A 275,427-nucleotide genomic window follows, 5' to 3' on the forward strand; every position below is an offset into this window, starting at 1 on the left:
ATTTTAAATGTAACTGAGGATTATGCTAGCAAGCTTTTCTGGGGCCTGGTTGCTCAATCAGTCCTGGATTTAAAAAATAAATAAATAAAAGAATAGTTAGAACAAGTAGGAAGTGGGAGAATGCTAGCACAGTCAATGAGAGAAAGTGACAGTGATGCCTTGCCATACCAGGATTCAAAGATAATAGCTTCAAACCTGTGAAATAGTAAAGGTACAGTAGTCATGATGAAAATAGTCTGAGCCACAATTGAGTTCTAGGTCTGTCTTACTCTAGAGCTTATGCTTTTTAATTACTAGGTTATATACTGCCTCTCTTGTCTCTGTATCATGTCAATTCTCTGATAAAAATCTGAATTTACAGGATGAAGACCAAACTTCTCTGCTGTCTTTCAAGCTCCGCCTTAATTTTTCCTCCACCTACCTAGCCAGTCTTATTCTCTGATAATCCCTAAAGCAATTATGCAATTTAGTCAGATCAGTTTCCATACTGTGCGTCAAATCTGCCGTGTCCATTTCTTTTCTTTTCTTTTCTTTTCTTTTTAGGCAAGGTCTCGCTCTGTTGCCCAGGCTGAAATGAAGTGGCCCAACCTCGGCTCACTGCAACTTCCACCTCCTGGGTTCAAGCAATTCCCCTGCCTCAGCCTTCCTGGTAGCTGGGATTACAGGCACCAGCCACAACGTCCAGCTAATTTTTTCTTTTTTCTTTTGAGACGGAGTCTGACTGTGCCACCCAGGCTGGAGTGCAGTGGTGCAATCTTGACTCACTGCAACTTCCACCTCCCAAGTTCGAGCAATTCTCGTGCCTCAGCCTCCTGAGTAGCTGTGATTACAGGCATGCGCTACCACACCTTGCTAATTTTTGTGTTTTTAGTAGAGATGGGGTTTCACCATGTTGACCAGGCTGGTCTGGAACTCCTGGCCTCAAGTGATCTGCCTGCCTCAGCCTCTCAAAGTGCTGGGATTACAGGCGTGAGCCACCGTTCCTGGTCCAATAAAAAATCAGTTTTGAAAAACAAGATGAAAAAAATTGTGTCTTACAGATGACAAATTCTGTTGGTGTTCAGAGCAATAAGAGATCAAGGAAAGCTTCATATAGCTAGGTCTTGATTTGGCTTTGAAGGATGGCTAAGATTTCAGAATTCCAGGTAAATGAAGGCCCAGAATTAGAAATGAACATGGCAGGCCGGGTACGGTGGTTCCCACCTGTAATCCCAGCATTTTGGGAGGCCGAAGTGGGCAGATTACTTGAGGCCAAGAATTTGAGACCAGCCTGGCCAACATGGCAAAACTCTGTCTCTACATAAAATACCAAAATTAGCAGTGCGTGGTGGTGCATGCCTGTAATCCCAGCTACTAGGGAGGCTGAGGCACGAGAATTGCTTGAACTTGGGAAGCAAGAGGTTGCAGTGAGCCAAGATCCTGCCACTGCACTCCAGCCTGGTCGACAGAGCATGACTGTCTCAAAAAAAAAAAAAAAAGAAAAAGAAAAGAAATATTTTTTATTGAGTTATACACATAACATACAATTCACCTTTTTAGAGTATACAATTTAGTGGTTGTTAGTATATTCACAAAGATGTGCAACCATGTTTTGATTGCCTGCTCTTCACCCACTGGTGAGGGAGAGAGTCCCATCCTAGGGTTATGGGGATGGCCAAACACATGACACCTGTCACGGGCAGATGAGATTGATAGCAGTTGATTAATCACAGATACTCAAAGCCCATAGAACGACACAGTGTGCTATACAGGCCCAAAGAGATGTTATACTCAGGAACAGAGTAAGAGATCAAGTGGGTGAGGTGGAAGGTAGGTTTTGTAGTATCCAGAGGGCAAAGTGACCCTTGATTTCCATGAAAGGATGTGATCGGCTTGTTTGAATAATTTCACATACTGGTAGGGACCTGAAATCTGCTGCAGCAGTTTTGCCTAAAGATGCTTGCAGTTGAACCGTTAGAGCTACACCCTCCCTCCCATTTCAGACGTCAAAGCAGCACAGAATATTGAACCTTAAGTTTAGGTCTTACACCACAGACCATCAACTATTCTTCTTTTCTTTTTTTCTTCTTCTTCTTTTTTTTTTTTTTTTTTTGATGGAGTCTTGCTCTGTGGCCCAGACTGCAGTGCAGTGGCACAATCTTGGCTCACTTTGACCTTTGCTTCCCAGGTTAAAGTGATTCTCCTGCCTCTGCCACCCGAGCCACTGCGCCCTGCCGTGTCACCTTTTCTATGTATAGAACATTTTAATCACCCCAAAAACAACCCCCATGCTCATGAGCAGTCACTCCATGTCTTAGTCAGTTTGAGCTACTATAACAAAGTACCACAGAGTGGTGGCCTATAAAAAACAGAAATTTATTTCTCAGGGTTCTGGAGGCTGGAAGTCTGAGATCAGAGTGCCAGCATGGTCACATTCTGGCAAAGGCCCTCTTCCAGGCTGCAGACTGCTGACTTCCTCACATGTATCCTCACAAGGTGGGAAAGGAAGCTAGCTAGTTCTGTGGCCTCATCTTATAGGAACATTAATCCCATTTGTGAGGGCTCTACCCTCATAATCAAATTACTTCCCAAAGGTCCCACTTCTTAATGTCATCACATTGGAATTAGGGTTTAAACTTCTGAATTTTGTAGGGGACACAAATATTTAGTCTGTAACACTTCACTTCTCTCCTCTTCCTAGACCTAGGCAACCATTAATCCGCTTTCTGTCACTGTGGATTTGCTTATTCTAAGCATTTCATGCAATGAGAATCATACAATATATGGCCTTTGTGTCTGACTTCTTTTTTTCTATTTTCTTGCTTTTTTCTCATTTTTTTCTTTTTTTGTTTATTTATTTTTACTTATTTATTTTTGTGTCTGGCTTCTTTTTAAAATTTTTTGATAATTTTTTTTTCTTTATAGAGATGGGATCTCACTATGTTCCCCAGAATGGTCTTGAACTCCTGGACTCAAGCAATCCTTCCACCTGGCCTCCCAAAGTGCTGGGATTACAAGCATGAGCCACTGAACCCGGCCCTTAAAATTTTTTATTTTTATTTTTACTTTTTTAGAGGCAAAGTCTCAATCTGTCACCCAGGATAGAATGCAGTGGTATGATTGTAACTTGCACTAACCTCAAATTCCTGGGTTCAAGGCATTCTCCTGCCTCAGCCTTCCGAGTAGCTATGACTACAGATGTGTGCCACGACACCCAGGTACTTTTTAATTTTTATTTTTTTTTTGTAGAGATTGAGTCTTGCTATATTGCCCAGGCTGGTCTCAAGTTTCTGGCCTCAAGTAATTTTCCCCCAGTCAGACTCCCAAAGTTTTGGGATTACGGTTGTTAGCCACCACAACTGGCCTCCGGCTTCTTTTACTTAGCATAATGTTTTTGAGATTCATTTATGTTGCAGCATGTGTCAGTACTTCCTTCCTTTGTGTGACTCTGTAATAGTCCACTGTAAGAATCTGCCATGTTTTGTTTGTCCATTCATCAACTGATGGACAATTGTGTTTTTCCCCATGTTGGTTGTTATGAATAATAATTCTATGAATATTCATGTACACTTTTTTGTGTGGACATATGTTTTCAACTCTTTTTTGCACATACCTAAGACTAATTGCTGGATCTATAGAAAATATATGTTTAAACTTTTGAGGAACCTCTAGACTATTTTCTAAAGCACCATTTTACGTTTTACTTTACTGCACTAGCAAAATATGAAGCCTCCAATTTCTCCACATCCCTGCCATCACTGATTATTTTCCATCTTTTTTATTATAGCCAGCCTGTTAGGTGTGAAGTGGTATCTCATTTGGAGAGAGGACAAGAATTCAAGACAAGCCTGGGCATCATAGCAAGAGCCCCATCTCTACAACAAAAAGATTTAAAAAAAAATTAGCTGGACATGGTGACTTACACCTATAGTCCTAGATACTCAGAAGGCTGAGATGGGAGGATCCCTTGAGCCCAGAAGTTCAAGGCTGTAGTGGGCTGTGATCACGCCACTGCACTCCAACCTGGGTGACAGAGTGAGACCCCAACTCAAAAAAACATACTTCAGCTTTTACCTAATGTCTTTGTTCTGTTCCAAGATGCCACTGAGGATAACACATTGCATTTAGCCATCATGTCTCCCTAAGCTCCTTTTGGCATGACAGTTTCTCATATTGTCTTTGACAATTTGGATGAGTACTGGGCATGTGTTTTCCAGGATGTCCCGCTATTGGGATTTATCATATTTCTCATTGTTAGACAGAGGTGAGGGTACTTACTGTGAGCATGACTCATCACTGTCGATGTTGATTTGTATCATCTGGCTGAAGTAGTGTTCGTCAAGCTTCTCCACTGCGAAGTCACTCTTTGTCTCTCCTTTTCTGTAACGTACTCTGAAGGAAGCCTCTATGCACAGCCCATACTTAAGGAGTGAGGAGCTAAGCTCCACCTTTTTGAGAGTAGATTATCTACATAAATTATTTGGAATTCTTCTGCACAGGAGACTTGTCTCTTCTTGTTTATTTATTTAGTTGTTTATTTATATGAGTATGAACACAATTTTATACTTTAATGAGTTATACTCCAATATTTATTTATCCATTTTTACAAGTTCTATTCAAAATTTTACTAGAGGCACTAACCAGAGCAATTAGGCAAGGAAAAGAAATAAAAACCATCTAGATTGGAAAGGAAGACTAACTCTATTTTCACATAATATAATTGTGTGTATAGAAAAACATTAACAAATAAATTAAAAAAAAAAAAGAAAAACACAAAGAGGCCAGGCATGGTGGTTCATGCCTGTAATCCTAGCACTTTGGGAGGCCAAGGCAGGCAGATCACTTGAGGCCAGGAGTTCTAGACTAGCCTGGGCAACATGGAGAAACTCTGTCTCTACTAAAAATATGAAAATTAGCCTGGCATGGTGACCGAGCCTATAATCCCAGCTACTCAGGAAGTTGAGACATGAGAATCGCTTGAACCCAGGAGGTAGATGTTGCAGTGAGCCAAGATTGTGCCACTGCACTCCAGCCTGGGCAACAGAGTGAGACCCTGTCTCAAGAATAAAAGAAAAAGAAAACCACAAAGAATGCTTCAAAAACTCTTAGAGCTAGAGACTGGGCGCAGTGGCTCACACCTGTAATCCCAGCACTTTGAGAGGCTGAGGGGGGCAGATCACTTGAGGTCAGGAGTTCGAGACTAGCCTGGCCAACATGGTGAAACCCCCATCTCTACTAAAAATACAAGATAATAATAATTAGCCAGACATGGTGGTGCACACCTGTAATCCCAGCTACTTGGGAGGCTGAGACAGGAGAATTGCTTGAACCTGGGAGGTAGAGGTTGCAGTGAGCTGAGACCATGCCATTGCACTCCAGCCTGGGCAACAGTGCAAGACTCCATCTCAAAACAAAACAAAACAAAACAAAACAAAAAAAGCTCTTAGAGTCACTAAAAAGTTCAGCAAAATTGTAGTAAACAGGATCAACATACAAAAATAATTTGTATTTCTATACAGTAGCAATGAACAATCTGAAAATGAATTAAGAAAACAATTATACTTATAATAGCATTAAAAAATAAAAAGTTAGAAATAATTTTTTTTAAAGAACAGTATGACTTGTACATGGAAAACCACAAAATACTGTTTAAAGGAATTAAAGAAAACATAACTAAATGAGAAGACATTTCATGGTCATGAATTGGAAGATTTTATATTGGTAAGGTAGAAATACTACAAATTAATCTACAAATTCAACACAAGCTCTATTAAAATCCAAACTGGTTTCACTTTTAAAAATCGGCTGATTCTAAAATTCATATGGAAATGCAAGTGACCTGGAAATGTCCAAACAATCATGAAAAAGATGAACGAAGAGGAACAAAGTTGGAGAAATCACACACCCCAGTTTTAAAACTTTCTACAAAAGTACAGTAATAAAAAAGCATGTGGTATTGGCATAAGGGTAGTAATATAGATTAATGGGGTAGAATTGGTAGTCCAAAAATAAAGCCATACATTTATAGCCAATTGATTTTCAATAAGGGTGCTAAGACTCTTCAATGTCGGGCATCAATCTTTTTTTTAACAAATGGTGCTAGGACAACTGTACATACACATGATCCTGACCTCATATCATATATAAAAATTATTGAAAGATAGATCAAATGCCTAAATGTAAGAGCTAAAACTACAACTCTCAGAAGAAAACATAGGTATAAAACTTTTTGATCTTAGATTAGGCAATGATTTGGTATGAATTTTCACGACCTGGACTAGGCAACTGTTTCTTAGCCATGACACAAAAAGCACAAGCAACCAAATAAAAAGTAGACAAATTGGACTTTGTTAAAATTAAAAATATTTGCACTTTAAAGGACATTATCAAGAAAGTAAAAAGACAACGCATGGAATAGGAGAAAATATTAAGATTTTCAAACTATATATCTAATATGAGACTAATATCCAGAATATATAAAGAAGCATTACAACTGAATAATAAAGTAACAACCTAATTAAAAATGGACAAAGAAAGAAGCCAGTCAGTACCAAGGGGGATCGCGCTAAACCATTCATGAGAAATCCGTGCCCATGATTCAATCACTTCACACCAGGCCCCACCTCCAACACTGGGGATTATATTTCAATATGAGATTTGGGCAGGGACACACTATATTACTCTCATAAGGGCTATATACTGTATAATTTCAATTATATGACATTTGGAAAAAGGCAAAACATAGAGACAATAAAAAGAACAGTGGTAATGAGCAAAGGGTAGGGAGCTGATATAGTGTGGATGTGTATCCCTGCCTAAATCTCATTGAAATATATTCCACGATGTTGCAGGTGGGGCCTGGTGGGGAGTGATTGGCTCATGGTGGCAGATTTCTCATGAATGGCTTAGCACTACTCTCCCTGGTACTGTCCTCATGGTAGAGAGTGAGTTTTCATGAGGTCAGGTCATTTAAAAATGTGTAGTACCTCCCCACTGGCTCTCTTGCTCCTGCCTTCACCATGTAACATGCAAGCTCCCTCTTGGCCTTCCTCCATGATTGTAAGCTTCCAGAGGCCTCCCCAGAAGCAGATGTTGCTATGCTTCCTGTACAGTCTGCAGAACTGTGAGCCAATTAAACTTTTTTCTTTATTAAATTACCCAGTCTCCGTTTTTTCTGTTTGTTGTTTTGTTTTTTGAGACGGAGTCTTGCTCTGTCACCTAGTCTGGAGTGCAGTGGTGCTATCTCAACTCACTACAACCTCCCTCTCCGGGGTTCAAGCGATTGTCCTACCTCAGCCTCCCAAGTAGCTGGGACTACAGGCATGTATCACCACGCCCAGCTAATTTTTGTATTTTTAGTAGAGACGGGGTTTCACCATGTTGGCCAGGCTAGTCTCGAACTCCTGACCTCGGGTGATCCACCCACCTCGGCCTGCCAAAGTGCTGGGATTACAGGCGTGGGCCACTGCGCCCAGCCTCAGTTAATTCTTTATAGCAATGCAAGAATGGCCTAATATAGAGAGTAAGAAAATTCCCTTCTATTTTTAATTTTTTGAGCATATTTGTCACAAAGGATGTTTAATTTTGTCAAATGCTTTTTCTGTATCTATTGAGATGATCATGAAGTAATTATCCTTTATTCTATTAATATAGTATATTATATTGATTGATATTTATATGTTGAACCAACCTTCCATTCCTTGGATAAATCCTACTTGTAATGGTGTATGATCCTTTTTATATGTTGCTGGATTTCATTCACTAGCATTTTGTTGAGGATTTTTGAATCCATATTTGCAAGGGATATTGGTCTATAGTTTTCTTTTCTTGTTGAGTGTTTTTCTTGTTTAGGTAGCAGAGTAATTCTGGGCATGAAACTCTGAAGAAGCTCAAACTGCATTTTGCTCCCTCTACTGTTTCCCCAGCTTCTTGTTTTTACTCTGAGGTCTATTGATTTTCAAAGCTATTGTGGAACTGGGAAGGGGATGAGGATGGGAATAGGGTAGGTTGAAATGCCACACATTTTGTTGTTTTTACTCAGATTCAGTTATTTCTGTCTAATAAATGTATCCTGGATTGTTGTAAGCTTTTGGTTACATTTCCAGGTTCTGGAAAAGTTAATTCTTAGAGTTTTCACTTAATGTTCTTGTTGCTTTATGGAGGAGAGGATTTTTGCAAGTTTTGACCCCCCCATTTTCACTAATGTCCTGAAGTACACAATTATAACTGACTTACATATTGTCACTTACATGTTTTCTTTTGTATTATGTGTGCTACTCTTGTCTTCTAAACTTAATTGTAAAATTTTTTACTGTATAGTTCTGTATACCACCCCCACAGTGTCTAGCAAAGAAGTTGATTAATCAACTTTATTGAAATTGAGATTGAGCTTATTGTTTATGTCTTTATGTTGAACAGGTTGTATTTGGGAAAGAAAACCAGCTGTAATCTACAGATTCCCTGCTTTGTGCAATATATCCAGCAAAATTGGAAGCACACCACAGGTGTGGGCGACAAAAAATAAAGAGAGATCAGAGCTGCAAAGGAAGACAGAGCTGTGGGGCTAGGATCAAAATCCCTGTAGCTGATTTTCCCCTGGACTGACTTAAAAAAAAAATTATTTTAATTTGACAGATAAGAAACAAAGAAAAAAAGAAAAAGAATAAAAGGAATAAAAATAAAAGAAAAAATTGACAGATAACATTTTATGCTTTTATTGTGTACAACATGATGTTTTTAAGTACATATACATCATGGGATGTTTAAATCTAGCTAATTAATAAATGCATTACCTCACTTAGCTATTTTTGTGGTAAGAGTACATAACATTCACTCTCTTTACATTTTTTAAGAATATGTCACCATTAACTACAGTCACCTTGCTGTGTTTCTCTTAAAATTTATTCCTCTTCTAACTATGATTGTGTATCCTTTAATCAACATCTCTCCATCCCCCACCCTCACTGCTAATGACCCCAGCTTATGGTAACCACTATTCTACTCTCTACTGCTATGTGATCAACTTTTTTAGATCCCACATATGAGTGAGATCATGTGGTATTTGTCTTTCTGTGTCTGGCTTATTTCATTTAACATAATGTCCTTCAGGCTCATACATGTTGCCACAAATGGCAGGATTTCATTCTTTTTATGGCTGAGTAACATTCCATTGTGTATATATACCACATTTTCTTTTCTAAATTTAATTTTGCATTAATTTTTTTCTTTAAAAAATTGTTTTATACATAATGGCTGTACATATTTTCAGAGTACATGTGATAATTTAATATATTCATACAATCAAGTTAGGGTAATTGGGATATCTAGTACCTGAAATATTTATCTTTTCTTTGTGCTATGAATATTTGAATTTTTCTCTCCCAGATATTTTGAAATGTACAATCGATTCATGTTAATTATAGTCACCGTACTGATCTATCAAACACTAGGTCTTATTTCTTCTAAGTGTGTATCTGTACCAGTGAATCGACCTCTCTTCATCCTCCCCTCTCCTCTACACTTCACAGCCTCCAGTAACCACCAATCTACTCCAGTAACCACCAATCTACTCTCTACCTTCATGAGTCCCACTTTTTCTGTTTGTTTGTTTGTTTTTTAGCTCCCACATATGAGTGAGAACAAGCAATATCTGTCTTTCTGTGCTTGGCTTGTTTCACTTAATGACCTCCAGGTCACATATCATATGTTGCCACAAATGATAGGAGTCCATTCTGTTTTAAGGCTGAATAATATTCCATTGTATGTATACTATACTTTATCCATTCATCCACTGATGGATACCTAGTCTGATTTCATATCTTGGCTATTGTGAATCGTGCTGCAATAAACATGGAAGTGCAGATATCGCTTTAACACATTTATTTCAATTCTTCTGGATATATGCCCAATAGTGGGATTGCTGGATCATATGGTAGTTCTATTTTTATTTTTTTGAGGAACCTCTATACTGTTTTTCATAATGGTTATACCAATTTACATTCCCATCACAGTGTATAAGTACTCCACATACTTGCCAGTACTTATTATTTTTTCTCTTTTTGATAGTGGCCATTTTAACTGGAGTGAGGTGATATCTCATTGTGGATTTGATTTGCATTTCCCCGATTATTAGCGATATTGAGCATTTTTTCACATGCCTGTTGTCCATTTGTATTTCTTCTTTTGAGAAATGTCTATTCAGGTAATGCACCCATTTTTCAATTGGTTTTTTGTTGTTGTTATCGAGTTGTTTGAGTTTCTAATATATCTTGGATATTAACCCCTTGTCAGATATATAGTTTGCAAATATTTTCTTCCATTCCACAGGCTGTCTTTTCACTCTGTTAATTGTTTCTTTTGCTATGCAGAAACTTATTTGTGAGATGTAATCCCATTTGTCTAGTTTTGCTTTTATTGTATGTGCTTTTGAGGTTTTATCCAAAAAAAAATCCTTGCCTAGACCAACATCATGAAGTGTTTTTCTGTGTTTTCTACCAGTAATTTCATAGTTTGGGGTCTTACATTTAAGTCTTTAATCCATTTTGAGTTTAATTTCATATATGGTGAGAGATAAGGGTCTAGTTTCATTATTCTGCATATGGATACCCAGTTTTTTCCAGCACCATTGATTCAAGAGACTTGAATCTATCCATTTGTGTGTTCTTGGCACCTGTGGACCCCCAAAACCTGAGATAGGTGTCAGTCAATTTAGACAATCAGATATGCATTCATCTCTTTGAGCAGAGGAATGACTTTGAATAGAATGGGAGGCAGGTTTGCCCTAAGCAGTTCCCAGCTTGACTTTTTCCTTTATCTTAGTGATTTTGGGGCCCCAAGATTTATTTTCCTTTCACAAAGGTAAGATAGATATATCTGTTAACCAATACACTGGATCAGGAGTTAGGTCCTGTTTATAATTTGTTATCTTATTGTCACAAAGTCTGTTTTGTTAGTCTTATGATCTCTATTTTAACATTAATGTTGGTCAGTTGTGCATAATCTCCAAAAAGGAGGGAGTATAACAAGGCACGTCTGACCTTCCTTCCCGTCATAAGCAATAATTCAGTTTTTAAGGTTTTTCTGGGATCCCCTTGGCCAATAGTTGGTCTGTTCAGAGAGTGGGGGGGCTTAGGATTTTATTTTTAGTTTATAGGTGTATTTGTCTGTTTTTATGTCAGTAGCATGCTGTTTTGGTTGCTAGAGCTTTGTAACATACTTTGAAATCAGGTATTGTGATGCCTACAGCTTTGTTCTTTTTGCTTAAGATTGTTTTGGCTATTCCAGGTATTTTTTGGTTCCATACATATTTTAGTACAGTTTCTCCTATTTCTGTGGAGACTGTCATTGGTATTTCGATAAGGATTGCATTGAATCTGTAGATTGTTTTCAGTAGTATGGCCACTTTAACAATATTAATCCTTCCAATCTATGAACACAGGATATCTCTCCATTTATTTGTCTCTTTAATTTCTTTCATTGGTGTTTTATATTATTCATTGTATAGCTCTTTCACCTCCCTGGTTAAACTTACTCATAGCCATGCAGCCTGGGGTTGGGGGAGGGGTGAAGTGAGTAATGTAAAATTGCCCTTTCCATCCTCTTCAGTGTGTCTTATTATGCTAAAATTAGGTTGTGATCTTGCACCTTGTTTCCTTAGCTCTTGTAAAGATTTTTTCATGTGTTCAAATTGATGTTTCTGTGGGGGGATGATTAATGGAGAGTCCTACACTGCCATCTCACTCTGCCCTCTCTACTGACTTTTTTAAACAACCTTTTTTAAAAAAATAATTTTTGACCCACGAGAAGTGGCAAAAATCATACAGAGTTTTCGTATTTCTTTCACTCAGCTTCCCTTCATGTTAATGTATTGCATAACTATAGTACAATGATCAGAACTGAGAAGTTAACATTGGTATAATATTATTAATTACAGACTTTATTTGGATTCCTTAACTGACCATTAAGCCTGTAGTACAGCAAGAATTGAAGAGGACAACAAAAAGGAGGATGCAGAGAAGGTACTGCCTAAGGTTGTATAGGCCCAAAGGCATTTGAGAAAGAGGCAGGAAGTTGAAGCCAAAAGTCAACATAGCAATGTTGAGGGCCTTTTCCTAATTTATCTCCCTGGGGTAGTGGTGGAGGTTGTAATTTGTTTACGAAGGATGCCTTTTTTTTTTTTTTACCTTTTCTTCAATAGGGTGGGGCTTTTCTTATTGGCATAAAGATTCCATGTCAACTTTGGCCTTGCCTTTCCCTGTACTGTGCGTTATGCACATGGAAAATGCTTTAAACAGAAATAATTGTCTTTCTACCGGGTGTGGTGGTGCCAATTCCAGCACTTTGGGAAGCCGAGGCAGGTGGATCATCTGAGGCCAGGAATTCGAGACCAGCCTGGCCAACATGGCAAAACCCTATCTCTACTAAAAATACAAACAAAAGCCAGGCATGGTGGTGGGCACCTGTAATCCCAGCTACTCAGGAGGCTGAGGCAGAAGAATTGCTTGAACCCAGGAGGTGGAGGTTGCAGTGAGCCGAGATCATGCCATTGCACTCCAGCCTGGGTGACAAGGGTGAAACTCCATCTCAAAGAAAAAAAAATTACCTTTCACACACTACTCATCCATTCAATTCCCCTTCCTGAGTGTGGGAATATTCAATGTATTTAGGTAAGAGAACTGCTTAGGTTGAAATATGTGTAAACCAAAAATTATCTGAGACCAGTCTCAACCAATTTAGAAAGTTTATTTTGCCAAGGGTAAGGACGTGCCCGTGACACAGCCTCAGGAGGTCCTGACAACATGTGCGCAAGGTGGTCGGGGCACAGCTTGGTTTTATACACTGTAGGGAGACATGAAACATCAATCAATACATGTAAGATGTACATTGGTTTTGTCCGGAAAGGCAGGACAACTCAAAGCAGGAGGGGCCTTCCAGGTCACAGGTAGATAAGAGACAAATGGTGGCATTTTTTTTGAGTTCTGATTAGCTTTTCACTGAATGCACAATTTAAGGAATAGTCGCTTATGCCTTAGTCTGGCTTAATGAAACAATAGGGCAAAGGAAGCAGTCAGGTATGCATTTGTCTCACATGAGCAGAGGGATAACTTTGAGTTCTGTCTATCCTTTGTCCACAAGAAATTTCCTCATGGGCAAATTGTGAAGGAGGTATGTAGCTTTTTTATCTTTGTAGCTATCTTATTTAGGAATAGAATGGGAGGCATATTTGCCTGACACAGTTCCCAGCTTGACTTTTCCCTTTGGCTTAGTGATTTGGGGGTACTGATATTTATTTTCCTTTCACAGGTGATACAGTCGTTTTCTGCATGTAAGTAAGAAACAAAAAGGCATTTAAACAGATTAGTAGGATAAGGAAAACTGGTTGCTTCCCATCACCTCTCAAGTTGGATGTTCATAATGAGGCTTCTGAAATTTGGACTGGTATAAATTTAGTGTAAGACCTATTCATGTATGTGTGAAATGTACATATGTGAAATGTATTTTAAAGTCAAATAGAAACATTTAAAAATTATCTTGTCAGGGGAATTGACTAAAAATGCATTGCACTCAAATTCCATTGCTTTATAATATATTACAAATCATCAACTGCTCTTCTAGCAGCAAAATTTGTGGATGATTTCATAGTAAAATTAAATGGGAGAAAGCAGAGTGTGACAGTGAATGTTTTAAACATATTTTATAATGTTCAGCTCTAGAGTTAAAAAGCCAAAAATTAATTGTTCCAAAATAAATTCCAGCTGGATACAGTTAAAAGTAAAAGATGAAATCTTAATACCACCAGAATAAAAATAAGTGAATAACCTAAGAATATGCTATGAAACATAAAAACTTCCTATTAAAAATACTAAACACAATTGAAAGACAAAAAATCCTGTGAGAAATGTTTGTAAAATATGTTACAGATAGTTAACTTTACTATTCTTAATATATAAGAAGGTTTTACAAATCAGTAAGAAAAAATTAAATACTCTAATAGAAAAATTAACAAAAGACAAGAATAAATAGACCCCAAAACAAGAGCATAAATAGCCAATAAATGTATGATAAATTGTTCAGTCTCACTAAGTATGTCAAGGAATATAATTTGTAAAATGATATAATGTTATTTTTCCTTATTAAACTGTAAATCATTAAAAAGGATGATATTATTCAGGGTTTCTTAGGGTATAGAGAAATGCTTACTAATATGAGCCATTTGACAGGCAATTTGGTTAAATTTATCAAAATATTTAGAAATGTGCATATAGAGCAATTTCACTTCTAGGACTTTAACCTGAGGAATAAAATACAAGATGCGGACAAAGAGAATGTACAATAATGCTCATATCAGTATTATTCATATATTATTCATATAGAAAAAGCAGAAATAATCATTATTGGATATTCAGAGTTCATATATATATATACATATGAGACTTCAAACCATTTAAAATCATTGTTGTGGACACTATTCTGTGCCATCCATATTCTGCTTCAAGACAAAGGGCTTATTCTCCCAGCTACTGAGAGGGCTGCTGGCAGACAGCTCTCTGCTGTCATTCTTCTCTGGCAACCACCTTTGGCTGAAGAGAGTGACCTAACCTAAGGTTATGCCCCTTCCCGGGTGCAGTTTGCATTCAATGGCCAGTCGGTGCAGGAGTATAGTCTCAGCCTCCATGCTCCAAATGGAAACAATTCTGGAAGTTTATTCCAGATTCAGAGCTCCCCATGTGGTCTGCTAAGGCCTTGGTATGACTGCATCATAGCTCAACCTCTTTGTCCAATTTTGCTTCCTTTTCTTCTCCCCACAAGTGTTGATTCCAAGAGTACTCCCCAGTAAACTTTTTGTCTGACTTGAAGTCTGCTCTCTAGGAAATTCAATGTATAACAATCATGTTGAAGAATATCAACATGAGAAGATATTTGAAACGTATTGCTAAGTTAAGAAAGCACACCATCCATGTCCAGCAATATAGTCAACTCATTACTTTTTGATATAAACTTCTATTAGCACAAGGTAAGATATACAAAATTTCTTTTAATTGAATAACTGAGCCCCTAATAATAAGGGAAAACTCCCAAAAGCCAAAAATGAGGAGAAAACTGAAAACCAGAGTGGTAATCTTGTGAAAGTTGTGGTTGCCCTGGTAAGGGATTTCAATTTTTAACATGCACAGAGACAGAAGATGTCTTAGGCCATGGCCTATCATAAAGCTCAGATTCTGTGCATCTCGGCACAGGGAAACAACAAGGATCTTATCTGCCTCTGTCTAAGCTTTAGGTGGAAGAAAAAAATTCCTCTGAGAATTAAAGCACAGGCCTGGAACTCAAATAGGGTTTCGGTTTTAATTTATTCTACCTGAATGGCCTGGGAACATTAACTCTGAGGTTTTTTTTGGCAGAAGCAAAGGTAAAACTGCTCTGGAAGGATGCTCCCATAACAGAGATCACAAGAGATTTTCACAGATTTTTTTTAAGCCCCATGAAAAGGGATATCACAATAAAAAATACAAGAGTAAATTACCTACTATTGATATCAACAGAGGGCCGGGAAATACTGGGTAGAAAAGGGCAGTCCCCAGTGAGGGCCACACCCTCAAGCCTGGACCCATGGCCCAAAGTGAGAACATGCATTCCTGTTTTCTTGTCTGAATGTTGCCTTTTCCAAAACCACCCTGGCTCACTTTGCCCCCCACCATCCTGTACCAGTAAAAACCCTAGGCCCCACTGACAAAGTGGCAGAGTAGCAGAGAAGAAGAGAAGAGAAGTAGCTGGATGTCAGAGAGAAGCAATCTGACTTCAGAGGAATGGCTTGATGGCAGGACCTCAGAGAAGAGTTTGTCCAGGGATGGCTGAGCTCCAGGGGAAGACCACCTTCCCACTCCATCCCCTTTTCAGCTCCCCATTCCACTGAGAGTCACTTCCACTGCTCAATAAAATCTTCCACATTCACCACTCTTCAATTCATTCATGCAACCTGATTCTTCCTGGACACTGGACAAGTACCCAGGTGCAGGTGTAAGAGGCTGGCACACTGACCCTCCACTGAACTGTTTAACACTTAAGCTGTCTATGGATGGCAAAGCTAAAAGAGCACACTGTAATACATTCCTTCTGGGGCTCCAGGGGTCATGGGCAACCCCTAGACGCTGCTGCAGGCCTGCACAGAGTTCTGCTCAGGCCAGTTGCCCAGAAGTGCTCATCCTGGCCTCTGCACTTCCTGACCTGTGTGCTCCCCCGTCCCACAAGGGGTTGAGAGCTGCAGGCTGAGTAAATGAGCCAACACCTTCATGAGTCCTGCGAAAGGGTAAAGGGAACTATCTCATTTCACTCTGAGGGGGAGTCAGTGGACATAATCACTGGCAAGATCAGAATCCTGAGAATTATTAAACTGGGGAATAGATTTGAGAAAATTACCCAGTATTAAGAACAAAGAGAGATGAAAAATATGACAGAGGGTAAAAGACATGGAGGATAGAATGAAAGATTCGACCTTTACCTAAGAGGACTTCCAGAATAAAAATACAGAAAATGGGAGAAAGGCAATATTCAAGGAGATAATGGCTGAGAATTTTCATGGATTGGTGGAAGACTTAAGAAGTACAAGTGCCAAGTAAAAAAAATAAAAATAAATCTATATCCAAACATATTATAGTCAAATTGTAGAACACACACAAAAAAAGAGAAAAATCTTTAAAACTACCAGAGAGAAAAGACAGATTATCCACAAAACAACAACAAGACTGACAAAAGACTTTTACATTACAACAGTATAGGCTAGAATACAGATAAATAATATCTTCAAAGTTCTGAGGAAAATAACTGTCTGAGAGAAATTCCCTGTCTGAGGGAAAATAACTGTCAACCTAGATTTCTAAACCCAGTTAAATTAGTATTCAAGAATGAGGGAAATAAAAATATTTTCAGAAATTAAGTGAGAAAATAAAGAACTCCCTTTGCTAAGGCAAACACTAAAGTGTGTACATTCAGAAAGGAAGCAATGATGTGGAAAAAGGATAGTGAAAAAAGATACTGGTAAACACATGGGTAAATCTAGACAAGCACTGACTGTTAAAAACAATAATGATGATGAATAATTCGGTAACATACAAAGTGACAGAGGCATGATTGGGTTAAAACTAAGTCCTTGAATTATTTTATGGGAGGGTAGAACTACTGAGAAACTTTAGACATTTATGTTAAAAAAAAAACACAGAATATATAATTTTCAAAGCAGTAAGAGGAAAAAATATTTAAAAATTGACCAATGGCAAGAAAGGAGGAAAAAGAAGAATAAAAGATTAATCTCATGATAAAATGATATAAATACATCCACATGTATCATTAATCACAATAAAAGCAACTGGACTAAAACTTGTGAGTTTAGACAGAATCTTGGTTAAATTTTAAAATCCCAGATTTAGCTACATGCTGTTAATAAAGATCTTATCTAAAAACATGGAAAACATGGAAAGTGATAGAAAATAAAGTATGCCTGACAAATACTAACCAAAATGATACAGCCATGTTAATGGTAAACAAAACATACATTAAAACAACAATTATTAGGGTTAAAGAGTTTCACAGCCTATTGATAAAAGGAGTAATCCACTAGGAAGATATAACAATTCTAAATCAGTCTGTACCCAAAAATATAGCCTCAAAATATATAAACAAAAATGGACAGGATTACAAGGAGAACTGACAAATCTGTAATCAGTGGTAAATTTTAATATACCTATTAGTGTTGGCAGATAAAGCAGACCAAAAATGATCAAGAATGTAGAAGATGTGAACAACACAAAAAACTTGAATTGACATATGTAGAATTCAGTACCCAACAATTACACAATATTGTCTTTTAAAACACACAGATTATTTATCACATTCTTTTACCACAATGCGATACAATTAGAATTCAGGAAAAAAATATATGTTTTAAAAAGGAATACACTTGGAAATTAAAGTGGATTATAAAACCACTGTGTGCAATATCATCCCATTTGGGAAAAAATAACATCAATGTTACACATTGAAAATAAAAGGTTGGGAAGAGGCACCAAAATGGTAACAGTGGTTATTTATGGTTTGTTGGCTTACAGGTGATTTTAAATTTTGCTTCATTTTTAAAGAGCTTTTCTATTTTTAAAGTTTCCTGCTTGGAGCATGTCAGTGTCTTATTCTGTTTTCAGTTGCTATGAGAGAATATCTGAGACTGGGTAATTTATAATAAAGAGGTTTAATTGGCTCAAGATTCTGATGGTCAGAAGTCCAAGAAGCATGGGCCCAGCATCTACTTGGATTCTGGAGAGGGCCACGTGCTGTTTCATCTCACAGTGTAAAGGTGGGAGGGCCAGCAGGCATGTGCAAAGAGACAAAACATGAAGAGCAACTTCATTCTATAACAATCCACTCTTGCATTGTAATCCAATCCCATGAGAGTGAGCACTCACTCTTGTGAGACAGCATTGATCTATTCATGAGGGATCTTCCCCCATGACCCAAACACCTCCCACTAGACCCCACCTCCCAACATTGCTGCATTGAAAACCAAGCCTTAGCATGTGTTTTGGTGGGAACATACTATATTCAAACCATAGCAGTCACTGTGTATTTTTTCTAATTAGAATAAAATCAATAACGAATTTTATTTAGGCTAGCATACAGAATAATAACTTGCCTACCCTATTGCAATAGCCTTCTAACTTATCTCTCCTTTTCCATTCTTGCCTCCTAATATATTCTCTTCCCCCAAGCACTTAGAATAAATTCCAAATTCCCAACCTTAGCCTGTGAGATTCTACATGACTTTGCTCCAGCCTACATTTCCAACCTTACCTCTAGTTGACCTCCCCCAGGTTTACCCTAGGCACACTGACTTTCATTTCCTGGAACTCCCCAAGCTGTACTCACCCTGGGTCTTCATATTTGCTACGCCTTGCACCCAGAAACCTTACTGTTCTCCTTCCCCCAACATCCTCTTTACCTAAGTCCAGGTATTCTTTATTTTTCAGCTGAAATCTTACATCCTTAAGAAACCCTTTTCTGTTACCCTTCCCCAGACTAGGTTTGGTTCTCTGATATTCTCTAGGTACATGTTCTGTTTCTTCACAGCAGCAATTGTAATTTGAACATAGATATTTGTGTGTTTGTTTGGTTATTGTTTGTCTCCCTTGCTACACTGTCTGCTTCATGAGAGCAGGGACCACATCTATATGCCCAGCACCTAATACAGTGCTAAGCATGTGGTGAGTGCTCAGTGGATATTTGTTGAAAGAATGCATAAATGAGTGAATGAATGAATAAGTGAATTATTGAATCCCCACAAATGCTACCGGAGATTATGGAACAAAAAATGAGATAAAGGAGTTCATGAAGGAGATGTGTATGTAGCCTACACTATGCCACAATTGTGGCTTAACTTCCAGTTCTCCTGGTAATGGCTAAGATTCAGTAATAAATGCTGGCAAAATAAATTTCCCTTTGTATTCTCTTTTCTCCATTTGCTTTAGTGGACTATTCCTCTCTAAGGGAAGAAAGCACTGTGAATTAGTTTGAAAACAAAACAACAAAATAACTACTATAGTTGTTACTTCTGAAGCCAAGGACAGTGACTCAGGATGATTTCTAGATGGATATAAGTCACTGAATCACATTTCATTGTTCTCAAAGCTGTTTCATTGTATAATTGATACGATACCACATAACCAAAGCCCAATTCAAGTTGGCTTGGATATGTTCTATCTCTTCTTCCGGGAACAATCTGTACACATTTAATCAACTTGGGTATGAATAGTCTTTGTAATTAGGGCCAGGACATAGGAAAAAGATACATTTTCCACCAACTTTCTGTTTCTCTCTAGAGAAGAAAAAGTACTGATTACTGTGATGGATAATTTTAGGTGTCCACTTGACTGGATTAAGAAAGGCCTAGATCCCGGGCACAGTGGCTAATGCCTGTAATCCCAGCAATTTGGGAGGCCGAGGCAGGTGGACCATGAGGTCAAGAGATCGAGACCATCCTGGCCCACACGGTGAAACCCGTCTCTACTAAAAATACAAAAATTAGCTGGGTGTGGTGGCGCATGCCTGTAATCCCAGCTACTTGGGAGGTTGAGGCAGGAGAATCACTTGAACCTGAGAGGAGGAGGTTGCAATGAGCTGAGATCGCACCACTGCACTCCAGCCTGGAGACAGAGTGAAACTCCTTCTCAAAAAAAAAAAAAAAAAAACACTTGGTAAAGTATTATTTTTCAGTGTGTCTGTGAGGATGTTTCCAGAGAAGATTATTAGCGTGTGAGTTTGAGTGGACTAGGTTGGGAAGATCTGCCCTCAATGTAGGTGGGTACCATCCAATTTGCTGGGGGTGCAGAGAGAACAAAAACAGAGAAAAGGCAAATATGTTCATCCACCTTGCTGTACCTGAGATACACTCTTCCTCTCCTGTCCTTGGACAACAACACCAGGCTCCCAGCCTTTGGACACAAGCACCTCCCCTTCTCACCCCCATCCCCTCCAGTTCTCAGGCTTTCGACCTTGGACTGAGAGTTACACCACTGGCTTCCCTGGTTCTGGAACTTGTGAATTTGAATTGAGCCACTACCAGCATCCCAGGGTCTCCAGCTTGCAGACAGCTTGTTGTGGGACTTCTCAGCCTCCATAACTGGGTAAGCCAATCCTCCTAATAAATTCCCTTCCATATATCTCTCTCTATCCTATTGATTCTGTGTTTCTGGAGACCCCTGACTAATACAGTTACTGCTTAGACTTGCCCCATAGCTTAAATTTGGGGCATCAACTTAAATTTTTAAAATATAGCCTTTTAAAAAGATGCTAAAAAAGCAAAGTAGGACGCTCTTTAGGTCCTGCAACATTATGGACCTAAATTCACAGACACTAGCTTATTTCAGTTAATCCCACCCTCAACTTTTGCCCCCACAGAAGAAAGTCGTGTTGGTAGCTTAAATGTCAAATTCTCTGTAAGAGCTTAGTGTTGTAACACAACCATTTTTTTCCCCCAAAATCTCAGTCTTTTCATTCTATTTCGTCATTTCATCTAGTCACAAACTAGATGCTTGGTAGTTGTACATATATAATTAACTCTAGAAAATATCTGCTAGAGTATTTATTCCCTTAATAGTTCATATAGACGTGATGAACATCTTTTCATTGTTCATCTTTTCAAAATTTATTCCTTGATAAGTCCACAGTTCCACAATAATGTATGAAGCAAAGTCACACAAGCTTTATAATTTATTCATAAATAATTCTGAAATAAACAGTACAGTATAGAAGAAGGAGAGGACATTGAGACAATTCCTAAAATAGATAATGTCCATTTAAGAAGAAAGATAGGAAATGGGAGCAAACAGAATTTGTAAGTGTGCCACACTTTTCTTTATATTTATTTTAAAGTCAAGGATTTCAATTGACTACGTATAAACACAGTACCCAAAAAGTCAATGCTAACAATTATTAGTGCATATAAAAAATGTTTTTAACCTAACTATATCCAAGCATTAAAAGCACAACTGAAGAAGCCAAATAATACTGTCTGCTCAAAAGTGTTCCTTACTCAAGTAAATATGTTGATAGTACAGTACATCAAACTATTTATTACCTGCATATTCCAGAACAATAGTGAGAGCCTAAACAGAGAACACTGTAAATCATTTGATCAAATCAATGAAAAAGCAACCAAATAAACTTCTCTGGTAATAATAATGACCAATTGCTATGCAACTGATTGTATCATAGCGTAAGTGTAAATAATTAGTATAAGTTTTTCAGACTACTGAAATAAGTGGACCAACCATTTCATGATCATATTTCAATTATGTAATTGACCATGAAATATTCTAACTTTTTAAACCTGTAAATATTCTACTCAGCTATCACTATAAAAATGGAATAGTTTATTTATATGAGAAAACGTATTTCCTTTTTTTTGCTTGCTTTTTGAGACGGAGTAGCTGGGATTACAGGCATCTGTCACCACGCCCAGCTAATTTTCGTATTTTTATTAGAGAAGGCGTTTCGCCATGTTGACCAGGTTGGTCTCGAACTCCTGACCTCAAGTGATCTGCTTGCCTCGGCCTCCCAAAGTGCTGGGATTACAGGCATGAGCCACTGTACCCGGCCAAGGAAACATATTTCCTAACAGAGTAATATAAATTACTGTAAATGGTCACAATATCACTAGAATTGAATTTTGTCCCTTTCCAAAATATGTCAGAATAATAAAGAGAATATAGAAAACAATCTTTTTTTTCAAAGTTTTTTAATTGTTACCAATGCCATTTTACCACTTTTTATCTTTTTCATGCAGTTTCAGAAGAAATTAGCAATATCTAACTCTCTTTTCATAGTCATGGTGATTTCAAGAGTTTCAGTCTCCGGGATATAGAATGCCTTGGCACTGGCACATTCCACCAGCTCAGGAAGAGTTATCAAAAGCTTCCTAAAAAACCAACAACAAAATAAAACCTTAGCTTCCTAAAATGATGTATCACTTTCAATAAGACAATCGCAAACAACATATGCCACTAGAATGTTAGAAACCAAAACCCCCCCAATATTTAGATAGTGTAAATATTGGATCAAAAATATGACTAAATAATGCAAATAGTATACCAGTTTTTTTGGACTTAAAAATCTGAGCAGTTGTTTTGGCTCCCCTATTTTTCTCTGAATTGACCTCATTTTACATAGTCTCAGGCTATGTTTACAGGCATAGAAATAGAACTATGCAACTTTTAAGTTTGCTGGACAGATCTGTTGCCACTCATACTTATGTATAGTTGGAATATGGCCGACGGATACAAATTTGAAAACTGGAATGGCTCTATAACATTTCTGCTAACATAGATTTAAGCAGTCTCTACCATGGGTGTAGTGTTTGAAACTGAGGCTGGGAATGATTTCAATACCAAGTCAATGAAAGTGCTTCTCTCTCCTTACTTCTGATTCTTTCTACTACACATTGACAAAACTTCCCTGTGATAGATTGCTAGGTTTATTTTGTGGTTTATGGTTCAGTTGCTGGATAGTTTTATGCTTTAGATACATTGCTGGGATGAGACATCCATAATTCTGCTGTATTGGCATGAATCTAAATTATGCATAGGGTCAGCACATGCTGGTTTTGGAAGAAAATTAAATGCATGAAACACTTGCTACCTTGCATTTTCAGTAGAGAAGGTCTGAGTATCTCTATAAAAGGTGGACAGGATGCTCTTTTAGAAGGTATAATATCCAAATAAGTAAAGGAATATGGTATTTTTAGGGGCACTTACTGGGTTCTTGAATTGAGAACTAGTGTGTATTTGAAAACAAAACGCTTGAAAATCAATTCCTTCTTTATTCCTTTGCATAAACCTAAGTTCAGAAGACTGGGTTCATTAAAAGTATTTATTACACATTTATGGAACCTGAAGGATAAATTTTCTGTGACTCTTGTTCCATTCCATGTGGGGTAGGAGAAACCCTTCACCTGAATACATTGCCATTAAGTGGCAATGCATTTTAATGTAGACTGTAATATTTGGCATCTCAGAAAAAAAAAGTGAGTGCAAAAACCGTTTAGAGTCCATCCTTTAAAGCTGTTTACAATATAGGTTGTGCTAGACTTAGATTTCCTTTATACTTTATTCTATAAATGATAATATATTCACTTTTAAAAGAAAGCAAAGCTTAGTATTGTAGCTTCATTGCACTAAAAGACAACTATAAATCAGCTGAAGAAGGAGTTCCAATGATAATGTGCACTTCTCTGTCCAGAGAGAAATAAATTCAAAAGAGACAGTTAGTGGCCATTGGAATGATCCATCTACGCCTGCATTTCTGTCTAGTTCTAAGTAGTATGGCTTCACATAATAAAATGTTGAACAGTAGAACTGTACAACTGATTTAGGCTCTTAGGAGAAGGGAAATATTTTCGTCGCCTGTTTTATTGTCTTATTGTCTGTACTGAGATTTATATTTAAACAAAATAAAAATTCTCCAAATACTTATCCATGTACAATTCACTGAAGGACAGAAATGTATCTTATCTCAGTGCTCCCTTAGTGTCTAGTGGAAGACTTTATAAATGTTGAGTGAATAAATAAATGAATGAGTGAGTAAATAAATGAAGCAAGTATTCAGGTCACCACAAAATAACATTTGAATAATTACCATAGATTAGTACTATAAGATATGAACAAACATTTAAACCCAATACCTCTACTTTTACATTGACAATGTATTTGCATTTTCAGAAGTTATAGTCTAGGCAGTGATCAAAGGTTCATCCAGTGTTAATTTTCATTAGAAATTAAATGCAAACAATAATACATGAATGTAAATACAAAAAAAATCTCTACAGTGAACTCAAGTTTAGAGACTTACATGCTTATATTTATATTAGAGAGTTTAAGTTGATGTTACTCACAAGAGATTTAAGCAAAGGACATCCTGGTTCCCAGCATATTTGCATAATGAAATTTTTATCTTATATAATTAACAAAATTATTTGACTTACATATCTGGGTTAAAAACCTTTTTAAGGTTTACTGAAAGAGACATAACTATTTTCAAAGAAAGTGCAGAAATAGCTACTGAGCTGCAAGTCAATTATTTCATTTAGAAAACTTCTTTTTTAGGTATCAGTCTTTGAAAATCAGTCAACTCCCAATCTGAACTAAAGGAGCACAGCAAATGTGTGAGTAATCTAAAGTAACACTCAACCAAAAATTAGCTTACATTTGTCTTTAGAATGTGTTTTTATTATCACATTCAAGGTATTCATTTATGAAATTCTTAGAATTCACTTAGAAAAATAATGAAATCTCATATGAAGACGTAAGAGATTATGGTAAATTATCCAATTTTCCCCATCTTTCCTCCTCTCCATTTACTCCATGTTGCGAATCTACATGCCAAAACAACCAATTGAAAAAAGTGAAGAATTTGGTAAACTGCTTTATTTATTGTGGTTATATAATGCTAAATACCTGGGTTTTATTGATAATTTGAATGCAATTGACTATTGTTTGACAGAAACCACTGGTCAATTCAGTTAAAATAAATTCGCTTGTTTCTGCCTTATGGATAATAAGAACAGAATGTCCTCTCAAATCTTTCTCAGATTGGATAAACATAGCGTTATATGATGTCAAAGTTAGAAACTAAAGAAAGTAGGTGTGAATATCAATAAACTCGAAAACAAGACACATTCCTGATAATGCAATTTCAGAGAAAAGCATGGCTCTAAAGGATTCTCAAGTATTCAGGAAACATGATTAAAAACCTTAATTCTGTCTTCTGTCTTCTATCTTAATTAAGCAGGTTTTCTTAAGAGATGGTACCTCTCTGCACTGCACATTTAATATATAAGTACATTATGATCCAAAGGACCTAGTGTAGCCCATGTTCTATGTGGAAAAGTACATTTAACCCAAAATGTATCCTCACAGAACAATCATCTCATGTTATAAAAATTGTATTCCCTATTTCTGCTGTCTCCATCAATCTTTAGGTAGCTGCTATGGCATTGCTGTCATTACAGATATCTATCAGAACCCACTAAATGAAAGTCTCACAGACAGTGAGAACTGCTAGGGAAACAGAAATTAACTCCATATTGTGTAGACGTGTGTGCTCTTAACAAGCTTGCAAATATCATGGAAGATTGAATGTTCGTTTAACCAATTTTCCTTGTAAAGGTTATGTGGAAGAGTAAATTCGTGTATAAAATGCAACAAAAAGGGTACAATACTCCTTGCAGTAAACAGCAGAAATAGTGAATATAATTTTTATAACATGAGATGATTGTTCTGTGAGGATACATTTTTGAAATGATATAAATAATGAGAAAATATTTGATATATATTTATATGTAGACCATTTTGGGTTAAATGCATTTACTACAGAAGCCAAGATTAAGCTACATACACATATTGGGTTGTTTACACATAGGAATCTTTTGTAGGAGGGATCTCCTTGTCATTTTCTTGAAGTTCTAAGTTTAGCAAAGGAGAATTATAGGTACTGATAATGGAAGGAAGAAAACATGCCAGCAACCACCTGCCTCCCAAATCCAGTTTGAAATGTTCATGAGTTACAGAGTTAGAACCACTGCAGTGAACCAATATGTGCTCACTGCTCTATATCCAGATAAGATGTGCACAAAGCAGTGAGGTATTTAGATAGTAATTGATGGCAAGATCTTTTTGTTGATTTAAATGAAAATAATCAAATTTAACCTTAGAAACCCCACATTTAACCCCACAAAATGAAAAAAGTTTAAAGGTATTGCTTCCCTTATGTAATCAATGTACAAAAACCACATATAAGACTTACAACTTAATGGCGTTTTCTAGTTATTTTTTTCTGATAGACAAACTGTATCTGAGTGTCAAGAATTGTGTTTTGATAGCATTAACCCACTCCAAATGTATGGATGCAAAGTAGAAAAAAGCCTAAGTATTTCCAAACATATTTATATTAATGTAGATCAAACATCTGAATGATTAACAAAATTTTCCACTTTTCTTCAGACTTTAGGGGTGATACAAAATGTACATTTAAAAAATATTGACTGAAGACTCATTAATATTATAATACACTATTCCAGTTCTAAGTTTTACTCACTTCTGAGGAGTACGAAGGTCAAGGATTGTTCCTGGATATCAATTTGAATATCAGAAGGGTTTGTATTTGGCAGTTTAATTTTAGCCTGAAAGAGAAAATGAGAAGAAAAATACTGTTATCTTGGAGAACAATTAAGTTGAAGAATATAAGAATATATGGGGAAAAGAGACTAATATTTACTGTCAATTATGTGCCAGGCTATGCCCTATCTTTATGTCAATCTTGAGCAGCAGAGATTATTATCTCCATTTTACAGATGGAGAAACTACAACAGAGAAATTTAGTGAGTGGTCCAAGGGCAACCTCCCGTAATCTGACTAATGTTTCTGGCTCCAAAGCTATACAGAAACACTTTGGTTACTTGACTATAACTTTCATTTTCTGAAGGTACATAACAGAACACCTGTTAGAGTTGGGGACCTTCAACTGCCTTTATATCAGTTGGCAATTTGTATAAAAAAATGTTTAGTTCTCATGTTGGGTATGAGTTGGTGATGCCATCTTATAGTCTTCTGTTATAAATTTCCATACCACATTTTCTAGGGAGGTGTGGGAGTTCACGTGTTATCAAAACAAAAGAGAAATAACAATATGACTCCCACCTCCCCAAAAGGACAACTTAATGGTTTAGTAAGATTTCATTTTAAATGTCTCATCTCAATTACCACATGGCCCAGCAATTCCACTTCTGGGTATATACCCAAGAACACTGAAAACAGGTTTTCAAACAAAAACATGTACATAATGGTTTTGCTTATAGGAGCCCTATTCATAATAGTCAAAAGGTGTAAGCAACCCAAATGTGCATCGACTGATGAATAGCAAAACAAAATGTGTTGTATCCATACAATGGAATATTATTCAGCCATAAAAAGGAATAAAGTACTGTTATATGGATGAATCCTGAAAACATTATGCTAAGTGAAAGAAACCAGGGACAAAATGCCACATATTATGGGATTCTATTTATATGAAATGTCCACAATAGGCAAATCTTTGTTTTGTTTTGTTTTGTTTGTGGGAGACACAGTCTCACTATGTTGCCAGGCTGGAGTGCATAGGGCAATCTCGGCTCACTGCAACCTCTGCCTCCCAGGTTCAAGGGATTCTCCTGCCTCAGCCTCCCGAGTAGCTGGGACTACAGATGCGTGCCACCACACCCGGCTAATTTTTGTATTTTTAGTAGAGATGGGGTTTCCCCGTGTTACCCAGGATGGTATCGATCTCCTGACCTTGTGATCTGCCCGCCTCAGCCTCCCAAAGTGCTGGAATTACAGGCGTGAGCCACCGCGCCCGGCCCACAATAGGCAAATCTATACAGGCAGAAAGGAGATTGGTGGTTGCTAGGGGCTGGGGAAATGGAGAAGAGGGGAGTAACTGCTTAATGGGTATGGCGTTTCCTTTAGGGTTGATGAAAATGTTCTGGAATTAGATACTGGTGATGGTTGCACAACATCGTGAATACACCAAATGTCACTAATGGTAAATTTTATACTATGTGTATTTTTACACAACACAAAGTCTATCTCTTACTCTACATGCTTTCTCTTTTTGATGGAAGTTGATGTCTATATATAGGATAGCGTGGCATATGGTTTCCATAAACAAAGAAATGAAAATGCAGCCTAAGGTTCAGGTAAATTATGACGCTTTCTCCAAAATGAGATAGAAGACTTGAAATATTGGACATCTGGTGAATTCATGGCTCTAATGGCCAGAGGGAAAGCAGTAAGTTATGAGGAAAATACATAATAAATAAATAATGTGACAAATCGAGATTTCTTGTAAGAAGCTTAAAGTAGGCAATTGTGTTTTTGCAATATAATGTGTTTGGAGCAATACATGTTTGTGAGTTATATTTTACTTTATTAAATCTGTATATAAACAAAGATTTGTAAATAGAGCTCTACAGGTGCTACTATCTAAATACTATGGTTAACATTTTCACTCAAAAAAAAACTGCCTCCTAATTTATATTTTGAAAATTCGGATCTTCATAATCAGAGATGCTACAAGTGAGAGATGTACGGTTCTCAGGGGGTAGTTATAGATGCTCTGCCTCAAAGTAAATAAGCATTCCATTCGACAAAGAAAGTTCCACCCACTTTTACTGTAATACTCATGTCTGATGGTCAAATTGAGATCTTCTTTAACGTCACATGTTAACTCATGTCACCTCAAAGAAGAGATACAAATATTTGTTTCTTTAGTCTGAAATGTTTAGAATTTTCATGGCAAAATATTATTTTTCCAGGGTTAAAATGCCAATTGAGAAAGGAAAAAATTATGACATGCAAAATTTAAATACAATTTCTGGGTAGAACTTTAAAGTGGTTCTTAAAATCATTTGCTGTTCTAGTGAAGGGCAATTCAGAAACAACTCACTAATTTTTCTTCTTAAGGAAATTAAAATTATATACTACAGTGGTTTCAGAGTAGAGACAAGAGAAGGGACAAATTAGGTGGAATCGCACACATTAATGTCTTGCAAGACAAAAGACTCAATGAGGAATCTTAACAGAAAAACAACTCCTGACACATGCATGAGATTTCTTCAGCAATACTTTAAACAAATACCTGGAATATAGACATGGATATTAATTGACCTCTAACTGATTGCGCTCAAGACCTAACTTGTTAAACATTAGTAAATGTAGGATGATGTCACTGACCAAACAATTTAAAGGGATTGATGTTCCTTTCTTTACACAGGGTGCAAATCGAATTTGTTTTAAAGAATAAGTTATTTTAATAGGTAAACTAAGGAAAACTTTAAAAATTCACTGGGAAACTTTTAACCTTTTGGGAACTTAACCTTTGAAATCAAACTTATGTTTAGATTCTGCTTCTGTTACTTTTAAAAATTATTTATTTATTTTTGAGACAGGCTCTCACTCTGTCACCCAAGCTGGAGTGCAGTGGTGTGATCATGGATCACTGCAGCCTCGACCTCCTGGGCTCAAGCAATTCTTCCGACTCAGTGTCCTGAGTGTCTGGGACCACAGGTGTGCACCACTACACCTGGCTATTTTATTTTATTTTTTTTAGAGATGGGGTCTTGCTATGTTGCTCGGGCTGATCTCAAACTCCTGGGCTCAAGTGATCCTCCCATCTTGGCCTCCCAAAATGTTGGGATTACAAGTGTAAGTCACCATGCCCAGCCACTTATTATTTATTGTTTACTGGTTATCTATTATGCATGACAAATTATACCTCCCCCCCAATTTATAACTCAAAACAACAATAAACATTTATTATCCCACGTTTTCATGGATAAGGAATTTGAGAATGGCTTAGCTAGATGGTTCTGGCTTAGGCTCTATTATGAGACTGTAGTCAAGATGTTGGCTGTGGCTGTAGACATCTGAAGGTTTGACTAGGGCTAGGGGATCTGCATCTGAGATAGTTCACTGATGTGGCTGTTTGTCAGGGGCCTCAGCTTTTCACCACACGGACTTCTCCATAGTGTTGATTGAGTGTCCCTAGGATACAACAGCTGTATTCTCCCCAGAGTAAAGGATCCAAAAGATAAAGGCAGAAGCAATACCTTTTTTAGAATGTAGCCTCATGAATTACACTTTTTCATTAAAAAAAAAAATCTTATTGATTATACAGGTTAGCCCTACTCAATATGGGAGAGAACTACACAAAGAGAAGAATATCTGGAGGTGAGAATTATTGGGTGCCATACTGGAAGCTGGTTACCCCAGTATCCATCACTAACTTTATTTCAAATATCTGCCTTCTGTCCTTATAAATAAAAAGTAACAGGAAAAAAGCCTATATTTAAGGTTTGTGAGATCCCTTCTTCCCACTTTCAGCTTCTCTTCAGGCAAGTAGTAAAAAGTACTCAGTCTCTCTCTGGGAATGTACTTCGAGGTTTCCCTCAAGAGAGGTAAAACTAGGTTAAAGTGCTTGCAAATCATTTTCCTTGGCCTTCATTTATTATCCTCTATGTGTTGTAAGAGGGCTGACTTACTAGGGGAGTCATTATTGAGTGATTATTCTTGTGAGTTTCAAATCTCTTCTTTCTTGTCTTGTTCTTACGAGAGATTTATATGACAAGATGGTTCCTGAAAGGTCATATTCCTATAATTTGTAAGTGATTAACAGGCTTCTCAGCTCCTCAGATAAATGTCTATGATCATATTATAAGATGTTTGAAAACTGACAGGGGAAGTCCAAATGGCAGGTGTTCCATGGAAGTCATCCATTCTAAGTTTCCTCTTGAACTGTCACTTCATCACCACGATGAGAAGAAACAGTAAAAAATATCTTGTATGTAACTTGGCCAGCACTATTTACTGATATTTCAGTGAAGATGCTTCACTGAAGGGTTTGGACTGACACTTTGGAAGACATTCTAAATTAATTTATTTATGGGTTCTAGATATTATAAGAATATTTCCATTTGACAGAAATACAGCAACCACTCCTTGCACATTTGATTCTTAGGAAAGAAGACTATTTGAGTTCCCATTTGAAACTTAACAATATTAGGAAATTTTGATTAACAGAAAAAGTTTGGGTAGATTTCATTCTGAATTGCTTTAATTGTTTAATTTCCCGTTGTTTAACTATACAAACATGTATGAGATTTTTTTTCCACTGCAGCCATACTAAGTATTTTATAAAAACTCTCATGAACAATGGTAATCTATAGTAAAATTAAAAAAATTAAAGGCATTAGCTCTCTGCTTTGAAATTATAAAAATATTTACCTCTTAAGTATAAAAATATAGAGGTATGTATTGTACAAAACTAGGGCAAAGGCCCAGTAGGTCATGTTTTTAAATTGATGGATAAATTTTGATAATGCTACCATTTTGAAACAGTCCAGTACTATATTACCATACCTGTCTTTTTAAAAAATGGTTCATAGATGCATACCTCCTCTCCATCACAGGAGTCAAGAGTAAGCTCAACTCACGAACATTCATCTATAGGCATCCATATCTCCATTGGCACTCACCCTCTCCCCCAAATAATCATAGCCTCACCACCACTACCTGTCTTGAGACCACAATAACTAAATTCATTACACTTTTAACTCTATTTGTCAATAACCATAAGAAGTCTCAGACTCCCAAATCATTCCTTATCACATAACTACCATATGGAACTTCATATCTCCTATTATGTCTCCATTTTCCATCCATTATCAAATCCTGAGCCTTTTCCATTAGGTCCTCTGGAATACATAGTACATCATCCCTTACCTCTTAAGCCTCTTTGAATATTCTCAATTTCTTAATCTAACTGAAATCTGGATCTCCCCGACTACACTGCTTTCCCTATAGTCTTCTCAGTTGGTGCCTGTTTTTATTTTTTCCTCCCATTCCCTTTATAACACTGGGCCTGTCCTTTACTTCCAGTTAAAAAAAAAATCTCATGTCCTCCATTATGCTAAGTGAAAAATGCCAGACACCGAAAGAAAAATACTGCATGATCTCTCTTAAATGTGGAACCTAAAAAATATCTAATACATAGAAATAGAAGAATGGTGGTTACTAGAGGTGAGGTGGGAGATGAAGAGATGCAGGTCAAAGGATGGAAACTTGGGTTATTTAGGATGAATAAATCTAGAGCTCTAAGGTACAGCATGAGGACTATAGTTAATATTATACCAAGTAGTGGAAATCTTCTAAAAGAGTAGATTTTAGGTGCTCTTTCCCCCACATACATAAAAGATGCTACCTGAGATGATAAATACATTAATTAGCTTGACTATAGTAATCACTTTACTGAGAATATGTATATCAAAACATCATGTTTTACACCTAAAATATATACAACGTAAAAACTCATGTTCTTACGCTATACCACCTATTACTTGGAATCGTTTACTAATTCCTGGGACAGTTCCCCTGATTTCTCTAAGAATAGTTACTTGTTCTTTACTGATATTTCTAAGATTACCTCCTGTCTTAAATCTTGGTATTCTAAATATACACTTAGATTAACCTTTCTAGTCTGGGTGTAGTGTGTACACCTATAATCCCAGCACTTTGGGAGGCTGAGATGGGCAGATCACTTGAGCTCAGGAGTTCAAGACCAGCCCGGGCAACATGGCAAAAACCCATCTCTACAAAAAATATAAAAAGTAGCTGGGCATGGTGGTGCATGCCTGTACTTCCAGTTGCTTGGAGGCTGGGGTGGGAGGATCACTTGAGTCCAGGAGGTCAAGGTTGCAGTGAGCCAAGATCATACCACTGCACTCCAGCCTGGGTGACAGAGCAAGACTCTGTCTCAAAGAAAAAAACCTTTCTAACATTGGAACCTCACTTCCTCATCTCTTTCAGGTGTTCACTCAAATATTGCCTTCTTAGTGAAGGCTTTTGTGACCACACTATTAAAAATTTCAGCCACCACCAACTCTAGTATGCCCTGTCACTTCCTCCTCCTTTTCTCTGCAGAGCATTTTCACCTTCTAATATACAATACAATTTATGTGTTCATTTTATTTATCCCTTCCACAATAAGGTAAGCTCTGTGAAGGCAGTGATGTTTATGTTTTGTTTGCTATCCTCTATATTTAGAACATTACCTCTTGACTCCTGTGATGGGAGAGGAGTAATGCATCTATGAACTATTTTTAAAAAGCCAGGTATGGTAATATGTTGAGAAAAAGGCTTATGGGGTGCCTGCATAAACTGGCCATAAAAATATGGGACAACAAGTTGTGGAAAGCCATAAGAGGCCTCTGACGACTCGACTCCTGTGATGGGAGAGGAGTCATGCATCTGTGAACTATTTTTTAAATGACAGATATGGTAATATAGTACTGGACTGTTTCAAAATGGTAGCATTATCAAAATTTATCCATCTGGCCAGACACAGTGGCTTACGTTTGTAATCCTGGCACTTTGGGAGGCCAAGGTGGGTGGATCACTTCACATCAGGAGTTTGAGACCAGTCTGACCAACATGGTGAAACCACATCTCTAGGAAAAATACAAAAATTAGCCAGGTGTGGTGGCATGCACCTGTAATCCCAGCTACTCAGGAAGCTGAGGTGGGAGAATTGCTGGAACCCAGGAGGTGGAAGTTGCAGTGAGCCAAGATTGCACCACTGTACCCTAGCCTGGGCAACAGAGTGAGACCTTGTCTCAAAAAAAAAAAAAAAAAAAAAAAAGAAAAGAAAAGAAAAGAAAAATTTACCCATCAATTAAAAAGATGACCTACTGTTTTTTTGCCCTAGTTTTGGACAATACATGCCTCTACATTTTTATACGTCAGAGGTAAATATTTTTATAATTTCAAAACAGAGACCCATCACCTTTAATTTTTTTCTTCATTTTCCTATAGCTTATCATTGTTCATGAGAGTTTTTATAAAATACTTGGTGGCAAATCACAGGCACTCAATAAATATTTGTTGAGTAAATGAATGGATGAATGCAAGGATGGTTCCATATTAAGAAATGTGCTAATATAATTTACCAATAGATAAAAACTAAAAAATCATATGATCTTCACAAATGGTAAAAAGGCATTTGATTAAATTCATCATCTATTCTTGCTTAGAACTCTTAAAATCAGAATAGATGAACAGATCCTTAACACATAACCCAAAAGTCAGTATCTAACTAAATGAAGAAACACTAGAACCATTCCAATTAAAGTGAGAAATTTATATTTTTGTTCCCATTAACCAACCCCACACTTCCCCTCCCTCAACGACCTCACCCAGCCTCTGGTAACCATCCTTCTACTCTCTATGTCCATGAGTTCAATTGTTTTGATTTTTAGATCCCACAAATAAGTGAGAACATGTGATGTTTGTCTTTCTGTGCCTGGCTTATTTCACGTAACATAATGATCTCCAGTTCCATCCATGTTATTTCAAATGACAGGATCTCTTTTTTTATGGCTGAATAGTGTATCTCTATTACTTACCCATATTTTTTTAATTTTTAAAAATTTAAAATGAGAAATAAGAAATAAAGTTCAGTATTCACTATTATTACATAATATAGTTCTGGAGGTACTAACATGCAATTAAACAAGAAATAGGTTAAAATGGTTGGAAAGGAAGAAGTAAAAGTTCATTATCTGAGGGACTGGGTGGAATACCCAGGTGGAATGAATAACAAGAAATTGGGAAATAACTCGGCATATTGACGGATCAAAAAGAAGGCCAGGATAAGCAAAACATAGCAAACAAGGAAGAAAGTGTCACATTGGATGAAACAGTAAAAGTAGGTAAGGGTCAGATCACACAGGGCCCTTCCCTACTTTTAAGATAAGGAGTTTGGATTTTCTTCTATGAGCGCAACAGGAAACCATTGAGGGCTGTAAGCAAAGAGGTGATGTGGTCTGATTTACTTTTTTTTTTTTTTGAGATGGAGTCTCACTCTGTCACCCAGGGTGGAGTGCAATGGCATGATCTCGGCTCACTGCAACCGTCGGCCTCCCAGTTTCAAACAATTCTCCTGTCTCAGCTTCCCAAGTAGCTGGGACTACAGAAGTGCACCACCACGCTCGGCTAATTTTTGTATTTTCAGTAGAGACAGGGTTTTGCCATGTTGGCCAGGCTGGTGTCGAACTCCTGATCTCAGGTGATCCACCCGCCTTGGCCTCCCAAAGTGCTGGGATTACAGGCGTGAGCCACTGCGCCCGGCCCTTATTTACTTTTAAAAATAATCTCTTACATTCTGTGTGGAAAGGCTATAGGGAATGAAGAGTCAAAGCAGGGAGATAATGTCATTAGAGACTCATAATGGTCCAGATAGAGATGATGATGGTTAGTAACATGATAGCAATTGCAGTGGTAATGAAAATTAGATGGATTTATAATATATTTTGAAGGTACAGCCCAGTAATACTTGCTGATGGATTAGACATGAGGTATAAAGGAAAGAGGAATGATGGATGATTTAGGTTTTTAGCTTGAACAATTGGGTGAATATTATTGCCACAAAGAAGATGAATGAGAAAAAGGTTTACAGAAGACAATTAAGAGTTCTGTTTTAGACATGTTAGGTTTGAGTTGTCTATTAAACAAGTAAGAGATGCCAAGTAAATAGTTTATGAATCCAAAGCTCATGGAAGTGTTCAGGACTATAGAGATAAATGATATTTAAAGCTATGAGACTAGGTGAAAAGAGAATAGGTAGAGAAAAAAAAGACATAGGTCAAATCTCCAGAGAACTTAAGGCAGAATAGGAAGAGCCAGTGATTTGGAAGCGAAAGCGAGGAGGAATGCCTAGTGATTTTAGAAGAAAAGAGTGAAGTCTTTCCTCACTCCTCAGTGAGAATGGGGTCATTAAAGTAAAGAGAAAACTGTTTCAAGGAGAGAGCAGGCCAGGTGCAGTGGCTCACGCCTGTAATCTCAACACTTTGAAAGGTCGAGGCAGGCAGATCACTTGAGACCAGGAGTTTGAGACCAGCCGGGGAACCCTGTCTCTACTAAAAATATGAAAATTAGCCAGGTGTAGTGGCGCGTGCCTGCTGTCCTAGCTACTCAGGTTGAGGAAGGAGAACAGCCTGAACCCAGAAGGCGGAGTTTGCAGTGAGCCAAGATCACATCACTATACTCCAGCCTGAGCGACAGAGCGGAACTCTGTCTCCAAAAACAAAAACAAAAACAAAAACAAAACAAAACAAAAAAACAAAAAGAGAGTAGTCAACAGGGTGGAATGCTGCTGAGTAGCAGCACCCTCATATCTTCAATCTCTCTTTATCTAATCAGTGTTTTTAAACTAGAAGAAAGCAATAGGGGCATTTTGCGTAGGACAATCTTCATTCTTGAGGACTATACCTCTTATTGCAAGATTTAAGGCAACCCTAGCCCTGAATACTAAATGACAATAATATCCTGCAATCATCTGGGCATGGTGGCCCATGCCTGTAATACCAGCACTTTGGGAGGCCGAGGTGAGAGAATTGCTTGAGCCCAGGAGTTTGAGACCAGTTTGGGCAACATAATGAGACCCTATCTCTACAAAAAATAAAAAACAAAAATTGGCAGGGCATTGTGGCACATGCCTGTAGTCCTAGCTACCGGAGAGGCTGAAGTGGGAGGATCACTTGAACCAGGAGGTCGAGGCTGCAGTGAACTGAGATCAAGCCACTACGTTCCAGCCTGGGTGACAGAGCAAGACCTTATCTCAAAAAAACAAAAAATTCTGTAATCATTGTGACAACCAAAAATGCCTCCACCTAGGGGCCCATACCATGACTACTTTTTTTTTTTTTTCACTGTTTGTTCATTAGCTCTAGTGACACACAGTAGGAACTAAATAAATATTACATGGATGAATGCATGGATTCTTGTCATCAGCTGAAATGCATACATAAATCTCTCCTATCTTAAAAAAAACTCCCCTAAATCTTGCCTCCTTCTTAATAATCATTTCCTCGTTCTCTGCTAAACTTCCTCAAAGAACAATCTATATTTGCTGGCTTCTCTTCCTCACTTCCTCGTCTCTTCTCAGCTTTCTTTAATCTGGTGTTGACCATGCCACTGAAGCTGCTCTCTTCCAAAGATCACCAAAGACTTCTTAATTGACAAATCTCAAAGTTCCTTCTACATCCTAATCATGCTTGACAGCAGCCGATACTATTATGGTTTCCCTCCCATCTCTGAATATCCTTCTCAGTTCCTCTAGCTTTGTTCATCCCTCAAGTATCGGTAATTTCCAAGGTCAATCTGTGAATCTGCTTGCATGGAATCAGGAGTTTCTGCCAGGTCCAGCTCAAGGATTCCAGACCATGTGATTCAGATATTTTGATGAAATCTCAAAATGACATAATCAAAATGTAAAATTGCTGATATATATATCAAGTAATATGTATATGACATCCTTTACCTTTATTCCATCCTTGACCATAGCCTATCTCAAATACACACACTCTCTCAATTTTTCTCCATCTCATTATGGGGAACTTTTATCATCAACTCTACTAATTTTGGTATTGCTTAAAATTTTACATATATATTACTTTCATAATCAGAAATATACTGTCTATATGATTAGATTAGCTTTTAAGGAAGTATTTGTTACCATGTCCCACAACCACCATCATTATGAAGGAGTGTTATGACATTAACTATAAATATATATTATGAATATATTACTGAGACAACTATTAGAAATTTAATTGAAGGTTTACTGTGCTGCCTCAAACTGATAATAAGGAATCATATTGTAGATCAAATATCCTTCCCTCTGCCACATGGTCTGGTATACAACCAATCAAACAAGGTTAACACAATCAGGAAGCCTACCAAAAACAAAACAAAACAAAACAAAAAAAAAACAAAAAAAAAAACTAGATCCATCCTCTAGAATGGAATAGAATGGAAAACAAAATCTATTTCATTATCAAGCAGCCAAATCCATTTTTTCATTAAAAGTAAACAAATATAGGCCAGGCACGGTGCCTCACGCCTATAATCCCAGCACTTTGGGAGGCTGAGACAGGCTGATCACCTGAGGTCAGGAGTTTGAGACCAGCCTGGCCAACATGGTGAAACCCCATCTCTACTAAAAAATACAAAAATTAGCCGGGCTTGGTGGTGCATGCCTGGAATCCCAGCTACTCGGGAGGCTGAGGCAGGAGAATGGTTTGAATTTGGGAGGCAGAGGCTACAGTAAGCTAAGGCTGCACTCCAGCCTGGGCAACGGAGTGAGCCTCTGTCCAAAAAAAACCAAACAAGCAAACAAACAAAAAAAAACTAAACAAATGTAACTGTTTTAACCTTAAGAAAGCAATCAGGATTTGAAGAGCAGACCATTCAGGAAGCAAGTGACTTCTTAGAGGATGAGCAAATACTTTGCTCAAAATGATTGATAGCACTTTCTGAGATAAATACATATGATAAACATGTGACTGCTGGTTGTGTCTGTCTGCCAGATGGTGACTGACTTCTATCCCATCCTTGACTCTCATCCTATTCTCAGTGAGATTTAAAGATGGGGGAAGGATCATATCCTAGGGAGGAGGTGATGTTGGGGAAAAAATAGGCTTAGTGGCTTGTTTCTTGGGTCATATCAGAATGTCCCCTTATCAGTATAGATCTATCAAAGTAAAACATCAAAATACGTGTTCATTCTAGGTCAAAGAGCATCAAGCTGTCTGCAAGCTGCCTTTCTCCTCTCCTAGAACAAACAATGGGTAATTTGGCAGAATACCAATAACCTTAGCCCCACTCATTTTTGGATTTTGGCACCATGGGTGAAAATGAGAATCTGCTGACCTATTTTTCCAATACACCCATCCCATTTCCTGCCACAAATAATCCTATGGAGAATTAGGGTATTTTGCTACATATTTTGATATCTATAGTTCCTTTTTCCACACTCTCAACTAGCACCCAAGAGGTCCAGTACTTCAGTCAGTCTAGCAATAACCAGTAGTCAATAATAGCAAAACTGCAATTACTTTTGCACCAACCTAATATCCCACCCATCACAGTGAGAGCTTCAGGGAGAGGGATGGAGAATATAGCGAGGATAAAAAGAAAATTAAAAACCAAAACAAAATGAAACAAGCTAGGGCCTTCCACTCGTGGGGTTTAAATAAAAGCATATATGTCACCTAGGAAAAAGAAGCCCTCTAGATCTCTTATTATTTTTCCATTAATGTATATGAGTGTTTGGAACCTTGTAAGCCTGACCTTAGTTTATTAACTGTAATCAGGATGAGAAATTAGATCAGCATCTTTCAAACTGTGTTCCAGGGAGCCTCAGCCATTCTCCTAAGAGCTGCCTCATGGGTGATAGTACCTTTTTAAACAAGGCAGTGGTACTTTTTATGTTTACTACACTGGGCTTACTCATAAAATTTTATTTGGGGGCCGGGCGCGGTGGCTCAAGCCTGTAATCCCAGCACTTTGGGAGGCCGAGACGGGCGGATCACGAGGTCAGGAGATCGAGACCATCCTGGCGAACACTGTGAAACCCCGTCTCTACTAAAAATACAAAAAAAACTAGCCGGGCGAGGTGGCGGGCGTCTGTAGTCCCAGCTACTCGGGAGGCTGAGGCAGGAGAATGGCGTGAACCCGGGAGGCGGAGCTTGCAGTGAGCTGAGATCCGGCCACTGCACTCCAGCCCCGGCGACAGAGCAAGACTCCGTCTCAAAAAAAAAAAAAAAAAAAAAAAAAAAAAAAAAAATTTTATTTGGGGAAAAAAAAAAAAAAAGCTTGACAGCTAGAAACAAAACAAACCTGTAACCCACTGGCTAGCTCTGGCTCTAAAATACCTAATATAGATTAACTCAAGGGAGTTTGGTGGCTACAAACTCAGGAGTAAAGCAGTTGCAGAGGATAACAATAGGGCAGGGAGTATTTGGATAATGGGGCTCTTTGGGTTTGAGGTTCGAAGGGTTTGCTGAAGACATTCCTAATTCAGAATTTTGCTTAGGACCGTTGCTTTGACTTAGCATTCATAAATGTTGCTTTCTTATTTGGAGTCTGGGGAGGGTAAAGGAAAGGATGGCCCTTGTGAATTTTTAAACCCTAAATCACTTCTTGTACGTAAATAGATTGTACTCCTATTGCCTTACTCGGTTTAAGTAAGGGTTTTCTTCTTAAAGTTTTTGGATTGGATTGTTACATATAGACCAGGTCCAGGACTCAAATAATATATTCAGGCAATTCTCAGGTACAATTTTTCCCACATTTTAATGCTTCTGATATTGAGATGCACTGCACAATCAATGGTGGTGTAATATGGTATTACACCTATTTTCCTCTGAAACATTGTTATTGTTAAATCAATGGCGCATTTACAATTTTATGATGTCTTAGATTCAAGGAAACACAATATTATCAACAAGAATGATAAGCATATACATTTGAGCAAGAAATACTTGAGGTGGGCTCAATGACCTATTTACTCTGAGTCTTGTCAGTGGAGTAAGCAATGATAGTGGATGGTGTCATTAGTATGCCTACAGGATAGCATTCAAGCTACAAATAAAAGCTACAAGCTTTTATCTTTTTTGAGAGTCAGCTTATTAGTCCATTATTACCCACACTTACTCTTTATTCTTGTTATATTCTCTGCTTACTCAAATATGCCATGCTATTTCATGCCTGGATACCTTTCCATGTGCTCTTTCTTACCTCTGCTTGGAATGCCCTTCTTAGAATGTTGTCCATTGTAGAAATACTATCCACTTGAAGTTGATCCCTTCCTGCTTTATGTCACTATGTACCTGATATATGCCTTTATTTTTCTATCTTTAATTTTTATGGGTACATAATAGAAATATATATTTATGGGGTGCATGAGATATTTTGATACATGCATATAGTGTATAATAATTACATCAGGGTAAATGGGATGGTTTCTATCACCTAAACCATTCACCATTTCTTTGTGTTATGAACATTCCAATTGTACTCCCTCGGTTATTCTAAAATGTACAACAAATTATTGCTGACTGTTATCCTTCTGTTGTACTATCAAATACTAGATCTTATTTATTGTATCTAACTATATTTTTGTACCCACTAACCATCCCCACATTTCCAACCCCCCACTGCCCACTACCCTTCCCAGTCTCTGGTAACCATCATTCTATTCATGGTATATGCCTCTAAATATGTACTTACCATACTGAACTACAGTGATTTATTAGGTGTCAATCTTCTTTACTGTAAATTCCTTGAGGACAATTGATTGTTTATCATTTATTTTTGTATCTCTAGTATTTAGGACAGTCTGTGGTGTGTAGTAACTTTCACTAAGTATTTAAAGATTTAATAAATGAAGAAACAAAGAGAAATAAAGGAAAGAAAGAGAAAAGGAACAGTATACACGTGACAAAGTGCCATAGCATCAACAAATGTGTTATTTGCTGCTGCCTTTCAGTGGTGTCCATGACTTATCCCAACCTTCTGAACTTCTAGTAGACTTATAATTGTTTACACTGAGTTTAATTCTTAATAATAAAATTAGTTCATTTTTGTTAGTTTTGTCTCCCCAGTTGATTATAAAATCATTTGAGAGAAATACCAAGTCTTCTGTATATACTTACTGAGTTTTAGATAAACCATATATTTCCATTATAAGGTATGATTTAGTTTCTGAGATTCTTCATTCAGGATACCTTTATTATTAAAACTAGAGGCAATTTTTGCATGAGAGAAACGGTAAGGCTTGCAACAGTTTTATTTATTTAGGGTCTAGAACTCCTCCAGAATTTAGAGCAATCCCCAACACTACACATCAAAAACACAATTTAACAATAATTTAAGAGAGAGGAATTTCAATATTACTAGTAAAACCCTGGGAGCTAATTACTTCAAGATTACTTGAAACCTTAACTCATTAGAGTTTGAAAAATCTCCTGAGGTACTTAAAGCCACTATTCCCATTATGTTACTTGATTCAGTTGAATGTCTTAGATTTTGCTAATAAGAGAAAACCTGAAGTTCATGCAAAAGAGAAATTCCATTTATCATTTGCTTAAGGAAAAAATATTACGCATCTCCCATGGGCACCACAGTATTCTATAATGTATTGTAAGAAAGGAGGAAAAAAAAATAGAAACAAAGTTAGTTCCTGATCTCAAAAAATAAATTTTTAACACAAGAATTACTTGTTAATGTTGCTAAAATGAATCAAATTCCACATTCTAGGTTAGGCCCAGATTTTTCAACAAGGTCATTATGAGGATGAAATAAGCAAAAATAAGGTGGTATCATTGATATTGTTGGTATTGCTACAACTGTTATACAGAAACAGTGACGTGGTAAAGGATGCTCTCAACATTCTGTAGCGTCATTCAGATAAGAAAGCAAAGTAACATTTTAGATGTCTTTCTTAATGTTTTTAATCAGAAGTCAGATCCCAAAATTAGAAAATCCCTTTTTGTGGGATTTAACCACATTGTAAGCTTAGTCATTATAAGAAATACAGAAATAAGAGATAAGACAGATGCGGGGAAGGAGATATTTCATTCTGATTGCCTGTCAATTCATCAGAAGTTAACCAATCCGTTGGCATGCATGGGACGGAACTAGGATGAAAGAAAATCCAGTCCAATCCAATTGGGAAGTTTTAATAGCAATAAAATTAGAAATTGTGCATTGTGTCATATGATTCTATTATGTTTATCTGTAAATCTCATACAAATGTGTAAACTTAGTTTATTTTGTACAAGTTAACAATTTTAAACTGTCTATCCCATTATTCCCCTAGTACCTGAAACATAGCAACCATGATTTTTAAAGAGTTTACAACCTTGCCTACAATATTATGTATACAATAGTCAGTCAATTTAGCTACAACAGTCATATAGAAAATGAAGAAGGGGAGGAAAGGCTTACCACTAGTTCACTGCAACAACCTGTTGAGGAGTCCTTTTTTGACAACCCTAAAAATATATCTTCAGTTCCCACCTGCTGTCTGAATATAATCTCATACCTGAAAAAAAATCAATGATTATAGGGACTCAGATGAAAGAGCAATTTCCTGTCAAAGAACAGAAAACTAGAAACTTATGAGGACATGCTATTAGAAAAAATACAAAGACTAAATAAATAAAGTGGTTGCAGGTCTTCAGGCATATAATAGAGCATAAAGGAAAAGAAGTCTAGAAATGTGGTCAAAAATAAACACTGAAAAGCAGGATTGCTATTATTTTCTAAAATAAACCTTTAACTGTTTTAGAGCTAGACAAAATAGATTGAGGGAACTTCTAATAAGATTCAAAGTAGAAGAAAAAAGGGAAAGTCTGTTCCTGAAAAGCAATGGCTCAGAAAAATACTGAGTCCATAACCTAGGGATTGATAGAAACCTTCCTCTGCTAAGTTTATACCGCAGAGCAGAGGAGAAAATTCAGGTTTAGTACTGTTTCTGTCATTAACTGTGGACCTTGGTCAAGTCACAAACTCATGGGGTCTCAGTTTCTACATTTGTATGATTTATGGGAAGGAGGGGTGAATTTGAACTAAATGATCTCTACGGCTAAAATTCTACAATAGAAACACTGGTAATGTAGTCAGCACAGCTACACTACAGTGCTTAAAATCTAGTCTTACAGAATTCTGAATTTAATGAAAGATTTCCTGATATTTCACCCCTCACATGACAATTCACAAATCATTCCTCCCTCCCAAATTTGGGCCAGGAATAGAATGGTTTATAGAAGCACCCACCACAAGGTACCCCATCTCTTCGGATAGAATGAAACAAATACTTACAAATTATTATTATTATTATTTTGCTTAATGCTACCTTAACGAAGAAATTGTAAATCTCTGGATAGTAAGACTAAAGGACTAGATTGAACTTCTGACCATTTGCCAATAGGAACGCCCAAAAGTAAAAGAGGGATTTCTCTGAGTTTGAACATGGCTAACAATAAGCAACCATTTGCTATGGGACACTTTTCTCTTAATAGGCTATAACATCTACCAAGTATTTATGAAGGTGAAGCCAGGTTAAAACAAACAGAAGGGATTGATCTATATGTTCATTACTCCTAAATGGATTTGCTCAAGCTCCTGCTCTTATCCTGAGCTCCAGACACAATTTTCCAGCTGCCTACTACATAGGTTTGTCTGGATGTCCCAAAGACAACTCAAAGTGTACATATCAAAAACCAGCTAGTCATGGTGGCTCTCAACTGTAATCCAGTGCTTTGGGAGGCTGAGGCAGGAGGATTGCTTGAGTCCAGGAGATTGAGACCAGCCTGGGCTACACAGTTAGACGCAGTCTTCACAAAAATAAAGTGTGCACCTGTAGTCCCAGGTACTTGGGAGAGTGAGGTGGGAGAATTGCTTGAGCCAGGGAGGTTGAGGCTGCAGTGAACAATGGGCGGAGTTGAGGGGTGAGGTGTTGGCGAAGAAAAAAAAACAAATTTAGTTGAGCGCTGTGGTTCACGCCTGTAATCCCAGCACTTTGGGAGGCTGAGGCAGGTGGATTGCTTGAGGCCAGGAGTTCAGGACCAGCCTGGCCAACTTGGTGAAACCTCGTCTCTACAAAAAAATACAAAAAACATTAACCAGGCCTGGTGGCATGCACCTGTAGTCTCAGCTACTTGCGAGGCTGAGGCAGGAGAATCGCTTGAACCCAGAAGTCGGAGGTTGCAGTGAGCCGAGATCACACCACTGCACTCCAGCCTGAGCAACAGAGCAAGGCTCTGTGTCAGGAAAGAAAGAAAGAGAGAAAGAAGGAAAGAAGGAAGGAAGGAAGGAAGGAAGGAAGGAAGGAAGGAAGGAAGGAAGGAAGGAAGGGACAAACTCACAGATTCTTCTTAACCTATAATTCCTATCAAAGTTAATGGCATTATCATTTCCTCAGTCACCCAAGCTAATAACTTCAGCATCATCTTTGATGCACTCCTCTCATCAATTTTATCTAACCAAATACCAACTTTTCATTCAAAACTCACTCAAATAAAGACCCTCATACTTCTCCCCAAGGCCAGTGCCTTAGCTCAGCTCCTTGTTGTTTTTTTACTTGGCAACTTGTGATTCTTCTTTTTTGAAATGTTTGTTCATATTCTTTACTTATTTTCCTCTGTATCCATTGAGAAATTTTAAAATGTATTTTCATAAGGTAAAAGACAAAGATTTAAAAAATCTTATAAAGCAATTTTCCTCATAATAACCTGAAGTTATTATTCATTTAAAGCTTTCATGGATGTTCTATCTACCTAACATCAAACATCAGGATGAAAAGGGAAAAATTACTCAAATTTGAAGTTTGCTGCATATGGATATTTGACATTTGTTAGACAATATGACAAATAAGTGACTTAATTATTACTTTTCATATGGATATGTGGGCACTATATAAACATAACCTCAAATTTGCTCTCTTCATTCTCTAAGAAATGTTTTAAAATCTCCTTTGATTTTTTATGAGGTTTATGGTCTTGACATTGTTTATTTGAAAGCTGGATACTTCTTTCTAGTTAATTATGTGCAGTCTCCCACAGCTTCTATTTTCAGAACTTATGTAGAAGATGGAAGCACGGAGCTTTTTGTTTGTTTGTTTGTTTGTTTGTTTGTTTTATACTGGATAATTTTGGCTGGGCGCAGTGGCTCATGCCTGTAATCTTAGCACTTTGGGAGGCTGAGGCGGGCGGATCGCCTTAGGTCAGGAGTTCCAGACCAGCCTGGCCAACATGGTGAAACCCCATCTCTACTAAAAATACAAAAATTAGCTGGGCGTGGTGGCATGTGCCTGTAGTTCCAGCTACATGGGAGGCTGAGGCAGGCGAATCGTTTGAACCCAGGAGGGGTGCAGGTTGCAGTGAGTAGAGATCGTGCCACTGCACTCCAGCCTGGGTGACAGAGGGAGACTCTGTCTCAAAAAAATATATATATATATAAAATATAAATATATAAATATTTTAAAAATATATAAATATATAATATATAAAATATAATATAAATATATATAAAATAGATATATAAATATATAAATATAAAAATATATAAAAATACATAAATATATAAAAATTACATAAATATATATATAAATATACATATTTACTGGATAGTTTTGTATTCAGTATTAGAAAACTTGTCAGATCACTTCCCATAGAAGTCTTTAAAAATTTATATAGTACATTATAATTTAGTAAGTGTTGGCTTTGTTTTACCCTGCTATTCTAAATAGTCAATCCAAATTTTATTTCAAAATACATATATGTAAAGCTTAGTCTATTTGACCAATAATTTCATCTATGTATATAAATATATTTTAAGGTTCATTAAAAGTATGAGTGCTTTTAAAATCATAATAAAAGGCTTTTTATAGTAATTATAAATTTCATATTATAACTTGATTGTATTGGAAAGGCTACAAAGCAAGTCTTGAACCCTGCTTGCAAAACACACTGAATACTAAACATAATCTTAGAATGTCTAGTAAACAAGTCTGGGTAATAATTGATAATTGTAGAGAGAACATAGCCTTTTACCGAAATTGTGGAACATTGAGTAATTAAAAGCAAGTCCTTGACAATAAACATGGCATTGTAATTTAGTTTGTATGAATGCTTGCAATTTAATGGGCTGGCTTTCTCCAACTGCTAGTTCCACATTATACAGCAAACTGACATTAAATATAAATGTATAATGGAAATGACTATTTTTCATTTTTTGCTAGATAATAACTGAAAGGAAGGTGTTATGCTTTATTACTTGTTTCTGCTCTAGAAGGAAAAAAATCATCAATTACACATGCTTTCTGTGTGTCACTGTAGTTTTATCTTTTATGTGGTATGTTACTTTATGAATCTTGTAAAAATAAAATGCTATCAGATGACACAGCTAACTTAAACTCCTAAAGACATTCCTGGCTTCATTTGACTTACTCTGGGATTTCTCTAACATCCCACATATCATCATGTTCTGCTCCTTCTGGAACCTCTTCTGAATTCCAGATGTCCTCGTTATTTTCCTCACTGGTTTCAGGGTTAACTGTGAAGAAAGGGAAGATAAAGCTGAAGCTCATGCTTTTTCCTTCTCTAAATTGCTCCTGTTCTTCTTCACACTCAGTTTGGGATCATTGAAATAAAACATTATTTGTAATCACTAGCTTGTTTTCTGGTCAAAACAAGCTAAATTAGTAACTACTGACTAAATGTTTCTATCAATACAGAACCAATACATTATAGAATTGTAATAATAACTGTAGAGAATTTGGCAAAAACACATAAACGAAAAGAAGAAAATAATCTACAATCCAACTGCCTGGAGATGATCAATGTTAGTATTCTGGTTATTATTCTGTTGTATATCATTCCAATCTCTCTCTCTCTCTCTCTCTCCATATACATATGAAAAGAAATATTATACCTTTTTCCAGAAACATAAATAGGATTATATTTAAAAATGTTTTTATGTAAAAGAAAAAATCACAACTACAATCAATCAGATGTGGAGAGAAATGTCTTATCTTGCATTGTTTTTACTATACAAAAACCCTTTGATATCTTTTCCATGCAAGCATGACATAATTCTCAAAATAATAATATCAATTGAAGAAACTGAAAGCAGTGGATACAATGATCCTTTTTTAGTCCAGGATTTTCCTCATGTAGACACAAGCTTTAAAGAAAATCTCTATCACTTGTCCTTTATGCAGAGCTGAGCATGAGGTTGGGTTTCTGCATGTCATCTTTAAATGTTTAAAAGTGGATAGGCTCCATAGGCATGCAAAAACCCAGCTTACATTGTTTTAACTATTGTAGCATCCAATGGAGACCTGCATTAGGTGCAGAACACTGCTTTGAGTCATTTTAAGCATTCCCAGAAATGTACCCAATTGTCAGGTTTTCAATTCTGGCAATTCTTTTGAAATTACCAGCTTCTATCTAGCATGGGCTTTGTAAAGCCTAACTACAGATTTATATATAACATTTTACATATGAATCATTGCCTTCAGAATTTAAAGATTATTAGACCTACATTATCAGAAATACAGGCAGCACAGAAATACATGAAATGTGAACTAGTCTGCCATGGAGCGAATATCTCTTGAGTAAGGCAAATAGCCTCTTGAGTATGTATAGCAATAATAACTGAAATTTTAAAACCATCCTTAGACCTCATTTTAGCCATTATTTTAAACATTTGTCCAGACAAATCTTTTGCAATTAACTAAAATGATGAATGAAATTCACTTCCTCTCCCTTCTTATCCTCTGGTTAATGGCGATCATGACCAACAGAATTAAAGCTTTTTATATTTTTAAAGATTTGTAAAATGTTCAACTCTGTAAAACTGTATAGCTCAAAATGCTGGGGAAATGTAAAAATATTATTTAGCCTCATTTATTGGACCTGTTTTTTTTAAATAAGTAAACTCAAAGATGTCAATGTATAAGCATCTTAATGTAAGATAAAATTGTGTAGTTGCTTGTTTTATTGTCTTCTCCAAAAATCTATTAGCTCAATCAGAACAGGGACTTTTTCTGTTTTGATCTGCATTGTAGTCTCAGAGATGGTCATACTGCCTGATACATAATAGGTTCTCAATAAATATTTATTAAATAACTCAACGAATGAATTCCATGAAATTGCTAGAATATAGGAAGGTAGAATGTAAAGAAGCTAAGCATCTTGGTAAATAGACCCTAAAAAATAAAAAATGATCTAACCACACATGACTTTCTTGGTCTTCTATCTCAGAAAATATGCAAGGAATGTGGATAATTCAAGGCAAATATATTTCCATTATTAGAAAAACTATTTACCTGCAGTAGTAGAGTAAAAACAGCATCTTTATATGTAAATGGCTATTCATCATTTCCACGATTATTTTAGTTCACCTTTTCTCTTTTTAAAAATTATTTATTCATTTCTCCATTTTTAATGAACAAATAAAAATTGTATATATTTATGATATACCATATGATGTTCTGAAATATGTATACACAGTGGATGACTAACTCAAGCTAATCAACATATGGATTACCTCACATACTTATCATTTACTTGTGATGAGAATACTTAAAATCTACTATCTTAGCAATGTCCAAGTATACAATACATTGTTATTTAGTTCATCTTAATAAACACTAGTATTAGTATGTCTTACTGTCCCTATAATTTTTCTACCAAGGAAAATATTATATTGATCTATACTGCTTTGTTAAATAACTTACCTTTGAGTTCTTCTATTTGGGGTGGTCCAATATTCCCAGGACCCATGGCTCCAATAGTAGATAAACCATTTGTCTGAGGGAGGAGAAAAGGTTCACTATTCTATAATTAATACTTGTATAACCTATATGACTAGTGATACTACAAATTTGATAGGATTTCCATCAAAAAACTCATGGAGCTTTCCAGTTTAATTACCCATCATTGTTATACAACAGAAAGACAGATGCCAAGTACTATTGTGAATATGCTTTCCTTGTTCTTTCAAAAAGTCTTTGGTTTAATAGACTCTAGGGCAGAATTGATCTTTGGTCAGGCTAAATCCCTAGTTCCAGCTCAGTGACTCATGTATCACTGGGATAGAGGAATGAGCCACATTCATCTCTATGAAGGTTAGAACCAAGTATTAGTATAAAGGCATTGACACTTTTGGGGTTTAGCAGTGTCTGGTTGTAGTCAGATGGAGGACAGAGTATGTGAAAGTTTTATAGAAATAAAAACTAACACTAAGCAGAAGCTAAGTATTCAGACTTCAAATTAATCATTCAAAAGCCCTGATAACTGCTTTTACTTTTTTCCACTATAGGTATGAAACACTTCCCTGTCCCACCGCCTCATGACACTGAACTAGTGGATTTAAACAGCAACCACAAATTAATAGTCTCTAATACATGCTGATGTACTTCAGTCTTCATAAAAGTTTATTTTTCCATCTTCTGCACAAGCATGCACATCCCCAAAGGACTTGCCCTGATTCACCAATACAAGCAATCTTCGTTTTTTCAACTAAGTATAACACATATTACACTATTATTATAGCGACACCACCTCATTGGCCTGTCTCAGGGATTTTTGATATTTCAAGAAAATCCCAATTTCTTACTAATTGTTTTTGCTGATGTCATGCCCTGCAGCACCAACTCACTCCACTGCTGGCAGTCAAAAAATTATTATCTTCTTGCCTACTGGCCAACTAGCACCTCTATCTCTCTTTTTTCAGGCCCCTGTCCTCATCTCCTAAGACTTTAGACATGTACAAAAGTTAGAATGTCTTGTTTGGGCAAGGAGAGTAGTGTCTGTCCTTGAAAGCTGATGGAACAGCTCACGTGGGTCTTTATTATGTGAAACTATTCCAAAAGTTACAAATCAGAAATTAATCTATAATATCTCAAAAGTGTCTGAGACAGTAACTATTCCTTTCCAAAAGGTGTTCCAAAAGTGCTGTGTCTGCAGTTAAGGCATTACAGGCATTTTTATGTGAAAATCCCAAGATAATATTTGGGACTTTTTTTCCCTCTTTTTAATCACTAAAGTCATATAAATGTGTAGTACTTTTCTTAAATTATTAATCATCAGAGCAGTAATAGTCAATCAGAGTAAAGCATTTCTCAGAACATGAGGGCCTCTTGTTGAGTGCTGCCTTCCACATAAAATTAAAAGCAGTAGAAAAAAATCTTGGACTTTCATGACAAAAATTGGTATACTCTCCATGGACAGTGATTGGCTCAGAACACATAGGAATTTCAATTTATTAATTTAATGAAAATAAATGATTAAAAATAAAAATTTCAAGTTAAAAGATGGAATGGGATCATAAAAACATTAAAAACCATCTGGCAATTGTTTTCTGTTAGAACATCATTTGAGCCTTTACCATTAATCTACAGCCAATTATCTGAGCAATTTATCATTGCAATTCATGCCACTTTGTAATATGTAAGACAGAACATCCTCGTTATAATGTCTGTGAAGAGCAGTGAACCTTATTTCCCACAGGCCTTAAGATCCCCTCATGGATTTGAAAAATGACAGACATTCTCTCCCCAATCTCCCAGATTCTTAACAAGTCATATAGAAAAGGGATAGTGTAAATGAAGCAATGTGTATGCAACTGTTCTCTTGCTGTTTTCAGAGAGCATATTTTCAAAAACACATCACTCTTGTAATCATCCCACAGTTCCCAAGATTAATACATGCTAAAAAATGAAAAGCAGTTTCTCTCCTGGAAAATGTAATAGTTCATTAGAAACATTAATTATTCTCCCACTGTTCTGATACTCTAATTTTGTGTCCTCTAATGATATCTGTACTGTAGTGTCTGAATGACCAATTATCTCAAAATTGCTTATAACCCAGATATACAGAATCATACATTATTATAGTAATTTTCCTTTATAAACTGTACAACTCAGTAATATTATGTTAGTCTCTAATCTCATAAGCACTCATCTTTCCTCCTAGAAACACCTCTAGATGCAATAAACACCTCCAACCATTAACACCAATGGAATAGGCTCTGTAACCAGGGTAAATCCTTATGTTTGAATCTGTCCCAGTTACAAGTTCCACTTCACTATATTCAAGGTCACTGTTTCTCAAATACTTGATATACTTTTTCTATATGGCATAACCTTACCTTTCCTAGCATGTAGGCTCCAGAAAATTATTATTCTGCTACTTCAACTAAGGTAGCAAAAATGAGCTTGCCTTCCCAACTTCACTGATACATTGTTCCTAACTTTTTCTCCTGTGTCCTGTTTGTTGTGTATAGCCAATGCTGTCCTTAATATCCTGATGTTCCTTTGTTCAGCCTCTACTAAGACTTTTCCCTGACTAAAACTTCCTGGTTCCTGATCCTGGCTCCAAGCTGATTCAGTTCTTTTACAAATCTTATTTCCATTTCACATCTTATTTATTCTGCCCTATTCCACCTAAGCTCTTCCTTAGGGTGGTACCTCAGTTCAGTGTCAGTCTGAGCCACTGAATTTGCTGCCTGTTCATAGCTTGCTTTTTTCTCCACATTGTGGCAAAAATAAATTTTGGGAGGAGTAAATTGATATATACGTTTGTGAAAGATGATTTATTCATGGTAAATTTGTCATATAACAAAACACTTCATTAAAATAATTTTATGCAAATTGACATATTCTGTTATAGTATGGGATTTTTTGCCCCAAATTTTGTTTGCCCTATCATAGGCAGTCTGATAGCCAAGGCTCACTGATAGTTAAGAAATAGGAGAATGGAGAGAGGGGAGTTATATAAACGTGTTTTAATTGTTCTGGGAATACTGGCAGTAACCTTGGAGTGGTAAAAGGTCAGTTCAAGGAACTCTTCTACCTAAAATGAAGCCCATCTTGCTACTGCAAGCCTTCCTGGCATTACTTATCCTGACCCCAAATGCTACTCAACTAATTAGACTCCATAACTTTATTTGTGCATTACTGGGAAGACAATCTTGGTAGGCTGAAGCTAGTTTGCCCTATTATTTGGCTCAAAAACTTTCTGTTCTGCGTCAATGTGTAGACAAATTAAAAAATTAAGGGACTGGTACTTGGGGGTCCAATTAATACTGTATAACTGAAAATATTTGTTTTATAGAAATATCGTCTAGGCTTAAACAATCCTAGCTACCACTCTGCAATGGTTGTCAGGCATTCTTTAGCCATAAATATAAATGACAACATTTTGAAATGTGGCTATTGCTACCATAGTTACAGAACTATTTTCCTATTCAGTGTTCAGGTGGTTTAGAAAAATATAATTATGTTTGCTAGAAATGTACTAGAGGTTACATTGTCATGCATAATCAGCCTTGTAGCTTCCTATGAATGTATCAAATGACAAAGCTCTGCTCCCACAGCTAGGTGGGAACAGGTTGTTCAAATATGGTTCCACAACTTCCCATAAACAAAACTAATTCAACTGTAAGTATATGACCACCTGTCCATAGTCAGAATCATCCTCTTCTTCAGGATTAAGTAGCTTAGAGAGGCCTTCCAGAGCTGTAACTGAAGAAACACTCTCAAAGTCCATATTTTCTGTCTCCATATTTTCAGAATCCATATTTTCAGATTCCACTATCTGAAGAAAAAGATAATCAGAAAGAGGTATTTTACTTTTCTGTTTTATTTAAGACATGAAGATGTTTTATTGTCATATCTCCCTTCTTCCCTCGGTCACGCCATTGGTTCTTATACTTCCTTGGAAATCCTTTTAAACTCCTTCAAATATATGTATTTTGCTAACTCACAGACCTGGAGCACCAAGTAAACTCAAACATTCAGCCTGCTTTACTAAAATGTCATACTCAAGCTAACAAGCACTTACTGAGCACCTACTATAGTGGTTCTTGGGTTTTAATGTGCTTAAGAATCACTTGGGGGAGTTGGTTTAAAATGCAGATTCTTAAGCCCTACCTCTAGAAAAAGTGTATGATACATTATGTATCATCATTTGGGAACATATTTTTTAGACTGTCTTTTTATTTGTCTCATGTATGCTGTTTAGGCTGTGTATTCTACTAAGTGAACTGAAAAATATGTCGTTTGAGGGACATGCCCTGATGATCTGTATTCATTTCACATTTTTTTGCCTCAGGCAGGCCTGTATCTTCTGCTTTATTTCAATTCTTAATTAACCTTTGATGATGCCTAGCATTATATTGCCATTTGAGAGCTCCAATGGGTTAGTTCATTGACTTTCAATGAAAAATTGTTTTTCTGATTATAACAGTGATACTATAAATGTCTATTGTGGGCTTTTTAGGAAATAATACATTAAATGTATAAATAAGAAAAGTATAACTACCTATAATGCTACCATTCAGACAGCAGTCTTTTTAATAATCTCTGCAGTTGTATTTGGAGTAGGAAGTTCAGGATCTTTAAAAATGTTAGAGGTGTCAGACTTTTATGAATAACCTTAATAAAGACTGTAGAATTAGATCTGTTGGTAGTGATTTGGGCATAAATATAATAGGAATCTTTTTTTACACTTCTGCTGACATTTTGAAAACATGGTAATAAAATTAACTCATGGGAAGTATTTCTTTAGTACTTTTATTAAATGATCTCCAAAATTTTTGCTTTGTGCCTAGAACAGTAATACAAAAGGATTCTCGAATGTGTGCTGCTACTGTCAAAATCAATCTGCATGCAGATAGTGTTTTACAAATCTTCTGGTTTTTTAAATTATGTTTTGCCATTATTTTGACTTTCTTTTTAAAATAGAAAACTGATCCTAGTATCTATCAAAGACATTGAGGGTATGAAGTAAATATTAAATTGCCCTGTACCTGTAGCATAGAGGCAATATATCATAGCGGTTAGAAGTAGGGGCTCTGGAGTCAACTGCTTGGATTTGTATCCATCATTTACTTTCTTAGCTCTGTGACTTTCAGCATATTATTTAAACTCCCATTATCTAATTTTCTTTATTGATAAAATGGAGATAATAACAGTGTCTATCTTTTAGGGTTGTTACAAGAATTAAGTAGCTTAACACAAGTGAAAGAGTTTGGAACAGTGCTGGTCACAAAGTAAGCACTCAACATATGTTGGTTATTATTAGTTATTTAAAAGTTTTATTTTGCTGGGTATGACTATCATGTCTAATAATGATGTGGAATAAGTTAATGATAAAACTCATTACATTGGAAAGTCATTAAACTGGAAAAGTGAAATAAAAGGTAATAAAACAATTTTCTCTCACAGTAGAGTCTGGTAGTCTGCAATGGAAATGAATAATTGACACAAATAAAACAAAGAGGATCCTGTTTATATTTTTAAATTCCTAGCTGATTACGTGTTCATTAAATATTTACCTAATATTAAAAGCAAAAATTTATTGTAACAATTTCAACCTTTGACAATGAAAGGAAAAAATGCATCCAGGTATCTGATGCAATTATATAATTGGTATTTTGAGTTGAGATGGTGCAAATGAGATATTTAAAAAACAAATATAGTAGAAATTGTTTATTATACCAGTATTACATACTTTTACAAAATTGTTGTGATGATCAAATTATGCAATGCAGGTGAGTTTACTAAAATAAGAAATGCTATATAAAAATATCATTATCTGACACATAGTATCAGTACCCACAGATGTTTGATCATGAGGTATGTGAAAGTTCAATGGTGGGCCAATGAAAGAAGAATAAACTGGGACCAGCAAAGCTAACCCATAAGTAGGTATTCTAAAGTTCCAAATATTGTGTCTGAGGTAGTAGTCAGAACTACAATTTATGTGGTCTTATCTGCTTGGCAGAGACATGGCAGCAGGAGTTCCTGGACATGAGCAGTGCTTTGGGGCAGAAACGTTGAAGTAATGGTTACAGGTAGAACTATTTAGGGTGAAGAAGGACGCTGGCCTATAGAAGGTGGGGTACAGTTCTTGAGGACAGTGCACAAGTTGACTGCTAGAGATGAAGGTTCAGAATAGGGCAGAATAGGGCTCAAACTTCCAGCTGGAAAAGAGAAAACACACCAGGCACTGCGTCAGTGGCTTTCTCATGTCACCTAGGTACCCACAGTGGAGGTTATGAAGGAATGTTATGGTTCCTTTGGTACATTGGATACTGGATTTAGAAAAACCAGATTAATTCTAAATCCCTACCAGTTAGTTGGGAAAGAACTCTGGCCTGGTTCTCATTAGGTGGGAAGTAGGCCAGTGTGAGCAGTGGGAAGCTATACCTGTAGATTTAGTGTATTTAATAACTGGAGCCGGCACATAGTCAGCAGTTGATTAATACTGAATGAAGCATGATTAAATTCATCTGAATGTTATATTTCAAAATAGTCATTTGGAAGGTTATACACTGATGTAAATTATGCTATCATGCTCAAAATATTTTGGGATTTTTCTTTTTATTTGGAATTGCCTTCATATGTATCACCAAGAAAATAGGTATCATTATGGTATCATTTGGTTTGATTACACATCAGATCTGTCACCAAGTGATTTCTAGATATATTTAGATATCATGCCTACTTTCAAAATATGAAGATTTTCTTTTTTGAGGATATTCAAAAGAATGTGCTACATGCCTCAAGGTGATTCTAAAACAGAAGTTTCAAAAGCAATTTTAGCAATAACAACCACATTAGAATAAACAGATTAGCCTCCAAAAGTGACTACTTCGAAGGGGCTGGTCCTCCTTGGAATGTGTACATTTGTTTTTGTTAAATTATTCACAATAATTCTTAGTAACACTTTATATATCTGATGCATATTAGGAATTAGACTTCTTGACGTCCAGTTGGACTTCCAAATTATGCTAGAATAAAATGCCATAGATTTGCACTACAGCTCAATTGAAATAGAAATATAAAAATAAAATTACCACTTTAGCCAAAGTATTTTTACCATATCAAATGTAATAATAATCTGTAAACACAAATTAATAAATCATGAAAACAAAAATAAATAAATAAATCATGACAAATTTGTTGATATTGTATTTTGAGAAACAAAAGAATCCCAAATATTTTGTGACTAACTAGTTAAATGGTTCAAAGTATCAAAAGAGAAAAGTAATTTGTGAATTTTTAGAAAAAAGCATTCAAAATTCAATGGAAAGGAAGATTCTACTAGCTTTTTAAGAAGTCTAACATACTAAGAATAACTTACTAAACTTGATTAGAAACATTTATTAAGTTCATTTGACACAAGTAGATCACAGTTGAAAAACTAAAACAGGAGGACTTTTTAGGAACTACAAATGAACTATTTGTAGTGAACTATCTTTACTACAATGAACTATGCAGTGTTAGTTTATAGGTCTATCTTTTATTTCTAAATGTGATATATATTTAAGTTCATCCTGAGTCTGGCAATCAAGGTCCTTCAGGATATAGTCCCAACGTAATTTTTTGTCCTTCACTCCTATTATTCTCCTACATACTGTGTTAAAAACTAACTGCTTATTAAACATACTCTACCATTTCCTGCCTTTGTACCTTGGAGTGTATTCTTCCTTTTGCCCTACTTGGATAGTACAGTGTAGTGATTTTTAAAAAGAAGATTCTGGCCAGGTGTGGCGGCTGATGTCTGTAATACCAACACTTTGAGAGGCCAAGGTGAGTTCATGGATCACATGAGCTCAGGAGTTCGAGATTAGCCTGAGCACCATAGCGAAACCCCGACTCTATAAAAAACACAAAAATTAGACGGGCGCGGTGGCGTGCCCTTGTGGTCCCATCTACTCAGGGGTCCGAGGCAGGATAATAGCTTGAGTCCCAGAGACAGAAGTTGCAGTGAGCCAAGATCGGGCCACTGCACTCCAGCCTGGGAGACAGAGTGAGACCCTGCCTCAAAAATAGATAAATAAATAAAATAATGAAAATAAAAAATAAAAAAGAAGATTCTGGAGCCACACTGCCTAAAATGTTTGAATCTGGCACTGTCACTTACATAGGCCAAGAATAAATTTAAACTAAGGAAAATTTAAGAGTTTCAGTAAAAACAAAATATATTACTGTCTTTGAGAGTTGGTCATTTAGAAAATAAATTTTCTAAGCTCTTTGTTTTTCTTTCTCTCATTTTCTTTTGCTAGGCCAATGCTAATGGCAACATTTTCCAGACAGAGCCTTTGATTTTCCCACATTAACCTGAGTACTTGGGGTCTTCATAAATAGAAGCATGATTGGACCATCTACTAGCCACAATAAGCTAAAGCAACTGACACTCCAGAACCAGCTCATTACCCTAACACTGGAGCCAGTCAGGGGCTGAAAAAGTTCAACCAGGTTGGCTCCAGACCCACAGCACTTAAGCAATATCAGTAACCTTGAGTTAAAGTCAGACTGGTTGTAAGACTGAGATCATGCTTTCTATTTTATTTGCCTCCATCCATAGTATCAATAAAAATGGCTTTTGACATCAGTTAATTGTAGAAAAGTCTAGGTAAATTAGTGAAAACTCTGAATTACAGACTATTCAAATAGATAGTAAATTTTATTAATTAAAGTATATATAGTAAATAAAATCAGGGTGATAAAGAACCACCAAGCAGGGCTGGGTGCCGTGGCTCATCCTGTAATCCCAGCACTTTGGGAGGCTAAGGTGGGCGGATCACTTCAGGTCAGGAGTTCAAGACCAGCCTGGCCAACATGGTGATATTCTGTCTCTACTAAAAAACACAAAAATTAGCCGAGCATAGTGGCAGGCGCCTGTAATGCCAGCTACTTGGGAGGCTGAGGCTGGCGAATCACTGAAACCTTGGAGGTGGCCATTGCAGTGAGCTAAGATCATGCCACTGCACTCCAGCTTGGGTGACAGAGAGAAACTCTATCTAAAAAAAAAAAAAAAAAAAAATTCACCAAGCAATATCCTTTTGGAACTTGTTTAAGTAAATAGATATATCCCTATGTAAAATACTGACTTTAACACAACGATTTGAAAGTACTGAAAATCTATTTGTTCTCTAAATAAATTTGGCATTTCTTCTGCAACTTCATATTTTTTATTTATTTTTTCAATCAGCTTTCCTAGATTGAAGCAACTTTATTTATACAGTGTCTTAATTTAGCAATTCCTCCTTTAAAATTCTTCTGAGAACACAAAAGTGACATCATCTCTGCCTATGTCTGAATAAATTATAATATACTGACTAATTGCTTTCTGCTTTGCATTATTTGATAACTATACTCATCAATGATTTCCCACCTATAAAAATAATTAATTATGAATGTATCTTTACAATACTAAGAATGATTTCTTTTTCCTGTCTCTAACTTTCACTACCATAAAAGTACTAACTCATAAGTAACTATGGGAACTTAACAGTTTTCGTTTCAAATTTAAAATATATTTAAGGAAGATGCTTTTTGAAAGTACCTGGAATCTTTCATAGAAAAAGAGGTCAAGAAATTAAATAGTTATTGATTATTAAATTTTAAAAAAAGTGTCTTTTGGCTAGTCGCGGTGGCTCACGCCTGTAATCCCAGCACTTTGGGAGGCCAAGGCGGGCGGATCACTTGAGGTCAGGAGTTTGAGACCAGCTGGCCAACATGGTGAAACCCCGTCTCTACTAAAAACACAAAAATTAGCCAGGCATAGTGGCGCGCGCCTGTAATCCCAGCTCCTTGGGTGGCTGAGGCCAAAAATCGCTTGAACCCGGGAGGTGGAGGTTGCAGTCCAGCCTGGGCGACAGAGCGACACTCAGTCTCAAAAAAAAAAAAAAAAGAAAAGCACCTTTTGATTTCAGTTTTCCTCTATTTTAGTCATCTATTCATGAGGAGTCTGTACCATCCCAATTCTTTTTGAAAAGTGAGTTTTGTTTTGTTTTTGTTTTGTTTTTCTTTTTTTTTGGAGACAGGATCTTGCTGTAGACCAGGCTGAAGTGCAGTGGCGCGATCTCCGCTCACTGCAGCCTGGACCTCCCTGGCTCATGTAATCTTCCCACCTCAAACCTCCCAAGTAGCTGGGACTACAGGCTGCGCCAGTGCGCCCGGCTAATTTTTGTATTATTTGTGGAGACGGGGTTTCGCCGGCTAATTTTTGTTATTACTTGTAGTGATGGGGCTTCACCGTGTTGCCCAGATGGGTCTCGAACTCCTGAGCTCAAGCGATCCCTCGCTTAGGAGTCTCAAAGTGCTGAGATTACAAAAAAATTAGTTTTTATATGGAGAGGCAAATCCTTGGTTTCTGTAGGACCCATCCTGAATTATCGAATGCTATATAGTACATTTCAGACAAACTTAATACACTTAATATTTTTTCCTCTTTGTTTATCTATCTGAAGTCTCATACTCCATCTCTATCTACATGGAAGTTGGAGGGATTTCTTTTTAGATATAGGTGGAGTATGAGACCTCTTTTGTTTTTGAGACCACGTCTCACTGTCGCCCAGGTTAGAGTGCAGTGCGGCCATCACAGCTCACTGCAGCCTCCACCTCCAGGGCTCAGGTGATTCTCCCACCTCAGCATCCAGGCAGGCAGGCGCCAATACACCCGGTTAATTTTTATATTTTTAGTGGAGACCAGGTTTCGCCATATTGCCCAGGCTGGTCTTGAACTCCTGACCTCAAGTGATCTGCCCACCTCGGCCTCCCAAAGTGCTGGGATTACAGGCAGGAGCCACCGTGCTTGGCCCGGCAAATTTTCTTGCTGTGCTTTAAATTTTCTCCCCGAGTCCTGTTTTTTTAAATTTCTTTCTTTTTTTTTTTTTTTTTTGAGACAGAGTCTCGCTCTGTCGCCCAGGCTGGAGTGCATTGGCCGGATCTCAGCTCACTGCAAGCTCCGCCTCCCGGGTTTACGCCATTCTCCCGCCTCAGCCTCCCGAGTAGCTGAGACTACAGGCGCCCGCCACCTCGCCCGGCTAGTTTTTTGTATTTTTTAGTAGAGACGGGGTTTCACCGGGTTAGCCAGGATGGTCTCGATCTCTTGACCTCGTGATCCGCCAGTCTCGGCCTCCCAAAGTCCTGGGATTACAGGCTTGAGCCACCGCGCCCCGCCTTTTTTTATTTCTTTAGGAAATACAGTCTCTGTTCTGAATCCTTATCACAAGAAGCTCTTAAGGAGTGATGACTCCTCCCTCTCTGGTCAAACTAGGTTCTCTCCCTTCACTCAGATTTAATTTTTTGGTCATACTTCCTCATCTTTTGACAGTTACAGTCAAACGACATGTAATACTTTCCCAATCAGCCCTTGGCGAGTAGTAGGTTTTGTAGGTACAAGTAGTCTCTGCACAGTACACTCGGGCCCACCAAGTGAAGGTCTGACCACGTCTCACTCCTCAGCTTATCTAACCAAGCAACACTGGAACTCTCAGGCCACAGCGTTCAAGTTGTCGCACAAAGGACATTATTCACATAGTGAGTACTGGGGCCTTTTTTTTCCAGTCTGAAGTGTTATATCCCCCCAAACATTTCCTAACCAAGGCATGCTAGGCCAGGATAAATCGTGCCTGCACATATAAAACAGAAGGGTACAGTGGCTGCTCCAGTTTGGAGCACCCAGATCCTCCTATAAGAGAATATGGTTTACATTCCCAAATTAGTCATTATTAACGGGAAGGGAGAATCAATAAGTGCATGTGAGAGTTGAGAGACCAGTTGAGAAACCTTCAGATGTTCATTTTTGCCTTCTGACAGTCGATCAGAACCCGTCTCTCACTCACATCCTATAAAACCGAGTTTTGTTAAAGCAGCGTCCTGCTTCTAGAGTCTAGGATAGCGGGATTTAGGGAACGGGTCTCCTCTACCTTGTCCAACTTGTGGCTTTTTGGGGTATCTCTCAGAGTTATGAATATCTAGAGCTTTCCCTAGTTTTTCTGATAGCCACGGCATCTGAGGACCCTGTCTTTCCCCCTCCTAAGGTTCGAGTTTCCTCACCTTGGTCAGTTTTCCGGTCTCTGGCTAGGCTCCGAAAAGACTGTGGAGAGCGCGGCGTCTCTCTGTTGCTAGGGTAACAACTTTGTTTTGTTCCCGCCCCCCACCTGCCAACCTCCGGGTTCCCGCTTGACTTTTCTGGCCAATCATAGAAGAGTCTCATCTGAGACAACACTGGAATCGACCAATCCGAGCGCGTCCAGGTCAGGGTCACTGGTCGCCCTTTCTAGTTAACCAGGTCGACCCCTTTTAAGCCTCAGTCTGGGTTAGCTTCACTTCAGCGGGAACCTGCCCACAGAGGAGGCCGGTTCTTTCCGGCTTGAGCAGGTCCGGACCCTCCCCTCTGGCGGCTACGCAGTCTCGGAGGCTTGCTCGTATAGTTCAGGGCCGGACAGCGAGCGGCGGCGGCTGCCACTAAGGTAAGTTTGTGGGGTTTTCATTTGTCCCGTTCGTCAGCACGCTTCGCTCTCTTTTACGCTTTTCCCGCGCGTGAATTCCCGATCTGAGGACTCGATCTCCAGCCAATCTGGAGAGGCGGGGGCAGAAGGGTAGGGGCAGTGGGCCGGGGGTTGAGAAGGTTTTGCTACCGTCCTCCACGCCCCCCGCCTCTCACGTCTCCCCCACGCGACAGAAACACGTATTGTGCTTCCGTCCTGGCTTGGCGCGTGCGATCGTGTGTTTGTATGTGTGCAGGTGGGATCGCGTTTTATTCTCCTCTGTGGGCAAGCCTTCCGGGCCCCAAGTTCCCGGGGGAGCACCTGGTCAACTGCCACCTGGTTCCTGTGGGGCGCTGGCTTGAGCTACGCGTTGCACCCACTCTAGGGAAAATCGCGGCTCCGGGAGCTCTGCTTTTCCCGCCTCGGAGTGGAGAAAAGCAGGCGCGCCGCTCGCTTGCCACTGCTAGGGAATCTGGTTGTCTTAAGTTCACTTAGAGATAGAGTTGTTAGTCTAGTTTCCCATAAATTCCGTAGCTTGGTTTTAAACAAAGGGGCGGCGGGGGGATGGCGTTAATAAATATTTAGAGTACTTAGGACTGATTAGCCATGATCAATAGTAGGACCCCACAGATGGTTTTAATGAATGGTTACTTTTGGTTATTCAGGTATTGGAATTTGATTATAAATGAACGAAACTGCTTCCCTTCTTTCTTTATACCATGCATTTCTTAACGACCATCCCATCTGGCATAGGGGATAGTGAAGTTTGATTAATTTGTCCATTCTGCTTGTTATTATCTACGGTAAACAAAAAGTGGGGATAGAATAAGGTTATTGGCTAAAGCAACGTTATTGGCCTTTTAGCCAAATTACCAATACCTTAATTCCCCTTATTACTGTGAATGATCAGAGTTTAGGTGTCTTACATTTTGCTAATTCTTTAGATACTTGTGGAGCTTAAATTATAGATATTATGCCATCTCCTTTTTCTTGCTTTCTTGTTTTTATTCTGCCTCATTGTGCATTATGCTAAGTCTGTAATGCTCAGCCGGTGTTTTTCAGACCTTTTGACTGTGACCAACAGTAAGAAATAAATTTTATATTGTGACCTAGTACACATGTAGACAATATATAACCGACAACCATTTTTACAGAAACAACACTTAACATTTACTACCTGCAATATACTCTGATAATTTCCATTACGTTTTAAAAAATGTACACCACAACCCTCTAATGATTTGTCCCTAGATCTTTAGTTTCCAAACTTGTGTGTGCACTTTATTTAAAATTTATTGAAATAAAGAATTTATTTAAAATGCAGATTGCCCTGGCTCCCTCCAGAAATTGGTTCTGTGGTCTAGTGGGACCCAGGAAGGTATACAATATAGCATATATGAAATACTTGGTACAGTGTCAGGTGCACAGGTGTTCAGTGAATATCAGTTTTCTTCTTGGGGAACAAATGTTATTTATCTTTAGGGATATAATAAACTCTTCAAGGTTTCATCTGTCTCTGGCAAGGTGGCGTCCAATACTAAGAACTGTTTTCCCCAGGTAGAGGAAGTAGCGGGGTGGGGGATGGGTCCAGGATCTGAGATTAATCTTTAAGCAGTTGGCTTCCCTACAATGTCGGAAATACAGAAGCTTAGAGGCTGAGGAACACAAGGATTAGAGAGGTTCTGTGACTTTCCCAGGACCGTGCTGTTAGTAAGCAGAGACAACTGAATTTGACTCCTAGTTCGGTTTTAAAGTAATGAAACTTGAGAGATCTAAAATATTTTTTAGACTACACCCAAGGTTTCTGTGGATTTATAGCTATGACAAAATGGATATAGTTTAGCTAATCATTTTATAATATATAGAGTGTTTTAAAACATTGGTTAACTAATTTATTAATGCAACATTGAAAGAAATTAAAGATGAAAAATCTCACTCAATTCTGCTACCATAATATAACTGATAATTCTGTTCCCCTCCTATCTTTATCCATATGTACCTATGTTTTTACATGATTGTGATCCTTTTTCGTGTACTTTTTTGTTATTTTTATTTAATACTGTTTTGGAAATTTTTTTGCATGTTGTGATAGTCTTTATCTTTTGCATTATTAACAGCAACCTAATATTTCATAGAGTGAGTTGGCTATAATTTACTTAGCCTAACTAACCAACAACAGAAAATAAGACACTATGTGTGCTTTGAAAAGAGAGATGTAGCCAGGTGCGATGGCTCACACCTGTAATCCCAGCACTTTGGGAGGCTGAGGCAGAAGAATCACTTGAACCCAGGAGTTCAAGACCAGCCTGGGTAACATAGGGAGCCCCCATCTCTATAAAAAATATTTAAAAATTAGTCAGGCTTGGTGCCATGTACCTGTGGTCCCAGCTACTCAGGAGGCTGAGGTGGGAGGATTGCTTGAGCATGGGAGGTTGAGGCTGCAGTGAGCTGTGATTACGCCACTGCACTCCAGCCTGGGTGACAGAACAAGACCCTGTCTCAAAAGAAAAAAAAAAAAAAGTAAAGGGAGATGTGCTAATATAGTTATTCCATGATGTCTTGGGTTATTTAAAATCATTTCTATAACTTATGTCTTACGTAACAGTGAGCTCAATAGGAAGCCTAACAGGAAGGCCAGATCTAGATCTGGACCTGAGCTGGGAGTTTTTGCCCCTCTTAGATGTATGAATTTGACAATCAAGGTTTCTATGTGCTAGAGCAGGCAGTGATCAGCCCTGGTGTCCTGTATACATATGAGTTAGGTTGAATATACTTTTTTACTTTTTTGTTTTTGTTTTTTTTGAGACAGGGTCTGCTCTGTCGCCCCAGCTGGAGTGCAGTGGTATGATCACAGCTCACTGAAGCCTCGACTTCTGGGGCTACAAGTAGCTGGGACTATAGGCACATGTTACCATACCTGGCTAATTTTTTTTTTCTTTTTTGGTAGGGACTGGGTTTCACCACATTCCCCATGCTGGTTTCGAACTCCTGGGCTCAAGCAATCCACCTGCCTCAGTCTCCCAAAGTGCTGGGATTGCAGGCGTGAGCCACTGGGCCCTGTCATGAATGTTCTATTTTTTTTTTTAAAGACAGTCAAGTGAAGCCATGGGAGTGGAGAAGGAACAAAGAACTCTGTACCTGGTTGTGATTAATTAGTTGTATTAATAAATACCACTGTACTCAGACCAGCCTGAATTTACTTTTTTTACTAAGTATAAACATTTTTTAAATGACTTACTTTAAAAAATATGTGAATCACAGCAGCTTCACATAGGTTCAAGTGCCATAGTAACACTCACACTGTTACTTTATGAATATCTTTTTCAAAGATTATATGAGTGTATATTAATTTATAATTTAAACAATTTTTATAAAGGAGCCAATTAAGCTGGCTGGGAGAATAAAAGCTACAATTAGTCTATATAAACATATCTCCATTTTCAAAGCACACATATAGTCTTATTTTCTGTCATTCTAAAACATTGCTTCTTTAAAATTAAGAAATATTTCAACAGAAAAATAGTTTTATGCACCATCATCCATGTATCTACCGAAGATTTAACAATTGTTATAATTTTGTCACATTTTCTTTAAGGTGTTGATCTTTTTAAAGAACTAAAACATTACAGCTATCTCTTTATATCCCGTCCCAATCTCATTTCCTTCCCATCCCAGAGATACTTTTCCAAAGTTTGTATATATTTTTCCAATCTATATTTATAAGTGCCCTGACATGCGGCCATAAATAGTTTGTAATGTATTGTTTTGTGTGTCTTTAAGATTTATATAAATGGTATAATTTATTATTCTGCAGTTTTGTTTTTCTTTTTTGAGACAGGGTCTCATTCGGCTGCCCAGGCTGGAGTGCAGCCACGTGATCTTGGCTCATTGCGACCTCCATCTCTTGGGCCCAAGTGATCCTCCCACCTCGGCCTCTGGCATAGGTGGGACCACAGGTCTACAGGTGCGCATCACCGTGCTTGGCTAATTTTTAATTTTTTTTGTAGAGACAAGGTCTCACTGTGTTGCCCAGGCTGTTCTTGAACTCCTGGGCTCAAGTGATCCTCTTGCCTTAGCCTCCCGAAGTGCTGGGATTACAGGTGTAGCCACTGTGCTTGGCCCAGCAGCCTTTTTTTTTTTTTTGGTCAGCAGTGTTTTTGAGATTTTTAAATGCAAATAAAGTTTTTTTTATTGCTATATAGTATTCCAATATATGACTAAATCACTTTTAAAAAATCTCCATTCCCTTATTGCTGTCGGACATTTAGGTTGTTTTAAATATACAGATAAGATTCATATAAATCACGCAAATATTGTTATGATTCCACTTGCATGAGGTACCTAGAATAGAGTAATTCATAGACAGAAAGTAAAATAGAGGTTACCAGGGGCTGAAAGACGGAGGAAAAGGGAGTTAGTGTTTTAGTGTTCAGTAGGTACAGAGTTTCTGTTCAGGATGATGAAAAATTTTTGTCAAGAGATAGTTGTGACAGTTGAATAACATCATGAGTGTACCTCATACTACCAAAATTGTATGCTTTAAAATGGGTAAAATGGCAAGTATTATATGTATTTTACCACAATTAAAAAACTAAAAATTAGAAACATAAGAATTATGCTTATTTTTTCAGAAGCATATGTTTAATTGCTTTATTTTCTGTGGTGTGGAGTGAGGCCATGAAAAAAGCAAACATCCTATTAAAAAATAAACTTTAAGTTATATTAGCCAGATCTGTTTTTCCTTGTAAACAATAGTTTTTGAGGTCTTTATATGACAGCTTTTCTTACTTGTATGTTTGTAAAAGGTTTTTATGATTATCATTCTTCAGAATTCTCCAGTTTTTTGTTTTTTGAGGGTTTTTTGCTCTACTTTTCCAGAGTTTTGGGGAAGATTCTTATAAATATGGGCATACCTTTGAGGCTGTCTTTTGCATTTGACTGCTATTCACCAGTTAGTTTCCTTAGCTAGTTCTTTCAAGTGTTTTACTCTCTCGCCTCCCCTCACCTACCCTCCGCTATTCCCTGCCCTCTCTTGCATTCCTCCACCCCCTTTCCAAGCAGCCATACCTCTTCCTAGGTCTTCATGCCCACACATACACTCTGCCCTCCCTTGGGTCCTTCTCAGCTCCTCCAAGATTCTCTCTCTCTTTTTTTTTTGAGACGGAATCTCGCTCTATTGTCCAGAATGGAGTGCTGTGGCACGATCTCGGCTCACTGCAACCTCTGCCTCCCAGGTTCAAGCCATTCTCCTGCCTCAGCCTCCTGAGTAGCTGGGATTACAGGCACTCACCACCATGCCTGACTAATTTTTGTGTTTTTAGTAGAGACGGAGTTTTACCATGTTGCTCAGGCTGGTCTCGAACTCCTGACCTTATGATCTGTCCACCTCGGCCTCCCAAAATGCTGGGATTATAGCCGTCAGTCACCATGCCCGGTCTGATTCTCCCTCTCTTGATTCTTTCTGGCTTTGGTCCCACTCACCCCTGGTTTTTCCTTTTCCAATTTTGTAACTGCTAAAGTCTCTTACTGAAAATGAGCAATTTACAGTCTTCAGCAATATCACTCTTTTAACATTTGAAGAATTGATCCTCATTTTGGGATTAAAATAAAAACTTTTTCTAGGTCTTAAAATTAGATTCTGACCTTAAGGCTTTGAGAAGCTATAGTATGAAGGGGGAAAAAAGAACTTAATATGAAAGATAATCAGCAAATTATACTGCTTAAGATGTTTGATATGAACTTGAAACCAACTTCACCTCTCCCTATCAATTTCTCTCTGGGAATAGAAACATTTAGAGTAAGACATTAGTAATTCAGTTTTTACTTCCAGAGTTGGCATGCATAACTATTACTGACAAATAGGGTCATTACTGTGCTTTGAGGCTTAGATTTTTCTACTTTCTTCTTGAGTACTTTTTCTGGAAGACTTTATATCTTGGTGGTGCAAGGGGTTTCTTCTGTGAATTTGTACTTCCTTTGCGTCTCTGCCTCTCTAATTAATGATGTGTTAAACAATCATATGTATTGCCAGAGGTTGCTATTTATAGAAGTGGTTTTATAACATGACTAATCATATGTGAATTTTCAGGCCAGATCTCTCAGTCATGATGTTCTTGAGAAGGTTGAGTGCCTTCGTGGAACTTGATGATTTTCAAGTGACTAGGCAGTTTAGGGAAAATGTTGCCTCTAAAGAAGAATAGTCTATTTGCTTCTAAGAAACTAGGAACAATTTTTAATAAATTATGTGGCTAAGCTTCTGTGCCAGTCACCTCTTGACAGTCATTTCTCAAAGTAAATATAGGGGAATTAATCATTACTCTCAAAATCATTTATACTTTTGAGACAGAAATCCTTAAACATTATGCTGAAATGGCTTATAATAGGTACCCAGGCTTGAACTGATTTTGTTTCTGCCTTTTGACACACAGTAGATTTATCTTCCTAATGATGTGTTGCTTAAGCTAGTATTAAAATAGAAGAATTGTGTCCGGTTCCTTCACTTACTAGTTGCTTGACCCCAGGAAAGTTAGTGTCTCAGAGCCTCTGCTTCCTCAGCTATAGAATGGAGATCAAAATACCTTTTTGGTTTGTTGTTAGGTAATGAAGGTAAGGGATTTCAGTTTCAGTAAGTGCTTCCTTTTATCTTTTTCCCTTTATATTACATAAGAGAGTCTAGAACTTGAGTGGTAAAGTGGTGTGTCCTGAAATGACCTACCATCATTTATTGATTCTAGATCAGGTTTCCTACTACCGAGAACACTCCCAGAATCAATAAATAACAGTAGGTAGTACACAGAGAAGATAATTTGCATGCTGATACATGAGCTAGATGAATAGTAATTTTTTTAAATTATAGTTTGAAATCCAGTTTATGTTCACTCTCTGGGCCAGCTGATAGTGTGTCCAGAATTGGTTCCTTCCGGCGGATTCCTGGTCTCCCTGACTTCAAGCGTGAAACTGTGGACCCTCACTGTCAGTGTTATAGTTCTTAAAGATGGTGTGTCCGGAGATTGTTCCTTCAGATGTTCGGATGTGTCCAGAGTTTCCTCCTTATGGTGGGTTCGTGGTCTTGCTGACTTCAGGAGTGAAGTCGCAGACCCTCATAGTGAGTGTTACAGCTCTTAAAGGCGGCGCGTCGGGAGTTACTCATTCCTCCTGGTGGGTTTGTGGTCTCGCTGGCTTCGGGAGTGAAGCTGCAGACCTCTGCGGTGAGTGTTACAGCTCATAAAGGTGGCACGTCCGGAGTTGTTCATTACTCCCGGTGGGTTCGTGGTCTCGCTGGCTTCAGGACTGAAGCCGTGGACCTTCGAGGTGAGTGTTACACCTCATAAAGGTAGTGTGGACCCAAAGAGCGAGCAGCAGCAAGATTTATTGCTAAGAGTGAAACAACAAGGCTTCCACAGCATGGAAGGGGACCCGAGTGGGTTGCTGCTGCTGGCTCTGGTGGCCAGCTTTTAGTCCCTTATTTGGCCCCGCCCACATCCTGCTGATTGTTCCATTTTATAGAGTGCTGATTGGTGCATTTACAAACCTTTAGCTAGACACAGAGCACTGACTGGTGTGTTTTTAGAGTGCTGATTGATGTGTTTACAAACGTTTAGACACGGAGTGCTGATTGGTGCATTTACAATCCTTTAACTAGACAGAAAAGTTCTCCAGGTCCCCACCCAATTAGCTAGACACAGAGCACTGATTGGTGCGTTTTTACAGAGTGCTGATTGGTGCATTTACAAACCTTTAGCTAGACAGAAAAGTTCTCCAAGTCCCCACCCGACCCAGAATCCCAGCTGGCTTCACCTCTCAATAGTGCTCTATAATTATCTTTGATTTGCTGGTTCTTCACCAGCAGTGAGGATAACTCCAGCATTATATTTTGGAAAGCTTTCACATAGCACTTTACATAAAATTAAATTAGACAAGGTAATATATGTGAAGAGTCCTTTGCAAACTTATTTTTATTTTTTATTTTTATTTTTATTTTTTATTATACTTTAAGTTCTAGGGTACATGTGCATAACGTGCAGGTTTGTTACATATGTATACTTGTGCCATGTTGGTGTGCTGCACCCATCAACTCGTCAGCACCCATCAATTCGTCTTTATATCAGGTATAACTACCAATGCAATCCCTCCCCCCTCCCCCCTCCCCCCTCCCCATGACAGGCCCCGATGTGTGATGTTCCCCTTCCCGAGTCCAAGTGATCTCATTGTTCAGTTCCCACCTATGAGTGAGAACATGCGGTGTTTGGTTTTCTGTTCTCGTGATAGTTTGCTAAGAATGATGGTTTCCAGCTGCATCCATGTCCCTACAAAGGATGCAAACTCATCCTTTTTTATGGCTGCATAATATTCCATGGTGTATATGTGCCACATTTTCTTAATCCAGTCTGTCACAGATGGGTTTTGGGTTGATTCCAAGTCTTTGCTATTGTGCATAGTGCCGCAATAACAGACACATGAAAAAATGCTCATCATCACTGGCCATCAGAGACATGCAAATCAAAACCACAATGAGATACCATCTCACACCAGTTAGAATGGCAATCATTAAAAAGTCAGGAAACAACAGGTGCTGGAGAGGATGTGGAGAATTAGGAACACTTTTACACTGTTGGTGGGATTGTAAACTAGTTCAACTAGTTCAACCATTATGGAACACAGTATGGCGATTCCTCAAGGATCTAGAACTAGATGTACCATATGACCCAGCCATCCCACTACTGGTATATACCCAAAGGATTATAAATCATGCTGCTATAAAGACACATGCACACGTATGTTTATTGCAAACTTATTTTTAAAATAATATTTTGGTTATTTACTTAATGGAACTGTGAGAATTTTAGAAGTGAGGAAACCGAGGCTTCAAATGCATTTAAATGACTAGAACAGTCTAGTGGGCATCAACACTCATTCAGTTGTTTTCTTTCTCTCCAGCCATTTAGTTAATGCAGTAAGCCCCAGTTAGATTGGACTGCCAGGTAGGGAACATTCTGCTCATTTCTAGTAGCCCTTCCAGTGAGCTCTGATGATTTTTGGGGGCCTAGTGGGCTTTCTGCTGAGGGCCTTTATCATCTAGTATTTCTTTCTTTGAATATGTGTGCTTGCATTGAGTCACCAAAGAGAGACTAAGCTGGGCTCAACATACAAAGCTGTAGTTTTGTCAGCTTTAAGCTCCTGTAGTTAGGCAGTGTGGATAAGGAGAGGTTACTTAGAAGAGGAAGAGAGGTTGTCTGGAGAAACCCAACAAGGCAGAGATAGAGTATTCCTATTGATTGCCACAGATAGGGAGTACAGAGCTGTTTCCTATTTTTTAATAAAGTAATGATATGCATAGGGAAGCTAAAGTGTGCTAAGTTCCTGTTTGTTAAAAAAGGATAGGGAATACTGATTAATTTCAGACTTTGTTTTAAAAAGTATAAATTTAAGTCTGTGTTAAAAGAAATAATTCATGAGAATGCATACGAATTAATAGAATATGTAACTTCCACACCTGGGAAAAATTAAGAGAATAAAGAAAATCTCATCAATCCAAATATGCAGAAAAAAGATAAAATATATATAATGCCTGGCAAATAAAAAACACAAAGTAAGACGGAAGAAAAATTCAGTAGTGTCAGTAGTTACAATAAATGTAAGTTAAACTCACTAAGAGACTGTCAGATTGAATTTAAAATATTTCGGCTATGCTACTTACAAAAAGCACATTTAAAATGACCCAGAAAGGTTGAAAACAAGGGAACAGAAAAAGATACACTAGGCCAATACCAACCTAAAGAAAATGGTGAGGCAACATCAGTGTCAGACAAAATATGATTTAAGGCAGTTTAGTAATAATTAGTTACTTCACACTGATAAAGGAAAGAAAATTTACCAAGAGTCTGTTGACTGTGAACTTCATATAGGCCCCTAACAATACAGTCTTGAAATATATAAAGGAGGCGGGTGTGGTGGCTCACACCTGAAAAAAAAAAAAAAATTAGCCAAGCGTGGTGGCACTTACCTGTAATCCCAGGTACTTGGGAGGCGGAGGCAGGAGAATCGCTTGAACCTGGGAGGTGGAGGTTGCAGGAGGTTGCAGTGAGCCGAACTTGTGCCGTTGCACTCCAGCCTGGACAACAAGAGTGAAACTCCATCTCAAAAGAAACAAATAAACAAATAAAAGAAATATATAAAGGAAAAAGCAATGGGATTATAGGGAGAAATTTACAATTCGTAATAATTGGAGGCTTTTAAACACCTTTGTCAGAAACTGGTCAAGCAAAATAGATTAAAAAATTAAAAAGCTAAAGATATGAAAGATTTTAAGATCTAAATGAGATGGAAGGGCAAGTATCTTTAATTCCAAATTTTTAGTGACAAAAATGTACTTTTAGTGCAAAAAGTGATTTTTTTGTTTTATTTCTCAAATTTCTAAGGCACAAAAAAATTAAAGTTATGTGCTACATTTAATAGGAAGATTCTTAAATTATTTCCAAAAGAACAGAAATTCCATAAATGCAAGGGCATAGGGAAAAAAATCCACCTTTTGATGGCTACCAGAAAACTTTATTTTTGTCTGCAATATGACATTGATGACAGTACCTAAATCTGGAAGTGTCTGTCAATTTCTTTTACAGGATAAACACCCACTATGGTTTGACAACAATTAATTTTTCTATCAATATTTATATTATCATCATGTATATTGAAACATATAATACATAAATAATTATGTATAAAACCTATAATAATATTATCATAATTTATAACAACATAGCACTTGTAACCTCAGGAAAGTGGTACACTTGGGAATATAAAACTAAACACAGCAAATGCTCTTATTCTAAGTTCATAATGCCTCCCTTTCTGTGCCTTCCAGGATTGAGTTGTTACAGTTGAAATCACCATTTGGAGCTCGCATTTAAAAAGTTTTAAGATGTGTATAAGACTTAAAAATAAGCATATTGTAACTAACACATTCAGATAAATGTTGTCCTTCACAGTTACTCTTGGGAAAGTTTTCCCTTTTACCCATGACACTAACAGTATTTAAGATGCTATATCTCAGCCATTAAAGAGGTACATTTTTTTTCATATCTTAACATCTCTGAAATGGAGGCAAGTCTAACAGTTGAATGGTATCTTTTGGCCAGGTGGCAGTTGTGACATGATAGTTGTTCCTGCATGCACAGATAATATCAAAATCTTTAGGATCAAAACTTTCACAATGGATGACTGAAGTGAAAAATCCCTGAGACAATGAAGGATCACCTTCAACTCTTAGAAAATAGTGGTTGTGGGGAGAGAATGGAGGAGATAGTAAATCAGATTTAGTTATCAATATGCTGAAATGGGAGACAAAAGGAAGCTAGTCTACATATTTGCAAAGCTGACTTAAGAGCATAGCAAAAATGGCTTTTAGTTCTCTTATAAGTTATTTTTTAAAATGCTGCTTTAACAGTGCTCCTGGTGGCATAGATGTTATCAAGAAATTTGTGTTGACAATTGGGAGCTGGCACGGTAGCTCATGCCTATAATCCCAACACTTTGGGAGGCTGAGGTGGGCGGATCATCTGAGGTCAGGAGTTTGAGACCAGCCTGTTCAACATAGTGAAACCCAGTCTCTACTAAAAATACAAAAATTAGCCAGGCATGGTGGCACACGCCTGTAGTCCCAGCCACTCAGGAGACTGAGGCAGGAGAATCGCTTGAACTCGGGACGCAGAGGTTGTAGTGAGCTGAGATTGCACCACTGCACTCCAGCCTGGGTAACTGAGGGAGACTGTTCCCCCACATCAAAAAAAAAAAAAAAAAAAAAAAAAAGAAAAGAAAAAAAAGAAAAAGAAAAGAAGAGAAAATTGGACTCAATGTGAATTTTAGAGATACATTAACCAAGTTACTTTGCTTACACTTGTTTCTAATGTATGCATGTTTGATTAAAATCTATGTCTACAATGAAAAGAGCTCTTTCAAAAAGTGTTTAAAAATTAAATAAGGAATTATGACAGGTTGGTGTTTTTTCTCCCTTCCTTTCTTAGTGATGCATAAAGTAATGCTACTCTTAGCTTTAATGAAATATTTTTGAAACTGATTTGTTAGAATTGCCTTTCAGAGCTACTGTGTTAAAAACTAATTTTTAGTCATCTCATTTTATTAATTTTGACTGGGATAGAATTATAAGTTCACAATGATTTTTCCCTTAACATTTTAAGATATTTTCCCACTGTTTTCTAATGTTTATTATTGCTAATGAGGAGTTTGCTATCAATCTAGTTGTTGCTCCTTATTAGGTAAATTTGATTTTTTTTCTCTCTGATAACTATGAGAATTTTTTCTCTATAAGGTTTCAATATATTGTATATAACGGGTATGTGTGTTTGTATGGTGGTGAGGAGGGATTGCCTGCTTGTACTTGGTGGCTTTTTTAATCTGAGAACTAATTTTTCTTCACTTCTAGGAAATTCACTTATCAACTCTTTGAATACTGCCTCTTCCATTCTATTTTTTCCTTCTCCGTTCCTTCTGGATATATATTGGAGCTTCTTTTTCTCCTTATCTCTTAATTCTCTCCCCCTTTCCATCTTTTTTATTTATTTTTATCTACCCTCTAGTACTGGCAGATTTTTTTCTGTTCTCTCTTCTAATTTGCTATTTTTTTCTCTTCAACTGTGTAGTCTATTATTTAAATCTGTCTTTTGAGCATTTTTATTTCTAATACTGATATGCGTTTCTTGGATTTCCTCTTGGTTCTTTTTCACATTCACTTAGTTTTACAGATGCTATTTCTTTCTTGAACTCTTTGAACATATCAAACATATATTTTGATGTGCTATTCAGATTGTGCTTTTATCTCTAATTTCTTGGATAAGAATTCTCTCATTTTCTTAGGTCTAAAGATGATTTACTTAGATGTTTTGTATTTCTTGTCTGTGAGTTAATCTTCTGAGGGCTTTTTTTGACTATATGTGACCTAGGAAGTGGAGATGTCCCTTTTGAGTAATGTCATGGGCAACCTGCCTGGACCTTGAAGGTTTTATCAACTCCTAACCAGTTTTTATGATAACATCTTATCTCAAAGTTTCTATATCACAAATAAAGATAAATTGAATTTGAGCCATCTATGCATATCTTCTGTAGCAGTTTGGGATTCTCACATGTCTCTATTGTCTTTTCCATCTTCCTGTAGATGTTTCCCAGATTTAAACTTCACTAGGTCTCTGCTGATTCAGGAGCCTGTGGTCTTACCAGGTAGCCTTAAATCATACCCCAAATTCAGCATTGTATTTCCAGCTATAAGGCGTGTATCTCATTGAAGGTATCACCTTGGGCTAAGCAACATTAACTTCTGCTCATGGGTATGAATTCCCTTTCTGTCTGACACTTGGAAAATTGTCCTTCTTTCTGGAAAAACTTTGCTTTGTATTTAAAAAAAGTTTTTATTAAATGACTGTAAACTGGTATTTCTTTTTTTATTTTTTATTATTCTTTAAGTTCTAGGGTACATGTGCACAACATGCAGGTTTGTTACATATGTATACATGTGCCATGTTGATGTGCTGCACCCATTAACTCGTCATTTACATTAGGTATATCTCCTAATGCTATCCCTCCCTCTCCCCTCCACCCCACAACAGGCCCCAGTGTATGTTGTTCCCCTTCCTGTGTCCAAGTGTTCTCATTGTTCAGCTCCCACTGATGAGTGAGAACATGTGGTGTTTGGTTTTCTGTTCTTGTGATAAGTTTGCTGAGAATGATGGTTTCCAGCTGCATCCATGTCCCTACAAAGGACATGAACTCATCCTTTTTTATGACTGCATAGTATTCCATGGTGTATATGTGCCACATTTTCTTAATCCAGTCTGTCATTGGTGGACATTGGGTTGGTTCCAAGTATTTGCTTTTGTGAATAGTGCCACAATAAACATACGTGTGCATGTGTCTTTATAGCAGCATGATTTATAATCTTTTGGGTACATGCCCAATAATGGGATGGCTGGGTCAAATGGTATTTCTAGTTCTAGATCCTTGAGGAATCACCACACTGTCTTCCACAATGGTTGAACTAATTTACACTCCCACCAACAGTGTAAAAGTGTTCCTTTTTCTCCACATCCTCTCCAGCATCTGTTGTTTCCTGACTTTTTAATGATTGCCTTTCTAATTGGTGTGAGATGGTATCTCATTGTGGTTTTGATTTGCATTTCTCTGATGGCTAGTGATGATGAGCATTTTTTCATGTGTCTGTTGGCTGCATAAATGTCTTCTTTTGAGAAGTGTCTGTTCATTTCCTTTGCCTACTTTTTGATGGGGTTGTTTGTTTTTTTCTTGTATATTTGTTTGAGTTCTTTGTAGGTTCTGGATATTAGCTCTTTGTCAGATGAGTAGATTGCAAAAATTTTCTCCCATTCTGTAGGTTGCCTGTTCACTCTGACGGTAGTTTCTTTTGCTGTGCAGAAGCTCTTTAGTTTAATTGGATCCCATTTGTCAATTTTGGCTTTTGTTGCCATTGCTTTTGGTGTTTTAGAAATGAAGTCCCTGCCCATGCCTATGTCCTGAATGGTATTGCCTAAGTTTTCTTCTAGGGTTTTTATGGTTTTAGTTCTAACATTTAAGTCTCTAATCCATCTTGAATTAATTTTTGTTTAAGGTGTAAGGAAGGGATCCAGTTTCAGCTTTCTACTTATGGCTAGCCAGTTTTCCCAGCACCATTTATTAAACAGGGAATCTTTTCCCCATTTGTTGTTTTTGTCAGGTTTGTCAAAGATCAGATGGTTGTAGATGTGTGGTATTATTTCTGAGGGCTCTGTTCTGTTCCATTGGTCTATATCTCTGTTTTGGTACCAGTACCATGCTGTTTTGGTTACTGTAGCCTTGTAGTATAGTTTGAAGTCAGGTAGCATGATGCCTCCAGCTTTGTTCTTTTTACTTAGGACTGTCTTGGCAATGCGGGCTCTTTTTTGGTTGCATATGAAGTTTAAAGTAGTTTTTTCCAATCCTGTGAAGAAAGTCATTGGTAGCTTAATGGGGATGGCATTGAATCTATAAATTACCTTGGGCAGTATGACCATTTTCACCATATTGATTCTTCCTATCCATGAGCATGGTATGTTCTTCCATTTGTTTGTGTCCTCTTTTATTTCATTGAGCAGTGGTTTGTAGTTCTCCTTGAAGAGCTCCTTCACATCCATTGCAAGTTATATTCCTAGGTATTTTATTCTCTTAGTAGCAATTGTGAAGGGGAGTTCACTCATGATTTGGCTCTCTGTTTGTTTGTTATTGGTGTATAAGAATGCTAGTGACTTTTTCACATTGATTTTGTATCCTGAGACTTTGCTGAAGTTGCTTATCAGCTTAAGGAGATCTTGGGCTGAGACGATGGGGTTTTCTAAATATACAATCATGTCATCTGCAAACAGGGACAATTTGACTTCCTTTTTTCCTAATTGAATACCCTTTATTTCTTTCCCTTGCCTGATTGCCCTAGCCCAGAACTTCCAACACTATGTTGAATAGGAGTTGTGAGAGAGGGCATCCCTGTCTTATGCCAGTTTTCAAGGGAAATGCTTCCAGTAAACTGGTATTTCTAGAAGTTTGGAGTACGAGGGAGCAACTCCAGCGTGGCTTCTGTCCACCATCTTTTCTTTGAGGTCTCATTGAGAGCTCTAATTTTTGTTCCCATTCTTCTCTTATCCTCTTTTAGGGTTTGGAGTCATGAGCAGGTTTAATTTTGGAGGAACTTTACAGGTGGTTCATTTTTTGGCTCTGCGAAAACAGCAGCGACTACTTCCACTACAGGGTTTATTTTCTCTACATCTGGTATAGGAGGGTTAAATTTGAGGGTTTTGTCCCAAACAGTTACAAGTACATCTTCATCTTCCACTGGCTTATTCACATCCAGCTCCAGCTACACAGACTACAGGATTCATTTTTGGAACACTGGTTGTGTCAACTCCTGCCCCAGTAGCAACTGGATTTTCCTTAGTGTAAGAGCAATACAGTTTCTGATTTTTTTAGTGGATACAAAGGTAATTGTCTCTGAGAGACAAACTGGGTAAAGAAATGGTATGTTATTTCTAAATCAACTATTTGTGGCCGGCACAGTGGTTCACACTTGTAATCCCAGCACTTTGAGAGGCCGAAGCAGACGGGTTGCTTGAGCACAGGAGTTTGAGACCGGCCTGGGTAACGTGGCAAAACTCCATCTCTACAAAAAATACAAAAAATTAGCCATGTGTGGTAGTATGTGCCTATAGTCCCAGCTACTCAGCAGGTTGAGGTGGGAGGGTTGCCTGAGCCTGGGAAGTCGAGGCTGCAGTGAGCCATGATTGCACCACTGCACTCCAGCCTGGGTGACAGAGTGAGATGCTGTCTCGAAAATAAAAATCTATTTGGAATTATGCTTTTCATTCCCAAGGTAGTCTACCAAATTGAAGGCATCTCAGATTTGAGGCACAAGGCACACTGAATTCTGATCTGTGGTCTCCCTTCATTTTATGTGAACCATAGGAGGAGTACTCACTGAGTTTTGGAAATGTATCATCTTGAAATTAGGCTACTTGCTGAATAAGTGACTCTTTAGAGAGATATTTTTCTATTGGTCATTGTAATGAACTCATTATATAGTTTTCCTTTATGCATTTCAGAATTTTAAAGGAGATACTCGTTTTATGCCTTTTTAGGTAAATCCATTTTGTTTTTCATAGCACTGATAGCTCATGTCTTTTAGTAGCACCTGAGAACCTGGTGAAAGCAAGGGTATTACCTCTGGAATTCTCCTTTATCCTGTTATAGTTATCTAATAACTTGTCATTGAATGCTAAATAATCTTTATTAGGAGGATTAATTTATATATTGAAGTATTTTGTCATGGGTCATGAAATACATTTAAAAATTTCCAAACTTTTCTGAAGTTTGGTTAGTGTGGAAAAAAATATCAAAAATCTCTAAAAATTCTTTTAAAGAGATGAGTGTTGTTTGATTTAATGTCTAAAACAAAAACTTATGTTGTTTAATAAAGTGCTGGACTGGCAGAAAGAGGAAGTATAAGTCCTTTTTTTTTTGAGATGGAGTCTCACTCTGTTGCTAGGCTGGATTGCAGTGGCGCGATCTTGGATCACTGCAACATGCGCCTCCCGAGTTCAAGCGATTCTCCTTCCTCAGCCTCCTGAGTAGCTGGGATTACAGGCGTGTGCTACTGTGCCCGGCTAATTTTTGTATTTTTAGTAGAGATGGGGTTTCACCATCTTGGCCAGGCTGGTCTCAAACTCCTGACCTTGTGGTCCACCTGCCTTGGCCTCCCAAAGTGCTGGGATTACAGGTGTGAGCCACCGTGCCCAGCCATACAAGTCCTTTTGTCTCCACAGAAGACAAAATTTTCTGAACTGCTCTTTCCCCATTAAAACATTTTAACATGTTTTTCCCCTTAAGGTGGATCAAATTAGGTAACCTTTATCTATGAATGAGAAATATGGAGCTCTGTACATGTATTCCTATATTAATATCTGGTTATCTTTCCGTATTGAGATGAAATAACCTATAGAATAAAACCTTCACATTTAAAACTTCATTTGACAGGAGCCGTGTTATCTAGTTGCCTTTTAATATGTCAGATAACGATTATGTTGATTTTTGTGTCCTTTTTTCTGTTTAGAATGTGCCTGTATTAAAATATCTCATATAACCGTAAAGTTATACACCTACTACACCCACAACAATTAAAAAAAAAAAAAAAGTTGGGCAACACTGCTTCCACACAACCTACAGTGATTACAGGGACTTTTGGGGTAGGTGCCAGCACCCTTACTAATGCTGTAACTAGCAATACCCTGTCACATGAGGTGACAGCATCCACTCCTTTTGCTTTTGGCTCTGCTCCCTCCTCTGCTACTCAGGTTTTTCATTCATCGGCGGAGGCACACCTCAGACTGGGAGCACCAGTCTCAATATTGTTTCCATGAGGCATGCAGCTCAGCCAACAGCATTTGTAGGCTTACCCCTTATTCCTGCTACTTAGGTATCTAGTGGCACAACTGCTGTACAACCAATAGCTCCTTTCATCCTTGGCAGACAGTCCACAAGTAAGGTTTGAACTCTGCTCTCTAACGGAGAAGGACAGTATTCAAGATTGGTTTTGAGATTCTTAGTTGATTGATTCAAATCCAAATGTGGTCACCTCTCTTGTTGGAGATTAGTGTTATTGATGAATATAGCAGAAATTAAATACAAAGTGCCCTTTCTGGCTTATAGTTTTAGGTTTAGAACAAATCAATCTTTGTTTTGGAAAAAGCAACAAACTCCTGAGAACCAGTAGTCTAGACAAATTGGCATATAGTAGTCAGAGTTACCCTGAAATGTTTTGTTCAATTGTTTAATGCTTATGTTTTACAAGTATTTCTTGTTCACAATCTGCTGATTGTTTTTCTTCCTCTCGTAAAACTTCTGAAATGAAATTTATCAGGAGGAACAATAGAACAAGAAAGCATATATTTAGGGTAATTTATATGATTTTAGAGAATATTATATGATGCAATAAGTCAGTTATATGGCATGATTGGGAAATGGTATATTCTTGCTAAAATATTTTGGCTAGTGGAGACATCTTATATACTATATATATACTATACATGGGTAACCAGTTTCCAATTAGGTTTCAGTAAAATACATTTAACCTGTATTCACCATTAATAAGAAGACATTCAGGATCTTGCTAAACCAAAATGCAGTTAATAAAATGTTATATACACTGGACCATATACTATATAATCTTTTGGGAATGCCTTTTTTCACTCAGCATAATTTTCTGGAGATTCATCCAGATTGTTGTGTGTATCCTTCTTTCTTTCCTTCCTTCCTTCCTTCCTTCCTTCCTTCCTTCCTTCCTTCCTTCCTTCCTTCCTTCTTTCCTCTCTCTCTCTGTCTCTCTCTCTCTCTGTTCTCTCTCTCTCTCTCTCTCTCTCTCTCTTCTCTCTCTCTCTTTCTTTCTTTCTTATTGAGACAGGGTCTCACTCTCGCTCTGGCTGGAGTGCAGTGGCACCATCATGGCTTACTGCAGCCTCGACCTCCCAGGCTCAAGTGATTCTTCCACCTCAGCCTCCTGAGTAGCTGGGACCATAGACGTGCACCACCACACCTGGCTAATTTTTTTGTATTATTATTATTATTATTTGTAGGGACGGGGTTTCACCATGTTGTCCAGTATGGTCTCGAACTTGAGCTTAAGCAATCCTCCTGCCTTGGCTTTCCAAAGTGCTGGGATTACAGGCATGGGCCACTGTACCTGACCTGCTTGTTTTTTTTTTTTTTTATTGTTGCATACTATTGTATTGTATGGATGTATTACAGTTTTTTAAAAAATATTATCTATGAATAGATACTTGTATTTTTTCTACTTTTTGGCTATTATGAATAAAGCTGCTATGAACATTTGTGTACTGATTTTTTTCATGAATATAAGTCTTCATTACTCTGGGATAAATACCCAGGAGTGGAATGTCTGGGTCATATGGTAGTTGCATATTCAGTTTTATAAGAAACTGCCAAACTTTTCCATGTTAGCGGTACCATTTTAGATACCCACCAGCAATGTATACAAGATCTAGTTTCTCTGTATCTTCACTATCATTTGGTGTTACTACTATTTTTTATTTTAGCCATTTTTGTAGATAGTGATATCATAATTATAGTTTTAATTTACAGTTTCTCTGATAGTTAATGATGTTGAGCATCTTTTCCTGTGCTTATTGTCATCTGTATATCTTATCTGTTCATGTCTTTTTTAGTGAGAAAAAAAGCATCCAGAATAGCAATGTATTATATGGGTCCTTTCTGCATGAGGATTTGAGTAATGTCAGTGGATAATATGATTTTACAAAAGATAGAATGCTGTTTGTGATTTTTTCTATTTTTAAACTTATACCTAGGTATTTCTCTTTTTTAGAGAGATTGTAGATGATATAGGGTTTGCTTTTCATCACTAGTATATAGAAATACAGTCGATTTTGTATGTCTATCTTGTATCCTGAAACATTGGAGAACTCATTTATTCTAGGAGATTTTTGTAAATTTCTTATGATTTTTCTACATAGATAATTATGTCACTTGCAAGTATAGATAGTTCATTTCTCCCTTTCCAATCTGGTTGCCTTTTTTTTTCTTGCCTTAATGCAATAGCTAGAACTTCCAGCACTGTTTTGAATAAGAGTGGTGAGAGCAGGTTGCCTTGTTATTGATCTTAGGGTGAAAACATTCAGTCTTTCACTATTAAGCATAGTCTTAGCTGCAGTTTTTTGTTGGTGTTCTTTATCAAGTTAAGGAAATTCCCCTCTCTGTATTCCAGTTTTTTTAGTGGGGTGGCGGGGAGTTTTTACCATGACTGGGTGTTGAATTTTTTCAAATGCTTTTTCTGTGTCAATTGATATGGTCATGTGATTTGTTTTCATCATCCCGCTAATACAGTGAATTACATCAACTGGCCCTAAATATTGTAACAACCTTGCACCTCTGAAATAAATCCCACTTGTCATGGTATATAGTTCTTTTATATATTGTTGAATTATATTTGCTATTATTTCATTAAGAATTCTTGTATTTATGTTCATGAAGGATATTGGTCTGCAGTTTTCTTTTTTCTATTGTCTGGTTTTGGTCACTGAGTAATACTAGCTTCATAAAATGATTTGGGTCAGTGAGTAATACTAGCTTCATAAAATGAGTTCTCCTGTTTTATTTTCTGAAAGAAATTCTTTAAACATTTGGTAGAATTTTCCAATGAAATCATCCCAACCTGGAGATTGATTTTTGGGAGTTTTCACATTTATGAATTCAAATTCCTTAATTGTCATAGGGCCAGTCAAATGATGTTTGTCATATTGACGAATTGTGGTAATTTATGTTTTTGAGAAGTTGGTCCATTTCTTCTAAATTATTAAATTCATGGGCATAGTATTCTTTTGATGTCTGCTAGGTATGTCATGATATCCCCTGTTTCATTCCTGATATTGGTAATTTGTGTTTTCCCTCTTTTATTGTCAGTCTTACTGGAATTGTTAATTTTATAGATCTTCCCAAAAATCAGCTCTTGGCCGGGTGCAGTGGCTCACGTCTGTAATCCCAGCACTTTGGGAGGCTGAGGTGAGCAGATCACCTGAGGTCAGGCGTTCAAGACCAGCCTGGCCACATAGCGAAACACCGTCTCTACTAAAAATACAAAAGTTAGCTGGGCATGGTGGTGCGCGCCTGTAATCCCAGCTACTCGGGAGACTGAGGCAGGAGAATTGCTTGAACCCGGGAGGCAGAGGTTGCAGTGAGCCGAGATTGTACCATTGCCCTCCAGCCTGGGCGACAAAGCCAGAATTCATCTCAAAAAATAAATAAATAAATAAATAAAATAAATAAATAAATAAAAGAATCAGCTCTTTGTACGATTGATTTTTTTATTGTTTTCGTTTTTAATTTTACTGAGTTTTTGCTCTTTCCTTTCTGTTTGCTTTGCGCTTATTTTGCTATTTTATTTCTTGGTTCTTCCGTTGGGAGCTTAAATTATTGATTAGACTTTTCTTCTTTTCTAATGTGTGCATTTAATGCTATAACTTTCCCTGTCTGTACTGCTTTGTGTCTCACAAATTTTGATAGGATGTATTTTCATTTTCATTCAATTTGGTGTATTTTAAATTTCTCTTGAGACTTCCTCTCTGACCCATGTGTTATTTAGAAGTGTTCAGTTTCCAAATGTTTGAAGATTTTCCTGTTATCTTTCTAGTTTGATTCAACTGTAGTTGGAGAATGCACTCTGTATCATTTTAATTCTTTTAAATTTGTCGATGTTTGTTTTATGGCTAAATATATGATCTATCTTGGTATTTCTTTCATGGGTACTTGAAAAGTATGTGTATTCTTTTTCTTGTTTTGTTTTGTTTTGTTTTGCTTTTTGAGACAGAGTCTAGCTCTGTCACCCAGACTGGAGTTCAGTGGCATGATCTGCAACTTCCACCTCCCACGTTCAAGCGATTCTCCTGCTTCAGCCTCCCAAGTGGCTGAGATTACAGGTATGCACCACCATGCCGGGCTAATTTTTGTATTTTTAGTAGAGACAGGGTTTCACCATATTGGCCAGGCTGGTCTCGAACTCCTGACCTCAAGTGATCTGCCCACGTCGACTCCCAAAGTGCTGGGATTACAGGAGTGAGCCACCATGCCCAGCTCGAAAAGTATGTGTATTTTTTGCTACTATATAATTCATCCATGTAACCAAAACCACTCGTACCCCAAACGCTATTGACATTTTTTTAAAGTAGTAGATATGTAGGATGAACAAGTCTAGAGATCTAATATGTAACATCATGAGGATTATAGTTAACAAAATTGTGCTGTATTAAGAGTATCTGCAAAACTGAGTAGATTTTTGCTGTTACACAAAAAATGGATAATTATGTAAGATAATGGGTATGTTAATTTGCTTAACTATAGTAACTTTTATTATTTATATGTATCCCATAACATTAGGTTGAATATATTAATATACCCAATAAATTGATTTTTAAAAACAAAAGTATGTGTATTCTGCTTTTTTGGGTGAAGTGTTCTATAAATGTCAATTAGATCCTGAAGGTTCATGATGCTTTTGAGTTCTTCTGTATCCTTGCTAATTTTCTGATAAGTTCTATCAGTTGGTAAGAGAGGGGTATTGAAATCTCTAACTGTGTAATAATGAGTTTCTCTGTAAGTTTCATCAGTTTTTGCTTTACATATTTGGAAGCTCTGTTGTTTGGTTCATACACATATGATTACTAAGACTTTTTAGAGGATTGGCCCTCTTATCATTGTGTAAATATCCTCCTCTGTCTATGGTAATTTTCTTTGTTCTGAAGTCTATTTTGTCTGCTAATAATATATCTACTCCCTACTCTCTTTTGTTTAATGTTGCATGGTATTTTTTTTTTCCTATCTTTTTACTCTTAACTTGCCTATATCATTACTTTTGAAGTGACTTTCTTACAGACAACATATAGTTGAGTTGTGTTTTTAATTCCCTGTACCAATTTTTAATTGGTATATATAGGCCATTTACGTGTATGATAATTATTGTATTGCTGTATTAGGGCTTAAGTCTGTCATTTTTTAAATTATGATTTTCATTTCTCTGTTTTCCATTTCTGCCTTCCTATTGGTTATTTGAACATTTTTTAGAATTCCATTTTGATTTGTCTATAGTGTTTTTGAGAGTATCTTTTTGTATAGCTTTTATGGTCACCCTAGATATTATATACAGTATGCATATCTTATCACAGTCTACTGGCATTGCTGTTTTACCAGTTTGAGTGAAGTCTAAAAATTGTTCCTCCCTGTATGTCCCTTAACCTTTCTCCATTTGTAATGTAATTGTCTTAAATATTTCCTCTACATATATTTAGAGCCATATCAGATAGGTTTATAATTTTTGCTTCAGCTTTTAAACATAATTAAGAAAACTGAAGGTAAGAAGGAAAGCCTATTATATTTACCCATATGTTTGCTTTTATTTGTTGTTTTTTACTTCTCGAGGTCCCAAGATTCCTTCTTTTATAACTTCCTTTCTGTTTTAATAACTTCCTTTAGCCATTTTTTTTTTTTTTTTTTTTGAGACGGAGTCTCACTGTGTCACCCAGGCTGGAGTGCAGTGGTGCGATCTCGGCTCACTGCAAGCTCTGCCTCCCAGGTTCACGCCATTCTCCTGCCTCAGCCTCCGAAGTAGCTGGGACTATTTTTACGGTAGTCTATTGGCAACAGATTTTCTGAGCTTTCCTTCATCTCTCAATGCCTTGATTTCCTCTCTTTTTTCCAGAGGATATTTTCGTTTGCTCTGAGTTGACAGTTCTTTCAGCGCTTGAAAAGTATTGGGCTACTTCTTTCTTGCTTTCCTGCTTTCTGATGAGAAATCCTCTGTCATTCAAATAGTCTTTTCTCTCTTGGTTAGATGCCATTTTTCTCTTACTGCTTTCAAGTTTTTTTCTTTGTCTTTAGTTTTCAGAAGTTTAATTGTTATGTGTCTTTGTGTAAATTTCTTTGTGTTTATCCTTTTTGGGTTCGCTCTGTTTCTTGAGTCTGTTCATTTATGCCTCTTTCCAAATTTGGAACATTTTCACCTATTTTTTTTCTCTTCTTGTCTTTGATGACATGAAAGTTAAGTTCTTGATTATAGTCCAACAGGACCTGATGCTCTGTTAATTTTTTTTCAGTCTATTTTTCCCTGTTGTTTGGATTGGATAATTTCTATTATTCTATCATCCTGTTCACTGATTTTTATTTCTATACTCTCCCTCTATTCTACTACTGGTTCCTTCTACCAACCTTTGCATTTCTTCTATTACAAATTTTTCATTCTAAAATTTTTGCTTGGTTCTTTATAACTTCTCTTTCTTTACCAAGAGTTTCTCTCTCTCTCTTTCTTTCTTTCTTTCTTTCTTTCTTTCTTTCTTTCTTTCTTTCTTTCCTTCCTTCCTTCCTTCCTTCCTTCCTTCCTTCTTCCTTCCTTCCTTCCTTCTCTCTCTCTGTCTCTCTCTCTCTCTTTCTTTCTTCTCTTTTTTTGTGCTGAGGCGGTTTTTTTCATTTGTTTGAAGTGTGTTTATAATTGTTTGTTGATGAATTTGTTTTACATGATTTCTTTAAAATCTTTGTGATTTTTAAATTGAAACCTAGATATGTTCATACTATGTTATGAGACTCTGGATCTGATTTAAACCTTTTGCTTTGGCTGACTTTATTTGACATTGTTCTGGCGGTAAAAATGCTGCCTTTTTACTGCAGAATGGGAGTAGGACTTCAGTTTCCATATGTGGTCTCAGTGGACACCAGAAATGAGGGTCTCCAAGTTACTGCTAGGTGGAGTGGGGATTCCTGCCCCCAATATGGTTTCTACTGACAAGGTGAGAATGGAGTTCATTAACTGCTGGCAGGGATGAAAAACTTGGCTTCAAATTTGGCCTTCTTTGACACCACCCTGGTGAGGGTATTGGGATGCCATTTTATAGCCTCACAAGGGTGAGTGTCTAGGCTGTCCACTTGGTGTTTGCTGGCTTGAGTGCAGATAGGACCACAGATTTTTCTCTGGGGGTTGGTTATAGTTAGAGTGATTATTGTCTAAAAGTTTTCTGACTTGCTAGGCTGCCCTTCCTTGCCCTTTGTCTAAAAAAGCAGACCTTTTTGTTAGGACTTTTTGAAAAATTTATACCCATTGTCATTTCTGGGTTGCCAACCTGTTCATCTCCAAGCCTGGGAAATATGAGGCAAAAAGAAAACCTAGCGAACTCACCACCATATTGTTCCTTTGGTCTTGGAATCCCTAGCCAGTTTGCCTTCTTCTCTCTACCTTTCAGGATCTTCTTAGGTTTATTTATTTTTTATCTTATTTTACTTTTCTCTCTCTCTCCTCTCTCTCTCTCTCTCTCTCTCTCTCTCTCTCTCTCTCTCTCTTTTTTTAAGAAATAGAGCCAGAGTCTCATTATGTTGCTCAGGCTGGTTTTGAACTCCTGAGATCAAGTGATTCTCCCACCTCAGCCTCCCAAAGTGCTAGGATTACAGGTGTGAGCCTCCACTCCTGGGTTTCTTATGTCTATTTTATACATAATGTCCTGGGGTTTTAGTTATATTTAGGGGGAGGAAGAGGGAGAAGTACAGCTACTCCATCTGCCCTGAAATGGAAGTCCTTGAGATTTTAATTAATTAGAGACACGGTCTCACTCTGCTGCCCAGGCTGGAGTGCAGTGACACAATCACAGCTTACTGCAGCCTCAAACTCCTGGGCTCAGGTGATTGTCTTGTGTCAGCCTCCCGAGTAGCTAGGACTGCAGCACATGCTGCCATGCCTGGCTAATATTTTTCTTTTTAGAGACAGGGTCTTGCTATGTTGCCCAGCCTGGTCTTGAACTCCTGGCCTCAAATGATCCTCCCTCCTTGGCCTCCCAATGCACTGGGATTACAGGCATGAGACACCACACCTAGCCTAAGATTTTAGTTATTATGTTGTCAAAACTTTCATTTTTTAGGGGTTCTCTCAAAGCATATTCATATAGGCCTTTCCATCTCGATATTCTTATTTTTTTGGTTATTTTGTGTTTTATATTTTTAAGAATCTTAATTTTTTTCCCCGTAAGTGATTAGTGAATTGAACCATTGTATTTTGTTAAATAGACATCCTTTCTCTATTAATTGAAATTGCTACCTTCCTGATACACCAAATTATTGTTTGACTTGGCTTGACTCTGCTTCTAGACTTTCTATTCTGTTCTGTTGATCTCTTTTTCTTATTCGAGTATTGCCATTTTTGTTACTGTAGCATGCCCCCTATCTTGTAGTGTAAGGACACTACCTCTTTAAAAAAATTACTATTTTCTATGTCCTACTATTTATTAAGATAGTTGGCATTTTCTAAGTTCTTAAACATAAAGGAATTAAGGCTGATTTGGGGATCCTTATAGCACTAGATGGAGGAAATTGTGATATTGAACCCTTCTTCTAGTTTAGTAGTTCTCAGCTGGAGACAGTTGGCCCCACCATGGGTGAATTTTGACCAAATCTGGAGACATTTTTGGTTGTCAAGACTAGGGAGATGCTGCCGGCATGAGAGCCCAGGGATGCTGCTGAACATCCTACAGGGCACAGTTCAGTCCCCCACAGCAAAGACTTATTTGGTAATGTCGAACAACTCTGATCTTCTCCTATGATTAGGAAGCTAAGATTTTTGTCCTTTAAATCCTTTTCTAAGATTCATTTAACTTGAAAGCAAATCATATTAAGTGGTATTTGCTCCCCTAGTTACCTTTAGGTATGTGATTTAAGGTCAGGCCCCTGAAATTATGCCAGTATCTGGGACGAATGATCAAGATTTTAAAATATGGGCATAAATCAAGTGTAAATTTAATTAGAGATAGTGATGAGGTTTCAGTAATATGACCAGTTACAAAATAAATAATACAAAAATCAATAGCTTTCCCATGTTTAAGCAATAGCAGTTGGGAAATATAATGGAGAAAGGTCTAATTAACAATTTCAGCCAAAAGAATGAGATGCATAGGAGTAAACTTTTAAAAATGTGCATGACTTAGATGAACAAACCACAAAATTTTACTGATGAATGTAAAAGAGGATGTGAATAAATGAAAAGACCCACTGAATGCTCAGACCCTATAAGATAAGGATGTCATTATCTTTGAATTAATCTATACATTTAATGCAATTCTTGTAAAACCATAATGGGAATCATTGGGGGAAGGAAAGGAAGGAAGGACTTGACAAGATTTCAGAGTTTATATGGGGGAATAAATGCGTGAGACTAGCCACCTCTTTTTTTTTTTTTTTTTTAAGGAAAGTAATGAGAACTTGCAAGAAAACATGTGAAAATTATTATAAATTTATTCTTTTCCTGTAAATTTAAAATATTATGTAACATAAAAATAAAATAATTCTAGTGCTATGGAACAGGGATAGAAAGAAAAATCAGTGAAATATTTTAAAGTACTGTACAGAAACAAACCTGTGCTTGTGAAGGTGACATTTCAAATTTGTGAGATAGAGAATACAGTAGTGAATAAATGAATTGCAGTAGCTGGCTAACCAGTTATTGGGGGTAAAGTAGAAAGTAAAACCATAGCCAGGCGCATGGCTCATGCCTGTAATCCCAGCACTTTGGGAGGGCGTGGTGGGTGGATGACTTGAGGTCAGGATTTCAAGACCAGCCTGGCCAACATGGTGAAACCCCATCACTACAAAAAAAAAAAAAAAGCTGGGCGTTGTGGTGCATGCTTGTAGTCCCAGCTACTAGGGGGGCTGAGGCAGGAGAATCACTTGAACCCAGGAGGCGGAGGTTGCAGTGAGCCGAGATCGTGCCACTGCACCACTCCAGCTGGGTGACAAAGCGAGACTCTGCCTCAAAAAAAAAAAAAAAAATTAAAAGCGAAACCATAAATTTTTTTTAAAGCATAGGTGAATACGAAAATATGTAAATAATATTTCTGGAGTTGAGGAGATAAGCATTTCTATAGGAGTTTAAAATAATATAGTCAAATGATTCAAAAATAAAACTATAAATAGCACAAATAGGTATATTGTTTCCCATCTGCATCTTTATTACCCCTGCCCCTTGCCCATACTCAGTTAACCACTGTAATTGTATATGTCTTTCCAGAGCTTCTTCATGAGTTTGTTGAGAAATAAAAATACGTATTCTTAGTCCTCTGCCTTTTTGATATAAATGGTATACTCTATACACTATTCTGTACCTTGCTTTTTAAACTTAAAAACTTTATATGCTTATTTTATGCATTTGAATGTCTTCACATTAGTCAGTACATAGAGAGCTTCCTCAGTATGTTTTTCCTGAGTACTTTATTATTATTATTATTATTATTATTATTATTATACTTTAAGTTCTAGGGTACATGTGCATAACGTGCAGGTTTGTTATATATGTGTACTTGTGCCATGTTGGTGTGCTGCACCCATCAACTCGTCAGCACCCATCAACTCGTCAATAGGATCATAGTAGCCCATGCTCTGGATGTGCTATAATTTATATATCCAGTCCCTTGCTGATGGCCATTTGGGTTGTTTACATAATCCTTTACTAATACAAACAGTGATGCAATTGGTATCATTTTACGTGTCATTTTACGGGTATGCAAGTATATTTTTGGGGCTAAATTCCAGAAAAAGTATTGCTGGTTCAAAAGATAGATGCATTTGTAATTTTTAAAACATTGACCACTTGTTTCCCATAGTTGTACCAATTTATCCCCCCATTTGGAACCTGTAAGGCTGCCTGCTTCTTTATGGTGTCCTTAACAGAGTGTGTTTAGTTTTTGACTTATTGTCATTTGTTAAATCACATTATTCTCAATGTAGTTATAATTTGCAATTTTCTCTTAAAAATTAGGTTGAGCACCTTTTCATATGTTTAAGAGAAAAGTCTTTTTAAACATGATATGAAGACACAGACTATTGTATGGAGACATAGACCAAAAAAAATGTTGGAAAGATTTGACTACATAAAAATAAATAAAAACTGAATGACAAACTGGGGTAGAGGAATTATTGCAACATATGACAAAATAAATAGCCTTGATATACACTTTTATTAAAAATCAATAATAGCGTGGTAGGAATGTAAATTGTCTCAATTTCTATGGAAAGCAATATGGAGATTTCTCAGATAATTAAAAATAGAACCACCTTTTGATTTAGCAATTCCACTGCTGGATATCTACACAAAGGAAAAGAAACCAGTATATAAAAAAGACATCTGCACTTATATGTTTATTGCAGCACTGTTCACAATGGCAAAGTCATGAAATCAACCTAAATGTCCATAAGTGGTTCATTGGACTATACAGCCATAAAAAGAATGAAATCATATCCTTTATGATATCATGGATGGAGCCAGAGGCCTAACTAAGTGAAGTAACTCAGAAAAAGACAATCAAATATCACATGTTCTCATGTATAAGTGGGAGCTAAACAGTAGGTACACATGGACGTTAAGATGAAAATAATAAACACTAGGGACTCCAAAGGGAGAGAGTTGGGGGTTGGGGTAAAGGTTGAAAAATTACTTATTGGGTACTGTGTTCACTATTTGGCTGATAGGTACACTAGAAGCCCAACCCCCACTATTATGCACTATTATGCAATATATCTATGTAATTTTAAAATAAAATTTGAAAATATCAGTAATAAGACAGTATTCTTTGATGTTAAAATGGGCAGGTGACATGAATAGGCAATTTCAAATGAAAAAAATTGAAGTACCAATGAAACCCATATTAAAAATTCACCTCTCAGATAGGTAATGAATTGTAAATATAAATGCCTTTGCTATACAATTGGTTATTTCTTTCTTCCCTTTTTTTTTTTTTTTTTTTTTTTTAGATGAAGTCTTGCTTTGTCACCAGGCTGGAGTGCAGTGGCGCAATCTCGGCTCAGTGCAACCTCCGCCTCCTGGGTTCAAGCGATTCTCCTGCCTCGGCCTCCTGAGTAACTGGGACTACAGGCGTGCACCACTACACCCCACTAATTTATTTTTTATTTTTAGTAGAGACGGGGTTTCACCATGTTTGCCAGGATGTCTTTATCTCTTGACCTCTATCCTCCCGACTTGGCCTCCCAAAGTACAATTGGTTATTTCTTTAAAAGTATACATACGGTTCTTCTCTTAAATGAAACATAGGGATATTGCGCTGTATAAATTTTAAGTAGTTTTTGTATGTGGTAAAGTTTCCAATTCCTTCCCCATATCTCCTTTCTGTCTCTTTCACCCCCAGAGGACCTAGATGTTTTGGATAGCAGAACCTTACTGAAATGACAAACATATCATTTGTCACCATGACAGTTGAATGCAGGCAATAATAGATACAAGTACAGTTACTTATTAAGCACCTTTTCTTTTTAAAGGTAAAATAGAATATCTGTAATTGTGTGTTAGAGTCTAGAAAAAGTTGGTTCAATTCAGCAGAAACACTTATTGAACAATTACTATTATGTGTCATGTGCATTGATCTGTAGTGGGGATGAAAAGATATGAACTTTGCTTTCAAGTAACTCATTATCTTATTTGTGTCATTATGCATTATTTATTCTTATAGTTTTCTTTTTAAAGAGGCAGGTAATCTGTTTTCTGAAAATTTATTCCAGATCTTCATTTATTCTTTATATACTGTACAGTTCACCCATTTAAAATGTACAGTTCAGTGATTCACAGAGCTATGCAGCCACCATTACAATAGGCCATATTAGAATATTTTCATCATCCCCAAAAGAAACTCTCTACCCATTAGCAGTCATTGCCCATTCCTCCTTTTCCCCAGTCCTTGGCAACCACTAATCTACATTTTGTCTCTGTAATGGAATCATGTATTTTTAATAAATGGAATAATATATTATTTGGTCTTTTGTGACTAGCTTCTTTCACTTCGCATGCTTTCAAAACTCATTCATGTGGTAGCATGTATTACTACTTTTTCTTTTACGGCAAGTACAATTCTATTGCATGGATACACTGTATTTTATTCATCTATTCATCAGTTAATAGGCATTTGGGTTTCTACCTCTTGTCTGTTTTGAATAATACTGCCATGAATATTCACATATATGTTTTTGTGTGAATATATGTTTCATCTCTTTTTGGCATGTATATATATATCCCTAAGAGTAGAATTGCTGGGTCATACGGTAACACTATGTTAGCCCTTTGAGGAAATGTCAGACAGTTTTCCAAAGAGGTACAGCATTTTACATTTCCAACAGCAGTGTTAAAAAATTCCAATTTCTCCATGTCCTCATCAACACTTGATCTATCTTTTTGATTATAGCCATCCTAATGGGTATAATGCAGTATCTCATTGTGGCTTTGATTTGCAATTCCCTAATGACTAAAGATAGTGAGCATGTTTTCATGTGCTTTCTTGGCCATTTGTATCAGCAATTTTGTGTCTTTCTGACCATTCTCTTGTAGTCCCATCTACCTCTGACCACATCCTGGAAAGGTTCTCTACTTTAAAGGACTGGGGTCATTAAATTTTCTCACTTGGATAATTCAGGATATCTCAAGGTATTTAACCTTAATCCCATCTGTAAAGTCCCTTTTATCAAGTAAGGCAATATGTTCACAGGTTCTGGATATTAGGCCATCTTTGGGGACCAGTTTTCTGTCTATCGTACCATATTAGCAATAGTAAGTCTTTTGATCCGTAAACATATCTTTTTATTTATTTAGAACATCTTTAATTTCTTCAAATGATGTTTCATATTTTTGTGTACATTATGTAATTTAAAAATTGTCCTTGAGTATTTCTTTGTGAGCAATCATAAATGGAATTATATTCTTACTTTCTTTCATTTTGTATTGTTCATTGTTATAATATAGAAATGTAATTTATTTTTGTATATTAATCTTGTATCCTGCAACCTTACAGAACTTGTTTATTGTTCTAGTAGATTTTTATTTCTTAGAATTTTCTGTGTTCATGATCATTTCATCTATGAATAGAGATAGTTTTACTTCTTTCTTTTCAATCCACATGCGTTTTATTTCTTTTTCCTGCCTATTGTCCTGGCTAGAATTTTCAATGTATTGTTGAATCGAAGTGGTTAGAGCAGACATCCTTGTTTTGTTTCTGATGGTAGTGGGAAAGTATTTAGTCTTTCTCCATTAAGTGTGATGTTACTATAGCTTATTCATTAGTGCCCTTTATCCTGTTTAGGAAACTCCCTTCTCTTCCTAATGTTGAGTGTTTGTGCCATGAAAGGGTATTGGATTTTATCAAATGCTTTTACTACTTCTATTGAGATGATAATGTGTTTTTTTAAATAATAGCATAATTGAGGTATAATTCACATCTTAAAATTCACCATTTTTAAGTATACAATTCAGTGGTTTTTAATATATTCACATAGTGTACAACTATCACCACTATGTAATTTGAGAACATTTTCATCGCCCCCCCACAAAAAACCGTATACCCATTAGCAGTCACTCCCCATTACCTATTCCTCCCAGCCCCTGGAATCATTAATATACTTTCTGTCAATGAATTTGCCTATTCTGGACATTTCATATAAATAGAATTTCACAATATGAAACTTTTTTTTGTTTGCTTTTTTGGTCTGGCTTCTTACATTTAGCATAATGTTTTCAAGATTCATTCATGTTGTAGCATACATCAGTACTTCATTCTTCTGATTTCAGGACAGCCCTTTTCAGCTTTCTTTTCCCCTGGTTATCTCTGATAAACTAGCCGACTTACACCCTAAATTGTTATTCTCATAAAGTTCCCTGCCTCCTCTTAATTGTTTACCTCCCAAATCTCCATTTTTTAGAGTAAGGTTTTGGACTTGAATGTCCTCATACTCTGTTTCAATAAAGTCAGTTCTTTGGGGATGGCTTGGGAGCCCTCTGTTCTTATGAATGGCCTTTATCCCTGGGCAGAATCGTTCAGCCAGTGCTTTGGGTACTGGGCAGTGACAGTAGCCACTGGTCTTCTTGCTTACCTCTTCAGGTGTGGACCTTAACCCTGCAAGTGAACTGGGCTGGGATAATCAGGGTGAGGGTGATTGGGGCCTCAGTATTCTCAGCCTTCTCTGCTTGGGGTTGAGTCGCCACCCTGTGAGTAAAGGAAGGGAGCCCTTGAACTCTTGGCTATACTCAACAGGAATTTCGCCCCTTCAACTCTGTGTTGGAAGCGATAAGAAATGCTGGCTACTTGTCTCTCCATTGGGATACTCTATTCCTTGATTGGGAGCTGGGGTCAGAGGGAGTCCAGTTTTGGCTACCCCTCCCTGGGGAGTAGCTTCTGTCAAGGTAGACAAGGGGATGGTGAAAGGAAGGAGTGCCTTGTGGCTCATATGCCATAGACTGTCACTGTTAGATTACTGAGTTTTAGCAGATTTTCTTGAATAAATGTTTTTTCATTTGCTATGGGCTCTTAGAACAATTTCTAGCCATTTCCAATTTAAAGAAAAAAAAACAACTTTTTGCTGGAACTTTTTGCTGGTTATAGATTTACTTGGAACAGGTTCATGGGACTTTTTATGCTGCAGTTCTGGAAGTGGATCCCCCCTCTTAGGACTTCTTTTTCAGTAAAGTAGAATTTCTTTGTTATGATGGTGCTAGAAGACTGACTATACTAAAGTAGTACCAATGAACTGTTTTTTTTAAATCGAGCTTTTACTCTGTTTTATTGATTAGGTTTCAGGATACCTGCTTTTCCTTGCTTTGTTTTTATTTCTCCATATGATGAACCTTGTTATAATGGTGTTTTACTTTTAAAAATTATTTTTAGTGACATATTTTTCCTTTTGTTACTTTGATTTTTAGGTTTGGCTCCAGCAGCTGCTGTTGCCACCACCACCAGTTCAAGCACCATGCAGTTTACCTCAATATCAAATGCTTTGACCTCCACTGCTGCTATTGGGCTCCCATGTAAGTTACTAATTCCAAAGAAAATACTGTAATTTCTCATGAGGCCACCTTACTCAATATTAATGAAGTAGGGAGAGTGGGAGTTTTGCCAAGTATTTCTGAAGGAAGAAGTCCTTATCCATGTGACTAAGATAAAATGGGAATAAATGTTGGAGCCTTCCTATAGTGTGTTTTTCGATACCGACCTGGTTTGTGGTCCTTACATTTTACCTATCAGAAGTGGAACATGACAAAGGGCCAGCTGTAGTTTTGGGGTTCTAATTGATATTGTGTGATGTCTTGTGACCTCTCCCCTTGAAGAGGACCATCTCTCTGGATGCTTTGAGCTGAGATGTGAGACATTATCTCGTAACCTCAACTTCTTTGTTACACCTTTTCCATTAGTATAGTAATAGCAAATGTTGGAAATACTGAATTCAGGCCAGGCTCAGTGGCTCATGCCTGTAATCCCAGCATTTTGGGAGGCCATGGCAGGTGGATTGCTTGAGCCCAGGCATTTGAGACCAGCCTGGGCAACATGGCGAACCCCTGTCTCTACAAAAAATACAAAAATTTGCCGGACATAGTGGTGTGTGCCTGTAGTCCCAGCTACTGGGGAGGCTGAGGTGGGAGGACTGCTTGAGCCCAGGAGGTCAAGGCTGCAGTGAGCCAAGATTGCACCACTGTACTTCAGCCTGGGTGGCATAGTAAGACCTTGTCAAACAAAAAAAAGGAAAGAAAGGAAGAAAGAAAGAGAGGGAGGGAGGGAGGAGAGAGAGAGAAGAAAGAGAAAGAAAAAGAAAGAAAGAAAAAAAGAAGAAAGAAAGAAAGAAAGAAGAAAGAAAGAAAGAAAGAAAGAAAGAAAGAAAAAGAAAGTTAGTTGTAGGCCTTAGGCAATTTTTTCTTACAGGTCTCTATAAACTGACTTCTTTCAAAGTTTCTTCTTCACAATATCATAATGTTCATCATTAAATTTTGTTGTAATCCTAGCTGTAATAGCCCCCCTCCCCAGCTCTATGACAGTAAGATTGTCTCCATTCCTGGGAATAAAACTAGCCAGAAAATGTTTGATGCTTAATTGAGCATGAATAATGCTCAATTAACCATCACCATCCTCTTGTGCTATTGGCATAGTTAGGCATTAGTTAAGATTGGCTACCACATGACTTATATTTTCTACCACTTAGACTTCAATTTTGAGACATGACTATGATTCTGGAACCATTTTGATATATGTAAGCAGTATCCTTCTCAACTATGATAGATTTCATGAATATGACCATGTCCAATGTTTGGAGTTAAAATTATTGAATTAATTCCATGTTCAGTCAAAACTTGCTCTCTGACCTTTGACAGGTTCCCCCACTTATCTCCCTCTGATGTCCTTGTCTACAAAATGAAAATATATTGGGACCACAATATCTTTTAATTAACTTTAATGAATTATAAATTATACATCATAAAATTAACTTACTTTAAGTATGCAATCCAGAAATTTTAGTAAGTTTATCGAATTGTGTAGCCATCACTGTATTTAGTTTTAGAGCATTTACATCATTCCAATAAGATCCCTCAGCCACAGACAACCACTAATCTGTTTTCTATCTCCATAGATTTGCCTTTTCTGGACATTTCATATAAATGGATTGACCATGGTATTTTGAAGTTTAACCAAAAGTTTCTAAAGGACTCTTCAGATGAAAAAGACTATATAAATTTCTCACTGTTTTTGATTTAAAGGGTAATAGTTAATATTATGTTGTTCTCTGCTGTTGGTGCTCCAACAGCTTCAGCTAGAACATTTAATATTATAACCTTGGGATTTGCATTAAAATTCCCTGGAGCAGGTGGAGCAGCTCCTACTGTAGTTAATAAAATTTTAGAAGTATCAGGATGTCTTGGGGCTCTCATTGGAAATGTGCTTTATAACAAGCAGTAAGTAAGTTCTATGGCTTTTAGGGCTAAGTGGTTTTGACCATCTCATCAGAGTATCCAAAAGGTATACTAATATGTTTATGTAGATGATTGCCAAAGAGTAGAATGAGACAGTTGATATCAATGATGTTACTTCTTTGAGATGACTACAGTCAAAACAGCTGCCAAATTCTTGCCAACCATCAAACTTAAGAATTTTTGTTATTGATCACAGTATTTAGCTGGTTGAGATTGATAAAGTTTTCTTTTTTTCTCTAAAAGTTAATTTAAGTTTTGACCTCTATTAAGTTGACCCTCTTCTAAAGTTGATTACAGGAGTTTCTCTAGACCTATTCTAAATTTGTTTCTGCCAGTTAGGAGCTAGTTAGGTTGTAGGTGGAAGAAGACTTGGTTATCCATTGCCCCATAGCTATTGTGAGCTGGGTGGTAAGGGGTCATCTACCTAAACCTGTCTTTTAAGTTAGACTCCATTTTGGAGCAGTCTTATTTGTTTTTACTTTAAAAAGTTTACTTAGGGATGAAATGACTCTTTTTTAATCTGGCTTAAACTAAAAGTCAATCCCTTTTAAGCTTAAAATAATTATTCCTAAACAGACACGTATATCATCCCTCTCTTTTTTTTAAGATACAGTCTCACTTTGTCACCCAGGTTAGAGTGCAGTGGTGTGATTATAGCTGACTGCAGCCTAATCTGGATTTATGTGATCCTCCCACCTCAGCCTTCTGAGTACCTGGGACTGCAGGCATGCACCACCATGACCAACTAATTTTTTTTTTTTTTTTTTAGTAGAGATGAGGTCTCACTACATTGTCCAGGCTGATCTCAAACTCGTGGGTTCAAGTGATCCTCCCACCTCAGCCTCCTGAGTATCTGGAACTACAGGTGTGCACCAGCATTCCTGGCTGATTTTGTTTTTTTTTTTTTTGTAGAGATGGGGTCTCACTACATTGTCCAGGCTGGTCTCAAACTTCTGGGCTCAAACTATCCTCCCACCTTGGCCTCCCAAAGTGCTGAACTTGTAGGCATGAGGCACCACACCTGGCCTCATCTCTTTATTTATTCTTTTACATGACCTTATGAGTTTCTACTGTTTAGCGGGCTAACTGGCCAGTGTATGAGACTTGTGAAGAGTGTGTCATAGGAACGTTGCAAGTTACCATATTCGCAAAAAATGTAACACATTATTTCCCCATAAAACAATGACAAAATAAAACCTGGTTCTTTTAGTTATGGGTTGAATCACTGAAATATGAATGGGCAGCCTCTTTGATGATGCTGTTACATCCAGCTCTTATCTATATAAGTCTCAAATTCCTTCCTACAAATACTACTTTTGCCACTAGCCCATCCCTTAGCACCATGATATGATTTGGCTGTGTCCTCACACAAATCTCATCTTGAATTGTAGCTCCCATAATTCCCATGTGTTGTGGGAGGGACCTGGTGAGAGGTAACTGAATCATGGGGACGGGTCTTTCTCATGCTGTTCTTGTGATAGTGAATAAATCTCACAAGATATGATGGTTTTATAAAAGGGAGTTCCCTTACACAAGCTCTCTTGCCTGCCACCATGTAAGATGTGACTTTGCTCCTCATTCACCTTCTGTCATGATTGTGAGGCCTCCTCAGCCATGTGGAACTGTGAGTCAATTAAACCTCTTTCCTTTATAAACTATCCAGTCTTGGGTATGTCTTTATTAGCAGCGTGAGAACAGACTAATACCATCATTTCACCCACCAGGACCTAACGCACTTACCCTTCTCCCCATTAGGTATGTCTCAACCTGACCGCCCCAATTTGGGGTGTTCTTTTTCCCTACTTACCTTTCTTTCTCTTCAAGTGTATTTACTTATTCAGATTCTTCATCTCATTAACCAGTCTTGCAGAGCAGCTTTCAAGTGTTTGTATCTGCAGATTTACAGCCACTTGGGATTACTCTCTGCCCTAGGTATAATCACCAGATTTTAAGAGAAGTTTGCTTTTTATAGTCTGGGAAGGTGATGATGTCCATTTCTGGCATGGAATAAGATGTATAGTTGTTGATCAGGGACAGGATAGGAAAACTCGATAGTAGAATATTTTAAAGACGATTTTCACTATTTTATGCAATGATTTTTAAGACTATCAGAATGAGATTTATTTAAATGTGAGTTCAAATTTGGTATGTAGTTTTTTGTATTATTTTTAGAACCATACTTCTGCTTTACTACACAGATAATGTAGTATTGACTGTATTAACCAGTTAAGACCAAAGTTGTAATTTGCAAAATCAGACTGTGCTACAACTTCCAAACCCATTCCTTTACTAGGTATTAATTGAAATATTATTTGACTATGCCAGAGTTAATTTATGCCTTTAAAAATAGCATGAAATATAACAAAAATAAAACTGTATAAAAAGTTAAAATAGGCCGGGTGTGGTGCCTCACGCCTGTAATCCCAGCACTTTGAGAGGCTGAGGTGGGCGGATCACGAGGTCAGGAGATCAAGACCATGCTGGCTAACACAGTGAAACCCCATCTCTACTAAAAATAAGAAAAAATTAGCCGGGTGTGGTGGCACGTGCCTGCAGTCCCAGCTACTCGGAAGGCTGAGGCAGGAGAATTGCTTGAACCTGGGTGGTGGAGGTTGCAGTGAGCCAAGATCGTGCCACTGCACTCCAGCCTGGGTGACAGAGCGAGACTCCATGTCAAAAACAAACAAAAAAAAGAAGTTAAAATAATCATACCATTTTAAAATGACTCGGGATTCCTTTATGTTTGTGCTGCTTATAGGTAAAAACAATACATATATGCATATATACATATCACTCCCTCTAGAGAGAACAGTTTATCTTTCTAGACTTTTTTCTAAGCATATACAGACATACATTAAATTTGTTTTATAAAAATGGTACCATACTCTGTGTGTGTGTGTGTGTGTATGCACATTCTTAGAATTTGCTGTTTCCTCTTAAGTATACATCTTTTTTTTTCTTTTCTTTTTTTTTTTTTGAGACAGAATCTCACTCTGTCACTCACTTAGCCTCCTGAGTAGCTGGGATTACAGGTGTGCACCACATCTGGCTGATTTTTGTATTTTTAGTAAAGATGGGGTTTCACCATGTTGGCCAGGCTCGTCTCAAACCCCTGACCTCCAGTGATATACCTGCTTCGGCCTCCCAAAGTGCTGGGATTACAGGTATGAGCCACCCTGCCTAGCCAATTATACATCTTTGAATATCTATCCATGTTAGGAAATACAGATTACTTTATTAGAAAACCATCTTTGGGTGAAGATATTCTCCTATTCTCCTTTACAAGAAGGGCTCATTTTTTTAAAAAAAAAAAATTTATTTCTGTCTTGAATGCAGTAGTTACTCAGTGTTTGGGTGAATTAATCAATAAAGGGAGTCTATTGGCATTATCATTAATTTTTAGCATTTCTGAGGAAGGTTTTCCTTTCAGATAAGATTTTTGTTCTCAGATGAATAAATTATGACTTATGGTTGTAAAGAATATCACGCAAGATCCAATCTGTAATCTCTCCACTGTTCTAACCATAGTGACTCCTGGGCTTCTTTGTGATTGGGCATGGTCTTCCTCTGTGGTGCACATTTCACCCTCACAAGGGCTAACATAAAGAATGGGGAATTATCATGAGAACCTTTGTGGCCAAAAAGGAAATGGAGTCTCGTGGAGTTCAAGTAAAGTCATTGCCATGACACTGTTACTTCAAGGAAATTGGAACTTAAGATTATTCTTAAGGCAGCTTTAGGGACCTGCCAAATCAAATATTGCATAGGCATAATTAGGTTATTCTCCCTTTGTCTACTTTTTTCTTTTTTTAAATTTCTCATTGGTTTCCTTACCTCTTTCTCTGCCTTCCTGCTTTACCTTATCCTTAATTGGGACTTGCTCATGGTCCCTTACTTCTACTTCATCTCCTTCTTCTGTCAGTCCTATCAAGTCTCTCTGCCTATAGTTGGATTCCTTCTATACTTTTGGAAATATTTCCCAGTATCTGCCTAGAGTCAGATTTTTTCCATATTGCTAAACTTTTGGAAATGAAATTCTGACTCATATTAATCCTGTTTCGCTAGAGCTTTTTGTGCCAGACCCTCAGGTAGGCTGCTAGTAGTACATTGGATGGCTTCCCATCCTTCAGTTGGCCATCCTGCCCAGTCAACTGTGAATCAGGAACAAAAACGACAGTTATCTGGAACAAAGAATCGGTATTTGAGCTTGTTCCCTCAGCAGGAATGTTCCCTCAGGCCAGCCTCTGTCAGAGTAGTCAGTGCTTGTAGCAGGCACCATGGTTTATGCATTTATCTGGTGTGGCCATCAATCTGAAACTATTGCTAATTTGGAAAGCAAAGCTAACATAAAACAAACAATCATGTACATTATATTTCATGATAGATTCCTTGTTACAGAAGCAACATTTACTAGTTGTAAGAACATTTGAAAATACAGAGACCAAAAAGAAGAAAATAAAACCTTCCCAGTTCCCTAGCAGCCACAATTTTCTATGCATTGTTCATCAAGTGCTCAGTGTGTAATAAGAACCAAAAGTGCTGCAGAAATTTAGAAAACCAAAGGAAACTATGAGTAGGAGAGAAGTAGGTGATAAATATGGGGAACAAAGAATTTGAGTCAAGCCATGAAGGATACTTAGGATTTTATGTATAGAGAGCAGGACATTCTAATAGGGGTGTAACAGAAAAAGACACATAAAAGAGAGTCTGGGCTGTAGATAAAGCTTTGAGAGGCTTTTGACTAGGGTTTGCAAAAATGCATGCCTAGTATTGACTGTGGTATAAAGAAATAGGCACTCTTTCCTATTGATAGGGACATAAATTGGCAAAATCGTTTAGATAGGGCAATTTGGCAAGTTATGTTAAAATTTAGAGCATGCTGACACTTTTATCTAGAAATTTATTTCTAGGAATTAATTACACAGATACAGTCATGTAAGTATGCAAAGATATAGATGTACAGAGATCTTTTCTAAATTGCAATTATTCTTTTCTTGAAAGTTTCGTAAAACTTACCAGCAGTGACATCTGGGACTGGAGTTTTCTTTATGAGAAGAATTTTGAAGATTGATTTGATTTCTTCATGGTTATTGGGCTGGTTAGAAGTTTTATTTTTCTATGAATTTATCCAGGATTTTTAGTTTTCAGCTGGAAAGTTAATCCAGGTACCTGGCCTGCCATTTATTATTTCATATTACAACAGTGTGGAATTCAAATCTGCATCTTTGAGTTCAAATTTGTATTTTTAAAAATGCCTCCATAATTTTAAATCTGAATGATAAAGGCTTAAATGAAACAACTTCTCATTTCTTACTAACATTATACACTTTATTTTCCAGTTACAGCTTCAACGACTACCACTACCACTTTCACCACCAACACTACTACCACAATCACCAGTGGCTTTACTGTGAACCAAAACCAACTGTCACCAAGAGGGTTTGAAAACCTTGTACCTTATACTTCAACTGTTAGGTAAGCCTATTTATTTAAAAACTTGCATGTGTTTCATTTTATTTGTCATGTACAAGACATTTGCTTGGATAACTTTAGAATAATATTTGAAAGTTAGCTAAATGATTGAGTTGAGGGAACAGTTAAGAGAAAGATTTCTGTAGCTTAGGAAGTTGAATAACCAGCAGCACACCTTTGCCTTCTGAATATCATTATAATAGAATCATTACTATTACTAATAATAGCTACCACTTATTGTGCAATTACTGTATGTTTGGCAAGATGACAATGCATTACAAGCATCATGTAATTTATCCTCACAGTAACCCTATGAGGTAGGCAGTATTTTCATTCCCATTTTGTAGGTGAGAAAACGAGAGCATACAGAGATTTTATAATCTGCTCATAGTTGCATACTTGTTAATGGTTGATCCAGGATTAAAATTCAGGCAGTCAAACTCTGGAGCCAGTATATGATGTTCTCTCTAGTATTTGTTCATTTTTTAAGTTAAGCTTTTTATTTTGAGATAATTGTAGAGTCACATGTATATGTAAGAAATAATACACAACATTCTGTATGGTCTTTATATCATTTCCTCCAGTGATAACATCTTAACAGTACTATAGTATAATATCACAACCAAGATATTGATATTGCTACAGTCAAAATTCAGAACAGTTTTATCACTACAAGGATTCCTCCTGTTGCCCTTGTATAGCCACACCCACTCCCCTCCTTTCCTTGACCCTGAGCAACAATTAATGTTCTCTATTTCTATAATCTTGACATTTCAAGAGTGTTGTGTAGATAGAGTCATATATATGTGACCTTTGGGAACTGGATTTTTTTATTCAGCATAATTCCTTGTGATCCACGCAAGTTGTCATGCGCATCAATAGTTTGTCCTTTTTTATTTCTGAGTAGTATTCCATGGTATTTTGGATGCACCATGGTTTGTTTAACCATTCACCTGTTGATGGACATACAGGTTGTTCCAGTTTTTTTGATATTATGAAAAAAGCTGGTGTGAACATTGGTATACATGTTTATTATGAATATAAGTATTTCTCTGTGATAAATGCCTAGGAGTGCAGTTGTCGGGTGGTATGGGTTACATGTTTTTTGTTTGTTTTGTTTTGTTTTTTAAGAAACTGTCCAATTCTTTTCCAGAGTACTGTGCCATTTTACATGCCCACTAGCAATGTATGGGTGATCCAGATTGTCTGCATTCTTGCCAGAATTTGGTGTTGTCACTATTTTTTATTTTAGCCCTTCTGACAGATGTGAAGTGATATCTCATTATGGTTTTAATTTGCATTTCCCTGATGACTAATGATGTTGAACGTCTTTTCACATGTTTATTGCCATCAGTAGAGCCTCTCTGGTGAAATGTCTGTTCATATTTTTTGTCCATTTTCTACTTGGATTATTTGATTTTTTTACCGTTTGGTTTTGAGAGTTTGTTATGTACTCTACCTGCCAGTCTTTTGTCAGATATGTGGCTTATAAGTATATTCTTTAACTGTATACTTGTACATGTAACTTGGCTTTTCATCCTCTTAACAGGGTCCTTTTGTTGTATCAAAACCTTTAATTAATGAGTTACAATTTATCACATTTTCTTTTAATGAATTGTGCTTTTAATGTCAATTATAAGAAATCTTTTCTTAGCCCTAGATCCCAAAGATTTTCTTCTGTGTTTTTCTAAAAGTTTTATAGTTTCACATTTTACATTTAAGCTTGTGATCCATTTTGAGTCAATTTTTATATAAGGTGTGAGGTTTAGGTCAAGATTAATTTTTTTTTGTCTGTAGATGTCAAGTTTTTCCAACATCGTTTATTGAAAGACTATCTTCCCCCCAAATTGCTTTTGCACCTTTGTCAAAAATCAATTTGTGTCAATGCTTTTTCAGCCTCAGTTGATAGTCTTTGAGATTCTGTTTCTTTATCTTGGTGAAGTGGTAGATTACACTGATTGATTTTCAGATGTTCAACCAGCCCTGCATATGTTGAATAAATCCCACTTGATCATGGTGTATAATTTTTTGATATATTTTTAAAAATTTGGTTTCCTGGTATTTTGTTTGAGGACTTTTGTATCTAAGTTCATGAGAGATATTAGTCTGTAGTTTCCTTCTTTTTTTATGTCTCTAGTTTTGATATCAGGGTAATATTGGCTCTATAAAATGATCTTAAAAGTATTCTGTTTTCTGTTTTCTAAAAGAAATAATGTAAATAGGGGTATTTATTTACTTATTATTATTATTTTTTGAGACAAAGTCTCACTGTGATGCCCAGGCTAGAGTGCAGTGTCAAGATCTTAGCTCACTGCATCCTCCACCTCCCAGGTTCGAGTGATTCTCCTGCCTCAGCCGAGGCCTCCTGAGTAGCTGGGATTACAAGCTCCTGCCACCACGTCCAGCTAATCTTTGTATTTTTAGTAGAGACGGGTTTCACCATGTTGGCCAGGCTGGTCTCGAACTCCTGACCTCAAGTGATCTGCCCGCCTCAGCCTCCCAAAGTGCTGGGATTACAGGCGTGAACCACCATGCTTGACTAAAGGGACTTTTAGGCTAAAGGGGCTTTTAAATTACAAATCAATTTCTTTAGTGATTCTAGAACTATTCAGGTTATCTAGTTAATCTTTGATGAATGTGTGGTTTTTAAAGAGTTGGCCCATTTTTTATGTGTTTGTGAGTATAAAGTTGTTCATAGTATTCCATTATTGTCCTTTTAATGGTTGTAGGGGTATTCCTGTTTCATTTCTGATATTAGTGGTTTGTGTCTTTCTTTTATCAATTTTATCGATCTCTTCCCAAAGAGCCAGCTTTTGTTTAATTAATTATTCTCTATTCTTTTAATGTTTTCAATTTCACTGATATCTACTCTATTATTTCCTTCCTTCTGATTGTACTGCATTCATTTTGCTCCTTTTCTAGTTTGTTGAGGTGTGAACTCAGACTATTGATTTGAGACTTTTCTTATTTTTTAACGTACACATTTAGTGCTATAAATACCCCACTCAACACTTCCTAACTGTGACCTACATATTATGTTATATTGTGATTTCATTCAGCTCTATATACTTCTTAAATTTCCTTTGTGAATCCCTCTTTTACTAATTTATCATTTAGAAGTGTGTTTAATTTCCAAGTGTTTGGAGATTTTCTTGTTGTTTTTTCTGTATTTATCGCTACTTTGATCCCATTGTGGTATTAGAATATGCTTCGTATGATTTTAGTTCTTTTATATTTATTTAGGTTTGTTTTGTGGGTGAGTATACAGTCTGTCTTGATGAATGTTCCATGGACATTTGAATATTGTGTTTTCTGCTGTAGGGTGGAATGTTCTATATATGTAAATTTGATTCTGTTGCTTCACTGTAATTTCAGATTCTGTATTATTGGAGTCTTTCTGTCTAGTAGTTCTTTCAGTTGTGGAGAGTGGCTTTTTGAAATCTCTGCCTTTAATTGTGGATTTCTCTATTTCTCCATTTAGCTCTATCAGTTTTTATTTCATGTATTTTGAGGCTTTTTTGTTTGGTCACCTACACATTTAGGATTGTTAGCCTTCCTGATGCCTTGATTCCTTTATCACTAGGTAATGTCTCTCTTTGGTTCTAGTAATTTTCTTTGCTCTGTAGTCCACTTTATCTGATATTAATATAGCCATTTCTTTTTAAAAATGAAGCTTGCATTCTTTCCATTCTTTTACTTTCAAACTATGTATAAATATATCCTTGTGTTTGAAGTGAATTTCTTATAGATAGTATATTGTTGGATCATTTTTTATTCACTCTTCCAGTCTCTGTATTTTATTGGTATGTTTAGCACATTTATATTTAAGGTAACTATTCATATGTTAGAGCTTAAATCTGCCATTTTATTTGTTGCTTCTGATTTTTGTTCTTCTCTTTCTTTTTTTTACTCTGCTGTCGGTTGTTTGAATATTTTTGGGGGTTTTCATCTTGTTCTGTTTATAGTGTTTTTAAGTACATTATTTTGTATAGTTTTATTACTGGTTGCTCTAGGTATTCCAGATACATGCATTACTTACAACAGTGTAGTCATACCACTACACTGTGTGGGTGAAGTACAGAAACCTTAATTCCATTTAATTCCTTTTACCCTTCTTAGCTTTTAAGTATGGTTGTCTCAGCCATTTCTTCTGTGTACATTGAATATCACATCACATGGGGTTATAATTTTTACTTCAGCCATCAAATGATTTAAGAAACGAGAAGTAGAATAGTATATTTACCCTTGTCTATACCCATTTTGATATTCCTTCCTTTATATCAGGGGTCCTCAACACCTGGGCCAAAGACCAGTACTGATCTGTAGCCTGTTAGGAACCGGACCACACAACAAGAGGCGAGCAGCAGATGAGTGTGCATTAATTACTGCCTGAGCTCTGCCTCCTGTCAGATCAGACATTAGATTCTCATAGGAGCGTGAACCCTATAGTAAAATGCACATGCAAGGGATCTAGGTTGTGCACTCCTGATGAGAATCTAACGCCTGATGATCCTCCCACAGGCCCCTCCCACCATCTGTGGAAAAATTGTCTTCCACAAAACCGGTTCCTGGTGCCAAAAAGGTTGGGGATCGCTGTTTTATATGATGTTCCAAGTCTTCTGTTTTCATTTCTTTTCTGTTTAATCTTCAAGGGTAGGTTTGCTAGCAACAAATTATCTTGATTTGACTTTGTGTGAGAATATCTTTATCTCCCCCTTCATTTCTGAAGGACATTTTCACCAGATAAGGAAGTCATTGTTGACACTTTTTTTTTCATTCAGTGCTTGGTTTTAGATGAGAAATCTGCTGTCATCTAGACTGATATTCTTTTTAAGTAATGCATTTTTTTCTTTCTGGTTGCTTTCAAGATTTTTTTTCTTTGTCTTTAGTTTTCAGAAGTTTAATTATTTTGTGTCTTAGTGTGGATTTGAGTTATTCTGTTTTGAGTTTGTCCAGCTTCTTGTATCTATGGGTTTATATCTTTTGACAAACTTTGAGAGTTTTCAATCTTTTTTTTTTTTTTAATATGTTTTTCAGTCCCATTCTCTCTTTCCTCTCTTTCTGGAACTCTTATCATACAAATGTTACTTCTTTTATTATTGTCCTCCAAGTCCTTGAGACTTTTTTCATTTGTTTCTGCAAAGTTTTTCTTTGTTTTTCTGTAAATTCTATTTGTCTGTCATCAAGTTTCTTATTCTATCCTCTGTTGACTGCATTCTCTTATCAAACTCCTTAGGTGAGCTTGTTATTTCAGTTATTTTACATTTCAGTTCTATATCTTTCATTTGGTTGTTTTTCATAATTTCTATTTATTTGCTGAGATTTTCTATTTTTTCATTTGTTTTAAGAAAATTTGAAATGGCTTGTTTGAGCCTTTTTTTGATGGTTGCTTTAAAATTCTTTTCAGATAATTCCAATATCTGATACCTCTCAGTGTTGGCATCTGTTGTCTTTTCTCTTTCAAGTCGTGGGTTTTCTGGGTTTTGATATGATGGGTAATTTTTAAAATTTTATCTTGGACATTTTGTCTATTATGTTAGGAAAGTCTAGGTCCTATTTTCATCTTTTTTTTTTTCATCAAGCATCTCTTTATTGACATGTAGTACAAGGGGTGGGTGTGTTTGTATGTTCAGCTTCCCACTGGACCTTACCCACACCACTCCAGCAAAAGTGGAGCACTTATTCACACGCTGTCTCAAGGCAGATGGGTGGTTTGGAAACTCTGCTTCCCGCTTAGCCTCACTGACTCATCGCTCATGAAAGGTGAACATTGCATGCTACCACTTTATTGCCAGTAAGTGGAGATGTAAGCTCAGCTCCCAGCTGGGCCCTGGAGCCCCCAGATCAAGGGGAAGTGGAGGACTGACTCACACTGCTTAGTTGCTGCAGGTGGAGGCAGAATTTCAGCTTCCTGTTGGCCCCACTGACACAAGGGGAGGGAAGAAGCATGATGTCAACTACTCTGTTTCATATCACTTCATTCAGCCTCCTTGGTTGGTATGAAGGCTTAGCTCTCTACTGGGCCCAGCTGACACAGGCTCATGGGAGAAGGGGGACAAAGTACTGACTAGGCATTCTTTGCCCTACCTCATTTAGTCTTGGCTTTGCCAGTGGATGTGGAGGTCAAGCTTCTCATTGGGCATTGCTGACCCCATGGATGGTAGGAAGTGGGATCCCTACAGGTACTAACTTGAATTACCTTGTTCAGTTGTAATGATGCTGGGTGGATATAGAGATTCAGCTCCTCACTGGGTCTCTCTGACATCAGAGGCAAGAGGTGAAGCCTAATGGTGACTAAACCCTGCCTCTTCTGCCTCATTGAGCCTTGTTGCTACTGGGTAGGAATTTAGGTTCAACTTGTCATTGGATCCAACAGAAAGAACCCTGGTGGAGGAACTGGAATTGTGCTTGTGTCTTCCACTTGGGGAATTGATGATTACCTTCCCACTGAGCCCTGCTGACACTGCCCCAGCAGAGGAATCAGCATTGACTGGCTCTGCTGGCCAAGGGATCAAAGATTAGCTAGTTACTGAGCCTTTTTTGATACCACTTGGCAGGAGAATCAGAGTTCTGCATGGTTCTGCCCAGTGGGGAATGCCCACTCTCTTGTGGATACTACTCAGACAGGGAATGGGTCACTTTGACTAAGAGCTGGGGGAGAGAGAATCCTATCTCCTTAGCTATGCCTACCCAGAAAGGAGCTTCTGTCATGCTGAGCTGGGATGAGGGGAAGAGAAAGAGTGGATTATGGCACAGACTTTAGCTATTCTTGCTGTGATTTAGTAGGTTTCTTAATAAATCTGTATTTACTATATTCCTCTAGGATAATTTCAAGTGACTTTGAGGGGTGTTTTTTTAATCATCTTTACCAGTTATGTTTGTTTTCTTGGGGAGCAGGTACGGGAAACTCCTTACATGCTGTTTTCTTCTCAGAGTCCTCTTGAGTTCATTTTTAAAATCTGATCACACTTTTTATAGTATGATTATTGGATCATCCTGCATCCTTTTATGTTTTAGTGTAGTAGCAACTCCTGTGATGACATATGGTCACCTGGAGGGTCTTATAAATGAGTGGAACCTTGAGCTGGAAGATCAAGAGAAGTACTTTCTTCTCCAGGCCACTCAGGTCAATGCTTGGGACCGTACGTTGATTGAGAATGGTGAGATGGTAAGAAGATGTTTTCATTAATCTACCTATATTGTGCAAGTATTTACAGATGAACACAAGAACATAGACTGTGTTTTGTGGTTTTCTTTGTTTTTGTTGTTTTGTTTACGTTTTTGTTTTTTGAGACAGGGTCTTGCTGTATCACCTAGGCTGGAGCACAGTGGTGCAATCACAGCTCACTGCAGCCTCAATCTCCCTGGCTCAAGCAATCCTCCTACCTCAGCCTCCTAAGTAGCTGGGACCACAGGGGCACACCAGCACCCCCAGCTAATGATGTGTGTGTTTTTTCAGTAGAGATAGGGTCTCACTGCATTGCCCAGTCTGATCTCAAACTCCTAGGCTCAAGTGATCTTCCTGCCTTAGCCTCGCGAAGTGCTGGGATTATAGGCATGAGCCACCATACCCAGCCCTGTGGTTAATTTTCTATTCCAATATTGGTGAGCAGTTCAAAATATATCCCTTAGGTAATAAGTGCCCTGAATAAAAGGAAATCTGTCATATTTGAAGTGTATTTGAGAAAATTAATATTGCTCTAAAATTGTTATATAAATTCAAATACTTATATTGTTGTATTCATATTTCTCTTTATAGATTAGTGTTTTACATGGAGAAGTGAACAAAGTGAAACTGGATCAGAAAAGGTAGAACCTTAGATTTCCTTGGTTGAAAGATTAAAGACCTATCTTTTTATTCAGTGTTTTTTTTCTTTCTGTAGTTTGTTAACTCTTTTCTTTTTGTCACTCCAAATTCCTTTCATCAGCCCTTTTATTAACTTATTTTATTCAGGTTGGAACAAGAATTGGATTTTATCCTGTCAGAGCAGCAGGAACTAGAATTTCTGTTGACTTATTTAGAGGAGGCGACGAGCAACCAGAGTGGACTTCATCATCTGCAGGATGCAGATGAGGAGCGTGTGAAGACGTAAGTAACTGAATAAAGATTGAAGAATGGGGCAGGACTTACATATTACGAGAGCATTCCAGGAACAGAGGGGAAAAGTCAAATTGGAAGGCAAAGAATACAAATTGGTAGAAAGGGACAAGCTTTTGTAGTTGACATTTATCAATTTGTTTATTTTCTGCTTATCTTTTCTGGATGCTTGTAAATGAGGAAATCATTCTGGCAATTTTGTTTTATAGCACTTTGTTTATTGTTATTACTGTCAACCTTATGCATGTTCACTGTAAAGGTTTTGTATTTGTCAAATTGTTATTAAATTAGAAGTACAAATTTTATGTGTGTGGTGTCATGGTATTGTGGGATATTTGTGGTCTCCTCTTTATGTTGATTCTGCTAAAACTAATGTTCATGCAATTGCTTTAGTGATAAATCATTTGCTATTTTAAAGGCAATTTGTTAATCTGGAGGCAAACTGTATAGCTTTCAAAAATGGAGTGATTTTATCAGTGTATTAGGAGGGCTATATTTTATTTGTGAACTCTTCAGTCTTTACCTTCTGTCAATACAGTGCCAATGTTCCCAAAGTAACTTTATTTCTCTGGAACTGAGGTTTGGTAGTCCGTCAATTTATTTTTGTTTGTTTGTTTGTTTGTTTTTATTTTTTATTTATTTATTTTTTTAATTTTTTATTTTATTTTTTATTTTTTATTATACTTTAAGTTCTAGGGTACATGTGCATAACGTTTATATCATGTATAACTCCCCAATGCAATCCCTCCCTCCTCCCCCCTCCCCATGATAGGCCCCAGTGTGTGATGTTCCCCTTCCCGAGTCCAAGTGATCTCATTGTTCAGTTCCCACCTATGAGTGAGAACATGCGGTGTTTGGTTTCTCTTCTTGTGATAGTTTGCTAAGAATGATGGTTTCCAGCTGCATCCATGTCCCTACAAAGGACGCAAACTCATCCTTTTTATGGCTGCATAGTATTCCATGGTGTATATGTGCCACATTTTCTTAATCCAGTCTGTCACAGATGGACATTTGGGTTGATTCCAAGTCTTTGCTATTGTGAATAGTGCCGCAATAAACATACGTGTGCATGTGTCTTTGTAGTAGAGTAATTTATAATCCTTTGGGTATATACCCAGTAGTGGGATGGCTGGGTCATATGGTACATCTAGTTCTAGATCCTTGAGGAATCGCCATACTGTTTTCCATAATGGTTGAACTAGTTTACAATCCCACCAACAGTGTAAAAGTGTTCCTATTTCTCCACATCCTCTCCAACACCTGTTGTTTCCTGACTTCTTAATGATTGCCATTCTAACTGGTGTGAGATGGTATCTCATTGTGGTTTTGATTTGCATTTCTCTGATGGCGAGTGATGATGAGCATTTTTTCATGTGTCTGTTGGCTGTATGGATGTCTTCTTTTGAGAAATGTCTGTTCATATCCTTTGCCCACTTTTTGATGGGGTTGTTTGTTTTTTTCTTGTATATTTGTTTGAGTTCTTTGTAGATTCTGGATATTAGCCCTTTGTCAGATGAGTAGGTTGCAAAAATTTTCTCCCATTCTGTAGGTTGCCTGTTCACTCTGATGGTAGTTTCTTTTGCTGTGCAAAAGCTCTTTAGTTTAATTAGATCCCATTTGTCAATTTTGGCTTTTGCTGCCGTTGCTTTTGGTGTTTTAGACATGAAGTCCTTGCCCATGCCTATGTCCTGAATGGTACTACCTAGATTTTCTTCTAGGGTTTTTATGGTATTAGGTCTAACATTTAAGTCTCTAATCCATCTTGAATTAATTTTCGTATAAGGGGTAAGGAAAGGATCCAGTTTCAGCTTTCTACTTATGGCTAGCCAATTTTCCCAGCACCATTTATTAAATAGGAATCCTTTCCCCATTTCTTGTTTCTCTCAGGTTTGTCAAAGATCAGATGGCTGTAGATGTGTGGTATTATTTCTGAGGACTCTGTTCTGTTCCATTGGTCTATATCTCTGTTGTGGTACCAGTACCATGCTGTTTTGGTTACTGTAGCCTTGTAGTATAGTTTGAAGTCAGGTAGCGTGATGCCTCCAGCTTTGTCCTTTTGACTTAGGATTGTCTTGGCAATGCGGGCTCTTTTTTGGTTCCATATGAACTTTAAAGCCGTTTTTTCCAATTCTGTGAAGAAAGTCATTGGTAGCTTGATGGGGATGGCATTGAATCTATAAATCACCTTGGGCAGTATGGCCATTTTCACGATATTGATTCTTCCTATCCATGAGCATGGTATGTTCTTCCATTTGTTTGTGTCCTCTTTGATTTCACTGAGCAGTGGTTTGTAGTTCTCCTTGAAGAGGTCCTTTACATCCCTTGTAAGTGGATTCCTAGGTATTTTATTCTCTTTGAAGCAATTGTGAATGGAAGTTCATTCCTGATTTGGCTCTCTGCTTGTCTGTTACTGGTGTATAAGAATGCTTGTGATTTTTGCACATTAATTTTGTATCCTGAGACTTTGCTGAAGTTGCTTATCAGCTTAAGGAGATTTTGGGCTGAGACGATGGGGTTTTCTAAATATACAATCATGTCATCTGCAAACAGGGACAATTTGACTTCTTCTTTTCCTAACTGGATACCCTTGATTTCTTTCTCTTGCCTGATTGCCCTAGCCAGAACTTCCAACACTATGTTGAATAGGAGTGGTGAGAGAGGGCATCCCTGTCTTGTGCCAGTTTTCAAAGGGAATTTTTCCAGTTTTTGCCCATTCAGTATGATATTAGCTGTGGGTTTGTCATAAATAGCTCTTATTATTTTGAGGTACGTTCCATCAATACCGAATTTATTGAGCGTTTTTAGCATAAAGGGCTGTTGAATTTTGTCAAAAGCCTTTTCTGCATCTATTGAGATAATCATGTGGTTCTTGTCTTTGGTTCTGTTTATATGCTGGATTACGTTTATTGATTTGCGAATGTTGAACCAGCCTTGCATCCCAGGGATGAAGCCCACTTGATCATGGTGGATAAGCTTTTTGATGTGCTGCTGAATCCGGTTTGCCAGTATTTTATTGAGAATTTTTGCATCGATGTTCATCAGGGATATTGGTCTAAAATTCTCTTTTTTGTTGTGTCTCTGCCAGGCTTTGGTATCAGGATGATGTTGGCCTCATAAAATGAGTTAGGGAGGATTCCCTCTTTTTCTATTGATTGGAATAGTTTCAGAAGGAATGGTACCAGCTCCTCCTTGTACCTCTGGTAGAATTCAGCTGTGAATCCATCTGGTCCTGGACTTTTTTTGGTGGGTAGGCTATTAATTGTTGCCTCAATTTCAGAGCCCGTTATTGGTCTATTCAGGGATTCAACTTCTTCCTGGTTCAGTCTTGGGAGAGTGTAAGTGTCCAGGAAATTATCCATTTCTTCTAGATTTTCTAGTTGATTTGCGTAGAGGCATTTATAGTATTCTCTGATGGTTGTTTGTATTTCTGTGGGGTCGGTGGTGATATCCCCTTTATCATTTTTTATTGTGTCTATTTGATTCCTCTCTCTTTTCTTCTTATTAGTCTTGCTAGCGGTCTGTCAATTTTGTTGATCTTTTCAAAAAACCAACTCCTGGATTCATTGATTTTTTGGAGGGTTTTTTGTGACTCTATCTCCTTCAGTTCTGCTCTGATCTTAGTTATTTCTTGCCTTCTGCTAGCTTTTGAATGTGTTTGCTCTTGCCTCTCTAGTTCTTTTAATTGTGATGTTAGAGTGTCAATTTTAGATCTTTCCTGCTTTCTCTTGTGGGCATTTAGTGCTATAAATTTCCCTCTACACACTGCTTTAAATGTGTCCCAGAGATTCTGGTATGTTGTATCTTTGTTCTCATTGGTTTCAAAGAACATCTTTATTTCTGCTTCATTTCGTTATGTACCCAGTAGTCATTCAGGAGCAGGTTGTTCAGTTTCCATGTAGTTGAGCGTTTTGATTGAGTTTCTTAGTCCTGAGTTCTAGTTTGATTGCACTGTGGTCTGAGAGACAGTTTGTTATAATTTCTGTTCTTGTACATTTGCTGAGGAGTGCTTTACTTCCAATTATGTGGTCAATTTTGGAATAAGTGCGATGTGGTGCTGAGAAGAATGTATATTCTGTTGATTTGGGGTGGAGAGTTCTATAGATGTCTATTAGGTCCGCTTGGTGCAGAGATGAGTTCAATTCCTGGATATCCTTGTTAACTTTCTGTCTCGTTGATCTGTCTAATGTTGACAGTGGAGTGTTGAAATCTCCCATTATTATTGTATGGGAGTCTAAGTCTCTTTGTAGGTCTCTAAGGACTTGCTTTATGAATCTGGGTGCTCCTGTATTGGGTGCATATATATTTAGGAGAGTTAGCTCTTCCTGTTGAATTGATCCCTTTACCATTATGTAATGGCCTTCTTTGTCTCTTTTGATCTTTGATGGTTTAAAGTCTGTTTTATCAGAGACTAGGATTGCAACCCCTGCTTTTTTTTGTTCTCCATTTGCTTGGTAGATCTTCCTCCATCCCTTTATTTTGAGCCTATGTATGTCTCTGCATGTGAGATGGGTCTCCTGAATACAGCAGACTGATGGGTCTTGACTCTTATCCAGTTTGCCAGTCTGTGTCTTTGAATTGGAGCATTTAGTCCATTTACATTCAAGGTTAATATTGTTATGTGTGAACTTGATCCTGTCATTATGATATTAACTGGTTATTTTGCTCGTTAGTTGATGCAGTTTCTTCCTAGCCTCGATGGTCTTTACATTTTGGCATGTTTTTGCAATGGCTGGTACCGGTTGTTCCTTTCCATGTTTAGGGCTTCCTTCAGGGTCTCTTGTAAGGCAGGCCTGGTGGTGACAAAATCTCTAAGCATTTGCTTATCTGTAAAGGATTTTATTTCTCCTTCACTGATGAAACTTAGTTTGGCTGGATATGAAATTCTGGGTTGAAAATTCTTTTCTTTAAGAACGTTGAATATTGGCCCCCACTCTCTTCTGGCTTGTAGAGTTTCTGCCGAGAGATCTGCTGTTAGTCTGATGGGCTTCCCTTTGTGGGTAACCCGACCTTTCTCTCTGGCTGCCCTTAAGATTTTTTCCTTCATTTCAACTTTGGTGAATCTGGCAATTATGTGTCTTGGAGTTGCTCTTCTGGAGGAGTATCTTTGTGGCGTTCTCTGTATTTCCTGAATTTGAATGTTGGCCTGCCCTACTAGGTGGGGAAGTTCTCCTGGATGATATCCTGAAGAGTGTTTTCCAACTTGGTTCCATTTTCCCCCTCACTTTCAGGCACCCCAATCAGACGTAGATTTGGTCTTTTTACATAATCCCATACTTCTTGCAGGCTTTGTTCATTTCTTTTTTCTTTTTTCTTTTGGTTTCTCTTCTCGCTTCATTTCATTCATTTGATCCTCAATCGCTGATACTCTTTCTTCCAGTTGATCGAGTCGGTTACTGAAGCTTGTGCATTTGTCACGTATTTCTCGTGTCATGGTTTTCATCTCTGTCATTTCGTTTATGATCTTCTCTGCATTAATTAGTCTAGCTGTCAATTCTTCCACTTTTTTTTCAAGATTTTTAGTTTCTTTGCGCTGGGTACGTAATTCCTCCTTTAGCTCTGAGAAGTTTGATGGACTGAAGCCTTCTTCTCTCATCTCGTCAAAGTCATTCTCTGACCAGCTTTGATCCGTTGCTGGCGATGGGCTGCGCTCCTTTGCAGGGGCAGATGCGCTCTTATTTTTTGAATTTCCAGCTTTTCTGCCCTGCTTTTTCCCCATCTTTGTGTGTGTGTGTGTGTGTGTGTGTGTGTAGTTTGTGTGGAAATCTTGAGAATTTAGGCAACTAACTTGTGAACTTAGCAGGTTTGTCTATCTTTGATTATTGTGAAGCTCATTTCTGAAAACATCTTTTTTGCCTGATGGAGTATATTATATGAGGTTTTATTTTGAAAATTTGTGTATTCAAGATCATTGAAGACCTCTCAGCATTTATTGAATATTGCCAAACCCTAAATAACTTCTCTTTTGTATGTAAATGTCCTTTAGGTGTATTTTGACACCTTAAAGGATTCCTTTGCTCTACAGATTCCCAGGTATTCACCTGGAGGATAAATAGGTGATAATAAAAATGGCAAAGTAGATAAAAGCCTTCTCATTTGGAGTCTTTTTAGAATATGGTAATAATAAGGTCACAAATGCTGCATCCATGAAAATATATCAGTGGTCATAATTGAACTCCACTGAAAAGATAGGGGAATTAGGGCAAATCCAATTAGCAGTGTCATATTTATATGTCAACAACAATAGGTAGTGGAGAAAACACTTTTTGTTAATCCCTTTATTTTACTTGCCTTTTCAGTTACAGATTAGCAAAGAGTATAGATGCTCAGCTGAAACAAATGGCCCAAGATCTCAAGGATGGTAATAATCACCTGAATACATTTGAAAGTTCTGCTGACACTACTGATCCGGTGTGTTTACTGCTTTGTGTACTTAGACAACCAAGATTTAGTATGAAATTAGCATTCAGCCAGGTATGGTGGCTCATGCCTAAAACCCGAGCACTTTGGGAGGCTGAGGCAAGAGAAATGCTTTAGGCCAAGAGTTTGAGACCAGCCTGGGCAACATAGTGAGACTCTGTCTCTATAAAAAATGAAAAAATATATCTGGGCATGATGGTACATACCTACAGTCCTACTTACTCTGGAGGCTGAGGTGAGAGGGTCACTTGAGCCCAGGAGTTGAAAGCTGCAGTGAGCTATGCTTGCACCACTGTGCTCTAGCCTGGGTGACAGAGTGAGATCCTGTCTCTAAAAAGAAATTAGCATTCTGTGGTTCCTTTAAGCTAGTCCCTTTCATCCATCTTCTATAGTGTTTCTTCTTGCCTCTAGAGATATGGAGCCCCTTGGGTGTGGTTAGTGGAGCAGGAAACATTTAGAGGCAGAAAAGGTTGTGAGCTTTTTGTGGTTATTCCCAGGAAGGTGAAAATATTACTCTTCTCTAAGCTGTCATGGTTTTCTTCCTTATTCTTCACATAACTAAGTATGTACCTGTATTTATTTTTCTGTTCACATATTAGCCAGTTCATTCTTCTTTTTACATATTTGTTTACATACTCATGTAAGTGTTAGTAGGTATGCTTGTGTCTGTTAAACACAACCAGGCAATCCTTAATTTATGATTAGATTGTATTTTAACATTTGTTAGGTTGACTGTTTGAGACTTTACATTTTTCTATAGAAACTTGGTGAAATATGCTTATTAGGTTTATACCTGCCCCCATAGAATACAACTTAGCTCATAATAAATGTATTGTATCAGTGGAATTATAGCTGAGGCTCCAGTTAGAGTTAAGGTGCTGTGAATTAATTTGGCAGTAAGAAAGAATTGTTTTTTTTTTTCTTTCTCTATACTCTGATCAAAGAGTTTATTTCCTGTACCTTTCCCTGTTGTCTCAGCAGCTAAATGGAGTCCTTCTTTTCCCATTCCCACTCTGTGGCAGTAATAGTAAGAGGGATCTCCCATTGTGGGAGCTCCCATTGTGCTATCAGTTAAATATAATTAGGAGTGAGGCCAGGATCCGGTAGGTGAAGATGAATGACATATATATAAGTGGTGATTATTCTTTAGTAAGCTCTTTGTTCAATTATATACAGACAGTTCTTTATCTACATACACATTACCATTTTTTTATTATAAAGATATAATGTATTATAGCTGAGAAAGTATTAGAATTTTGTTTAAGTCATTTAATCTCTCTGGGTCTTGGCTCCTTCTTTTGCAAAATGTCAAGGATAGACTAAATGATCCTAAGTCCCTTCCAGCTATAAAAATTATGCCATTCTCTACTTTGGGTGAATCTAAAGTTGAACAAAGACAAATATAAATTAGTCTGAAATTATTCATGACACCATGTCCCTGTGTTCACACAGATGATCAAGAGTTTACAAAATACAGGTTTTCTCTTAATGAAATATTAGATTACCATTGTAACTCCAAAATTGAAAATTGTTTTGCTGTAATAGAATTTTGATGCATAGGTAAACATATGCAGATGTAGACACTCAGCAGAGCTGATTTCTAGTTTCTCCATGTTGAATTAATATAAGTGGTGTGTTCTCAACCAAGTAAGTAAAAGGAGACTATAATTCTGTCTTTGTCCATTTTCTCTACTTTGCCCTGGATTGTTTTGTTTTATTTTAGTAGTGGGTAGTAAATGGTTTGAGTCTTTTTGTTTTCCTGGCAGGGGCGATTGGGATGTTTAAGATGAGTCAATTAAAGGGTAATTGCTGTTTGATTGCAGAATAAAAGAAGAAAGAGATCACTGACAGCCCTTTTTGCAGATAGCATAAATCCTTGGACAAGAAACGGGAAAAACATTTTCTGAACAATAATATTCCTGTAGATAATTTATTGTAACCAGATTAACAAAGCTTTATTACTCTGGGTCACATACTAGGGAAGAAAAATAGGAGCTATGTGTTCCAGTATTCACGGTGATGAGATTTATTTATTTTTATTCCCCCTTTTTTTGTGAGCGGCAATGGGAAAGACCACCTAATGTCTAAAAGTTTTATTAAGTAAGTTCATATTATGCACTGTGTTATTCAGTCACTTTTTCTTACAAAATCCATAAGGAAAATTAAGTCATCTATATTACCAGTAGCCTGATAATATACTGGTGTATTTCTTTCCAGTCTTTTTTGCTATGCTGCTAAAAATACTTCTTTTGTTTTAAAGAGTACTGAAAACTAAATAACTTTTTGTATTCTGTCTTCACTTAACATTCTTTCATGGTCTTTCCCAAAAATTTTAACCATTCTTTGAAAACATAAGTTTTAATGGTACTACAGTGTTTCATCAGGGTTGACTTTACCATAATATACTTAATCATTTTTTGATTAGTAGAGATATTGTTTCCAATCTTTAGCCAATATAAAATAGTCCAGTAATCACCACTTACATTTAGATTTGATTATCTACTCTGGATAGGCTCCTGGAAATAGAATATACTGACTGAGTCAAAAGGTATGAATATTTTAAAGCTTTTGATATGTATCATAAAAATTACACTTTGAAAGGTTGGGTCAATTTATATTACTATTGGCTATATATGAATGTACCTATTTTTCCCACGCACTCAATAACTGAGTATGACCATTTTTTAAAAATTGCTGATTTGGTTGACAACTGGTGCTATTTTTAATTTTTTATGTGAATTCATTGTCTTGTGAAATGTGTCTTAATGTTCATTATACTGTGGTAGTCAGTTTCTTATTGAATTATAGGTATCCAATTCCTGATATTTACAAATAATTAAATTGAACCAATATATAAAGATAATGAACATTGCAAATATGAATTAGCAAAAAAAACACTGAATTAGTAATTCTCAGTCCATTTCTTACCAGAAGAAATTAAAAGTCACTTCCTAACATCAATTTCTTATGTTTATTTTTTATTTACCACCTCAGAATAATCATAATCTAAAAGTCTTATATGTGTTTTCAGCTCCACCAGATCTGCAGAATTCTGAATGCCCATATGGACTCTCTGCAGTGGATTGATCGGAATTCAGGTGGGAGTTTGCTTGTATGCCACTCTGTGTATTTATTGCAAGTAGAAAATGTGATACATGTCAGTTGTATGCTCCATGATCAAACTCATATAAAAGCTGTTGTATGGGTGTTGCTTAACTCACAGTATGTGTATTTTAGTTCTGAAAAACTGTAATTCCTTATTTTTTTTAATGAAATACACATAGGATAAACTAGAAATTAATGAAAATAGAGGATGGATAGCAATGGGGCACATAGAGTTGGGATAGAAGCAAGACTTCTATGAATATGCCTTTTTATACAGTTTTGACTTGGGGACCATATAAATGTTTTACATACCAAAAAATTAGAATTAGGTAAAAAATAATGGGAAGGAAGACAAATACTAAAATTGAATACATACTGAAACTAAACAAACTTACATAACTAATTTATAATGATCGCCCAGTTCAGATAACTTTTGAGCATAGTGTTCTTGATGATGCATCCTTCTAGGATGTCATCTTAAGGATATAGGAACATCAAGGAAATTTTAAACTTTCTCTTAATAGGTTTATTATTAGTTTCAGAATTATAATACCAGTATTACCACCATTTCACATATATTGAGAAATAAAGCAAAGCATATTAGTGATAATAGAAGTCAAGATTTTCATTGAAAGTCAAAGAGATAGAAGTTATTTTTCCTCTTCTTTTGTATTTGCATTATAAATTTGATGTAAGATATCAGTAATTAATTCCTGTTCCTTTGTTCTATACACAGAAATGGCCTAGAAGCAATGACAGACATCCCCCAGTGGCAATGAGCACACCTAGAAGCTAGATCTTGGTTTCTAAATGCCATTCTCACTGAAAGGAGCCAAGTCTTCTTGGGGAACTGTCTAACAAGTCTTCTTGGGGAACTGTCTAATCTCATGCCTCAGGCTGGGGAAGTACAGAGTGAGCTTGGGACTTCTTGTGCAAGAAAGCAATCATTGTTAAGTGACTAATCAGGTTATATCAGGCCACAAGATTGTGCTTGAAGGGGACTCCCACTGGCCACATTAAGACGGTTTGAACATCAAAAAGAATAGTAATAGTAACAGATTATAATAGATTGAGGGAAAATAAAATCTCATGAATCTATAATGATACTCCAAAAAACAAAGGAAGTACAGGAGAAAGTCTACAGAAGCATGCCAGCTAATTATTAAAAGGAATGATAAAATTAGAAAACTACCATTAATAAAACTTTAAACAGAACACTTTCATTAAGCTCACCCTCATCTTGAACACCCTGCCTCATTCGTAAAATGTTCAAACTGTCATTTCTTGGCAGAAAAATATGATAGCAGAAAATGGACCAAATACAGTCTGTAAGTTGCTGAGTTAATTTTTTCAAAACAGCTTTATTGAGGCATAATTTACATACCATAAAGTTCACCCATTTTAATTGTACAATTCAATGAGGAAAAGAGCCATTTTGCAACCCCAGCACAATAATTGATTCAGGCAAGGATCATCAATGAATGCTAAAACCATTGAGTTAAGATTGTTGGAGAACAGGGTATTTATGTGGTCTCAAAAATATCACTCTGTAGATTACTGAAAAATTACGAAGGACAAAATGTGCCTTTACAATAGCTACCTAACATGTACCACTTTAATGAAGTGATCAAACTTAGCCTCTCCAATAGTAGGATAACTTGACTTTATGTGTCCCTTGATCTGACATGATAAGAAGTATACAATATCATTTATGTAGTAGTCTTATCAAAAATGTTTAAGTTGAATCTAATCATAAGAAAATAATCAGATATTCCACATGTGAGACATTCTGAAAGATGATGTAGTATTCTTACCCAAAATGTTTAACTTGAATCTAATCTCTAGAAAATAATCAGACATTCTATGTGTGAGACATTCTGAAAGATAATTGGCTTAGATTCTTCAAAAAGTTTGTTATGAGAAAAAAATTTGAAACAAACAAGCAAAAATAAGTGGATAGTCTTAGATTAAAAGAGGCATAACATTCAAGTCTGCCTTGTTAACCTTGATTAGGTACTGATCAAAACTAAAAAGATATTGTTTAGAATATTGGGGGATTGAATATGGACTGTATATTAAATGATATTAAGGAATTGTTTATTTTACTAGATGTGATAGTTATTATGATTATGTAGGAAAAGATCCTTATTCTTAGAAGATTCAGGCTATGTTATTTAGAGAATTCTCATGTCTGTAGTTTACTTTCAGCAAAAATTTGCCAAGAGAAAGATTTAGCAATTTGTGGCAAAATGTTAACAGTGGGTTAATCTAGGTAAAAGGCATTCATGTTTGTGTTTTTTACTATTCTCTCAACTTTCCTATGGACTTAACAATTGGGGGGCAGAAATCATTTTTATAGACTTTGCCTAAATATGGAATATAATGAAGCCTAAGGAATTAAGACAAATAGGAGCTGGTTAACCAGAGTTACTACTTTTAAAGACGTGGCCTTAAAATAATACAAATTTTATTATTGGCATTCTAGATTTTTCATTTTCTGCATTAATAGAGGTCATCAACCATGAACTTCTTCAGCTTCTTTACCTTTCAGACATACCTATATCATCATTCAGCTTTACTTCCTTCTCTCCTGTGTTAAGGAAAAAATATTCTATCCATTTTGAAACTGTTTTGAATTATCAGAGGGAGGTTAAATTCTATATCACTTTAATATTTTTAAAAACTACCTGATGGGGAGAGGTTTCTAAGTCAGATAGATATGGGTTCAAGTCAAGGCATTACCACTTAATTATTGTGTGACCTTAATTGTTACTTAATCTCTCTGAGTCTGTATCTTCATTTTTAAAATCAGGGATAATTTATACCTGTTAGGGGTTCTGTAAGGATTAAAAGAAGCAATGTCAGTAAATGGTAGTGGCAGAACTGGTTACTGATTATCAGAATTTACTATGTTTATGAGGTCAGGTAAGAGAAAAGAAGGGTCATGTGATTCAAAAGGTAGCTATTAAATTGAATCTGGAGAAGGCAGTTCCAGGTAGATTATCACCAAAAACCACTTACCTAGACTTATCTATGCAAGTTATAAGAACTGCTGAGATGTGAGAGTGTCAGTAACTAGAAAACACTGAGGAATGAGATTAAACAATGCTTGGCTTACTTGTCTTCCTGTCGCATGTTTTTCTACAGTGATCAGTGCTTCTTGGGTAGAGTTGAGGAAGGTGTTCAAAAGTAATTTGGGCTGTAGAGAAAAATTATAGTGATTTTTTTCTCTTGGCAGGGATTCTCTTTATCATAAATGAAATCTCAAGGCTTTCAGCTAGTGTTTCCTTAATAAAATTAAGATTGTTAGCATTGAAAGGGACTTACTTTATTTAAATGGAGAAACTGTGACTCAGAGAGGTTGAATGACTTCTTTAAGAACACACAGCTAATTAATGGTAGAGTAGGACCAGGATCCAGACTTCCTTATTATCAGAATGGTGTTCTTTCTTCTGGTATGCTCTTAAAACAACTGTAATGTAGGACCACTGAATATAAAAACAAATCTTAGTCATGTACCTAATAGTAGAGGACAAAGGTTATCAAAGTATGATAGTACTTTGGATAGGATATAAGTTCTAGGTATCTGAGGAAAGTTCTAAGTCAACACAGGATAAAAAGAGAAAAACAATGAAGAGTAATGATTACTTGGAGTTACTTTTTTGCTAAAAATTCATTTGAGCTGGAGAGGCAATGAGATTTCATATTGGTTTTCCACTGAGACAAAGGAGGCCATGATAAAGAATGAGAAAAAAAGCCTGGTATTTCTTGACTCTGTGGGCTCCTGTTTGCCATTCCCACCCAAGGAGCCTTTCTTTTTCATATCAGGAAATGACAAGATGAAGAAATTGAGAGTGGCAGGGTTTAATTTTGCTGTCTTAACAGAGGTTGTTTTTTGTTATTTTATTTTGGTTTTTAGTAGTTAATTGGATCATTTATGCTAAAATGATCTGTGGACTGAAAAGTTTTAAGAGTAAGCTCAATGAATCCATTTATTCCTACTCAAATAATAGTAGTTATAGAAAAAATAATAGATGTGTTATTTTAACAATACAAATATTATAGTTTTTTTACTAAAGAGAAATCTTCAACTTGTATATAGTCAAATCTTTATTTTAAAAGGATTCTGGGAAATGTTTTGATAATTTAATATCTTTAATTTTAATACACATTTTTTCCATCATAAAACATGACAACTGTTGCACTAAGAGGATCACATATTTAACTAAAAAGTTGGCTCTTTAAAAGTGGTTTGGAGGCTGGGCACTGTCTCTCATGTCTGCAATCCCAGCACTTCAGCGATCCCAGGATGGATCGCTTAAGCCCAGGGATTCGAAACCAGCCTGGGCAACAAAGTGAGACCTCATCTCTTAAAAGGAAAAAATAGCTGGGTGTGGTAGCACACACCTGCGGTTCCAGCTACTTGGGAGACTGAAGTAGGAGGTTTGAGCTTGGGAGTTTGAGGCTTCAGTGAGCCATGATTGCATCACTACACCCCAGCCTCAGTGACAGTGAGACTGTGTTTAAAAGAAAACGTGGTTTGGAAATGAAACATTGCACTTTAAATATGTTAAAATATTACATAAAAGTCCAGTCAACTTTTCAATATCCATGAATAAGTTACAGAGAACCAGGCCCCTTTCTTTCTCTAATTTATATGATGGGTTAGATAAGTGATGGGACTCAACTAGAAAGGTGTCAAAGTACTAGATAATTGAATTAAGGAGTGTCTGAACATGTGTAGGCAATGACCAATTTTTACATTTGATATTTCCCTCCTTTGTTTAACATTAACTATGCCTTTTTTTCTCCCGATCAGTCTAGATAATTGGGAGTTAGTAGTAACTATAGTCAAATACCAGTTTCCCCTCTTGTTATTCTCTTTGTAAAAATTTACAACATTATTTTGAGGTTGACTTGATGGCAATGCTGCAGTCACACATCTGTCTTCTGAGTTGGTAGTCACTGAAACTGCAGCAACTCCAGTTCTTCTGGGACCACTTATGACAGAATTGGCAATCCATCTGAGCCAATTTGTTACTAGTTTTAAGTATATGGTGCTACGTCTCTTAGAGAGGCGACATGGGGTGAGGGATAGGCATTTTCTGTTTCTTCATATACCAAACCATAATCATGTCTGGTAATATTTATCAAACACCCCAATAAAGGAGTGGGCAATGGAAAAATCTTATACTTGTAATTATTTGAAAGTTCACTGAGTATTTTCATGGCATTTTACTTCTTTCATAAAGTATCCCAAAGCTTCAAGATGAAAATATATTTCATCCATAATTATTGCAGTCTCTTAAGGAATAGAACTGCATAAGTATTTAATAGCTGTTCACAACATTTAGGCTGCTGTTTAGGGCAGAGTTACTCCTTACTATAAGCACCATAAGGGATTTTGTAATACTTCCAAAATACAATCCCATTAGTATGAAGCTGAATGGCTATGAACACCTTATTTTTTTTTATGTAAAACATTCTTAGTTGTCTCTCATGATTTGACTAACTCTTGCAAAAAATGTCGTAGGATCATTTTAGAGAAGCAGTTTTGTGTGGTATATCATAATCATACTTTATATTTATCCACTGTTAATATTTATTGTCTGAGGGTATTGTTTTAAATTAGATTTTTTGGAGTTGAATTTTTTAAAGAAGCTTTGGTCCAGACAAGAAAGACAAGGGCCTCACTCTGTCACCCAGGCTGGAGTGCAGTGGCATGATCTTGGCTCACTGCAACCTCTGCCTTCCGGTTCAAGTAATTCTCCTGCCTCACAGCCTCCCAAGTATCTGGGACTACAGGCACGTATCACCATGCCCAGCTAATTTTTGTATTTTTTGGTAGAGACAGAGTTTGATGGTGTTGGCCAGGCTGGTCTTGAACTCTTGGCTTCAAGTGATTCACCACCTCAGCCTCCCAAAGTGAGGATTACAGGCATGAGCCTCCACACCCGGCCTAAAATTATTTTTATTAATTACTTTCATCCCTCTCATATCTGAAGAGTATCAGATGCTGAGATGCCAAAAGATGCCTCTGATTTCCAATTAAAGTGCCTTCTTCCTGTTTTGTCTTCTAGAATAGAATCTGATTTACTGAGCAAGGTTGTTTCATTTACTTCGTCTTTTTCTTTAATTCTTTGGGAAATCTTGGTGGCATTGGTTGGTTGGTGAGGTCATCTCTTGCGTTCTTGAGTATAATGTTCCACTTCACATACTTGAAAAGCGAATGCCCTTGTTCTGCCAGAGATGTGGCAGCAACACAAAGACATCTCTGTTTGTGAGGTTCACTTTTAGCATCTCTTAACCTCAACAGAGACACCTGGTTGTTCCCAGCGGAGTTAATTGAAAGGTATTCTATGTCTTTCCACTGTTTATTAGCCACTTGCTCATCTTTGTTCCCCTTTACAGACAAAACAGATTTGTTGTCACACCTTTGTCTCTTGATTCTAAAGAACTTCTTGTAGGTTTGATTAGGGTACTAAAATGAGAATTGAGCAAGTATTCAGCTCCTGTTAGGAAAGCGCATGTATGTGATGGTTAACATTCTCAGACCTCCACTTCCCAAACTTCCTTTTCTATATGTAAATCCAGATTTGAAATACACTCAATACATCTGCAAAATTAGATTTCTCACTAATCTACTTATATACATTTTGTGCCCAAGTGAATTTCCTCAAGCTGGAGAGACTCCCCAGATGAAATATGTAACATAATTTAAATCGCTTCCAATAGCAGAATTTATATTGTTTGTGAGAAGGATGGATTTTTCTCCAAAGCAATTTTCTTTCTGTTACTGGCCAAAAAACAAACACGGTACACTGGAGTCTTACTCTAATGCTTTTTTGGGGCCCATGCTCAATATCCACCTCATGGATAAGATAAACTGATGTTATTTCACCAATTAAACTTTGCCAAATGGGATTGAGATAGGCCAGGCGCGTTCTGAGCACTTCAGTGTTTGAAGGGACAACAAATAGTATTTGCTGCGGTGCCAGTTATTAGCTCAGCATAATACTTTTTATTAAAAAATTTCACAGCATTTGGCAAACAGGTGCACTGTAACAGAAAAAGCACTATTATATGGGAATCTAAAGATACAGGTCATAGTAGAAATTCATTAGCTTTGGCTTTGAGAGGTAACTTAACCTTCTTGAGTTTTTAATTCTTTGTTCCATCCCAGGGTATTGTGGGAATCAAATAGGGTAATATATTGGCATTTTGAAAACTGAAGGCTATATAATTGGAAGATGTTCTTTTAGATGCTAGTTGAAACGACACAGTAGTTGTGACTCTAAATACAAAGCATCTACTATATGCCAAGTCATTGTGTATCTCAGTGTAGGAGGTATAAATATTAATGGCACCTCTGCCTTGAACAGATACAAAGTGAGGGGGTAGGGGTATGGTAAAGGAAGAAGAACATAATATTCAGTTGATTTCCTAGAAAAGGTAGAATTTGAAATGAGACTTGAATAAGTAATAATTTCAACAGGATGACTGAATAAAGATCACTTAAGATATAATAATTCTACTACCTTTTTCTCCTCTGCCTCCATGAATTCAGGATGCTTTCACCATCTTTTCTTTCTACACTCTTCCTTGAAATCTATTTTTTTATTAATTTTGTGTGAAGGGCAATGCTATACACAAGCAGAATGTCTTGTCACCACCTTAATATATCAGTGGCAAGACTAGTATGTGTATTCTCATGGCAGAAATGGAGCTTTGTACATCTCTGTAAATACTCTTTTTCCCATCAGATATACCTAGCACTAAGAATTCAGGTACATTTATTCTGAGTGTAACTTTGATTTTAATAAACTGGGTATCTTAAAAGTAGCTATGAGTAGTGAGAGGACAGTATTCTCTCTCTTTCATCCTCTTCTCTCTTCCTTCTCCCTGTGTCCTTCCCTTCCTCCATTTCTGAATGAGAAATAAACCTTAATTATGGCAAGCCCCTAAGATTTCAAGGTTGCTTTTAAACAGCCTAACTAACAACCTAACTAACATAGAAGGTAGATTCGACAATAACTGAAACTTTAGAATGTGGCACTGGCTTAGAAGGCAGGCAACAATGAGGAAACATACGGTGAAGGCTGAAAAGATGGCCAGCCATATTAAGCAGTTAGAACATATTTGGTAAAACTGTTGCCTAACATAAATTGGGGGTCATATTATATGGCTGCTGAGCTGGCAGTTGTAGGAAAAGAGGTTGGGGATCAAAACTTATTTGTGTGTGTTGGTCTTTTTTTAAATTGAATTTTCTATTGAGGTAGTTGCAGAATAATATAGAAGTCATGTTAATTCCTTACCTAGTTTTCCTCAGAGGCAACATCTTGCAAAACTGTAGTACAGTATTACAACTAGGATATTCACATTGATAAAACCTAATCTACTTCAGATTCCCCCAGTTTTACTTGCGTGTGTGTGTGTGTGTATTTAGTTCTGTACAGTTTTATCACATGTAGATTTGTATATCTACCACCAAGTCAAGATACAGAACAATTTCATACCACATTTCCTCATGTTCCCCCTTTTATCACAACATCCACTTCCCTCCCTTCTGCCAAATTCCCTTACCCACCCCTCTACCCGCATTTCCTAATTAACCCCTTGGCAACCACAAATCTATTTTCTATTTCTAAAATTTTATCATTTCAAAATATATAAATAGAGTCATACAGTATGTAACCTTTTGGGATTGACTTTTTTCCCCTCAGCATAATTCTCCAAAGATTCATTGCATTTCTGTGTGTATCAATAGTTTGCTTCTTTCTATTGCTGAGTAATATTCCATGGTATGGGTATACCGCAGTTGGTTTCACCATTCACCTGTTGCAGGACATCTGGGCTGTTTCCAGTTTTAGGATATTATGAATAAAACTGCTGTGAACATTTATGTACAGGTTCTTTTGTGAACATAAGTTTTCATTTCTCTGGGATAGATGTCCAGGAATACAATTGCTGGATCATATGGTAGTTGTGGGTTTAGAAACTGCCACATTATTTTCCAGAGTGGCTATACCATTTTACATGTCCCCCAGCAGTGTATGAGTGATCCAGTTTGTCTGTGTCCTCATCAGAATTTATTATTTTCGCTATTTTTCATTTTAGCTCTTTTAATGGAGGTGTAGTGATATCATGGCACTTTTAAGTTGCATTTCCCTGATGAATGATGATGTTGAACCTTTTCCTGTACTTATTTCCCATCAGTATAAACTTTTCAATAAAATGCCTGTTTGTGTCCTCTGTCCATTTTCTAATCAAATTGTTTGTTTTTTACTGTTGTGTTTTGAGAATTCTTCATGTGTTCTGGATGCAAGTCTTTTGTCACATATGTGGTTTGCAAATATTTTCTCGCAGTCTGTAGCCTATCCATTTTCTTAGTAGAGTTGTTCACAGAGCAAAGTTTTTTAATTTTGATGCAATTAATTTGATCGGTTTTATTTTATGGATTATGTTTCTGGTGTCCAGTCTAAGAACTTTTTGCCCCATATCCCCAAGATTTTTTCCTGTATCTTTTTTCTACAAGTTTTATCATTTTACATTTAAGGCTGTGATCCATTTTGATTTAATTTTTATATAAGATAGGAGGTTTAGATTAAGATTTGTCTTCTTCTTCTTCATTTTCCTACAAATATCCACTTGTTTCAGCACCATTTTTGAAAAAAGTGTCCTTCCTTAATTGAATTGCTTTTGCGCCTTAAAAAAAAAAAAAAAAAAAACCTGTTTGACATATTTGTGTGGGTCTTTTTCTGAGGTCTCTATACCATGGATCTATGTGTCTTTCCCCCAGTGCTTTCATTACTATAGCCAATACAGTAAGAAACCTTGGTATCTGGCAGAATGATTCTTCCCACTTTATTCTTCTCTGTCAAGATTGTTTTCATTTCCATAAAAATTTCCCGGGATTTGATAGGAATTGCATTTAACCTATAGATCGATTTGGGGAGAATTAACATCTTTACTGTGTTGAGTCTTCCCATCTATGAACATATGTCCTAAAATTTATCTAGGTGTTCTTTGATTTCTTTCATGAGCATTTTGTAATTTTTATCACCCACATCACATACATGTTTTGGTTTTATTAGATTTATACCTTAGTATTTTATTATTTTGTAGTTAACTATGAATGGTATTATGTTACACATATTTTTGTTAGTGTAAAATCAACACACAACTTTTGTGTGTTGATTTTATATCTTTTGACATTGCTGAACTCACTTGTTAGTTCTAGGAGGGTTTTTTTGTGTGGATTCCTCGGATTTTCCTTATAGGCAGGTATGTCATCTGCAAATAGAGTATTCTTTTTTCGTTTCCAATCTGTATGTCATTTATTTCTTTTTCTTGTCTTTTTGCACTGGCTAGAACTTCCAGTATACTATGTTGAGTAGCAGTGATAAGAGCAGACATCCTTGCCTTGTTCCTGATCTTTGTGGAAAGTCTTCAGTCTTTCACCTTAAGTATGATGTTATTTGTAGATTTTTTTTGTAGATGCCCTTTATCAAGTTGAGGTAATTCCCCTCTGGGAGTTTTTGTTTGTTTGTTTGTTTGTTTTACCATGAACAAGTACTGGATTTCATCAAATTCCTTTTCTGCAGCAATTGACGTAATCATGATTTTTCTTCTTTAACTCATGATACAGTGGATTACGTTGAGATATATATAATACACACACACACACACACACACACACACACATATATATATATAGTTTTTTGTTTTGAGACAGAGTTTCACTCTTGTTGCCCAGGCTGGAGTGCAATGGCACGATCTTGGCTCACTGCAACCTCCGCCTCCCAGGTTCAAGTGATTCTCCTGCCTCAGCCTCCCAAATAGCTGGGATTACAGACTGTGCCACCACACCCAGCTAATTTTGTATTTTTAGTAGAGACAGGATTTCACCATGTTGGTCAGGCTGGTCTCGAACTCCTGACATTGGGTGATCCACCTGCTTCAGCCTCCCAGAGTGCTGGGATTATAGGCGTGAGCCACCATACCCAGCCTACGTTGATATATTTTCAATCTTGAGTCAGCTTTACATATGTGGAATAAACTCTACTTGGTCAGGGTTTATAATTCCTTTTACACATTGTAGGATTTGGTTTGCTAGTATTTTGTTGAGGATTTTTAAATGTATGAGAGATTTTCAAGTGTTCATGATATGTATTGGTTGGTAGTTTGGGGCATTTTTTGTTTTGTTTTCTTTTACTGTTTCTGCCAGGTTTTGGTAATAGTATAATACTGGCCTTATATTTTAGAAGGATTTGTGAAGAATTGGTATTAATTCTTCTTTAAGTGCTTGGTAGAATTTTCCAGTAAAATTATCTGGGCCTGGATATTTTGTTTTTGAGAGCTTTTAAATTACAAATGGAATTTCTTTAATGTTTCTAGGACTATTCAGATTATCTCTTTCATCTTGGTTGAGTTCTCATAGTTTGTAGTTTTTTAGGAATTGGTGCATTCCTGCTAAGTGGTTGACTTTACAAGTATAAATCTGTTGATAGGATTTCCTTTTTACCCTTTTAATGGCAGTAGGATCTGTAGTGATATACCCTGTTTCCTGGTTTTGGTGATTTGTGTTTTCTCTATATTTTTCTGCCTTGTTAGAGGTTTATTAATTTTATTGATTTTTTTTTCAGAGTCAGCTTTTTGTCTCGATGTTTTTCTGTGATGTTTCTGTTTGCAATTTCATTGATAACAAGTCTTTATTATTTTCTTCATTCTGCTTGCTTTGGGTTAATTTTGCTCTTTTTCTATTTTCTTAAGGTAAGAACTTAGATTATTGATTTGCAAACTCTCCTTGGTTTTAATAAGTGACTTATGGGTTGGAGGGTAGCATATACAGCATGGATGTGTTAGACAAAGGGATGATTCACATCCTGGGTGGGGCAGAGCTGAACTGTGTAAGATTTCATCAAAATACTCGGAATGGTGCACAATTTAAAACTTATACATGGTTTATTTCTAGAATTTTTCATTTAACATTTTCTGACCACAGTTGACCACTGGTAACTGAAATCACGTAAAGTGAAACCATGCCTAAGGGGGGACTACTGCATTCTCCTTATTTATTTATTTATTTATTTTTTGCCACTGTGCCCTGCTAAGGGCTCATTTTTAATCATAAACAATATTGCCTAATATTACAACTGGCGTTCCATTATTACCTTGCCTAGTAGGTTTCCAGAGAAACAGTGCTGAAAGCCAAACTCAAGGTCATTTCACCAGGGAGAAAGAAAAGGTTTTATTAACCCTTTACTCATAGCAGTCCAGGGTAATCTCACAGTATCAGGGCCCAAACTTCTATATTGCTGCTCTGCCATTCATGGCTTCTATTTCCAAGGTTACTTTGAAGTCCAAGAATCCTGCTAGAGCTCTAGCTACCACATCCATGTTCCAGCAGGAACAGAAGATGAGCCCACCTGCTTCCTCTTAAGCCTTTAAGTTTAAGGAAACTTCCCAGAAGCACCACTAAGCACTTATTTTTTTCTTTTTTCTTTTTTTGTTTCCATCACTCAGCACTCTTATTCCATGTCAATGCCAGAACTTAGTCATATGACCACATGTGTCTGCAAGGAAAGCTAGGCACATTGCTAACCTGAATAAGTTCTGGGATTCTGATACAAAGCAAAAAAGGGAGAACAGATAATTGGGTCAGGCAATTAGCATTCTCTCCTATACATACACATGGGGGGAACAATAAGCTTTTTATTAAAAGCTGAGACTAAAAAACCTCATATATATTAGCTGGGCATGGTGGCACGTGCCTGTAATCCCAGCTACTTGGGAGGCCGAGGCGTGATAATCGCTTGAACCTGGGAGGTGGAGGCTGTGGTGAGCCAAGATCGTGTCACCGCACTCCAGCCTGGGCACCAAGAGTGACAGACTATCAAAAATAAAAAGGTAAAAAGTCATATAGACATTGGGATGTAGATTATTGCTTGTAATCATCTGCTTATGATTTGAAAATGCTTTTTATCAAGGTAAGTCATTTTCCAATTAAATTTTTGGAAGAAAAAAATTATTTGGGTCAGGCATGATGGCTCACACCTGTAATTATAGCACCTCGTTGAGGCAGGAGGACCACTTGAGCTCACGAGTCCGACACCAGCCTGGGCAACAAGACAAAACCCTGTCTCTACAAAAAATACAAAAATAAGCTGGGCATGGTCGCACACGCCTGTAGTTGCAGCCACTAGGGAGGCTGAGGTGGGAGGATGGCTTAAGCCCAGGAGGCGGAGGTTGCAGTGAGCCCAGACTGCGCCACTGCAGTACAGCCTGGGCGACAGAGCCAGAGCTTGATTTTTAAAAAAATTATTCGTCCTAGAACATTAGCTCTCTAATCTGTTAAAATAGTTTTATCTCCATCAATTGTGAGATGTAATTAACATGAGATATGTTTTAACTTACTGGTACTAGGTTAAACTATAGGAAATGGCTGTTTTTTGTAGTTGGAAACAATCAAATATTGGCAATTTTACACAGCTCAACCTGTAACAAAGTATCAAAGGGTGTGAATAATTTACTTAAAAAATATAAACTAGCACAGATTTAGTTTACTGCCATAATAAAATGACTAATACAGCTGAATTTCAATAATCTTTCTCAAGTGGGAAAGGAGCAAAATTACATCTGGAATATTTGGAATTGTTCCTTTATCCTTAAGCACTTCAAAATTCTTTTTCTGTTCCTAGATAAAATACTTATTGTAGTAGACTAAAAATAGGCCCCAAAGACTTCCATGCCTTAATCCCTAGTATTATGCCTGTGTATGTTAAATGACCTAGCAAAAGAGACTTTGCAGGTGGAATTAATGTTGTTTTGTTTTGTTTTGTTTTGTTCTGTTTTGTCTTTGAGATGGAGTCCAGCCAAGGCTGGAGTGCAGTGGCGCAATCTCGGCTTACTGCAACCTCCACCTCCTGGGCTCAAGCAATTCTCCCACCCCAGCCCCCTGAGCAGCCGAGACCACAGGTGTGTGCCACCACACCTGGCTAATTTTTGTGTTTTTAGTAGAGACAGGGTTTCACCATGTTGGCCAGGCTGGTTTCAAACTTCTGACCTTGTGATCCACCCGCCTCGCCTCCCAAAGTGCCAGGATCACAGGCGTGAGCCACTGTGCCCAGTCAGAATTAATGTTATACACTTTCACCAGGGTGCAGTGGTTCACGCCTGCAATCCCAGCACGTTGAGAGTCCAAGACAGGAGGATCACCAGAACCCATGAGTTCAAGACCAGCCTGGGCAACATAATGAGACCCCATCTCTTAAAAAAAAAATGTAAAAAAAAGCCAGGCATAGTAGGCTGAGGCGGGAGGGCTGCCCGAGCCCGGGAGTTCAAGGCTGCAGTAAGCCGTGGTCATGCCACTGCACTCCAGCCTGGGCGACAGAGCGAGACCCTGTCCCAAAGGAAAAAAAAAAAGTTATCGACCTTAAAATAGGGAGATTATCCAAGTGGGCCCAGAGTAATGAAATAGACATTTAAAAGTGGAAATGGAAGACAGCAGGGTAGGTCAGAGAGAGGGGTGATGGAAGAAGTAACGGGAATGATTCAAAATGGGAGAGGGACTTCACCCACTATTGCAGGTTCTGAAGAAAAGGGGATCTGACCCTCAGCTAACAGACAGCAAGGAAAGGAGAATTTGATCCTTCAACTGCAAAGAACTGAATTCTACCAACAACTAAATAAACAAGGAAATGGATTTGCCCCCCACCCCAAAACCTCCATAAAGGAATGCATTCCTGCCAGCACCTTGAATTTAGGCCAGGTAAGACCCGTATCACACTTTTCACCTACAAAACTATAAGACAATACATTTGTGTTAAGTCACTGAGTTCGTAGTAATTTGTAACAGCCTCAAAGGAAAGTGTATATACTTACCTTAATAAACCTTAAATTTAAAGGACTCAGAAGGGTCCCTAAAGTCATTTACAAATATTTCATTTTACTTATTTTTTGAGACAGGGTCTCACTGTGTCACCCAGGTGAGAGTACAGAGGCGCAAACGCAGCTCACTGCAGCCTCGACCTCCCAGTCCCAGGCCATCCTCCCAGGTCAGCTGCCCAGTAGCTGGTACCACAGGCACATGACACTATGTCCAGCTAATTCTAAAAAATTTTTTGTAGAGACAGGGCCTCTCCACATTACCCAGACTGGTCTCAAACTCCTAGGCCCAAGTGATCCTCCCACCTCGGCCTCCCAAAGTGCTGAGATTACTGGTGTGAGCCACTGTACCCGGCCAAACTATATTTTAAAAGTCCAATTCATGTCTGGTCCCAAATGATTCTGGTAAAATAAGTTGTATTATGACTAGATATGTGTGTATAGCCAATAAAATGCGATAAAATATTAAAAGACTGAAAGCTACACAGCAATTATTTTTATGTAAGAACTCTAAAAAGTTCTTGACAAGTTATTATGAGAAACATTTCATCTAGGAATGATTTCTAAGGCAGCATTTGAGTTTCCATAAAAACAGAACTTTCTGTCTCAGAAGGTATATCAGTAAGAGGACCAGAATCTTCTATTTCCAAGAGCATTGGTTTCTTCTGTTCACAACTCAGATTTGAACTGTCGTTCATTTGAATCTCTTCCTCTTCCAATTCCAAAGATTTATCTGGGGCTGAAGCTACCACTTCTTCGTCTTCATTTTCATGTAGAAAGCCACAAATCATGTTGGGTCAATAGGAGAAATCACTATCCTTTATTTGCAGCCATTCCACCTCACCTGTTTTCTTCTCCTTCCTTCTTCTCTGTCAGAAGAGTTCTTGTCATGCTGAGCTTCTTCATTGTATGACATTTATATTTTAGCACTGTTTTATTATTGCCTTCTGTATCATCATGTTCAACATTTTCTTCAAATATAACACAGATCCCAAGAGTGTCTTCATACTCCCCAGCAAAGACACAGCTGTCCACTTGCAGAATGGGCCTCTCAGTGTCAGTGCCCAAACCTTGCATTTATTTTCACATTTGAGAATCAATACTTCCTGATAATTCCACTAGAACCAACTGCTCCTCGTCTTCCTCCTTTTCTCCGTCCTCCAGACCCCGCTAGTTGGCCACCGCCTTGGTCCGCGTTGCCTCGCCTCCTAGTCACTGGCCACGCCCTCCAGGAGCCACCATCTTGAGTACGGGCTCTGCATTCTCTTTTAAGACATTTCTGATAATCAGCAATTTAAAAACCCTAGTTGTTATCTCCAACTGTCAATTTCACTAATGGTTCTTTTACTATCCATTATAAAGCTCCATGTTAACAAACATCTGCACATAGATATCCCAAAGGCTCAAATTAAACTTGTCTAAAACTAAACTCATTATTTTCATATTCTCTGGGCTCTCCCAGATCTGTAACTCCCTTTCTTTTTCTCAGCAAAAGACTACTGCTATTTACTCAGGAATCTAAAGCAGGCTATTTCTATTTATTCAGTAAGTGATGATGATTATAATGCTTAAATAGCTCTTGAATCCTTTGTCTTCACTAGTTTCCCACTACCACATCCCTATTTCAGGCTTTCTTTGTCCCCCACCTTGAAAATATAATTTTTTTCAGGTTTATGAAAAACATCAGCTCCTTGTCCATACCTTATTTTCTTACTCCCTAAGGGCAATCACTTTCAATTATTTTAGCTAAATTTTGCAACTATTTTTTGTATAATTTTAAACATCATGTAGTGTTACTTTTTAGTTTTCCATATTAGGCCTTCTCTACTGACTTTCCAAAATGGGTGGAGGGGAGGATTTAACTCTTTTATATCATATATACATATATATATATACACACACACATTTTCCTCATCCTAATATGTATATATTATAAATTTCATGTAGATCAATATTTAATAGTTGAATTATGATTGCATAAATGTTATTTGCAGCCTGGCCGTGTAGCATACTATATTATGTCTTCTTCCTTTTACAAGTTTTATTTTCCTTTGAATCTTATTTCTTTATTTGCTTAGTTTTCTATATACTTTCAATAATTTATTCTTTAAGTCCCTGCTTTTACTTTAAATCTATCAGTTGCATCTTTGATTGATCTCTGCCAGAGTCCTCTAATCTCTATATTACAATCCGTAATTGTTGCTTTCTTGGTCTGCTGCTCGGCTATGGTCTCCCTTCTATAGCATTCTTGTATTGCCTCTACTCTTTGTTGGTTCTCCAGTTTCATGGCTCTTACTTACACTTCTGTTTCTTGGTTTATTCCCTTGTTTCTGATATAGCACATATTCTAGCAGTTTCCAGAAAGAGTGCATAGGAAGTAAACTTTTTGAGACCTTGCCTGTCTGAAAAGGTATTTATTCTACCCTCACATCTAATAGATAATATTGGGTATTGAATTTTAGCTTGGAAATAATTTTCTCTGGAACTTTTGAAGAAGTTGTTCTGTTGTTTTCTAACTTTGAAGGCCGTTTTGATTCCTGAACCTCATGTGAACTTTTCATTGTGTTTTTCAATGGAAAGTTTTAGGATCTTCCTCAAAATACTGAGATATCAGATGATGCGTTTTGGTGTGGATCTGTTTCATCCACTGAGCCCACTATTGTTGATTCAAGGAATTCATTTCTTTCAGTTTGGGTCTATTTTCTTGAATTAAGTTTTTTTCATTCTTTCTGGAAATACTCTTTTTCTAATGTTTGATGCCGTGGACTGATCTAAATTTAATGTCTCTCCTATTTTCTCGTTATATTTTTGTTAAATTTTCTGGGGTATGTACTCAAGTTTTTGTCTTTCTACTGATCTTTGATTTCTGCTATAAGTTTAATTTGCAAGAGCTTGTTGTGTTGTTTATGATTATATATATGTACTTTGTAAATAGCATCCTGTTCTTATTTCATGAATTCAGTATTATCTCTTTGAAGATATTAATGATTTTTAAAATGTATATTTTATTCTTTCTGGAGTATTTCTTTTAAGCTTTCTTTATATTTCTGTTTTGTTTCAGTCTTTCTCATGTTAGAGGCTTTCCTCAAATATCTGGTGATTCTTGGTTGTCCATTTATATTCAAGAATGATACACTGAAAAGTTTTGTAGGTGGGGCTTGTTAACTTACTATTATAGGATAATTTGGCTAGACCTTTTCATTGGGGGACCTCTAACTGTTCTCTTCAGGATTTATCTCTTTAGCTGGTCAAATTCTCTGGGGAAGAAACTTCCAGCTCCTGGCTAGAGATAAGCCTGGTGTTAAGCCAGTGTTCTGAGAACTGTTGGAGAAGAGACTGCAGGCTCTGTTCAGTTTGTAGGCTTTCACTTTATCCCTGTATAACTTTGACTTAATTCCTGTTTTGGTACAGAATACTTGCCCTCTGCTCTGCCTGGTGTCCCTGATCCACAGCTTATTTGGTTTACCCTCTCCAAAGGAAAATTATCTCCAGGAGTTGGGTAGGGAGAATTGCCCAGATGCAGGATGTGGAAGAGAGGAGGGGTCTGTTTCTTATACTTTCACAATTCTGTTTTTAGCTCCACTTTCAACACTACTTTGAATTACTTAGCTCTACTAATTCCATATTCTTTCTAGAGTTCTCTTGTACAAATCCAGTTACAAATTTCATAGTTTTTTTGTTGTGTCCTTTTCTTATTTTTGTCCTCATGATTTTATGCTTTTGTCTTTTTCTTCTTCTTTTAAAAATATCTTTACTGCTATTTTACAAATGTTTTGAAGTGGAGCAGTGGTAAATGCATTTGCTTGATCTCTAACTGGTGACCTTAGTGGTCTCCTCCCCCTAGTCTTACCCCATTCTAATTCACTTTCACAATACTGTCAAGATGATCTTGATAAAGTCACACTCTATTCTAGTCATCTCTTTATTAAAACCCTTCACTAGTTCCCATTGCCCATGATAAATTCATTTCTTTGCATAATATACAAAGTACCCTGCATAATCTAATCCCTACCTGGTTCTCTAGCCTCATCTCGAATAAGTTTTATGGTTTTCTAAACACCTGATGTTATTTCCTCTTCTGTATTTTCGGATGTTCAGTTTCTTTTGCCTGGAGTACTCTACCCCATCATCGTCTGCCTGGTAGCTGCTTCCATGTCAAGATGGTTATGAAGCCTTCCTTGACTTCCTTGGCTCATCATTCTAGTAGTTGTTTATCCCCTTCTCTGTATCCATGCTGTGTTCTACCTAATGTAGTATTAGCATTTATCATATAACATTTTAGTTATTTATTTACATGTCTGTTTACTGGAATTTGAGCTTCTTGACAGAGATAATATCTTAATTATTTTTGTATCTTCAGAATTTAGCAATGCCCAGCATGAGCGGGGTCCAATATATGGTTTCAATTTATTTGTCGCCTGATATTTACACAGCATACTGTATTTAGCTTTTGGTGGAGAAAGAGATACAAAGCTACAGACATGTGTACATGACCATCTTTCCATGTTATTAAACATTCTACATTTTAATGGCTGCTAAATATTGCATTATATGGATATACCGTAGTTTGTTTAGTTAATAGCCCATTGTTAGGTATTAGTTAATGTTTCAAACTTTTTGCTGTTTTAAATCATGCTGCAGTAAAAACCTAGCTGGAGGTAAATTTTAAAGTGTACATCCATGATTACTCGACATAAATTAAATTCTTAGAAGTTAAAATGCTAAATCAGTAGTAATGTTTGTTTTAAAAGCTTTTGGTATATATCCTTCCAGGTAGGTTGTACTAATTTATATTTTCACCAGAAATTCATTAGGGAGGACCCATTTTTCTGTACTCTTTCCAGTACCACTCCTGTAATCACTACCACCACCACCACCATGATGATCATTCTTTGCCAAGATTTATAGGTTAAAATAATATATTCCTGGTTGAATGTGCCTTCCTCTGGTTACTATTGAGGTTGAGTATTTCTAAAATGTTTATAAATAATTTGTGTGTCATTTTATAAGGTGCCTATTTGTGTCTTTAACTATTTTCCTGTCAGGATATTTTTTTCTCTCACTGCCTCAATTTTTTTCTAGGAGAAATGAGAGATATACTATATAGCATTGTTTATGAAAGTACATTGTGTTCTTTGACAATGAATTTAATCTCATCTAATAATTTTTATATGTATAACTTAAAATTTTTTTAAAGCATTAATTACAGTTTCTAGAAATCTGTGTTTGGGTTTAATGACTAAATCTCTTTTCATAATCTTTTTTGAATCTTCACCTAAAGTATTTGCAAAAGGCTAAGTTGAAGAAAACATCTGTCTCCAAAACAGAATGACACTGGCTGGAAGCAGCTTCACCAAAATCTTTTGAGAATAACAAATAATTGTTTTAAAATATTTTTAAATACACAAATATACCACCTTAACCAAGAGCCATTTAGTTAGGCCTATAGAGTTGTACAGACATCAAACAATCCAGTGTTAGAACACATTTGTTACTGCCAAAATTTTCTCATGGCCATTTGCAGTTAGTTATTCCCCATTTCTATCCCAAACCCCATGCAACCACTAATCTACATTTTGTCTTTATAGATTTGCCTTTTCTGGAGAGTTTACATAGATTGAATCATATTATATGTGGCCTTTTGTGTCTGGTTTCTTTCATTTAGCATATTTTCAAGCTTCATCTATGTTGTAATATGTATCAGTACTTAATTCCTTTTTATTGCTGTGTATCATTTCATTGTACAGTCATACCAAAATTTGTTTATCCATTCATCAGTTGATGAACTTTTTTTTTATTATACTTTAAGTTCTAGGGTACATGTGCACAACGTGCAGGTTTGTTACATATGTATACATGTGCCATGTTGGTGTGCTGCACCCATTAACTCTTCATTTACATTAGGTATATCTCCTAATGCTATCCCTCCCTCCTACCCCCCCCCACAGTAGGCCCAGTGTGTGATGTTCCCCTTCCTGTGTCCAAGTGATCTCATTGTTCAATTCCCACCTATGAGTGAGAACATGCAGTATTTGGTTTTCTGTTCTTGCAATAGTTTGCTGGGAATGATGGTTTCCAGCTGCATCCGTGTCCCTACAAAGGACATGAACTCATCCATTTTAATGGCTGCATAGTATTCCATGGTGTATATGTGCCACATTTTCTTAATCCAGTCTGTCACTGATGACATTTGGGTTGATTCCAAGTCTTTGCTATTGTGAATAGTGCCGCAATAAACATACGTGTGCATGTGTCTTTATAGCGGCATGACTTATATCCCTTGGGTATATACCCAGTAATGGGATGGCTGGGTCAAATGGTATTTCTAGTTCTGGATCCTTGAGGTATCGCCACACTCTTTTCCACAATGGTTGAACTAGTTTACAGTTCCACCAACAGTGTAAAAGTGTTCCTATTTCTCCACATCCTCTCCAGCACCTGTTGTTTCCTGATTTTTTAATGATTACCATTCTAACTGGTGTGAGATGGTATCTCATTGTGGTTTTGATTTGCATTTCTCTGATGGCGAGTGATGATGAGCGTTTTTTCATGTGTCTGTTGGCTGTATGAATGTCTTCTTTTGAGAAGTGTCTGTTCATATCCTTTGCCCATTTTTTGATGGGGTTGTTTTTTTCTTATAAATTTGATTGAGTTCTTTATAGGTTCTGGATATTAGCCCTTTGTGAGATGAGTAGATTGCAAAAATTTTCTCCCATTCTGTAGGTTGCCTGTTCACTCTGATGGTAGTTTCTTTTGCTATGCAGAAGCTCTTTAGTTTAATTAGATCCCATTTGTCAATTTTGGCTTTTCTTGCCGTTGCTTTTGGTGTTTTAGACATGAAGTCCTTGCCCATGCCTATGTCCTGAATGGTATTACCTAGGTTTTCTTCTAGGGTTTTTATGGTTTTAGGTCTAACATTTAAGTCTCTAATCCATCTTGAATTAATTTTCATATAAGGAGTAAGGAAAGGATCCAGTTTCAGCTTTCGAATTACGGCTAGCCAATTTTCCCAGGACCATTTCTTTTCTTTTTTTTTTTTTTTTTTTGAGATGGAGTTTCTCTCTTGTCACCCAGACTGGAGTGCAATGGCACAATCTCAGCTCACTGCAACCTCTACCTCCCGGGTTCAAATGATTCTCCTGCCTCAGCCTCTTGAGTATCTGGGATTACAGGCACCTACCACAACTCCTGGCTAATGTTTGTATTTTTAGTAGATACAGGGTTTCACAATGTTGGCCAGGCTGGTCTCGAACTCCTGACCTCAGGTGATCTTCTTGCCTCGGCCCCCAAGTACTGGGATTGCAGGTGTGAAGCACGGCACCCAGCCTCTTGTTGTTTATTAAAATATAGTTTTAGCGCTTACATTTAGATTGATAATCCATCTTGAGTTGATTTTTGTATATAGTTAAAGGTGGGGGTTTGATTTCATTTGGATGTAGATATCCAGTTGTCCAGAGCCATTTGTTGAAAAAGATTATGATTTCTATCATTGAATTGCCTTGGTACCTTTTAAGGTTTTATTTTTGGACTTTGTTTCTGTTTCATTGATCTCAGTGGCTATTATATGCCCATATCATGCTGTCTTGTTTACTTGATTAAGTTTTAAAATCAGATAGTGTTAAGTCCTACAGTTTGTTCTTATTTTTCAAGATTGTTTTTTTCTGGATCCTTTGCCTCTCCATATACATTTAAAATAAGCTTGTCTATTTCTATGAAAATAACCTGCTAGAATTTTCATAGGGATTACATTGAATCTGTAGATCAGTTTGTGGAGAATTGCCATCTTAACAATAGCAAGTCTTTCTTTATTATTATTATTATTATTATTATTATACTTTAAGTTCTAGGGTACATGTGCATAACGTGCAGGTTTGTTACATATGTATACTTGTGCCATGTTGGTGTGCTGCACCCATCAACTCGTCAGCACCCATCAATTCGTCATTTATATCAGGTATAACTCCCAATGCAATCCCTCCCCGTTCCCCCCTCCCCATGATAGGCCCCAGTGTGTGATGTTCCCCTTCCCAAGTCCAAGTGATCTCATTGTTCAGTTCCCACCTATGAGTGAGAACATGCGGTGTTTGGTTTTCTGTTCTTGTGATAGTTTGCTAAGAATGATGGTTTCCAGCTGCATCCATGTCCCTACAAAGGATGCAAACTCATCCTTTCAAGTCTTTCAATCCATGAACATGGACTATATCTCCACTTATTTAGCTATTCTTTAGTTTTTCTTAGCAATTTTTTTTATTGTCAATGTACAGGTCTTATACTTCATTTGTTAAGTTTATTCCTAAATATTATAATTCTTTTTGACGCTATTGTGAATGAAATTGCTTTCTTATTTTCATATTGTTTAGTACAATTATTTTTTAATAATGTCCATATGTGTATGCCATATTTAATATGCTAGCAGGAACCAGTCAATCACTGATGCTTGTCATGGGAACAAAATTCTGGGCATTAAGTACCTAGGTGCAGATTTTGCCCTTAAAGAATGAAAGTCTTAAAAAATTAAAGTATGTTAATACAGAAATAGTCTTGGGAATTCAATTAGAAGACATGACAAAATGCTAATATTAAGGCTCTCTTAATATTGCTGACTTGTATTTCTTGATAGTTTATTGATTTCTAAAAATCGTTATAAATGTACCCCTTTGCATTTAATATGTATCAATCAGCAAATTACTAGAATGTGCTTATGTTGACACTTCTGATCTCAAGTTAATGGTTTGTTGTAGTGCTCATCTGTGCTTCCATCATATTAAAAATGTTATTTAGGGGAAAAAATTGCACCTCGCAGTTAGTTATTACAACAAAAAGGAGATATATTTTGCCAGGCGCAACATACTGTTTTTCCGGCCTTTTATAGACAGCCAGCATTGAAATCACTGTCCTTAAAGCATGATCTTGCAGAATGTCTTTATAAGATAAAATGAGGTATTATACTTTAAAAACTGGGTAACATTAGGGTTTTTCTAATTAGGTGAAGAAAATGTAAGTATATTACAGCTGGCCCTTGAACAATGGAAGGTTTAAGGGTGCTAATCCCCACACAGTAAAAAAAAATATATAACTTTTGACTCCCCAAAACTTAACTACAAATAGCCTACTGTTGATGGAAGGCTTACCACTAACATAGTCGATTAACACGTATTTTGCATGTTATATGTATTATTATATACTGTATTCTCATGATAAAGTAAGCTAGATAAAAAGAAAATGTTATCAAGAAAATCATAAGGAAGAAAGGAAGAAAAAAACATTTAGCAGTTTTTAAGTGGAATTGGATCATCATAAAGTTCTTCATCCTCGTCATCTTCATGTTGAACAGGGTGAGGAGGAGGAGGAGAGGGTGGTCTTGTCTCAAGTGTGGCAGAAGTGGAAGAAAATTCATGTATAGTGAATTTGCACAGTTTAAACCTATGTTGTCCAAGAGTCAACTGTACATTGTTTAAAGTTTTTAGTGTTTCTCTTGTAAATTCTTTTTCTTCTTGGGCACCAGTTATGGCTTATTCACTAGTAACCATTAATGGACACTAAAACAAATGACCAAGTTTATTTGTGCATGTTAATAGAAAAACTCAGAGTATCATGCTTATTTCAACAGCTTAGTTTTACTAGCAGAAAGTTACTGTTTCATATGGTAAAATTAATGGTATTTTGTGGTACTCGGCCTCTGAGAAAATTTAAGAACCACCAAGTTAAATAAATCATTATTAGAAAAGAACAGAAATGTAAATATACTCAGTGCACTCATTTGCTTATAGGTAGCTAAGACCCACCAAAACCTATACTCCCAATTTAATGACTACCCTGTATGTCACTTTTAGGGTGTAGTAAGTCAAAAAGCAGTTAACACCTTATTCTAACAAAACATAAATGTCAACTACACAGTTGTTTGCCTGAAAGCTAGGGAGAGCAGGAAAAAACAAAACAAAACAAACAAACAAAAGTCTTGTCCATTGTTTCAGAGTTTCCAAACAGATAGATGAGTGTTTTTTTCTTATGTGTTTTCTAAAACTTAAAGCTATTGAAATTGCTATGTAAAGTTTTGTTATTCATATGTTGAAAGAAATACGTAAATTATGTTCATGGGCTATTTTGGCCTTAGATTAATGATTGTGTGGCCTTTTCTCCTATAGACATGCTGCGAAGGAAGGTAGAAGAGGTAACACGGGTTTTGAGGATCATCTTCACAAGGAGCATGCACGCGATGTCAACACTGCTTTTCATTGAATGACCATATCTTCAGCATGTCGTTTCTGGATTATTACCTACAAATTCTGATGTTAAATAGAGTAGTATTTATACTTAATATTTCATCTTGATCATAATGAATTGTGCATCTTTTTTTTCATTTAAATATTGTACTGTTGACAATTATACCTTAGTTTTGTTTTAGTATCAGAAAATCAAAATTATACTAACCCCTTTGTCCAGACAGCAACCTCTTAGATGTTGACCCTGTATGTGTAATTTATGTCTTACTCTCCCTGGCATCAGTACACATCATCCTTCTCACTCCAGTTGAATCGTAGGGTGATGTTTGCCAAAAGTACATGCCAACCTATAGTGCTAGATACTGTAAAGTCTCTTCTCAAAGGAACCTACTGTCTAGTTTGAGATATAATTAATGCTTGTCTGTATAAAAACAATATAGATAATATAAAGAAGTACATTATGAGTTATAGAAAGTGTGTTATAGAGATTCAGAGCAGGGAGGAAAAGTTAGGGTAGATATTATTAAAAGGTTAAGGAAAAGTAAGTTTCAAGGAATTCGGTTATTTTTAATGTATGGATATACTGGCATTTTATTTGGTTTTAGCATATGATTTATAATTGGTGATTTCTGTGTATTTGTTTGCTTTTTTTTTTTTTTTTCAGTAAGCCTTGTTCTTAGGTTTGGAACAGTCTGGTCTCCTGTGTTTCATGTTTCACCTAAGTCATAAATAAAGGTAATGTCCTGAAAAAAAAAAACACGTAATACTGAAGTTAACTATTAAAATTTTTAAGTGGATAGAGCTCAGTCACCTAGAATTTATTGAGCTAAATTTTCTGTTGTACTGATTGCACGCGACCATCCTGGCAGGTACACATTACACGAAGAAATATTTTTGAAATGAATATTAGCAATGATCAGTCTTATGAGCAGACTAAATGCCAAAATTGACATGGACTCTTTTTTTCTACTCAAACTTTTCCAAGCAGCAGCTTCTTATCCAGTAAGTTTTTGTAACCATGCAGAATTATAGAATGTGAAAGTAATACAGAACTCGTATAATCTTGTGGATGATTTCTGTAGATAAACACAACTTTTAAGTATAATCTTTAGTACTCTCTAATTTTTCAGTTCAGTATTATTACTCTTATACCCTAGATAACAGTAATACTAAAGACATATTTTCCCATTGCTTTTGGAGATTCAACTCTTGTAAAGTAGCCTGTGTACAAGTTCTACATTCAGTAATGAGAATATAGTGTATCACAGGAAACAGTGACTCTAGTCTTGTTCTTGCCTAATTAACTGGACAAATAATTTCATCTTGGGCATTATCTTTGTCCATAAATGAAAAAGTTGGATCATATTAGGGTTTCCCAAACTGTTTTGTGAGAAGAAACTGGTTTTCATTTCTCTGAAGTTTTGAGATTCCTTTATGTCTTTCACTGTGAGTAGAGTGCTTACTCTATATTTCCTAAGTAAAATAAAGAAAAAGGAAACTACAATACTGCTTATACTATCTTATTGTTACATTATATTCAGTGGGAGTTCTAGCCAGAGGATGGCAACTGGCTTCTAGATTGGTCTAGTAATGCTATTAAGACTTACAGGGTGATCTCAGTGTACTGTCTGGAATTGTACATTGGACTAAATCATCTCTAAGATTCTTTCTGACCGTTTCTAACATGTAAAGAAATGATATTGTTGAACAAATTTTTTGTTTGTTTTTTTTTTTGAGACAGGGTCTTGCTCTGTCACCTAAGCTAGAATGCAGTGGCATGATCTCAGCTCACTGCAACCCCTGCCTGCTGGGCTGAAGCGATTCTCCTACCTCAGCCTACCAAGTAGTTGGGACTACAGGTGCACACCACCACACCTGACTAATTTTTGAGTTTTTTGTAGATACAGGTTTTTGCCATGTTACCCAGGCTGGTCTTGAACTCCTGGGCTCAAAGGACCCACCCGCCTTGGCCTCCCAAAGTGCCAGGATCACAGGTGTGAGCCACTGTGCCCAGTCACATTGAACAAATCTTAATTAAAAGGTCAGAAATATAGAAATAAGCTATTTTTACCAGTAATGTTAAAGCACCATTTATGTTAGGCACTGGAGTCTTCAGCCCCTTGTAACCATTGTTAACCAGCTGACATATTAGCTGAAGAATTCTTAAAGTGTTGACACTATCCCAGTACATACCCATTCTTTAATCCTTTGAAAAGATGCTATATTTGTTTCTATAACAGCATTTATGCTATTTCGTTTGGGAAATTTGAAAGACTTGCACAGTTGTTTACTCTTTTTTTTTTTTTTTGAGACGGAGTCTTGCTCTGTTGCCCAGGCTGGAGTGCAGTGGCACGATCTCCGCTCACTGCAAGCCCCGCCTCCCGGGTTCACGCCACTCTCCTTGCTCAGCCTCCCGAGTAACTGGGACTACAGATGCCCACCACCACGCCCGGCTAATTTTTTGTATTTTTAGTAGAGACGGGGTTTCACCATGTTAGCTAGGATGGTCTCTATCTCCTGATCTCGTGATCTGCCTGCCTCGGCCTCCCAAAGTGCTGGGATTACAGGCGTGAGCTACCGCGCCTGGCCCAGTTTACTCTTGATATTAGATGGTGAGTAGATTCAAGAGAAGATTTTTGGTTTTAACATCTTCTTCCATATCTTGGAATCATAACTGCTTCATAATGTAGTCTTCAGAAGCGTGCCACAAACAAAGCACCTAAAAAGGACAAACCCAAAAAAATGTGTCTCTGTTAAGAATGAGCTTCTGGATTAATTAAACTAACCTTGTTGAATTGTCAGAAAGACAAATGAGGCATACTTTTCGGTTTGTCATAAATTCTTCTAGGGGTAAAATTGTGAAATTAGGTAAGATCTCTGTGCCCATGTATAACATCTAGAGATCTCCAAGGCTTTGTATACACTGTCTGATGTCCTTTTAAGCTGGGGAGAAGGATGTTGGGGGAAACAGAATAGCTATTATTACACAGTTAACACGTTTGGCAGAATTAGAAATGGCCTGGTTTTCTTTTTAGTATAATTTTCTGAATGTCTTTTTGTACCTATCACTTGCATTGGTTACAGTTATACACAGGTATGTAGAGTACTTCTTATGACCTTGCTTTCCAGTTGTAATTCCTCAGCTATGTGAATATGTATCTTAGCTATTCATTTTCCACTCATCCCACCTAGTGGATTTGCAATGTAGTGTGTATCATTTCAATATCAATAGGCTATATGTTTATTAGAAGTTGTACACAAGTTTGGTGTGATGGTTGGTGTAATATTTGTTCCACCCTTTGCCACCATCCCAGAGGATAAGCACACTAGCAACCTTGGTGTATTTTTCCATTTCCTTGTCAATTCCTTGTCAATGTATCAATTTGGACAGATTGGTTGAGCCACAAAATTCAGCTCTACCACCGTATAGGATTTACCTGGTGCAGGCGATGATGTGACCCCCATTTTGTTTATACTTATATTCAGTTCATGTTCTGTGCCAAAGCTACAAAGTGGTACATGTTATGCCTGCAGTCATTCACCTTTATGCTTCAAGAGCACAGTTATTGGCATATGATAGGTCTTAGGTAGCTCACCATGACATTTTCAATCTGATAGAAGTTCTCAGGACAGGAAATTCTACAATGTTTTTCAGTAGCTGCTTTTTGGTCCTTTGCTCTAACTTGAGCATGGCAATACAAAGCAGTTTGAATAAGTCTAAATCTACTGATTAACATTTGACTGTTTACTCATAGATTACCACTCAATCATGGAATAACTTTAAAACCATACCTTTGTATATGCTTGACAGTCACCCTATTCTTAGGCGGTATCCCCATTTTACAGATGAGAAAACTAGCCTAGACCAGTTAAAGAAACTTACTGAAACCCACAGTCTAGTAACTTACCAGAGCAAAAATTCAAGTCCAGATTGCCTCTAAAACCCTGTTGTGCTATACTGTCAACTGAGAAGTGAGATTCAAATCCAAGTAGTATGCCCCGCCCCCCACCATTACCTACAATCTTTTCTTCTTTGACTCCTTGAGATGTAAGAGGGTTTCTCTTTAATTAAAAAGGTATTGACTAGGTAATGTAGTCATGGGTTCAAAATTCAAAGGGCACAAAAAGATACAGTGAAGAATTATTTCTGCCCTTGTCCCTCAGCCATCCAGTTCCCCTACCTGGAGGCATTCACTCATCATTTGTCTGTAAGTTCTCCCAAAGATATTTTGCGCATATACAAGCAAACACATATATGTAAGTTTTTAAGTGACTAGAGCTCCCCTTTTTATGCAAATAGAAGCATAGTATACACATGGTTCTACATCTTGCTATTGCACTAACTATATTTTGGAGATTGTTCAGTAGCAGTTGGTAGAGAACTCCGTCATCTTTGTAACTGCTACATAGTTTTTCACTGAATGATATATTTTCATAGTATGTTCTTGGATATTTTCATTTCTGTTTTTATAAACAATGTTGCAAGGAATGATAGTAGGTTAGAGGATATATAGTATTGAGGACTCTAGTCATAACTGAATTGCTGCTTTAAAGGGAATGTACATTTATGATTTTAGTAGTATCCTCATTTGCCCCCAATAGATGTTGTACCAATTTATATTCCTACCACTAGTGTATTGAGAGCACCTGTTTCCCCACAATCTCAATAAAACAAGTGTGTTATCAAACTTTTGGATCTTTCCCAGTCTGTTAGGTGAAAAATGGTACTTTAGTGTACTTTTAAAAACAAACTTTAAGTTTTAGAACAGTTTTAGTTACAGAAAGGTTGCATAGTACAAAGTTCCACATACCTGCAACTCAGTTTCCCTTGCATAACTCTGATACATTTGTCACAGCTAATGAACCTTGTTATTAACTAAAGAGCATAGTTCATTCACATTTCCTTAGTTTTTACCTCATGTCTTTTTTTCTGTTCCAGGATCCCATCCAAGATACTGCATTACTTTAGTCATCATGACTCCTTTGGTTCCTTTTGTCTGTGACAGATTCTCATGTTTTTGATGACCTTGCTATTTTTAAGGAGTACTGGTAGTCAGTGCACTTTAAAATTTGTGAGATTGGACATCTTTTCATACACTTAAAGACATTTGCATTTCCATTTCTCGGAACTAAGAGCCCATGCTTTTAACCACTATACTATACCTCTTTCTTGATTCACCATAATTATCAGTAAAACATTTGTGAACCTGAATACACGCAGACTTCTGATTCTAAGTGGAGAAAACTCTCAAGTCTCTGTTACAGATAGAGGAGAACCATTAGTACAGGTGATATAGTCAGACTCGTGTCTGATGACTCTGGCTACATCATGAAGGATGAAGCAGAGGCTCGACTGGAAACGGTAGGTAGGCTGGATAAATCCTTGAAAGAAAAGCAGTGTTGATAAGAAGTTCAAAGGAAATTACAGAAGAGCCAGGAATTAGTGGTAATGAATGAGAGAATCAAAAAGTCAAAGGTGACTCGGTTTTTTTGAGCTGTATATTTTGGGTCTTCTTTTGAACCTAGATGAGAAATTCAAAATAAATATTTGGACAATGTTCAGCATACCTGTCACTCGAGACCTACTTTCTCTTTCTTTTGCCATAGCTCTGTGCTACTACAATTCCCAGAGCCCCATGCTCCATCACAATCTTCTTAGAGTCCGCCGCGCGGAGTTCTGGGACTTGAGGTCCGCGGCCTATTTACGCAAGTGGGAGGTAGGGGCCTGTGGAAACATGAAGAGGTAAGGACTTGTCTAAAGAGCAGGCGGCAAGGGGAGCTCTGTTCTACCTTTTCTTTTGAAAATGGCTTCAATTGCTTTCTGGTTTGGGTATTGCACGTTCTCGGGATGCGATTTCGTGGGAGCGGGAAGACGACAAAGGAGACGGGAGGAGGGGAGACGGGCTGAACAGGCCTGCAGAGCGAAGGTCAGGAAGGGCTGCCACCGGGCCCGGCTGCTGTGGGAATGCTCTCCCGGCACGGGCCCCGGGAGCTGGCCGGGTGCTGCGGCCACGTCGTTTCACACGGACCCAGCTAGGCAAAAGGGTTTGAGGCTGACCAGTTCCCGGCGACGGAGATGAAGGTACCTCGGGCCAACCCCTCTTCGTCCTCCCCTACCTCCACCTCCACCTGAGAAAGGCTCGGGGCCAGCGTATTTATTTGCAACGTCTGTGTGTTGGAGACTACTTGCTCGGGCCCCGAAACCATATAGCGCTTTCCAATCTTAAAGTAAGGGAGCGGTACTTTGTTTCTAAATGTAGAGGACAGCACCAAAGCGGTTGGATTTTTGGGATGGGGGGAGGGGAGGTGGAAGGCATTGCTGGGCTCAGTTCCCCTTACTGGTCCTGAGGTAAATGGCCGCTTGAGCTTAAATGGCCCGAGCCTCCCAACTATTGACAGGCTTAAGTTAATTTTTAGATTCACGCTGCAAGTAGAATCATCACTCTGGAATAGTGCAGTGCGTTTAAAATTCTTACTGATATGTTTTCCTGCACTGTCAGTTCCTTGCATCTTTTAAAAAACCGTTTCTGACTTTCCCTGCCTGAAACTAACCTTTAACGTTTTTTTTTTCTTACAGTATCTCATCCATGCAAAACATGTATAATGTATATATACAGCTTAAAGAATAATAAGGTTCGCATCCACTGCAAGCTTAAGAAATAGGACATTGCCAGTCCCTTAGAAGTCTACTGTGTCTTTTCCCTCCCTTCGTTCCCCCCTGAGGTGACCACTATCCGGAATTTTGCGTTACTAATTCCCTTGCTTTTAAAAAAGCAAATCGTTTCTAGTACATATGAATTTATCCCTAAACAAAATGTTCCTAGTTTTATCTATTTTTCAACTTTACACAAATGGACACATATCATATGAATTTTTCTGTGACTTGCTTTATTTTTTTACTCAACATTTCTTTTTGAGATTCATGTGTGTTGATGTCTAGAAACTTTAAACTTAGTAAGAAGTTTTGGGATTCTAAGTAATAAAAAATTGAGATACTTAAAATGAATTTTTTAACACCTTGGGCCTAAAGATAATTTAGAATTTTCCAAAATAGGGCCAAGTCTTTCTAGAGCCTGGGAATATTGTTTTTAATTATGGGTGTTAGTTTTTCTAGACTTTATCATAACCTCACTAGGAAAGAGCTATTTTATAAGGAAAGTATTTGATATTTGTTTTTTTTCCTGGAGTTAATTCATTTTTTGTATTTTTTTAAATAATCTGTTGTTTCATGCTTGAATGGCCCTGTTATTTCTTTACACTCTAATAAGAGTTTTTAATTACTTAGTTAGCTCATGCTAGCCATGGCCTAGATTTCTACACAGTGGTGCCCAGGCTATAAAAATGTTATGACCATCTTCATATTTCTTTCTGTATTCTCTCCTTGGAGATCTCCTCCTCAGAGCTCCAGATCTTGTTATCACAGATGACTCAAGATTTATACATTCAGCCTCGGACTCTCATCTCTCATTTTCCCTTTAGCCAGTCACTCATGCTGTCCCTTCAGAATCATGTATTTGAAGTACTCCTGATACTTCATGCTGGCGTTTCTATTGTAAAAGGTACTAGACTCAACATGGCTAAAACAATACTGACTTTCCCTTTCCCAAATCATTTATTCCATCTGGAGCTTTGGCTTTCCTTCATTGGTACCATTGTTCTCTCAGTTACACAGACTGAAATTTTGGGATTATCTTTGACTTCCTTACCTCTGCTTCCAAAAGTCCTCTCTCATCTAACCCTTTCTTTCCATTTTCACTATTACCATTTCAGTCTAGACCTTCATCACCTTATACTTCACTAGTTTCATAACTAGTTCTTGTTTCTTCCCTTTGAATCTCTATGGCATATTATAACCACATTCATCTGTCTAAACCATCACTTGCACTGTGTCACTTAGCTGCTTGATAAATTACTGCTTCTCATTATCCTTCAGTATATATTACTGTCCCATTGTACTCTCTTTTCCTGTTTTCTTTTTCTTCATCACACACTTGTCAATGTCAGTGTAAGAGTACCATTCTGAAGTCTTCCTTTACCACCTTTTTCTCCCAATTTTTTCTTCTGTGAATTTCTACTAATTTGGTCTATGCTTCTATGTGTTATTATTCTCTCCTCCCACCGCCGCCAAGGCACATGCACACAACACGTACATACATGTTTTTTCTCCCTAAATAGATTGTGACCTTCTCGAGGATAGAGACTATGTCTTAAACACCTTTGACTTCCCTCAGTACCTAGCATAGCGCATTCTGTGTAGACAGGTATTTAGTAAGTGTTCATGGACTAAATGGTAAAGGGCAATGAATTGTTGGGGAAGTGTCTTTGAATAAATGGGGTCTCTAATGGTAGATATATAGATAAGGAATATATTTTGAGACTCACAGTCTCTACTGTGTTCTGTATATATTCTTGTATCTACTCCAGGGTAAACAGCTGTGTGAAGAGTGATGAGCATGTCCTGGAGGAGCTGGAAACAGAAGGGGAGAGGCAGCTGAAAAGCCTCCTTCAGCATCAACTTGATACTTCTGTCTCCATTGAGGAGTAGGTATTGATTTTGCAAACGGATAGTATCATAGAGTCTCACCTCCAGGTGACAGATCTCTCTTAAAGCCTAGATGGAATGTTCCTCTCCCACCTCCCTTTCTTTGTCAGACTTCAATGTATTAGGCAGAGTTTTGATTCTGTGTCTTTTCCTCTGGGAAGCCTCCCATATCTCACTAAGTCTGGGCCAAGTACCTATTTTATGTCCTCCTATAGCATCCCATATTTCCCTTAACATAGCACTTGTAACCCAATATTATCATTGCCTGTTTACTTGCCTCTGTTCCACTGTTTTCCACAAAAGCAGGAGCCATTTTTATCTTTTTTTAAAGCTATTAAATCCTTAGTATCTAGCAGAGTGTCTGATGCATAGTAAGTACTCAGTAAATATTTGTTGATTTAGTTTATTATTCCTGGATGAGGGGACTATTGATGGAGTTACATTTTGTTGCAGTGGTGCTTCCGCTTAGAAATAAGATGTAAAAGAAAATTTGCTAGTGAGTTTCATTGTACCTTTTACAGTGTAGAACCTCCATTTTTGTGAATGGTAGTAACCTCAAGATGTTCTTACTCTCCTCCTGCATATTTTGCAGATGTATGTCTAAGAAAGAGAGCTTTGCTCCTGGTACTATGTACAAGCCCTTTGGGAAGGAAGCAGCTGGGACTATGACTTTGTCCCAATTCCAGACACTGCATGAGAAGGACCAGGAAACTGCCTCTCTCAGGGAATTAGGGCTTAATGAAACAGAAATCTTGATCTGGAAGAGCCATGTTTCAGGTGAAAAGGTGAGTGGGGTAATTTTTTTGTTGTTAAGTTTGATTGTTTGTTTTTCTCCTTGAGGAAACAGCAAAATCTCTTCATTTTAGCATTGAGAGCCTTTTCATTTTTAGTTCTCACAAAACTGAACTTGGTGTCTGAATCTTCTTTGATTTTTAGAATGCAGACATTGGTAAAAGAGAAGCTGTTCCTTGACTTCTTAGCTAACACTTTCTGTAAACATTCATTTCTGGGCCCAGGTCATCTTTTTACTTGAGACACCAGATTATCAGGTTCAGGTTGTGTCCTCTATGATGTATGCCGTCTCATTCCTCTGGTTTCAGAAGACAAGACTGAGGGCAACTCCTGAAGCAATACAGAACCGTCTTCAAGATATTGAAGAAAGGATCTCAGAGCGTCAGCGCATTCTTTGCCTGCCACAGAGATTTGCAAAGAGCAAACAGCTGACCCGGCGAGAAATGGAAATAGAAAAGTCTTTATTTCAGGGAGCTGATCGTCACTCCTTCCTTAAGGCTCTTTATTACCAAGGTATGTGATCCCCACTGACTTTGATATATCCTTTCACTGAGAGAAAGATTAAAGAGCAGGGCATTAAATATGAAGAGTTAGTGAAGGGAATAGGGGAAAGACAAACTGTCACTACTTTTGAGGAATGTATAATACCATAAGAGAGACAAATATGTGCACAGTTAGTTGCATGACAACGTGGAAACTATTACAGAGATTTGAATAAAATGCTGAGGTAGCGCAGAACACAGAGCATCTAAGTCTAGTTGGGGGAGTCAGAAGTTGACATTTATACTAACTCCTGATGGATCAACGGGCATTTGTCAGGTAAATAAAGGGGAATGGACATAAAAGATAGTAAATAGCAACAGGATTATGAAAGAACCTGGTGTGTCTAAGGAACAATGAGAAGTTTAATGTGGCAGGAGTAGAAGGAGTGGCAGGGAATGACAGGAGTTGACACTGGAAGGAAGAGGAGGCGAAGCTAGATTGTGAAGGGTCTTTAGGCTGAACTACAAATTAGCACAAAATATATAGATAAATAGTATGTGTCTTAACAAGAAGGATTTAGTTTGACAGATAAGTTTTGCTAGACGCTGTGGAAGGTGCATTGAAGTTTAAGAAATGGTTCCTCACCTTGTGCCAAGTATAGTCTGGTTGGAGAGATAAACATGTAACATTTAGTGACAATACTAGATACATTGCTAAGTGTTGTTGGAGTTCAGAGGAGGCAAAGGCCACTGTGTATTGGTGTGATTGAAGAAGGCCTCTCAGAGGAGGTAAGATTTAAATGTTCTTTTAGTACTACCTATTCTTTAGAAAAGAGAGGTACTGACATGTCAATTGCAACAGATGGTGTGAGCGCTGCGTAGTATGCTTACTATGGAGGAGATGTGAGACAAGGTTAGAAAGGTAGCTAAAAATTTTGAACTGTATTTGGTGACTAGTATAGACCTACACAGAGTTAGTTATCAGTTAGTTTCAATATGATTGAAGGTTTTTGAACCAGAAGTAACATGATAAAAGCCATATTTGAAAATTATTAATCTGGTGGTCAATAAATAGGATTAGAGAGAGGAAGAACTGGAAGCAGGGAAAATGGATAGGAGATATTATAGTCATTTAGGCATGAAGACTTGGTCTAGAGTGATAGCAGTGAAATTGGAGAGAGGTAGGTTTATAAGGGAAGGACTAATAAAACTTGTTGACTGAAAATGAAGGAGGGAGGTCAATGGAGAGGTATGTGTCAAAGATAATCCAGAGGTTTCAAGGCTGTGTGACTTACCAATTGGCAAATTTAAGAAAACCTTTAGGGGGAAATTTTGAGGAAGGATGATTGGTTTGATTTTAAACATGTTGACTTTGTGAGAATGGCAGGATCATCAAATGCAGATGTTGAGGAGACAGTTGGAAATGCAGCAGTGAAGCTCGAGAGAGGTCAGAACTAGATATATAGAACTGGGAATCAACTCTCCTTAGATGACATGTTAAGGCTGTGAGAATAGATGAATGATTTGTTAGAAATAGAAAGACTATAGACATGGCAGAGCAGTGGTGAAGGAAGGAGTGAATGAACAAATGAATAGCCTTTTGTGGAGAGACATTTAGCATAAAGATTAAGAACATGGACTCTGGAGGCAGACTGCCTGGGAAAATCCTGGCTCCCCCACTTACTAGCTATGAGATGCTAGGCAAGTTACCTCTCTATGCTTCAGTATCTTCATCTGTAAAATGAGAATATTAATAGTAGCTATGTTATAGGGTTATTAAGAGGATAAGTGAGATAATACATGTAAATCACTTAGAGCAGTACCTGGTATTTGGGGTGGAGGGCGGGTGGTGTATGAATCTGTTCTGTTTCCTATCTTTGAAACTCCTTGCTTTAAACCTTCACAGCATACCACAAAAAGACAAGTGCAGACAAGTACATGACCTCAATGAAGAGGAAGATAAAATTAGGCACAAAAGGCAAGTCGAGAGTTTTCTTATAGTGTTAGATTTAGGAATGTAACCTAGGGTCCCAGTTGAGCACTTATTTAATTCCATATTCAGTATATGACAATGTTTATAGGAAATGATCCAGAAGGAGCATATTATCCTGATACAGAATATTAAAGAGAGGAGTTAGTAGAAGTTTTAAAGCTTTTACATTTAGTGCTGTTGTTTTTTCTCTATACTTTTAAGTTGTGTACCAGACATAAATTGACCTTAATGATTTTTAGATCCCATTTCACAAATATTCTGAATATTTTTATTAATCAGTAAAGTATAATGATTGATGATGATATGATAGCTAATATTTTCTTATTTTTGAAATGAACTTCCACTAAAATTGCATGGGGCTCCTTCTTTTTTGGTGTACAATTCTGTGAATTGTAAATCATGTAGATTCATGTAACCACCACCACAATCAAGAAAGAGAACAGCTTCATCACCTTAAAAAACTCCCTCATGCTGTGCCTTTATAGTCATTCCCAACCCACCATAATTCCTGACAATCACTGACGGTTTTCCATCACTGTAGTTTTATCTTTTAGAAAATGTCATGTAAATAGAATCATACAACATGTAACCTTGTGAGATTGGCTTCTTTCACTCAGCATAATGCCTTTGAGACTCATTTGAGTTGTTGGGTGTATCAATAGTTCATTCATTTTGCTGAGTAGCGTTTCATCATGTGGACATTCCAAAGTTTGTTTATCCATTCACCCATTGAAGTGCATTTGGGTTGTTTCCAGGTTATGATGGCTATGCATAATATTGATATAAACGTTCTTGTACAGGTTTTTTTGTGAACATAAGTTTTTATTTCTCTAAGGTAAATATCTAGAAGTGGGATTACTGGGTCATATGGTAAGTGTACATTTAACTTTATATGAAACTGCCAAACCATTTTCCAGAGTGGCTGTACCATTTTGCATTTTCACCAGCAATGTATGAGAGTTCTGGTTGCTCTACATCTTTGTCAGCACTTGGTATTGTCAGTATTTATTTTGGTTATTCCAATAGCTGTGAAGTGGTACCTCATTGTAGTTTTAATTTGCATTTCTTTAATGGCTAATGATGTTGAACATCTTTCATGTGCTTATTTGCCATCCTTATATCCTGTTTGCTAAAGTGTCTGTTCAAGTCTTTTGCTGTTTTATAATTGGGTTGTTTATTTTCTTCCTGATGACTTTTGAGAGTTCTTTGTATATTCTAAACACAATCTTCTGTTGGATATGTGATTTTCACACATTTTCTCCCAGTCTGTAGCTTGTCTTTTCATTCTCTTAACAGTGTCTTTTGCAGAGCAAATTTTTTTATTGTGGTAAAGTATCCATATCATAAAATTTACCATTTAAACCATTTTTAACTGTGTAGTTCTATGGCATTAAGTACTTTCACATTGTTCTGCAACTATCACAACCATCCATCTCCAGAAATTTTTCATCTTCCCAAACCGAAACTCTGTACTTATTAGATACTAACTCCCCGTTTTCTCCAACCCACCAGCCTCTGGCAAGCACCATCCTACTTTCTGTCTCTATGAATTTGACTACTCTAGGTACTTCATATAAGTGGAATCATACAATATTTGTCCTTTTGTGACTGGCTTTAGTTAGCATAATATCTTCAAGATTCATCTAAGTTGTAGCATGTGTCAGAATTTTCTTTTTAAGGTGGAATAATATCCCATTGTATGTATATAGCACATTTTGTTTATCTGTTGATGGATGCTTAAGTTGTTTCCATGTTTTAGCTTTTGTGAATAATGCTGCTACGAACATGGGTGTATAAATATCTGTTTGAATACCTGCTTTCAATTATTGTGGGTATATACTCAGAAGTGGAATTGCTGGATCACATGGTAATTCTACATGTAATTTTTTGAGAAACTGCCATATCATTTTCCATAGAGACTGTACCATTTTACATTCCCACCAGCAATGCACAAGATAAGAGTTCCAGTTTCTCCATACCCTTGACAACACTTATTATTTTCTTTTCTTAAAAAATAATAGCCGTCTTAGTGGGTGTGAAATGGTATCTTATTGTGGTTTTCGTTTCAATTTCCCTGATGATTAGTGATGTTGAGCATCTTTTCATATGCTTTTTGGCCATTTGTATATCTTCTTTGGAGATGTATCTGTTCAAATCTCTTGTCCATTTTAAAAATAAGTTGCTTGTTTGTTGTTGAGTTGTGGAAGTTCTATATATATTCAGTATACCAATATATACATTGATAATTATAAGGTACCTGATTTGCAAATATTTTCTCCTATTCTGAGAGTTGCCTTTTCACTCTGTCCTTTGATGCACAAAGTTTTTAATTTCAGTGAAGTCCAATTTGTCGATTTTTTCTTTTGTCGTCTATGCTTTTGGTGTCATACCAAGAAATCATTGCCAAATCCATTGTTATGAAATGAAGGCTTTTCCTTATGTTATCTTCTGAGAGTGTTATAGCTTTAGCTGTTATGTTTAGGTCTTTGAACCATTTTGAGTTAATTTTCGTGTATGGTATTAAGGTAAGAATTCAACTTCATTTTTTTCATGTTGATATTCAGTTTTCCCAGTGCCACTTGTTGAAAAAAGACTGTTCTTTCCACACTGAACGATCCTGGCACCCTATTCAAAAATCATTTGACTATATATACATACCTGTCTTTATGCCAGTACCACACTGTTTTAATTACTGTAACCTTGTAGTAAGTTTTGAAATCAGGAAGTGTGAGAACTCCAACTTTGTTCTTTTTCAAAATTGTTTTGGATATTTAGGGATCGGTTGAGATTCCATATGAATTTTAGAATGGATTTTTCTATTCCTGTAAAAAATGTTATTGACATTTCGGTAGGACTTACATTGAATCTGTACATCACTTTGGTTAGTATTGACGTCTTAACAGTATTGTCTTCTAATTCATGAACATGGGATGTCTATTTGTGTCTTGTTTCATTTCTTTCAGCAACATTTTGTAGTTTTCAGTGTATAAGTCTTTTACCTCAGAGAAAATGTTTTCAAGTCTTCTAAAATCTTGTTCATCAGTTGATCCTTTCATGGGTTGCTTTTTATGTATGTGCATTTATGTGTATCTAAGAACTCTACCTGTTCATGAGAAAGATATTTTCCTGTGTTTTCTTCTGATAGTTATATAGTTGTACTTTTTACATTTAGATCTATGATCCATTTTGACTTGATAATTATATAAGGTATGAAGTTTAGTTTAAAGTTCACTAATTTTTTTTTTTTGGCTTCAAATGTCCTGTTGTTTTAGAACCAACTGTTAAAAGAGTATCCTTCTCCATTTACTTGCCTTTGCATTTTTGTCAGAAATCATTGGCCACATTTGTGTGTTAATACTTAACCTCATAATAATGGTGAAAAGTTGAAATTCTTCTCCAAAGATCAAAAATAACACGAGGATGTCTACTCTTTCCACTTCTATTCACAGTGGAATGAAATTCAAAATAAATAACAGAAGCACATTTAGGAAAATTACAAATATGTGGAAATTAACACTCTACCAAACAATCAATGAATCAAAAGGAACATTAGAATGTATTTTGAGATAAATTAAAACACAACATGCCAAAACTTATGGAGTACAATAAAATCAGTGGTTAGGGGGATATTTAGCTGTAATGCCCATAGCTATATGTGCCCATATTAATAAAGAAGAAAGATTTCAAATTAATAACTGAAATCTCCACCTGAAGAACTTATGAAAAGAAGAGCAAACTAAATCAAATCAAGCTGATGAAAAGAAATAATAAAAAATGGAGCAAAAATAAATGAAATAGAGGAAAAAATAGAAGACGTCAACAAAACCAAAAGTTAGTTCTTTGAAAAGATTAACTAATTTATAATCCCTTAGCTAGACTGATCAAGTTGAACAGAAAGAAGACTCAAATTTCTAAAACTCAGCTCTACTTTGGTTCTTATTTGTATGGAACGTCTTTTCCATCTATTTGCTTTCAATCTATTTGTGTTTTTGAATCTAAAGTATGTCTCGTGACAGCAAATAGTTTGGATTATATTTTCTCTTTTTAATCAATTATTTCAATCTCTGCCTTTTGAGTGGAGAGTTTAGTTCATTTATTTTAATGTATTTAATTAGTCTGTTAATAAGGATTTACATCCGCTGTTTTACTTTTTGTTTTGTTTCTCTTGTATCTTTTTTGTTCCTGTGTTCCTCCATTTATTCCTTCTTTCATGTTAAATAGATTTTTCCAATGTGCCATTTTAATTAACTTCTTGCCGCTTTTACTATTAGTGTGTGTATGTGTATGTGTGTGTTAGTGGTTGCTCTGGGGAATTACAATTAACCTCTTGGCTTAAATAAATTAATTTGTATTAAAACCAACAATTTCAATTATATTAAAAAAACTTTGTTTAGCTGTTCTCTACCTCCCATAGTTTCTACTGTAATTATCATACCAATTACATCTCAGAATGTGGCTTTTCATTGAAGTGCCAGGCAGGTCAAATAGTTCCATCCAGGTAAAATAGTGAAAATTCTCCAAGGATGGTGCTTTTGTGATGCTCCAGAACTGGTCTGCCACTCTAGTTTCAGATAGGCCGCTGGTTTTTGCAGCTTCTGTTGCGAGGTTGTTGGTTTTCAAGCCTACTGCAAAACTAGAGAAGGGGAGATGGGATGATGGAAAATTGAAATGCTACAAACCTCGCTGTTTGAGTTACATTCATCTCTTAGCATATGGATAGCCAATTGTCCTGGTGCCTGTAGTTGAAAAGACTATTCTTTTCCTTTGAATTGTCTTAATGTCTTTGTGAAAAATCAATTGACCATAAATGTAAGAGGCTTTTTAAAATTTTTTTTCTCTTTATTTTCAGCAATTTGATTATGCCGTGTCTCTTCTGGGCATGAGTTCTTTGTTATTTCAAATTCTTTGTTTCTTACCCCTTCCACCTGCTACCATTTACTCGTCATAGCATTTAAATGTACCACACATTCTTTCCGGGTTTTATAACTTTATTCAATGGGAGTGACAGAGTGAAGTGTGCTTACTTCATCTTACCCAGAAACAAGTCCTAATAGCTACTAATTTTGAGGACTTATTTGTGCCAGTCCTTGTGCTAAGTATTTTTGTAAATTATCACATTTAAACCTACAGCACTCTATGAGATAGTACAGTATTATACCCAATTTACAGAAAATGAGATTGAGCTTCAGTGGGCATAAGTGATTTTCTTAAGATCAAAGTGGCCATGCTGGGACTTAAATCCATGTCTGTCCTTACACAAAAGTCTGTACTTTTGTCCACAGCACTTGTATATGTGATTGGAAAAGATTTATTCGTTTATTAAGTGTGATTTTACTATATCTTGAGACAAACTTTTCTGGAGTTATACATATCCCATTTCCTAACCTTGAATCAGTGAGAAAGAAAAATATATTAGCTCTTGAAATATATTTCCTCTCAAATCTTCAATTATAGTATGGTACCCTGTGACTACAACCTTTTTCTTATCCTTCTGGCTCGCATAACTCTCTTTAATTCACATACCATCTCTTCATCCTGTTTACGTGTCCGGTTCCTTGACCTTTTTATTTTCTCCCAGTCTGTCAATCCCTTTCTGTTTCTTCTTCCTTTCAAATCTCGCTTAGACTCTTTCATCCATTATTTAACCACCCATCTTGACAATGAATCATTCTCTTTGCTTCCTTGTCTATGTATCACATCTACCCAGCAAAACCTCAAACTCAAATCAACCAAACTAATTGCCTTCTCTATTTCTACATCATGGCTTCTGGGCATTGCTAGAAAGAAATCATAACTTTGTTGATTATTGCCTCTACAACTTTCTTGTCTCTGTTATTGGTTAGAGCCTCTCCCTTGTTCAACAATCTATCTCCTACTCCCTAGTCAGCTCACTATTTCATTCCTTATAAATACGATTTTAGATCCTCATTACTCTTTCCTTTCCTATTATTTTGTCATTTTTAACAGTCTTCCATCCTATTTCAAAGGAAACTGCCATCGGCAAGAACTTTCATCCATTTCCTGCTTCATGCTCTGTTAACTTCTGTATCCTCATCCTTGTTTTCTTCCCTCTTGACTCAGTGCTAGGGAAGTCCTTCCAGCTTATGGCTAATTTGTATAATTTTGTGCTGGATCCTGTCCCTTTTATCTTCCAAAGAACTTCAGTCATCCCCAGTATTGCTTATCTCCTTTTAGGGTTTTAACATGACTTGTATCACTTGTCAGACTCCATGGTCTACATATGCCTACCATGAACTATCTAAAGAAAATGATAAAAATGAAAAATGTCTTTCAGTTGATTAGCTACTTGAACAAATAATACATTTAGATCTTCTTCTTCTACTGTATACCATAATAAGTAGCAGTTCATTTAAAAAGTGAAATGTAAAAATTTAAACCCTAAAAAGATAATATTAAATAGGTAATATAATATGTTAATATTTTTGATATCCTAATGGGAAAAGATTTTTTCTATTCTTTGTTTTCAGTGAAAATTTTCAAACACACAGAAAAGTTGAAAGAATTTTATCACAAAGAACCATTATATTACCATCTAGAATCTACTATTAATATTTTGCCTTATCACATATCTATACCCATACCCATCTATCAATCCATCTTTATTAATGTATTTTAGAAAACCGCTGATGTAAATTCCTTCCCCCAAATACTTCAGCATGTATACTGTTAATTAGAGTTAAATATTTATTAATGATTTTTCTTTTGTTGCAAAATTTGCAGGCAGTTAAATGTAAAGATATTTTAAGTGTTCGTTTGTTGACTTTTGACCAGTGTATAAATCTGTGTAGTGATATACTGGTAAATGTTTAACAACTAACTCTCCGTGGGTTGGGGGGGGTGGAGCGGGGAAAACCGGCCCTGATTGTATCATTTGCCAGTTTCTAAGGTGTACATATTACCACCATAGCCAGTTTCAAGCTACCATATGTTATCACTGAACATGAAATTAGGAATAAAGACAATCATCGGACCATCTCCAGGACACACTGTGTAACTTAACCCCTATCAACACAGAAGATTACTATCACCCCAGAAAGTTTCAGCTTACTTCTTTCTAGTAATTTCCATCCTACCCTCTCAGAGGTAACTAGTATTTTGATTTTTTTTCACCATAGATTAGTTTTGCTTGTTCTATAACTTCAATAACTGGAATCATACAGTATATGTTCTTTGTGTAAGGTTTCTTTAATTCAACATAATGTTTTTGGGATTCATTCATATAGTTGTATGTATCAATAGTTTGCCCTTTCTACAGCACAATTCTTAGAAGAGTTTTCTATAATTACTGTATTAGTTTCCTGGGGCTGCTGTAACAAATTATTATAAATCTGGTGGCTTAGAACAACAGAAATTTATCCTCTCCACAGTTCTGGAGGCTAGAAGTCTAAAATCAAAGGTGTCAGCAGGGCCATGCTCTCTCTTCTCTGTCTAGGAGAATATCCTTCATTACTTCTTCTAGCTCTGGTAGTTGCTAGCAATCCTTGGTGTTCCATGGTTTATAGATGCGTAATTCCTATCTCTGCCTCTGTCATAACATAGCATTCTCATGTATCTGTGTCTCTGTGTCTTCACATTGCTCTCTTAAAAGGATATCAGTCATTGGATTTAGTCCCCACTCTAATCCAGTATTATTTCATCTTAATTTAACTACATCTGCAAAGACCCTATTTCCAAATATGTTCACAGTCTGTGGCTCCAGGTGGACATGAATTTTGGAGGTATACTATTCAACCTAGTACAGTCTGCCCTCTGGTGCCAAAAATTTACATCCATCCACGTGTAAAACAAACATCCCCAAAAGTCTGAACCCATTCCAGCACCAAATCTAAGTCCCAAATATCTAAATACCAACTCAAAAAGTCCTAAGTCTTATTATCTAAATCATCTATATCAGGTATGGGTGAGGTTCTGGATATGGTCCATCCTGGGGCAAAATTTCTCTCCATCCAGAGACTGGTGGAGCTAGAAAACGAGTTATCTGCTTCCAATGTAAAATAGTGGGACAGGCGTAAGATAGACATTCCTATTCTGAAAGGGCGAAAATGAGGAAATAAAGGGGTTGCTGGTCTGAAGCAAGTTTGTAGCCTAGCATGGCAAATTCCATTAGTTTTCAAGGCCTATGAGTAATAGTCTGGGCTCAATGCTTTGTCCACTGGGCCCATATTCTCAGTCTATCAGGGCAGCTATAGCCCCATCCTCTCTGGCCTCTATGTCTGTGGCTTTGCTCTTGTAATTATCCTTCTTTGTCCTGTCTCCGTCTCTTTCACACCAGGCTGGCACGGTGGTTTTTGCTGGTATAAGATTCTCAAAAACATTGTCAGTCTCATATATGTCAAAAGATTTACACCATTAGACTTGAGGTTTCTTTACAGATTCTTCCTAGATAACCCCATCTGTATTCCTGGCTTCTGCTGAGATGGTTGATTAGATCCTGACACCCTAACACTTAATCTCTTCAATGAAAGTTTGTCCATCTATACCCTTGGCCCCTGTCCAGAGCACAAATCTGTATAGGCTGAGAATTTTCCCAATCATCAAGTGTTGTCCCCTTTTTTCTTAACAGTTCCTTCTTCAATTTTCCTCCTTCCTCTTTCATTTTATTATAAGCATCAGGGAGAAACTAGCCTGCATCTTCCACACTTTGCCCATTCATCTCCTTAGCGAAATTTCAGTTTGTCACTTTTAAGTTAGACTTTTCACCCAACAGAACTCAATTCAGCCAAGTTTCTGCCACTTTATAACAAATATTATCTTTCTTCCAGTGTCTAATAACATGTTCATCATTTCCTTCTAAGGCCTTACCAGAAGTACCTTTAGCATTTATATGTCTAGCAACATTTTGTTCATGATTACATGTATATAATCATGAACACATATATTCTCTAAGTTAATAGAAGCTTTCTCTACTGTCTCTTTACTTCTTTCTGAGCCCTCACCAGAATTGCCTTTACACATCCGTATTTCTACCAACAATCTCCTCAATGTAATACAGGCTTTTACGATCAAGCAGCTCAAAATTCTTCCAGCCTCTACTCATTACCCAATTCCAAATCCAATTCCACATTTTTAGGTATTTGTTAAAGCAGCATCTTACTTCCCAGTACCAGTGGAACTTTGTTATGGCAGCCGTAGGAATCTAATACAGACTTTGATACTGGGAAGTAGGATGCTGCTTATAGTGAATGGTTAAAAACAACAGAAAGTTATTCTCTCACAGTTGTGGAGGCTACAAAATCAAGATATTGGCAAGGTTGGGTCCTTCTAGTGGCTCTGAGAGAATTTGTTCCATGCCTCTCTCTTAGCTTCTGGTGTTTGCTGCCAGTTCTTGGATTATAGATGCATCTCTTCAATCTCTGCCTCTGCCATCATATGGTATTCTGGTTGCTGACTGTGTTTGTCTCAGTATCGTCACGTGTCCTTCTTATAAGGACATCAGTCACTGGACTCAGAGCCTACCCTGTGGCGTCACCTTAACTAATTATATCTGCGAAGAGCCTATTTCCAAATAAGGCCATATTCTGAGGTTCTGAGTAGATATGAATTTTGGGAGGATTCTATTTAACCCAGTACGTTTACTTATTGCCACTTGTTCACCTCTCATTCACTTTTTTGCAAACCATCTTTTTATAATGAAATAGATCATGCAAACAGTGCTTAAACATTTTAATCAGATCAAGAAATAGATCATGCCGATACTCCAGAAATCCCCATATGCCCCTCACAAATCACAACCCTCTTCCCACTAGATATAACCACTGCCCTAACTTGTGATAATTTCCTTATTTTTCTTTATATCTTTACCACTGGTACGTGCAGCACTAGACAGTGTTTAGTTTGCCTGTGTAAGCATTGTGTCAATGAATTATGTTGTGTGTATTCTACTGGGTCTTCCTTTTCTACTCAATATTGTGGTGTTTTCTGGCAATTATATTTGAGATATTCGTACATATTGCTATGTGTAGCCAGAGTTCATTTTCATTGAAGTATAGTTAATATTCCTTTACATGAACATACCATAGTTTATCCATTCTACTGTAGTGCACATTTGGGTTGTTCCCATTTGGGGGCTATATATATCACTTCTGCCACTGTGATCTTTCTTGTACATGTTTTCTGGGACACATGTGCAGGAGTTTCTCAGGGTATATATCTAGGAGTGGAATTGAGTGGTGAAGTGTTCACATGTCTTCAACTTTAATAGCTGTTAACTAATTTCTGAAGGGAAACACCCAAGTTAAAATTCCACCAGCCATGTGGAAATGTTTAGGTTGCTCTACATCCTTATCCACAATGGGTATCATCAGACTCTAATCTGATGAGTATTTACTTGTATTTTGTTGTGCTTTTTTCCCTTTATTATTAGTTAACATTTATTTATGTTATTTTTTTTTTATTTTTATTTTTGAGACAGAGTCTGCTCTGTCGCCTAGGCTAAAGTGCAGTGGCATGATTTCAGCTCACTGCAACCTCCACTTCCCAGGTTTGAGCAATTCTCGTACCTCAGCCTTCCGAGTAGCTGGGATTACAGATGTTTGCCACCACCCCTGGCTAATTTTTGTATTTTTAGTAGAGACTAAAAATACAGAATGTTCACCAGGGATGGTGGCACACGCCATGTTGGCCAAGCTGGTCTGGAACTCCTGACCTCAAGTGATCGACTCACGTTGGCCTCCCAAAGTGTTGGGATTATAGGCGTGAGCCACCACACCTGGCTGATTTATGTTACTTTTTAAAAAGCATTTAGTCAAGTGTTATTTTCCTCAAACTTTTATTTTGGAAAATTTCAAATATGGAGAAAAACTGAAAGAATACACCCACACCCTTCACCTGCATTCACCAACTATTGACAACTTGCCACATTTACTTTACCTCTCTCTTCCTCCATATGAGTGTATGTGTATGTAGTTTGTTTACTATTTGGAATAAGTTTCAGAAATAAGAAGGATTTACTCCTAACTAATTAAGTATCTCCTAAGAACAAAGACATTCTCCTGTGCAATCACAGTATAATGATCACTCAAGAAATGTAACATTGCTTCTCTAATGTTGCAATCAGGTTTCTCAATTATAAATCCAGAATACAATCAGGGATCACACGTTACGCTTAGTTTGCTTTAGGACAGTTCCCCTGCCTTCGTGTCCGTGTGTGTGTGTGTGTGTGTGTGTGTGTGTGTTGGACCTTTCAGGATGTCATTTTAAGAGTCAGCCTATATTGATTGATTGTTTCATTGTGGTTTTAATTTCATTCTTGATAACTAGTGATGTTGGATACCTTCTTACACATTGCCTGACCATTTGGACAGTCTGCTTTGTGAAATGGCTATTCAGTTCTTTTGCCCATTTAGCAAATATGAAAATGCCTATTTACTATCTGAATGTCTTTCCATCTGTTTGTATCTTTGTCCAGATGCAGTCTTGGTTCAGAGGCACTTTAGGCATCTATCAAAACAAATAGCTTGTGAATCTTGAATTCAGCAGATAAATAATTTTAAAAACAAAATAACCAATGGGTAAACACCAAAGCACTAAGATACAGCACATCTCAGTTATTGCTACCTCTCTACAGGAAGGAAGGAGGTAGGAAAGTGTTGAGGTTATATATCTTGAATACTCTGTCTCCATATTTTCTCTAATCTTAGGTGCATTTTCTTATAAATTTGTACCGGTCTTTTTATTATTATGGATATTTGTTCTTTGTTGGTAATATATGTTGAAAATATATGTTCCAATTCTGTAGTTTGTCACTTCACTGCTTTTATGGTATCTTTTGGTAACTAAAAGTTGTTGATCTCTATGTAATAAAATGTATTAATTTTTCTTTATACTTAGTGTTTTGTGCTTTGATTAATAAATCCTTTTTTTTTTTTTTTTGAGACAAAGAGTCTTCCCCTGTCACCCAGGCCACAGTGCAGTGGCCTGGTTCACTGCAACTTCCGCCTCCTGGGTTCAAGCAGTTCTCATGCCTCAGCCTCCCAAGTAGCTGGGATTACAGACATGCGCCACCACACCTAGCTAATTTTTGTGTTTTTAGTAGAGGTGGGGTTTTACCATGTTGGCCAGGCTGGTCTCAAACTCCTGACCTCAGGTGATCTGCCCTCCTTGGCCTCCCAAAGTGCTGGGATTATAGGCATGAGCCACCGCACCCGGCCCTGATACTGTTCTTTATTCTAAAAGCTTTATGTTTTTTGCCTTTCACATTTAAGTCTTTAATCCACCTGGAATTGGCTTATGTATATAGTATAAAGTAGGGTTCTAGTTCCTTTTTTCGCTCATGTAGATAGTCTTCTATCCTAACACCAAATATTGAAAATGTCTAGACTGTTGTTGTGTTGCAGTATCAGGTGTTCATATATGAATTAATTTTTTTTTATTCTCTCTTTTGTTCCTTTGGTCTTTTTGGCCATTTAGAATCAATATCATACAGTCTAGCTTTATGATGTTTTAAAATCTGGAGAATAATTCTTTCCTGTCCCGACCCACAGGACGTCGAACGGGCCCTGGAAGGGGGAGTGGGAATGGAGGAGACAAGAAAACACAAGAAATGGAGACAAGACAAATAGCCTGATCAAGTCTCGTTTATGAATGCAGGGTCATGCCTTATATAGGCTGGCAGAGGAAGGGTTGGGCCAGGGCGTGATGGGGGGCTGGGTCCTTCTCAAATTACAATCGCGCATGCGCCGTGGGTTTGTAATTTTCCCGTGTGCGGGATCGCGCCTGCGCCCTAGGCTGCATATCTTCCTGGGCGGGAAAATGTTTGCGCGGGCGCGGGAACAGTTTAGGCGCGCGCGGGAAAAACTTAGGCGTGAGCGGGAAAAGCTTTGGGCGCGCGCGGGAAGGGTCCGCAATAAAGAACCCGGAAATGTGCAAGACGGCTCCGCTTTGCGGAGATCAAGCAACAGAGGTCGGCTAACTCCGGGCCTCATGGCTCCGGACACTTTCCAACTTGTTTTTCTTCAAAAGTGTGTTGTCTACTTTTGACACTTTGCCTTTCCATGTAAATTTGAAAATCTATCAAGTTACACATGTACATATACCTTTATATGTTTTTTTGGGATTCCATCGAGCATTTAAGTCAGTTGAGGTCAACTGACATATCTATGAGTCTTCAAATCTTCAAATGTGAACATGGTACCTTTCCATTAATTTAATTATCCTTTAATGACTTTCAGTACATTTTCTGTTTTCTATTTCTTCTCACCTTTTGTGATTCTGAATAATTTGTTTCTTTTTAAACAGCTTTATTGAGGTCTATAATTTACACATGATAAAATCTACCTATTGTAAGCGTTTAATTCAGTGATTTTTAGTAAATTTATAGAACTGTGCTATCAAATCCAGAGTCCAATTTTAGGACATTTCCATCACCTGGCAAAATTCCCTAGGGCTCATTTGCAGTAAATGACTCCCACATATACCCCAAGCCTCTGTCTCTACAAATTTGTCTTTTCTAGATATTTCATAATGAATGGAATCTTACAATACGTGGTCTTTTGAATCTGACTTCTTTTAGGAACCATAATGTATTTGAGGTTCTCCATGTTGTGGCATGTATCAGCAATTTGTTCCTTTATATTGCTAGTTTTTTATTTTATAGCTTTATTAGTCCATTCTCACACTGCTATAAAGAAATACCAGAGACTGGGTAATTTTTAAAGGAAAGAGGTTTAATTGACTCACAGTTCTGCATGGTTGAGGAGGCCTCAAGAAACTTACAATCATAGCAGAAGGGGAAGCAGACACCTTCTTCACAAGGTGGCAGGAGAGTGTGTGTGAAGGAGGAACTGTCAAACGTGTATAAAACCATCAGATCTTGTGAGAATGAACTCACTATCACAAAAACAGCGTGGGGGAAACCGCCCCTATGATCCAGTCACATCCCACTAAGTCCCTCCCTTGACATGTGGGGATTATGGGGATTACAATTCCAGATGAGATTTGAGTGGGGACACAGAGCCAAACCATGTCAGTAGATACACTACATTGTTTAATCTTTTCACCACTTGATGACATTTAGGTTGTTTCCACTTTTAGCTGTTATCAAGAATATTGCTGTGAACATTTGTGTGAACATGTTTCATTTCTCTTGAATGAGTAGAATTTCTGTGTCCTATGGTAATTCTGTATATAACTAATTGAGGAATTGACTATTTCCTATGTGGTTGTATCATTTTACTGTCTCATCAGCAATGTATGAGTTCTTATTTCTCTGCATCCTTGCTAATACTTGTTATTATCTGTCTTTTATTACAGCCATTCAGTGTTGTACTGCTAGACCCGGTTGTAGTTTATTTGAATTTCTGTAATACCAAATGATCTTGATACCTTTCATCTGCTCATAGCCATCAATATGTCTTTTTGGTGAAATGTCTATTCAAGTCTTTTGCCCTTTTTGATGGGTTGTTTTCTGAGTATAAAAATTCTTTATTCTGAATACAAGTCCTTTATAAGGTGTATGATTTGCAAATGTTTTCTTCTAGTCTGTAGCTTCTCTTTATTTTCTTAACGGTGTCTTTTGAAGCACAGAAGTTTTTAATTTTAATGAAGTTCAATTCATTATGTATGGCTTGTGCTTTTGGTATCATATCTAAGAAATCATTACTGAACTCAAGGACAGAAAGTATTCTCCTATTTTTTTTTTCTGGAATACTTATAGTCTTAGATTTTACATCTAGATATGTTATACATTTGAGTTGATTTTTATGTATAAAGTAAAGGGTCCAAGTTCATATTTTTGTATGTGGATGTCCAGTTGTTCCAGCACTATTTAAAGGCTGTTATTTTTCCCATTGTCTTGGCACCTTTGTGGAAAAATCAATTGACCATAAATGTAAGGGTTTATTTCTGGACGCTCAGCTTGGTTCCATTAATCTATCTGATAGCCTTATACTCTAAATTTTTTTACTGTAACTTTATAGTAAGTTTTGAAATTGGGTAGTATGACCCTCCAACTTTGTTTCTGTTTTTAAAATCACTCTTTCTATCTAGGTGCTTTGTATTTCCATGTAAATTTTAGAAGCAAGTTACCAATATTTTAAGAAAATAAGCCTGCTGGAATTTAATAAGGATTGAGTGAATCTATAATTCAATTTGGAGAAAAACTGATCTTTAATCATTAATCTTTTAATACAAGAACATAGAATGTCTCTCCTTTGTTTAGATCTTCTGCAATTTATTTCGGCATTGTTTTGTAGTTTTTAGTTACATTTATTTTATCAAACTTAATCTTATGCTTTCTTATTGAATTTATTTATTATATTTTAGAGACAGGGTTCTGTTCTGTAATCCAGGCTGTAGTACAGTGACACAGTCATAACTCACTGCGACCTCCAACTCCTGAGCCAAAGGATCCTTTTGCCTCAGCCTCCTGAATGTCTAGGACTACAGGGCGTGCCACCATGCTTGGCTAATTGTTTTTAAAATTTTTTTTAGAGATGGGGTCTCACTGTGTTGCCCAGGCTGGTCTCAACTCCTGGCCTCAAATGACCCTCCCACATCATCCTCTCAAAGCACTGGGATTACAGGTATGAGCCACCACACCCAGCCTTTTGAATTTATTTCTAAGCATTTTAATGATTTTCATGTTCTTGTGAATAGAATTGTTTTCACATTTCATTTTCCAATTGTTGCATGCAATTATATAGAAGTCAAGTTGATTTTTCTTTTTCTTTTTTTTTTTTTAGATGGAGTCTCGCTTTTCATCCAGGCTGGAGTGCAGTGGCACTATCTCTGCTCACTGCAACCTCTGCTATCTAGGTTCAAGCGATTCTCCTGCCTCAGCCTCCTGAGTAGCTGGGATTACAGGCATACGCCACCACGCCTGGCTAATTTTGTATTTTTAGTAGAGATGGGATTTCACCATATTGGCCAGGCTGGTCTTGAACTCCTGACCTCAAGTGATCCTCCGTCTTCAGCCTCCCAAAGTGGTGGGATTACAGGCGTGAGCCACTGTGCCTGGCCTAAAGTTGATTTTTCTATATTAATTTGTATCCTGTGGCTAAACTCTTTTATTCTAATAGTTCTATTATAGTATCTTAGAGTTTTTACACAGACAATCCTATTTCTTGTGATATAAAGACACTTCTTTCTTTCCAATTTGGAGATTTATTTATTTTTATTTATTTTTTATTTTTTGCCTCCTTATACTGTCTGGAACCTTCAGTACAGTGTTGAATGGAAGTGATCAGAGCTAACATCCTTGCCTTGTTCCCAGTCTTAGGGGAAAAGTATTCAGTTTTTAACCGTTAAGTATGATCTTAGCTCTGGGTTTTCTGCACATGTTCTTTGGCAGTATATTACTTTCCTATGAAAAGAAAGGGAATTAGTATGTAACTAATTACCATATATTTAGTGGCTTAAACAATATAAATTTCTGCCATTATAGTTCTAGAGGTCAGAAATCTTAAGATGTCAACAGCACTGCATTTCTTCTAGAGGCTCTGGTTGAGCCTTGTCCAGATTTTAGAGGTTACCTGCATTCCTCGGCTCTTGACCCCTTCCTCACGTTACCCTCTACATCCATCATCACATCTCCCATTCTGTCTCTGACCTTCTTGCTTCCTTCTGATAAGGACCCTTATGATTACATTGGCCCCACCTGCATAATCCAGAATCATCTTCCTATCTCAACCTTAACATGATCACATCTGCAAATTCCCCTCTGCAGTAAAGTTTAACATTTTCACAGATTCCAGAGATTAGGATGTGGACATCTTTGTGGGGCCATTATTCTGCCTACTACAAGCAGGTTGAAGATGCTCCCTTCTAGTGTCAGTTAATTGAGCTTTTAAAAAATTGTAAATGGGTATTGGATTTTGTTAATGCTTTTCTGCACCTACTGTGATGATCATGTGATTTAAGATTTAATCTATTGATTTTTAGATGTTACACCAGTCTTTCCTTTCTGAGATAAATCCCACTTACATGTGTGTGATTCTTTTGTATGTTGCTGGATAAGGCTTGCTAGTATTTTATTAGGTATTTTTGCATCTATATTCATGAGGATATTGGTCTGTGGTTTTCTGTAATATCTTTGTTTAGTTTTGTTATCAGTGTAATACTGACATCACAGAATGAATTGGGAAGTACTTCCTCCTCTTCCCTTTTCTGAAGTGTTCTGCAGGATTGGTATTATTTCTTAAGTATTTGATATTTACCAATGAAGCCATTTGGACCTGGGTTTTTCTTTGTGGGTGTTTGTTGAGTACTAATTCACCCTCTTGTTATTCATTTTTTCTTTGAGACTGCTTTGGTAATTTGTATCTTTCTATGAATTTGTCCATTTATCTAGATTTCCTAATTTGTTGGCCTAAAGTTACTTATAATATTCCTAAATAATTGTTTTTCATTCCTGAAGTAGTAGTAATGCTTCGTCTTTAATTATTGATTTTAGTCATTTTTGTCTTCTCTCTTACTTCCTTGTTCAGCCTAGGTAAAGGTTTGTCATTTGTTAAACTTTTCAAAGAACCAGCTTTTGGTTTTGTTGATTTTTCTTTATTTTTCCATTTTCTATTGCATTGATTTATTTCTTAATCTTTATTGTTTTATTCCTTCTGCTTGCTTTGTGTTTAGTTGACTCTTTTTCTAGTTTCCTAACTTGGAAGCTCAGGTTTTAAATTTGAAGCCATTCTTCTTTTTCAATACAGGCATTTAAAGCTATAAGTGTCTGTCATATGGATGCAGCATTGTTTTAGCTGCATCCATAAATTTTGATATGTTGTGTTTTCATTTTCATTGAGGTCAAAATATTTTTAAATTTCCTTTATGAGTTATTTGACCCATGGGTTATTTAGAAGTTTGTTGTTCAATTTCCAGATATTTGTGTTTTCCCCTATTTCTTACAGTAGTGGATCACTAATGTATGTCCGTTGTGGTTACAGAACATACTTTATATGATTTCAGTCTTTCTTAGTTTTTTGAGACATACTCCTACCTTCAGACCTCACTCTAATATCAGTATGATAGATGCCCTTGCTTTCTTCAGGTCTTCACTCAAATAGCACCTTCTCAATGTGACCTATCCAGACCAACATTAAAAATTACAGCCACCCCATAGCTCTTCTAATTTATCTTGTTGTTTTTTTCTTTTTTATAGCACTCCTACCTTCTAACATGCCATGTAATTCACTTAGCTTTACAAAGGGAGGAATCGTTATTTATTGATGCATCCCTGATTATTTTTTAGTGTATTAATCAGTTCATCCACTTGGACATATGTAGCTGAAATTTGTTGACTTTGGATAATAGTATTTCATCATATAAACATATCAGAATTTTATAATTAATTCTCTTAGATGAACATTTGTATTTTGCTAACTCTGGGCAATTATAAATAGCAATGATCTGAAAATCTTATTATCGTGTCCTGGTGCATATATGCCTACATTTTTCTAAGGTATATACGTGGGAGTAGAATTGATGGGTTGTATGTTGAGCGTATCTTCGACATTAGTAAATGATGTCATGTTGATTTGCACTGTGTGTACACATTCCCACCAGCAATATGTGAGGGTACCAGTTGCTCTGCGACTTCACTGACATGTAGTGTTGGCATTCTTTTTAATTTTTGCCAATATGTTTGTTTTCTATTAGTATCTTGTTCCTTTCCTAATTTGCATTTCCCTGAATTCTAATGTGAATGAGCACGTTTGTATATATTTATTTTATTATTATTTTTTAATTTAGAGACAGGGTATCACCATGTTGCCCAGGCTGGTCTCAAACTCCTGGGCTCAAGGAACTTTCCTGCTGCCTCAGCCTCCCAAGTGCTGGGATTATAGGCATGAGCCACCATGCCTGGCCTACATATATTTATTAGCTATGTGTATTTCCTCTTTTGTAAGGCATCTTCAGTATTTTGCCCATTTTCCTAATGGTTGTTCATCTTTTCTTATTGATTTGTAGAAGTTATTAATGTATTTTAGATTTAAGTTCTCTGATAATTCTTTGTGTAGCAAATATCTTTTCCTATCCTGTGGGTTTTTTTTTTTTTTTTTTTTTGGTCCATCTCTTTATGACATTTTGATGAACAGAAGTTCTTGATTTTAATGTAGTTGAATTTATCAATCTTTCCTTAATGGATAGTGCTTTTGTGCCTTAGGAAATACTTACATAATACTCCTATGCCTGCTGGTGGAAATATAGAATAGTATAACTCCTACAGAGTGAAATTTAACAATACATAGAAAAAATTACATACACATTTACTCTTTGTTCTCAACAGTTTCACTTCAGGGAATCTATTTCAAACATATACTTGAAAAATACAAAATCCTGTATGCACAAAGCTGTTTGTCAGGACATTATTCCTAACAATATGAGACTGGATATAAGACCAACGTGTGTCAGGAGGGGAATAGTTAAATAAACTATGGTACATCCACACAGTGGAGTACTGTGCAGCTATAAGAAGGAATGAGAAGAGCTCTACACATTAATATGGAACTATCTCCAGGATATTGTTAAGTGCACAAATGTAAATTGTAGAACCAATGCTTATAGTAAGTTACTTTTTATGTAGGAGGAGGTATAACTAATGAATTATATGTATGTGTGTACATGCCTATTTGCTTATATTTTCAAAGAAGAAACAATGGAACCATAAACCAAAACCTAATAAAAAATTATTATTTATGGGGAAGGAAGAGAATGGGATAAAGGGACAGAGATGGAAGTGAGACTTCTGTGAAAGTGCTTTATAACAGTTCACTTTAGATCCATGTAAATATTTTACATCATTTAAAAGTTTAATCAAAAAGGTAAAAATCCCTAAATTCAAAAACAACCTGAAGCAAATGAACCTAATGATAAATAAAGTTAGTAGCATAACCACACAATTGGAAAACAAAAGAAAACAATTACTTATAGTGACTTTAAAACATTTGTATCTTTCCAATGGTACTACCTATTCTAAGGGAAAAAGTAACTGCAAAGAAACATAAAACTATATTCAGTGGTTTTATTGGTGATAGTATTGTTATTGACATTTTAAAATTCTATAAGTATATTGTAGGAAGAGCTAATGAATAATTTTGCTATATTATTTTAAGCAGATGAGAGGAGATAAAACTCTAAAATAAAGGAGTTTAAGTAAAAATTTTGTTATCTTAAATTTGAGTTGGAAATACCATATAAACTCATGGTTTACTTTTCTCTTAAAAAAATGTTCCTTTTGCTCAACAGACTAACACAGGAACAGAAAACCAAACACCACATGTTCTCACTCATAAGTGGGAGTTGAACAGTGAGAACACATGGACACAGGCAGGGAAACATCACACACTGGGATCTGTCGGGGGGATAGGGGGAAGGGGGGGAGAGCATTAGGACAAAAATACCTAATGCATGCAGGGCTTAAAGCCTAGATAATGGGTTGATATGGCACATGTATACCTATGTAACACACCTGCATGTTCAGCACATGTTCCCAGAACTTAAAGTAAAATTTAAAAAAATAATAAAACCATTCTAGTGGATCATTAAAAAAAAAAAAAAGTCCTAGCTTTTGTCCACTGAAAAGGCCTGGAAACAACAACTTGGAAGTTGCTTCTGCTCACACCAGCAACACACTTTGGTTTCTAAATACCACTTCCTACTAAAAGGAACCAAGGATCTTTACAAATATATTCCAGGTTTGAGTTAGGAGGTATGCAAGATGAGCTTAGGATATTTGGCTGTGCCAGAAAGCCGGGAAGCAATACAGGAGCCGATTTGAAGGGGCTCCCACTGGTCCTAAGTGGGATAATTTGGCCACTAAAAGAATAATGACTATGTTTAATTGACCAAATAAAGTATATGAAAATACACGATTTCATATTATACTAAAAATAACCATTCTTCACCACTGGATATTGCTCTTTTTTTTTTTTTTTTTTTTGAGACAGAGTCTCACTCTGTCGCCCAGGCTGGAGTGCAATGGCGCGATCTTGGCTCACTGCAACCCCTGCTTCCCAGGTTCAAGCAATTCTGCTCAGCCTCCCAAGTAACTGGGACTACAGGTGCCGCCACCATGCCCAGCTAATTTTTGTATTTTTAGTAGAGATGGGGTTTCACCATGTTGGCCAGGCTGGTCTCAAACTCCTGACCTTGTGATCCGCCTGCCTCAGCCTCCTAAAGTGCTGGGATTACAGGCATAAGCTACCGCACCCAGCCTCCATTAGACATTTCTAAGGTGTCAACTCTTACTCTCATAATTGGTAAATAATGGCAAAGAATCAAGCATTTATCCTGCCATTCCCATATGATCTACATTTAGGGAAACCACATAGTTGATGACGGTAAGTTCATTATAGAATTACAGATAATAAGCATAAAAGAAATAATAGAATTAGGAAAGCCACGATTTGCAACTCTTAATAAATTAATAAACTAGGTAATGGTCATCAGTGGATGTAAAAAACCCATTAGGTGGAAGGTGAATGAGAAAATTTAATAATGGAGGGATGAGACTAATACCATCTACCACCACAATCCACTGATCAATTTCAGTATCACTAAAAATGGGACCACTAAACATTATGTGCCTTATGACATGATACAATAGGAAGTATATCTCTATTCTTAAAGGATTCTTTCCTAAAAATATTGAACCTGAACCTAATCAAACCTCTAGATCAGCACTGTCCAATGCAACTTTCTGAAATGATGTAATAGTTTTTATCTGTTCTGTCGAATATGGTATCCACTAGCCACATGTGACTATCAAACACTTTAAATTGTTAAGTTCAGCTGAGGAACTGATATTTAAAAATTAACTTAAATAGACACATGTGACTAGTGGCTACTGTATTAGGTAGCATAGCTATAGATTATCTGCCAAGAAATAGAAGGGATTAAGGAACAAGTTAAACAGCACCATCAGAAAATGATTAGTCAAATCCATTTGTTCATAGAACAAATGTAGTTTATTTAATCAATGGACGAGTGAGAAAATGAAATAGAGGGGTGGGAGAGATGAGACACTGTTTTAGAATAAAAGAATCTTAAGAGATATAACAGCCAAAGGCTATTTTAGATTTTGAATTGAATAAATAAGTATAAAAAAATTCTTTGACGGAATCAGGACAATTTGAACATAACATTGGTATTAGATGATACTAAGGAATTATTAATTTTTTGAAGTGTAGTGCTATGTTGCTTATATTTTTTTAAATGTCCTTATCAATTAGAGGTACATATATTTGCATGACCCTAGGTGCCTCACGTGCCTCACTGTAGTTCTAGCCTATAGTTTTGCTTGAAATGTACTGTAATAAGATAACTATTTACCATTGTCATTTGTCACAGGTTGTAAAGACCTGCCCCAGCAGTGTTTCTTTATCTGAGGTCCAGGATTTAATTTTTATTAATTTGTCAAAGGTTGTATTGGTAGGCTTTGTAGAACTTCCCTATCTCTTTGTCTTGATCCAGATGAACCCCAAAAGAAGAACAAAGGTGATCCCATGAACAACCTGGAAAGTTTTTACCAAGAGATGATAATGAAAAAACGTCTTGAAGAGTTCCAACTTATGAGAGGTGAACCCTTTGCTTCCCACTCACTGGTCTCAGCTACATCAGTGGGTGATAGAGTCACAGCTGAGAGCCCATCATTACTCCAGGACAAGGGAAAACAGGCAGCACAGGGTAAAGGCCCCAGTCTCCATGTGGCAAATGTTATTGATTTTTCACCTGAGCAGTGTTGGACTGGGCCTAAGAAGCTGACGCAGCCAATAGAATTTGTCCCAGAAGATGAAATCCAGAGAAATCGTTTGTCAGAGGAAGAGATCCGAAAAATTCCTATGTTTTCTTCATATAATCCAGGGGAACCAAACAAGGTATAGGCCAAACCAAGTAAAACAACCTGGGTTGATTTCACTTTTATTTACCTCTACCTAAAGTAATACTTTTAATTAGCTTTGATTATACAAAGAATCATGATATAGGCACGGTGATTGTGTTTGTCCTTGACCTTGACTATTCATTCTCTGCATACTATATAAGTAGCATATTTCCTATCAGGTTCTTGGTACTTTGCTAAGGTCCTGAACTACCCTTAGCGTTTTAAAGAAATATTGATAAGACTCTAGTCCATACCCATTAGAAGCCCCGAACTGAAGGAAAAGTAACCTCCAATTTCCTACAATGTAATAATCAAATAGTGTTCATAGGACCACCATAGCTGGTAACCATGGTGCCTCTGGAATTAGCCAATAATTGACTGCCTGGTTGTGAGTAGGGTATATGCTACCACATGAGTCTTCTCTTCAGAATGCTCTACCTGGCTTTCATATGACATATGACTTAAATTGCTGTTGGCAAAGCAGCAAAGTGAAAAAGGTCCTATAAGCTTTAAGAAATTGTCCAACAAGGCCGGGCGTGGTGGCTCATGCCTGTAATCCAAGCGCTTTGGGAGGCTGAGGCAGGCGGATCACAAGGTCAGGAGTTCAAGACCAGCCTGACCAACATGGTGAAACCCCATCTCTACTAAAAATACAAAAATTAGCCGGCCGTGGTGGTGCATGCCTGTAATCCCAGCTACTCAGGAGGCTGAAGCAAGAGAATTGCTTGAACCTGGGAGGCAGAGATTGCAGTGAGCCAAGATCATGCCACTGCACTCCAGCCTGGACAACAAACCGAGACCCCATCTCAAAAAAAAAAAAAAAAAAATTGTCCAATGCATAACTAATAACGTTGTAAATAATTCTTATTTTATTGATCAAATCATTATTTCACATTCATGTTGTATGTTGCATCTGGAATGGAAAACTCTTCGTTACTGTGTTACCCAAAGAGACAACACAAGCCCCTGGAGCATATACTTTGTTGTGTCTAATTTCAAAAACAAAACCAAAAATATAATGTTAGTTTTTGACTGTCTCTGAATTTAAAAAAAAATCATTCTAGATGAGGGATATTAAAACAGTTTATTTGACTGACTGAATTTCTAATAGTTCAGGGTGTATTTATGCTATTAGTTCAAGAGTAGCTTGATTTTTATTTACTTTTTGTTATGAAATATTAATATACCAAAAGTGATATAGAATAATATAGCAAATACCTGTGTAGCCAGCCAACTTTTATTAATCATTATTAAGTCCTATTTTTCCGTATTTGCTTAATTAAAAAAAAAAGCATTATAGATATTCCTGAAGACTTCCACATATTCCTCACCAATCCCATTCTCCTTTATCCTTTCCAGATGTAACCACTATCCTGAATTTGCTATTTGTAATTCCTATGCACATTTTTATATTTTTACTACATAGCCATATATTCACAAATAACATACGGTTTTATATGTTTTAAAAGTATATAAATGACATACTCTATCATTCTACAACCTTTTTGACTCGATATGCATAATGCTTTTGAAATTTATTTCTAAAGATACAAGGAACTATGTAGTATTCCATTGTAGAAATAGACTATCATTTATTATATTTATCCATTTTCCTGAAGATTTGTTCTTTCTGTTATTTTGCTGTTACAGTTAATTCTGCAACAAGTATTATTGTACATCTCTTGTTGCGCATATACCAGACTTTTTCTAGGACAGTGTTTTTCAAACTTACGTTACAATTAGTAGGTTACAACCATGGAGTTTTGTTAATGAAATGGAATAGAATAGAAAATATCAAAAAGTGTTCCATACAGTATGTTAGGGTAATTACTGTTTCTTAAAGCTTTTATTTTATATGTGTATATGTGAGATAATGTGTGTGGGACCACAATGAAGAATGCAGTTCTTCCTGTAGATCTGAATCAAAAGTGTTGGGAAGGTGTCATTCTATTACAGTATCTCAAATGTTAGTGTGCATCAGAATTGCTTGGAGGACTTATTAAAACATAGATTGCTAGACTCCACCCCCAGAATTTTTGACTCAGTAGATCTGGAGTGGGGCCTGAGAATTTGCATTTCCAACAAGTTCCCAAGAGATTCTGATCCTGCTGGTCTGAGAGTAACAATTTAAGAATCATCGTTCTAGGTTATATACCTGGGAGTGGAATTGCTGTGATATATAGGGTATGTATATCTCAATTTCTAATGGAACAAGGTTTCAGAGATCCTCTTCACATTCTTGCCAAAACTTTGGAGCATTAGACTATTTTGCCAGCCTTATCAGCTTGAAAAGATATCTCATTGTTTTAATTTGCATGTTTCTGATTTCCAGTGAGGTTATGCATGTATTCTTAACATTTATTAGCCTTTCAGGAACTTTCTGTGAGTTACCTGTTACATTCCTTTGCTGAATATTTAATCATTGTTTTTTCATATTTATAGGTATTATTTCAAAAATCTGCATATGAATCCTTTCTGTTGTTTAGCAAATATCTTCGCCCACTGGATGACTTACCTTTTAAATTTGTTCCTGATGTCTTTTGTTGAGCAAAAGTCTTTCATTTTAATGTTATCAGATTATCAGTATTTTATTCAATGGTTTGTGCTTTTTGAATCATTTTAAGGAGATCCCTACAGATCAGTAAGAAAAATACAATCAACGCAATAAAAATAAAAGTGTTTATAAAAGCAGATATAACAGCAATTCACAGAGGCAAAAACACCAGTGGCCAATAAACTTAAGAAATCTTATTAGTAATCAAGAAAATGCAAAATAATCTATACTATGATATATACATTTAGTACTTAGAATGCTGGCATATATTTAAAGGCCTGACAATGCCAAGTATTGGTGAGCAGATGAAACAATAAGAAATCTGTAATCTCAGCACTTTGGGAGGCCAAGGCCAATGGATCACCTGAGGTCAGGAGTTCGAGACCAGCCTGGCCAATGTGGCGAAACCCATCTTTACTAAAAATGCTAAAAATTAGCTGAGTTTGATGGTACACACTTGTAATCGCAGCTGCTCAGGAGGCTGAGGCATGAGAATCTCTTGAACCCAGGAGGCGGAGGTTGCGGTGACCCAAGATCATGCCACTGCACTCCAGCACTCCAGCCTGGGTGACAGAGCGAGACTCTGTCTCAAAAAAGAAAAAAAAAAAGAAGAAAAAGAAAGAAACAATAAGAACTCTAATATACCTCCAGGGGAATATAAATGAATATAGCCACTTCCAAGAACATCATGGCAATATCTAGTAAAATTAAAGATGTTCATACACTGTAAGTCAGCAGTCTCATTCTTCATTATCTATCCTAGAGAAACTCTTAGACATGCACATTAGGAGATGTTATAATGATGCTTGTTGTAGCATTGTTCATCAGCAGGGGTATAGATAAAACATAGTATGTTTATAAAATGGAATACTACACAGTAGAGAAAATGAATGAAATAGAATTATAGGTATCAATTTGGATGAAACTCACAAACATAATTTTGAATAAAAATAGCTAGTTGCAAATTCTAGTTTCAGCTTCAACATGTGAAGTCCTTGGAAGTCATCACTCCTGTCTTATGATAGAAAAACAGTTGAACAAACTAAAAATCAATAACTAATAACTTTTCTTAGACCCAGCAGAAAATTTAAGTCACAGGGCAAACTGTAATCCTGAAATCTGAAGAAACAGGCAGTTACAGAAAATCACATCCCAGATTTGCTTATCAGGAGCAAAAGGCACTGGAGCCATAAACTGGTAGAAACACTTAGGTGGTAATTTTGACAAATTGCTGGAGTCAGAGTGTAGATTAGTGTGGGAATGACAAAACTCTTGGGGGCCCACAGTCTTAGAGGTTTCGTTTGCTTCCAGGAACCCCACAAGGTTCAAGGTAAAGAGCTAAGAAAAAACTATCTGTTTCTGGCATGGAGAGAGGAAACATTATCATTTTTAAGTGTATCCAGAACTTTCTACTTAGCAAAGGGCCACCCAGCAAGGAAAACAACTTTACCAAAGCCTTATCCAACTGCAGGCTCTTCTAGCCTTCCTGTCTCATCTAAGAGAGAAAAAAAGCTGTTAAATGCTTTTGAAGGTTACAGGCTGGAGACACAGGCACACTAAAAGATTGAGACTTTATCATAGGATTAGAGAATGCCTCCCCTTCCGCACCTTGCTACTACATCAACAGGGCTTCAGTATAATAACCGTGGGTTATAGCTGAAAGACCTGCAAGGATCAGACTCTATTTAAAGAGGTGTTTTTGTTTTGTTTTGTTTTGTTGTAAATCTAAAGGAAACAAGGGAGACAAAAAGACACTAGAAGAAACAGAAACTTCTGACACCTACAGCTACAGCAAACATTAAGCACAGCCCAACTCCTGGCCAGATTAACATAAAACCTTATACTGATGGCCTCTTTGGATCAGTTCGTATTACTTGATAGATCATGTCCAGTTTTCAACAAAAGAAATTATAACGTATGCTAAGAAAAAAAAAAAAAACAGTCTGAAAAGACAAAACAAGCATGAGAATCAAATTCAGATATGACACAGGTTTTGGAATTATCAGATGTGGAATTTAAAATAACCACAATTAATATACTAAGTAGGCCATGAATAAAAGTAGATAACATGCAAGACCAGATGGCTAATGTAAACAGAGAGAAACTCTAAGAAAGAATCAAAAGGAGATGCTAGAAATCAAAAACACTGTAACAAATGAAGAATGCCTTTGATAGGCTCATCAGTAAGTTGGAAACAGCCAAGGAAGGAATCAGTAAGGTTGAAGACATGGCAATAAAAACTTCCTATGCTGAAATACAAAGAAAAAAAAAGATTGAAAAAAAGGAACAGAATATCCAAGAACTATGGGACAATTTCAGAGTATAACATACATGTTACTGGAGTACCAAAAGGAGAAGAGAAAAAGGAGAAGAAATATTTGAAGTAGTAATGGCTGAGAATTTTCCAAAATTAATAGCAGATGAAAAACTACAGATCTGGGAAGCTCCAAGAACACCAAGCAGGATAAATACCAAAACTACACCTAAGCATATCATGTTCAAACTACAGAAAGACAAAGAAAAGATTTTAAAAACAGAGAAAATAAACACTTTACCTATATAAAAACAAAGATAAGAATTACATTTCTCATCAGCAACTGTGCAAGCAAGAGAGTACAGCGAAATATTTGTGTCAAAAGTAAAAAGAAAACACCCACCTAGAATTATTTATCCAGCAAAAAAAAAAAATCCTTCAAAAGTGAAGGAAAAATAATAAAGACTTCTCAGACAAACAAAACTGAGGGAATTTTTTATCAGTAAATCCCACCTTGTAGGAAAAAAAAAAATGCTTTTGAAAAAAAGTTCTCTATAAGCAAAATTATATAGGTCAGAAACTCAGATCTGCATAAAGAAAGAGCATAAGAGAATATATTAAGGTAAAATAAAATCTTTTATTTTCTGATTTTAAAACAATCCAGAATAAAACCTTTCAAAGTAATAATAGGAATGTGTTGGATAATTATAGTATACGGATAAGTGAAATGACTAACAGTGATATTATAAGGGATAGGTTGCAGGAATTAGTGTGTATATAAAAATACAAATTGTCTTTGTTATAAGGTATTTGCACTATCCATGAAGTGGTATAGTTTTATTTGAGAGTGGACTTAGATCAGTTGTAAATGTATATTGCAAACTCTTAAGGCAATTACTAAAAAAAAATTATATAAAGAAGTACAATTGATATGGCTAAGAGAAGGGTGAAAATGGAAGCATATAAAATAATACTCATTTTTTACAATCTTTTTTCAGAAAACAAAAGCAGAGGGAACACTTCTTAACTCATGAGACCAGCCTTAGCTGAGTACCAAAACCAGATAAAGACATTACAATGAAAAAAAAAAAAACTACAGACAGTATCCCTCATGTGTATAAAAGAAAAAATCCTATATGTTAGGAAAATCAAAACATTTGATTGAAATATTGATTGAGAAATCAAAATGTTAGGTAATCAAATTCAATAATGTATAAAAATAATTGCGCACTATAATCAAGTATGATTTATTCCAGATATCCACCATAGGTTCAACATTTGAAATTCAATCTACCACATCAATAGACTAAAGAAGAAAAATCATATGATCACTTCAATTGATATAGAAAAACATTTGAAATATCTGAACATCGATTCATGATAAAAACTCAGCAAATTCGGAATAGAGTATAACATCCTCAACTTGATAAAGAATATCTACAACACCCCACAGCTAACATCACACTTAATAGAAACTGGATGCTTTCCCTTTTGATCAGAAAAAAGGCAAAAATGTCCCCTTTCCCCACTTCTTTTCAACACCGTACTAGAAGTACCAGCTACAGCAGTAAAACAAGTGAAGGAAATTAAAAGAATACAGATTGGGAAGGAAAAACTAAAACTCTCTTGTTCACAAGTAACATATATGTCTGTGTAGAGAATCCCAAAGAATCAGCCAAAGAACAAACAACTCTTGGAACTAGTAGATTAGTATAGCTGGAGGTTACAAGGTTTGTTCACAGAAGTGAATTGCTTTCCTCTATACCAGAAATGAACAACTGGAATTTGAAATTAAAAACAACACTGTTTACAATAGCACCAAAAAAGAATGAAATACTTAGGTATAAATTTAACAAAGTATGTACAGGTTCTATATGCACAAAAGTGTAAAACTGATGAAAAATTAAGATATAAATAAACACTGAGACATTTTGTGTTCTTGGATTGAAAGACTTTATATTGTTAAGATACTAATTCTTCTCAAATTGATTTGTAGATTCCACACAATCCCAATGAAATCCCAGCATGTTATTTTGTGTATATTTAGGAACTGATTCTAAGTTTATATGAAAAGACAAAAGACCCAGAACATGTAACACACCCCTGAAAAAGAAGAAGAAATTTGGAAGACTGACACTACCCAACTTCAAGAGTTTCTGTAATCAAGTAGTGTGGAGTGGTGTTGATGGGGGAAAAAAAGACACACCGATCAATGGAGCAGAATGGAGACCCAAGAATTAGACCCACATAAATATAGTAAATTAATATTTGACAAGGGATCAAGGACAGTTTAGTGGAGAAAGAATAGTCTTTTCAACAAATGGTGCTAGAACTCTACTGAATATCCACATGTAAAAAAAAATGAATCTAGATACAAACCTTACATCCTTCATAAAAATTAACTTGAAATAGTCATAGACCTAAATATAAAACACAATACTATAAAACTTCTAGAAGAAAAAGATTAAAATCTAAGTGACCTTGTGTTTGATGATGTATATATCAGACATATCACCAAAAGTACAATTTATGAAACAATTGATAAGCCAGACTTTATTAAAATTATAAACTTCTGCTATATGAAAAACACTTTTAAGAGAATCAAAAGACAAGCCACAGACTAGAAACATATTTGCAAAACTCACATCTAATAAAAAACTTGTATCCAGAATATACAAAGAATTCCCAAAATTCAACAGTATTAAAACAACTCAACTTAAAAAATGGGTAAAAATAAGAACAAACTCCTCACCACAGAAGATACATACATAGCAAATAAGCATGCGAAAAGAAGCTCATCTTTGTCATCAGAGAACTGAAAAATAAGAAATGCTGCTACACACCTACTAGAACGGCTAAAGTCCCCAATAAAACTGACAATACCAAACTCTGTTCAGGATGCAGAGCAAAAGGAACTTTTTAAAAAATTATAGATGTAGAAGATACAAGTGCAGTTTTGTTTTGTTTTGTGTTTTGAGGCAGAGTCTCTCTCTCTGTTACCCAGACTGGAGTGCAGTGGTGCAATCTCAGCTCACTGCAACCTCCGCCTCCTGGGTTCAAGCAATTCTCCTGCTTCAGCTTCCCTAGTAGCTGGGACTACAGGTGCAAGCCACCACGCCCAGCTAATTTTGTATTTTTAGTAGAGATAAGGTTTCACCATATTGGCCAGGCTGGTCTCGAACTCCTGACCTCAAGTGATTTGCCCGCCTCGGCCTCCCATAGTGCTGGAATTACAGGCATGAGCTACCGTGCCCAGCTGCAGTGTTTTTTTTTGTTGTTGTTGTTTGTTTGTTTGTTTGTTTTTTATGGGTATATTTCATAGTCATGAAGTCTGGGACTTTTATTCATTGCTAGTGGGAATACAACCTCTTTGGAAGACAGGTTGGCCACTTCTTACAAAGCTGAACATTATTTTACCACACAGTCCAACTCCTGCATTCCTACTTATTTACCCAGTTGATTTGAAAAGCCTGTGTTCAACAAAAACTGCCATGTGAATGTTCATAGTAGCTTTATTCATAATTGCCAAAAACTGGAAGCAGTCAAGATGTCCTCCAATAGGTTAATGGATACATTCACCTGTGGCAGATCTATACAATGGAATATAATTCAGCAATAAAAAGAAATTCACGGTCCAGCCACAAAAAGACATAGAGGAACTTTAGATTAATATGAATATTAATCTTAATAGCTGAAAGAAGCTAGTATGGAAAGACTGCATATTGTATGATTACATTATATGACATTCTGGAAGAGGGAAAACTAGACAGTAAGATGATAAATGGCTGCCAAGGGTTTGAGGGGAATGGAGAAGGGAGGAATAGATGAAACACAGGGAATCTTTAGGGCAGTAAAATTATTCTGTATAATACTGGAGTTGTAGAGGCAAGACATGCATTTGTCAAAACCCACTAAACTACATAGCACAGAGAGTTACACCTAATGTATACAAATATTAAAAACTCGTTTAGGAGGTCGAGGGACCCTAGGAAAGAATGCAGACAGCAAGAAGAGAGTCAAACTGTATTACAAATATGTAAAACAACCTCGTTGAAGGGAAAGGGGAAAAGACGCTGAACTAAGCATCTTTGGAAATACGTGGAGTCTGAAAGACTAAAAGCAAATGGAACTTCACATAAGCATGGTATCCTTGTTGATAAGGTTATGTCCCTGGGTACTGGTTACTTAGGGAGTAACAATTCTGATACTGTTATACATGCATAATGGAATGGAGCAATTAAGTAAATGGATGGCAGATGATGGGAGCCAGGTTTCTCACTGTTGCAATCTACAGATAAGTAAAGGGAGGATGCTGAAATGATCCATGTGATAGTGGTTTACAGTTGGAGACATCAGGATGAACTCATGTTTAACTTAATATAGATATAAGTGGTTACATATAGAAATATTTCTATGTGTTTATATATACATGGATAGTATAAGTACATATTTTTTGTTCTGTAAGCTGAAAGGACACAAATGACACACCAGTAGCAATGAGCTTGCATGGCATCCTTATCTTGTGTTTCTAATACCATTCTCTAATAAAATGAACCAAGGCTCCTTAGAGAAATGACTGCTTCTAATACTGGGGCAGGAAATATACAAGATGAGCCTTGTGCATCTTGTAGTGCCAGAAAGTAAGGAAGTGCTAAAAAGAACAACAGTATAAAATCATTATTTTATTGTTCTTTGACATGATGATTTTATGTTGTTTTTTGACATTAAGGGTATTTGAAAGGAATACAGGAGCCAAATGAAAGAGCTTCCAATGACTAAAGCCAGAACAATTTGTGCAACAAACTAAAATAAAATAAATCATTATCTTAAAATAATTATTTTATTGTTCTTTGACGTGATTTTATGTTGTTTTTTGACATTGGTATTGCAAAGGAATACAGGAGCCAAATGAAAGAGCTTCCAATGACTAAAGCTGGAACAATTTGTGCAATAAACTAAAATAATGTTAGATAATCCAGTGTATAGAATAAACATCCATGAGTCCAGGTGATATAAATAAGTGATTGAGTAAACAAATATATAGAGGAAAAGAAATATATACCTCCCATGAAAAAGAATTTCATACAATTTATGTAGATACTCTACCTCAAGGATGGAGAGCATAACTCCCCATTCCTTAGTTTTGAGCTGCTCATAATGACTTCTTTCCAAAAGAGTACAGGAAGGGAAAGCAGGAAAAAAGAGTAACTTTGCAAGAAGAAACCTGACAACACTACCTAAGCCAGGTGATTAAGGCCAACATCAATAGTTGTTAATCATATTGATGAATCATATTGATTGTATGTATGTTTAATATTATGTGATCAAAACTGTACTTCTCCTGGGTGGTTTTGTTCCCAATAATCCATAACCCCGGTCTAAATGTAATGTAACCTAGATCCTGGAACAGAAAAAGGACATTAGGTAGAAACTAAGGAAATCTAAACTATGGACTTTAGTTAATAATAATATGTCAATACTGGTTCATTAATTGTAACAATTAATGAGCATATTAATGTAAAATATTAATAACAGGGAAAACCATGGGGTAGATGGGAGTTCTCTGTATTCTCAGTTTTTCTATAAATCCAAAACTGTTCTAAACTTAAAATCCATTTTTAAAGTTTTTAAAAATGTAGCTGTAGAAGAATGCATATTGTTTATATAAAGGACTATATTATATAAAGGTGAAAACATGTAAAATAATACCATGTATTGCATAGGGATACCAGGAAGAGCTTTATGCTCTATTATCACTTGGAGGCTCTGTTTTTCTTTTTCACAGCTTTATCTTGTTTTTGAACCTAGCTGTATCTGTGTGCGTATGTGTGTGTGGGTGTGTGTGTGTTAAGTATGTTGTGGATACATTCATACATACTTATGTGTGTATGTATGCAGAGGGGATGCATCCCAGCAAGAACTGACAGAGCCACCTCAACCAGAAGTCCTCTTTATTTTTTAAAACATATTCATATTGGCCAGGTGTGGTGGCTCATGCCTGTAATCCCAGCACTTTGGGAGCCCGAGGCAGGCGGATCACCTGAGGTCAGGAATTCAAGACCAGCCTGGCTAACATGGTGTAACCCCATTTCTACTAAAAATACAAAAAATTGGCTGAGTGTGGTGGCGCACACCTGTTATCCCAGCTACTGGGGAGACTGAGGCAGGAGAATCGCTTGAACCTGGGAGGTGGAGGTTGCAGTGAACCGAGATCACACCATTGCACTCCAGCTTGGGCAACAAGAGTGAAACTCCGTCTAAAAAAAAAAAAAAAATTCATATCAAAGGGAACAGTCTTAGTATGGGTCTTTCCTAATGGATGAGAAACTTGAAGTTTGTTTTCACATACCCCTTTCTATGGTTATTTAATTTGGTATTTACATGGTTAGTATTTGAGAGCATAGGCAAGTCAGTTATTCTATGCCCTTGCCTTTAAGATACGAGCATATATAAATGCTAAATATGTTAATATCCAGGTTTTAAAGATTTTGAGACTTAAAGATTCTACTGCATGTTAACAATATTTAATATATTTATTTATACTTTTCAGTACTTAAGTCATTTAAGAGAGGTATATTGCTTGCTCTTTGCTTTTGCTGCTCCTGTCTGAATTCTTCCATAATTCCTTTAAGCTATAAAGGATATAACTAATGCTACGTAATATATGAGGGTTTTTTTCCTCCTCCATTTTTTTTAATTGTGTTTTAAAAACACAAGATCTATCCTCTTAACAAATTTTTAAGTGTGCAATACAATGTTGTCAACAATAAGCACAATGTTGTACAGCAAACCTGTAGAACTTTTTATCTTGCATTACTGAAACTTTATACCTATTGAACAGCAACTCGCCATTTCCTCCTTCCCCCAGCCCTGGTGACTACCATTCTGCTTTCTATTTTACTACTTTAGATACTTCAGTAAGTGGAATCATGCAATATTTGTCCTGTGAGTGGCTTATTTCACTTAGCCTATAGTCCTCGAGTTTCATTCGTGTTATAGCATAATGACATATAGGACTTCCTACTTTTTTAAGGCTAAATAATATTCCATTGTATTTATTTTATTTATTTATTTGAGACAGAGTCTGGCACTGTGGCCCGAACTGGAGTATAGTGGCCCGATCTCAGTTCACTGCAACCTCTACCTCCCAGGTTCAAGTAATTCTGTCACAGCCTCCCATGTAGCTGGGATTACAGGTGCCCGCCACTGCACCCAACTAATTTTTTGCATTTTTAGTAGAGATGGGGTTTCACTGTGTTGGCCAGGCTGGTCTCAAACTCCTGGCTGGTCTCAAAGCCTCATGATCTGGCTGCCTCAGCCTCCCAAAATGCTGGGATTATAAGCGTGAGCCACCACACCCAGCCCCCATTGTATTTATATGCCACATTTTCTTTAGCTATTCATCAGTCAATGGACATTTAGGTTTTTCCAACTGTTGACTATTGTGAATATTGCTTGGGTGAACATAGGAATGCGTATATCTCTTTGAGATACAAATTTCAGCTCTTTTGGATGAATACCCAGAAATGGGATTGTTGGATTGTATGGTAGTTCTAATTGTAATTTTTGGAGGAACTTCCATGCTGTTCTTCATAGCAGCTGTACCACTTTACATTCCCACCAACAGTGCACAAGGGTTCCAACTTCTTCATATCCTTGCCAACATATGTAATTTTCTGTTTTTTTTTTTTTCATAATGTCATCCTAACAGGTATGTGGTATCTCACTGTGTTTTTCATTTGCATTTGTCTGTTGATTAGTAATATTGAGCATCTTTTCGTATACCTGTTGGCTATTTGTATCTCTTCTTTGGAGAAATGTCTATTTAAGTCTTTTGCCCATATTTTAATCAGGTGGTTTTCTCGCCATCAAGTTGTAGAGTTTCATATATATTTTAGATATTAAATATGGTTTGCAAGTATTTTCTGTTACTCCATAGGTTGCCTTTTCACTCTATTGTTTCCTTTGCTGTGCAGGACTTTTTAGTTTGATGTAGTCCCACTTATCTATTTCTGCTTTGTTGCATATGGTTTTGGTGTCATATCAAAGAAATCATTGCCAAGACTAATGTGAAGAAGCTTTTCCTCTATGTTTTCTTCTAGGAGTGTTACAGTCTCAGGTCGTATATTTAAATCTTTAATCCATTTTGAATTGACTATTGTGTATGGCATAAGATAAGCGTCCAATTTCATTAGTTAGCATGTGGCTGTCTTGTCTTCTCATTTTGTTAAAGAGACTGTCTTTTTCTCATATTGTTTTCTTGGCACACTTGTAGAAGATCAGTTGACTGTAGCTTCATGGGTTATTTCTAGGCTCTCAGATTGGTTCCATTGACCTATGTGTCCAGTTTTATGCCAGTACCATACTGTTTTGATTACTGTAGCTTTGTAATATGTTGTGAAATAAGAAAGTGGCCTCTAGCTTTGTTCTTTCCTAAGATTGTTGTGGCTATTTGGTATTATCTGTGGTTCTGTATGAATTTGGGGATTGTTGTTTCTATTTCTATAAAAAATGCCATTGGGACTTAGATAGAGATTGCATTAAATCTGTCAACTGCTTTGGATAGTTTGGATATATTAATATTAAGTCCTCTAATCCATGAACACAGAATACCTTTTCATTTATTTGTGTCTTCTTTAATTTCTTTCAGCAACATTTGTAGTTTTCAGTGTACAAGTCTTTCACCTCCTTGGTTAAGTTCTTTCTTCAGTATTTTATTCTTTTCAATACCATTGTAAATGGGATATCTTTCTTAATTTCTTCTTCATATGGTTCATTGGTAGTGTATGGAAACCACAACTGAATTTTTCTATGTTGATTTTTTATTCTACAACTTTACTGAATTTGTTAATTCGTTCTAACTTTTTTGGTTAATTTTTTCTTTTTTATTATTTCCATTAATATAGTCATAATTCCATGCCAATAATAAAATGGTATAATTAAAACAGAAAAGTGATGTTCTCAAGAGGTCTTCCATTGAAGCTATTTGAACTATGGGCCAAATAAACATGGTACCACCATTCACCAGGTGGCAGCTTGTCTCAGCTGCAAAGTACCCAAGGGAGAAAAATTAATGTCTTGATTGCTGCACTTGTGAACCTTGATTTATTATTTTATTTATTTTCTTTTTAAAGTTTTTTAATTGACATATAATAATTGTACATATTTATGGGGTACATATTGATGTTTCGACGCATATAATGTATAGTGAACAGATCAGGGTAATTAACTTATCTACCACCTTAAGCATTTATCATTTCTTCACGTTGAGAACATTCAATATCCTTCTTCTAGCTATTCGATACTATATAATATAATATATTATTGTTAACTATAACCATTCTACAGTGGTATAGAACACTAGCACTTGTTCCTGTTATCAAACTGTAATTTTACATCTTTAACAAGTCTCTCCCTCTCCTTTCCTTCCTCCTACCCTTCACAGCCTCTAGTATCCTCTGTTCTAGTTTTTACTTCTATGAAATCAATTCTTTTTAGCTCCCACGTATAAGTGAAAACCTGCAGTGTTTAACTTTCTGTGCCTGGCTTATTTCACTAAACATGATGTTCTCTAGTTCCATCCATGTTGCTCTGAATAACAGAATTTCATTATTTTTATGGCTAAATAGTATTCCACGGTGTATATATACCGCATTGTTGGGCACCCAGGTTAATTTCATATCTTGGCTGTTGTGAAAAGTGCTGCAATAAATATGAGAATGCTGTTGTCTTTTCAATATACTGATTTCCTTTCCTTTGGATAAATTCTCAGTAGTGGGATTGCTAGATCGTATAGTAGTTCTATTTGTAGTTTGTTGGGGAACCTCCATACTGTTTCCCATAGTGGTTGTAAAAGTTTACAGTCCCACCAACAGTCTATAAGAATTTACTTTTCTCCACATCCTCACCAGCATTTGTTAACTTTTGTCTTTCCAGTAGTAGCCATCCTAACTGGAATGAGATGATGCCTCATTGTGGTTTTGATTTGCATTTTCCTGATGATTAGTGATGTTGAGTATTTTTTCATATATTTGTTGGCAATTTGTATGTCTTCTTTGGAGAAATAGCTGTTTAGGTCATTTGCCCATTTTTAAATCAGGTTGTTTGTTTTGATGCTGTTAAGATGTTGAGTCCCTTGTATAGTCTGGATATTAATCTCCTGTTGGGTGAGTAGTTTGCAAATATTTTCTTGCATTCTGTAGGTTGCCTTTTCACTCTGTTGTTTCCTTTGTTTTGCAGAAGATTTTAGTTTAATATAATCCCATTTGTTTATTTTTGCTTTTGTTGCCTGTGCTTTTGAGGCCTTATTCATAAAATCTTTTCCCAGACCAGTGTCCTGAAATGTTTCCCCTATGTTTTTTCCTAGTAGTTTTATAGTTTCAGGTCTTACGTTTAGGTCTTTGATCTATTTTGAGTTGATTTTTGTATAGGGTAAGAGTTAGGGGTCTGGTTTCATTCTTCATGCATATAGGTATCCAGTTTTCTCAGCACCATTTATTGACGAGACTGTCTTTCCCCAACTGATGTTCTTGGTGCCTTTATTAAAATATTAGTTGGCTGTAGATACGTGGGTCAATTTCTGAGTTACCTATTCTGTTCCATGGTTATATGTGTCTCTTTTTATGCCAGTACCATGCTGTTTTGGTTACTACAGTTTCATAGTACATTTTGAAGTCTGGTAGTGCAGTTCCTCCCGCTTTGTTATTTTTGTTCAGGATTGCTGTGGCTTCAGAGTCTTTCGTGGTTTCATACAAATTTTAAGATTTTTTTCTTTTTCTATAAAGAGTGTAATTGGTATTTTGATAGGGATTGCATTAAATCTGTAGGTTGCTTTGGATAGTATGGTCATTTTAACAATGTTCTTTCAATCCATGAGCATGGAATGTCTTTCTGTTTGTATCCTCTTCACTTTTCTTTTTTTTTTTTTTTTGAGACGGAGTCTCGCTCTGTCGCCCAGGCTGGAGTGCAGTGGCGGGATCTCAGCTCACTGCAAGCTCCGCCTCCCGGGTTCACGCCATTCTCCTGCCTCAGCCTCCCGGGTAGCTGAGACTACAGGCGCCCGCCACCTCGCCCGGCTAGTTTTTTGTATTTTTTAGTAGAGATGGAGTTTCACCGTGTTAGCCAGGATGGTCTCGATCTCCTGACCTCGTGATCCGCCCGTCTCGGCCTCCCAGAGTGCTGGGATTACAGGCTTGAGCCACCGCGCCCGGCCTCCTCTTCACTTTTCTTTCATCAGTGTTTTGTAGCTTTTCTTGTAGAGGACGTTTACCTCCTTGGTTGAATTCATTTGTAGGCATTTTATTTTGCTTTTCGTAGCTATTGTAAATGAGATTGCCTTCTTGATTTCTTTTTCAGCTAGTTTGCTGTTCGTGTATAGAAACGCTACTGATTTTTGTTTGTTGATTTTGTATCCTGCAACTGTATGGAATTTGTATATCTGTTCTAAGGTAGACTCTTTTAGGTTATTTTGGTAGACTTTTTTAGGTTATTTTTAAGTATTTCTGTATATAAGATCATGTTGTCTGTAATCATGACAGACATGATTTTTGGTAGACTCTTTTAGGTTATTTTTAGGTATTTCTGTATATAAGATCATGTTGTCTGTAAGCAGGGACAATTTCACTTCCTCCTTTTCGCTTTGGATGCCTTTGATATCTTTCCTTTGTCTAATTGCTCTGACTAAGACTTATACTACTGTGTTGAATAAGAGTGGTGAGAGTGAGCATTGTTGTCTTTTGCCAGTTCTTAGAGGAAAAACTTTCAGCTTTTCCCTATTCTACTGATGTCTAATTTTTTGTTGTTGTTGAATCTTTAGTGTTTTCTACATGGATGATCATTTCACTGTGAACAGAGACAATTTTACTTCTTTCTTTCTGATTTGGATGCATTTTGTTTCTGTTTCTTGCCTATTTGCTCTGGCTAGAACTTCCAGTACTATGTTGAATAGAAGTGGTGAGAGTAGGTATCCATGCCTTGTTCCTGATCTTAGAGGAAAAGCTTTCAGTTTTTTAATACTGAATATTATGTTAGCTGTGGACTTTACATATATGGCCTTTATTATGTTGAGGTAAATTCCTTCTATTAGTAGTTGAGTGTCTTCATCATGAAACAGTATTGAATTTTGTCAAATACTTTGTCTGCATCTATTGAGATGATCGTGTAATTTTTATATTTTGTTCTGTTAATGTGTTGGATTACATTGATCAATTTTTGTGTGTTGAATCATCCTTGCATCCCAGGGATAAATCCCCTCGGTCATTGTGTATGATCTTTTTAATGTGCTGTAGAATTTGGTTTGGTAATATTTTGTTGAGGATTTTTATATCTGTTTATTAAGGATATTGGTCTGTATTTTTCTTATAATGTTTTTGTCTAGGTTGGTCTCAGGGTAATCCTGGCCTTATAGAATAGCTAGCATATAGTTTATAGTTGGATTTTGTTTATCCATTCAGGTACTCTGTCTTTTGGGGAGTTATTAATATTTAATGTAATTATTGCTAGCAAAGGACTTACTATTGCCATTTGTTAATTGTTTTCTGTCTCTCTTGTACCTCTTTTGTCTCTCCCTCTCAGCTGTCTTCCTTATGGTTCATTGGGTTTTGTTTTGTTTTTTTTTTGTAGTGATATACTTTTATATCTTTCCCATTTTCCTCTATATCTTTTATAGGTATAGGGCATGGTAAAACAATTTGTTTTAAGCTGATAACATCTTCAGTTCAATCACATATAAGCTCATTTTTGTTCTCTTGAATTGGTTTTTTGTTTTGTTTTGTTTTGTTTTGTTTTTGAGACAGGGTCTCTCTCTGTTGCCCAGGCTGGAGTGTGGTGGTGTGGTGTGATCGTAGTTCACTACAGCCTCAAACTCCTGAGCTCCAGTAATCCTCCTGCCTCAGCCTCCCAAATAGCTGGGACTTGTAAAATTGGCCAGGTGTGGTGGTGCATGCTGTTTGCTCACAAGTAGCACATGCCACTCTGTCTCTTTTATAAAGACAGTGTCTCACTGTGTTGCCCAGACTGATTTCAAACTCCTGGACTCAAGCAATTCTCTCACCTTAGCCTCCAAAGCACTGGGATTACAGGGGTAAGCCACCACACCCACCCTCCCATGCCTAATAGGTAAAATAATTTCTCTTATTTTTCTGAGGATATTAGTTATGGTTTGTTGAAGTTTTTTCCTATTTGCTTTCTTTTCTTTATGCTTGTTGTGTTCTGTCTTTCACATTAGAGGATTTCCTAAGATGCCTGATAATCGATGCCCAACTTTATAAGTAGGAACTAAAAAGCAGATTGGAATCTCTGAGCACACAAGTGGCACTTGTTGACTTTGAGCTTCACTTTAAAGTGGTCTGGCTGGACCATTTGTTAGAAAAGTTCCTTATCCCAAATCAGTGTTTTTATATCTTTCCTCCTGGGACTTACCAGTTTTCCCAGAGAAGACTGTTCCAAAATCTTTCTTATGAGGGTACTACCAGCGTTCTAGGAGCCAAATGGCAGAAAAGGTCTGGGAGGACCTCAACATTTAGTATGCATTCTTTCTCTTAGTCTCCTTGCTTTCAGAAACAGGGTTCACATCTTCAGCCATGTATGGCATTCCCCATCTTCTGACAATGAGCCTCAAGTATTCTACCAGAATCGGCAAGTTATCTTTTACCCCGTAGCATGTTGTGAGGGAGGGTATTTAAAAATCATATTGGCTTTTAGACAGCCTTCAACTGACCTGCCTTATTTTACCCCATCCCTTCACATTTATTTCTGAAGGTAAGTGAAATTATCAGTTCCTGAACGATTTAAGGATTCTTAAGTGGTGACAGGTGTGTTCTTGGCTTTCTCCACTACCAGTTTAAAATTCAACTTTCTTCAGTGTGCTGAGTTGGTTCCTGCTCATCCAATTATTTCTCATCTTCCAGATTATTACTGTAAGTGCCCATAGTTTTAGAGAGTTTTCTGGATGGAATGAAATTAAATGAATGTGTTCAATCCACCATTTTTATGTGAAACTAATTGTAATCATAATGAAAGAATTGCCTTACGGCTGGTCATGGTGTCTCACGCCTGTAATCCCAGCACTTTGGGAGGCCAAGGCGTGTGGATCACCTGAGGTTGGGAGTTCGAGACTAGCCTGGACAACATGGTAAAACCCCATCTCAACTAAAAATACAAAAATTAGCCAGGTATGGTGGCACATGACTGTAATCACAGCTACTGGGGAGGTTGAGGCATGAGAATTGCTTGAACCCAAGAGACCAAGATTGCAGTGAGCCGAGATTGCGCCACTGCACTCCAGCCTAGGTGACAGAGTGAGACTTTGTCTCAAAAAGAAAAAAAAAAAAAAAGAATTGCCTTACCTCCTTTTTATGATATTTTGGTTGATTCTCAATTTGTTTTAGGTGTTATACCTGAAGAACCTTAGCCCTCGGGTGACTGAAAGAGACCTTGTGTCATTGTTCGCTCGGTTCCAGGAGAAAAAAGGACCTCCAATTCAATTCCGAATGATGACTGGACGAATGAGGGGCCAGGCTTTTGTCACCTTTCCAGTAAGTAGTTTCATCCAGATGATTACTCAGTTGCCCCTCAGTTTGCTAGACACTACCTATAACCTCTCTAATTTAGATATAGTCCTTTGATTTCTCCATAGCATGTGAGAACAAGAGAAGGAACGAAAAATATGTTTTCAGTATTTCTTTCTCTTTCCTCTCCTCCATTGACAGTGCATGCCCACACTACCCCAGTGTCCTCAGGTTTTCCCAGTCTTGGTACTTCCTTCTTACCCTACCAAAATCTGTACTCCCTTTACTGACAATAGTATTTCTAGTCCAAGTTATAATTAGATTACTCATTAATTAGTGTATTAGTATTCTGATCAGAACACATATACTTGCCTTATGCGCTGTTCCTTTAGGACTAAGTGAGCACAAGCTAATATACTAATTTATTACTTATTCATAATTAGTAGATGATGATACAGTCTTCTGAGTATTATTTGCATATTAATTAATGCATAGCTTCTAATCCAACGGGAAGAATAATATAAGAATTTCAGTTTCTGTGACAGACCAGATAATATGTTGTTTTGGGGGAAGGCTTTGTAGCCTTCATTGTACCTTTCATTGTCCCTAAAGTATCATCATTTCTAAATAGCCTATTAATCTATATGTAGACAAGTGGTTTTACACATGAGTACTGCCAAACTCCCCTCCATTGTTTTCATACAGTCTTGTGTCAGCTTTCCTATCATACTGAAAGTTTCTAAATGCTCTGTAACTGTGGTTTTCAGTCTTTTCAAGTGTAAGAACCCCTTTTAAATTTAAAAAACAGTTTATGGGTGCCCCGCATAATACGATGTATTAATTGAAAAAATACATAATAAAAAGGCTTTTAAAGCAAGTACTTTAAATGTGTAGCTGTTTTACTAATCTTGAAAGCTATACACTTAAAAAAATTTGTAGTACATATATATATGAAACAAAATTGGTTCAGTCTACTTGTCTACTTATGATTCCACAAACTCCTGGCCGTAAATCATCCCTTCCTTATTTCTTACATCCAGACTCTTAGACCCATAAGTTGAATACTCCTGGCATATGTATATATTCTCACATTTCAACCTTCCATATGCCTACAAGGATTCTTATACTTATTTATCCCAATAAGGTGACCCAAAACCACTCTCCCCCTGAAAAAAAAAAAAAAATAGAAGTGGCAAAGTGCTCTCAATAACATGATAACTTTTTTTGCGTTACTCATTTTGAAAATGATTGATTCTAATAATATCTATAATCTGTTACCTAAGGTAGAGGCTTATGTATAATTACTAATAGCTTAGACTTCTTTAGCATACTGCCTATTATCTTTGTTTCTCTACTTGTTTCTTTGAATTAGGAGACACCCTCAAACACCCATTTTGAGTTTTTATATTATTATTATTATTTTTAGTCATTAATTTAATTTTGCTGAATAATGCAAATGGGAGATTATAGAAAAAATGATAAAAATCAAATGACTATATGGCCTTATAGCTTACATTAACTCCAAGGCAAAATAACCTAAACTAGACCTGGAATAGAATTGAATTGTTCAGTCCTATGTAAATTGAAATTTTTTCTTTCTCTTTTAGATAAGGAGATAGCATGGCAAGCATTGCATCTAGTAAATGGATATAAACTACGTGGGAAAATATTGGTGATAGAGTTTGGAAAGAACAAAAAGCAACGGTCAAATCTCCAAGCAACTTCTCTCATATCATGTTCTACAGGTAGCACTACAGAAATCAGTGGTAGCTAGAATATATATAGATTGTGGGTCCTGGATGGTCTTTCTTGAATTGGAATCTTGGATCTAGAATTTATATATAGACACCAGTTTGTTTGGAGTTGAAGAGGAAAAACTAACTGAGGGAGGGGAAAAAAAGTAATTAGGGCAACCCCTTTCAGCTTTCGGAGAGAACTGGTAGAAAACATTTTCTGTTATATAATTGAAGACTATATAGGACAGATGATGTGCTGAATATGAAGGGTAGAATGCAAAGAGTATTATTTTCTCAGGATAAATTAAAGGGATTATTCCTAAGGATTTTTAAAAATCTTTATAATTTTTCTGGGGTCCTCAATATTTGTCTCTAGAGATAACATTCTTTCTTAGACTGCTTCCTATATACAGAAACAAAAAACTAATTAAATGTTGAAAGATTTATTTACTAGAGGCCATTTGTCCATATTTCATCCACCTAGTAAATAAAAGAGCAGGACCCCAGGCCTAAGCATCAACAAATGCTATTAATCAGAACTATCAGCAGTAATAGTAGGTAGTTCATAAGTCAGTTGACATATTTAATGAATGCTTCCTCCACAAGTTATCAGTCTTCAAAAAGCTATATATTTTTCTAGTGAAATATTTTAGATCAAAATGTTGTTGTTCTCATAGCCATTTAAGCTAGCAACCATTGAGTAGTCATTGAATTCAAAGCAATAAACATTGATTAAGTGTCTAATATATATTAAATATTAGGCATATGAATTTTAGAAGAGGAACATACTAGCAAAGAATACCAAAGGGAAATGGAAAGAAAGAGTTCTCTAGAAAAGAGGATGCCAGTCACAAATCCCCCAGTTGTTTGTTTATGGCTGCTGGAAAATAAAAAGACTATACAGAGAGGAAGTAGTACAAACTGGAGTCAGACCTGTACAGCCACACTTAACATTGTGTGACCTTGGCAAGTCACTTAATCTGAGCCTCCCATTTTTCATCTATAAAGTGAGGATAATAATGCTACTTACCTCATTGGGTTGTGAAGATGAACTGAGATATTATCCAGGCTGAAGAACAGAAAGAAAAAAAATGAATAAAATTAAACAAGAGTATAGAACCCGTGTGACACCATTAAGCATTCCTACATATTTCTAATAGGAGTATAGGAAAAAAGGAAGAGAAAAGAAGGAGCAGAAAAATATTCTAAGAAATAATGGCTCTAAATACCCCCAATTTGATGAGAGACATTAACCTATACATCCCAGAAGAAAAAGAAATTACAAACAGATACATCATAAGAAAAATGCTAAAACCCAAAAACAAAAAAATCTTGGCAGCAATACGAGAAAAATGAGCCATCACTTACCAAGGAACCCAAATAAAATTAACAGTTGACTTTCTCTTAGAAACAGTAGCACTGGCAGTGGAATAACACATTCAAAGTGTTCAAAGAAAATAACTGTCAACCAATAATCCTATATACAATAAAACTGTTTTTCAAAAATGAAGGTGAAATAAAACATCTCTCATAATCAAAAACCAAGAGAATTTGTTGCTGGCAGACCTGACTTACTGGAAATACAAAAGGAAGTTCTTCAGGCTGAAAGCAAGTGACCTCAGACAGTAATCTGAATCTACACACATGCAGAAAAAGAGCACAGACAAAAATAATTATGTAATTATCAGAAACAATCTATGCATTTTTCTTTTTTCTCAACTAATGTAAAAAACAATTGTATAAAACAATATGTATATAGTTGCATTGTTTGGCCTATAAAGTATAAAATGTAATATATTTGCCAATAACAGGACGAAGAAGCTGAGTGGAAGCAAAACTGTCTCGTACTAAAGAACTGACTCCAGATGGTAACACAAATCCACAGTAACAAATGGAGAGAATGTGAAATAGGAAATAAGAAGTTTAATATAAAAAACCTATAAACATATACTTATTCTTCTCTCAGCTTCTTTTAAAGATGTAAAATTATTTAAGTAATTATAATAATGTGTGTTGGGTTTATAATGTATAGAAATAACCTGTATAACAATAATACCACAAAGCGGGGGATAGGTTTATATAGGAATAGGGTTGTTACATTGGAATTAAGTTAGTATTTATCTGAAGCCTATTCAGTTTAGTTAAGATGTGTATGGTAAGACCTAGAGCAATCACTAAGGAAATAACTTTTAAAAATCAAAAATATTATTAAAGAAATATAAATATCACATTATACTCAGTATACTCAGTACAAAAGAAGGCATGGAAAAGCAAAAAGCTTGAGGCATATCAAAAACAATAAAATGGCAGTCATGAATCTTCCTGTATCAAAATAACAATAAATGTGCATGGATTAAACAATACTATAAAAGGCGGAGATGTCAGAAACAAGTCTGATTCAACTTCATGCCATCTATTGAAGACACACTTTAGATTAGAAGATAGATTAAAGGTAAAATGATGGAAAACAAATATATCACACAGACAACAGCCATAAGAAAGCTGGAGTGGCTATTCTAATACCAGACAAAATAGACTTTTAAAAAAATATTACTAGAGATAAGAGTAAAATGTTACAATGATAAAAGGGTCAATCCATCAGGAAGATGTAACAACTATAAATATATATGCATCTAACGGTACAGCCCAAAATACATGAAGCAAAAACTGAAAGGAAAGAAGAAATAGATAAGTCCATAAAAAGAGTTGGAATATTCATTACCCCCTTTTCAATAATAGAGCACCTAGACAGAAGATAAACTAGGAAATAGAAGACTTGAACAACATTGTAAGGCAAATTGACCTTAAAGCCATCTATATAACTTTCCACCCAACATCAGAATACATATTCTTCTCAAGTGCATATGAAACATCTCCAAAGTAGGCCATAAGTTAAAGCATAAAACAAGCCTTAATAAATATAAGGGGACTGAAATCATGCAAAGCGTGTCCTCTGACCACATGGGACAAAGTTAGAAAACAATGGAAAGTTGGGAAACTCACAAGTATGTGGAAATCAGACACACTTGTAAGTGACTGGCTGGGTGCAGTAGCTCACACCTGGAATCTCAGCACTTTGGCAGGCCGAAGTGGGAGGATGCCTTGGATCCCTTGAGACCAGGAATTCAAAACCAGCCTGGGCAATCCATCAAGACCCTGTCATTACCAAAAAAAAAAAAAAAAAAAAACTGTGTCAAAAAAATCATAAGGGAAATTACAAAATTCTTTGAGATGAATGATAATGAAGACACAACACACCAAAACTTACAAGATGCAGCTAAAGCAGTGTTTACAGGGAAATATATAGGTGTAAATGCCTATACTTAAGAAGAAAGGCCGGGCACGGTAGCTCACGCCTGTAATCCCAGCACTTTGGGAGGCCAAGGCAGGCGGATCACGAGGTCAGGAGATCTAGACCATCCTGGATAACACGGTGAAACCTCGCCTCTACTAAAAATACAAAAAATTAGCCGGGTGTGGTGGCGGGCCCCTGTAGTCCCAGCTACTTGGGAGGCTGAGGCAGGAGAATGGTGTGAACCTGGGAGGCGGAGCTTGCAGTGAGCCAAGATTGCACCACTGCACTCCAGCCTGGGCAACAGAGCGGGACTCTGTCTCAAAAAAAATAAAGGAGAAAGACCATAGCAGTAACCTCACTTTACACTTTAAGACCCTGGAAAAAGAAGAGCAAACTAAACCTAGAGCCAAGAGAAAGAAGGAAATACAAAAGATTAGATGAGTATAAATGAAATAGAGTGAAAAAAACTAGAGAAAAATCAATGAAACCAAAAGTTGATTCTATAAAAAGATCAGTAAAACTGACACACCTTCTGCTAGATTGACCAGGAAAAAAGAAGAATCAAATTACTAAAATCAGAAATGAAGGAGGGAACATTTCAACTGAACTTGTAGAAATAAAAAAGATTATGAAAGCATATTATGATTAATTTTATGTCAATAAATTATCATAGATGAAGTGGACAAATTCCTAGGAAGACATAAACTGCCAAAACCAACTCAGAAGTAGAAAACTTGAATAAACCTATATCAGGTAAATAGGTTAAATGAGTTTTTAAAAAGATACCCACAAAGAAGAGCCCTGGCTCAAATAGCTTCTTAAATGAATTCTACAAAACTTTTAATGAAAAATTAATACAAATTCTTCACAAACTCTTTCAAAAAGTAGAAGAGTGGTGAACACTTCTGACATATACTACAACATGGAAGAACTCAGAATATGCTCAGTGCAAGAAGCCAGTCACAAAAGACTACTGTTATGTGATACTATTTGTATGAAGTGTCCAGAATTGGCAAATATATAGAGATAGAAAGTGGATTAGTGGTTGCTTAGGGCTAGCACAGAGTTGGGGGGAATGGGAAGGGCTGGAGGTAACAGCTGAAGTGTATGAAGTTTCTTTAGAGGTTGATGAAAGTGTTCTAAAGTTGGTCATGGTGGTGATTTCACAACTCTAAATATACTAAAAACCAGGAATTGTACACTTTAAATGGGTGAATTGTTTGGTTTATGAATTATATCTCAATAAAACTCACGAAAGTAGGGATGTCCATCAGTAGGAAAATGGGTAAATAACTTATGGTACATCTATTTAGTACAATACTATGCAGCCATTAAAATAGTGAAGTGTATCTATGAATATATTATGACCTATACTCATGTCCAAGGTTGTGTATTAAGTTAAAAAACAAGATGCAGAAATATGTATAGTACAAATACATTTTTATGCAAAAGCATTCATTTATGTATAGTATGTATGTATATAGATATTTCTGAATAAATTTACGAAAAAGCTGGGAAATAGACACAGAAAGTTGTAAACCTTTGGAAGTGGGATTGAATAGGCTGAAGGAGGACTTTTACTTTGTAAAATTTTTAAAGTGCTGTCATTTTGGGGTGATTTTTACTTTTTTCAGTATTTTTTTTTTAACTAAAAAGAAATTTTTTAAAAAAATATTCTACCAATGGCATGGCTTCCATAATATTTTTCAGGCTTACTCTGGGGATATCATCTGACTATACTCAGGACAAACTCCTATTCCTTTGATATACTGCTCACTTAGGATTAACAGTCCAATTTCAGACATAGTTAAGTGACAAGGAATGAATTATCCTGATATAGCCTCTGATGCATATCAGAGTTACCAGGGGCATACTTCTAAGCTGGACTTTTAGAAGGAACTGTTTCCTGTTAGGTAGAAAATCTCACCTCTGCTTTTTACTAGACCTACAGACCACTGCAAATGAGGAACATAAAAATGAAGGATATCCTTCAGCTAGTGCATAGATAAACTGTAGTATATCCATGCAATGGAATCCTACTCAGCAATAACAATTAATGAAATATACATGCAACCACTTGGATGAATCTTAAATGCATTTTACTAAGTAAAAGAAGCCAAACTCAAAAGGCTACTTACTGTTTGATTTCATTCATATTTTCTCAAAAAGCAAAACAATAGGAATGGAGAAAAAACTTCAATGGATGTCAGGGGTTAAGGTTGGAATGCTCCTTGACTACAAAGTGGTAGCACAAGGAATTTGTCTTAATAATTGAAATTTTCTGTGTCTTCATTGTAGTTATGTACGTGTATGCATTTGTCAAAACCTATAGGCTTATACACTAAAAAGGATGAATTTTACTGTATGTAATTTTTTTAAATAAATGTTATTTTTGTGGAGGAAAGAAAAACTTGGAGAGACAGTCATTTCTATTAAGTAGTGTTTTTATTCTGTGGTCTTTTGATTACAGTTGAAAACTAAAGCCACTTTGCTACTTTTCTTATTTTCTGTCCACAGGTCAGCAGAAATCATCAGTTAGAAACATCCATAGGCCAGGCACAGTGGCTCATGCGAGTAATCCCCACACTTTGGGAGGCCAAGGCGGGAGGATCACTTGATGCTGGGAGTTCAAGAGCAGACTGGGCAACATAGCAAGACTGTCTCTAAAAAAGAAAGGAAAAAAATTGTATACACATATACATATAAGGCCACCGTTTTAAAAATTAAAAAGACAAGCTGGAAAATATATGTATCCCATACAAGGAGCTAATTTCTTAGTGTACAATGTATATAACTTTTTAGTATACAAAAAAAATCCGATAAAAAAGTGGGAAAAGGAAATTTGTTGAAAAGAAAATATAAATGACCAATAAACTAAGACAAATGCTCAGAGTAGTAATGCAAATTAAGACAGTGGGCTCTCATTTTCAAAAAGCCTTTTGGATTTATAGAAAAGTTGTAAAAATAGTAAAAGAGTTCTCATATATCCTCACTCAACTTCCCCTAATGCTAACATCTTACTTAACTATAGTGCAATTATCAAAATCAGGAAACTAATATTGATACAACACTATTAACTATATTAGACCTTATTTGAATTTTGCCAGTTGTCCCATTAATGTCCTTTCCTGATCAAGGATCAAATCTAGGATCCCACATTGCATTTTGTTATCTCCTTATTCTGTTCCTATTTGTGACAGTTCTCAGTCTGTCTTTGATGACCATGACAATTTTAAAAAGTACTGGTCAGTTACATTGTATAATGTCCCTAATGAGGGTCTGTCTGATGTTTTTTCATGTTTTGTGTTTTTGGTGAGAATGCCACCAAAGTGATTTTTAGCCCTTTTTAGTGCATTATATCAGAACATATTTGATGATAATTTTTAATACTGGTGATGTTAACCTTGATCATTTGGTTAAAAGGGTGTTTGCTGGATTTCTTTACTGTAAAGTTACAGTTTTCCTCTTTACAATTACTAAATATATTCTGGAAGATGCATTGAGACTGTTCAGATATTCTGTTTCCCATCATACTTTTGCCCACTAATTTTAGCATTCATCAATGGTTCTTGATAGCAGCAATTATTACGGTAGTGTTTACCTAGTGGGGATTGTCTTAGTCTGTTTGTGCTACTATAACAACAACAAAAAAATGGAGGCAGGGTAATTTTTAAAGAACAGAGATTTATTTCTCACAGTTCTGGAAGCTAGGAAGTCCAAGATCAAGGTGCTGGCAGGTTCAGTGTCTATTGAAGGCTATTCTCTCCTTCCAAAATGTGTCTGTTGAAGGCTAGTCTCTCCTTCCACTTTGTTGCTGCATCCTCCAGAGGGGAAGAACGCTGCTCCCTTTTATGGCAGAAGGTACAGAAGGGTAAAAAGGGCAAATCCCTTTTTATGACGTCATTGATCCCATCATGAGGGCTCTACCCTCATGACTTAATCATTTCCTAGAGACCTGCCTCTTAATACTATCACATTGATCACACTGATGATTAAGTTTCAGCATATGAATTTGGGGAGGCACATTCAGACAACAGCAGGGATTTTCTTTTTTTTTTTTTTCACTTTCTATATTGAAATTCTTTAAGGAAGATGTCCCATCTCCTGCTTATTTTCTCATGTATTTATATCAGCATGGATGTTTATTTTAGTCTATGGCTTATAACCTAATATTGTCATTGTTTTGTTGCTCAACTTCTTCTACCTTTGGCCATTAGGAGCTCCTTCAGGTTGGCCCCTCTGTTCTTAGACATATCCCATTTTTTGCCCACTTCCTTGTTTTGTGGCACCACAAGGTGTTCCAGGCTCATCTTGTTTTTTCCCTACCCTAGCACTGGAATTAATCATTTCTGCATTGATTCCTACTTCCTTTTATTGGGAAATGATTTTTAGAAACCAAGATCTGGGCACTAGATGTTGAGTTGCCATTTTTTAACCTGTCAGAGTGTCAGATATAAAAATTGATAACACTAAATGTTGCCAAGGGTATGGAAAATAGACACTCTTGTACACTTTGGATGGGAGTATAAATAAGTATAACCTTTGGGGAGGGCATTTGGCAGTATCTATTAAAATTTAAGTATGTAGATCTAGAAAATCTACTTTTTGATCTCTATTACATAGAAATACTTACATGTGTTCAAAGAGATAGGCACAAGAATATTCATTGCATCATTATAATAGCATAAACCTGGAAACAAAATTTCATCAATAGGGAACTGATTGGTTTAAAATTATGGTACAACCGTGCAATAAAATATCATGTTGGCAGTCAAACGAGAACTTCCTCATTGTTTGTTTAATTTAATTTAATTTTAAGTTCCAGGATATATGTGCAGGACGTGCAGGTTTGTTACATAGGTAAACATGTGTCATGGTGGTTTGCTGCACTTATCAGCCCATCACCTAGGTATTAACCCCCACATGCATTAGCTATTTATCCTGATGCTCTTCCTCCCCTTTCCCCTCAACTCCTGCCCCACAGGCCCCAGAGTGTGTTGCTCTCCTACCTGTGTCCATGTGTTCTCATTGAGAACCTCCTCATTGTTAATGGACTGAATGTGACTCCTCAAAATTCATATGTTGAAATCCTAAACCCCAATGTGATGGTTTGAGGAATTGGGGCCTTTGAGAGAGAATTAAGTCAGAAGGGCAGGGCCTCAGGATGGGGTTAATGCCCTTAAGAAAAACATATTTATCATTACTACTAAGACATTCTCTAAGATGCCATTGAGGTACTAGGATAAATAATAAATATATGAGTTACTACCTTCAGAATCTCTTAGCTTATAGGGAGGTAAGAAACGTGTTTGTAAGCTGTAACGTAGAGTGATGAGTACCGTAAAGAAAGATGCAAAGCACTCTGGGAGTTTAGATCCCATCTGGTAAGGGGATCAGAAACAAAAAAAAAAGAGAGAGAGAGACCCAAGAGCTCTCTCTCTCTTTCTCTCTCTCTCTCTCTCTCTCTCTGCCATGTGAGGATACAGCGAGAATTCAGCAGTGTGCAGCCTGGAAGAGGGTCCTCACCAGAACCTGACCATGAGGGTACCCTGATCTCAGATGTACAGCCTCCAAATTGTGAGACATTTCTCTTTCTAAGCTACCCGATCTGTGGTACTTCGTTATAGCAGCCTGACATGAGGCCCTTATTCTTTCAATACAAATCTACCGCCTACTTAACCTTTGTACCTACACTGTAGCTTCCTCCACTTATGGAATAGCATAATGATTAAGGACATGTGATCTAATGCCATATTCCCAGTGCATGGCTCTACCATACACTGTCTTTACCATTTACTAGCTTTGTAACCACATCTGGCTACTATTTACTACCTGTGTGAACCTGAGTAAGTTAAACTCCGCCTTCGTTTTCTCATTTTCTAAATGCGAGCAATAATAGTATTACCTCACAGGGTGGTTGTGAGAATACATGTAAGATGTTTTGAATAGTGCCTGGTATGAACTCAGTAAATGTTAGATTATTACAATGACGAAGTGTCCGTGTTGCTATCAAAGGTCATCCTTTTTTTTTTTTTTTTAAATTAATTAATTATTTTTTTGAGACGAGAGTTTTGCTCTTGCTGCCCAGCCTGGAGTGCAGTGGCACGATCTCGGCTCACTGCAACCTCTGCCTCCCAGGTTCAAGTGATTCTCCTGCCTCAGCCTCCCAAGTAGCTGGGATTACAGGTGCATGCCACCACACCTGGCTAATTTTGTATTTTTAGTAGAGACAGGGTTTCACCATGTTGGCCAGGTTTGTCTTGAACTCCTGACCTCAAGTGATCCACCTGCCTCGGCCTCCCTAAGTGATGGGATTACAGGCATGAGCCACCACGCCTGGCTTCATTGTGGTTTTGATTTGCATTTTCCTGATAATTAGTGATGTTGAGTATTTTTTCATGTATTTGTTGGCCATTTGTATGTCTTCTTTTGAGAAATGTCTGTTCAGATCATTGGCCCATTTTAAAATCACAGTTTGTTTTGTTGCTGTTGAGATGTTGAGTTCCTTGTATAGTCTGAATATTAATCCCATGTTGGGTGAGTAGTTTGCAAATATTTTCTCATTCTGTAGGTTCTTTTTGCTCTGTTGATTGTTTCCTTTGCTATGCATAAGGTTTTTAGTTTAATATAATCCCATTTGTTTATTTTTGCTTTTGTTGCCTGTGCTTTTGAAGTAAATAGAGTACTTAAACATTGAAAATCACTTAAACCTAACAGACGATATATAGAACACCCAACAACAACAGAATTCACATTATTCTCCAGTGCACATGGAAGACTGTTCTCTAGGACAGATTGTATGTTAGGCCATAAATCAAGTCTCAATAAATTGTAAAAGATTGAAACAATATGAAGTGTCTTCTCCAAATCCAATGGAATGAAAGAAATGAAGAAAGAAGTAAAACTGGAAAATCCACAAACGAGTTAAAATTAAATGAAAGATGCTTAAACAACTAATATAACAAAAAGAGACAAATGAAAACAAAAACACAACATACCAAAACTTATGGGATGCAGCAAAAGCGGTGCTCAAATGGATGTTTTTAAAGTGCAAACATCTATTTTTTTAAAAATAAAGAATGATCTCAGATCAATAGCCCAGCTTTACACCTTAAGGAACTATAAAAATGAAATCAAACTAAACCCAAAACTAGTAGAAGAAAGGAAATGGTAAAGATTATAGTTAAGGGCTGGCCACAGTGGCTCATGTCTGTAATCCCAACACTCTGGGAGGCCAAGGTGGGAGGATTACTTGAGCCCAGGAGTTTGAGACCTGCCTGGGTAATGTAGTGAGACCTCGTCTCTACAAAAAATTTAAAACATTAGCTGGGTGTTGTGGCTTATGCCTATAGTCCCAGCTACTTAGGGGGCTGAAGTGGGAGAATCACTTGAGCCTAGGAGGTCAAGGCTGCAGTGATCCATGATTGTACCACTGCACTCCAGTCTGGGTGACAGAGTGAGACCCTGTCTCAAAAAAAAAAGTTAATAGTTAAGATAAATGAAATAGGGACTAGGAAACCAATATAACCAGTAAAATGAAAAAAAAAATGATTATTTGAGGTCACCAAAATTGGCAAACCATTACCTATAGTGATTAAGAAAAAGAAGATTCAATTTACTTAAGAAATTAAAATGGGAATATTACTATCAGCCTTACAAAAATAAAAAGGATGATAAGAGAATACTATGAATAATTCTATACCATAAATCAGATTACCTGGATGAAATGGACAAATTCCTAGAAGCACAACTAACAAAATTGGCGCACAAATAAAAAATCTGAATAGACTTATAACAAGAGATTGAATCAGTAATCAAAAAACCTAACAAAGAAAAGCCCAGGACCAGAAATTTCTACTGGTAAATTCTAGAAGCATTTAAAGAAGAATTCACACCAATCTTTTTCAAACTCTTCCAAGAAATAGGAAGGAAAGACTTCCTAACACATTCTATGAGGCTAGTATTACGCTGCCATCAAAGCCAGAAAAATACACAAGAAATGAAAACTACAGGCCAATGTCCCTTATGAATACAGATACAAAAGTCCGTAAGAAAATACTGGCAAAACACACCGAGCAGCATATTAAAAGCATTATACATCATGACCATATGTGATTTATCCCAGGAATGCAAGGGTCATTCACATAAGAAAATCAATCAATGTAGTAAGTTACATTAATAGAAAAGAAAAAGCCACATGATCATCTCATTTAATGCAGAAAAGTCATTTGGCAAAATCTAATACCCTTTCATGATAAAAACACTCAGCAAACTAGGAATAGAAGGAAAGTTCTTCAACATGATAAAGAATGTTTATGAAAAGCCCACAGCTAACATGATACTCAATAGTCTTCCACCTGATCATAGGGAAAAAGATTTTAGCTTTCGCCATTTTATATGATGTTAGCTGTGGCTCCCTAAATATAAGGGCTAAAACCATAAAACCCTGAGAGGAAAACAAGGATAAATCTTTGTGTTCTTAGATTTGACTAGTCATTAGGGAATTGCAAATCAAAACCACAATGAGATATCACTACACACCACAAGGATGAGTAGAAGAATACATTTCTAAAAAGGAAAGTAAGTGTTGACAAGAATTTTGAGGAATTCAAACCCTCATACATGGCTGGAAGGCATGTAAAATAGTGCAGCTGCTATGGAAAATAGATTGGCTGTTGTTCTAAAAGTTAACCATAGAATTATGATATGGTCCATTAAATAATGAGTCATTCAAATAAAACTTGGCTGGGCGCGGTGGCTCACGCCTGTAATCCCAGCACTTTGGGACGCCAAGGCGGGCGGATCACGAGGTCAGGAGATCGAGACCATCCTGGGTAACACAGTGAAACCCCGTCTCTACTAAAAGTACAAAAAAGTAGCCGTGCATGGTGGCAGGTGCCTGTAGTCCCAGCTACTCGGGAGGCTGAGGCAGGAGAATGGCATGAAAGCTCCCGGAAAGCAGAGCTTGCAGTGAGCCAAGATCACTGTACCCTAGCCTGGGTGGCAGAGCAAGACTCCGTCTCAAAATAATAATAATAATAATAAAACTTGTACTCTAGCATTTGTTGTAACACTATTCACAATAGACAAATGGTGAAAACAACTCAAATATCCATCAACTGATGAATGAAGTGTTATGTATCCACACAATGGAATATTACTCAACCATGAAAAGAAATTGAGTACTGATACATGCTACAATATGTTTGTATCTCAAAAACATGCTATGGAATAAGCCAGACACAAAAAAGTCACATATTGTATGATTCAATTTTTGAAATATCCAGAATAGGCAAATACAACAGAGATGGAAATATTAGTGGTTTCCAGAGGTTGGGGGAAAGAGAATGGGGAGTTCCTGCTTAATGGTTACCCAGTTTCGTTTTGGCATGCTGGAAATATTCTGGAGTGAGATAGAGGTGATGTTTGCACAACATTGTGAATGTACTTAATGTCCACTGTATTGTGCACTTTAAAATTGTCTAGATGGTTACTTTTAGCCGCCCGTTCAGAAACCTTGTGCCACCGAGCCACCCAAGCGCTCTTAAATTTCCTCGCTACCTGTGACTACAAGGTTTCCAAACCAAAGGCTCAGCTCTGCTCACAGCAGTTTAAATACTTAGGGCTAAAATTATCCAAAGGCACCAGGGCCCTGAGTGAAGAATGTATCCAGCCTATACTGGCTTATCCTCATCCCAAAACCCTAAAGTAACTAAGAGGGTTCTTTGGCATAACAGGTTTCTGCCGAATATAGATTCGCAGGTACGGTGAAATAGACCATTATATACACTAATTAAGGAAACTCAGAAAGCCAATACTCACTTAGTAAGATGGACACCTGAAGCAGAAGCGGCTTTCCAGGCCCTAAAGAAGACCCTAACCCAAGCCCCAGTGTTAAGCTTACCAACGGAGCAAGACTTTTCTTTATATATCACAGAAAAAAATAGGAATAGCTCTAGGAGTCCTTACACAGGCCCGAAGGATGAGCTTGCAATCCATGGCATACCTGAGTAAGGAAATTGGTGTGGTGGCAAAGAGTTGGCCTCATTATTTATGGGTAGTGGCAGCAGTAGCAGTCTTAGTATCTGAAGCAGTTAAAATAATACGGGGAAGAGATCTTACTGTGTGGAATCTCATAATGTGAACGGCATACTCACTGCTAAAGGAGACTTGTGGCTGTCAGACAAGTGTGAGGAAAGTAACTAAAATCATAAATCCCCATGGCCCTCCCTTATCATATTTTTCTCTTTACTGTTATCTTACCCCCTTTCACTGTCACTTCACCCCCTCCATGCCACTGTACGACCAGTAGCTCCCTTACCAAGAGTTTCTATGGAGAATGCGGCTTCCCGGAAATATTGATGCCCCATCATGTAGGAGTTTATCTAAGGGAAACCCCACCTTCACTGCCCACACCCGTATGCCCCGCAACTACTATAACTCTGCCACTCTTCGCATACATGCAAGCAAATACTCATTATTGGACAGGGAAAATGATTAATCCTAATTGTCCTGGAGGACTTGGAACCACTGTCTGTTGGACTTACTTCACCCATACCGGTATGTCTGATGGGGGTGGAGTTCAAGATCAGGCAAGAGAAAAACACATAAAGGAAGTACTCTCCCAACTGACCTGGGTACACAGCACCCCTAGCCCCAACAAAGGACTAGATCTCTCAAAACTACATGAAACTCTCTGTACCCATACTCGCCTGGTGAGCCTGTTTAATACCACCCTTACTGGGCTCCATGAGGTCTGGGCCCAAAACCCTACTAACTGTTGGATGTGCCTCCCCCTGCACTTCAGGCTCTACATTTCAATCCCTGTACCTGAACAATGGAACAATTTCAGCACAGAAATAAACACCACTTCCGTTTTAGTAGGACCTCTTGTTTCCAATCTGGAAATAGCCCATACCTCAAACCTCACCTGTGTAAAATTTAACAATACTATAGACACAACCAACTCCCAGTGCATCAGGTGGGTAACTCCTCCCACAAGAATAGTCTGCCTACCCTCAGGAATATTTTTTGTCTGTGGTACCTCAGCCTATCGTTGTTTGAATGGCTCTTCAGAATCTATGTGCTTCCTCTCATTCTTAGTGCCCCCTCTGACCATCTACACTGAACAAGTTTTATACAATCATGTCGTTCCTAAGCCCCACAACAAAAGAGTACCCATTCTTCCTTTTGTTATCGGAGCAGGAGTGCTAGGCGGGCTAGGTACTGGCATTGGTGGTATCACAACCTCTACTCAGTTCTACTACAAACTATCTCAAGAACTAAATGCTGACATGGAACGGGTTGCCAACTCCCTGGTCACCTTGCAAGGTCAACTTAACTCCCTAGCAGCAGTAGTCCTTCAAAATTGAAGAGCTTTAGACTTACTAACCGCTGAAAGAGGGGGAACCTCTTTATTTTTAGGGGAAGAATGCTGTTATGTTAATCAATCTGGAATCATCACTGAGAAAGTTAGAGAAATTGGAGATCAAATACAACGTGGAGCAGAGGAGCTTCAAAACACCGGACCCTGGGACCTCCTCAGCCAATGGATGCCCTGGATTCTCCCCTTCTTAGGACCTCTAGCAAGTATAATATTGTTACTCCTCTTTGGACCCTGTATCTTTAACCTCCTTGTTAAGTTTGTCTCTTCCAGAATCAAAGCTGTAAAGCTACAAATCATTCTTCAAATGGAGCCCCAGATGCCGTCCATGACTAAAATCTACTGCGGACCCCTGGACTGGCCTGCTAGCCCATGCTCTGATGTTAATGACCTTGAAGGCACCCCTCCCAAGGAAATCTCAACTGCACAACCCCTACTATGCCCCAGTTCAGCATGAAGCAGTTAGAATGGTCGTCAACCAACCTCCCCAACAGCACTTGGGTTTTCCTGTTGAGGGGGGGACTGAGAGACAGGACTAGCTGGATTTCCTAGGCCGACTAAGAATCCCTAAGCCTAGCTGTGAAGGCGATCGCATCCACCTTTAAACACGGGGCTTGCAACTTAGCTCACATCTGACCAATCAGAGAGCTCACTAAAATGCTAATTAGGCAAAAACACGAGGTAAAGAAATAGCCAATCATCTATCACCTGAGAGCACAGTGGGAGGGACAATGATCAGGATATAAACCCAGGCATTTGAGCCAGCAATGGCTATCCTCTTTGGGTCCCCTCCCTTTGTATGGGAGCTCTGTTTTCACTCTATTAAATCTTGCAACTGCAAAAAATAATAATAAAATAAAATAAATAAAATTGTCTAGATGGTAAGTTTTATGTTATGTGTGTTGTCCACATTTTTTAAAAGAGCAAACTTCTTATCATAGTCTACAAAGCCCTATACCAGATCTGGCTATTGACCACCTCTCTGACCTCTTCTCATACTACTCTGCCCTTACACATACAGCAGACATATTGGCATTCTTTCTTTTCTAAGAAGTCAAGCTTCTCCTTACCTTAGCATCTTTGTTCCCTTTGCCTAGAAAGTTGCCTCCCACCAACCCACAACCCCATATGTACACATGACTGCCTCCTTCATCAGGCCAAATGTCACTTCCCTTAGAAAAGCTTTCTTTGGCTACCTTATATATATAGAATTTCACCAACTCCCCTCTCAGTCACTTTCTGTCTCATGACCCTGTGTGTATCCTTCATACCACTCAACATTATATGAAATTATCTTACCAATTATTTTCATACTTGATTATTCCCCTATTAAAATATGACCTCCAAGAGGCCGGATGCAGTGGCTCACACCTGTAATCCCAGCACTTTGGGAGGCTGAGGCGTACGGATCACTTGAGGTCAGGAGTTTGAGACCAGCCTGGCCAACACGGTGAAACCCTGTATGTACTAAAAATACAAAAATTAGCTGTAAATCACTTGAACTTGGGAGGTGGAGGCTGCAGTGAGCCGATATGGCACCACTGCACTCCAGCCTGGTGAAGAGTGAGACTCTGTCTCAAAAAAAAAAAAAAAGGATGTGACCTCCAAGAAAGTAAAAATATTTTTAGTTGCCATGTTTCAAGCATCTAGAATGGTGTCATATAGTTGCTTAATAAACAATTGTTGAATTCGTGAATCAGAAGATACACTTGACACATTAGCTAATTCTTACAGTCTTTCCCTCTTCAAACAATTATAGTGAAAAATTTACATGCCAAAAAATATTTATCCTGTAATACCTGAGCAACCATGGATGTCTTCTGTTCTGTGGTGGAATAAGCTTGTCCATAGTGAGTAGGGTCATCAGTCACAAGTATGCTCGCAAGATTTTGACTTTCTCTCTGAGAATTTAACTTTCCTTTTTGGCCCAAACTTAAAGAATCAGAATATGAATCCTAAAAGTCCTAGCATTATATGGACTACTATTTGAAACGTTCAAATGATTCTTGTAGTGAGATAATAATAGTAAGCATAACAATTTACTTACCATTGCTATGCTAACATGTTTTATATAAGTATATCATACAATCTCATAGTTTTTACAAAAACCCTCCCTTGATGTCCTCCCAGCTGGCATCCCATTTCTATACTCCCTTAATAGTAAAATTTATCCAGAGTTGTTTATACCTTGTAAAGGCTCACAAGTCTGGTGGGGGCTTCGAGTAGACCCAATTGCAACAGCAGTTCCAATAACATGAAAACAGCTGCGAGGAGCAAAAGGACCCCCAGTATTTCTACCACCTGCATGAGTCTAGTAAGGACACTTGCACAAGTCAAGAAAAGCTGCCTTACTACTCAAAGATAGGCAGCAAGGATAAACAGAAGCCTAAGATCCAGGGTGAGCCGGTCTCTCAAAGGCTCAGGAAAGTGCCCAAGGTGGTTGGAGTCTTGTCTGCACGTACCCTACATTGCACAACAGCTGAGTGACCCCGAAAGTGCTCTGCTCTGGATTTATATATTCTGGATGCCACTTGTCCCACTGAGCACAAATGTTGCAAAACAAAGACATAGCTCAGATTTTTTCACACTTCAACTAAGAGGAAGGAGTGGGAAGAACTAGGTTGGCTGAGGTCATCCAAGCACCTGTCCTAGTATAACCTCTTTATCTCCAATTTTCCTCCTTAACTCAGTTTAGTCAGGTTTTTGGCCCTACCAGTTTACTGAAACAACCCTTTAAGGCCACCAGTTGCCAAAAGATGTAATGGCCGTCTTTTTGTCCCCGCTTAACCTCTCAGAAGCATTCAACACAGTTGATCACTCCCTCCTTGAAATGTTTTCTTCACCTGGCTACTGTTACACTTTAGTCTTGTATATCTACGTGTATATCTAGCTGCCTACATGATACTTCCACTTAGATGCCTAATACACATGTCAAACTGAGCTCATCCAAAACAGAAATCTTGATACACTTCCTATTCAAAAACTGGTTCCATTCCCAATGTTACACCTCCCTAAATGATCCAACTATTCACATGACTGCTAAAGGTAAGAATATTGAAACAACTGTAGTGCTTAGAACAGTGCTTGACACATAGAAGGTGAACAATAAATATTAATTGAATGAATTAATAAAATTAATACAATTCTCATAAGCCCATTTCTACTTGATGTAATGGAGTGCAACCCTGCAGGATATAGAAGACAGGAACATATCTCCCTCCTACTGTGACAACAATATATGTATATATGTATGTGTGTGTGTGTATATATATACACATATATATATAGAGAGAGAGAGAGAGTGCGGGTGGGGGGAAGTCCTTTCTATGTGAGTGGAGATTAATGACCACTTTCCTTCCATGGGCATCTGCTGAGTCTGGGTATGGTCTGGTAATTGTTTTTTGCCATAGGCAGAGAGACTCTGCTCAGGAGATAAAAGCAGTAGAACTTTTGACAGCCTCATGAGCTGACATGAAAGATCAGAATTTGGAGAAGCCTCAAACTTGAAGTCAGGTTTCACCTTGGTTTCTCCCCACTGACTCTTCTTGAGCACTGGAGTAGCACTGGAGCCTCAGAGGATGGGCTGGAAAGTCAGAGATAAATCTCTTGCAGTCTCATGATTTATAGGAGACAAAGTCTGGGTATAGAAAAGATTATCTCCCAAAAAGGAAGAATCTATTTTCAGATTTTGCCCTCAAGAATTTTAGTTAGGACAGAGTGGAACTAAACCCACAACCCTGTGACAACCTAGCTCTATTTCTAATTGGTTTGAAGTGATTACTCCGCACCCATTTTCCTGACAAAAGAATCTTCCCTCTCTAGGAGGAAAAAAAATCATTGATATCAGAATCTATAGTCACTTTTGCACAATTTTCATTATTCTGGAGGCTAAACCAACTCCATCATGGAAGCTAATCTACCATGCTGGCTTCCAATTAACCCTGTTCCAGGAAGGCCTCCAAGATTTCCAGTTATCTATTGTTCCTTGTTTAAGAGCAGGTTCTTAACCATAAATCCTGTCCTTAAGTCAAACAACTTTGATGTTATTATACTTCAACTGTCCTACATAGCCCTTCTGAACCACCCCCACCCCTGTGGTGTATAAACTCTGGGTCTAAGGGGTAATGGCACAAGAATCTACCATCCTGTCTCATCGCCACCTGAGACAGACATGGCTTCTGTTCATAAGTCGCTGTTAAATGTTTCTTTCTAAGAAACTGGATTTGTCAGCCTCTTTCTTCAGCCTCTCAGCTTTCTCGGACTTTGGGAAAGGTTTGCATAGACTTGTCTGCTGCAAAACAAGCATATCAAAAGATTATGAGACATATGAAGAAACAGGAAAATGTGACCTATAATCAAAATGAGAACAGTCAGTATGAGTAGACCCACTAGTGATCCAGATGTTGAATGTACTGATACATGATGCAGCATGGCTGTACCCCAAAAACATGCTAAATGAAAGAAGCCAGGCACAAAAGGTCACATATTTTTTATTCCACTTATATGAAATAGCCGGTATAGATAAATCCATAGAGACAGGAAGCAGATTGGTGGTTGCCAGGGTCTATGGGTAGAAGGGTATAGGGAGTGAGTACTTAACAGGGATAGGGTTTACTTTAGGGGTGCTGAAAATTTTTTGGAACTAGAGGTGGTGGTTGGACAACACTGTGAAGGTACTAAATGCCACTGAATTTTATACCTTATTAATTTTATGTTTGTGTATTTCACTTTAAAATAATTCCTTGAATGGGTTTATCAGTAGACTGAACACAGCAGAAGAGTAGTGAACTCAAAGACAGTGGAATAGAAACTATTCAACTGAAGTACATAGAGAAAAAATAATGAAAAGAAGAGAAAACAACATGAGAGTTATGTAGGAGATTGTCAGCCAGTATAATATAAGTGTAACTAAAATCTCAGAAGGAAAAGAGCAAGAGAATGAGCAGAAAAAAAAACTATTCATAGAATTTCCCAGAGTAATGACAGACATCAACCCATAGATCCAGTAATCTCAGTAAACCCAAAGTAGGATAAAAACAAGAAAACCATACTTAGGCACATTATAGTCCAACTTCTGAACCAAGGATAAAGAGAAAAACTTAAAAGCAGCCAGAGCTGGATGAAGTGGTTCATGCCTGTAATCCCAACACTTCAGGAAGCTGAGGTAGGAGGATCACTTGAGCCCAGGAGTTTAAGACCAGCCTGGGCAACACAGGGAGACTCCGTCTCTATAAAAAATTTTAAAATGAGCCAGGTGTGGTGGTGCACACCTGTGGGAGGCTGAGGTGGGAGAATTGCTTGAGCCTGGGAGGTCAAGGCTGCAGTGAGCCGTAATCATGCCACTGCACTCCAGCCTGTGTAACAGAGTGAGGCCCTGTCTCAAAAAAAAAAAAAAAAAAAAAAAAAAAAAAGCCAGAGGAGTGTGGGGAAAGGCAAATGACCCTAAAAAATGAAAATAAGACTAACGACAAACTCCAACACAGCACAATACATGGATGCCAGAATATAGTATAATCACATGTTAAAATACTCTAAGATAAAATCGCTAATCTATAATTATGTGTCCAGTGAAAATCCTTTAAAAATGAAGATTCAATAAAGTTTTTTTGGACAAACGAAAGCTGAAAGAATTCATTGCCATCAAAATTGCACTTAAGAAATACTTTTTCCTTCTGACTGAAGGAAAATGATACTATGTTAAAGAATAGCACTCCAGGAAGAAATGAAGAGCATCAGAAAGGGTATACATGTGCATAAATATAAAAGATTATGTATTATTTAAAGTAACAACAATAACAATGCCTTGTGGAGTTGTATGTAGAAGTAAAATATATGATAATAGTAGAAATGATGGGAGCAGATAAATGGACCTTTACTCTTGTATAATTTTTTGCATTATGAAGTGGTAAGGTACTAAGAAAGGAAGACTGTAATAAATTAAGGATGAAGGGTTTCTAGAGCAGGGTTTCTTAACCTTGTCACTTTTGACTTTTGGGGCTGGATAATTCTTTGTTGTGTATGGCTCACCTTTATATTTTAAGCTGTTTAGTGGTATCCCTGGCCCCTACCCACTAGATGCCAGTAGCACCTCCCCCAAAATGTGACAGTCAAGAATATCTCTAGACATTGTCAAATGTTCCCTGGGTAACAAAGTCACTCCTGTTTGAGAACTATTGCTCTAGAATAACCACTGAAAACATTGGAAAGTAGTATAAACAAAACGTTAATGGAGGACTCAAAATGGAGTTGTAATAATGAAAAACTGAATTAATCCAAAATAAGGTAGCATAAGAGGAAGAAACAACTGACAGATTAAACAACTAGAAAACAATAGCAAGTTAGTGAGCTTAAATGCAGCTACAATCATGAATTGCATAACAATATTTCAGTCAAAAAGGGACTGCAAATATGGTGATCCCATAATATCATAATGGAGCTGAAAAATTCCCATAATCTAGTGATGTCATAGCCATCATAATGTCATAGTGCAATGCATTACTCATGTGTTTAAGGTGATGCTGGTGTAAACAGTAGCATGCTGTAGAGATTTGTGGCCTAGAAGCGACAGGCTATATTATATAACCTAGGTATATAGTAGGCTATAGTATCTAGGTTTGTGTAAGTACACTCTATAATGTTCACACAATGCCATTCTCAGAATGTCCCTGTCGTTAAGCAATGCATGGCTGTATATCATGTGTCACATTAATACAAATAAAATACTCCAACGAAATACAAAGATTGTCTGACTGGAAAAAATCAAGACCCAACTATATGCCATTTACAAGAGACACATTTTATGTATAAAGATACAGATTGAAAGTACAAAAATGAAAAAATATACCATACAAACCCTAACAACAATAACAGTAAAACTGTCATGGTTACACTAACGTCAGACAAAGTAATCTTTCCATCAAGAAGTATTACCGGAGATAAGGAACACGAGCACATTTCATAATGATAAAAGGGTCTGCCGGGTACAGTGACTCACGCCTGTAATCCCAGCACTTTGGGACGCTGAGGTGGGAGGATCACTGGAGCCCAGGAGTTTGAAGCAGCATGGGAAGACCCCATCATTACAAAAATTTTTAAAAGATTTAATTTAACAGAAAGACAATAGTCCTCATAGTATGAGGTAGGTCATAGTTTTAATTATTCTAATTTTTACAGATGGGGAATCGAGGTCCCAGAAAGATTAGGGACCTACAAAGGTAGTAAATAATGTACCCAGAACAAGCTTAAACTTTTAACTACTATATAGTATTATGTGGCAAAAAACAAAAAAACAAAAAAAAAAAAACAAAACACACACACACACACACACACACACAGATCATTTTTTTCAAGATTGAAGTGAAAGATTCGCAGTACCTGAGCAACAATGCCACTTTTCTACATTCCTTTAGGAAAGCAGGGGAATGTCTTCACAAAGCATTAATTATTTAAATGTTTAAACTTCGCCCAGAATGAGGTCTTGATATGTCATTTCAGTTGTGAAGGTAACAGAAAAATGTTCTATCATACCAAACCCTGAATGTGGAGGTGCAGTCAGTGCAGCTGTACTCTAGGCTTCTCCTAGAATACTTTGAGCTACTTCAAAGAATCAAGTTCAAGTCATTCCTTTCTGGATTGCTGGAAAACAAAGTGGAAACTTTCTGTTTCCATTATCACTAAAACTGCTTTAAAAACTTAAGTCCTGTATTCCTGAGAAGAAAGACAGAAAGGATATGAGTGGAATTTGTCAGGAAAGTAACTAAAAAGAAATTTCCAGTAGGTCATCTTCCTCTATTCTCTGGGGGCAAAAAAAGAATATTTTTGATCTTTTCAAAGAAGCCACTGATATGCAAGGAGTCATCTGGTCCTTGGTATAATTTTTCTACTTTTAAAAATATGTTATGAGTGGCTGGGTGCAGTGGCTCACGTCTGTAATCCCGGCATTTGAGAGGCTGAGGCGGAAGGATCACTTGAAGTTGGGAGTTTGAGACCAGCCTGGCCAACATGGTGAAACCCTGTCTCTGTGAAAAATACAAAAATTAGCCGGGCACAGTGGCACACACCTGTAATCCCAGCTACTCAGGAGGCTGAGGCACGAGAATCACTTGAACCCGGGAGGCGGAGGTTGCAGTGAGCCGAGATCACACCCCTGCACTCCAGTCTGGGCGACAGAATGAAACTCCATCTCAAAAAATAAATAGAAATAAAAAATAAATAAAAATATGTTATTATTTTATCATTAAACTAATACATGCTGGAAAGGGAGAAACATTAACTTGAATGTGGAGGAACAGCAAATACCACCTTAACCAAGTGATCAAAGTGAACATCAGTAGGGATAAATCATGTTGTTATCATGTACCCCAGCATGATGAAAAGAGGACACATCAATTCTATCATATGTCTTCCAAAAATTCAAACCCTGGTTTAATTTTTAAAAATAGCCGATAAACACAAATTAAGGGGCATTCTTCAAAATACCTGCGCAGTACACCCCAAACTATCAATTTCATAAAAAAAAAAAAACAAGGAAAGAAACTGTCACAGGACAGAGCGGACTAAGGAGACATGACAACTAAATGCAGTTGGATTGGATCCTAGAAAGGAAAAAAGGAAATAATGGGAAAAATTGATCAAATGTGATTGAAGTTTGGAGTTTGGTTAATAATGTACCAATGTTGGTTTCTTACTTTAAACAAGTGTACCATAGTTATGTAAGATGATAACATAAAGAGAAACTGAAATCATGTACTATTTGCAGCTTCCTGTAAATCTAAAATTATTCCAAAATAAAAAGTGTTTAAAGAATATAATATATGATTGTGTGCAAAAGAAAAAAATAAGTAAATGCAAGAATAAAGAAGGGAAATAACGGGGCCAGAGCAAGATGGCCGAATAGGAACAGCTCCAGTCTCCAACTCCCAGCGCGAGTAACACAGAAGACCGGTGATTTCTGCATTTTCAACTGAGGTACTGGGGTCATCTCTCTAGGGAGTGCCGGAATCGGTGCTGGTCAGCTGCTGCAGCCTGACCAGCGTGAGCTGAAGCAGGGCAGGCATCGCCTCACCTGGAAGCGCAAGGGGGAAGGAAATCCGTTTTCCTAGCCAGGGGAACTGAGACACATAACACCTGGAAAATCGCGTAACTCCCACCCCAATACTGCGCTTTAAGGAAACAGGCACACCAGGAGAATATATCCCATACCTGGCCGGGAGGGTCCCACGCCCACGGAGCCTCCCTCACTGCTAACACAGCCGTCTGCGGCGATCTATCCGCAAGGCAGCAGCGAGGCTGGGGGAGGGGCGCCCGCCATTGCTGAGGCTTAAGTAGGTAAACAAAGCCGCTGGGAAGCTCGAACTGGGTGGAGCTCACAGCAGCTCAAGGAAACCTGCCTGTCTCTGTAGACTCCACCTCTGGGGACAGCCCCAGCTGAGGTCCAATAGGGAAAGCAGCGGGGCGGTGCAGAGGCGAACGACTCTGTCTGACAGCTTTGGGGAGAGCCGTGGATCTCCCAACGCGGAGGTTGAGATCCGAGAACGGACAGACTGCCTGCTCAGGTGGGTCCCTGACCCCTGAGTAGCCTAGCTGGGAGACATCCCCCACTAGGGGCAGTCTGACACCCCACACCTCACAGGGTGGAGTCATCCTGAGAGGAAACTTCCAAAGGAAGAATCAGACAGGTACACTCGCTGCTCAGCAATATTCTATCTTTGGCAACCTCTGCTGCTGATACCCAGGCAAACAGGGTCTGGAGTGGACCTCAAGCAATCTCCAACAGACCAACAGACAGTCCTTCTGACTGTCAGACGGAAAACTATCAAACAGGAAGGACCTATACCAAAACCCCATCAGTACGTCACCATCATCAAAGACCAGAGACAGATAAAACCACAAAGATGGGGAAAAAGCAGGGCAGAAAAGCTGGAAATTCAAAAAATAAGAGCGCATCTCCCCCTGCAAAGGAGCGCAGCCCATCGCCAGCAACGGATCAAAGCTGGTCAGAGAATGACTTTGACGAGATGAGAGAAGAAGGCTTCAGTCCATCAAACTTCTCAGAGCTAAAGGAGGAATTACGTACCCAGCGCAAAGAAACTAAAAATCTTGAAAAAAAAGTGGAAGAATTGACAGCTAGACTAATTAATGCAGAGAAGATCATAAACGAAATGACAGAGATGAAAACCATGACACGAGAAATACGTGACAAATGCACAAGCTTCAGTAACCGACTCGATCAACTGGAAGAAAGAGTATCAGCGATTGAGGATCAAATGAATGAAATGAAGCGAGAAGAGAAAACCAAAAGAAAAAAGAAGAAAAAGAAATGAACAAAGCCTGCAAGAAGTATGGGATTATGTAAAAAGACCAAATCTACGTCTGATTGGGGTGCCTGAAAGTGAGGGGGAAAATGGAACCAAGTTGGAAAACACTCTTCAGGATATCATCCAGGAGAACTTCCCCAACCTAGTAGGGCAGGCCAACATTCAAATTCAGGAAATACAGAGAACGCCACAAAGATACTCCTCCAGAAGAGCAACTCCAAGACACATAATTGCCAGATTCACCAAAGTTGAAATGAAGAAAAAATCTTAAGGGCAGCCAGAGAGAAAGGTCGGGTTACCCACAAAGGGAGCCCATCAGACTAACAGCAGATCTCTCGGCAGAAACTCTACAAGCCAGAGAGTGGGGGCAATATTCAACGTTCTTAAAGAAAAGAATTTTCAACCCAGAATTTCATATCCAGCCAAACTAAGTTCATCAGTGAAGGAGAAATAAAATCCTTTACAGATAAGCAAATGCTTAGAGATTTTGTCACCACCAGGCCTGCCTTACAAGAGACCCTGAAGGAAGCCCTAAACATGGAAAGGAACAACCGGTACCAGCCATTGCAAAAACATGCCAAAATGTAAAGACCATCGAGGCTAGGAAGAAACTGCATCAACTAATGAGCAAAATAACCAGTTAATATCATAATGACAGGATCAAGTTCACACATAACAATATTAACCTTAAATGTAATGGACTAAATGCTCCAATTAAAAGACACAGACTGGCAAACTGGATAAAGAGTCAAGACCCATCAGTCTGCTGTATTCAGGAGACCCATCTCACATGCAGAGACATACATAGGCTCAAAATAAAGGGATGGAGGAAGATCTACCAAGCAAATGGAGAACAAAAAAAAAGGGGGTTGCAATCCTAGTCTCTGATAAAACAGACTTTAAACCATCAAAGATCAAAAGAGACAAAGAAGGCCATTACATAATGGTAAAGGGATCAATTCAACAGGAAGAGCTAACTCTCCTAAATATATATGCACCCAATACAGGAGCACCCAGATTCATAAAGCAAGTCCTTAGAGACCTACAAAGAGACTTAGACTCCCATACAATAATAATGGGAGACTTCAACACTCCACTGTCAACATTAGACAGATCAACGAGACAGAAAGTTAACAAGGATATCCAGGAATTGAACTCATCTCTGCACCAAGCGGACCTAATAGACATCTATAGAACTCTCCACCCAAATCAACAGAATATACATTCTTCTCAGCACCACATCGCACTTATTCCAAAATTGACCACATAATTGGAAGTAAAGCACTCCTCAGCAAATGTACAAGAACAGAAATTATAACAAACTGTCTCTCAGACCACAGTGCAATCAAACTAGAACTCAGGACTAAGAAACTCAATCCAAACCGCTCAACTACATGGAAACTGAACAACCTGCTCCTGAATGACTACTGGGTACATAACGAAATGAAAGCAGAAATAAAGATGTTCTTTGAAACCAATGAGAACAAAGATACAACATACCAGAATCTCTGGGACACATTTAAAGCAGTGTGTAGAGGGAAATTTATAGCACTAAATGCCCACAAGAGAAAGCAGGAAAGATCTAAAATGACACTCTAACATCACAATTAAAAGAACTAGAGAGGCAAGAGCAAACACATTCAAAGCTAGCAGAAGGCAAGAAATAACTAAGATCAGAGCAGAACTGAAGGAGATAGAGACACAAAAAACCCTCCAAAAAATCAATGAATCCAGGAGTTGGTTTTTTGAAAAGATCAACAAAATTGACAGACCGCTAGCTAGACTAATAAAGAAGAAAAGAGAGAGGAATCAAATAGACGCAATAAAAAATGATAAAGGGGATATCACCACCGACCCCACAGAAATACAAACAACCATCAGAGAATACTATAAATGCCTCTACGCAAATCAACTAGAAAATCTAGAAGAAATGGATAATTTCCTGGACACTTACACTCTCCCAAGACTAAACCAGGAAGAAGTTGAATCCCTGAATAGACCAATAGCAGGCTCTGAAATTGAGGCAACAATTAATAGCCTACCCACCAAAAAAAGTCCAGGACCAGATGGATTCACAGCTGAATTCTACCAGAGGTACAAGGAGGAGCTGGTACCATTCCTTCTGAAACTATTCCAATCAATAGAAAAAGAGGGAATCCTCCCTAACTCATTTTATGAGGCCAACATCATCCTGATACCAAAGCCTGGCAGAGACACAACAAAAAAAGAGAATTTTAGACCAATATCCCTGATGAACATCGATGCAAAAATCCTCAATAAAATACTGGCAAACGGATTCAGCAGCACATCAAAAAGCTTATCCACCATGATCAAGTGGGCTTCATCCCTGGGATGCAAGGCTGGTTCAACATTCGCAAATCAATAAACGTAATCCAGCATATAAACAGAACCAAAGACAAGAACCACATGATTATCTCAATAGATGCAGAAAGGCTTTTGACAAAATTCAACAGCCCTTTATGCTAAAAACGCTCAATAAATTCGGTATTGATGGAACGTACCTCAAATAATAAAGCTATTTATGACAAACCCACAGCTAATATCATACTGAATGGGCAAAAACTGGAAAAATTCCCTTTGAAAACTGGCACAAGACAGGGATGCCCTCTCTCACCACTCCTATTCAACATAGTGTTGGAAGTTCTGGCTAGGGCAATCAGGCAAGAGAAAGAAATCAAGGGTATCCAGTTAGGAAAAGAAGAAGTCAAATTGTCCCTGTTTGCAGATGACATGATTGTATATTTAGAAAACCCCATCGTCTCAGCCCAAAATCTCTTAAGCTGATAAGCAACTTCAGCAAAGTCTCAGGATACAAAATTAATGTGCAAAAATCACAAGCATTCTTATACACCAGTACAGACAAGCAGAGAGCCAAATCAGGAATGAACTTCCATTCACAATTGCTTCAAAGAGAATAAAATACCTAGGAATCCAGCTTACAAGGGATGTAAAGGACCTCTTCAAGGAGAACTACAAACCACTGCTCAGTGAAATCAAAGAGGACACAAACAAATGGAAGAACATACCATGCTCATGGATAGGAAGAATCAATATCGTGAAAATGGCCATACTGCCCAAGGTGATTTATAGATTCAATGCCATCCCCATCAAGCTACCAATGACTTTCTTCACAGAATTGGAAAAAACTGCTTTAAAGTTCATATGGAACCAAAAAAGAGCCCGCATTGCCAAGACAATCCTAAGTCAAAAGGACAAAGCTGGAGGCGTCACGCTACCTGACTTCAAACTACTACAAGGCTACAGTAACCAAAACAGCATGGTACTGGTACCACAACAGAGATATAGACCAATGGAACAGAACAGAGTCCTCAGAAATAATACCACACATCTACAGCCATCTGATCTTTGACAAACCTGAGAGAAACAAGAAATGGGGAAAGGATTCCCTATTTAATAAATGGTGCTGGAAAATTGGCTAGCCATAAGTAGAAAGCTGAAACTGGATCCTTCCTTACCCCTTATACGAAAATAATTCAAGATGGATTAGAGACTTAAATGTTAGACCTAATACCATAAAAACTAGAAGAAAATCTAGGTAGTACCATTCAGGACATAGGCATGGGCAAGGACTTCATGTCTAAAACACACAAAAGCAACGCAGCAAAAGCCAAATTGACAAATGGGATCTAATAAACTAAAGAGCTTTTGCACAGCTAAAGAAACTACCATCAGAGTGAACAGGCAACCTACAGAATGGGAGAAAATTTTGCAACCTACTCATCTGACAAAGGGCTAATATCCAGAATCTACAAAGAACTCAAACAAATATACAAGAAAAAAACAAACAACCCCATCAAAAAGTGGGGAAAGGATATGAACAGACATTTCTCAAAAGAAGACATCCATACAGCCAACAGACACATGAAAAAATGCTCATCATCACTCGCCATCAGAGAAATGCAAATCAAAACCACAATGAGATACCATCTCACACCAGTTAGAATGGCAATCATTAAGAAGTCAGGAAACAACAGGTGTGGAGAGGATGTGGAGAAATAGGAACACTTTTACACTGTTGGTGGGATTGTAAACTAGTTCAACCATTATGGAAAACAGTATGGCGATTCCTCAAGGATCTAGAACTAGATGTACCATATGACCCAGCCATCCCACTACTGGGTATATACCCAAAGGATTATAAATTACTCTACTACAAAGACACATGCACACGTATGTTTATTGCGGCACTATTCACAATAGCAAAGACTTGGAATCAACCCAAATGTCCATCTGTGACAGACTGGATTAAGAAAATGTGGCACATATACACCATGGAATACTATGCAGCCATAAAAAGGATGAGTTTGCGTCCTTTGTAGGGACATGGATGCAGCTGGAAACCATCATTCTTAGCAAACTATCACAAGAAGAGAAAACCAAACACCGCATGTTCTCACTCATAGGTGGGAACTGAACAATGAGATCACTTGGACTCGGGAAGGGGAACATCACACACTGGGGCCTATCATGGGGAGGGGGAGGAGGGAGGGATTGCATTGGGGAGTTATACATGATATAAACGTTATGCACATGTACCCTAGAACTTAAAGTATAATAAAAAAAAAAAAAAAAAAAAGGGAAATAAATGAGAAAGAAGGAAGGAAACAATTAAAAATCATTGTCAAAAATTAATAATTTTAAAAATTTTCACCAGGTCTCAAAAGTAAACTATTTTTATAGAATTTTATATTAATTCCAGACTTTCTATGTAGTAGGCTTATTCAAATATATGCTACATTTACAGAGAAGAATAATATTATATATGTTCTTCATAATTTGATTTGTCATTTGGATATTAAACTAGTATATTTCAATAATTTCCAACGCATTATTTTGTCAGCAAATATATAGTGCCTGATAATTATTCAGGAAGGAGGGGATGTGTATGTGCTCTTACTAGCATTTCCTGAGGGTATTATTCTGAAAACCTTGGGAAATATCAGAAAAGGAAAGGGAGAAAGTGGAGTACATGGCAAGTAATTTTTAGGGCTCCTCTTCAGGGCTCTAAGATTTTTAAAAGACTGAGTCTTTGCCTAGAAAGAAAAGGATGGATGTTCTTGCATATGCCCAGATTTCTTGGGTATAAAAACACATCTACAGTTTAAACCCTAGTCATTTCACATGAAAAAATTGCCCAGTTTTGCTGGGCACAGTGGCTCTTGCCTATCATCCCAGCACTTTGGGAGGCTGAGGTAGGTGGATCACCTGAGGTCAGGAGTTCAAGACCAGCCTGGCCAACATGGCGAAACCCCATCTCTACTAAAAAATACAGAAATTAGCAGGCATGGTGGTGTGCACCTGTAATCCCAGCTTCTCAGGAGACTGAGGCAGGAGAATCACTTTTACCTGGGAGGCAGAGGTTGCAGTGAGCCGAGATCATGCCATTGCACTCGAGTCTGGGTGACAAGAGGGAAACTCCAACTGAAAAAAAAAAAAAAATGGCCCAATTGCTGAACAGTTGGTGGGGAAAACAATTCAACCTCTTGTGGACCATTAGTAGTGAACTGAGGGTGTTCTCAAGGGAACCCTATACCAGCATATGGGAAAAAGCATAGAAACTTGGTGATGTGGTTTGACTGTGTCCCCATACAAATCTCATCTTGAATGTAGCTCTCACAATTCCTACGTGTCATGGAAGGGACCCGGTGGGAGGTAAATGAATCATGGGGGCGGATCTTTCCCCTGCTGTTCTTGTGATAGTGAATAAGTCTCACAAGATCTGACCGTTTTATAAAGGGAATTTCCCTGCACAAGTTCTCTTCTCTTGTCTGCCACCATGTGAAACGTACCTTTCACCTTCTGCTATGATCGTGAGGTCTCCCCCAGCCACGTGGAACTGTGAGTCCATTAAACCTCTTTCTTTTGTAAATTGCTCAGTCTCAGATATGCCTTTATCAGCACGTGAAAACAGACTAATACACTTGGACTGGGACATGCTACTGAGCTGCAGCAGACTGGCATATAACAGATGTAGAAACAAGAAGAACATGATGAAAAAAAAATAAAGTAATTAGTTTTCTCCAGGGAAGCAAAGCATCAGTTAGAAAGACCAAAAGTTTGAAGACTCATGAGCTGGCGTTTGAAAGCATTAAGAGCCACAGGGATGCACAGAGTACACTCCTTCCTACTTAGCAGAGTACGGGAAAAAAGATATCCACTAAGTTTAAGGCTGGAAATACCTGTTGAAGACAACCAAGAAGAGGAGCGATTGATAATGAAGATCAGACCCACCTCAAGCTAGTGAAGGCAGAGGCTATCCTAGAGACACGCTGCTAAAGCTCTAGCTTTCCACCCAAGGACAGACACTTCTTACTCCTTCCCATGTTGCATATGATGTGGAAAAGAAATAAGGAAAGTACCAAGCTTCTAAGCCAATAAAAAGAGAAGCCCTCAAACAACTGAAGTGACTATAGAGACTGGTACAAATGATGAAAAGTTCAAGGAAAAAGAAAATCTGTGTCCTCTTGTAATCCCTCAAAAGGAAAACCATGGATAAGAGGTATAAGGATCCCACAAAGTAAGCTGGCCTACTAAAGGCAGGGGATGAGCTTATGTACAAATACTGATCATAAAATCCCATCTGTATTTTTCCCATTTGTAGTGAACATTTGTGTTTTTATCTACCTAGCATCCATCTCTCTATCCTTTTGGTAATAATATCCTGATTTTCACTCAGGTAGCTATCCCTTGTTACCCAACACAGACCATGTGTTTTAGGGGAAATGATTCCATGCCCAGATTCAGTTCTATATTGACTTAAGCTAATTGGGTCTAAGGAGACAGTTGCTGGGAGCTTCAGTATAAAAAACTCCCTTGGTGAAAAGGAGGAAGTGTTGACTTTCATTTGGATGTGAATGAGGAAACAAAGCCTCCAGAAGTCAATTTGGAGGGAATAGATAGCAGCCTTAAAGTGAAGTGGATATCAGTGAAGGCAGCAAATAAAGATGAAAAAGATGCTGGGTCTTTGGTGACATCACTGAACTGTTGAATTAGGCCTCACTTGAAACCTCATCTAACTCTGGACTTTTTGGTTACAAGGAACAATAAGTTATCTTTATTATCTAAGGTAATTTATTCCATTTTTCTGTTACATACAGCTCAAAGTTTTGATACATTAAAGTTGGAGAACATCCTGGAAAGGTTCAAAAGGTTGGAAAAATGAGTTGCCGTTGCCTTCCAATATCCAATGACTAACTGGGTACTATGTATTTTGTGTACAGCTTACACAAATCTGAGTCATATATTTTAAAGCTGAAAATTTCCTGAAAGACTTATGGAAACATTAGCAGTCATGTGCCTGGCCCAGGTGATATGCAAAGCATGACTTGCCCAGTGCTGTAGATAGCATTCCACTCCTTAGGTAGTTAAACAGATGTCTATCCTTTTGTTACTACCATATGATTATTATTACTGTAACTTAAACAGTACTTAGGTACTACTGTCTAGGTACCTGAGGGGTAGAATGGCTGGATCATTTGATAGGTATATATTTAACTTTTTAAGAATATGCTGGTCGCACATGGTGGCTCATGCCTGTAATCCCAGCAATATGGGAGGCCAAAAGGGGCAGATCACCTAAGGTCAGGAGTTCGAGACCAGCCTGACCAACATGAAGAAACCCTGTCTCTACTAAAAATACAAAATTAGCCCAGCATGGTGGTACATGCCTGTAATCCCAGCTTCTCAGGAGGCTGAGGCAGGAGAATTGCTTGAACCTGGGAGGTGGAGGTTGTGGTAAGTCGAGATCACGTCTTTGCCCTCCAACCTTGGCAACAAGAGTGAAACTCCGTCTCAAAAAAAAAACAAGCCAAACATCTTTTCCAAGTAGTTTTACATTTTTACCTGCCATGTAGGAGATTTTCACTGCCTCTACATTCTCACCAAACTTGGTATTGTCAGTCCTTTAATTTTAGCCATCCTAATGGGTTGAAGTGGTATCTCACTGTGGTCTTAATTTGCATGTGTCTTAATGACTAATGGTATTGAGTATCTTTTCATGTGCTTATTTCCCATTTGAATATTTTCTTTTTGCTTGAGATATAATTCACAAAGTATAAAACTTACCCTTTAAAATATATTCAGTGTTTCTGGGTTATTTACAAAGTTGTACTGCTATCGCTGTAGCATTTTCATCACTCAACTGTATCTTTTTAGTTGCATGTTTACTCAAATTATTTGCCATTTTTAAATTGTATTGTTTTCCCTATTATTAAATTGTAAGAATTCTTTATACATTCTAGAAAGGAGCTCCTTAATGGATAATATTTTGCAAATATTTTCTCTCAAATTGTGACTTGCATTTTCATTTCATAAAAGTATATTTTTTCCATGTTCTAAATTTTACACCCAGTAAAATTCATTCTTTTTGGTGTACAGTTCTATGAGTTTAAATAAATGTGCACAAGTTCTGTGACCACCACCACAATCAAGATACATAAAAATTCCAGCAACCCCAAAACATCCTCTCATGCTGCCTTTTCTAGTCAACCCCTACCTCCACCCCCAAAACCCTGTCCTTACCAAAGAAAAGTTAGCCAGGCATAGTTGGTATGCACCTGTAGTCCTAGCTACTCAGGAGACTGAGGCAAGAGGATTGCTTGAGTCCAGGAAGTTGAGGCTGCGAAGAGCCAAGATTCTGCCATTGCACTCCAGCCTTGACAACAGAGACCTTGTCTCAAAAATAAATAAATAAAAATAAAAATATAATGCTGTTTATGAATAGAAATAGTTTAACCTCGGTTCTACTTTGAATGCCTTTATTTCCTGCCTAATTGCTTTGATTAGAATTTCCAGTACAATGTTAAATAGAAGTGGCCTCAAAAAAATAAAAATAAATAAATAAAGAAAGAAAGAAAGAAAAAAAGAGAAAATGGTCGGGTGTGGTGGCTCATGCTTGTAATTCCAGTACTTTAGGAGGCCAAGGTGGGTGAATCATATGAGGCCAGGAGTTCAAGACCAGCCTGGCCAACATGGCAAAACCCCGTATCTACTAAAAATACAAAAATTAGCCAGGCGTAGTACGTGGTGCTTGTTGATACACGCCTGTAATCCCAGTCACTGGTGAGGCTGAGGTGGGAGAATCGCTTGAACCCAGGAGGTGGAGGTTGCAGTAAGCCCGAGATCATGCAGCTGCACTCCAACCTGAGCGACAGAGCTAGATTGCGTCTAAAAATAAATAAATAAATAAATAAATACAATGAAAACAAGCAGCCTACTCTTGTACCTGATCGTAGGGAAAAATCTTTCAGTCTTTCACCATTGAGTATGATGTTGGCTGCAGGCTTTTCATAATGCCCTTTATCATGTTGAGGAAGTTTCCTTTTATTCCTAGTTTGCTGAGTGTTTTTATCATGAATGACTTTTCTGCATCAAGTGAGATGATCATGTGGGTTTTTCCCATCTATTAATGTTATTTATTATATTGATTGATTTTCTTATGTTGAATGACCTTTGCATTCCTGGGATAATTCCCATTTGGTCATGATGTATAATCCTTTTAATATACTGCTCAGTCGTTTGCCAGTATTTTCTTGAGATATTCACATGCAAATTTATAAGGGATATTGGTCTGTAGTTTTCATTTACTGTGGTGTCTTTTTCTGACTTTGGTAATAGGATACTGCTGGCCCCATAGAATGAGTTGGGAATGTTTCTTCTTTTCCAATATTTTGGAAGTGTTTGAGAAGGATTGGTATTAATTCTTTACATGTTTTGTATTAACATAATTCACCAGTAAACTCATCTAGCTCTAGATTTTTCTTTTTTGGGAGATTTTTGATTACTGATACAATCTCTTTACCTATTACGTCTCTATTCAGATTTTCTATTTCTTAAGTCAGTTTGGCAGTTTATGTTTCCATAAATTTGTCCATTTATGTAGGTGATCATATTTGTTGCTATACAGTTGTTTATAGTATTCTGCTATAGTACTTTTATTTCTATAAATTTGGTAGTAATATCTCCACTTTAATTTCTGATATTAGTAATTTGTCTTTTCTGTTTTTTCTTAGTCAATCTAACTAAAGATTTGTCAATTTTGTTCATCTTTTTAAAGAACTAACTTTTGGTTTTTTTGATTTTCTCTATTGTTTTTCTGTTCTTTTTATTTCATTTATCCATGTCTAATCTTTATTATTTCCTTCCTTCTGCTGGTTTTGGATTTAATTTGCTCTTCTTTTCCTAGTTCCTTAAGCTGTTAAAGTTGGGTTATGGATTTAATATTTATCTTTCTTTTTCTCCTTCTCCTTTTTTTTTAAGAGACAGGGTCTTGCTCTGTTGCCCAGGCTACAGTGCAGTGGCACGATCCTAGCTCACTGCAGCCTCAAACTCCTGGACTCAAACAATCCTCCCACCTCAGCCTCCTGAGTTGCTGGGACTACAGGCATGCGCCACCACACCTGGATAATTTTTCTGTTTCTTTTTTTAAGAGATGGGATTTCACTGTGCTTCCCAGGCTAGACTCAAACTCCTGGCCTTAAGTGATCCTCCCACCTTACCCTCTCAAAGTGCTGAGATTACAGGTGAGAGCCACCATGACCAGCTGTTTTTTTACATTTTAATGTGGATGTTTATAGCCATTTAAATTTCCTCTGAGCACTGCTTTTACTGCATCCGATAAGTTTTGTTATGTTATGTTTTCCTTTGTGTTCGCCTCAAGGTATTTTCTCATTTCTCTTGTGATTTCTTCTTTGACCTATTGTTTTAGAAGTGTGCTATTTAATTTCTATTTTTTAAATTTTAAACTCAAAATACATTTCTAACTATACTTACAATCCATGTTATATGTTATCCGTTGCCTCATTAAAAACACATTTTTGCATATTTTTTCACAATATATATATAATGTTATATCAAATATATATATATTTATTTATATATATTTTAAAACTTTTACTTTAGGTTCCGGCATACATGTGCCGGTTTGCTATATAGGTAAATTGCATGTCATGGGGGTTGGTGTACAAATCATTTCATCACTCAGGTAATAAGCTTAGTACCCAATAGGTAGTTTTTCGATCCTCACCTGCTCCCACCCTCCACCTTCAAGTAGGCCCCGGAGTCTGCTGTTTCCCTCTTCGTATCCATATGTTCTCAATATTTAGCTCCCACTTATACGTGAGAACATGCATATTTGGTTTTCTGTTCCTGTATTAGTTCTATTAGGATGATAATGGCCTCCAGCTCCATCTGTGTGCTTCAAAGGATATGATCGCATTCTTTTTTATGGCTGCATGATATCCCATGGTGTATATGTACCTCTTTCCTTTCCTTTTCTTTTCTTTTCTTTTTTTTTTTATACAGAATTGCACTCTTGTCACCCAGGCTGGAGTGCAATGGCGTGATCTTGGCTCACTGCAACCTCTGCCTCCCAGGTTCAAGTGATTCTCCTGCTTCAGCCTCCTGAGTAGCTGGACTACAGGCATGCGCCACCACACCTGGATAATTTTTCTGTTTCTTTTTTTAAGAGATGGGATTTCACTGTGCTTCCCAGGCTAGACTCAAACTCCTGGCCTTAGTGATCCTCCCACCTTACCCTCTCAAAGTGCTGAGATTACAGGTGAGAGCCACCATGACCAGCTGTTTTTTTACATTTTTATGTGGATGTTTATAGCCATTAAATTTCCTCTGAGCACTGCTTTTACTGCATCCGATAAGTTTTGTTATGTTATGTTTTCCTTTGTGTTCGCCTCAAGGTATTTTCTCATTCTCTTGTGATTTCTTCTTTGACCTATTGTTTTAGAAGTGTGCTATTTAATTTCTATTTTTTAAATTTTAAACTCAAAATACATTTCTAACTATTACTTACAATCCATGTTATATGTTATCCGTTGCCTCATTAAAAACACATTTTTGCATATTTTTTCACAATATATATATAATTGTTATATCAAATATATATATATTTATTTATATATATTTTAAAACTTTTACTTTAGGTTCCGGCATACATGTGCCGGTTTGCTATATAGGTAAATTGCATGTCATGGGGGTTGGTGTACAAATCATTTCATCACTCAGGTAATAAGCTTAGTACCCAATAGGTAGTTTTTCGATCCTCACCCTGCTCCCACCCTCCACCTTCAAGTAGGCCCCGGAGTCTGCTGTTTCCCTCTTCGTATCCATATGTTCTCAATATTTAGCTCCCACTTATACGTGAGAACATGCAATATTTGGTTTTCTGTTCCTGTATTAGTTCTATTAGGATGATAATGGCCTCCAGCTCCATCTGTGTTGCTTCAAAGGATATGATCGCATTCTTTTTTATGGCTGCATGATATCCCATGGTGTATATGTACCTCTTTCCTTTCCTTTTCTTTTCTTTTCTTTTTTTTTTTATACAGAATTGCACTCTTGTCACCCAGGCTGGAGTGCAATGGCGTGATCTTGGCTCACTGCAACCTCTGCCTCCCAGGTTCAAGTGATTCTCCTGCTTCAGCCTCCTGATAGCTGGACTACAGGCGCATGCCACCACATCTGGCTAATTTTTGTATTTTTAGTAGAGACGGAGTTTCACCATGTTGGCCAGGCTGGTCTCAAACTCCTGACTTCAGGTGATCCACCTGCCTCGGCCTCTCAAAGTGCTGGAATTACACACATGAACCACCATGCCTGGCCTGTACCACATTTTCTTCATCCAGTCTACCACTGATGGGAATTTAGGTTGATTCCATGTCTTTGCTATTGTGAATAGTGCTGCAACAAACATACATGTGCGTGTGTCTTTACGGTAGAACAATTTATATTCCTTTGGATATATACCCAATAATGGGATTGCTAGGTCAAATAATAATTCTGTTTTAAGTTCTTTGAGAAATCGCCAAGCTGCTTTTCACAATGGCTGCACTAATTTACATTCCCACCAGCAGTGCATAAGCATTCCCTTTTCTCTACAACCTTGCCAGCATCTGTTATTTTTTGACTTTTTAATAATAGCCATTCTGACTGGTGTGAGATGATATCTCTTTGTGGTTTGATTTGCATTTCTCTATTGATTAGAGATGTTGAACATTTTTTTTTTTTTTTTTTTGAGGCGGAGTCTCGCTCTGTCGCCCGGACTGGAGTGCAGTGGCCGGATCTCAGCTCACTGCAAGCTCTGTCTCCCAGGTTTAGGCCATTCTCCTGCCTCAGCCTCCCGAGTAGCTGGGACTACAGGCGCCCGCCACCTCGCCCGGCTAGTTTTTGTATTTTTAGTAGAGACGGGGTTTCACCGTGTTAGCCAGGATGGTCTCGATCTCCTGACCTCGTGATCCGCCCGTCTCGGCCTCCCAAAGTGCTGGGATTACAGGCTTGAGCCACCGCGCCCGGCCGAACATTTTTAATATGCTTACTGGATACATGAATGTCTTCTTTTGAAAAGTATCTGTTCTTCTCCTTTGTCTCTTGCTAAGAGAGTAGATTTTAAGTGTTCTCACAACAAAAGAAATGATAGGTATGTAAGGTAAGACATATGTTACTTAGTTCAATTTAGCCAATCTGTAATGTTTACATATTTTAAAGCATCATGTTATACATCATAAAGACAATTTTGTCAATTAAAAAATAAAATCTTTGTCTAGTAAGCCTCCTATAGTTTGAATAATGGTATCTCCCCCAAATTAATATGTTGACACTTAATTGCCAATGTGATAGTATTAAGTGGGGCCTTTAAGAGGTCATTAACTCATGACGGCAAAGCCCTCATGGGTGGGATTAAGGCAAATATAAAAGGCTTTGAGAGAGTGCATTCATTCTCTTCTGCCCTTCTGCCATGTCAGGACATAGCTTTCCTCCCTTCTGGAGTATGGAACAACAAGAAGATATCAGGCCCTCACCAGACACCAAATCTGCTGGTATCTTGATCTTGGCATCCCAGCCTCTAGACCTGTGAGAGATAAATTTCTGTTTATAAATTACCCAGTCTGTAGTAGTTATTTATTTATTTATTTATTTGCAGCACCAAAGAACTAAGACAAAGTCCAATGTCTGGGCTCAAGGACATTTTCTGTTTATTTATTTTCTTCTTTGAATGGGCCATACTTTCCTGTTTATTTGTATGCTTTGTGTGTGTGTTTTTTGTTGTGTTGAAAACTGGACATTCAAATATCACAATGTGGTAGCTCTGGAAATCAGATTTTCTCCCTCTTCCCCAGGGTTTGTTAATCTTGATTATTGAAGGCTTTAGTTGTATTCCATATGTTTTGACTGAAGTTTTCTTGAATGCCAGGAGTTTAAAAAAATCAAAAAACAAAAATAAACCTTCCCCAGTCATAATAGATTGGTTTTGTGCTGGACCTTTCTTTAAAACTTAGCTAGGCGATTTATAATTCTGCCTCAGCCTTCACTTCACTTACACTGAGCCTATAGATCAGCCAGTATTGAAAACAAGGTCTTGTCAGGTCTTTTCTGAGCATGGTCCTGTCTTTGGCATGTGCATAGAACCATAAGCTGCTATCTTCAAGACCACTGTGGACCAGGGAAGGGGACAGGACAAGGGCAATTAAAAACACCAAAAGTGTTTCCTTGCATGTTAAAGTTATCTTTTTCTTGATTCAGTGTTTGTTTGGTTGCTGTAAACATTTGACTGATTTCCAGAGCTCTGAGAAAGTTCATTCTGACAACTCTGCATTTTTAAAAAATGTTTCTGTGAATAGGCAGGTATTTGGAGGTGCCTCCTCTGCCATTTTGCTCCCATCTGATGGAAGCAAAATCTTTCTTGAACTTTTGGTTGATGACATACTCTTTGAGCTCCTGTGTGTCTGCAAACATTTTTATTTCATTCTGGTTTTGAAAGATATTTTGCCTAAGTATAAGTTGAGAGTGTATTTTTCTCACTGCTTTAAATATATTGTCCTCCCTCTTCTAGCATGCATTGTTTTCAATGAGAAATCTACTGTCATTCTTATCTTTATTCTTGTGTAAATAATGTGTCTCTGAATGTAATGTATTCTCTGACTGCTTTTAAGATTTTCCCTGTATCACTGGCTTTAAGCAGTTTAAGATATGCCTTGGTGTATTGTTCTTCATATTTCTTGTGTTTGAGATTCATTGAGCTTTTAGGTTTTGTGAACTTACAGATTTTTATCATATAGTTTCTGCCATTGTTTCTTCAAATAGTTTTCTCTTCTTTGTTGAACTCTAATTACACATATATTAGACTGCTTTAAATTGTCCCACAGAACTTAATGATGCTCTATCAATTTTTTAGTCTCTTTTTTCTCTGTATTACGATTTTTTCTTTTGCTATGTCTTCAAATTCACGAATCTTTCTTCTGCAATATCTAATCTGCTGTTACTCCCATATAAGGTATTTTTCATCTCAGAAATTGTATTTTTCTGATAAAGTGCGCTTTGGGTCTTCCATGTCTCTTAACATGTTCACACTTTCCTCTACTTTTTTGAATGTATGGAGTATAGTTATAATAGCTGTTTCAATGTCGGTGCCCAGTAGTTCTATCATATGTTTCCTTAGTGTGTCTTTCTATTGATTCACTTTTATTCTCATTATGGGTTGCATTTTCATGCTTATTTGCATGCCAAGTAATTTTTTTTTAATTGTCTGCCATTCTGAATATTTCGTTGATGAGTAATGGATTTTTAAAATTTCTTTATTTTATTTTATTTTTTGAGTTTTGTCTAGGAGTGTTGTTAAATTACTTGGAAAATCATGGGATATTATTGAGGCTTGCTTTTAAACTTTGTTAGGGTAAGATCAGAGCAGCTTTTAGTCCAGAGCTAGTTTGTCCTTTCTAGTGAGGTAATACCTTTGTGCTTCCTGGTGCCCCGGAATTATGGAGTTTTCCACTCTGGCTAGTGTGAATACAAATTATTCCTCACCCCAACTGAGCTCTGAGGATTACTCCTCCTACTCCTTTCCATTGTACACCACCACCCCTCCATCTCAGCCTCAGATATTTTCCTCCCATGTATAATCAGTACTCAGCTAAAGATTCAAGGCAAACTCTCTGCAGATCTCCATTGTTCATGCTTTCATGCTTTGCCACTCCCTCCTCCATTTTCTCTCTCTCTCTCCCTTCCTTTTCCCGCAACCCCCAAACTTCAACTCTTTCATGTCCAGTACTGTGCCTTTCAAATTCTGGGTGTCTCCATCCCTTTGAATTTTCTGTATCCTCCATTCAGGGATATTACCAGGCAGTAAGCTGGGAAATTTTAGGACTTAACCTCTTTTTCTTTCCTTTCTCTTGGAGATAGCTGTCCTGCACTGCCTATTGTTCAATGTATGAAAACCATTATTTTGGGCCAGGCACCGTGGCTCACACCTGTAATCCCAACACTCTGGGAGGCCGAGGCAGGCAGATCACCTGAGGTCAGGAGTTCAAGACCAGCCTGGCCAACATGGTGAAACCCCCGTCTCTACTAAAAAATAAAAAAATTAGTTAGGTGTGGTGGCACATGCCCATAATCCCCGCTACTCAGGAGGCTGAGGCTGGAGAATCACTTGAACCTGGGAGGCAGAGGTTGCAGTGAGCCGAGATCATGCCACTGCACTCCAGCCTGGGCAACAGAGCGAGAATCCGTTTCAAAAAAGAAAAAAAGAAAAAAGAAAAAAGAAAAAAAGAAAACCATTATTTTGTATGTTTTGTCCTGTTTTATAGTAATTTAAGGTGGAACCCCACCACTTGGTCTTATTTGTTTTTGTTTTGTTTTGTTTTTATATTAACCTTGTTTAAATTGTTCCAAAAAATCTGTGGTAGCTTTTGGTTAAGTTGTTTCCATTTTTAGAGTGTTAATCTTATAAACTGATAACTACATTCTTTATCAGTTATGATGCTTTAGTGGGCAATTTATTAGTTTGCTAGGGCTGCTGTAACAAAGTACCACAGACTGGGTGGCTTACATCACAGAAATTTATTTTCTCACATTCCTGGGCAAGAAGTCAGATCAAGGTGTCCATAGGATTGTTTTCTTCTGAGGCTTCTCTTCTTGATTTGTAGATGGCTGTCTTCTCTCTGTGTCTTCATGTAATTTAACAACACCGCTAGACAAAACTCAAACAAAAAAAAAAATAAAGAAATTTTAAAAATCCATTACTCATCAATGAAATATTCTGATTTTCTGATATTAATTAGCCTGGCGTGGTGGCAGACTCCTGTAATCCCAGCTACTCAGGAGGTTGAGGCATGAGAATCACTTGAATTTGGGAGGCAGAAGTTGCAGTGAGCCGAGATCATGCTACTGCACTCCAGCCTAGGCAACAAGAGCGAAACTCCATCTCAAAAAAAAAAAAAAAAAAAGTGATTACTTGGTATTTTGGCTTGTATATAATTAATGATACCTCTGCTAGCAAGGGATGGGACTAGTAATTTTTGGGTAGGAAACTGACATAGTCTGTTACAAATTTCCACAAAATAAATGATCCACAAAATATTTCTTTTCATCTAAAGCTTTTATGACGCATTGTTATCATTAATTAGTCTTACACTTAAACTTCTGTAGCTAAATTGACAGTTTTAAGATGTTTTCTCCTCCAGGATGGAATCCAAAGCTTCATGCAGTGTATTTCAAGCAATGTCATCCTTATATATTAATTCCCATCCATTTGATGAAGTTATGTTAGAGCTTGCTCCAGCATATTTTTCCCATTTCAATTACAAATTAGAGCAAATACTACTGTTTGGGTTGTAGCCAATTTTTGAAAAGTAAGGGCTGGGTTCTTTAACGATTTTGTCATATATTTCCTGGTTGTAGAGTGTCTCAGTGGAATTCATTTTTTAAAACAAACAATTGTTTTATGTTAGGCAATTCCATCAGGCTTAAGTGTATGTGTAAATATTTTAGAAGAAAACATTTGTGTCCTGAGACGTTAACGATGAGCACATGGGATTTGAAGCTGTTGAATTTCCATAGAAAGATATTGGTGATGCCATCACGTTCATGTTTAACTTACGGTTTATTCAAGGCCCAGGCTTATTTGAAGGATCTCTCTCCCAGCTCAGGTACTGCATTCTCAAACTTCTCAATGTTTCTTTTATCAATTCCACTGTATTTGCAAACCAGATGGCCAATATTGGTGGACTTGGCAGGGCCTATATGCCAATGGCTATGATAATGATGTATAGATTCTTACCCTTTCCTATTTTGGCCTGAGTGTAATGATGGCTTTTACAATTCTCTTTTGGCATTGTCCCTTTGCCCCAACCCATATTTCTATCGTGAATGAGAACACTCCCTGGTCCCCTAGGTTAAATGCAGAGAGTTTCAGTTAGGAGAACTCACTAATACCTAAAGAGAGGATGGTGAGAATTAGGAGGAAATTCTAAGCCAAGAGTAAAGTTTTCTCCCTCTGTCAATGGGATGTGGGTGTATTCAAGGTGACAAGCATGAGATGCAGTTGCAGGAATCTTTACTCATTTAAGAAAATATCTAGTAAGATTGAAAAGTAGGCATTAAGAGTGAAGACTCTATATTTGGGTTCACATCTCAGCTCCACCAGTAACTAGTGTGTATGCTTGGATTAGTCATTTAATCTCTCTGTGTTTCAGTTTCCTCATCTGTAAAAGGAAATATCAACTACCATCTGTGTTGTAATGAGTTAATATTTGTTGGACTGGAGGTGTAAATATTATTAAATTCCTATGGATGAAGTGAGCAATGAAAAGGAAGCTTTCATCTGTCTTGTGGGAATTTATCAGTCCGAAAGGCTGCCCAAGTTATCTTTGTGAAGGAATTACTATATTCCAGCGGTTGATGGAAAAAGTGATTGGTAATTGGAATTACCTGGTGATGTTAGTTTATTTAAATGGTATAATTATATTTGCCAGGAATTTGGAGTAGAATTAATGATAACTGCTCTTAATATGGAACCCTTTGCAAAATGCAAGCCTGAAAGTATTCATTGGCAAATGCCAATTCTACCAGTCCTGGATTACATAGGGCATATTATGCCACAGCTGGAGATGATCACAGATTTTCAGAAGATTTTTGTTCTTATCAACTGGCTCTGTTCACCAATTATATTAATAAGGATGTTCTTGGGGTTCAATGGGCATTATAGATTTCTGAAACTCCTTTATGAATTGACTTGGAGTTACTAGATTTAAAATGGTGTAGTTCAATGACCAGATAGCCAGGTCATTCTACCCCTTTAGGGATTAGACAGAAAAGGCCTATATGGCCAGGGATGGTGGCTCATGCCTGTAATCCAAACACTCGAGGTCAGGAGTTTGAGACCAGCCTGGCCAACATGGTGAAACCTTGTCTCTACTAAAAATACAAAAAAATTAGCCAGACATGGTGGTGGGTGCCTGTAATCCAGCTATTTGGGAGACTGAGGCAGGAGAATCACTTGAACCCAAGAGGTGGAGGTTGCAGTGAGCCGAGATAGTGCCATTGCACTCTAGCCTGGGCAAGAGTGAGACTCCGTCTCAAAAATAAATCAATAAATAAAAAAGGAAGGCCGGGCGCGGTGGCTCAAGCCTGTAATCCCAGCACTTTGGGAGGCTGAGACAGGCGGATCACGAGGTCAGGAGATCGAGACCATCCTGGCTAACACGGTGAAACCCTGTCTCTACTAAAAATACAAAAAACTAGCCGGGCGAGGTGGCGGGCGCCTGTAGTCCCAGCTACTCGGGTGGCTGAGGCAGGAGAATGGCGGGAACCCGGGAGGCGGAGCTTGCAGTGAGCTGAGATCCGGCCACTGCACTCCAGCCTGGGCGACAGGGCAAGACTCCATCTCAAAAAAAAATAAAAATAAAAATAAAAAAAAAATAAAAATAAAAAAGGAAAAAAAAAGCCTATAGATAGGTATTTCAGGCAGTGATGACCTGTTTAGGCTTCCTCCTAACATTTCTGACCTCGCCAAAACTTGTATTTACCATCCTTTTTACATTAGAATTGTGGTTTATCAGGACAATTAGGAAGAGAGAATATATGTATGTAGTTATTGCCAGTATAAGTCTGTCTGCAGGTGAATTCAATATCCTATTCACAAAATATCATTCTTGGCTTTAAAAGGGCTCATACAGAATATGATAATATGTTTATGGTATGCCTTTTCTTATGTACTGCTTATCTGCATACTTACCAATGCTGATAGGTGCTACTAGCAATAACACTCATATATTAATTTTATGATTCAGTACAATATTTTCTACAGCCTTGGGTTTAAGATTAAGACAGTGATGCTGTTTTTCACAAGGCATATCTAATACTGTTGAAACTATCTTGGATGAAGGGTTCAGAACCATCTAACTCCCAAAGTATAGGATACTTTTCTGAATGAGAAATAGCAGACATTGGGGCTGGCCTCCAGGGAATGGGTCTATGGTGGTGATCAACTCTGGTCCTAACAACCTGTCAATCTTCCAACTAGGAGTGAGACCCAGAGGAATGGACAATGGACAGAATGCAAGCTAAAGTGGCTGATTAATGGAAAGACCCAAGGCCTCCTAGGAGAAATCATATAAGCTATTTCCAGAGGAATATATATTTTGTCTGAAGAATAGCATAAATGAATACTGATTAAAGGTATGTTACACTGTAACCTGGGTAAGGGCAATAGAAACACTAATTATACCTTAAAAATGCTAGTCCCATGGTTTTGAGAGTTTTACAATGTGGTATTAGCCATTGGGTAGGGAAATAACTGTAGACACAGGACCTAATTTGGGGCTAAAGATGGCTAAGGGCATCAAAATGTGAAACTTCTATTCTCTGCATCCAATGAAGAACATTGCCAACACAGCAAGTTCCCTGGAAGCCATTCAAAGCCAAACACTCAGAGTTGGTAGGTGTAACTTCTTTACTATGTTTTGAATACCCAAATGGAGCACAACAAAATACATTCCCAAAAAGATAAATCTTACTCTTAGCCAATTAGTCACTTGCCCTGAGCCCAGAAGAATGTGAAACAAAGGGATCTCTTTTCAGAACTGGAGGTAGCTTTTCCACACTATGTAGCTCATCTTGCTAACAGATGTATGTATGTTGAATCTTTTCTTCCTTTTTTTTGAGACAGAATCTTGTTCTGTCACCCAGGCTGGAGTGCAGTGGCATGACCATGGCTCACTGCAGTCTTGACCTCTCAGGCTCAAGTGATCCTTCCACCTGAGCCTCCTGAGTAGCTGGGACTATAGCTGTGAGCCACCATGTCCAGCTAATTTTTTCTCGCTCTGTTGCCCAGGCTGGTCTTAAACTCCTGGGCTCAAGCAGTCTTCCTGCCTTGGCGATGCAAAGTGTTGGGATTATAGGTGTGAGCCACCACACCTGGCCTACATGTCGAACTGTTGTATTAATTCCTGGAGCCCATCCATGTAGTCACCTTTCTCCTAGGAAACCACTTCCCTCTTGGAGTCATCTCTTCATTTTTCCACAAGCCTCTCCTACTCTTAAGCCTCTCTCTTCTTCTGAGCTCCTACGTTTTCTTTGCTTCAGTCTCTCACCCAGATTGTTTGTTATCTATTTATTCATTTTGTTATTTCGTTGAAGATGAGAAGGGCTTTAATCCATGTGGATGGAGTATGGGATCAAGAAAAGCCCGCATCATTCTAGCATCGAAAATAACTATAAGTCATTATGCTAGGAGTCCCAGTCTGTGTTTACAGTTACATTCAAATAACCCCCTTCTATTATCCTAGTTTCATGTGTGTGTGCATGTGTGTGTGTGTGTGTGTGTGTGTGTATGTGTTTTGAGACAGAGTCTTGCTCTGTCACCCAAGCTGCAGTGCAGCCTCAGCCTCCTAGGATCAGCTGATCCTCCCACCTCAGCCTCCCTAGTAGCTGGGACTACAGGCATGCACCACCATAACCAGGTAATTTTTGTATTTTTCGTAGATATGAGGTTTTGCCATGTTGCCCCGGCTGGTCTCCTGGGCTCAAGCAATCCGCCCGCTTCGGCCTCCCAAAGTGCTGGGATTACAGGCATGAGTCACGGTGCCTGGCCCTATAATCCTAGTTTCTACATACTGGCATACCTTGTTTCATTGCACTTAACTTTGTTGCACTTTGCAGATATTTTGTTTTTTGTAAATTGAAGGCTTGTGGCAACCCAGTGTCTATCAGTACCATTTTTCCAATGGCATGTGCTCGCTTTGTGTCCCCGTGTCACATTTTGGTAACTCTCACAATATTTCAAACTTTTTCACTATTATTTTATCTGTTATGGTGATCTGTGGTCAGTGATCTTTGGTGTTACTATCTTAGTTGTTTTGGGGCACCACAAACTATGCCCCTATAAGATGGCAAACTTAATCCACAAATGTGTGTGTTCTGACAGCTTCACTGACGTGTTCCTCCATCTCTCTCCCTCTCCTCGGGCTTCCCTACATCCTGAGACACAACAATATTAAAATTAGGCTAACTAATAACTCTACAATGGCCTCTAAGTATTCAAGTGAAAGGAAGAGTCACATATCTCTTGCTTTAAATCAAAAGCTAGAAATGATTAAGCTTAGTGAGGAAGGTATGTCAAAAGCTGAGATAGGCTGAAAGCTAGGCCTCTTATGCTAAACATTTAGCCAAGTTGTGAATGCAAAGGAAAAGTTCTTACAGAATAGTAAAAGTGCTACTCCAGTAAACACACAAATGATAAGAAAGCTAAACAACTGTATTGCTAATATGGAGAAAGTTTGAGTTGTCTGAATAGAAGATCACACCCACCATAACATTCCCTTAAGCCAAAGCCTAATCCAGAGTAATGCCTTAACTCTCTTTAATTCTATGAAGTCTGAGAAAGGGGAGAAAGCATCGGAGGAAATGTTTGAAACTAGCGGAGGTTCATGTATAAGGTTTAAGAAACAATGCTTTCTCTATAACATAAAAGTGTAACGTGAGGTAGCAGGTGCTGATGTAGAAACTGCAGCAAGTTTTCCAGAAGAGTTCGCTAAAATAATTGACGAAAGTGACTAAACAATATATTTTCAATGTAGCAGGAAAAAAGCCTTCTATTGGAGGAAAATGCCATCTAGAATTTTCATAGCTAGAGAGGAGAATTCAATGCCTGGCTTCAAAGCTTCAAAAGACAGACTGACTCTTTTGCTAGGGGCCAGTGCAGTTGGTGACTTTAAAGTGATACCAGTGCTCATTTGCCATTCTAATAATCCTAGGGCCCTAAGAATATGTTAAATATCTGCTTGTGCTCTATAAATGGAACAACAAAGCCTAGATGACAGCACATCTGTTTATAGCATGGTTTACTGAATATTTTAAAACTACTGTTGAGACCTATTGCTCAGAAAAAAAGATTCCTTTAAAAATATGACTGCTTATTGACAGTGCACCTGGTCACCTAAGAGCTCTGATGGAGATGTACAAGGAAATCAACGTTGTTTTCATGCCTGCTAACAGCATCCACTCTACAGGAGTAATTTTGACTTCCAATTTCTATTTTTTAAAGAAATATATTTCATAAGGCTATAGCTGCCACAGACAGTGATTCCTCTGATAGATCTGGGCAAAGTTGAAAATTGGAAACCTTCTGGAAATTGAAAACCTGGAAAGGATTCACCATTCTAGATACTATTAAGAACATTTGTCATTTATGGAACAAGGTCAAAATATCAGTATTAACAGGAGTTTGAAAGAAGTTTATTCCAACCCTCATGGACAACTTTGAGAAGTTCATGACTTCATGTAGGAAATAACTGCTGATATGGTGGAAATAGCAAGAGAAGTAGAATTAGAAGTGGAGCCTGAAGATGTGAATGAATAGCTTCAATCTCATGGTAAAATTTGAATAAACAAGGTGTTGTTTCTTATGGATGAGCAAAGAAAATAGTTCGTTGAAATGGAATTTACTTCTGGTGAAGATGCTGTGAACATTGTTGAAAAGAAAACGATGGATTTAGAATATTACATAAACTTATTTGATAAAGCAGTGGCAGGGTTTAAAAGAACTGACTCCAATTTTGAAAGTTTTAGTGTAGGTAAAATGATATCAAATGGCATTGTGTGCTACAGAGACATCTTTCATGATAGAAAGAGTCAATCAATGTGGCAAACTCATTTCTTATGTTAAGAAATTGCCACAGCCACCCCAGCCTTTAGCAACTACCTCTTTGATCAGTCAGCAGCCATCAACATTGAGGTAAGACCCTCTACCAGCAAAAAGATAATGACCAGCTGAAGGCTCAGATGATTGTGAGCATTTTTTAGCACTAAAGTTTTTTTTTTGTTTTTTGTTTTTTGTTTTTTGTTTTTTTGAGATGGAGTTTCACTCGTTGCCCAGGCTGGAGTGCAATGGCACGGTCTTGGCTCACTGCGACCTCCAACTCACGGGTTCAAGCGATTCTCCTGCTTCAGTCTCCCAAGTAGCTGGGATTACAGGCGCCCACCACCATGCCTAATTTTTGTATTTTTAGTACAGATGGGGTTTCACCATGTTGGCCAGGCTAGTCTTGAACTCCTGACCTCAGGTGATCCGCCGGTCTTGTCCTTTCAAAGTGCTGGGAATACAGGTGTGAGCCACCACGCCCGGCCCAATAAAGTGTTTTAAAAGGTATGTACATTTTTTTTTTTAGACATAATGCTATTGCACACTGAATACACTACAGTATAGTGTAAGCATAACTTTTATATGCACTAGGAAACCAAAAAATTTGTGTCACTTACTTTATTGTGACATTCACTTTATTGTGGTGTTCTGGAACTGAACCCACAATATCTGTAAGGTATGCCTGTATTTGTGACTGCAACCCCACCCAACACACATACACCATTTTAAGGAAGGATCAATTAAATCAAAAGACTGCAAATATTTTACTATTGCTAAAGTATAATGGGAACTCTTGTGTTGGCTGCAGCTAGTGTAATGAGCTCTCTGTCTACCCTCCACTCTCCACACACTAATATCCATTTGTTACCATTCATAAACTATGAGAAGTGTGTGTTTTTCTGTTTATTCTGGGGAGAGGAACCAAAAGAGATGAAGAAAGAGAACAGAGGTGATAATATAGACTGTGTCCCCAGCCCTGTATACTGAGTGACCCCTTGTGGTTAGAGAAGGATGAACGAACCAGAAATGGCAGGGAACATTCAAGAAAGTCTCTGACATTCTGGGCATAAGTGGGTTAGCTTTAGATCTAAGTCAATACAGTGTGATACAGAATAGGAAAAGCCCTTTTTGCCTCTTCTTGGGACCCAGTACTGGTTTGATACCCTAAAGAGTGAGCATTTTTGAAGCATGCAGAGACAGTTTACTTGACACTATAGGTGGTATCAGTGGTAATGCTTTTCTGAGTAGCTCGTCAGGCAGCAGTTGTAGACAAATGGGATTCAGAAAAGGAGAAAAGAACAGGGTGAATGCTCAGTGATAACTACAGTGGATAAATTAGTTATAGTCACATGAGAGACATCTCTTTGCTGCAGGCTCCCAGTGGACATTTGTTTCACATACATATACAGAGGCACACATATTCATGGAAAAGTGTATTGACAGCGTGAGTATGTATATAGAAAGACAAAATAATCTACAAATAAAAGCTATAATTAGTAAGTGAATTTGGCCATTTTACTAAATAGAAAGTCATTATGTAAAAGATCAATTTTATTTCGATAGACTAGCAACAAGTAATTGTAAATGAAAAATTTTTTAATTTAGAATAACATAAAATACCTATGAATTAGTCTAACAAGACCTCTACACAAGAAACTACAAAATATTAGTGAGAGAAATTGAAGCAGATGTAAGTAAATGGAGGAATCTACTAAGTTCATGGAGTGAAGAACTCAATATTGCAAAGATGTGAGTTCTGCCCAAACTGATTTATAAACATAATATAATCCAATAATATAGTCCAATTAAAATCTTAGCACATTATTTTTTCAGGAGTGCAAATTGACATGCTCACCCTAAAATTTAGAAAGTGATGCAAAGGGCCAAGAATAGCCAAGACAATCTTAAAGTAGAAGAACAAAGGGAAGATTAACACAAATAGCAATACTTATAAAACTACATTAATAATGACTGTGGCCTTTTCAAAAGGACAGACAAATAGACTAATAGAACAGAACACAGTCCAGAAATAGATCCACACACATATGACATTTGATTTGTGACAAAGATAATACTGCAGAGTAGTGGGAAAAGGAATTCTTTTAAATTAATTGTGCTAGGTCTATAGAAGGAATGAAGGAAGAAATGAATCTTGGCCACAACCTCACACCTACACAAAAATGATTTCAAGGTGAATTGTAGATCTAAATGTGAAAGACAAAAGAGTAAAGCTTCTAGAACATAACATAATAAAATATATTCATGATTTTTGGAATAACAAATATTTTTAAATGGGAGGCAAAAGTAACATTAACCATTAAAGGGAAATATAATACATTGGAATATATTAAAAGTAAGAACTTCTGATCATCAAATTATACCATTAAGAGAGTGAAAAGGCTGGCCGGGGCAGTGGCTTACGTCTGTAATCCCAGCACTTTGGGAGGCCAAGGCAGGTGGATCACTTGAGGCCAGGAGTTTGAGACCAGCCTGGCTAACATGGTGAAACCTTGTCTCTACTAAAAATACAAAAATTAGCTGGACGTGGTGACACATGCCTGTAATCCCAGCTACTCAGGAGGCTGAGGCAGGAGTATCACTTGAACCCAGGAGGTGAAAGTTGCAGTAGGCCAAGACTGTACCACTGCACTCCAGCCTGGGCGACAGAGTGAGGCTCTGTCTCAACAAAAACAAAACAACAACAAGAGTGAAAAAGCAAGCCACAGAGTAGGAAATGTTTGAAAAATATATTGCTGACAAAGTACTCATATACTATACAAAATAAAGACTACAAATCAGTAAGAAAAAGACAGAAGCTGGGCGCGGTGGCTCACGCCTGTAATCCTAGCATTTTGGGAGGCCAAGGCAGGCAGATCACCTGACGTCAGGAGTTCAAGGCCAGCCTGACCAATATGGTGAAGCCCTGTCTCTACTAAAACTACAAAAATTAGCCAGGCGTGGTGGCGGGAGCCTACAGTCCCAGCTACTCAGGAGGCTGAGACAGGAGAATTGCTTAAACCCGGGCAGTGAAGGTTGCCATGAGCTGAGATCTTGCCATTGCACTTCAGCCTGGATGACAGAGCGAGACTCTGTCTCAAAAAATAAATAAATAAAAAGCAAAACTCTATAGAAAAATGGGCAAAAGACTTGAAGAGGCACTTAATAAAAGAAGATATACAAATGGCCAATAAACATATTAAAAACCGGGCCATGTTATTAATCATCAGTATGTTCAAATTAAAGCCACGATGATAAACCACTACACATCCATGTGGACATTAAACTAACAATAGCAAATTATGAGGATATGGAACAAAAGGAACTCTCATATATTGTTGGTAAAAAATTTTAAATTGATACAATCACTTTGGAAAAGCTTTTGGCAGTCTCTGCTAAAACTGAACATATGAATATTCTAAACATATATAAAAGGCCTATCACTGCAGTAACATTTCAACAAAATGATGTGTAAGATACATGAGAATAATCTTTTTTGGATAAAGTACTTTGAAAAGCCAGTAGGGTGAGGGAAAAATTCTCATGAGGTATGGCTTCTAAGATTGTTGCTTCCTTGCTGATCACTAGGCTTTTCTTTTGCTAAATGGGGTGCCAAGATAAAGGTAAAAGTTGAGTATTTCTGGATAATTGGGATAATCTTGAGAAACAGTTTGCATGAAGATGGAGAAGAAAGGATTGCTAAGGGATGAGAAGAATATTAAAAAAAACAAGGGTGTTTGACAACTATCAAGTTTCATAAAGATGCATAATATAAACGCTTTCCCTGGATTACATTTATTTAGGGGAAGCACTCGTGGACCTGGAGCAAGAGCAAGGGCTGCCTGTGGGGATCCTGTCACATATTGGTGGCTATTGTTATTATGCCGAACGCATTTTAACCAGCATTATAACACTGTTATTATCGAAAGAAACAAATATACAGCTTGAAAGTGGCCCTTCTTCTTGGAGGCTCTAGCCTTGAAATTGTCCTGGGAAGATACCACAGTATCTGCCCTTCCAACTCCCAGCTGGTGGACCTAAAAGCAATTTTTGAGGATCAAGGTTTAGGAATGATATGAGACTTACAGATCAAGGAAAATCACTTTCAAGTTATCAGAAAGAACATACTGCTCAGGGAGGTGCAGAGGCTGTGAATTCAACTAAGGAGGGTTTTGGGGGATTTTGTTTTATTTATTTATTTATTTATTTATTTTGACAGAGTCTCCCTTTGTTGCCCAGGCTCAAGTGCAGTGGTGCAAACATGGCTCACTGTAGCCTGGATCTCATGGGCTCAATTGATCCTCCCATCTCAGCCTACCAAGTAGCTGGGACTATAGGCTATATAAAAGGCTTATCATGACAGTATCATTTCACACCCCACGCCTGGCTAATTAAAAAAAAAACCTGAGAAATGGAGGTCTTATTTTGTTGCCCAGGCTGGTCTCAAACTCTTAGGCTCAAGCAATCTCCCCACCTCGGCCTCCCAAAGTGCTGGGATTATAGGCATGAGTCACTGTGCCCTGCCAAGGAAGATTTTAATTACAAGATTAATAATACAAACCAACTAGCATTAAACATATGGCAAAGGAGGTAGAAAAAAATAAATCAAAACCACTTGATTGCAGCAGTTCACTGTGTGCTTGAAAAGTAACTAAGAGGAACCAAGGGGCACAAATCTGGGCCAAGGTTGTTGTAAGGTGCTATTATAAAATAACATGACTGTGAAAAGATTAGAGAAAGGTGACAGAGTAAGACAGTGAGTGGGGAAACATAGAGTGCAAAAGCAGAAAACCTAGCAATGTCCATTAGAGGAAAAAAAGAGTGCTTATAAATAGCATATATTATTGGGTTCCATTTCCCCCTCTGTAAGACAAAGCAAAAATAGCTCTGAAAAATTGCTGATGACTATTTGTACTTGAACTTACACACCCTTTAAAGTATGGCATAGGGGAGATTCGAGTGCCTATTTATTCCCAAGGAGCACCAGGCTCATTAGAGCAAGCAACTTTTCAAGACCCAAATAGGGTCTGTTTCACTTACCTATCTGTTTAGCTGTGCTTTGCATTTTTAAATACTCATTACACATAGATGGGAGGGCAAACACTGAATTAATACAGTAAGTTGCCTTCTCTTATAAACTAGAAGAGATTATTTTATTTTAATAGATATATCTGTAGTCACATCATATTGGATATGACTTGTTCCATTAGCCTCAGGATCATGTCAGCATCATGCAAGTTTCTTTTTTAAGTTTTTGGAGATGTATTTCACATTAAAAAATTAACCCATTTAAAACGTACATGCCAATGTTTTTAATATATCACTGGGTTGAGAAACTACCACCACAGTGTAATTTTAGAAAATTTTCATCCTCCCTAAAAGTAACCCTATATCCATTGGCAGTCACTTCACTTTTCTTCCCATGTGACCATCCACTCCTAATCGAACAATAATGTACTGTCTGTCTCTATAAATTAGGAAGCCCAGGTGGGAGGATTTCTTGAAGCCAGGAGTTCAAGACTAGCCTGGGCAACATAGTGAAATCTTTGTCTCTACAAAACACAAAAATTTTAAAAATCAGCAAGGTATGGTGGTGTGTGCCTATAGTCTCAGCTACTGGGGAGGCTGAGGCAGAAGGATTGCTTGAGCCCAGGAGTTCAAGGCTACAGTGAGCTATGATTGCACCACCCAGTATGGGCAACAGAGCAAGATCCCGTCTCTTAAAAAAATTTATAAAACTAAGTACCTTACAAATTTTTCAATGGAGACAAGTTACTAAATCTATAGTTATTTTCTGTCATTTAACATCTCATAATAATTTACTAAAGTCATGTACTTGTAAAACAGATGTTCATATATTCATGTTCCAGACACGTCAAGTTAATCTACATACCCAGTATTATCTAATCAATGCTTTATTTTATTATTATTTATTTATTATTTTTTTGATGTAGTCTCACTCTGTCACCCAGGCTGGAGTGCAGTGGCGCAATCTCGGCTCACTGCAATCTCCACCTCCTGGGTTCAAGCGATTCTCCTGCCTCAGCCTCCTGAGTAGCTGGGATTACAGGTGCATGCCACCACACCCAGCTAATTTTTTTGTATTTTAGTAGAGATGGGGTTTCACTATGTTGGTCAGGTCGTTCTCGAACTCCTGATCTCAGGTGATCCACCCGCCTTGGCCTCCCAAAGTGCTGAGATTACAGGTGTGAGCCACCATGCCCAGCTCAGTGCTTTAAAAAAAAAAGAAAAAAGAAAAAAAAGGGGGGGGAATATACAAAGATTTATTCAAATTATTACTGAGGGAATCAGCATGATGATAAGGCAGACTCAAAGGAGGATATGCAAGATTGAATTTAAGATAGTCAGTGGCCATTTGGTACAGCTGAGGGTGCAGCTGAGATACCCTTTAGTAAAGAGATTAGCAAAACTAAACGGGATCCAGGTGCTAATAGTCAAGAGCATGTAAAAAATGACCCCAAAATCTGGGCCACTCTGGCAGGAGCAGCCGTGGCTCAGATGGCCCCAATGGCCCCAGATACTTGTGCTACCATTACGGAGGGCGCAAGCCATAAGACTTCACAATGTCAACATGGAGTTAATTCTGCAGGTCCACAGAATGAAAGAGCTATGGAGTTGTGACTCCCTCCATCAAGATTTTAGGGTGTATTGGAAAACCTGGTGCCCAGGCAGAAACCTGTCCCAGGAGTGGAGCTACCACCAAGAGTCCCCATTGGTAAAGGCCCAGTGGAGCTGCAGGGGTGGGGCTTCTGTCGGGACTCTAGAATGGTAAAATACTGGCAGCATACCACCTCAGACTGGAAAAGTTGCTGGCATTAGATTCCAACCCTAAGAGAGTGACCTCATGGGCTGTGTCCAGCAAAGTCATGGGAGGGGAGCAGCCTGAGGCCTTGGAATTCTACCCCTCCCACCAGCATGCCCAGGATGTGGGACATAGAGTTAAGGAGATTATTTGGAGCTTTAAGGTTTAATGTCTGCCTTGTTGGGTTTTGGAATAGTGTGGGGCCTGTTACTCCTTTCTTTTGACCAATTTCTCCCTGTGGGAAGTAAGCATGTTTACCCAATGCCCTTAAAACCATTGAATCTTGGAAGTAAATAACTTGTTTTTTATTTTGCAGGCTCATAGCTGGAAGGAACTTAACTCCAGCCTCAGATAAGACTTTGAACTTTTGAGTCGATGCTAAAACTAGTTAAGATTTTGAGATTCTTGGATAAAGTGAGTGTATGTTGCATGTGAGAAGAACTTGAGTTTTGTGGGGCCAGGGGAAGAATGCTATGTTTTGCATGCTTGTCCTCTCTAAACCTCATGCTGAAATTTGATCCCCAATGTGGCAATGTTGAGTGGTGGAGTGTATTAGTCCATTCTCACACTGCTATAAGAAATACACAACACTTGGTAGTTTATAAAGAAAATCGGTTTAGTTGGCTTATGGTTCTACAGGCTGTACAGGAAGCATGATGGCTTCTGAGGAGGCCTCAGGAAACTTTCAATCATGGTGGAAGATGAAGGGGAAGCAGATGTGTCTGACACAGCCATAGCAGGCAGAAGAGAGAGATGGGGAAGTGCTACATGCTTTTAAATGACCAGATCTGGTGAGAAGTAACTATTATGAGAACAGCACTCAGGGGGATGGTGTTAAACCCTTAGAAGGTGATCCAATCACTTTCCCCAGGCCCCACCTCCAATATTGAGGATTACAACTGAAAGTGAGATTTGAGGGGGACACAGATAAAAAATGGATCATGGGACCTAGTAGGAGGTGTTTAGACCATGGGAGTGATCCCTGATGAATAGATTAATGCCTTGGGATGGGGGTAGTGACCAAGTTCTGGGTCTATTCCTTCCCTCAAGAGCTGTTTGTTAAAAAGAGCCTGGCACCTGGCATGATGGCGGGTGCCTGTAATCCCAGCTACTGGGGAGGCTGAGGTGAGAGAATCACTTAATCCTAGAAGGCAGAGGTTGCAGCGAGATCATGCCATTGTACTTCAGCCTGGGTGACAGAGCAAGACTCTGTCTCAAAAAAAAAAAAGACCGGCACCTCCCCTCCTCCATCTTGTTTCCTCTCTTGCCATGTGATGTCTTTGCATAAACCAACTTCCCCTTCTTTCCTTCATGAGTTCAAGTGGCCTGAGGCCCGCACCAGATGCAAATAAACCTCTTTGCTTTACAAACTACTTAGTCTCAGGTATTCTGTTATAGTAACACTGAACAGACTACAGACTAAGAGAAAACCTAATCACCAAAGTGATGGAATTAGGTGGTGGGGCCTCTGGGAGGTGATTAGGTCATGAGGGTGGAGCTCTCATGAATGAGATTGGTACTCTTATAAAAGAGGCCTGTGGGAGGTTATTAATCCCTTTGCCCTTCCACCATGTGAGGACTCATAGAAGGTGCCATCTATGAGGAACAGGTCGTCAGCAGACGCTCAATCTACTAGTGCCTTGATCTTAGACTTCCCAGCCTACAGAACTGTGAGAGATAAATTTCTGTTGTTTATAAATTACCCAGTCTAAAGTATTTTGTTAATGCAGCCTGAACAGACTAAGATACACATGTATACACAGACAAACACAGAGATATGTGCACTTCATCTGGTGACATACTCAGGCCCAGCACAATGCCTTCATAGAAACACACACAAATATACACAGATACATGCACACACACACACAGACCCACATATATATACACACATATACACATACACATATATATATACACACACACACACACACACCCACACACACATACACGTATGCATACACATACATGGAGGGGCCACTCTCAGGCCCAGTGAGGGCATGAGCCAGTCATACAGACTCACACAGACTGTGTGAGCTTGATGTTATTTAGACAAGGATTCCAAATTGCCCACCATGACATCATGGAGGTAAAGTGGTCATTTTAAATTTTTAGAGGACATCTGGTCCATATTGCTGGCTCCCATATAATCCCATCACCCCCAGCTAATTGAACTCTTTCACATACAGAGAATAATCAGGCCTACTACTGTCTCAGAAAGGTTACTTTGTCCCAGGTATTTTTCCAACTATTTTACATATATCACCTCATTTTATTCTCACAGCAACTCAATGAGAGGGGCCATAAACACCACACTATGCTGCCTTTCTCCTTAACACAACACAGGTGACCTTCCCCTCCTTTTGGTTTCCAAAATACTTTTTTTTTTGAGACGGAGTCTCGTTCTGTCCCCCAGGCTGGAGTGCAGTGGCGCCATATCAGCTCACTGCAACCTCTGCCTCCCAGGTTCAAGCGATTCTCCTGCCTCAGCCTCCTGAGTAGCTGGGATTACAGGCGCATGCCACCATGTCCAGCTAATTTTTGTATTTTTAGTAGAGACAGGGTTTCATCATATTGGCCAGGCTGGTCTCGAACTCCTGACCTCGTGATCTGCCCCGCCTCTGCCTCCCAAAGTGCTGGGATTACAGGCATGAGCCTCAGCATCCGGCCTCCAAAATATTTTCATATGCACTATTTCAAGTTGATTTTGAGTCTTGAAATAACACTGTGAAGTAGAAAAGTTTGGCATTGTAATTCCATTTCATAGCTGAGAGTCACATAGGTTAAGAAACTTTCTTAAGACTGTAACAACTAAGAAATATGAGCCAGATCTTAACCTTACTTTTGCATATTCCAGTTCCAGTACTTTTGTATATTTATTCCTTTGTTCATTTATTATACATTTATGTTCCTTAGCACTTTCCAGAGACTGTACCAACTACTATGAAAACAAAAATAGAATAAGACATAGCCTTGACTTTGAAATAATTGGCATTGTAGAGGGGAAGAAAGACCAGTAGAGAGAAATATCATAATATATGTGCTGGATGCTGGGAGAGAGACTTGGGAAAACTGGGTAGAATGACTTGTTCTGCTGAAGGAGCCAGCATCAAATGGAGACCATGCACCACAGACCACAGAAAGGCCATGCTTTGTCCACGCTGCAGGAATATCTGCTTTTCTGTGTGCAATAGATGGTGGTGAGATGGTTTCTCAAAAACTGTGAAGTCAGTCATGTTCATCTACCTTTTCCTTAGGCAAGATGTGAAAGGTAGTAGTCATTAACTGAAGTACAATTTCTAAGCCAATGCAATATCAGTTCATCAGTTATTTAGGGAACGACAGGATTTTGTTACAGACAGCTAAATTATTATAAGCAAGAAAAGACATAACCAAATGTGTCCCTTAAAACTTGTTATGTGGTTTCCTAGTTATTTTAGAAGTAAGTTTCAGGTAAGAAAATTCTAGTCCAAACAAGGTGAAATGTTATAATTCATATGGGGTCTTATGCTGTTTTTTTTTTTTTTTTTTTTTTTTTACTTTTAATTTTAAATGCCTTATACATTTCTCTCTCTCTCTCTCTATTATGGACATTTTCAGCATACCCAAGGGTAGAGAGAATAGTGGAATCCATATCCATCACCTAGCTTCAAAAATTACACCATTTTACTAATCTTGTCTCATCTACTTCTTCATACAGCCACACCTTTTTTCTTGAGTATTTTAAAGCACCTATGGTCTTATTTTTGAGAAAGGTTTGAAGTGGTGTAAAGTCAGAATGAGAAAGTATATGTCCTTCTAAACTTCATGAGTCTTTAGCCCTAAATAAATTGCCAGTGTGATTTTCATAAACACTATTTCTGTTTAGTGTGATTTTTCTTATGGCAACACACAGCTCAGCTAGACAAGGTGTCTTCTGGCCCTTCTCCCTTTAAAAGAGTTCTGCCAGAACAAACAAAGTGGAAAAGGTTTTTTAACTTCAGGTAAGAACAAAGCACAACATAGAAATAGATACATAGGAGTTTTGGCTAAATATAATGGACACCATTTTTGTCACAGTTTTGGAAGTTTGGTATATTGGAATTTTAGGATAACATGACTGTCCTCCCTGTCATTGGAGCTACGATTTCACTTGTTCCCTTGCTCTATATTTTCAGGAGAGCTACCTCTTAGTTGGTGGGCTTAAGATATCCTGGAATTCACTATGATGATTACAAGATGAAAATTCGTGAGTACCTTTTTGGAGTACAGCTGTTAGGCAACATTATCACCAGCATTAGAAATGGGAGATGGTTTCCAATTCAGATAGTTTTATTCCCAAAGATATAAGCTTCAATGTTTCTTTTACCATAGAAATAGCTTAAATGTGAATAAAAAAGGGGAATAATAAAGTAATCAGAGTGCATCTATATAAAGTGGAATGTTATAAAAGCATGGTTTATAAAAACTTGCTTATATTATTACATTGCATGATAAAAGCAATACATTAAATTATACGTCTAGGATGAGCTCAACTATGTAAAAAGTGCATGGAAACAAAACTAGAAGTTAATATGTCAAAAGCATAACAATGGTTGCTTCTGAGTGGTAGGGTATGAGTGATTCTTTTTCTGTTTCTTTTTATACTTTTCTATCTTTTTACAATTTTCTACAGTAAGCTTGTAATTACTTGTATAATCAGAAAAACTTTTTTTTTCTAAATAAAAGGTACAAGCAAATCTTATAATCCCAGTGCCTAGAAGATCAGCAATCTGTTTTGAGTGTTTCCAAGGCAGTGAACCAGGCAAGAGTAAGAAGGATGATTTCAGAGTCCCCGGGGAGACTTGTGTAGTTAGTTCCTAGGAAACCAGAAGTTTTAGCCACTCAAAACACATGTAAGTGTTTTTGGTGTGAATCAAAACCTTCCATTAGACATAATTGCAACAGCAGCTGTTACACAACCTGTATAAACTATTTTTGGTGTGAACCAAAATTTTAACAACGTAGAAACTCTGTTAACTATTTCATGATCACATGGGTGTAAAACTCATCAACCACTGGCCAAGTGTAGCTCCCTTGATACAGGAGAATTCCTGATGCTGAGGTGGAACTGGCAGATAAGGCTTAGCCAAGAATCAAGACAGTTCTCCTGAAAGCTTCTTTCTCTTTTTTTGTTTTATTATTATTATTATTATTATTTATTTTGAGATGGAGTCTTGCTCTGTCACCCAGGCTGGAGTGCAATGGTGTGATCTTGGCTCACTGTAACCTCCGCCTCCCAGGTTCAAGCAATTGTCCTGCCTCAGCCTCCCAAGTAGCTGGGATTACAGGTGCCCGCCACCACACCGGGTAATTTTGTATTTTTAGTAGAGATGGGGTTTCTCCATGTTGGTCAGGCTGGTCTCGAACTCTTGATCTCAGGTGATTCAACCACCTCGGCCTCCCAAAGTTCTGGGATTACAGGCGTGAGCCACTGCACCTGGCCTTTATTTTATTCTTGTAAAAGAAAAAAAGACAATTTCAAATGGCTTTTAAAATGTACTGGACTAAAAAAAGTTATAGTAATTCATGCCCATTGTAATAAAAATAACGAAATGATAAAAATAAAGACATAATCTTTTAATTTCTTCTGGTTCCATCCACTTAAGGAAAGCAATATTAATCTGATGTGTATTCTTACACACTTTCCTCTGTAGTATGTACAAATACACACACACACATAGAGAGTTCCTTCTCCCCTTTTTTGAATTACAAAAATTGAGTGATATTTTGTGGTCAAACTTATCTGATCATATGATTGCCTTGAGTAGTTGTTAAAATATAGATTCCTGGCTGGGAGAGGTGGCTCATGCCTCTAATCCCAGCACTTTGGGAGGCCGAGGCAGGTGGATCACCTGAGGTCAGCAGTTCACGACCAGTCTGGCCAACATGGTGAAATGCCATCTCTACTAAAAATACAAAAACTAGCCAGCCATGGTGGCAGGCACCTGTAATTCCAGCTACTTGGGAGGTTGAGGCAGGAGAATCACTTGAACCCGGAGGCACAGGTTGCATTGAGCCATGATCGCACCATTGCACTCCAGGCTGGGCAACAGGAGAGAAATTCCATCTCAAAAACAAAACAAAACAAAGAAACCAAAATATAGAATCCTGGGCCCCACCCTATGCTTATTGAATCTGAGTTTTCAAAGAAGAAATTTAGTGAGTCCTACAACCAGAAGAGTTTGATAAGTGCTGCTAAATATATTATTCTGCAACTTTCTTTTAACAATATACTATGGTTCTTTTCAGGTTAGTGCCTATACATCAAACTCATCTTTTTTTCCTTTTTTTTTTTGTACCTTTTGTAGAGACGGGGGTCTCACATGTTACCTAGGCTGATCTTGAACTTCTGAGCTCAAGTGTTCCACCAGCCTTGGCCTCCCAAAGTGCTGAGATTACAGGCATGTGCCACCATGTTCGGCCAAAGTCATTATCTTTTGGTAGATATAGGGAAAGGTTAACAGATTCAATTACAAAAAAATGAATTGTTTTGCAAATGAAACTGTAAACAAAGAGTCAAAAGACTAATAGAAAATATCTCTACCACATCTAATAACATTCATAATATACAAAGAGATTTTACAAATTGAGAAGTAAAGAAAAACTGGCACTGTCACAGTAGGAAGCACTCTGAGATGGTGTTAATGAACATAATGATTCATTAAGAAGAAACCTTCGGTTCAACACCTACTGAAGAGAGATGAAGGAAGCAGGAGTGGATGGAAGGAGAATTCAATCTGTGATGCAAGCTCAAAGGACAGTCTCAGCTGGAGTGGCCTTTAGAGTTATCCCTCATCATCTTCTTTCAAGGTCATGATGAGTGGGGCTGTAATGTGGCTGTCATTCATTTTTGGCTTACAGCCGTGGACCATGGAAATCCATCCATGAACCCAATGCAGGCTTTTCCTCCTTTGTCAGCTGGTCATGAGGGATGCCCCCATATATCATACGTATGAGCTTAGGAAGAGATACTGGTGAAATCGTGATGGATGACATGGGGGACTGAGCCACCTGCTCATTTGACTGCTTGTGTCCTTTGGTTCTGCTTGTGCTGAATTTATCACTTCCTTATAGTAGCTTATTGCTAGGCCCATTTCACTTTCAGATTTGGTGCGTTTGATGAAACCCAGTTCATGATGAGTAGTTGTGGCCACATGTTTACATAATGTCCCATCATCACTTTGCCACATTTATACTATGAGCCAAAAACATACCAGAGGATTTTTTTCAAAGGCATGTAATTCTCTGAAGATGGCATGGCCTTGCAGACTTCATTGTGATTATCCCATGCAGTTTGCAATAAACTCCACATAGCATCTTCTCCCACCACTACTACCTTTAATACCATAGGGTATTCTGGTCATATGGCCCAAGAAGCATGGCTGCTTACACTGTAGTATAAATCTGCTGCAGAGCACTTCTTTGATTCCCACTCAAAACTATCAGTCAGTATATGCTGTCTGACATCATCCAGTGTATGGGTCAGAGCAGTATTAGCAAGTAAGGAATATACTGCTCCCAGAAGTCAACGAGGCCTTCCAGATGTTGCACTTTCCTTCTTTGTTGTGAGAGGTGCAAGGTGTAATTATTTTTTATCATGGATGGGATTGTTCTGTTTGCCCCCAAACAATGGCGACCTAAAAAAATGTGTTTATATGCCAGGCCCCTCAAACTTCATAGGATTTATCTCCCATGTTGTGAGTGAGTGCACATTGCCAAGGCCACCAATGTGCAAGCTACTTCTTGCTCATCTGGTCGGATTAGCATGATTTCTGTGATATAGTAAATCCAGGTGATGTTCTGTGGGATATTGAGATATTCAGATCTCTTCTGTATTATGGCAGAGGGCCAGAATTAACACAGCCATGTAGCAAAATGACTAATATATATTCTTGTCTGTCCCATATGAATGTGAACTTTTTCTGACCCTCTTTTTCAAATGGTATGAAAAACAACACAGTCACCAAATTAATGTTGCATACTTTATACCAGAGGCTACGTCAATCTGCTGTAGAAAATATTCCACATCAAGCACAGTGGTAGAAATTAGGACCACTATTTGTTGAATTTACAGTACTCTGTCATTTTCCAAGATGTTTTTTTCTGGGGGTCAGATTAGTAAATTAAGAGTAGCTATAAGATCTAACACCCATGCATACCTAACTCTTTAAGAATGATACTAATTTCCACACCTACCTGACAAATACAATATTATTTTGCCAATATTTCATTATGGAAAGTTTTCAAACTTACGAAAAGTTGAAATAACTATATACCCAACATCTATATAGACACCAACTAGATGCTAAAGTTTATAGTTTGTATTTGCTTTATTACAAATTTATCCATTCTTCTATCCATCCAACAGCTCATCTAATTTTCTTTTATTATTATTATACTTTAAGTTCTAGGGTACATGTGCACAATGTGCAGGTTTGTTACATATCTATACATGTGCCATGTTGATGTGCTGCACCCATTAACTCATCATTTACATTAGGTATATTTCCTAATGCTATCCCTCCCCGCTCCCTCCACCCCACAACAGGCTCCAGTGTGTGATGTTCCACACACTGTATCCAAGTGTTCTCATTGTTCAATTCCCACCTATGAGTGAGAACATGCAGTGTTTGGTTTTCTGTCCCTGTGATAGTTTGCTGAGAATGATGGTTTCCAGCTTCATCCATGTCCCTACAAAGGCCATGAACTCATCCTTTTTTATGGCTGCATAGTATTCCATGGTGTATATGTGCCATGTTTTCTTAATTCAGTCTGTCATTGATGGACATTTGGGTTGGTTCCAAGTCTTTGCTATTGTGAATAGTGCTGCAATAAACATACGTGTGCATGTGTCTTTATAGCAGCATGATTTATAATCCCTTGGGTATATACCCAGTAATGAGATGGCTGGGTCAAATGGTATTTCTAGTTCTAGATCCTTGAGGAATCGCCACACTGTTTCCACAATGGTTGAACTAGTTTACAGTCCCACAAACAGTGTAAAAGTGTTCTTATTTCTCCACATCCTCTCCAGCACCTGTTGTTTCCTGACTTTTTAATGATTGCCATTCTAACTGGTGTGAGATGGTATCTCATTGTGGTTTTGATTTGCTCATCTACTTTTTTGATGCATTTCAAAATAAGTTGCAGACATGAGGACACTTTCCTGGAAACATTTTAGTCTGCATATCATTGGAGAACAATGTTCGTTTGCATTTCTTTTCTTAGGTAAAAATTTTCACACAATGAAATGCATAAATTTTAAGTGTACCATTTGATGACTTTGGCAAATGCATACAATCTATGTATCATACCACTTAAATGTCCCCTACCCCCACTGAAACACACGCACACTTGCACTTGGGATACGCCCTACCTGGATGAGCTAACAAGCTACTCGTCTAGTCCTTTGTGCATAGGTGAGACAAGTGCCTTCTTCCCTCTGAACACTGTGCACCCAGAGAACATATCTCCTTGACTCACTGCAGAAGGCTGACACCTGTGGCCGGCTGGCACCAAGAGGAAGGACTCCCAGGGACAGCAGCTTGTAGTGAGCTAACAGAATACCTGCCTGGTCTGCAGCTCTCTTCTCCCTATCATAGGTTTCTCCTGCTTGTCCCGTCATCCCTCATGGTAGCTGGGACTTCCCTTTTCTTCCCCCTGAGATCTTTGTCAGGTAAGAACCAGGAGGCAGGCCGCCCAGATTTGTCAAGATGGGAAAACAGAAACCACTGAGCCCGCATGCTCTGTGCCGAGCCAAGGCCCATGTCCTGTGGCAGGTCTACTCGAGCCCCTGAGGAGACTCCAGGAAGAGAAAGACAGGGAGAGTTCCTTTTAAACAAACAAAACTCAAACAGAGAGTGGCTTTCTTTAGGAAGGCCTTATGCTTGGCATTGAGCTGGATAGCGGTGTGGGGCCCCAGGGGTTCATCTTGGTCTCTGTGATAGTTTCCTTCCAAGTGGGAAAAGGGAAGGGGCGCACACAGACCTGGTTGGGGCACAAGGGTGCTGAGAGGGAAGTGAAGGAGACTCTAGCACTTTGCTTTTGTCATCTCCCTCAGACTAGCAGGTACACAGGGTGAGCTCTGACATCTCCCCCAGCAAGCCTTTGCCTCTGTTTTCAGGGCACACCTTTGCCCACTTGGCTCTCATGCAGCCATGGCTCTGGCTGGGGAGGGAAGTCCTTTATCAGGCCACATTTTCAGACCTTAGGCCTGAGACCCTGGCTCTGCTCTGCCCTCCTGGCTTCACCCACAAAGCTCTCTTGAGGCCCTGGTGTCTCCTATGCATGCCCGCAGCCAGCCCTGCCATGTCCCACTCTTCTCCTTCCTCAGCGAGGGCTCCTCAGCTGAATCATGCTCAAGCCCCATCCCCTGTCCCCTTCACTATAAAAAAGCCTAATTGAGCTCCCTGGATCTGTTTCGATCTCTAATTTATCTGCCAGCTGGGGAGTAGGCCTCCCCACTTCTGCCCCTTATTTTCTTTATTTTCTGAAATCCTTGAGTCTTCACAACTGGAACTGAAATCAGAGCTGTAAAACACACCATGCCAGTGGATGTCATGAAACTGGTTCAAATCTCTGTTCAAAATGCTTGTTTGTATTATAGTCCAAGTGTTCTGTGTTGTGTGCCAAGGCTTTTACCAGTAGCAACAAGCCATTGGAAAAGTAAGTATCAAGTACAAATCAACTTGGACCAGCCACAGGTCTCATTCAAAACGAATGGACAGAACAGACAAATCCAAAGAGAAGAGTGGAAAGGGAGTTTCGCCTAATTAGGAAGCACAGCTTTCTAGATCCTCTCATCAGCAAGTCTTTGTCTTACTTTTTATCTCCTGTGTAGTAAAGAAGAAGTAGCCAGAGAATGGGAAGGTCTTAAAAGCATTTTTTAAGAGACAGAGTCTCACTCTGTTGCTCAGGCTGGAGTGCAGTGGTGATCACCGCTCACTGCAGCCTCGACCTCCTGGGCTGAAGCACTCCTCCTACCTCAACTTCTGAAGTAGCTGGGACTACAGGTGCATGCCACCACAGTCGGGTATTTTTCTTTTCTTTTCTTTTCTTTTCTATTGAGATGGAGTCTCGCTCTGTCACCCAGGCTGGAGTGCAGTGGCGCGATCTCGGCTCACTACAAGCTCCACCTCCTGGGTTCACACCATTCTCCTGCCTCAGCCTCCCGAGTAGCTGGAACCACAGGTTCCTGCCACCATGCCTGGGTAATTTTTTTGTATTTTTAGTAGAGACGGGGTTTCACCATGTTACCCAGGATGGTCTGGATCTCCTGACCTCGTGATCTGCCCATCTCGGCCTCTCAAAGTACTGGGATTACAGGCATGAGCCACAGCATCTGGCCTAAAAAGCAAACTAAGTTAAACTCATTTGCAAAGTCTAGGCCAGTGGTTCTCAAACTTGAGCCTTTATCAGAATCACCTGTAGTAGGTCTGGGGTGGGGCCTGATAATTTGTGTTTCTAACATCTTCTCAGGTGGGAAGATGGTGGAAAGCTGTTGGTCTGGGGCCCACACTTTGAGAACCAGTGCTTTAGGGGCTGTGCAGAGTAGGCCTAAAGGTCAGGGGTCTCTGGTCTTGCGAGGCCTCGTGCAGTGGTGGGGACTGTACCATGTGACCTGGAGGAGGTTCTAGTTCTGGGAGGCAGGGCTATGGGTGGCGCTCCACAACCTGTTCCTGAGGCTCCTACAGTTGTCAAAGAGCACTGGCTACCCCAAGGTCTCCTGACAAAAGCTCGACTTCTTCTGGAGTTCTCCAGCTTCTGCTGACATGCCTCCCTCTTCTTGGGTGGGGAGAGGGTGGTGGAGGGAACCCTGGAGCACATGGCCCAAGATGAGCCCCAAGCCCTAGAGCAGTGGCGGTTCTCAAACCCCAGCGAGCATCACAATCACCCAGGATATCACGCAGATTACTGGGCCCATCCCCAGAGTTTGTGATCACAGGTCTGGGGTGATGGTGCCTGAGAATGTACATTTTCAACAAGCTCCCAGGTGATGCCGGCTGATGCTTCTTAGCAAAAGGAATAAAAAGGCGTCTATGTTCTCATGTTTTTATGATTATGGCCGAGAGGCCTTGGACACTGACAGTTGCAGTCCAGCGAGCAGTTTGAACATAGTCTGGGAATTTATCTGGTGCCAGACTAAGAATTCAGAGTGACTTGATTTTTCTTGAGTGAAGGATTAGCAAGAAAAGTACCAAATTACATACAGCATTTATTCTTCTAAAATATTTTTGAAACTGATCATTGGATGATGTTTAGGTTCAACCATTTCAACAAAGGGAGAAGGGAAGAGAACTCACATTTATTGAGCTCTACTAAGGTTTGTGCTAGGCACTTCACCTACATTATCTCATTTGCTTCTTGAAACAACCATCAGAAGAGGAGGAAATAGGCTCAGAGAGCTTAAGTGACCTGCCTAATTTCACACAGCTTATGAGAGCCGGACTTGGATTCCAGCCCAGGTCTGGCTCCAAACTCTTTCCGTTATACCCTGTTCATGAATGCATAAAAGACACATCCTTATTGAAAGAGCAGAGAAAAGGAGAGGAGAGCGTGATGGAAACACAATGTTCACAGTGGAGAATAAGTAATGAGGAAGGAGGCTGTAGGGAAGCATTGGGCTAGATTGTAGAGGGCCTTGCAAGTCACCTTATGAATTTGGACTGTGTCATAATCAATAAGAAGCTGCTACAAACATGTAAGATGAGGTGGGATGCCAAACCGGGGACAGCTTATTAGGAAGGGGGTGGTAGTGGAGCCAGAGGGGATGGCTAGTGGATTCATACAGCTCTGGAACTGGAAGGGATCCTAGAGTTCACCCTTGCCACTTGACTTACAGGTGACAAACTGGGACCCAGAGAGGGGAAACAACTTGCTGAACTGAATGCCTGGCACTGCCCGCCCTCACCCCTCCCCTTGAGCACTGAAGTATCATTTCCCAGCTGTACGGTGCACTGGTGGCTGACAGCGCACAGCTGTGCCCATCTCTGGGAATGGCCCTTGACTGAAGAGAGCCGCCATGTCGAAGGTCATGTATCCTTCCCAGGTGGTGGCCTGCATCCCACGACTGCTTGATGGAGGAGCATACATGCCTAGCCCCTTACCACAATTCTGGGGAACTCTGAGCTTTTCCTGGGATCTCCTGAGGCCTTTGTCGTGGCTGTATTCCGGTCCCACTTCCTCCTCTGCCCAGTTCTGCTTTCTGTACTCCCCACAGGTGTTGATCCTGACAGTGTTCCCCAATAAACCTCCTACCCATGAAGCTCTCAGAGTCTGCTTCCCTGGGAACGTGGCCTGTGACACTTCCCTAATGGGTCAAAAGGTGTTAGGAGAAACACCCTCCCTGCCCCCCCAACACACGCTGGAACGGTCTGCATGGTAACGATTACATGCATGTGTCAAACAACTGGAGCTACTTATTACAGGGTTAACTGACCAGGAGGAAATTCCAAGTGCCTCTGCAGCTCCGCCAGGGTTCCTCCACAGGTGATGGGAGTGTAGCTAAGGGAACTCAGCCTGGCCTAGGAGAAGGGACAGCTTGAAATAAAAACAGTAATACAGACAGCTCAGTGCTTCAGACCCAAGGCCCTGGATCAGGGGTAGTGGAGGCTGGCCTGGAGGTCCAAAGCTCTGCCTCAAGGCAGAGTCATGCTAGGGATTATCAGAGGGCTCTGCCACAGCCTGCTGAAGCATTTCCCTGCTCCTCATTTTGCAGAAAACTCAGGGATTCACCACGGGCCACCATGCTGAACCAACTTCCAGGTTCTGTTCATTGGGATCCTCCCTCACAGATGTACCAGCTGCTGTTAAGAGCCCTGTTTGGTGGTGAAGCATGAGGAACTTTGCATTATGGCCTTTTTAGGGCCCCGTAGAGCCACAGTGATGGGATTTGTATTGATTTATTTGCTGCTTCTGTTTATTGCTGGGCAGTGGCAGCAGGACCTTGGGAAGGCCAAACCCTGGACTTTCAGCAGCTACCTTGGCCCCTCAGAATTGCCTCTGTCATTGGGAGCTGGAGAGGAGCCAAGAGGGGGGCTCTGACCTCACTTGCCAATCAGGAGGGTACAAAGCTTTTGTTTAAACACCAAATCGCACAAGTATAATAGTAAACATGCTGATACACCATGCCCGACAGCAAGCAAGACAGGCCATGCAAACACATCTTTTTGAAGGCAGTAAATGGGCATTTCTAGAGGTGAAGAGTCTTCAGTCAAACAAGAGTGAGGGCTGAGCAAAGCTTTCAACATGTTGTGCTGTGCTTAGGGAGGAAGAAATGGCAGTGGGTCACTCTGCAAGGAAGACTATGAATGCTTGATCCAGACATAAGGGTTCTGGTTTAAACTTCTCCAGAATAGACACCTATTATCCCTGCCTATCTATTTTTCCCCTAGGGAGGCCATATTCTATTTACCATTTCCATAACTGTACTTCAGTCTCCTCTGGCTGCTCCTTCAATCTTGCCACTCATTATGATCATGCCCCTACCTGACTTTAGATAGTGAACTCAGCCATAGGATCTCTACCATTTCAGAGTCCTGCTATAATGAACGTAGTTGGAAGGGTCTCTCCACCATCAAGCCTAACCTACAGAGAGAGCCACCAGTGAATTTCTCAGTGGTGCTGGTGCCCTTCTTGCTAGCACATTCCTTATCGCCTTGATAAATGGTGTATCCTGGGTTTTTCTGTTTGAGTTTTCCAGGCTTGTTTAATCTATCCACTACAGTAGGCTCACTTCTGAATCTTTTCACCCTTTCTTCTACTACTATCACAGCACTGCTGGCATTTCAACCTCACTTAGCATGGGTCATCACTTTTTCTGTATTTCAAGGAGTCATCTAATTGTGAGACTGCCTTACCTCATGTGGTCCTTTCCAGAGTGTTAAATCCTGTATTCCAGAGTAGTGCTCCAAAATTGATAAACTGCCTGTTGTCCCACCTTATAGTCTAGCTCTCTTGATCAAGCAGTCTCAGAATTCAATTCCATGTGAACCCTTCCAGTTCCTGCCGATCTATGCTGGGTATCTTGCAGCTTCTTGACGTACAATCGCTCTTCTCCTTGATTAGGTCTCACATGTCCATGCTATGCCTTAGCCCTTGTTATAGGCCTAACGGCAAGGAGGGGAGGGGAAAGCACATGTTGTCTTGTTGGGGAGAAGCTTTGCATGTCTGCAAGCAAGAGGATGGGGCGGGCGTGGGTACTACCAATAGGGAAATTATACCAGTTCTATGGGCTCAGCTGGTTCAGGGAAATCTAAGGATTCAAGATTTTGGTAGCATCAATCTAGATAGCCCCAAACCATGTGTCAGGGTCTCATTCTTTCCCGGGCAGCATCCTGATTTTGACATAGCAAATGTGTCTCTATTTCTCCATTGGGAGTTTACTCCTTTTTAGAGCTCAATACCACTAAATTCCATTGGTTCTTTTTGTTGTTGTTTTGTTTTGTTTCAGAGTCAGGGGCTTGCTCTGTTGCTCAGGCTGGAGGACAGTGGCATGATCATAACTCACTGCAGCCTTGAACTCCTGGGCTCAAGTGATCCTCCTACCTTGCCTTTCCATTGGTCTTATAGCTACTACTTCCTCTATATTTCTCAAACACTTGAAACATCACAGAAGATTATACGTTCCCTTTAACCATTCCAATTCACCACCTGGTGTAAGTTTTAACAATAATAGGACTGCTGCCTTGTGACAGAGGGTTATGTGTACTCCATCCACTCTGTGATATGGTCCTCATTGCCAACAGGGAAGTAAGTGATTTAGCTCCCAAATATCATCCAAATGCTCTGGTTTCTCTTCAGAGCATATAAATCTTTCACCTTTTACCAAATATCATCATAGTCTCAACTTTCTTGGGTCACTCCCAATTTCAAGTGTTACAGTTTGAGTTCCCCAGGAGGCAGATTCCAAGAAAGAGCTTTCTGTGCAGGGTACTTATTAAGAGGTATTCTTAGATTAGGATCTGTGCAATGAAGTAGGTGTGGGCAGAGGGGAACACTGAGCTACAATGCAGGTTCAACAGCAGAGAGTCAACCCCACAGAGAGATTTGGAGTTAGAATGACCCTTCTCAGTTGTCCCAAATTGGGTTGAGATAGTCAGGTCTTTATACCCCCTCTTTGATCAGTTACTGCAGGCTGCCCCAGAAAAGTCTGTGACCTTGGGTAAAGCAGAGATTACCTGAAGCAATCCCTGAAGGGCTAACAGCTGAAGGCAGTCTGTCAACATTTCTCCTAGCAGCTCAGTCAACAAGACTTTCATTGAAATGAGAGGTGGGCTGACACAGCACAGTATCCATCACAGACATCATCTCTTTACATTAAAAATTGCCAATTAAATGTAAAGAGTTAAGCATTTATCATGTCCTTCCTATATAAATTGTATTTCAGATGAACCAAATAGCCATGGTTGATGAGGGTAAGTTCTATACAGAATGATCCAGTTAATAAATTAGAAGAAATTATGAGATTGACTATCATAATTTTGCAGTCCTAACAACATATTTTTTTTCAGACAATGAAACCATAAAGTAAAAGGTTGGTGGAGAAATTTATAGTGGAAGCTTCAGGCTGCCTCTCCCTGAAGTCAATGATGAATCTGAACATGTCTAAGTGTTGCACAGTATGTATTCCTTGATGTGATGCAATGGGAACTATATAGCACCATCTATGAACATTCCTATTTAGAAAACATTGTACTAGACTCTAAGACTCTAGAGACAATTTATGGTTATAGTTAAGTTACACTTTTTCCTGTAACAAGAGGAGCAAGTTAAGTAACATGAAGAAGCAAGACAAATGAAAATGTAGGGCATTCAACAGTCCAACTGTCTCGGTTTGTTTAACAACTCAAGGGGTTGGGCACGATGGCTCACACGTGTAATCCCAGCACTTTGGGAGGCTGAGGTGGGAGGATCACTTGAGCCCAGGAGTCCAAGAGCAGCCTGGGCAACGTGGGGAGAACCCATCTCTACCAAAAAAAAAGAAAAAAAAATTAATAGCATGAATAAAAAAAAAAGAGAGGGGAGACTTTTAGATTAAAATGGATTTAAGACACATAACCTTGGGCAATGTGTGCACTTGGAGTCTAGATTTCAACAAACCAACTGTAAGCAGACATTTCTGAGACAATTGGGGGAAATCAGAATATGGACTGCGCCCAGCAAAGTGGCTTGCGCCTGTAATCCCAGCACTTTGCCAAATCAGGTGGATTGCATGAGCCCAGGAGCTTGAGATCAGCCTGGGCAACGTGGCAAAACCCCATCTCTAGAAAATATAAAAAGTAAAAAAATGACCTGGGTGTGATGGTGTATGCCTGTAGTCCCAGCTACTAAGGAGGCTGAGTTGGGAGAACTGCTTGATCCCAGGAGGTCAAGGCTGCAGTGAGCCAAGATCGTACCACTGCACTAAAGCCTGGGTGACAGAGTGAGACCCTGTCTCAAAAAAAAGACTGGGTATTAGAAGATAACAAAGAATTAGTATAAATTTTGTCTGGTATTAAAGTGGCATGGTGGTTATGTTTGTTAGAAAATGTACATGTTTTTAAAGAACACTGAAGTATATAAAATAAAATGGCATGATGTTTGAGATTTGCCCTGAAATGCTCACAGCTTACAGAAATGAAAAAGAAGAAGAAAAAGAAGAAAATGGATATAGAAAACAAGTGCCTTAGTCAGATCTGGCTGCGGTTAACAAAGTACCATAGACTAGGTTGCGTATTAACAGCAGATGGTCAGGTTCTGGTAGGGTCCCTCTTCTGGGTTGCAGAATTCAGACCCTTTCTTGAGTCCTCGTGGAAGAGGGTGAGAGAGCTCTCTGGGGTCCCTTTTATGAGGCACTAATCCCATCATGAGGGTTCCACCCTCATGACCTAATTACTTGGCAAAGGCCCCAACTCCTAATCCTAATACCTAATACCATCATACTGGGAGTTAGGATTTCAACATATGAATTTTGGGGAGCATAAATATTCAGTCAATTGCAGCAGGTGTGGCAGTCTTGATAATTACTGCATCTGAGTAATAAATACATGAGATTCATTATATTGTTTTCTGTACTTTTGTGTATTTTAAAAATTTGAAGAAAAGATAACTAAAAAATAGACAGATGTAAAGCACCCAGTGGGGGTAAAAA

General features: G+C 37.6%; 3 protein-coding genes and 1 pseudogene across 9 annotated transcripts; 2 read left to right on the plus strand and 2 right to left on the minus strand.

Annotated features, from left to right (window-relative positions):
* Window positions 1-22,244: 22,244 nt before the first annotated feature.
* DNAAF6 (dynein axonemal assembly factor 6) lies at window positions 22,245-54,272 on the minus strand. Its single transcript, XM_033201372.1, is given in 8 exon segments — window positions 22,245-22,435; window positions 26,608-26,638; window positions 26,641-26,692; window positions 42,891-42,987; window positions 46,895-47,000; window positions 49,189-49,261; window positions 52,910-53,050; window positions 54,264-54,272. Coding segments are annotated over 8 exon segments (639 nt in total). The 3' UTR covers window positions 22,245-22,305.
* Window positions 54,273-61,533: 7,261 nt separating this feature from the next.
* On the plus strand, window positions 61,534-146,601 carry NUP62CL (nucleoporin 62 C-terminal like). Its single transcript, XM_033202134.1, has 8 exons — window positions 61,534-61,724; window positions 95,563-95,667; window positions 102,939-103,074; window positions 110,089-110,239; window positions 110,831-110,880; window positions 111,026-111,160; window positions 120,618-120,684; window positions 145,723-146,601. The coding sequence occupies exons 2-7, from the start codon at window positions 95,610-95,612 to the stop codon at window positions 120,640-120,642; spliced, it is 555 nt and encodes a 184-aa protein (XP_033058025.1). The 5' UTR covers window positions 61,534-61,724; window positions 95,563-95,609; the 3' UTR covers window positions 120,643-120,684; window positions 145,723-146,601.
* Window positions 136,046-147,997, minus strand: LOC117077697 (annotated as a pseudogene).
* A 3,424-nt stretch (window positions 147,998-151,421) lies between these two features.
* RBM41 (RNA binding motif protein 41) lies at window positions 151,422-207,199 on the plus strand. Of its 7 annotated transcripts, XR_004435022.1 has the most exons (9): window positions 151,422-151,543; window positions 154,225-154,341; window positions 154,935-155,127; window positions 155,443-155,647; window positions 157,523-157,594; window positions 180,035-180,438; window positions 199,639-199,785; window positions 201,366-201,503; window positions 203,306-207,199. XR_004435022.1 is itself a non-coding variant. In XM_033202135.1 (8 exons), the coding sequence occupies exons 1-8, from the start codon at window positions 151,437-151,439 to the stop codon at window positions 201,375-201,377; spliced, it is 1,257 nt and encodes a 418-aa protein (XP_033058026.1). In that variant the 5' UTR covers window positions 151,422-151,436; the 3' UTR covers window positions 201,378-207,199. The 7 variants fall into 7 exon arrangements, 5 of the variants coding, with proteins under 5 accessions (XP_033058026.1, XP_033058030.1, XP_033058027.1 ...); XR_004435023.1 differs by lacking the exon at window positions 157,523-157,594; XM_033202135.1 differs by having other exon boundaries at window positions 201,366-207,199.
* The last annotated feature ends 68,228 nt before the right edge of the window (window positions 207,200-275,427 follow it).

This window comes from Trachypithecus francoisi, unplaced genomic scaffold, assembly GCF_009764315.1.
Source record: "Trachypithecus francoisi isolate TF-2019V2 unplaced genomic scaffold, Tfra_2.0 Lachesis_group6, whole genome shotgun sequence".
Taxonomy (NCBI): Eukaryota; Metazoa; Chordata; class Mammalia; order Primates; family Cercopithecidae; genus Trachypithecus; species Trachypithecus francoisi.

Excerpts from the sequence above, each read along its gene's own strand:
- RBM41 (XM_033202139.1), top strand. The coding sequence starts at position 151,437 with ATGCTCCATCACAATCTTCTTAGAGTCCGCCGCGCGGAGTTCTGGGAC. Across the intron at positions 151,544-154,224 it reads GCCTGTGGAAACATGAAGAG|GGTAAACAGCTGTGTGAAGA; the intron begins GTAAGGACTTGT and ends TATCTACTCCAG. Across the intron at positions 199,790-201,365 it reads TTTTGTCACCTTTCCAGTAA|ATAAGGAGATAGCATGGCAA; the intron begins GTAGTTTCATCC and ends TTTCTCTTTTAG.
- NUP62CL (XM_033202134.1), top strand. The coding sequence starts at position 95,610 with ATGCAGTTTACCTCAATATCAAATGCTTTGACCTCCACTGCTGCTATT. Across the intron at positions 95,668-102,938 it reads TGCTGCTATTGGGCTCCCAT|TTACAGCTTCAACGACTACC; the intron begins GTAAGTTACTAA and ends TTTATTTTCCAG. Across the intron at positions 110,240-110,830 it reads TGATTGAGAATGGTGAGATG|ATTAGTGTTTTACATGGAGA; the intron begins GTAAGAAGATGT and ends TTCTCTTTATAG.